The following is a 237,654-nucleotide window of genomic DNA, read 5'->3' as shown; positions in this document are numbered from 1 at the left end:
GGCATAAGGCTGAGGCCACACAGTCCTGGCCACACTGACCTGGGAGTAAGCCACACTGACTATTATGGACTTACTTCTGAGTAGACACCCATAGGATGGGACTCTCAGGCTGCAAGCCCATCCACACTTACCTGGTAGTAAGCCCATTCACTGCAATGGGACTTACTTCTGAGTAGACATGCCTAGGATGTAGGCTCAGGCTATAATTTTATCCACACTTACCTGGGAGTAAGCCCCACTGACTATAATGGACTTACTTCTGAGTAGACATACCTAGGATTGGGCTCTTAGGTTGCAAATTTATCCACACTTTCCTGTGAATAAGCCCCATTGACTAGAATGGGACTTACTTCTGAGTAGACATGCCTGGGGTTGGGCTCTCAGGCTGCAAGCCTATCCACACTTTCCTGGGAGGAAGCCCCACTGACTATAGTCCAGCTTCCTCTGTCTCACAGTGGCCCAAGATGCTGCAGGGATCACACAAGACTTAAGAACAGCCCCACTGGATCAGGCCATAGGCCCATCTAGTCCAGCTTCCTGTATCTCACAGCAGTCCGCCAAATGCCCCAGGGAGCACACCAGATAACAAGAGACCTAATTCTGCAGCCCTCCCTTGCATCTGGCATTCTGACATAGTCCATTTCTAAAATCAGGAGGTTGCACATAGGCATCATGACTTGTAACCTGTAATGGATTTTTCCTCCAGAAACTTGTCCAATCCCCTTTTAAAGGCGTCCAGGCCAGATGCCATCACTACATCCTGTGGCAAGGAGTTCCACAGACCAACCACACGCTGAGTAAAGAAATATTTTCTTTTGTCTGTTCTAACTCTCCCAACACTCAATTTTAGTGGATGTCCCCAGGTTCTGGTGTTATGTGAGAGTGTAAAGAGCATCTATCTATCCAGTCTGTCCATCCCCTGCATAATTTTGTACGTCTCAATCATGTCCCCCCTCAGGCGCCTCTTTTCTAGGCTGAAGAGGCCCAAATGCGTAGCCTTTCCTCATAAGGAAGGTGCCCCAGCCCAGTAATCATCTTAGTCGCTCTCTTTTGCAGCTTTTCCATTTCCACTATGTCTTTTTTTGAGATACTCCAGGTGTGACCTTACCATCGATTTGTACAATGGCATTATAATATTAGCCGTTTTGTTCTCAATACCTTTTCTAATGATCCCAAGCATAGAATTGGCCTTCTTCGCTGCCGCCGCACATTGGGTCGACACTTTCAACGAGCTGTCCACCACCACCTCAAGATCTCTCTCCTGATCTGTCACAGACAGCTCAGAACCCATTAGCCTATATGTGAAGTTTTGATTTTTTGCCCCAATGTGTGTGACTTTACGCTTACAGACATTGAAGCACATCTGCCATTTTGCTGCCCACTTCTGGTCTTCACCACTCGGAAAAGTTTGGTGTCATCTGCAAACTTAGCCACCTCACTGCTCAACTCTGTCTCCAGGTCATTTATGAAGAGGTTGAAAAGCACCAGTCCCAGGACAGATCCTTCACTTCTCTCCATTGTGAAAATTGCCCATTGACACCCACTCTCTGTTTCCTGGTCTTCACCCAATCCATGAGAGGACCTGTCCTCTAATTCCCTGACTGTGGAGTTTTTTAGTAGCCTTTGGTGAGGGACCATGTCAAACACCTTCTGAAAGTCCAGATATATAATGTCTACGGGTTCTCCCGCATCCACATGCCTGTTGACCTTTCCAAAGAATTCTATAAGGTTTGTGAGACAAGACTTACCCTTACAGAAGCCATGCTGATTCTCCCTCAGCAAGGCCTGTTCGTCTATGTGTTTTGAGATTCTATCTTTGATGAGGCATTCCACCATCTTACCTGGTATAGATGTTAGGCTGACCGGCCTATAGTTTCCCGGGTCCCCCCTCTTTCCTTTTTTAAAGATAGGCGTGACATTTGCTATCCTCCAATCCTCTGGCACTGTGGCCATTTTGAGGGACAAGTTGCATATTTTAGTCAAGAGATCTGCAACTTCATTCTTCAATTCCTTAATAACTCTTGGGTGGATGACATCAGGGCCCAGTGACTTACTGATCTTTAATTTATCAATGAGGTCTGAAACATCTTCTCTTTCAACCTCTATCTGACTTAACTCCTTGTTCAGGAGAGGCCGTTCAGGCAGCGGTATCTGCCCGAGGTCTTCTGCCGTGAAGACAGATGCAAAGAACTCATTTAATTCTCTGCCATCTCTAAGTCTCCTTTTATCTCCCCTTTCCCTCCCTCACCATCCAGAGGGCCAACCGCTTCTCTGGCGGGTTTCCTGCTTCTAACAGATTTGAAGAAGCTTTTATTATTCCCCTTAATGTTGCTGGCCATGCATTCCTCATAGTCTCTCTTGGCCTCCCTTATCACCTTCTTACATTTCTTTTGCCACAGTTTATGTTCCTTTTTATTCTCCTCATTAGGTCAAGACTTCCATTTACAGAAGGAAGCTTCCTTGCCCTTCACAGCCTCTCTAACTTGGCTGGTTAGCCATGTGGGCACCCTCCTGGATTTAGTGGAGCCCTTCTTTCTTTGTGGTATACACCTCTGCTGGGCCTCTATTACTGTTGTTTTAAGCAGCCTCCATGCCCCCTGGAGAGATTTGACCTTCCCTTTCAACCTCCCTCTAACCAGCTTCCTAATTTGAGGGAAGTCCGCCATTGGAAGTCAAGGCAATAAGATACCTGCATCCTGTTGCCCTCCCTTGCATCCCTGAAGGAAATAAATTAGAAATGATATAATAAAAAAGAGAAAAGAGAAGACATAATAACACAATATGTTATAACACAGTATATGAAATGATCCTTATGCTCCATCATAAGAAATGCTGCTTCTCTTGACTTTTTCACTGAACAGCAAAAAGATGCAGGAGACAACATTCCTAAATGTATAGACAGTTGGGTTCTGTGCCCTCTGGAATTTGTCAGCTGATCTCCAATTGCCTGAGTGTGCAGGAATATGACACAAAACAATTGACTGTAAACAGAAAAGAATGTGAATGTTTTGTCCTGCATATTAGGGCCCAGCCTATCCAACTTCCCAATGCTGATGCAGCTGTGTCAACAGGGCATGCACTGCAGCCTGAGGTAGAGGGGCAGTCAGGGATGACTCCTCAAGGTACATCAAGGAACATTTGTTCTCTTACCTCTGGGCTGCATTGCAGCTACAGCACAAAGTGCCTGAAATTTGGAAAGGATCAGGCCCTTAGACTGCAATTCTATACATACTTGGAGCAGTGATTATCAATCTTTTTTATCTCATGGCATGCTGACAATGCACTAAAATTGTCAAGGCACAGGTTTTTTTACAATTGGCAAAGCACTACACTGGTGGATAATAATAATAATAATAATAATAATAATAATAATAATAATAATAATAATAATAATAATGCAGGCATTTATATACTGCCTTTCTTGGTTGTCAGATTTCTCCTCAGACTTTAATTCAAGGCAGTTTACATAGGCAGGCTGTTCTTAATCCCCATAGGGATTTTTAAAATTGAAGAAAGGCTGGGCTTGTCAGCTGCTTCAAGGTCTTGCCCTTTATGAACCCTCTAGACCAGACCTCCTGCCCACTTAAATATGCTAACTCCTCCTGGCTAACTTAAATATGCGCTCCTATTCACAGACCTTAGTCATGAAGGGTGGGAAGTCCATATTGATTCCTTTTTTATTTTGAAACTCATGTTAGTACTTCACAGGATTGGGGCCTTCTTGCATCCATGTAAGTCTGTCATTACTGATTTACATTAAAACTCAAATAACTAGAAACATGATTTATTGCAATGTTATAGGTTTGAGACTTTAATGAAGAGTATCAAGTTCTTATTAAGTCTACAAACCTATAGTTACAGGACCACAGTTACTCTGGAGTAAGTTCCAATGAATTTCACAAGACTTATTTGCAATTAATGTGTCTAGGTTTGGGCTGTAAAAGAATTGAGATGAGTGATAAAAGCTCCACCCAGATGGAAACAAGCACCCAGGTGACCCAAAGAGAATAAGGGGGTTAGTTGGGTAATTTGTGCCTTGTGCCTATATAAGGAACCTATAAAGATGTTTAGATTTCATTTTCAGGAAAACTTGGTGTACATATTTAGCTAGGTATCTTAGACTTACTTGTGAGTTTTAATCTTAAATACTTCTTTCTTTGTTGCTTGCAGCTGTACTTCTGTATTTTTATTATTCTGAAAGATGGTTCTAGTAATGCTATTTGGCCAACATATGGATAATTGGGTTAGGTTACTTTCCTAAGTAACTAGTAGTGTGTACTCCCATGATACATTTGTTTGAAAAAAAGTTGTCTTTTATAGTCTGCTACTAAGCTCCTTTCAAAGAATACAAAGTATCTTCTTAATCAACTAAGAGACTTTATATCTCTCTTCCAAGGATAGTATCTCAAAAGATTTCTGTAATGAAATTTTGTAGTGTTACAATTAAAACCAGGCTTGTAGACTTTTTTTTTTTTTAACAGTCTGAGCAATTGTAAAGTGAAATGTTAGGACAAAAGAGAGGTCTCTGTTGTCTTGATACACTTAGGCTACAGTCCACATTTTCCTGGGAGTAAGCTCCTTTGACTATAATGGGACTTATTTCTGAGTAGACAGGCATAGGAATTGATCTGCTTAGATCAGAACTAGCTAAAAGTGTGCCATATTCAGGATATTCTCTTGTAGTGTAATTTTAAACATATCTTCTCAGAAGCAAGTCCTGTTGAATTGCCTTCTAGGTAAGGATATGTAGGATTGCAGACTTGATCTATCTTTGGAACAGTAGAAACTAAAGATCCTTGGTAGATCAGGGTGGGTAAATGAATAAGCACAATAGTCTAGCCTGAATTCTTAAAAATAGCTTATAGTGGCAGTTCTAAACTGAAAGGCTTAAGGGAGGATGAAGAGTTAAATTACTGTTGTAACTTAGGCAGGAGAGGAAAAATACACATATTTTATCCTTATGGGTTTAGCTCTAGATGAGTAAATATGAAATGACTAAAACCAAATTTGGGTGTGTCAGTAACACTTGCAGAAAATAGTATGATGATTTTCACCAGCATAATAACTCATCTATGGCAAAGCTAACAGATTACTTTAACCTTCTCTCTCTAGAGGCTGCTACTGAGTGTGACAATGACAGAGTTTCTGGTTTGTTTTAGCTGCTGTGTTGGTGACCAGCCACAGCCAGTAAGTTGATCTAATGGAATGAATTGAACTGCTGTTTATAGTTGATCTTTTGGTCCTTAAAGCAAGCTCAGAAATGTTGAATAGTATCAATACACTAAGGCAGTGATTCCCAATCAGGTTGTGGATTGCAACTGGACTTTGGTGGGTTGTGGAAGGGTGATGGAAAGATTTGATAAAAATCAAATACTGTAGCTGCTAATTACCCTGCAAAGAGCTCAGCTCCTACAGTTTGCAAGCATGGATAAATATAGGGAGATAAATGTTTGAGGGTATTTATTCTGGTTATTATTACTTATAAATAAATTATTACTTTCTAGAGCTTTTTTTTTTTAAGTCTGGTAAACCTAGGTGAGTTCCAAAAGAGGAATGATTTTCAAACTTTTTCATCTCACAGCACACTGACAAGGCAATAAAATTGTCAAGGTACACCATTAGTTTTGACAATTGACAAGGCACACTGCATTGACAGCAGGGGGGCACACACCCCCAGTGGCCCTACTAACAAATGACCCTCCCCCAAACTCTTGCGGCACACCTACAGACCATCTGTAGCACACCAGTGTACCATGGCTCAGTGGCTGAAAATGGCTGCGGGTCATTTAAAAAAGTGGGTCCTAATGCTAAAAAGCTTGAGAACCATTGCTAAGGCCTAGAAAGAGATGGCCTAGAAAGAGAAAGAGGCCTTGGGTGCCCGTTTGGGGAGAAAGGCAGAATACAAATCTAATAAATAAAATAAATAAGATGTCAGAGAGGGGAATGCTACTTGGGATCTTGGTCTCCTAATACTAATCATAGTGGGAACTGTGAAGAACAAGGCCTAAAAAGACCTTCCTTCTGTTTTATGGGTGGTAAATCTAGTTATGTTATATATTCTGAATTCAAATCTCCTGGTGCCTGAGGTAGTGTGTCTGATGCTACCTGCCCTCACCTCTCTTCCCCTTCCTTGTTGGAAATGGGGACAGAATATAAAGTGGTGTGTGGAGAAGAGTGGGTTAGAGTGTTGAATACTATAGCCCACCACTTTCCTTTTTCTCTAATTCAGACAATGGAAGAAGGAAGAATAGTGGAGGAAACTGGATAACCCTGTCAATCTGCCTGAGACAACTGCCTTGGGCCACAATCATAACCAACTTTCCAGCACTGGCATAGGGGCAGTGCAACTCTGAGATAAAGGAACAAATGTTGCCTTACTTTGAGGAAGCCTCCATGACTGCCCCCCAACTGCAGGACATAGCACAATATCCCACTGGCACAGCTATGCCAGTGCTGGAAAGTTGGTTAGGATTGCGTCCTTAGTTGCCCTCATAGATGGACTGGTCCTAGATGGATTGTTGTAGCATATGCATGGTGCACAATGCATTTTGTTTATGTAATGGCTTAAAATACTGTCCCTGCTGAAAAAATCAATCCATGATTTTTCTTGGTAAATATGTCTGTCTGACTTGCTCTATAGAAGCGGCATCCAAGACTTGACAGAAACATGATAGGAGCACCAATGAACTTTGTACACATTACCCACATTGGAACAAATGATATGGCCAGTAGCTGTCCACCAGTAAGTATGTCCTGGGGAGGAAGGAAGCAAAGTGGTACTTTAATATGGTTATCCCAGTGCTGTAAAACTGTAAAACTACAGCAACATGGAAGAGGCTATTACTGTGTCTTTAAAAATGCTCAACTTCATGTGTTGAGTATCTTATTTGGAGACACTCCTATTGGCAATATCTAGGTGTCTTCCAATCTTTGAATTGCTGTTAATGTTGTACTTGATTACTTCAATCAGCTAACACATTTTAGGGTATTCACTATGCATATAACTTGAGAGCAAGTTCAGGTGAACCCAGTGGGGACTGTTTCTTGCTAAACATGCATAGTTGGAATATAATGTTGTTGTAGAGGACTTTTAAAAATTTAAATGGGGTGCAATGTTCTTCATAGATTTATATCAATGTTAAAGGTACAGAGACTTCATACTTGAACTTTAACTAGAAATTGACCAGATCCATAATTTGAGCTTTCATAAAGCTGTGAATTAGCTGTCTGCCTAGAATTAAGGGCTTATTACCAATATTAAGCTGATGAGATGGAGAATGCAAGTAGTATTAAAGGGATTAACACAATGTACTTTTTCAGGCTGGGAAAATCCAGGAACAAATGAAATCGAAAGGAGGCTACAACAGTTCAAGTACACTAGTCTAGGAGATGCTTGCAGGGGAGAAAAAAGTGCCATTTCTGGTATGTTTACTTGAAAGCAGTTGGCTTTGGGGAGTAGAATTGACCTGTGGTTCTAATGAGCATTGTTGTAAATGGATCACTAATCCTGGTATGGTTGTTGACAGTGACATTAACTCCTTTGTTTATGTGAACATTCTTTACATGCTGTGGATCTTTTCTTGAAGCCATTTAATAGGCTTAACTCCCACAGATGGTGCTATATGGTGAGTTCTGGATGCCCTAAGTTCAGTATTATGGAGATACCTTGCTATAATCTTAACCAATAGCTTATGGCTCTCTCCCACCAAAGAATAATGAAACTTGTTACTTTGTACAAGACCCTAGGCTAAATCTTATCCAATTCTGGACTCCATAAAACAATTTCAGCAAATTTTACCCTGGAAGTCTTGTGTGCCTAGTCCAATCTTGGGCATAAATGTGCTTGGTGGTCTTAATAAGCAATTGTTTCTGATCTATGGGAACAACATGTTTAGTATGACTAAGCAGAAGCTTCCCATATTAAGCATGAATGATATGTCAAAAGTACTGTACTGTTGAACTTATTAAGAATATTTATATACCACTCTACAAAAATGCTTTTCATGGCTAGATGTTGACCTTCAAATTGTATAACCACTAATGTCTGCCTTCCCTCAACAGAAATCCTTGAAGGCTGATCATGCTCCAAGTCTGGCTTAGTTTGGCTTTTGCTAATACTAGACAACAATGTACTTCCTGCAGAGCAAGCTGTGTTTGTGCCTCATGGTATGCCCAAGAGTGAATCTGAAACTGGCATTTAATCTGCTTTTTTTTGCATTGTAACCATGCCATTGAAAGGCATTGTATGCATAGAAATGTAAGGATCTGGTGGAGGATACTTGTGTAAAACTGGGATCATGCTAGGACTAGGTGTTGGGATTCTAGCTGCTGTTGTAATGGGAGTTGTATCAAGCCATTGTTCTGAAAAGGAGATTTGAAGTGTGGGATATCAATTTATCGAGGCTGTTGCTTTAGTTATAAATTTGTATGCTTCAGATAATAGGTGCTATGCAATGAACCCCCTCTGCTGTCTAATTCAGGTACCTCTTCCACTACTGGTAGGTGACTTGCATAACCTTTGCATTCTTCACATCTCAGATGGACACTGGGGTGGGGTGGGGAAGGAATAAATTGATCTGACACCACTTAACTTCCTATTAATTGGCACTTGACTGAAACCATAGGTAGTACATGTGCTTCTACAAGTTAACAAAAGGAATACCTGCTGTTGCTTCAATGTGGGGTCATAGGATACTTCTAGCACAAAACAATCATGCCACTGCTTTAAAAAAAGCCATCACAATTTTTCAACTGTGTGAAACAGCAGATGGCTTAAATACTACTTTTAAATAAAGAACTTATTGCCAATGTAAACTGGAAGTAGATTTCTTTCCTAAAGAGTAAGATGGTATCCTGAATTTTTAATATGAAGATCAACTTGAGCACCTCATTTTTACAATAGGGTTTTGTGTTTTTAAACTAGTAGTCTGTGTGCTGTTTTTTAAATATCAGTCTTGTTGAATTGTTTCTGTATATCTTTGTACTGGAACAGTGTCTGCTTGAAGCCTTCTTGCTTCTGGACACTTGTCTGGAAAAACACAACTTGACATTGCATCACTATTGAGTATTCATGTGGCACAGTGTTAATGTTCAGTATCTGTCTGATGCATGTCTCCACTATGGTTTGGAATGTGTAGTTGTAAGTCATTAAATGGTACATGTAGTACAAATGGCCCTGTAGTGGTTATCATTTTTAAATTGGGTGTTGTACATTAAACATTTTTCAAAACTCAGTTTTGTCTCAGATGTTAAGGCTGCTTCAGACTGAACAAGTTTGTACAAAGAGTTTCTTTGACATAGTGCCTCTAGTAATAGCAATGTTTAACATTTGGTGATGAACAATCAAATAATGGAGTTGTTGAAAACTAGCAGAGTCACCTTTTTCTGGCAAAGAACAGACACAGTAGCTTCAATGGCAAACACCATTAAAACACAAGGCATGGTCTATTAGTGTTTATAGCTTTTCTGGGACTACTGACCTAGTAAAGAATTGGACAAAACTCTGCACTGTATCATAGTGAGTGTTTAACTACTAAAATCCCTTGAACTGTACAGCTGAGTTACTATTTCTTCCCTTCAGAAAGTGTATTTTTCAGAAAGAAAGCTCTGCTGAGAGCTTCTTAGCCTCTATCATTCCTCTAAGCCAGTGATTTTCAACCTTTTCCATCTCATGGCACACTGGCAAGGCACTAAAATGGTCAAGGCACACCATCAGTTTTTTTGACAATTGATAGGGCACACTGTGCTGTCAATGGGGGGCTCACATCCCAAATGGCCCGACTAATAAATGACCGTCTCTCAATTTCCCACAGCACACATGGGGACCATTTGCAGCACACCAGTGTGCCATTGCACAGTGGTTGAAAATGGCTGCTCTAAGCATCCCCTAACCCTACTGCAATCCATGGACTTAGATGTTCTTAACTCTGTCTAGGATTAGCCTGCAAAACTTGAAGGCTGCCTTTACTTCTTACATATAGTAGTAGTGGATTTTTGACAAGTTCAGCTAGACAGTATTAAGTGGATTTGATATTTATAAAGAAGTTTACTCATCCCCCACTCTCTTCTTAATACTCAGTATTTGAGTACCATCCCCAAGCTATTTTATTGTTAGACTTACTCTTAGAAGTGGTATAATAACACTGGAGGGTTCATGCACTCTTTCTGGCAGGACTTGCCTGCTGGTTAAGGCAGGGATACAAACTTATTTCATAGAGAGGGCCAAAGTTAGCATTCATGATGCCAACTGAGGGTTGGAAGTGACATCATTAAGCTGAAGATGGTTAGAAATAAGTACTTTGTCATGTAGAAACCCATGGGCTGCAAAGGTATGAGAAAGCCCAATTATAATGGAGGCCAGATAAATTGCTTCCCCAGGCCTCATTTGGCCCACAGCCTTATGTTCGACACCCCTGGCCTAAGTACCTACTATGCAAACCTTCACATTCTCAGTACTGAGGGCAAGTGGTGGTGCCCAACAAGCTAACAGACTGGTTGCAGAGACACCTAACAACATAGCACAATACTAGTTTCTCAAATAGCTGTCTTTTACCCAATAAATTACCATTTGTTGGAATGACAAAATTCAATCTCATGAACGGAACAAATTTTATTGGATTAAGTTTTAAAATTTGACTTTGCTGTAACATACTTTATTTAAAAATCAAAGAATGATTTTGACCACCTATATATGCAATCTGTCATTAAGCAAACTGTTGCTAAGTGGCGCATGCCTGTAGTAGGTTTGTGACTCGAGATGTATGTGGTACTCTCAAAGGCTGAATGGCTCTATGCTTCTAATTTTTGCTGCACAGTTGAGCTGACTCCTAAAGTGATTTAGAGGGCCAGGCAGCTTGAGTGCAGCTGCTGTCTGCTTGTACCATAGCTGTGGTCTGTACACTGCTTGGGGGGTGGAAGGGGAGAACCCGGCCATTGACATTATGGAGTAGGAAGTGGGGATGTTATGACACCAAACATTGGAGCATCCAATGTGAATATCAGGATTTGGGGCATTATTGCATTCCTGTAAGACAAGACCATATGTCAAGAATTAGGCAGCTTAATGTGTGGGCATGCTATCAAAAGAAGAAAAGGCAATGTGTCACTATTGTCACATCCACCTGTTGGTGCTTTTCAAGCTGAACTGTATCCCCCCTCCAAGAGCCACCAAATGCCCTGTGAGGAGAAGAAAATGCCACTGAGGTGCCACCTTTCCTCCTTTGTTGTAATGACTTCCGATTGTCTGATTTTTCTGGGAGCCTTGTTGCCTGAAGTGTGTGGTACAAATGCTTTGTGTTATGGTTGTGATACATTTTACATGGATGAGCTTTGTAAGCCACCTTGAGCATTTGTTTTGGCAGGGGAAAGATAGAAAAATTTATATTCTAATAAATAAATGCTTTAATTCTGCAAGCAATAAGACCTCTCCTCTTTGAAAAACAGGGTTGCTAATGAGCCAGAATGCCACCGCCTGGTTAAAACATCATTCTCTCTGACAGCACAATCCTATGCAAGTTTACTCAGATGTCACTCCTATTCTGTCCAGTGGGGCTGATTCCCAGTTAGGATTTGGTAGGATTGCAGCCTTTAAACGCAAGAACAAAGAAGCATCCAGGGGTCAGAACCTTTTAAAACATTTCCCATAGTCTTGTGTCTGAAAACCTCACAAGGGCATTTAAGTAAACAAAACCTGAAAGGGGATACAGTAGTATTCTTCAAATAGCGATGGTAGGTTTGCACATGCTCAGAGACCTCTTGCCCTGGCCTTTATAAAAACAAGTAGTAGTACAACCCCCTTCAAAAGAAAGTCTCAATTTATGGAGGAGTGGGCTTAAAGAAACCCCCAAGCCCCCTACCCTGATTCTCCAGACTACCAAGGCATGGCTCCGTGAAATAACTGTAACTGACAGGAAGAGTGGCCAGGATCTTGCCCCTGCTGCCAGCACTGGCCCAAAGTCACTCTGCACAGGCTCAGAGGCCTCCTGCCCTGAGGGCGTTTGTAAAAACAAGCAGCAATACAAAACTTTGCGCAGGCTTTGCCAGTCACTCTGCACAGCCTCAGAGGCGCTCTGCACATGCTCAGAGGCCTCTTGGCTTGAGGGCCTTTGTAAAATCAAGCAGCAATACAAAACTTTGCGCAGTGACTTTGCCGGTCACTCTGCACAGCCTCAGAGGCACTCTGCACAAGCTCGGAGGACCCTCAGCTCGAGCTGCCACCACTTTTTGGTCCAGAGTCATGGGGGGGTCCCTGAGCGACCCCCCAGCGGCCTGAATGGGGCCGCCGCCTCGCCCCACAGGGAGATCCCGCCCAGAGGAGGCGAGCGAGCCGTTCGCCTCGCCCCCAAGCTGAGGGCTGCGGAGGACGCGGGCCGGCCGGGAAGCGAAAGAGGAAGCAGCTGGCGGGGGAGCCGGGCGGAGCTCAGTCCCCGAGAGCGGCGGCACTGCGAGGCCGCTTCCCGAGCATGGGGGCCGCCCGCCTGCTCCCCACGGCCTTTTGCGGCCTGCTGCTCCCGCTGGTAAGGCCCAGGCGCGGGCCTCGGGGGCGCCCGGCGCTGCCTTCCCCTCGGGGGAGCGCGGGGAGGGGGGCGGCCATGTTGGGAGGCAGGCTCGGCCTGGCGCTCTGGAGCCTCCTGTGGGGCGCTGAAGCCCTCTGAGGGCACGGCCGGGCCGGGCAGGGAGGGCTCCCTCTGTCGGGTGCAGGGGGAACAGCCTCGCCTCCTAGGCCAGCGGCTTGGCCTGCCTGGGCTGCAGTAGAGCTGGGGAATGGAACCTCCATGTTCAGGGGCAGTTTATCTGGGCGTCTGTGTGCCACGGTGTGTGGGGAGGCAGGTGAGGCAGAGCCTGTGGCTTGGCCTGCCAGGGCTGCAGTAGAGCCTGGGGGTGCCTGCCCTAGCAGAAATGCAAATTGGAACCTCCATGTTCAGGGGCAGTCTATCTGTATGCCAGGGGTATGTGGTGGGAGGTGAGGCAGAACCTCCCCACTGGAGGCTCCTTCAAGAAGCACCACTGCTGCCATGGGAGGCGTGGAAGCACATACAGCACATGGGTCGCGAGTGTTCCTGAGCCTCCCATGGCGGTAGCCGGGCGGTGAGTGCTCACACCCCTCACATGGCAGTGGCACTTGTGAAAGGACTTTGGTGGGGAGGTTACTGTAGAGCCTGGGGGTACCAGCTCTAGTAGAAATGTAAAATGGAACCTCCTTGTTCAGGGGCAGTCTATCTGGGAACCTGTACACCAGGAGTGCGTGGTGGGTGGGGAGGCAGGGGAGGCAGAGCCTCCCTGCCGGAGTCCTTCGAAAAGCATCGCCTCTGTGGGAGGTGTGCAAGCACACACAGCACATGGGGTTTGTGTGCTCGCAACATTTAACACAGCAGCAGCCGAGCTGTAAGTGGTAGTGTGCCTCCCATGGTGGCAGTCAAGTTGCGAGTGCTTGTGCACTTCCCATGGCAGTGGCACTTTTCAGAGGACTTCGGGTGGGAGACTACAGTAGAGCCTGGGGGTGCCAGCTCTAGTAGAGATGCAAAATGGAACCTCCATGTTCAGGGGTGGTGTATCTGTATCTATATACACGATGGCAGAGGAGGTGGGAGGCCGCAGGGAATGGCTGTTGTCAGCCAGCCTCACCCAGGGCGTTTGGCTTGGCTTCTGTTGAGAAAGAGACCTTTGGTCTGCTGCTGTGGCAGGTAGGTGGTTCTGTGTGTAGATGTTGCATAGAACTAATGGTGTGTGTTTCTGTGATGGGGTTCCACTCAGTCACACTCTGAATCTCTGTATCCCTCTAGGTCAGCCATTTTCAACCACTGTGCCATGGCACACTGGAATGCTGCGAATGGTCTGCAGGTGTGCCACAGAAGTTTAGGGGAGGGTCATTTATTAGTAATTGGGGGAGGTGAGCCCCCCATCAGCAGCATGGTTCTTGTCAATTGTCAAAACACTGATGTTGTACCTTGGTAATTTTAGTACCTTGTCAGTGTGCCATGAGACGAAAAAGGTTGAAAATCACTGCTCTAGGTGTAATTGTTTTCAATGGTTGCCAAGTCATCCCAATTTTGGGAATGGTGAGCAAGTCTTAAACCCCCTCCACCCACAAAAGTGCCCTGGTGCATGGGCAGTTTTCATTTCCCAGTAGGAGTAAGTAGTATTTGTTTACTATTATGGGAAAAAGTAAAGGTGTGTATTCAGGTGTATAGTAAAGTAAAGGTGTATACACTTGCTCCCCACCTTTGATGATCTTAGCCTGAAAATTTCAGGTGGGTCCCCATTCATTTCAATGTATGTTTTATTTTTAATGCATTAGATTTGAAGCTACCATGGTACATGACTGCATTTGGGGAAATGTTACAGATCTATACTTTTAACCGGCTACTATGTATATGCTTTTAACAATGATGGTCAATAGGGATTACTCCTTGGTCAGTGTGGATAGAATTGCAACCTTTGGGATGTTTAGGAATTTTTTTTTTAAACCTGCAGCTGCTTGGTAGGGTTAAGAGAGTTCTTTATTTTAAATACATTTTTAAACTTATACTTATTGTAAACTTTTAATTTACTAATTTAATTAATTGATTTGATTTTGTCATATGGGGGTATTAAAAATTTTCCTGTTTGATGTCAGTTTCTGTTTGATGATGTCAGTTCCGGAAGTCATTTAACTTTCAGGTTAATGACATCACTTTTCAGTGGGTCCCGACAGATTGTCATCCTAAAAAGTCCTTGTGCTAAAATGTTTGAGAACCACAGTTCTACATCATTCAGAAGTATGCATCAAAAGGATAGAAAACAAATTATTAAAATTACATTTTGATCAAGAAAACAGTAACTCTCCTTGTGGGAATAGCACAGTAATTTAAGGACCAATGTGAAAGAGTCACTTATGTTAAATATGGAATACAGGAAGTCATAGGAAGCTTTGCTGGTTGAAGGAGAGGCAGGATCACAGATCTGGCTAGTGGTAGATTAAGGGCCCAATCCTATCCAATTTTCCAGTGCTCGTGCTGCTATGCCTATGGGGTATGCACTGTGTTGGGGAGGCAGTCACAGAGGCCTCCTTAAGGTATGGGAACATTTGTTCTCGTACCCTGGGGCTGCATTGCGGTTGCATCAGTGCTGGAGAGTTGGATAGGATTGGGCTTTTAGTGGACAGTGACCCTCCTTTAGTGATTAGAAAGGATTGTGCAAAATTGTGTGGTCCTTTTATGAGATTTTACTAGTTCTTCCGGGTAGATGGGACTCGTTAGCCTGGGAAGGCAGCTCATCTGAGAGAAGGAAAACTCTGATCCCAACCTCCACTGCCTTGTGGCTACATCCAGTTATGGAAAAGGCTTCAGGAGTCAACCTTGAGGCAAAATCCGGAGCCGGATTCCCTCAGGCAGTTCATGGCTGAAATGTTCTGGCAACTCCTGCGACACCGCTGGAACCAACTGTCCTGGCTTCTGCCTTTCCATTGGACCATTTCAGCGACGTGGAGAGGGGGGATTTGCTGCATGGGTAACAGTCTGTCCTCCATATCTGCCTTACCCAGGCTTTGCGCACTGGAGAGGAGACTGTTCTGAACCACTATTCAGAGCACGATACCATAGTCTTCCGAGATTGAAGGATGCCAACTGTCCAACTACTTCTTAGAAGTAACATTATGTCGGTGTCTCCTGCTTCTGTCCCCACAATCATTGACATGGATTTGACTTGCTACTTCACCCCAGTAGTAAGAATTTCCACTGCTTTTCCAGATAGCGTTTAGCAGTTGGATGTGTGGTGTAAAGTTTGTTGAGGGGATAACTAATGACGTTAAGAATAAAAGTAAGATTTGACATTCTAAGCTCCAGCTAGTTTTGTATTCTGAGCTGTTTTGGACATTGACTCACACTTTCTGTTCTTTCTTTTGGTTTGTTGTTTTTGCAAATGATCTTGTGAGTTACAGGGAATTCACAGTAAAAGTAGTTTGTTTCACTACAGATTTAGGAAGCTGTCATCTGTGCTGCCTCTGAAAGCGTTTTTGGAAGACTTTGCTACCTGTCATTTGAGTAACCTACTTTTGCCCCTGCTAATTCAGTTGTACTGAAATGACGCTTAGTTAACCCATAGCTCTGTTAAAACACTCACATTATTAGGCTAAAATACTGTACAAAGTTGTTGTTTTTTTCTGGTAGCCACTCTTGTATTTCTGAGCTGACTTCAAGTTTCTATGAATGATTGCTTTGTAGAGGTCTCAGGGTCATTATATATGACAGGATCTACCTGTACAGCAGAGTTCAGTGGGAATGCGATGACTAGAATCTGAGGTGGTTTATTGTAAATCTCCACCTGCAGTATGAACCAGTTGTGAATTCTTCCTGGATGCATGCAGTATTTTGTATTGGCAACCTTCAGTCTCGAAAGACTATGGTATCGCGCTCTGAAAGGTGGTTCTGGCACAGCGTCTAGTGTGGCTGAAAAGGCCAATCCGGGAGTGACAATCCCTTCCACACCGGGAGCAAGTGCAGTCTGTCCCTGGTCTGTCTCCCTGGCTATGGGCCTTCCTTCTTTGCCTCTTAGCCTCAGACTGTTGGCAAAGTGTCTCTACAAACTGGGAAAGGCCATGCTGCACATCCTGCCTCCAAGCGGGCCGCTCAGAGGCCAGGGTTTCCCACTTGTTGAGGTCCATCCCTAAGGCCTTCAGATCCCTCTTGCAGATGTCCTTGTATCGCAGCTGTGGTCTACCTGTAGGGCGCTTTCCTTGCACGAGTTCTCCATAGAGGAGATCCTTTGGGATCCGGCCATCATCCATTCTCACGACATGACCGAGCCAACGCAGGCATCTCTGTTTCAGCAGTGCATACATGCTAGGGATTCCAGCACGTTCCAGGACTGTGTTGTTTGTCGATGTCAATGGCTCCACATCAGACCCTTTTGACATCCGAAGCGGAGTGAAGCAGGGCTGTGTTCTTGCGCCAACCTTGTTTGTGATTTTCTTCGCTGTCCTGCTGAAGCAGGCCTTTGGAACTGCAACAGAAGGCATCTATCTCCGGACCAGATCAGGCGGAAAGCTCTTCAACCTCTCCAGACTGAGAGCAAAATCCAAAGTCCAGCTGAAATGTCTGCGTGACTTCCTCTTTGCCGACGATGCAGCTGTCACTACCCACTCTGCCAAAGATCTCCAGCAGCTCATGGATCGTTTTAGCAAGGCCTGCCAAGATTTTGGACTGACAATCAGCCTGAAGAAAACACAGGTCATGGTTCAGGATGTGGACTCACCTCCCTGCATTACAATCTCTGCACATGAACTGGAGGTTGTCCATGACTTTGTGTACCTTGGCTCAACGATCTCCGACACTCTTTCTCTTGATACTGAGCTAAACTAGCGCATCGGTAAAGCAGCTACCACGTTTTCCAGACTCACAAAGAGAGTCTGGTCCAACAAAAAGCTGACGGAACATACCAAGATCCAGGTCTACAGAGCTTGCATCCTGAGTACACTTCTGTACTGCAGCAAGTCATGGACTCTTCGCTCACAACAGGAGAGGAAACTGAGCGCTTTCCACATGCGCTGCCTCCGACGCATCCTCAGCATCACCTGGCAGGACAACGTTCCAAACATGCATGCAGTAAAAACTATAGAATCGCTGTGTCATAATATTGGTGGTTTACTGGTTTTCTGGTATTGAGGTAGTTTATTTAAGAAATAATGAGCAAGAAGGTACTGGATATCATGGCATAATCTTACTTCTTACTGAAACAGTTCTAGTGTTAGATCAACATCATTCATCCATAATCTGAGCTTTATGTTTAGTGAATAACTTTTTTTGTCTTGTAGATGATAGCTGGAAGAGGCCTCTTGCATGCTTCTAAGAATGACCAGCCTCAATTAACAAAGGACTACTGCATAAATTATAATTCCTTGAAAACTCTTCCCAGTACCTTAAGTGGCACGGTAAGTAATTATATACTACACTCACCGGCGTACCCAGGGAGGGGTCAGGAGGGCAATCTGATTGGTTTTAGTCTATAGTAACTTTATTCTGTGACTGTTTTTATTCTTTTTTTTTTTTGGTAGTGGGTTTTCAACTTCATATGGCAGAGTTAAGCTCTTCATTCCATGTATTTCCTGTAAATAATAAGATGGGGAAAATGATGGTTTCAGCTACTTGGCAAAATAACCTTGCATTTTCATATTTTAATATTGGAAGTTTTCTTGTGTCTGTGTGGTTTTTTTTTTAGTCTTCTACAAACTTGATAGTCTTGACCCACAAATTGTTGTGTAATCATTCTGAAGTTCTAACTGAGCAAATCAAGGACAAGGCAGTTGCAATAAAGAGGGGAACCTGTACATTTTTGGAAAAGGCGGATATAGCAGAAAGTCATGGCGCTAAAATACTGCTAATTGTCTCAGAAACTGAGCTGGTAAGTTCTAATTTGTATGTCTGTTAATGAAAGAAGTTGTGTTTAAATTGCGGTTTGTTTTTGTAGCATGCTTGTGACTTTCATTTAGCATTTTTCTAAATTGGGGATTGCCAGCTGGTAAGCAGAGCCAGCCCCTGAGTAATTTTATCTGGTCCCTGTGTAACTCAGCAGTGCCTGTGCATCTCCTTGTAATGTGTAATTTGGGCTTGAGGGCGATATTTAGTCTTTAAACTTCAGGTGACAACTTACTGATTTATACAGTAAAGCAGATACACTCTGAGTTTCTTTTTTCTAGGTTTCTCCAGATGTTAATGTCAGCATTCAAGTTGCACTTATAAGAAATGTGGATATATTAGACATGCAAAAGGTAAGTCACTTTCATGATTGTTTGCTTTATATGATTAACAAACGATTAGCTTGTTTTAAGATACTAAGATTTGCTTTATAATTAGGCTTCATTCCTCCCATGTTCTGTTATTTATTAAGCAAAGACTAAAGCAATGCATGTACCAATTTCCCATCAAGAAAATGGCTCAGTTCAGATGTTACAAAGGTGGAGGAAGAAAACTTATGGAACAAATATTCTAGCTTCATATTTTGGCTTGTTTTAACCAGAGTTTATGAACAAGCCAGATCTATTTGAATGCAATGGCAGTCCTGGCGGTTTTCCTGCGGGGGCCATTCCCCCATCCACTGCTCCCCAGTCCGGAAATAATTCGGTGACATCATAGTCTTTGCAGTTACTTGAATGCCACTGCCTCCTCCATTCCCCCTTTGAAAAAAGGGGGAGGGAGGAGGCAGCCCAGGCTCCAGTGGAGCTGTCTACAGCAGTGCTAGCAGTGCGCAAAGCTCCACTGGAACTTTTGTGTGCCACTGGAAAGTACCCCGGAGGCAAGCACTGCCTGGGCATTGCTTCTAGAAGTGCAAAAAAGCTCTGATGAAGCCTTTGGGAGCTTGAAGCAGCGCTCACCTCCTCCAAAATCGGAGGAGACACATGCCACTTGTGGACGGCTACCCAGCTAATCTGAGGGCCACCCTCCTTTCATCCCTGTTCTTTAAAGAGAAGAGGGCAGCCTTCAGACATGGTAAGGAACCATCCCTAGAGTTGTATGCAAAAGTGCATATCTTAGGTGTGGTTCCCCTACGATCTGAGGGTTGCCCTCCTCTCCTTTAAAGAAAGGGAAGGAGAGGAGATTGGACCATACCAGAAACTGGTGATGGGGGGAGTTGGTTGAGGCACTGCTCACCCATGCCTGGCCTAAGCCTGGTGTTTGGATGTCATGGTGTTTGGATTTCATGGTGAATTCCAATTTGTTCTAAACCAGAACCAAAAGTTTAACACATCCTTCCTTTGGATGTGAAAGGGTAGGAGGGAGTGTGTGAGCCCAGGGCTCATAAACATCATGTGCAACTGTAAGTAAACCATGTTTCTGTGTAATGTCTTAACTGGGCCAATACTTCATTTGCTTTATTTCCAGTTTCTTATTATTGGAAGGGAATTTTGTGGATTAAACTTCACTCTTTTCTGTGAAAGTGGTTCTTCAACACACTGTCAGTTTGTCTTGAGTGACTCATTTTGCATCTCATCAGGATTTTTCTCCTTACACATGAAAAAAGAATAGAGATGCTGTATGAAACACTTCTGAAAATAAAAATTCTATGTACATCTTACAGTGTTTTACTGCATGACAATTGCCTGACTAGTTTCCTCTTATTATCTCATGTTTGTGCTAGCCAACATTGGCATTAACCTTTCAGAATTTCTGTGTGTGCCCATTCTCCCTTAGTTCACTCATGATCAAAAGGCAAAGAACTTCATGTACTTAAATTATTCAACAAGTGTGGCACACTGTACTTTCAGTAAAATAACTCATTTATGGTGAGTTTTAAGTTGCTTCCACATGACTCAGAAGGTATGCTTTTGTACTCTGAAGAAGAATTAGTTCTCTTTATTTGCTGTTTTCAAAATGCAGGCTATTTTGGAACAAATACCTGATTTGGTATATTGAGTATTAAGAGATGTAGTAGTAATGTGTGTGAATTTACTTGCAGGTCTGCATGACTGATATAGTATTATCTCATAGAATAATGGTTATGTTATGTAATGAAGTACACAGATTCATTACATAGTAAAGTACACAGATTCATTACATTCCAGTTTTGTTCTGGAACATCAGTGTGAGTTTTCTCAAATCCATTGGCCACCAGGTATAAGGTAGCCATGCATGATATTCAGGCGGAGAGGGTGAGAGCTTTCCATAGCTTGACCATAAGTTTCTAATAAGTTATCTTATAAATAAAGTACAGGCTTCCCCCCATATCTGAGAGGGTTATGTTCCTGTATCCTCCATGGATACCAAAACTGTGGATAAAAGCAAACCCTATACTTTCTGCGGCACCAAGCATTGTTTCTCATGTCTTCTTCTCTTGCAGTGCTCTTGGTTTGCGCTCTTAACAGAACGCTAGAGGAGCAATGAAAGAAGCTGTCAGCCAGAATGCTAGAGGAGAGTGACTAAGGGCGCAATCCTGGGTCCCCCTTGGGCCGGTGCAAGTCACTTGCACCAGCACAGGAGGGTCGCAAATGTGCCGTAAAGCTGTTATGCTGGATCCTAGCCCCCATACTCAAGCAGCTTCAAGCCCTCCACTCTCCTTGGACTTGTGTCACCTCAGGAGGTGGCGCATGTCTGAGGAGACCCAGAGGGGCTGCAGTGGCTTACCCTAGAGTTCCCCATAAGAGAACGCTTAAGGAACTCTTAAGAGTGCCTTAAGAGTTCCCCTTACCTCCAGCCAAGCCACTTTGGTGCCCTGTCATGTGCTGGATACAGTGCAGACATCCTGGTCTACCTGTTCCAGCACAAGATAGGATTGCGCTGTAAGAGAAAGCTAACAGGTAGCTTCCTTCTTTCTGTTAGCATTTTGGCTGTCTCCCTCCTCAAGTGTTCTGACTGACTGCTTCTTGCATTCTTTCTGTAGTGTTCTGTAACAGGAAGGGTTGCAATGGAAGACAGAGAGGTAATGAACATGTGGGGGAGGGGCACCATAGATATGGGAACTGTAGATATGGTGAGCGCCTTTAACTTTTCACTGACCAATACATTTATACTTTCCAGACTCTTGGAAACAACATTAACGTGACACTGTATTCCCCACCTCTGCCAACGTTTGACTACAGTTTGGTGGTCATCTTTCTAATTGCTGTGCTCAGTGTGGCATTGGGAAGCTATTGGAGTGGAATGTTGGAGCTGTAAGTTTGGTTCATGCTTAGTATATGAGAATGTTTGACACTTGTTTATAGGTGGATTTGGATATTGGGAAATCTGACACAATTACATATGGCTTTAGCTGTTTCTTCTCTGTTTTATCTGAATTTTGCATGTGGTTCATGGCAAAGTTTCTTTAGTATGTATTCAGTTCTACAAACAGAATTAACAAGAATTTGGACTCTATTCAGAAAAAACAAATGTTAAGAATCAGCTCCAGTGGCAACCTTAGGGGCCAGTCCTATCTGATTTTCCAGTGCCAGTGCAGCTGTGCTAGTGTGGTGTGCACTGCATCTTGTGGTGTGGAGGCCGTCACAAAGGCCTCCTCAAGGTTTGGGAACATTTATTTCCGTAGTTTTGCTGCATTGTGGCTGCACCAGTGCTGGAAACTTGGATAGGACTGGGCCCTTAGTTGCGACCGTATGCCTTTGCCAATGCATGTAATTTTTTTCTTGTGCAGCTACACCATCATTTTCTTGCTTTGGTCATATCTATTTTGTGTGTTTGGGAACCTGGAATCAATTGGGGATATTGTTGATATGGCAAAAGTCTGTGGTTTGTTGTTGGAAAGCTTAGGTTTTTGGTTCTGGGGGATTTCAGCATTCATGCCAAAGTTGCTTTATCAAGTGCAACTCAGGACTTCATGACAACATTTGGAGTACCCTTTGTTATCACAAGGTCTATGAGTGTGGAAGGTCATAAACTGGATTTTTTGTTTTGTGCTGGACAAGACTGGTCTATACTAGGATGTACTGAAATGAAGCTGTCATGATCACACCGTTACTAGTTACAGTGGGGCAAGTTAGTGACTACCGCTGAATATAAAAGCCTCTTACATTTTGATGAACTGAAAATGAGCTGATCAATAATAGAAACAAGCATTTGCAAAGTATTAACCCGTGCTGAAAATTACGATGTCAGATATAGTGAATGCAAGAGATATTCTTTGCAGTGTCTTTCTAACTCCTTATTTATTCATCTACACAGTGAGAATCTGAAGGCGTCTGCAAGCTCTGGAAGTTTAGAATCACAGGGAAAGAAGGAGGAATGTGTTTTAACTCCCCCATTAACAGTTGTATTCGTCATCATGTCTGCTGTGATGCTAATTCTGATGTACTTCTTCTATAAATGGCTAGGTGAGAATGTATTTGTATTTCTGAGGTTTGACCATGATTTAGCATCCTTTCCTACAGGCCAGTTCTCTCTGTATTAATAAAGCAGACAGTATGGAAGGTGTGGGTGGGGGTCTTCTATTCTTTTCTTTCCTGCCCCTAGGTGGCAGCACATGACTCCCTGGGGACATCCTGTGGCAGAATGTTTGCTCTGTCTCATTCTCCCTTTGAGGAACACCTGGGAGTGCTTGGGGGAGAACCTGGTGCATGGGCCACTTGTGTGTCAGACTTTCACAAGTTAATGAGTAATGGTACATATTCTTCTTTTAAGAGATGTAATCTGTACAGAGTCCATTCAGACTTCAGTTTTGAAACTGATTCAGGAAAGAAGGAAACAATGTTCAGGCAAGGACTGTGACTCTGCTTTTGTTTCTGATGCAGGAAAACCCAGGCATCATAGTGTAAAAATATCATTTTTCTGTTGTATAGCACTTTTAAATGTTCAAAACACTTTGCATACATTACCTTGTAATCCTTACAACAATCCTGTATGGTGAGTATAAATGTTCCCACAGAGCAGGCAGCAGAGAGAGATGCTTAGGTTTATCTGAGGAGTTCATGGCAGACCTGAGCTTCAACTCCAAGGTTTCCTGATTCATAGCGCAGTCTCCTAGCTGTTATGGTGTATCAGCTCTCTTATAAAAGAACCATTTTATGATGGAAAGTGCTACATGTGTCTGTTGCCTCTTAAGCATAGGTATTACTAGGACCTGAGTGAATTGGCTTTCAGTGAAAATTGAGTGAAACAGTGTTCCAGAATCTCCCTTCCTCAGTTTACTTTTAGTGTAGCAGCTGGTAAAGTCGGACAATACAATATGACTTAGCCTTTTGACTTTGCCCTGAGCTGGTGATTTTGTTATCTTCCTATAGTCACTTGACTTAAAGGCCTTTTCTTGCAAATTATGTTCTCCTAACCTTTCTGTCAATGCAAGATGGCCATTCCTGCTGCAGACATGCAAATATGTATTATACATGTATGTTTCACCTGCATCTTATTAACTCGTGGAATCGTAGTATTTGTATATTGGACGCAGGCATAATATTATCGTGTGGTTGGTCTGTGGAACCTTTTGCCACAGGATGTGGTGATGGCATCTGGCCTAGATGCCTTTAAAAGGGGATTGGACAAATTTCTGGAGGAAAAATCCATTACGGGTTACAAGACGTGATGCGTATGTGCATCTCCTTATTTTAGAAGTGGGCTAGTTCAGATGCAAGGTTGGGCACCAGGATGCAGGTCTCTTGTTTTCTGGTGTGCTCCCTGGGGCATTTGGTGGGCCACTGTGAGATGCAGGAAGCTGGATTAGATGGGCCTATGGCCTGATCCAGGGGGGCTGTTCTTATGTTCTTATACTTTGCTTATATACAAAACCTCATTGAAAACATGCCTGCATTCTGCGCCTGTAAGACATAACCAAGCAGAACTTGGGCAAAAGCTCAGGCACAGTAACTTATCACATTAACATATTGATTTGGAAGTGAGTACAATAGTACTAATGTAGTATTCAAAACTGTTAGGCGCCTGCCCAGCTATGTTTATCTATAAACTTGAGTAGTGTGTGTGGCAAGCTACTGGCCAGGGAGAAATTCATCATACTGGACAGGTGGGTTAATGGAAAAACTGTGTTTAGGATTGCAATAGGGATTTTTGTTGGCATGAGCCAGCAAAAATTCAGATTTTGTTTTTTAAATACTGCTGTTCCATTGGGGGAGATTTAAGCATGTTGTATTAAACTTTCATCTGAAATCTTTAGAATTTAAAAACTCATTGGCTGTTGTAAAAGTTGTGTTTGTAGAGAGGGCACAAATCAATAGGGAATTGTTAGCCGTGTATGTTTTCTTCAGTGCAAATGACACATTAGAGCTGCATCAGTTGTGTGTTCTGCTTTTGATTGTATGATACTCTGAGTCTGGACCATGCAAACCAAGTGTATATTAAGGGATTAAATGTGGTCAAAGGGCTTTCTTACTAGTAAGCATATCACAGTGGACATGCTTGGGACCAGGGTGAATTTTATAGAAAAAACATGTACATATTTAAATATAGTATGTATATTTTTTATTTTTGCTGAATAATTTGTATCTGCACTTATAGCTATGTACCAATTTATTTATTCTTATTTTTCCTCTTTCTCCAGTATATTTCTTTATTGCTGTTTTCTGCTTGTCATCTGCTATGAGCCTGTTCAGCTGCCTTGCTGTACTAATTAGAAAAATACCTTTTGGACAATGCAGGTATTACCCCTTTCTTTGTATGTTTTTTTTTTTTTGTAGCTTTGTGGGCACTTCATTGACAGTTCCCAAACTTTTCAGTGCCGTGACTCACCTCGTCCTCTGCTGTAGGATATGGTACTTTTTGTGCCTGGGCCCAACACAGTACCCCTCAGTAGCGACCGGAAGCGACTTCCAGTTAACCTAGAAGTTGCGTCTGCAAACTGGTCACTTCTGAGGGATATTCTGGGTCCCATGGAGGTCAATAGAGCGGGTTGTGAGCCAGGCATGAGCCAAAGCAGCCTTTGGGGACCTCCCAGTAAGGCATTGCAAGCCCAGTGCACATGGAGTTGTGACCCTTCACGCATAATAATAATAATAACAGGTATTTATATACTGCCTTTCTTGGTCTTTATTCAAGACTTTATTCAAGGCGGTTTACATAGGCAGGCTTTATTTAAATCCCTTATTAAATAGGGATTTTTACAATTTGAAAGAAGGTTCTTTCTTTCAAGAACCACTACATTCAGGTGTTTCATTCCGATCTGGCTTCACATTCTGGCCTCCATGCTCCCACGCTCAGAGCAGATGGAATCGCTCGGCTTCAGCTTGTCAGCTGCTTCAAGGTCACACGGTGCCGGTGGCCTCGAACTGGCGACCTTGTGGATGTTATCTTCAGGCAGATGGAGGCTCTACCCTCTAGATCAGACCTCCTGCCCACACATGGGCTTGTGACCCACCAGTCATGACCCACAGTTTGGGAAACACTGCTTTATATGATTTATCTATGCTCCATCTTTCTATAACATAAATAATGAAAGCAGCCATATTCATGGTTACAAAAGTCATGGTTGTCCTACCAATGGGACTGGGTGAATCCCAAAAGCCAGGCAGCAGTTTTGGGGATGGCAGCCCGTTGATTCTCCTCCCACCCTCAAACTTACCCTTCACCACCTTACCTAGGCAGCTGACCATCTCCACTCTTGCAGTTTAAAAAGAGTGACATGGTGAGGACCAGCAGAAAGGAAGTGAGGGGAAGGTTTCTTACTTTTTGTCATTCCTCATCCTGCCAGTCTTTATAAACTGCAGTAGTGACGGGGTGGCTTATTAGGTAGTTGAGGTGGTGGAAGCAGCATATGAAGCATCATCACTGAAGATGGTAGAGAACGAAGGGGGGGGCAGGCAGACAAGGGAACATGTGTTGTTTCCACATCAACCCCAGCATCACTCATTGCTGTTGCAGGAGCAAACACTAAAGCTGCTCCTAAAGCAGCCAAAATGTGTGGCTACTTGCAGGGGAGGAGGGATCAGAAGGGGGAGGAAGAAGCTGGGGGGGGACTTAAAAAATTTTGAGAGATGCTGGGCAGCACCTCAGGGTCTGGTCCTAAGTGGCTAAAGAGCTTGACCTAGACCTGAAGAAGTCCATTTTATACTTTTTGGGGGGTCTTGCATCCTCTGTAATGTGTTCATAATTCAGGTTTTTACAGTGAGAAAAACCATCTTGCTTTGCTTCACTTTTCTCAGCACCTCATTTTACTCTTTCCACAGACAGTTTTATAGGTCTTCCAAAATAAGCAAACACAAAAAAACCCCAACAAATGTTAAAGAAGCAATTCACCTTCTTTTCTTTGTGTTACATATTTACGATTAGATTTCTGTCAAACAGATCATAAACAGAGCTAATCATAGCCATGTACTTTTTCCCTTAATATTCACATCTATTTAAAAATTCACAGGAGGGAATGACTAATTACTGGTCATCTGTTGCAGTGATTCACAGATGGTGAGCTAAGATACATCCACATTAAGGAATCATAGGAACTTCATAAACTTGGGAATTGCTTTGGCTTAAGGGATAGGGAAGCTTTCTTGATAAGGCTTATAATTAAACTGCCTTTGCAATATTTGTACCTGAAACTTTTACAGTAGTCTATAATTTTTGGTTGGTTGGCCTTTTACCAAGTCAAAAATTGTCATTGTCAGCTCTCCCTCCCACAAAAGGGGGCATAGACAATTCTTGCTACTCAGCTAAGCACCTTGGCCAATCAGTGGTTGTGGGCCCCCCCCCTTATTTCTGGCTCAAGAGCTGATAAGGTTTGCCTGGGTTGACTCTACAATTTGGTGGTAGTGTGACCCAAGCCTCTAGCACCACTGGCATACCTGAGAGGGGGTCAGGGGGGCACATGCCCTGGGGCACCAGCCAGAGAGTGCACCACCATGACTCTCTCTTCCAAACCCATTTTTTGTTTTTTCTTCAGGCCCTTGACCAGAGAGGCTAAGCGTGGGCTACATGGGGGGCAGCATTTTGCAGTCTTGGCCCCAGGCAGTAAAGGGGCCAGGATCACAATTGTCTGGCACTCTTTTCCAGGGGCATTCTGTATTGGTTTTGCACCTTCAAGGTGTTTCAGGCATCTCAGCAACTAAACTTCCCCCAATGTTTCCTCCCTAGCATTGGAGCTGGGGAGAGAACAACGATCACCATACAAATGTAGGGCAATCCATGCTTATCTGTAGAACTCCAAAGATGGGTTGGGATTTGCTCATCTTGCTTGCAAGAGGCTAACAACTTGATCGAAAATGTGGAACCTTGATGTGATATAATACAGTTCATTGAACTTCATTATTGCATGAAGCCTTCAATGTACCTTTGAAGTTTTTTGTTAACTTGACCATCTAATATTAGCGCTACCAATACTAATTAAAAATATCAGTCTTGCACTTTTGGGGGGTTTAGAGCTAGTGTAGCATATTGGTTAAGAGGTTGAGCTATGAACTTCCAACTTTTTGGTTGAAATTTCACCCACAAATGTAATGGGTGGCCCTAGACCAGTCCTTATCCTTCGCCTGCTGCATCCCATGTTTGATACAGAGATAATAATAACCAGCCTATCCTCAAAGGCTTGTTGTGTTACTGAGAAGATATTTGTATAGCAAGTCCTCACTTGTCCTCTAAGTTGTTTCCTTATAAAGTTGATGAGAATAAAAATGATTCCTGGCCTCGGCCTGTCTGTGTGGAGTTTTCACCTTTTCCCCATGTCTGCGTGGGTTTACTCCAGCCTGGAAAGCTCACATTTATTTCAGTGGTTCATATTAGATGTGTTTTGGGTCTGTATTTACAAGTTTGGTGATGTTTTTGTGTCCATAAATAAGGCTATAGGAAAGTAACTCTTGTTTATGTACATCAATTAACCTACAGTAAAATTGGTTTCTCTAGAAGTCATTTCACTTAAATTTTCAGTTTCCAAGGACCTATCTACAACTTTAAGTGAGGACTTACTGTAGAGTCCTCTGGGTATTTGGGAAATACACTGAATCACTATGTTCTTTTTTTATTACAACATTTCTGTTGGTGCTTTGTTTTTAGGGTTACATTCAGGAACGCTAGTTTTGAAGTGAGACTCATTTTTCTTGCTGGAATTTGCATGGCAACATCAATTGTTTGGGGAGTGTTTCGGAATGAAGATCGGTACGTGAAGAATACAAAGATTCAGAATTGTGGTGTTAGTTTTATTGCTAGTTTTATTGCTTTTCTTTTATTGATAGATGCTAGTTTTATTGCTTTCTAATTCTTAGTTGTGTTTAGAGATATTTAGGCCACAGTCCAAAATCAGTACAAAAATGGGGGCTTTTGGGACCTCTCTATTATATATCTCTGTTCTGCCTTCCCTTGTACTCCCCACTCTCTAAAATGCTATTCTGAGATTTCAGGGACCCTTCAGAATAGCATTCTTTGAGATGCAGAAGGTTCTATTGGAAGAGAAAATCATGAGCATGTGAAGCCTCTAGGCATGTCTGCATCAACCAGTGTGGATTCTGACTGCAGGCTAACAAATGTGCAATATTTTGTGTGTATTGAATTCTTCTTTCTTTTAGCTGGGCATGGATTTTACAAGATATCTTGGGAGCTTCTTTCTGTATCCACCTCCTGAAAATAATTAAACTACCCCACTTCAAGGTATGGTATATTTTTAATCTGATTAAAATTTAAATATTTAGAAAGTTAGCTCTGTTCGTCTGTTGTAGCAGTGATTGCCACTTTTATTTGTAATATAAGTTTTCATTGGCTAGTGTATCTGACAAAGTAGGCTCTTGCCCACCAAAAGTTCATAAACCATACAAGCTTGTTTAAAGTGCTACTGGACTCTTTGGCTCAGTTCATACCATCATCCAAATTATAGTTTGGAGAACTGGAAATAATTTGAGGGTTTGCATGCTGTCTCTCCTTCTGCCATCTTGAATTTGGCTTGACTTCCAATTTCCTGTTTATTGCTAGCCATTGTTTGTCTTGATATCTGGATGGACAAACTATGATTTGTGCTTCAGTGCCAAATCAGAACTGGAAACTGAGGCTTGGATGATTATCTGAATTGAACTTTTGGCATGTGCACATTAAAAAAAATGTGCGTGTCTATCTTGTTCATGCACACACTGCAACACACAGTGTGTGTGAGTTTAATTTAAATAATTGGAATACCAACTACCATTACAAATGTAAGGTTCTGGTCCTAATGGTCACAAAAAGAAACTTAAAGAGTGACAGGGAAAAAAATGGTGGCATGCTTGAGAAAAATTAGTCCAGATATGAATAAAATATTTTAGGACTCAATCCCATTCAACTTCCCAGCTCTGATGCTGTTGTGCCAATGGAGTGTGTGCTGCATCCTCGGTGGGGGGGGCTCACAGAGGAGTCTTCAAGTTAGGGCAGAGTTTGTTCCCTTGCCTTGAGGTTGCGTTGGTGCTGGAATATTGGACATGGTCAGGCTCTTAGTGTAAATATCATATTATGTGAAAGCATTAATGATTACTCATTAATTTTTTTTAAAAAAATAACATGGTTCTCCTGTGTTCTCTAGTCCTGTGTGATTCTCCTAAGTCTTCTCCTTGTGTATGATGTATTTTTTGTCTTCATCACACCATACATAACAAAAGTAAGTGCACGGGCTTATAGCAATTCTTGTCATGAAACACTTTTATGATGAATACTGTATATTTAAACTGAGGTGTTTTTTAATTTTAATATTTGAACGCACAATATGTGGTTCAGATTCCTGTGTGATCGTATCATTTATTCGGTGGCTCTGGTGAATTGTTAACCATGTAATGTACTTCAGCGAGTGGCTGTGAGGATAAGTGCAATAGGAACCATTAAATACTATGTATGGAAAAGTGCATGAGAGTTCAGGGATCCCTGAGAGTTCAAGTAAATAGTATTCTGAACTCTCTAAGAATATTGAAAGATGTATACTATATTGAACTCTCAAAGCAGTAACATTAAATGTAGAGCTGTCTATTTAAAACCACTTCATAGTTCACCCTCTTAATTTCAGCATCATCGTCTTGGTTGTCTTCCCTGTGTTCAACACATTCCAGAACAGTAGAACTGACAAAAAAAAAAAATGAAGGTGGGGAGGGCTTCTTTGATTTAAACATAGATAGCAAAGGGAGATATTGTAGTGAATGCAGATAACAATGGACATCGCAGGTGACAATGTTGTATCACTGGAGCAAATCGAACTTGCATTGTTAAATTGTGGATGCCTAAAGAATACATTCAGACTTGTCCATAGCTGCTGTAAGTTGCAGAGGTGATTAAGCAGAGAAACATCTTGCTGTTGCTCAGTATAATCTCATGCCTTTGAGTAGCACTGTGATGCCATAAAAAATAGGCTTATGACTAGCTTTAGCTCCTGCTACCTAGTCTCCAGAATCTTTCATTCAGTGTTTTGAAGCAACTGCCAAATTGACCTATTAGCTTAGTCATCAAAGTTCAAGGAGTAAAATTTTGTCAAGTATGCTAAGCTGGCAATTGAACTGAACCCTTGGATATTTTGGTATAATGATGTTTCACTTTCTGCCTTTGACATTGATATTTGGTTTGATGATGGTTGGCATTATGTCCCATTCCGGTTCTGGTTTATGCTATTCCTTTCCAATGACTGGATTCTTCTTCTTTTTATTTGTATCCAAAAACAGAATATATTATTTACCCCATTGTATAGTCCTTATTAAACCAAGGAAGCCCTTTGACAGAAAATCAATACTGTACTTTCCTTTGGATGACTTTGATTTTTTTTTGTTTTGTTTCAGGTGAGATTATGTTAAATATTCAGTTTGGAGCTTTAGGTTGTACAGCATATTATCAAGTCTTTGAAGTAGATGGCTAAAGCAGAATTTACTCAGCTACTTCTGCTGTAAAATAAAGTCAAATTTAGGTCAAGTTCTGTTTTTAAAAAATGGAATTTAAACCTCTTCTGCTAATCCATGTACTGTACTTTGTTGGGAGTCTGAAAAGATTCTATTTTCATTTATCTCTTTCTCTGGAATTCCTGGGGAATCGTTCTAGGGCCTTGGTTCTCAAAGTCCTTGGACGTTTGTGTTTGTAGACCCGAGATAAGTGCTTACAGGGGAGGGGCTAAGGCAACAATGAGATCTCCAGGATTATAGTGTTGCAGGGGTCAGGAGTGATTTTTTTACTTACCTGGAGACAGGAGGGTTTGTTTTTTTTTTTTAACTTACCTGGAGCCTCTTCCTGGAGCAGGAGTCCTGGGGGGTCTTGGGGGTTTGGGGAGCTCTATGCAGACTCCCTGTGCCTCCAAACAGCTAAAAATAACAAAAAAAAAGCATTTCCGGTTTTGTCACAAAACAGAGAACGCCTGGTTTTTGTTGTTTTTAACTGTTTGGAGGAGCAGGGAGCCCAGCAGAGTGCTCCCCAGGACTCATGTGCCGGCTCCAGGTAAGTAAAAAATCCCCTTCTATTCCCCAGTTGTAGCACGATCCTGGGAATCGCATTGCTGCCTTCCCCCACCCCTTAAGAGGCCAAGGGTATGGCTCCTCAGGCCAGGGCGACATGACGCACTAGTTTGAGAACTTCTGTTCTAGGGGAATTCCTGGTTTGGAGAAAGTTCTTTTCCATCTTTCACAGCACTAGAACCAGTTCATTGAAACTGACTTGCAGGAGATTAGAATGGACAAGTGGAGGTACTTCTTCGCATAGTGCACAATTAGTTTGTGATATTCCTTGCCAAGTAATATGGTGGGGGGCATTAGCCTAGCTGGCTTTAAAGGGAGATTGGGTGTATTCAGAGGTCAGGTCTGTCAGTGGCTATGCACTACTTCCAGGTTCAGCAGCGGCATGCTTCTGAATGTCAACTGAAGCGGTGTAATGGTGGGAGAAAAGTATACCCTTTGCTCCTGTCTTTGGGCTTCCCATGGACTCGATGGACCTTTGACCTGATTCACCTGTCAGATCAAGATAGCCTGATTTGGGGCCTCTTACCCGATCCTCCTCTCTTTCCAGGCTTAGCTCTTTTGAGTAAGAAAATCTGTTCTATGGGGCTCTCCTTAGACTTGCTAGGCGCTCTAGACCCAGAGCAGGCCTACAAAACCCTGAAACAAAGGCTCCTTGACATCGAGCAACAGGACCTTTATAGCAGTGCCCACAAAACCTGCTCTCCAGTACATCTCCATCTTGCTGTTCTACCTGGAAGGAGGCCTAAATATTTTGACTTCTTGGAATGCCCCCAAGAACGGAGGGCGTTTACCCTAGCGAGATGCAATGTCATCCCATCCAAGCAGTTATTTGGCAGATATAGAGGCATTCCAGCTGCAGATAGAGTTTGCCCATGTAGGATGGGAAATTTAGAAACTCTTTCCCACATGTTATGTAATATGCACACTATACCAAGATCTTTGTATATGCTACTTAGCACCAATCTTGGCCACTATCTGGGGTTGGGATGACCAGAACACAATTATATACATACTCGTTGGGGTTAATGAAGAACTTTCTGGGGGGGGGGGTGGCCAAATATATAAAAATGATTATTAAGAGATGTATTACTATGTTGGTCCCAAATGGCTGAATTGATGCAGCAAAGCCTGGTTGAAGGTGAACTGTTTGATTTATGTTGCCCTCCAGCCAATTTTGTGCTTTACACTGTTTGTATTTTAAACATGCCAATAAAGGTTTATTGTCTTGTCTTGTCTTGACCTGATTCAATAGGGCTTTTCTTATGAATGTACTAGTCAAGATAGAGGATTGCATTATGCTATGGTTCATTCTGCCATGAATAACTAGTAATATGACAGTTTAAAACTATTACTAAATGAGTGGTTCTGTATCAAAATTCTTTTTTAAAATTTCAGAGTGGCCAAAGTATAATGGTTGAAGTTGCAGCAGGTCCTCCTGGAGTCAAAGAAAAGGTATGTATATATCCTTTCCTCAAATACACAATTTGTATTCATTCTGTGTGGAGTATTACAATAGCTGTCACAGCTGCTGTATATTTTTGCATGAACCAGCTGAAGTTCAGATCTTTGATGTATGATTTTAGTGGGAGTTTAAGCATGTGTATTAACTCCTTGACCTCCAAAACAATGGGACTTCAAAGTGCTGAACATGGCTGGAATATGCCTTGGGTATGTAATTCTGCACACAGAATATAGCCAACTTTTCTACTTTGTTTTAAAGTATTAAATGCTTGTTGACTTGGGTTTGATCCTAGAGTGATGGGAACTTGTTGGAAGCCTCTGCTGAGCGGTCAGCTCCTCATGAGAAAGTAAGAATTGTATTTCAGATATGTTCACTGGCTTTTGAATGGCATCCTCTGAAAAAAGTAGACTGTGGGGAAAATCTGACTCTCTCTCTCCAGATTTATTTCTTCAAGTGCCTGGATCTCAGTATTGGCTAGTAGTTTTAAAATAGGCTAAAATGTCTCTGTCTCTTTCACTTCATATCATGCATTTTTCTTAATGTTGTGCATAGTGCGTCTGTCATACATGTGCATTTTGCTTTTGGCGTGTGCAGTGGGTCATATTTTTCATATTCAGCACTTTGGATCTTGTTTTCTTTACTCTGGCCCTTCATAATCTGAAGTCATGAATAAACTAGATGAGTAAATCATTGTGATAAAGTTTAAGTATATCTTTCTTAAATGTCCTTTGGATTGGACCAGGGGTCTCCAAACTACAGCCTGGGGGCCACATCTGGCCCTCCAGAAGATTTTATCCAGCCCACAGCAACTTCAATTTTTTTTCCCCCCAACCACAGGGTCGGACAGTTAACATGCAGGTCTATCCACCTTGCTCCTTTCCATATGACCAGAGTGATGTCAGCTTACCTGACGCTCATTTTCTGTCACCTGGGCCATATGCTTTAAGATCCTCAAAGCATAAGTATTCAGTGTTCACCCCTGCTGATAAAACAAATCAGGTTTCAATATGTTGACTTTTCAACAATGCAGTAAAACTATTGTGGTGAGAAAATAACGTCATTTTTGCATATTATTAAGAATATTTATATGCCGTTTTTCAACAGAGTAATTCACAAAGCAGTTCACATACTAAAATAAATCAGTAAATGGCATAAGCAAATAATAACAAACCATGTTTCCACAACGGATTGGGCACAGGCAGTGTGCTGTGTATCACTTGCCTCCACCCTCTATGAAGCTGATTTTTTTTCAACCCGTGAAAATGTGTAAAATATACGATGTGCCCTCTTACTAAAAAGTTTGGAGACCCCTGGATTGGACTAATGTGAGATTTTCAAACACTGTTTTGTAGTTGCCAGTACTAATCAAAGTGCCTCGACTGCAATTCTTTTCCATACCAACATGCGACGTACAATTTTCAATACTTGGATTGGGTGATATTGTTGTACCAGGTATGTTTTTTGTTTTTTTTAACAGCTAAAATTGTCTAAGTGTAGCATATTGTGCACTTGTCTGTGCAGGTACGGGTGATTCTGGAACTAATGTGTCTCCTGGATGCCTATGTGTCAACTATGGGTTTGAGAGTCTTTACCTAGTTTAAGTTGGTGTGCCAGCTATTTATTTATCTGAAGATTTTATATCCTGGCTTTCTCCCAAACTCAGGGACACTCAAGGCAGCTTACAGAATTAAAACAGATACTAATTAGCACCCTTTCTGGGTTCAGTCAGATCTGTCTATGGTTATGCAGGCACTGGTTACATCAAAATTAGATAACTGTAGCACTCTTTGTTTGGGGCTGCCCTTGAATACCACTCAAACATTTCATTTTGTGCAGAATGCTGAGGTACAACTGTTACCCAGTGGTGCTGACTATGATGTGCCACTGTTTTATCAGCTATACTGGTTACCAGTCAATTTCCACGTTCTGTTCAAGATGCTGGTTACCACCTTCAGACTTGCATGAATCACCCTCTTCCTTAGGTCAGCTGATGAGGTTGTCTTGTCTGTTCTGCCACCAGCAGATGGCAGAGAATGAAAGGGCTTTTTCCATAGTGGTGCTCTACACATAGAAGTCCCTGTCTGTGTAGATCGGATTTCCCTCCCCTCTGCTTATGTGCTGATGCCAGCTGAAAACCCATATATTTCACCTTGGGCTTTAATTTGGTTTTCAATGTGATTATTGTGTTTCTTGCTGCCTTTCTTACTAGACGATTGTGGTGCTTTTATTGTTAATTAATGCTGTTTTTGTTAGGCACTTTGAGCACCTTCCTCTTGGCATAAGGCAGCCATTTTCAACCACTGTGCCGTGGCACACTGGTATGTTATCACTAGTCTGCAGGTGTGCTGTGGGGGTTTGGGGGAGGATCATTTATTAGTAATGCCATTGGGGGATGTGAGCCCCCCACCAACAGCATGGTGTGCCTTGTCAATTATCAAAAAACCGGTGGTGTGCCTTGACAATTTTAGTATCTTGTCAGTGTGCTGGCAAAGGTTTAAAATCACTGATTTTAAAAAATCAGTGATTTTAAAAAAGATGGAAAAGGTTTAAAATCACTGATAGGGGATAGGTGGGGCATACATATTTTAAGTAAAATTAATAAAAATGTTGGTAGTGACACTAATATTTTTATGATGGGCAATGGTAGTTCATTGTAGCATAACTGGGGTGGGGCAGGGTGAATTTGCACATCATTGCTGTCTGTATCATGGAGATTTTTTCATTTGATGAAATTCAAGCCTCTGAAAATGTGCCCAATTTTAGAATTTCATTTAAAACTTCTTGCTGGATGCTCACTCCATGCAGTGTTTTTCCTTATGCTACTGACAATGCAGAATCTAATAACCTTGTTCTAAACTCAGTCAAAAGTAAGTCCCATTAAGATTCAGTGGAATTTACTTCCAAGTACCATGCATATGCTTAGGTTTTCAGACTGCAGGTGATTCAAGGAGGCACCCTTCTTAGTGAGTATGTGTAGAAATGTGGCCTAATGTGAAAGTTTGTTTTGCTGACTGTCATTTTCTTCCTGACAAATATCTTTTGTCTCTTTTGTCTAGGTCTCCTGGTTGCCTATTGTCACAGGTTTGATGTTCAGACAAGCTCTTCCTCTGTGTATTTCATTTCCAATGTTATAGGTAACCAACTCTAAAATGATACTTTGCCAAAGCATATTAACAATTGTAGCAGATATGCCTACATGCATTAAGTTGAGCATAACTCAGCTTCTCTTCTTTTTCTTGAAATATTTCTTTCTTTCTACAGCCTATGCTCTTGGCATGGTGATAACATTTGTGGCTCTGGCACTAATGAAGATGCCACAACCAGCCCTTCTCTATTTAGCACCATGCACACTCATAGCTGCGGCACTCGTTGCCTTGTGTCGCAAAGAAATGAAGAAGTTCTGGAATGGCAGCACCTATCAGGTAGGTAAAGGGCATTCAGTCAGTGTTTGCTGTTGAGGTCACACGTCTCTTTATGGTGCGGGTATTTTAAAGAAATGGCTGTTAGAAAAACATGGCTCTTGTGCAAAAAAAAACAAAACGGAACACAGTTGATTGAGCTGATTATTCACACTGTAGTATGGAAATTTTATATTTTTGTAAATTAAAATACTGGGTATTCTCTAATACTAGCCATAGTTTAGTGACATAAAAATAATGCCTTGCATATTCTCTCTCTCTCTCTCTCTCTCTCTCTCTCTCTCTCTCTCTCTCAGAACAGTACAGTTTATGTGTAAACCAAGTGGGGAAGAGCTTTTCCTTTTCCTGTAGTGAGATTGACAAGGGCCTTGTTCTCAGTGAAGTGGTAAACCTGTGTCTCAGCAGTATCACTTCAGTCTGCAAGCAGAACTCACATGATTGAATGTAGTTGCATGCAAAAGTATTCCTAGCATGTTGGGCAGAAATTTTCCCTAATACTGTATCTAGTTTTCTGTGCATAGGGAGTATTTTTGTGTGGAAGTTCATTTCAACCATGAGCCCCCATCTGCAGTCGGAAGTGTTGCAGTTCAGGCCAAAGGAACATGTCGGTTCTCTAACTATAATCCAAATTACCCAAAAGGGAGTGTAACATTTTCTCATGCTGTCTCCTCAGTTCCTGGTCTGCTCAGACTCCTTCATAGATTACGTCCAGGGCTCTTGTCATGCAATGTCTTATCTCTTCTTCCTTTACACCCTTCTTTCCATTTTCTTTATTCCTGACCCTTGGCTGACCCAGTCATACCAAAATCATTAAAATGCTTTCAGTATCTGAAGCTTTCAGTATCTGAAGCTGAATTATGCAACGGAAGCAATCGTACATTTGTGATTTGGTATGATTGCTTCAGAACACAGAATATGGATTTCCTTGATGAACCATCTAGGTTTTGTTTTAAAAGCAGCATGCTTTTACTTAACTGGGCACTCAGATACTTTTTAATTAACTTTTGCATGCTGATTGGTGCAGAACCTCTAACCCAGAGAGAGTTTCTGTCTGGTAAATTGGCTACTGAATCAGACCTCTCAGTGTAGAAGATGAACCATCTTATGAAGTGTAAATGTGTCTTAACTGATCACTTTAAATCAGAATGGCATCCAGGGATGAGTGTTCCCACAATGTGCTCTTCTCAGCCTTTTCTAGTTTCTGTGGCATTCTGTATGAGATTCTGCTCAGCTTTCTGGACTCTGAGAGGTTTGGAAGCCCTAGTTAATGGTTTTCAGAGAGTACTCAAGTGTGAAATGCTTTTGGTTCTAAATAATGTTTTTGCCTTTGTTTGCTACCCAAGGTTGCTCTAAATACTTCATCCTTAATTTTTAATTAACAAAAGGCCACTCATACCTCAAATAACAAAGTTCATTATTTGGAAGTATTACGTTGCCATAGTAAGTGTTTCATATGCTTTTCTCAACTAGTTTCTTTTTATAGGATTAAAATTGCTCTGAGCTTTGGGCCTTTGTATCAGCCTGTCTTAGTCTGGAATGAAAATTTAAACTTGAAAAATTTGGGAATCTGAGTGAAGTTCAAATATTGTAGATTGAGATGTAATTTTGGTATTGATATGCAAAACTTCAAGAGTTGTTCTCATGTTAGTCTGTCTCCTGTCTCCCAGTGGTGTTCCTGGGGGAGCAAGGGGGAGCAAATGCCCTGTGTCACCACCTTCCTCACCCTTGCCCTTGTCCAGGGGCTTTTGGAGAACTGGGGAGGAAGCCCCTGGATGGGCGAGAGGTCAGCACTCTGTGGGGCACCCTGCGGTCCTGGTCCTGGGAAGCACGGGGGCCAGGATTGCTAGTGTAGTCTCTCTAGAGCAGCCATTTTCAACCACTGTGCAGCAGTCCCTTGACCATTTTAGTGCCTTGTCAGTGTGCCGTGAGATGAAAAAGGTTGAAAATCACTGCTCCAAGGTAAGTGTGTATAGAGTTGCAGTCTAAGGGCCTGACCCTATCCAGATTTCCAGCACTTTGTGGGGTAGCTACAATGCAACCCAGAGTTAAGAGAACAAACGTACAGACCTTCTTTTTTCTGCCATTATTCAGTTCTTTTTGGAGTACCCTAAAAGTACAGGCAAGTACTTCTGGGGGTACGCACACTGCAGGTTGGGAACCACTGCTCTAAAGCAGTTGCTCTGTGCTTCCAGATTTTGCCTCCAGACCTTTCTTTGCCCCTTGCTTCAGGCAAGGAGAGATGCTGCTCATTCATCATCTTGGATTGCGTCAGAATATAGGCTGAGGTGATAATTAGAAAGAGGACCTTGAGGTGCAACTGCTTCTGGCTGCTATGGGACCAGCAGCCATTGGAAGGCTTCCTTCCATAGGATGCCATGTAAAGAGGCAAAACAATGAGTTGGAATAACTTTTAACATTATTTTGAGGTAGGCAGTACTCTTTGAACCATGCAGGTGTATGTTCTGGTAGGACCTGTATGGATTTATAAGTGTTTCTGCTGCTGGAGAAGCATCATTATAACTGACTGTGATGTCCATATCCCCGGTGCCGCCCCGTGGTATTGACTCACCCGCTTCATCCAGCCCGGTCCTGTCTCTCCAGGGTCAACGCGAAGAATGGGGAACAAACAAAGGGGTCTTGCTTACTTTCTTTAATTTGGTTGTGGTCTTTACATTCATTGAGGGGTCTTGTTCCCTCACAAGAACCCCATAACCCCAGGTACAGTCTCAGTAACAGTCTTTCCACAGTCCAGGACTCAAGTGGCCAGTCGCCCCAAGAGCCTTTACCTCCCCCCTCAGTTCTCACCACGAAAGGTGACTGGTGCAGGGTGTTTTCCGTAGGTCAGGCCTGGAGTTCTGGGCTTCTCTTGGGAAGGGGCTGGGTCCAGTGGTTGCCCTCCTTTCCCCTTGGTTCTCACCTGCCCTTGGTTCCAGCCAGGAGTTGTTCCTGAAGTCTTCTGGACGGGGATCCCTTCCCCAGCTTATGGGCAGCCCCTTCCTCAAGGGGCTGGAGTATTGGACTCTCCCCAGCTCTTGGCTGTCTGCTAGTTGGGAGGGCCTAGAGGTACCTCCTTTCTCTTCCCCTTCCTAACCCCCTTCTCAGGGAGCTCAGGAAGGTGCTTCCTCCCTCTTCCCTTCTTCTTATCCCTCTAGCCAGACCTCTTAGCCCTGCCCCTTCCTTCCCCCACCTGGGACCAAGATCTTGTGGGATCTCCTCCTCCCTGCCGTCTCCACCCTTTCTTTCCTCAAAGGTTGATGCACCTGGGCTTTCCAGTCTCTGAGGAGGCCTCTGCCTTGTCCCAGAGGAGAGGAGCCTGCTTGCAGCAAAGACTTAGGAGTCTCACCCTCTTTGGGTGACTCCTCACTCTTCCTTGGTCTTCCAGGGGTCTGTATACCCCTTTTCTCTGCTTTCCACCCTTTTTCCTCCTGTTCCCATGCTGGGTTTTGCTTCTCCTGGTACCCCCCGGGGTGACACTGACCCAATGATAAAATAAATAATGCATCCTAGCCTTGCACATGCAACACGACTCAAGTCTCTTCCACTTCTGTAGGTTAAAAAAAAAATTAAAAAGTGGTATGAATTGCTGCTCATAGGAAAATACTTGACTCATTAAAAACACTTGCTTTGCTTGCAAAAGTAAATGATGCATGGCAATACTGCCTAAAGCTTTATCGTTTTTTATTTCAAACATGAATGACAACTTAGATAATGCATGTCTTACAAGTGCAATTTACCTAAGTGGCTTTTATTTTACATAAAACACCCAGCTGCCACATTGACCCAAATGTTATGGGGTGTGTTTTTTTTCTGCTGGTTGCAGGTTTCCTGGCAAATGTATTAATAGACCATGTAAAACCACACTTGATGAAATCATTTAGTTGTGTTTTTTTCCATTGGTTTGGAGCAGACATTTGCCCACTGCAGAAAAACATAATGACCCATGCAGACTATTTACATTTGGGAAGTCATGGGTTTTCAGTTCCCAGTTTCCCCCCCCCCCCCAAATTCATTTATTAGCTGTTGATTTGTGAACTGGACAAACTTTTGTACTTGGTGTCAAATAAGGAGGCCATGATGGCATAGTTCGTATTTCATAGACTTTATAGCTTGATATATGAAGAATACACTGTGTGATGCATGATTAGCAGTTGTAAGGAAGTACTAGGAAAGGCCTAAACTTCAGTAGCTAAATTATGCTTCCAGAAAATCCTAATCTGCATTCTTATATACAATATTCACACTTCAGTTACCTGAAATTTGGGCACTCCAGTCCTAAGAATACACAAGCCCAAGTTACACATGGTATGAAGTGAGGTGGTAAAGTTCAAGACTGGGTATCAAACTCATTTCATACAGCAGACCAGATAGCATTCGTGGTGCCAGCTGAGGGCCGGAAGTGATGTCATTAAGTAGAAAGTGAAGTAGGAAGCAGGTAATGACCCAAATAAGCACTCACTTAACTCATTAGTTCTAAATGAGGCAGGAGGTCTGGTCTAGAGGGTAGAGCCTCTCTTAGCCCGAAGATAACATCTGAAGGTCGCCAGTTTGAGGCCACCGGCAGCTCCGTGAATGGCGAGACCTTGAAGCAGCTGACAAGCTGAGCTGAGTTATTCCACCTGCTCTTTGGTGTGAGGGAAGAAGAGTCTTGGCTGCCTTTCAAGTGAGAGGTGGAGCTGCCAGCGTGGGAGGCAGCTGGGAGCCAGAAGTGATACCAGACCGTGAAAGATCCATCTGAAATGTTGTGCGGTTATAGAACCTTTCTGTTGTAAAAATTCCCTCTGGGGTTTAGAGTTAGCCTGCCTATGTGAACCGCCTTGAATAAAGTCAGAGGAGTAATCTGATGACCAGAAAGGTGGTATATAAATATCAGTATTATTATTTTTATTATTATTTATTAAATGACAGAAGGAAAAATAGACAAATTGTGATCATATTTTCAAGATATGGGAGAGCCCAATTATCACACGGGCTGTTTTTTCAGCAGTGACAGCTCAACAAATCAGCAGCTGATGATGGTGCTGGGTGAAGAGCTTCCTTTGGTTTGACACTGTTTTAGACTGTTCCATCTCAGGCTGCAAATGAGATACTTTTGAATTTTTTCCAATGCAAAACAAATATCCTGTATGTAGTAAGGCTGTGCTCATTTTCTGTTCATTTACAACATGCATGCATTCAGTTTTTTGTGTGTTTTTGTTTTGGAGAAGCAATTGAAAATACAGTAATGACCCTATAGCCACATTCTGAAATGAAACAGTCCAGAATACTTTCACTTCAGTTTACCGCCTTGCTCTGTGTATTGTATAGATGAGGAGTGTTTTGGGAATGATCTCAAGTGGAATTTATTGTGGGAGAGCAAACCCCAACTCAGTAGAGAGAGGATGGGAGCTGATGGATTTATGGCAACTAGATTTCTGTGCCACTGGCAAATGCAGGCAGAACAGAACTGTAGGAGGTAGCCTTATTGGACAGGCAATAGGGTCTCTTGAACAGTTTCTTGGTAAACTATAGATCTCAATTAGCAAGGAAATGGGAAATAACTGCAGTTGAGGAGACACTTATAAGAGGCAAAACATGAACCCCCTCAAACACACACACCCTGCAAGCATAGCTGTGCAGCGCTGGAAAAATTGTGGAATTTCTTTTCATCAGTTGCATGATAAGGGGTTCCTTGCTAATTTGTTGTAGAATTTGGTGTTCTGTAATTACTTCAAAGCTTGTTTATAAAGCATATCAAACTGCTGTGATCCAGGTGTGTGCTGGAGGTTTTCTGTCCATTTTCTTTTCGTCAGTTTCTTCAACTAATCATCCAATTTGCTTTTTTGTAGTTTGCTTTTTGGAAAAAAAAAAATTCCAACTGCCATGGCACACTCCTGGGATTGTATTAAAATAAACGAGCTAAGAATGTGCTATTGGCGACCTCTAGCCCTTTCATAGCACTATAGTTCATAGGTTCCATGAACAGAGGAAAAGGTGTAGCCTCTCCCCCCTCCCCCAGTTCCCAGGTTTTGCACAGGAACTACTGAAAATGAGACCTAGGTAAAGCTCCAGTGTTCTTGTGCATTTGCAAAGTACACAGATGTCATGCTGCTAGATTACAGCCCATGACTTTGGCTGTTCACTTTGAGTATTTTCTTTCTCTGTCTTATATAAGATTTGCTTCTTACTTGCCTGCTGTCTGAGCTTAATTCAGTTGAACAACATTGTAACTCTTGCATCGTTATCCTTGTAGTTCACTGAAAAAGTTTGGAAAAGAGAAATTTGATTACTAAGAATGTTCTTGTTTTATGTTCAGGTGATGGATCTTACAGCTAATGAAGAAAATGCCCCAACAGCTAGGGAACAACCAAGAAGACAGTGACAAGGCACCTACAATAATGTATGAAGATTTTCTACGAAAATAATAGACTGGTCTCATTTTTAAACTGGACTATTTCCTACAATTTATTATGAAATGAATCTCCTTTTTTTACACTTGCACACATATTTTTATGAAATTGGTTACTGTTAATGATGCTATCAAAATGCTTAAGATTTGTTGTTTTTTAATCTGCCAGAATATAGTCAATAAATCTGTGCCTTTCTTCATTTTAAAAGGATGTTGCTTATGAGGTGGAAAGTGTGTTTACATATTGTCTGAATTGCTCTGTGTATAAAATGTTCTGACCAGTCCTGCCTGCCTTCAAGATTTCTGGTTCAGTGGCAGGAACTAGAAATACATTGCATGGATTTTTTTGGGTGGCAGTGTACTTAGAATTATGCTTTGATTGGACTATTGGTGTAATAGTGCAATTGTAATAAGCCATGGATTGCTAACTCACCAAGGGAGGAGGGATGGGTTGCATTTGACACAATGTTCTCTCATTTTAATGAGAGAACACAATGTTCTCTCATTTTCTTTAAGGGAAAGATACCCCTTAAAGTTATTGGTGCAGAATGGTGGCTGTTCCAATGTCATAGTTATGACATAAAACAACATGGTTACCCTTTGGCTCAGTTAGTCTACCTTTTTCAAGTGGGTTCATTTTCGTTCCCAGTTGCATGAAGAACAAGCAGTTTAAAAATAGTAAACATTAAAAAGCAGGCATTTTCTCTTGTCTCTGAAACACAAATGAGTGTTTAAAACAGGGCCCTGTGACAGGGGTTCAGGTACCTTTTTTACACAGCTTGACTCTTCTTTCAGTAGGGATTCAGTTAATTCACCAAGGTGGTTGTGGATAAGGTGGTATCTTGCCTTTTGAGGAAGAACTTTACATCGCAGCAGTTCTTAATGATATGCTGGGGAATATAATATGCACTACAACCCTCTTTTCGGCCATTTCTTTTTCTAAACATCTGATAATGAGCAAAATTTGTCATTTTGGATTTGGAAAAGATTTAATATCTGCAACAGCATTTTCAAAATCCTTCTTTTGGAAAAGATGATTGAAGAAAAAGCTCAAGGTTTGAGCAGTGATACATTTTTAGCTAAATATATTTGGAAGCTCTGCAAATAAATGACTGTTACTGATGCCTTACTGTAAGTAGCAGTTTTAAATGCACTTTCCATCCACTTTTCAAATGTAATTGTGTTCTCAGAGCAGGTGCCAAATCTCTAAGGCTGTTTAATCTAGAGAGAAGAGATACCGTGAGCAATATCAATTAACTTCTTTCCTAGACCATCTCATGAGAATTCTTCTATTCTGTATCAAGAGGTAACAAAAAAGTATGTGTGGAAATGGGGGGTGGGGTGAGGTGATATAAGTCTACAATCTTAACTGTGCGGGCACAATCCATCAGGACCTTCTCATGCATTAACTCCATCGAGATAAACTGAAGCTTCACAGAACTACCTTTTGTAATATTTCCAATTCAAGGAGGCATTCTCTATAGAGAGGGGTACTTATGGACAGACTATATTTTCATCTGGAGCTCAACAGCAAAAGTGCCATTTGGTATAGGTGATGCATTTGAAGGTACCAACGCCACAAAGTGACTTTCAGATTGGTGATTAACCAAACAGGTTACAAGCCTGAGAAACTTGAAGAAACAGCCTCAGCTGTCTTATCTATCACCAAATATGAGCCATCTATTTCAGGTTATTCTTTAGCCGCTGTGAACTATTTGAGCAGAGGAGATTTCAAATCTTATGCTGATTTTACTAAACAGAGTTAAATCTGAAATATCCAGTTACAGTGGGGCTACTGAGGAAGAGTCTCTTTCCTCCTAAACTGGTTTTGGGTGGGACAGATTGCTAAATTGTGGTGGCAGTAGTTTTTGTATGTTTTGAGTTACATTCATTAACAGGAGAGGTGAAGAATTTTCTTAGCCCACTTGAGAAACTAGAAATATAACTGACTTTTTCACAGTAATGCTTTTTTTTTTTTTAAGCTTTAAATTTTTTTCCAGCCTTATCTGTGAAGAAATATCTAATCTTCTTAAACTTCCAAACTTTGATTATATTTTGCAAGAGATGCAATAAAGGGATTTATCTGGCAGGATGCTTATCAAAAATACACAGTTTCCTTTGAGGAGTTGGTATTGCTCAAGTCTTGATTAAATGTTCCATTGGTTTTCATATGCAGTAATTGATTTGGGGATGTTAATTTAACAGTATTTGCTTGATTGATTTAAAACAAATAATTAAACATTGGATAGTCTAGTGTCGGCTACTAAAAAGCATCTTTATTAATATAGTTGAATAGAACTGATGCTAGAAATTTTTACTAGAAATGTTAAATATTTAAAAATCCAGTTGGCCTTTTCACTTAAAGGCCTTAATATTAATGCTAAAATCTTTAAGCCAATATGGCAGTGATCAGTAGATAACTATGTTGTTTTCTACCACTTCTGAAACATGGCAAACTTGTGTTTTCTAAGAATGTTATAACTGACGATATTTGGTATTCAATAAACTTTTCAACAATAACTGGAGTACTTTTCTTGTGTGATTCCTTTTTGTGATTTAAATGTAAATAAGGCCTGCTTCACACAAACCAATGCTGAGGTGGTAAACTGTTCCACTTCAGACCTCCTGATGAGTAATTACATGGTGGGAGAGTTTTGTGGTTGAATGATTCCGCCTGAAAAGAAGAAAAAAAATTCCCCTGAACATACAAAACCTGCACCTTATTTGGTGCTGTTTTTCCACTTCATTTGCTGTTTGTGTGAACTAGACTTAATATTACAGCAGCAATCATGGTGCATGCACAGTCTACGTAGGATTGCAGCCTTAGGGTAAATACAAAGCACAGTTTTGAGAGTGGCAGGGGATTGCATTGCCCTGTAAATACTCATAATGCTACTGTTTGGTGGCAAGCTCTTTAAAAAAAAAATTGGTGGTGCAATTTTGAATTTAAATCAAGAAAGTCATCTGTGGAGGGCATATATTAGTATGTACCTGTAACCCTAACAATTCCACCTCTTTCCATGGCACAGTTTTGCCATTTTATTTTAAATTTTTGAATTTTTCTGTAAGAAAAGGATAAATTGAAAAACCATGTATATGTAATTCAATTTGGGGGTGTGTGATCGTAGGGGAACACAGACAGCATGTTTGAATTTCAAGGGGAGAGACCAGACTGGTGGCTGATTTAGCATTTTAACCCCTTGCAAATTGCGAGCCAGGTTCACACAGGAGATGTAGAGCTAACTGTGGGCTTTAGATATGGAAGAATGAGGAGGAATAGAGGAGATGATGTAAGGCAAACTAGTAGAAATCGTCATTCTGTATTAAAGGGCAATTTATGGATATTTCCGCACTTGGAACTTTTTCACAGAATGCAATGCACTCCTTCGTGTTTTGAGGTCAGCGTGCACATAATTACTACTAGAAAAATGATGGCCATGGTTTTCATTTGCCTAGCACAGTAGTTTTACCATGCCCTTGAATTGTAAGCTATGAAACAGTTTCATGAGATGAAAGAGCATTCAATTGGAATTTTTCTCCCACCTAGGACTTGAAGCATTCCAGCTCTTAGCAACAGTGTGAAACAATGCAAAATGGAAAAAAACCCCAATTGGTTTCAGTGACCTTGTTATGTGCACCTGGCTTCAGACTGCTGTTAAGAGAGATGGGGGGTGCATTTGATTTGTGATCAAATTTCGTAAACTACTAAATCCAGCGTAGTTAGTCTGCCTTCAGGGCGGAGTCGTTTTAAGTGTGTTGAGGACTACAATTTAAGGATAGTAAAGACTACCAAGGAATGAGAATGAATACTGTAACATCTCTCAAACACAAGTAATTTGTACTTTGAAAACATTTTCCTTTAAAGATGCTGGTTTGCTTTAAAATTGGAAATAAAGAGGTAGCAAATAGGAAAGCTACACACAACGTCAAGGTTATTTTCCCACACTCCAGGAATGCAAGATTATTAAAGTATTCCGTACTCTTTCCACTGACATTCTGAAAAGCATTTTAAAAATGGCCTGATTTTGTTTTGAATCTTCCAAAAAAAGTATGTAGTCTGACCCCTTCAACTTGTCACTTTGAACCATTGCTAGCTTAGGATAACCCCTCCATCTGAGATTGTGAAGGCCATCTTCTCACAATGTCTAGAGTAAGAGGGAGGGTCCCTTCTTTCCTCGTTGATTTTCTGCCTATAGCAATTGATGGATGATCTTGGCAAGACCTTTAGCAATTAGTCTCTTGCCTATGGTCGCTTTCCTGGTGAAATTCAATATAAGTCTTTCTACTTTATTATCAGTGCCCAGTTGCAGAGTGGAAGAACTTTTCAGTCTACTGAGGTGTTAAACAATCCAATGGGTTGCAATTCTTGTTTGTCCTTTCTGGTCAGCAAAGGAGAGACAACAATCTTTTTGTTTGTTTACTCACATTCTTGCAGCTAGGAACTGCTAGCCACTTCTCCGTTACTGACTTAGTTTGGTTCAGGCTTCACATGCTAACCTAGGTCTAAACTGCACATATTCATAATATTCTGTACATATTCATGACAATCATGAATTCAGGAGTTTAGCTGGACCCACCCTCAGCACTGCAAACCCCTCAAATTCTTAGGATTTTTATTCAGGAGAGAAATGTTATTTCGAAAGTTCCTATCTATTTGAACTCCTTCCCTTCTTTCATTCTCTTTGTCCTGGCCTATTTGGTCATGTTAGATTTATGGGCCAGAGTTGCTGTGGCAGATAATTACATTTTGCTATTGAATTATCTTTGACAGATACACCTCTGGGGATGATGGGATTTATCCCTTCCTGTCTGGAAATGGTGAGAAGATTTCCCTCCTGTCCTCAGAGGGAGGTGCTTTGCCAAACTGGCTAGCTGACTTCCTACCTTTTGATGAGAACAGGAATTTACAGTAAGTTCAAAAATTTCCTTTTCCTCTAACTTTCCTCTTTGTTTTCTTAAAGCCACACAAAAGTGCAGTATAATTAGGGATACGTTTGAAGCCCTAGCTGTTGCTTGATTGATACACTGTTAAATTCCAGACCCTTCATTCGGAGTGGGCAGAAAGAACAGCAAATGGTAATGATGCCAAGCTACAGAAGCTGCTCTTCCATCAGTCTGCCCTTCCAAACCCTGGATGTTGATATGATCCCAGTTCCAGACTGCCCTACAGAAGGAGGCCAAAGTAGCTTTAGATTTATAGATTGTGCCAAAGGACTTGGGACAACAACAAAAGCAAAAATATGATTTCATTGAACAACGCAACCCTCCATATGTTTACTCAGAAGGAAGTCCCACTGTTTTCAGTAGGGCTTACTCCCAGTTCAGTCCATCAGGTTGCAGTCCTAAACACACGTCAAGGCAATTCCTGCTGAGCATAACAGAACTGCCTTCTGAATAGATATACACGGGATTATGTTGTAAATCAATTAAATTGATTTAGTAGTAGTTCTACAGTAGGAAAAACAAATGCAGGAGAAAAGAATAAGATGTATTCTCAATCCATTAAGTTCCCTTACCACATTGCATTTAAACTTTGAGCACCAAGGCCAGCCCAAACATACAGGCCTTCTCACATTTCTAAAATGGAATGAATGAGGATTATTGACGGCCCTTCCCAGGGCCATTGCAGCTGCCATACAGCCCTCAGGGAAGCGAACAAATGTTGAGGTTCAGAATAGTAGTAGTTAAAGAGTAGTAAAACCATTTGACCCAGGGCATGTTTAAAGTAAGACCCATAGTATCCTATAACACTTAACTCCTGGCAAGATGTGATTTTGTTGTGGGACCCTTTTTGTAAGAGAGTTGTCTGGTGCCTATCAGCTTGTACACATAACATGGTTACAAACCAGGTAGTGGTTTTTATAGAGGGGACTCCCTAGCTACGCAGAAGTAAATAACTTTGTAAGTGCAGGAAAAGAACTAAATAGAACAGTCTGGTGTGAACTGAGCCTGCTCAGAGAGTCCCCAGTCCCCAGGGAGCATGGAACATTGAGGTGTCAGTTGGAAAAAGAACGGTAGTCAAAGGTGGGCTTTGGGGGTGGGTGGGCTGAAAAAGAGAATTTGGCTGCTTGAGCCTGTAGCAGCTACAGAGTTGGAGAGATGCAACATTTTGCTGCAGGTCCCAGTTGTTTCTTACACTATGCGACTGCAATCCGATTTTTTGAGACAACGGCGAAATTGAAACACCATATCAAGCCAGGTGATATCTTATCTTATCTTTTATTATAAGTAGGGTTATGGCAAGATTTTGCGATTTTGTTGTGGGTCCCTTTTTGTATATACTAGTTAGACAAACTATTAGATATAGTTTGATATCAGATATAAGATAATATAATATAAGATTATATTATCTTCCTGACAACTATCAAATTTACACCATGAGTATACATCCTCAAAGCTTTTGCTTGAGATCTGGCTTAAGTGAGCTTGGTGCAATATAAATATGCTTTATAGGAGAAATGGAGGACTGGCTTCATAAACCAATGAGCTGATGTAGTATAAGGGTTAAGAGACTGAGGGCGCAATCCTAACCCCTTATGTCAGTACTTTCCAGCACTGGCATAGCAGTGCCAATGGGACATGTACTGCATCCTGCAGTTGGATGTCAGTCACTCACAGAGGCCTCCTCAAAGTAAGGGAATGTTTGTTCCCTTACCTCAGAGCTGCATTGCCCTTATGTCAGTGCTGGGCTGGAAAGAACTGACATAAGGGGTTAGGATTGCGCCCTGAGGGCACAATCCTAACCAGGTCTACTCAGAAGTAAATCCTATTTTGTTCAAAGGGGCTTACTCAGGAAAGTGTGATTAGGATTGCAGCCAAAGCTGCACATCAGAAAACCTCTAACTGAAATTGTCACACTGCTTGAGCTGAGTAGGTGAGTAGCACTTCGTCTTAGCTTCAACTCCCCCCTCCCTACTGCAGTAAGGGAATAATAACATACCTTACAGCAGCAGTTCCCAACCTTTGGTTAGGCGCTACTCCGTTAAGGGGAGTAGTGACCCGACTGGGGACACATAAGTTAATATGGCAGTTCTGGGTTTTACTCCTGCCAAATATGGGTATGTAATCTGTGTTTGGCTGCAGCAGTGAAACCTGGAAGTACCATACTAACACCTATGGGTCTTCTTAAAGGGGTAGCTTTCCAAAAGTGGACATGTATGCCTGCCCTGGGGGTCAAAACCTCTAGGTTGGGAAACACTGCCTTACAGGGGTGCTGTTATGACAAGATCATACAAGTGAAAGGCTTTGAACAGTCTGCAGATCTGCACTTGGGCTATGGTAGAAGGCGGCTTGTGTATCATACAAACTGCCCAGGTAAAATTCAGCACAGACCCCCACAGTGCAACCATACCATGCCAAGAATCACTCAGTAGGAAACTGATCAAGCTAGCCAAATACAGTCATTTGATAGCCCACATACAAAACAGTGGTTGAAAAAGCAAATATTTGTGATGAAATCATTATTAATTTTATTGTACTAAAGTGAATAACATCCTGTGGAATTATTGGACAGTAATAACTAATCACTCTAATGCATTGGGCAGTTACAATTAGAAACTTGGACATCAGTTGCCTTGAAGGAAGTAAGTATTCTTACCTTACTTGAAGGAAGGAAGTATTCCTTCAAGGAAGTTGCCATGAAGGAATGAAAGTATTCTTTCATTCTCATTTTGGAGTGGGAGAAAAGACTTACAGCAACTACTTGTATGCTAGCAGCTAGCATGTATTTTAACTGGCAGCCACTCACTGTGATGTCAGGACAAATCTCTATCAGTACTGGTACTTGAGATTCTTTTGACTGAAGGAAAAGACCTTCTGCAGGTAAAGCACTTGGGCCCCAATCCACTAAAGCAGTGGTTCCCAAACTCTGAGCCCCAGGGAGCTCCCCAGGGAGCAGTGGAAGACAACCAGGGGAGCTGCGGAAACATCACAAAAACCCACTGTCCTATACAGTGCATAGGATTGTAGCCCTAATGGGGAGCTGCAGTTAATGGTCCAGTCGGTCAAGGGAATTGCCAGTCAAAAAAGTTTGGGAACCACTGCACTAAAGTGAGGCATCAGTAAAGCTGCAAGCACATGAGGTGTAAGCCCCTAAGGAATTCAGGTGAGCTTATTTCTGAATATATAGGTTTAGATTTTCTCTGTATATCCCACTGAAAGTAATGAAATTGTATTTCGCTGCTACAAACTTGTACCATTTATTTTAATTGGATTTAGTAAATTAACAGCATAATCCTAATTTGTGCTGGAATGGGGAGGCCAGCAGGCCTGCTCTGTATCCAGTGTGAGTTTGGGGGTGAAAGCGGCTCAGCTTAGTGCAAGGAAAATAACTTCCCTTTACCCCAGGAAGCGCCGCTGCAGCCCCAATGGATCTACTCAAACCTAAAGAGGTGGAGCAGATCCGAGCAGCCCGGAGCTGTGCCGCGCCCCCTGGAAACAGGGTTGGGATCCTGGCCCTGCCACCCCACCAACTGACCACCACTCGCCCTCCCCCACCCCGATATGCCTCCCTCCTGTCCTCCTTATACCCCCAGACCCTTGCGTCAGCCTTGAAAGGCTGGCGCAAACTTACCAGGCCCTGGGCCTTCGGTGGTACAGGAAGGCCCTTGTGTGACCTTGCACCGGCCTCCCTGGCTCCTGATGCAAATGCAATAATCCTGGGCTGGCACAAGTCTTTGTCCTGGCCCAGCACATCCTTTGCATTGCGCTATAATTTAACTAACACAATCTTAGCTGCATTGGGCCCATTCTTTACCATTGAGCTGTAGCCTGTTCCCTTAACATGCACTTTGAAATGTTTGAAATGAAATTGAAATGTGCCAGTTACTGGGTGCTCTTCAAAACTTGACCCTACAACTTCTGGAACCAAAATGGGATATGGGGCATGGCAAACTGTTACTCTTGCAGAATAGGAGTAACTCTTGAAGTCTCTTTTCAGTTGATTAGCTGTAGTGTGAAGTGAAGCCCCTTGCCACCAATTTAAAAAAAATGGTTCTGTAATCTGATTGCCCCTTGTCCCTATAACATATTTATTTTAGAGGCTTTTAACTATCTGCGGTAGTTTTATTGCAGTGGAATCCAGTTAGGACTGGTTTAGTGAGCTATCAACCCACAAGATAAAGAGTTATAAAGAGTTATTCAGGATTATGCCTACTTGGAAGAGATCATAAATGATAAATGTATGTCAACTTCACTAGTTAAATGAATACTAGTGAAGTTGGAGCAGTGCAAGTGTCTAAGATGATGTGTCTCCTGTAATCAAATGGTTTTTTGCATTTCAGTAACTATGCAATGTGGAAGGGGGGGTGGCAAACCTGAGTATGGAAAGAAGGCATTCATATGTATCCCATGTTTGTTGTTCTCTGTCAGCTAAAACTATTAAGTACTTATGTAGGAATCTGTTCACTTTCTGCTGCACTCACTTAACTACAGTGTTATCAGTGATTGAGCCAGCATAATATCCCACAGGCTAAATGATGTTTGCAAGGATATTAGAATGAATTTGCAGGCTATCATATCACCTAGTGGAAATGCTTGAGTTGCAGGCCCCCACCCCCATAACTTAATATTAAGATAAGAAAAAGTTTGGGATGCTCAAATAGTTGCCTATTGTTGCTTTCAGGGGTTCTTACAAAATTGCCTACATATTTTGCTTCTCTCAGAAATGATTGCAAGATATAAGTTAGCACAGGGTATTAGTGCTGAGTTGGTTGCAGAAGCCTGGGGGGATAAAGCAGGCAAGGTGTCGTTTTCACAGCCAGTGCAGGAAACTGGAGGGACCCAGATTCAAATGTACAAAGCTCACTGGCTGACCCTGGTTCAGTCACCCTTTCTCAGCCTGACTTACTTTACAGGATGGTTATGAGGATGAAGGGAGGGGGAGAAGAACTGTGTATACCACCCCAAGATCCCTGGAGGAAAGATGAGCTTAAAAATGTATGGAATCAATATGTTTTAAAACGTAATGTTAATATGTTCCAACAGATTGACTATATTCCTGAAACACAAAAACACCTTCCCGTCCTCCTGATTCAAAGCTGACAGATGTCACACCTGGAAGCAAAAGGTTAAGATGGCTAGAGCTGGCCTGCCATTAACCCAAGCAGGTAAATATTTAACTGGACCTTCCTGTTGCTGATCTAAGTGCAAAAGGGGAAAAATCACAGTGCTAGAAGCTTATTTTTGTGTGTGGATGGCTACATCTGCTAGTCATGATTTTGCTTCATGAGAATTCCAATTTCAAGTCGCTCAGATCAACACAAAATAACTGCTTTCCAGAATGCAGGAGTAGCAAGCTTGGCATACACCTGTTTGTACAAATCTTCCCAGGTGGTGTACAAACACCACCACTGCTTTTTCCACAGTCTGTGTTCTCAGGGGCTTGTTGGCCATGTAGGGGGAGAGTCCCCTGAGGGAGAAGGGTGAGAGATTCCCCCTCTCCACTTCTCCACTAGATAATTACTTTGTGTGCCCAGGAAACTCATATAGCAGACCCATCATTGTTCCAGAGTTCTGTTCATGTTTGATGCTTTTTGAGTCATTAAAAAAAATCATACCTCACTTTTTGATGCTATATCTGATCTAAAAACAAAGAGAACTATTCCTCTTCTTGGCCCAATGTTCAAATGGGTCATAAATAGAAAAGAAAGGGAGATGCAATGAATTTAATTCAAGAATAATCTGGAGAGATGCTTGAGTAAATTACATATCTGATTTTCATCTATGTATTTATTGAAGATAGGTGTATTGAAAGCCCAAATCGACATGTATTTACATAAAAGTAAATTTTGTTGAGTTCAGTGAAATTAACTCGCATGTTAAGTATGCTTACAGTCACAGCCCTAAGAGTGTACTGAACTCCTGAAGAGTACATAATGCTTAGATCAGTGATTTTCAATCTTTTTCATCTCACAGCACACTGACAAGGCTCTAAAATGGTCAAGGCACACCACCAGGTTTTTGACAATTGACAAGGCACACCATGCTGCCAGTGGGGGCTAACATTTCCCATTGGCCCTATTAATAAATGACCTTCTCCCAAATTCCTGTGGCACACCTGTGGACCAGTCACGGCGCACCTGTGTGCCACGGCACAGTGATTGAAAATGGCTGGCTTAGATCAATAATAAAAGTACAGAAAGCAAACAAACTATCCGCAAACAGCTGTATGTAAAGGATAGTTTGACATAGTTCTTCTTAAAACTTGAACTGGGTACAATGGTTATGTAATTGGAACAGTGTTAATCTACACAGGGACACACAACATAGGAACATAGGGTCACATAGGGGGGACATAAGGTCACATAGGGGGAAAAACCTGTCTGAAAGGTTAAATGATTTTCACACGTTCTGCCTTCAGGGAATGCTTGACTCATCTGCTACTAAGGAATCCATGCAGGTCTGCTAGAGAGCCCCAGTACATTGTAAAGGATTCTGAGCATGTTTTAGGATGCACAGTTCATCTGAGGCACTGGCGAGACCAGTTAGGCCTCTTAAATTTAGCAGGAGAGCTGCTGCCCCTTTTCACCTGAGCATGGAGTCTTTTCCAGTGGTGGTTGCTAATATCTTTTTTGTATTTTTTTTTTAGATGGTTCCTTTGGGGACCATTTGATTTATGTTTCTGTGTAAACTGCTTTGTGAAATACTCTTTTTGAAAAGCATTATATAAATATTCTTAATAACAATATCAATCATTTTATCATCTCTCCATTCCGAGACTCAGCATCTATCCACTATACCATGTTGACTGACTTTAATCTTCAAAACAAACTATGCAATAAGTTAGGGTGAGATACTGTGGTTTGCCCAAGACCCACACAATGAGCTTTGTAGCTGAATAAAGATTTGAGCTGTAGAACAGTGAGCTAGGCTCTACAGGGAATATAAAAATTATGCACCATTTGTTCAGATGATCTTTTATATAGGAAACGTTTGGGTTTTGTGAAGGATCGCTAACTCCCAGAGAAGTCTGAAACAAATGGCAGAATGGTGATAATTTCACCATTTCAGTCTCACTGCTGGAAGGCTACCAAGAGGTGCTTAAAAAAGGGACAAGCAATTCAGTTCTGAACTTTGGAATCTGACCTGGAATTTGTGCAATAGAGAAACTGGGAGTGGGGGAGATATCCTACTTCTACCTGGTTTTGCTCCCTAAGGATCCTTACCAGCCATAATCTGGTCTCAAGAATTCACAAATGCAATTCTTGTTGTGGTCTTATAGCACTTATCAGAAAGTAGTTTATCTGAAGCTGTATCTTGTAGGAAAAGTGTTTCAGCCTAAACCATCTGTGGTATCCGTAGCAGATGGCTGTAATACTGGAAAATATATTCATAACTGTTATTTGAACATTCAGTTATTAAACACAACAGAACAAGCTACGTTGGAATTTGTAATCTCTAAAGTTGCTCCACTGGTAGAATGGACACAGATAGAATTATGGGTCCTAAGTTCATGTTAGTCCAGGAAACAGGAACATTGTGTCATTCTTATTAAAAAAAGATTGCTGCCTGCATCATGTGGATTAGTCCCAGCAATGCTGTCATCTATTAGTACAGCTACTGCTTGGGGGGATGGGACTCATTACCATTTTACTGCCTGTGCAGAGACTTAAAATTCCTCTAATCAGCATATCGGTTACAGTGTACCTGATGGCCATCTCATGGGAAAAGTTCCAGGGAAAGTGTTTGTGCTGGGCTATGCATGTCATCCCCCCCCCCGTTACATTAAAGTTCCCATGCTTACATTGTGCATCTCATTACTCCTCCAGAACATCTGCTAGTTTGGAAGTATTAATAGGCAAGCATTTGTACAACAGAATTTAGTTCATGTACATAATTAGGCATAATTTCTTTACAGATTGTGTGGGCTGGGTAAAAGCCAGTGCTTCCTTTGGCATCACTGGTATGCAGGTAGACCTTCCTGCTATGTCAGCACACTGAAGGATAGACATTAAATTTGTTTTTAGTGGACAGATACATGAATCAGCATGTGCATTTAAAAAAAAAAAATGTGATCTGCTTTGTAGGAGGATATGAAATTCTAATATTTTAACATTAGGTCAGTCTGTCAATCTGTTTGCTGCAAAAGATACCTTAAAACAAAAGGCTTTATATAAACGCAGAGTACCCACTAACAGAGAAGATTGTCTTATTTTTGAGAGTGAGAACTTAAACCATTAGTGAATTGAATATACAGGTTGAGTATCCCTTATCTGGATTGCTTGGGATGGAAATTTGTCTGGACTTTGGAGTAATTGCATAAATATAAGGAGAAATGCTTCCTCTTGCTCTTTTCACTGTTACCCATATGGGTCTCTGCTGACTTCCTTGCTATTTTTCAACAATGTTTGTACAGATACACAACACAGAGCAGAGAACAGTACTTATAGCCTGTACCTGCACTGTACATGGGAGTTAGCACAAGACCTTCTAGTGTTCATACTACAGAAGATCTTGGACAAAAATGTCTGGATTTTGGAATAGTCCAGATCTAGGATGTCTGGATAAGGGGTAATAACCTACCTGTATTAATTCCTCAAATCTTCAAAAATTTTTAGCTCTCTCCAGCTTCAGAAAGCTGGATACTGCAGTTTATTTGGTCAAAATGTCCAACATTTTGTCCCTGTAGTTCTGGTAGTGTTGAAGATATGGACTACTACAGTTTCTTGTGAGGTGCATGGATTCCCTACGGATGTACTCCAGGTCTCAAATAATTTCTTTTGAACATTATTACTGTCTGGCCTTTACGGCACAAACACATCTATTTGTTATCTGATACAAACACACTTATAACCAGTAAAATTGTGCAACCTGCAGTTCACAATGGTAGGATTTGATCCTAATTTGCTGAGAACATGGCACTTTGAACTTCGGAGTTGATAAGTTGATTTGAACTAATAATAATAATACAGGTATTTCTATACCGCCTTTCTTGGTCTTCAAATTTCTCCTTGGACTTTATTCAAGGTGGTTTACATAGGCAGGCTAATTAAATCCCCATAGGGATTTTTACAATTTGAAAGAAGGTTCTATCTTTCAAGAAACCACAACATTCAGATGTTTCTTTCTGATCTGGTCGCAACATTCTGGCCTCCATCCTCCCACGCTCAGAGCAGATGGAATAACTCGGCTCAGCTTGTCAGCTGCTTCAAGGTTGCACGGCGCTGGTGGCCTCGAACTGGCGACCTGAGGATGTTATCTTCAGGCAAATGGAGGCTCTACCCTCTAGACCAGAACATTTTATGGAACGGTTTTAAAGAGTCACTAAAAACTAAAAACAATAAATGGCTGATTGATAAGTTAATTACAGGAAGATTACACTATATGACTGAGGGCACCATCCTAACCAGGTCTACTCAGAAGTAAGTCCTATTATGTTCAATGGGGCTTACTCTCAGGAAAGTGTGGTTAGGATTGCAGCCTGAAAAGGTTATCTCTTCTGTTTTCTTGATACAAGTTGGTGGTTATAATATTCTGGGCTGAGATTTGTGCAGAGGACAATCGAGATTCCATTGGGTTTATTAGATTAAATTATGGCAAGTAAAAGAGAAGATGGTGTTCCAGCCCAGAAAAGTTTATAAAACAAACAAAATAGGGATAAGAGCACATCAGCTACTCCTAAGAACTCCTTTCCTGGTTCAATAAAACTCACAGAGTGATTAATTTTTTCCCTTTGTTCAGCACAGAGGGATCATGTGATAGAAAAGCTGAAGTGATTTATACTTGCTTTTTAATTTAATGTTGCCTATGTTGGGTCTTTTTTAAAACATGAATTAAGTTTGTCTATTTTCACCTATGGTAAAATCAAGCTTCTACCACAGGCTCCAATGACCACTGCACATGCTATTGTAAACCTTCAAGTTGAGTAAGGGGGCATTCAACTGAGATTTAAGTAGGAGCCTCAAAAATTTCTCTATGGGCATAATATTGTGGCTTAAACCTAGTTTAAAAGAAAAATAAAATAAACAACCTCACCAGCTTTTCACCATGGCTTGGATCCAAAAATGTTTTTGGATCCTGCAAGAAGTTTGTGCTCACCCATTGAAAGTTCTTTCTTTCTTTTGTTTAAAAGTTGACCCTCATGAAAACTTGCAAAGTGCTTTCAAAACTCCCTTTGGTTGCAAAATAGTTTTGCCAGACTGGAGGTATGAGCAGATGATGGGAAATTACCAAAAGTCCTCTTGATTTCATGGAAATGCATTTCACTGTTCTTTCTATCCTGGCCTTTAAAAAGTCTGCATGCAGATACGTGCCATTCTTAATTTCTTGTTCCAGTGAACTTGAGTTCAGGGGCTTCACTCTGAAGGAACCAGTACTGTATTCTAGTTAAGTTTCTAGCTTAACTATACTGACAAATTCTCATATCCATCAAAATGTTCTTTACAGTAATTTTTAAAACATATATCTGAACTTGTTTATGCTGTGCGGTTGCTTGATATTGATACAAGATATTTCCTGCCCTGAGGGGGCCATGTGGCTTTTATAATACTCCTAGTTCCTTTCTATCCATGGACACAGAATCTGAAATCTGATCTCAAATTTGGCACTGTAAAAAGAAAGGTGGTAAGTTGTAGGAACAGAAAGTAGAAGTTTTGTGCTTGGTAAAATAGTGAGCTGCAAGAGCTGTTGAGATTGTTTTATGCTCTAGTTACAGTGTTTCTCAAGCTTTGGGTCAGGACCCACAAGATAGGTAGCAAGACAATTTCACGTGGGTCATATAGCACCTAGCTTGGCTATCATTGAACATAGAGCTGAAAAAACAGGGTACAGGGCTGGTGGGCAGGGTAGGCTCTTAGAGGGAGAGAGGCATGGTGCTTTGCCCTGAATAGGTGGGAAGAGGGACTCTGGAAAGGGGGGAGCATTACGTGGATGGAGAAGGGCCCAAGTGTACATTCTGCTTTGATTTATGAGCTGAAAGTTTGGATTCTTAGCTATGCAAATTACAGCATTAGCGCACTGTGTAATGGGACCTTGGCTGATCACAACTTGGGTGTGAAGCCTAAATTGAGGACATCACTTCCAGGTTAATGACATTACTTATGGTGGGTCCCAACAGATTGTCATTCTAAAAAGTGGGTCCCACTATGATATTGGAACTGGGTATTCATCTTCCCACAACTGTAGCTTGGACTTCCACTTTTAAGTTTTGGCTTAGACTCCATCTCAACATTCATCTGAATTCCATTCTCCTAGATTTACTAAAAGACCCTTTTTCATCTAATTGGTCTAAACTTATCCACGCTAAATTACGTATCTTCTTTAGATCTTTCTCCTGAACTCTTAGCTGATATGGACCTTCAAAAAGCGCATCATCTTATTAAACTTTGGGAGCAAGAATACGTAACTTTATTGTCTAATTTAAATCTGACCTGTTCACCCCTCTTCTTTGGATTGTCCCCCTCTCTTGGCCGCCCTGCGAATTATTTTGTTCAATTTACCAATCCGAGAAAAAGAAGGGCTTTCATGTTAGCGAGACCAAACATATTCCCATCTGCAGTACAAGTTTCTCAAATCCCACGCTCAGATAGATTATGTTTGTTTTGTTCAGTTGAACCAGATACTCTGGACCATATCTTTTTTCGGTGCACTGTCCATCATAATCTCAGGTCTCACCTACTTGACCCTTTTTTTTCTTCTCTTCCTCTCTCCCTTGTTGATCCTCTCCCAATTCTTCTTAGTGATTATTCCTCTTCTATCACCAATTTGGTGGCGGAATTTTTAGTGGTAGTTTCCAAGATAAAGACCAGAAGTTAATACCCCGTAAAGTTGCATTTATTTGCTGTGTTATATTGCTATTGTTGTGGACTCCCAATATGCCAATAAAGGTTTATCGAAGTAAGTAAAAGTGGGTCCTGGTGCAAAAAGTTTGAGAACCACTGCTCTAGCAGTCAGTGCTTGATCGGATGACCTAACAGCCTTGTTAGATGAGTTAACATGCAGCCAAGACCTATGTGTGGTTACTCAGAAGTTAGTCTCACTGAGTTCCGAAGGTGACATAGGAACATAAGAACATAGGAACAGCCCCACTGGATCAGGCCATAGGCCCATCTAGTCCAGCTTCCTGTATCTCACAGCGGCCCACCAAATGCCCCAGGGAGCACACCAGATAACAAGAGACCTCATCCTGGTGCCCTCCCCTACATCTGGCATTCTGACTTAACCCATTCCTAAAATCAGGAGGTTGCGCATACACATCATGGCTTGTACCCCATAATGGATTTTTCCTCCAGAAACTCATCCAATCCCCTTTTAAAGGCGTCTAGGCTAGACGCCAGCACCACATCCTGTGGCAAGGAGTTCCACAGACCGACCACGCGCTGAGTAAAGAAATATTTTCTTTTGTCTGTCCTAACCCGCCCAACACTCAATTTTAGTGGATGTCCCCTGGTTCTGGTATTATGTGAGAGTGTAAAGAGCATCTCCCTATCCACTCTGTCCATCCCCTGCATAATTTTGTATGTCTCAATCATGTCCCCCCTCAGGCGTCTCTTTTCTAGGCTGAAGGGGCCCAAACGCCGTAGCCTTTCCTCATAAGGAAGGTGCCCCAGCCCCGTAGTCATCTTAGTCGCTCTCTTTTGCACCTTTTCCATTTCCACTATGTCTTTTTTGAGATGCGGCGACCAGAACTGGACACAATACTCCAGGTGTGGCCTTACCATTGATTTGTACGACGGCATTATAATACTAACCGTTTTGTTCTCAATACCCTTCCTAATGATCCCAAGCATAGAATTGGCCTTCTTCACTGCCGCCGCACATTGGGTCGACACTTTCATCGACCTGTCCACCACCACCCCAAGATCTCTCTCCTGATCTGTCACAGACAGCTCAGAACCCATCAGCCTATATCTAAAGTTTTGATTTTTTGCCCCAATGTGCATGACTTTACACTTACTGACATTGAAGCGCATCTGCCATTTTGCTGCCCATTCTGCCAGTCTGGAGAGATCCTTTTGGAGCTCCTCACAATCACTTCTGGTCTTTACCACTCGGAAAAGTTTGGTGTCGTCTGCAAACTTAGCCACTTCACTGCTCAACCCTGTCTCCAGGTCATTTATGAAGAGGTTGAAAAGCACCGGTCCCAGGACAGATCCTTGGGACACACCGCTTTTCACCTCTCTCCATTGTGAAAATTGCCCATTAACACCCACTTTCTGCTTCCTGGCCTCCAACCAGTTCTCAATCCACGAGAGGACCTGTCCTCTAATTCCCTGACTGTGGAGTTTTTTCAGTAGCCTTTGGCGAGGGACCGTGTCAAACGCCTTCTGAAAGTCCAGATATATAATGTCCACGGGTTCTCCCAAATCCACATGCCTGTTGACCTTTTCAAAGAATTCTATAAGGTTTGTGAGGCAAGACTTACCCTTACAGAAGCCATGCTGACTCTCCCTCAGCAAGGCCTGTTCGTCTATGTGTTTTGAGATCCTATCTTTGATGAGGCATTCCACCATCTTACCCGGTATGGATGTTAGGCTGACCGGCCTATAGTTTCCCGGGTCCCCCCTCTTTCCCTTTTTAAAAATAGGCGTGACATTTGCTATCCTCCAATCTTCTGGCACTGTGGCCGTTTTGAGGGACAAGTTGCATACCTTAGTCAAGAGATCTGTAACTTCATTCTTCAATTCCTTAATAACCCTTGGGTGGATGCCATCAGGGCCCGGTGACTTATTGATCTTTAATTTATCAATGAGGTCTGAAACATCTTCTCTTTTAACCTCTATCTGACTTAACTCCTCGGTTAGGAGGGGCCGTTCGGGCAGCGGTATCTGCCCGAGGTCTTCTGCCGTGAAGACAGATGCAAAGAACTCATTTAATTTCTCTGCCATCTCTAAGTCTCCTTTTATCTCCCCTTTCCCTCCCTCACCATCCAGAGGGCCAACCGCTTCTCTGGCGGGTTTCCTGCTTCTAACATATTTGAAGAAGCTTTTATTATTCCCCTTAATGTTGCTGGCCATGCGTTCCTCATAGTCTCGCTTGGCCTCCCCTATCACCTTCTTACATTTCTTTTGCCACAGTTTATGTTCCTTTTTATTCTCTTCATTATGACCAAGACAATGAGATGAGGAAAGAGTGTTTAAGGATGACAACTCAGAGGATGACACTTGGGGCAGAGTGTTACTGAGGCAGAAAGGAGATGCATGTCTACCCAGCAGTCCTACTGTGTTCAGTGGGGCCTACTCCCAGGAAAGTGCATACAGAATTGTAGCCTAAAGGGAGATAGGAATATTGACAACGGAGGGCCCAATCCAGTCCAATTTTCCAATGCAACTGTGCCAATGGGGCATGCACTGCATCTTGTGGTGGGGCAGCAGTCACAGAGGCCTCCTTGAGATATGGGAAAATTTGTTCCCTTTCCTTGGGGTTGCATTGCGGCTGCTCCGGTGCTGGAAAATTGGACAGGATTGGGCCCTAAGGCATAATCTAAAACACAAAGTCCCTTAAAATTCAGTTGTCTCAATTTTCCTCTTTCCCTTCCACCCCTCTTTTTTAAAAGTCCTGGGGGCAGGGGAAGCCCTCTCTTTTGACTTATTCTAATAAAGGAGGATTTAAAAAAAATATATGTTGCTTGTGAAGAATAAATATTATTTGAGGTGAGAAAGCCTCTCATTTATTTATTTACAAAATTTACACCCCACTTTCTCTCCCTGCCAGACACTCAAAGCCACTAATAAAGGGGGATATTTTTTTAAAAGATATTGCTTGTGAAGAATGAATATTACTTGAGGGGCTAACAGCCAAATCCTATCCACACTTTCCTGGAAGGAAGCCCCACTGACTCTAATGGGGCTTGCTTCTGAGTAGACATGCATAGGATTGGGCTTTCAGGCTACAATCCTATGCACTTTCCTGGGAGTAAGCCCCATTGACTCTAATGGGGCTTGCTTCTGAGTAGACATGCATAGGATTGGGCTTTCAGGCTACAATCCTATGCACTTTCCTGGGAGTAAGCCCCATTGACTCTAATGGGGCTTGCTTCTAAGCAGACATGCCTAGGGTTGGGCTCTCAGGCTGCACTCCTAGCCTCACTTTCTTGAGAGTAAGCCCGACTGACTCTAATGGGGCTTACTTCTGAGTAGACATGCCTAGGATTGGGCTCTTTCCTGGGAGTAAGCCCCATTGACTCTCATGGGCTTCCCTCTGAGGAGACATGCACAGGGCTGGGCTCTCAGGCTGCCATCCAGGCCACGCTTTCCTGGCAGGGAGCCCCGTTGACTCTCACGGGCCTGCTCCCGAGGAGACGCGCCGGGGCCGGCAGCTTCCTGCGCCCGCGCGGGAGCAGGCGCCCTGCGGCCAGCGGGCTCCTCGGGGCGCGCGCGGAGACGGGCTGGGAGGAGCGGGGCCGGCGGGCGGGGCGAGTGACGCGGCGGCGCCGCAGCGCTCGAGCCGGGCCAGTCGCACAATTATGAGCAGGAGCCGCCAGGCCGCTCCTGCCTCCGCCGCCGCCAGCAGCCTCCGCCCGGCCGCCCGCTCCAGAGCCCGCCGCCGCTCGCCGCCGCCCCCGGAGCCCCGACGCACCGCTGCCGTCCCCGCCGCCGCCCGGCCCCGCGCAGCCGCCGAGCCCAGCCCCGATAGATGGCGACAGGCCCCGCCGCCGCCGCCGAGCCACGAGCAGGAGCCGCCGCCGCCGCCCGGCGTGAGCGCAGCCAAGGCCGCCGGCGCCCGGACCCCGCCGCCCGCCCCTGAGGAGAATGGTGAGGGCAGGCAGCCTCCTCCCTCTCGCCCCGCGGGGCGCTCTCCCGGCTGCACAGAGGTCGGCCTGTGGAACTCCCTGCCACAGGGCGTGGGCTGGCCCGCGTGCCTTGGGAGGGAGGGGGCTCCTCCCTCTCACACACAGAGTGTCGGTGGAACTCCCTGCCACAGGATGCAGGGTGGCGTCTGGCCTGCATGCCTCGGGTTGGAGAGTGGGCGTAGGGGGTTCTTTTTCCTCTCGCGCCACACCAGAGCCAGGGGACAGCCGCCCACACAGAGTGTCTGTGGAACCCCTTGCCACTGGGTTAGTCTGTGGAACTCCCTGCCATGGGATGTGGGGATGGCGCCTGGTCCACATGCCTTGGGATGGAGGGGGCTGTATTCTCTCTCACACCACACCAGAACCAGGGGACAGCCGCACAGACCGAGTGTCTGTGGAACACCTTGCCACTGGATTAGTCCGTGGAACTCCCTGCCACGGACTGTGGGGTGGTGTCTGGCCTGCATGCTTTGGGATGGAGAGAGGGGGTTCTTTTTCCTCTCACACTACAGCAGAACCAGGTGACAGCCACTCACATTGAGTGTTGGGAGGCTGAGGGCAGAGCCTGTGAAACTCCTTGCCACAGGATGTGGTCTGGCCCACATGCCTCAGGATAGAGAGAGTGAGTGGAGGGGTGCTCTTCTTCCTCTCACATAACAGCAGAACCAGGGGGCATCCACATACATTGAGTGTTGGGAGGGTGAGGACAGAGCCTGTGGAATCCCTTGCCACCGGATGCGGTGATGGCGCCTGGTGCACATGCCTTGGGTTGGAAGGAGTGGATGGAAGGGGTTCTTTTCCCTCTCACACAACACCAGAACCAGGGGGTGTCCACTGAAACTGAGTGTTGGGTGAGTTAGTAAAGTATTTCTTTTACCCAGCGTGTCATTAGGTCTGTGGAACCCCTTGCCACAGTGTGTGGTGCTAGCACCTGGCTTTGGGATGGAGGGGTGTTCTTTTCCCTTTAACACCTCACCAGAACCAGGGGACAGCCACTCAGATGGAGTGTTGGGAGTTAGAACAGATGAAAGGAAATATTTCTTTACCCAGTCTGTGGAACTCCTTGCCACAGGATGGGGTGATGGTGCCTGGCCTTGAGATGGAGAGAGTGGATGGAGGGGTGTTCTTTTCCCTCTCACATTACACCAGAGCCAGGGTGTTGAAGTGTTTGGAGAGTTAGGGCAGACAAAAGAAAATATTTCTTTACCCAGCATGTAATTAGTCTGTGGAACTCCTTGCCACAGTTTGTGGTGATGGCTTCTGTCCTAGATTTCTTTAAAAGGGGGTCTAGAGAGGGATGTGGGTCTCTTGTGGTCTTGTGTGCTCCCAGAGGCATCCGGTGGGCCTTGGTGAGATACAGGAAGCTGGACTAGATGGGTGTGTGGCCTGATCCAGTAGGGATCTTATATTCTTTAGTTGAAGGTATGAAGTTGCCTCTACCTCACTCCAGGCTGCAATCCTATGCTCATTGACCTGGGAATAAGCCCCATTGACTATAATGAGACTTCCTTCAGAGTAGACATGCCTAGGATTGGGCTATCAGCCTGTTGAGTCATTTTAAGTCAATCTAGTCCAGTGTTTCCCAACCAGTGGTATGGGCACCACCAGCTATACTTGAAGTGGTACCTGGTGGGTACTCATGGGACCCCTGGACACCTGCTGCCTATTAGCGAGACCAGAAAGATGAGACAATAAACAGCTGTAGGAGGCTCCAAAGCATGCTTTTCTGTGCTCGGGGAAAACCCTCCCATCTCACCTGAGCGTCTTATTGGTGTTTCTAAGGTTGTATATGACCTCCCAACCTAGAAGTAACTGGTAATGATGTCATTGCCAGTTACTACTGGTGGTACTTGGAAAAGATGCATGTGAAGTGGTGGAGGAAACACTGATCTAACCTCTTGGGCATTTTCCTCTTGCCCTCCTGGAACTACTATGATGATGGCTACCTACTTGGCTAGTTTTCAAAAAGAGGATTAAACAAATCCATGGAGAAAGATTGGTCTTTCAGTACTTATTAACCTGGAGGCTAATGCTATTAGTAATGATTACTACTGTTTATTAATAATGGCTATTATAGAATAAATTGACATTCTGGGTTTGGATGCATGAGAGGGGGTAAATACGATCCTGCTAATTTTCCTGCAATGATTTTCTATATTTAAAATATTTTAGAGAGACTGAGGAGTGTGCTCGGTTTTCTGTATTACTGGGCAGCCTGGGCAGGTAAGCCTGGGTATTACTGAGCCTGGGCAGGTAAATCTGGGCTCTGCATTGGGAAACCCAGTAGGGCTGGAACCCATTTACTATAAAGCAAGTCTGTTAATGGGTACTATAGGCTATGATAGCTAATAGGAAGCTTCAGGTTTAGAGGAAGAATGCTGCTAAATACTACTTGCATGCCCAGCTTACATGCCCAGCTTGTCAGGTTCCCAAAAGCACCTGGTTGTTCCTGCAGGGAATCATGAAGTTTGTCTAGGTGACCTTTTTGGTCAGATTTAGCAGAACTTGTCTTGCATTCATTTCTCTGTTGAATACCTCCTGTGAGTAAAGTTATGGTGTGTAAAGAAATGGTGTCTGCAATGACTCTCAAAGTACTTTTACCTTCCCTGCCAGTTCCTGTGAATGCAGTCCCCAACCAGTACTTCATTCAAGCAGTTTCTTGCAATCCACCTATGTAGTCAGACAAACCAGATGAACCCCCTTCCTCCTCCATTACTATTATTGCCAGTCCCAAAGTCTACTTATTCAGATATTCAGCACTGTAGGATAGGTGTCAGTGGTCATGGGAGAGGAGAAGGGGAAGTACTTAAGACTGATTTAACTATCTCATAAACCTGACCTGTAAGGGAAAGCCCACTCTTGTTAGTAGCAAGAATGTTTTTTAGTGTCTTCAGATACCATCATAAGGATGTCATAACCTCTCATAACTGTCCATAGATATCCTTGAAGCCCTAAAAGCAGAGCATCCCATAGAGGACAATTCTTTATTTACTTCCACAAAACACAGCAATCCCACCCTGCCATGTTTCTTTAAAACCCTGTAGCACGCCATGGTACTGGAAAAAAGTGATGAAGAGGAGCACAATGTTCTTATAATCTGATACAAATTTTCATGCTTTCACAGCATCAGTGCTGTGTCTGCCACTTTCATAGAGTTCTCTCATATATTTGCAGTTAAGATTCCAGGAGGTTTGCACACAATGTGCAGGCAGTGGTAGGTAGGAAGAATTCTTTGGCCTCCCCTTTTTCTGGGGCCTGTGATAAAGTTTTTCTCAACAGTTGATGAACAGGCCCACACTCTCATCTCCTGTGAACCCTTAGAAACTCCTAGCAACTTCTTCATAACATGGGGCTGTAGTTCAGTGATAGAGCACCTGCTTTGTGTGCAGAAGGTCCTCAGTTAAATTCCTGGGATCTCTGGGTGGGTATGGAAAAGATATAATGGGGCTTACTACTGAATAAATATGCAGGAGGCTTTTATCCACAGCTCATGTGGCTAGTATGATTGCTATGCAGTCCTGCAACTATGTTGAGCTGGTACAGGGTTATAAGATTCCCTGTTGTATGTATTCTCACATTTAAATCACAGCATTTTGAGGAACTGGATGTCCTTTTCATTTGTATCCTGCCTGCATATATTCTTTCTTCTTCAAGCTCTTAAAGAGAATCTCTGATATGTAGACTTTGTCTTTACTGGTCTTATGTTATCTTTTTTTTCTTCTCCCCACTTCAGAGCTCTTAAAGGGGTATTGCTGTTTATTCTGTTATTGACAATTTTGACATTGTTATTAATTGAATTAACAGGGAAGGTGATCCCGTCTGTTTCACTTACCTCTTTTCCTTGGCATCTAGTGCCACCATCACTTCCGCTAGCCTTTAGAGGAGGAGGAGACAGCAACAGCAGCATTGGACACAAAGAAGGATGAGGAGGGCTTACCTCTCTCCTTTAACATCCAGCACTGCTGCTGCCACCTTCTTCTGCCTGCATGATCAGTGAAGCCATTAGAGGAAATGGTGGTGTCACTGGATAGTGAGAGAGAGAGGTAAGTGAAGTGGGGAGCGATCAGGGGGCTAACTGCTCCCCTTTGGCATTGACTGCTACAGCAGTCACATCTTCCTGTAATGGCTACAGGTTTCTGTTTATTTAGGTTTTGCACACATTCACATGTGATCTATAATTATTTTATTTTTTGCCAGCCAAAATAAATTTGCAAGCTAAATAAAGGTATGCTTTGACATTCATCGATTTTTGACTTTCATCTATGCTCTGGCTCCTAACCAGATAAAAGTACAAGGAATTGCTGTACTGATTTATCTATGTGTAGGACTGGATGTGCCTCTCTGTAGTCCCTATCCCTACCTTGTTCCATTGTTTGTTATTGGATAAAATTCCCCTCCATAAGTCCAATGAAGGGCATGAATATATGTATGGTCTCCTATTTATGTTGTTTCCTATGGTTGTTTCACTGTAAGTCCAAGCTTTCTGGTTTCTAACCCTGACTTATAAAGGGTACCTTTTTTACTAGTTGGCTTGAGATCCTAGCTTGTTTTCAAATTGTATTTACAACAAGCCATGTTTTGCCAGGCTTGAATACAACAAAAAAATTGCATTTTGTTTTAAATGAGGAATGGAAATATTTTCTCTCCCTTTATGCAGAGGGGAGGGGTACAAGCCAAGAATTGTGCTAGTAATGCTTAATGATGGTTTAATCATGATGTAGTGCTATGTCTGAAGCTGGCCTAAGTTAAAAAGCTTTTGAAAAAAACATAATTTTTTAAATTTGTTTGCTTTAATTCTGCTTAGGTGTTTTTATATCTATGACATGGGTTTTATGTTAGAAAGCATACATAGAAAACATTCTTATGTTCTGTAAAAATTAATGTCACTCTCTTGCCGGTGTACTTTGCAAACTCTTGGCAATTTGAAATCATAAATATTTATTTTCTACATATTTGGAATTCTATATGAAGTACTGGGAAGTAGATTTTATTACTTAGTACTTTACTAGTAACAGTTTTGCTAACTGAATATTTTGTATAGAAGTTTTGCAGGTGATTTTCCATTGTTTCAGGGTTTTGTTATATTGGACTAAAAACTTTCAGCACACTAACTTATGAAGTATTTATGAATGGTGAAACACTTGGAATAAAAGTTTCCCAAGGAATTATGGTTCATATCTCTTTAAGAATCAGTTATAGGGGAAAAAAAGCAATGTTAAATACTGCTTTGCAGACATAAACAACAGATCTGTAAATCAGCTGTCTTTCAAAGTCAATACAGATATTCCTTGATCAGAGTTTCATCTTTGTGCTTCTTGCAGAATTCTGCTAAAATTAACAGTTTTTGGAGATACTTTTTTTAAACCTTTTGTTGCAAGGTTAAACTGACATTAAAATTTAATTGTCTCTAGCAACTGATTTTTGTCACTGGGTGTTGGAAATACTTTGAATCATTTTTAAAACATGACTACTTTGTGCTCTGTATAGATAGTTGCTGCTGTGATAGTCAGATAAGTCAACTTGTGTCACCCTTTCTGCAGCTCACAGCTTTTACCATTTCATTTCAGCTCATTATGGTGTAGTACATCCTGATCTGTTTCACTGAATCCCACTCATGCTTTCATTTGACAGGGAGTTGCTGTGTTTCTCTTGTATTTTGTGAATAAATTATGGAAAAAGTGCAATTTCTTTTTAAAACAGTTGATTATTTCTGGGAACAATTTGTCTCTCAGCTATTAGAGCAGTGTCTTCATGTTTGCATTGTGTAGTAACAGCAGACTTGATGACAGCAATTTGTCTGAGGTATGCATGATTGATTGCAGTGTTTGCTGTAGGAATACATGCCCTAAAGAGTGAACCCCCTTTTTGTTTTGCATAGTTGAAGGTGTGAAGAAGAATTCTGGAGAACTTCCGAAGCTTGTTGACTACTTTGTGGCATTTTAATACAGTATGTTCCAATAAAGGTTTTGCCCTACTTTGGTGTTTGGGTTTTAGTCAGACTAGCACAGCTATCAGCAATTTTTATGCGCTGAAATAAGCTATAGTCCTGCACATCTAGAGCTGTTCCTGACAGTCTGAATGTGTGCATTTTCTCTTTGTGATTGATGCAATCAATCAATTGATAAAACTTGATGCAAGTGTAGTGCTGCACTGAAGTCTCCTTTTTTTATCTTCTCAACTTGTTTACAAGTTGATACACTTACCAAACACATGTGGTGTGTTTTTACTATTTCCTTAATATTAGGGACAAACACTCATCTTATTTGAACAAACCTACTATGTATAACCTGATGATTTCTTTCTCATTCAGTATTGTGAACTTTGGTCTTGATAAAGGTGTTATTTTCCTGACCCTTTTGAATTTTGTTCTCGAAATCTAATATGACTACCTGTTCCTGATTGCCACGTACTGAGAAATTAAATGTTGTTTGAAGAGCTTTTTGAAGAACAGATACTGGCAGCAACAGGAGAAAAGGCTTAAATATTTTATTAGTGTTGCTTATGTAAAATTGCTAGACAGCTTAGTTCATGTTATTGAATATGTTAAGATGTTAATAATCTTTATAATGTAGCAGCATTAAGTGCAAAAAGTGTTTAAAATCTTGCCCTTCCCAACAGCAATTCTTTGGATAGAACAATATGTGTGTTTTCTCCTGCCATATTTGTATTGGCAACCTTCAGTCTCGAAAGACTATGGTATCGCGCTCTGAAAGGTGGTTCTGGCACAGCGTCTAGTGTGGCTGAAAAGGCCAATCCGGGAGTGACAATCCCTTCCACACCGGGAGCAAGTGCAGTCTGTCCCTGGTCTGTCTCCCTGGCTATGGGCCTTCCTTCTTTGCCTCTTAGCCTCAGACTGTTGGCAAAGTGTCTCTTCAAGCTGGGAAAGGCCATGCTGCACAGCCTGCCTCCAAGCGGGTCGCTCAGAGGCCAGGGTTTCCCACTTGTTGAGGTCCATCCCTAAGGCCTTCAGATCCCTCTTGCAGATGTCCTTGTATCGCAGCTGTGGTCTACCTGTAGGGCGCTTTCCTTGCACGAGTTCTCCATAGAGGAGATCCTTTGGGATCCGGCCATCATCCATTCTCACAACATGACCAAGCCAACGCAGGCGTCTCTGTTTCAGCAGTGAATACATGCTAGGGATTCCAGCACGTTCCAGGACTGTGTTGTTTGGAACTTTGTCCTGCCAGGTGATGCCGAGGATGCGTCGGAGGCAGCGCATGTGGAAAGCGCTCAGTTTCCTCTCCTGTTGTGAGCGAAGAGTCCATGACTCGCTGCAGTACAGAAGTGTACTCAGGACGCAAGCTCTGTAGACCTGGATCTTGGTATGTTCCGTCAGCTTCTTGTTGGACCAGACTCTCTTTGTGAGTCTGGAAAACGTGGTAGCTGCTTTACCGATGCGCTTGTTTAGCTCGGTATCGAGAGAATGAGTGTCGGAGATCGTTGAGCCAAGGTACACAAAGTCATGGACAACCTCCAGTTCATGCTCAGAGATTGTAATGCAGGGAGGTGAGTCCACATCCTGAACCATGACCTGTGTTTTCTTCAGGCTGATTGTCAGTCCAAAATCTTGGCAGGCCTTGCTAAAATGATCCATGAGCTGCTGGAGATCTTTGGCAGAGTGGGTAGTGACAGCTGCATCGTCGGCAAAGAGGAAGTCACGCAGACATTTCAGCTGGACTTTGGATTTTGCTCTCAGTCTGGAGAGGTTGAAGAGCTTTCCGTCTGATCTGGTCCGGAGATAGATGCCTTCTGTTGCAGTTCCAAAGGCCTGCTTCAGCAGGACAGCGAAGAAAATCCCAAACAAGGTTGGTGCAAGAACACAGCCCTGCTTCACTCCGCTTCGGATGTCAAAAGGGTCTGATGTGGAGCCATCGAAGACAACAGTGCCCTTCATGTCCTTGTGGAAAGATTTGATGATGCTGAGGAGCCTGGGTGGACATCCAATCTTGGGGAGAATCTTGAAGAGGCCGTCTCTGCTGACCAGGTCGAAAGCCTTTGTGAGATCTATGAAGGCTATAAAGAGTGGGTGTCGTTGTTCCCTGCATTTCTCCTGCAGTTGTCTAAGGGAGAATACCATATCAGTGGTGGACCTGTTGGCTCGGAATCCACACTGCGATTCTGGATAGACGCTCTCTGCAAGTACCTGGAGCCTCTTTAGTACAACTCGGGCAAACAGCTTTCCTACAACGCTGAGGAGAGAGATGCCGCGGTAGTTGTTGCAGTCACCCCTGTCACCTTTGTTCTTGTACAGCGTGATGATGTTTGCATCCCTCATGTCTTGAGGTACTCCACCTTCTCTCCAGGAGAGACAGAGGATTTCATGCAGCTCAGTGACGATGATCTCTTTGCAGCATTTTAGGACTTCAGCAGGGATGCTGTCTTTTCCAGGTGCCTTGCCAAAGGCAAGGGAGTCCAGGGCCACGTGAAGTTCTTCTAGGGTTGGTTCACTATCAAGCTCCTCCAGCACAGGCAGGCACTCAATGTTGTTCAGTGCTTCTTCGGTGACTACATTTTCTCTGGAATATAGCTCAGAGTAGTGCTGCACCCAGCGTTCCATCTGCTGCGCCCGATCCTGGATGACCTCGCCTGTGGCAGACTTCAGAGGGGCAATTTTCTTCTGTGTTGGACCTAGGGCCTGCTTGATACCATCATACATCCCCTTGATGTTGCCCGTGTCAGCTGCTATCTGTATCTCGGAACAGAGCTGGAGCCAGTAGTCGTTAGCACATCTCCTGGCAGTCTGTTGGACTTTGCTGCGAGCAGTTCGGAGGACCTGCAGGTTGCACTCACTGGGACAGCCCTTGTATGCTGCTTGAGCTCTCCTCTTTTCCTCAATGACTGGTGTCAACTCCTCAGAGTGGGCTTCAAACCAGTCTGCCGCCTTGTTGGTCTTCTTGCCGAATATGGACAAGGCGGTGTTGTAAACGGTATTCTTGAAATGTTCCCATCTGTTGGATGCGTTTGCGTCGGCCGGGCCTGGAAGAGATTCCTCAAGCGCTTGTGCAAATTCCTCCACTTTTCTCTGATCCCGGGTCTTGCTGGTATCAATGCGAGGTCTTCCTTCCTTTTTCGTGTGATACAGTCGCTTTGTTTGCAGTTTCACTCTGCTGCACACCAGGGAGTGGTCAGTGTCGCAGGCAGCACCATGATAACTGCGTGTGATCTTGATGCTGGGAAGGCTGGAGCGTCTGGTGAGGATCAGGTCGAGCTGGTGCCAGTGCTTTGATCTTGGATGTCTCCAAGAGACTCTATGTTGGGGCTTTGTGTTGAAGAACGTGTTGCTGACACAGAGACCGTGATGACAGCAAAACTCTAGCAGGCGTTGGCCATTTTCGTTCATCCTCCCAGTGCCAAACTGACCTAAGCAAGTGGGCCATGAACTGTTATCAGCACCAACTCTAGCATTGAAATCGCCGAGGATGAACAATGGCTCTTTTACAGGGATTTTCTTGACAGTGGTGGCCAGGTCATCATAGAATTTGTCTTTGGCTTCTGCTGGAGATGACAGAGTCGGTGCATAAGCACTGATGAGAGTGATAGGTCCTGCTGATGACTGGAGCTGCAGGGACAAAATTCTTTCACTTCCCACAGTAGGTGGGATGATGGATTTCAGCAGGGTATTTCTGACCGCAAAGCCAACGCCATGTTCCCTGGTTTCGTTTGGTGGTTTTCCCTGCCAGAAAAATGAGAAATTTCTCTCCTTGACAGATCCGGAATCTGGCAGCCTAGTCTCTTGAAGGGCGACGATGTCCATCTGCAGTCTGCTCAGCTCCATGTCGATGACAGCTGTTTTGCGTGCGTCGTCTATTTCTTGCAGGTCATCAGAGAAGCCAGGTGTCATTGTCCTAACGTTCCAGGTGCCCAACTTTAGGGCAGTAGTTTTCTGTTTTCTGTTGCATGGTGCAGAGTTGTCGATCCGCTTGTCGGTTTTCACCCTAAACCCCACGCACCCCATGAGGTTAACGGACCGTGGCGAGGCAACACCTTACTGGCTGGGGACTGCCCAGCTTAAGGCGGGCGGTAGCTGCCCAATGAGATGCAATGATCTCTCCCACCGTCGGAAGCAGCCCCTGGCGTCATGCTCTACGCCAATCGAGCAAAGACTTATAACCGGTAAACTGCTGCTTCCCGTGTTGTGCCGACGCCGTATGGCGAAGTTGGAGTGTCCTCTCCAGTGCGCGAAGCCTGGGTAAAGAAGGTATGGAGGATAGGCTGTTACCCATGCAGCAAATCCCCCCTCTCCACGTCGCTGGAATGGTCCAATGGAAAGGCAGAAGCCAATACGGTTGGTTCCAGCGGCGTCGCAGGAGTTGCCAGAACGTGACTGTGTTCAGCCATGAACTGCCTAAGGGACTCCGGCTCCTGATTTTGCCTCGAGGTTGACTCCTGAAGCCTTTTCCAGAACTGGATGTAGCCACAAGGCAGTGGAGGTTTGAGGTCAGAGTTTCCTTCTCTTAGATGAGCTGCCTTCCTAGGCTGACGAGTCCCATCCTGCCATATAGGGGCACTGATATTGTGATATATTTGGTCACCCTTGGTGACCTGAAGGGAGATTTGAATTGCTCTCCAAGCCCATGTCTCTTGTTCTCTCTGTTAGATCAGGGGTGCCCAAACCCCGGCCCTGGGGCCACTTGTGGCCCTCAAGGACTCCCAATGCGGCCCTCAGGGAGCCCCCAGTCTCCAATGAGCCTTTGGCCCTACAGAGATTTGTTGGAGTCTGCACTGGCCCGACACAACTGCTCTCAGCATGAGGGTGACTGTTTGACCTCTTGCGTGAGCTGTGGGATGAGGGCTTCCTCCACTGCTTGCTGTTTCACGTCTGTGATGCAACAGTGGCAGCGAAGGAAAGGGTGGCCTTGCTTTGTGCCACGACTTTTAAAGGCCTGGAGCTATTGTAAGGATGAGGCTGGTGTGCTCCCTGGGGCATTTGTTGGGCCGCTGTGAGATACAGGAAGCTGCACTAGATGGGCCTATGGCCTGATCCAGTGGGGCTGTTCTTATGTTCTTATGTAAGACCTTCATTCATTCATATAAGTTCATCTTTAATATATTCATTTATGTAAACTTATGTAAATTTATTCAAATTTTAAATGTAAATTAATTCTTTTTTTCCCCAGCCCCCGACACAGTGTCAGAGAGATGATGTGGCCCTCCTGCCAAAAACTTTGGACACCCCTGTGTTAGATCATGCTGGCTGTCCCTATGTGATCTGCCAAACTACAAGTCTACTATTTTGCAGTGCCAAATTATTTTAGTACACCTCTTGCTGTACTTTGGCTATAGCAGCTGCATTGTTTTGACTTCATGAAACTTATTCTTTTTCCCACTAGTCCGATGTAGAGATTTAGTAATAGGAGTTTGCACTGAACTTAACTTGCTGCCTATTTCCCAGAATTGGTTATTTCAGATTAAAATATCAGTTTCCAGTCTCAGCAACTCCTTTTTGAAAGGGAGGACTGGGCAACAAAGTGGGCATTTGTTTGCGGCTGCAATCCTAAATACATTTCTTAGAAAGGAAACCTCATTGTTCCTCAAAGAATTTACTTCAAAATAAAATTACATAAGATTGCACTATAAAAGTACAAGGAAAGGTGTAGCTGACATGGTTCAAAAGAAGTGTTTGTTGTCCTAGAATCTACAAAGGCTGGAAATGCTGCTTTTTACTCTGAAACTGATTAATAACAGGAATCCCTTGGACACTTGTCCTTCTGATTCAGAGCACCATTTGCTTAGTATTCTTTGGGGAGAATAAGAACTGAGCCATGTCTCCTTGGTGAATTTGCTAAGAGCATAGGTGCTATGTGAACCATTTTAGAATAACTAAGAGCAAATGTGCAGAAATAGCATGTGATTCTGGAATGGTGTTGCATCAGAACATAGTTAAGAATGGCGATTGCGTGTTGGAATGCTTCCCTTCATTTAAAATATAAAATAAGATCCAGAACACTAGACTTCGTGCATGTGGATGTTTCAGGGAAAAGAACTTGCCTTCACCATTGCCTAGTTCACAGGTGTCCAAACTTTTTGGCAGGAGGCCACATCATCTCTCTGACACTGTCGGGGGCCAAATTAATTTACATTTCAAATTTGAATAAATTTATATAAATGAATATATTAGAGATGGAACTTGTATGAATGAATGAAGGTCTTGCAATAGCTCAAGGCCTATAAAAATCCTTGCACAAAGCAAGGCTAGCCTTTCCTTCACTGCCACTGCTACATCACAGATGTGAAACAGCAAGCATTGGAGGGAACCCTTGTCCCACAGCTCATGCGAGAGGTCAAACAGTCATCTTCACACTGAGAGCAGTTGCGTCAGGCCAGCATGGGCTCCAGCAAGTCTCCAGAGGGCCAGATGCTCATTGGAGACTGGGGGCTCCCTGCGGGCCAGTTTGTGAGTCCCTGAGGGCCGCAAGTGGCCCCCGGGCCGGGGTTTGGGCACCCCTGGCCTAGTTTATCAGGACAATGATTGGAACCTGCCAAGTGGTTACCTGGTTCTTCTCCTTCTTTCCCTCACTTCATCTTTATTATTCATATGTATAGACTTCAACAGTGCATGGTTGCAAGTAATAGTAGCTTCCCAGAATCTATTGCTGTTTTCTGCCCTGTAAGCATGCCCTTGTAACTGAACTTTCCTTTCTGTTTGGTATAATTCAGTGGTTCCCAAAGTCCTACTTGGACTTTGGGACCCTGGTAAGTGTTTGCGGGAGAGGCAAGGGGGTGGGGGAGGAGAATATGATGGCACTGCAGTGATCATGGCGCCACAGGGATCCAGGGGCTTTTATGCTTACCTGGGGGGATTGCACTGGCATCCGGCATGGTCGGGTAGGCTCACATCCCCCTTTGTGAGCCTACCTGCAGCTATACAGAGCTCTGATCAGTGATTGGAGCCCACTTCCAGTTTCCAATCAGAGCTCCTTAAGGAGGAAGGGCCCATTTCCAGTTCCCCTGGTGGGTTGTGACCCCCCAGTTTGGGAATCACAGGTTTAATCTGGTTATCCCTATGCCAAGATGATCATGAGTGTCAGAAATAAACTAAATGGTCTGCATTTCTATGCTTTGTTCATCTAGGAAGTTCAAATTGTTCTTTTTCCCTCATAGTGAATCCCCCATGACAGAATTTGAAAACTTCTGCTATAGTAGGCTTCTTCAATGTTACCAGTTTTGCAATATAAGATGGGCAACAAACTCCATTTAAAATACACATACAGTCAAGGATTAATACTCTGGGAACCTGTATTTGAAAAAAATAAACCAGTTCTAATGAACTCTTCCTCTCTTCCAAGGTTAGCAAGTTCTTTCAGTTTCTTGAAATATGTTCACAGGGTTCCAGTAATTTGTCACACACCACACCTACTGTATGTAAAATAACTAGAGTGTTCCTGCAATATCTTCTTTCCTTTCCTTATTGTTTATTTCCTCGTATGAAAGAAGCATTAGTTTTTAGATTGTTTAGTATTGTAAGCTACCTTGGGTGGCGGTGTTGAGAATGGAAAAGTAGGATAGAAATTCCCGCAATAACATCTCTTAATATGAAGATCATAAACATTGTCCAAAGAAGCAGTAGCACTATGCTTTTACAGTAACTTTTGAAATAGTTAGAAAGTTATGAAGGCTATGACAGAAGTTACATGGCTAGTTCAAACTTTACAGTCAAGTACTGTGGAGAAATTTGCTGGAGTTTTTACATGATTGTCATTGGGGTCTGCTCAGTTATGTAGAACTCTGGTGTGTCAGAGCTCAGTGTGATTTAAACTTGGTGCCCCAGGATTACAGTTTGTAATTTATTTTCTCTGTGTTAGCTTTGGACTAATAGGTATCTGGATTTCTTTGCCTTTATTGGTTCACATTTGCTGCTCTCTTTTCAGACATAATGAATTTTGCTAGGATGTGTTCAAATTCTGGGTGGATATGGGGGGGAGAGCAAACCTGTCATGAATAGATATCCTAGACACGACGATCTCTCTGCTCTTGCTCATTATTTCCTTTTTTCAATGAATCACATAGACGTTGGAGGTAACTGTAATAATGCTGGATTTCATCATGAATCAGGAATTTGTGAGCAAAGCCAAGATAACAGACTAGTGGTGTTGAAAATGTACCTATGGTATGTATCAATTGGTATGCTACATGAAGCAAGTTAATGCTTCCTGGTATCTTGCTGTTCTGGAATTGTTCTTGGCTACATGGGATCTTATTTTGAAATTGCGTACTTGTTTATACATCTACTTTAGGTCTATATGTTCTACATCAGGTCTATATTGCCATGTTTAGGAGACATTACATGTGCTATGGCTTCCCTTTCCTGGTTAGTGTTAATTGTGATGCATTATTACATCTGCATCAATGCTAACCATGTTTTGCTTTAACCAGTATTTGCAAAGAAGCTTCTAATCCTGGTTTCAAACTCTGGTGTAAGAAATAACCATAGCTTGTCCAAGTGCAGTAGTATAATAGTTATCATTAATCAGGGAAAGGGGATTGATACATGTGTACAAGTCAGAGGAGAAGTCAGGAGTTTGCAGTACTCTCCCCTATCACTAACCCTTGGTTTCAGAAATGACTAGCATTGCATCTGCAATAGGCAGAACTTGGTTAATCTATTTCCTATTTGTGTGCAAGTGGGGACAAAAGTGAGGCAACACAATCTACATTGTCCAAAAACTCAAGATGTAATATTAGCACAGATTTCTGGTGTATTGTGCTGTATGTTGTTTTTCTGTGTGACTAATATTTCTGGTTTAGCAATAAATGAGCAGGAAGAGCTTCCATGACAGCACATCTGGTGAGAGAATCTGTAAAACATATGTGGGAAAAATCCTAGCTGTATATCTTCACATAATTTATCAAGCTGTGATTTCATGGTGTTCTACAAGTGATGCAGCAGTCATGGTCTGATTTATCCAGTTCAGACAAGGTGAAAAAGGAAACCAGCTAGCTGCAGGGTAAAAAGGAGCTATTTTACCTTGTTCTGAAGCAGCACCAACATGCAGCTATTCTTCGAACAGGTGAAGTAACTTATGGGAGTTGTAGGCTTTGTGAGGAATACAGTAGTACTTCCTTTGCAGCAGCCCTCACAAAGCCTACAACTCCAATAAGCACCTTCACCTTGGTTCCTGTTTGCAGAACAGTTCCATGTTTTATAATGTTTAAGAAATGTTTGTGCCTCCTTTTCTGTCTTTAAGGGGCTAGTGACAGGAAAGTACTTGGGAATAGATTGGTTTAGACTTGGTTTACCTAACCTTGCCCTTCTTTAAATAACCTGTGACCCCAGAGTTTGAGACTGAGAGGAGAGAGAGAATTCCAAGCTCTGCGCAACACAAATTATCCCTTCCTGTACCTATATTATTAATTATTATTATTAACAGTATTTATATACCACTTTTCAACTAAAAGTTCACAAAGCGGTTTACAGAGAAAAATCAAACAACTAATGGCTCCCTGTCCCAAAAGGGCTCACAGTCTAAAAAGATGCAAAAAGAACACCAGCAGACAGCCACTAGAAAAGACACTGCTGGGGTGAGGTGGGCCAGTTACTCTCCCCCTGCTAAAAAGAGGAGCACTCACTTGAAAAAGTGCCTCTTGCCCAATTAGCAGGGGTATATTGAGCAGGCACCTTCTTTTTAAGTAATTATTCTGTGTAATTTCCTAATTTACTGTTGGATACTCCCTCCCCAAGCAAACAGTGACACTTTACTATCCCTTTTAATTGCTCATTGCTTCTTATTCACTGGTTGTCTTGTGCAACTAGTCCTTTATGTAATTGAGTGTATTTCCTCTCAGTGAATATTGCCAAACTCTTGTCCAATTTTGATCAACTTGTAATGTTTTCTCTAGCCAGTTTGCAGCCATACTGTTTTCCATCATATTTTCAGAAAATGTTTGCTGGAGTTCTACAACATTTTTTTTGTCCTACATCAGTTCTTGAAGTTGTTTTATCAGCTTTTCCCCCCCTATTGAAGTTTTTCCCGGTGCATACTGGGAGCAGATTGTGAAACTTCCTTGGTCCTCGTTTGCCTATTCATTCACAATTTGAACTTAATTGGATTCAATCTAGCTAAGCAAAGCCCATGCTTTAATTTCCTCCAAAGAAATAAATATGATTTAAGATACCTGCTGGATGAGATCAAAGGTCCACTTAGTCCAGCATCCTGTTTCTTGCAGCAGTCAGCCTTGTGTTTCTGGGAAGGCCACAAGCAGGCATGAAAAGAGAAGCTGTCACCTACAGTTGCTTCTCTGTCAGTAACTGGTATTCAGAAGCAAGCTGTTTGTGAGCATGGAGGTTTCAGGTCGCTAATGGACCTATTCTCCATTCATCTGTCTAACTGAAGAAACATGTCCATAGCCTCTGATTTCCTTCACAGGTCTAGTTTTTCTGCTAACATTTCCCCCCCATGTCTTATCTTCCTCTCTTGGCAGCAGTCACCTGTGTTTACCAACCCTTTGATCGACATCCTGCATAGCTGGGGGAAAAAATCTAAATCAGTCCACAAAGTTACTCATCATTTACTCTCTCAGAATATCAACTGTGCTGCACTGCTTTGAGAAACTGATGTCCAATGGTGGTTCAATAGATGCCTGAATTCGTCCCCCCTCCACTTTCTGTGCTGTTCTGACTCTGTTGTTTTAGTGCTTGCTAATAGATTTCTGTTGAAGAACCTGCAGCTCTGCTGTGCCAAAAGAATCTCAACACCACAATCTTATGTATGTTTACTGAAAAATATGTCCCATTGGACTTGGAGGGACTTAATTCCAAGTAAACCTGTGTAGGATAAATCACATGCACATGTTCTCTAGCTGGGAATGGTCGTGAGGGTATGTATGAATGCTGCAGTTTGAAACCAGTTAATTGTTTTAAAAACTCCATGAAGGCTATTAAAACAGTCAGAATCTGTTAGTTGAGCTGTTCTAGTTCATTTGGTGCTTCACTAGGAAAAACACTGCATACAATTGTTTGTTATATTCTTTGCCTGTGGGCAGGTTTTGTGATGCTATATTATTTTCGCTGTTTGTCTTATCTCTATTTTTAAGTGAACACCTCACCCATAACAGCACAATAGTTGTTAGCATAATACAGTAAGAATAAAAACTGTACCAATCTAGAACATCCAACATGCACACCATAAACTCTTCAAATTGGTAGCAGCAGAATAAGAAAGAAAAGCCTTTTCAATGCACTGAAGGTGCTTTTACAAGAAAGACCTTGCTTGTCCTCGGTCATGGATTGCTGATAAAGATGGAACTCTGAGCGGGTAATCTCTAACAACTTTGATGTAATGGGGGCTCATTTAGGATAGACCGGACTAAAGATTACAGTAATGTTAAAATCAGCACTTTGAATTGCATTTGGAAACAGCTTGAAAACCAGCACAGATCTCTTACATGGGTATTATGTGCTCCCATTAGCACATTCCCACCAGTGTGAGCTGCTTGACTTAGAACTGGATTTATTTTTCTCTAGCATTTAATCAGAAGTCTCCTTCGCATAATTTGAGCCCAATTTAACCTATTGTCAGTGAACCCTGGGAGAAGAGTTGTTCCCTATCTCTGATCTCCAGTGTTCTAAATTATTATTTTTGAAAACGGTTAGCAATATTCTCCCATAAATTATTCCCCTTAAGTTAAGCATATGTAGGTGATTAAAAGCACATTTGCAGTCACTGTCAGGCTCAGACTGGACTTAATGAGATACCACTTGCCTTCCTTTTCTTTGCAGAAATTCATACATTTTTCTCCCAGATAGTGAATTATATCAGTAATTTGGGTTACTGGAGCAATGTGTGTCCCTGTGAGATGAAAAACATGTGGTATGAAAAGACAGCAGCATTGGCCCTACTTGTCTGGCCTCAGCCAGTAGCTACTGTTTTACAGTTGAGTGGGTTTATAGTGGCAAAATCCAAGTTAAACAGTGATTCTGCTGCTAGTTCAGTAAGCCATTTTTGGGCTCTTTGCTAATTATGTGATTTGGTGCAGGTGAGAAAGTCCAGCTGTTTTATTGTAGCAACTTGAGTAACAGATGGAAAGATCTATTTTTAGTAACTTGTATTTTTGCATTTTTAAAAAAACGTGCTGTCCAAGTTGCTTAGAGCAATACACGTGGTCCCAGCCCCAATCCTCACATGTGTCCTCCAAGGTAAGTTAGACTGAGAGAGTGTGACTGGTCCAAGTTTCATAACCGAGCAGTAATTTGAACCCAGATCTTCTTGTCTTAAGTTCACCCCGTCACTACTGTGTCACACTGTATCAAAAATTTAAAATACTAGAATGTTTGTTTGGGTGATAACCATAAAATATGTTATATGGCCTTACAGTTCTCCACTTACCTAGTTCACTTCCTTGTAAGCCATGTGTTTGCAGACAGTTCACACTGTCCAGAGAGAGGACAAATCTAGTTATGTTTGTCGCTGTGAGCTACTTTCAGGTTGGGAAGCTGATTGGATATCGAAATGAAGCTGCATTGTAATCTGTTAAACGTGCAGAAGTATGTGAAGCATCTATTCTTGTCTGTATTGTTATCACTTGGCGCAAATGCCATGGAGTGAAGATGAAGACATCCCATGCAGAGTTGCTTGATCTGCTTTGTTCCTTCAGCAAGTGAACAGTTTTGTGCAAAGGTGATTTGTTTCAGTTAATGTACTACTTATGACAGTGTCTCCAATTTGCACATTCATGTTTTTGTTTTAATCCGATGTGTATTTATTTTTATTTCTTATCAGACTAAACAGTTTGAAGTTGGTGGGAAGTAGAAATGACTCGACCCTTTAAACTGATCATGGCTCATTTGGTGAACCAGGAGATTTCAAACTCTGCTAATGCCTTGAAAAAGGACTGGTATTTTTGGAGAGGGGAACTTGATATTTAGCATGGAGATTTATGGTTTCCATAGCAGCTGCAAAAAAGAATGAGGAAGAAATGTCTAAAAGTAGCACCACAGTGGATTCTTTTACTTTTGAGTAAATTATAGCTAGTCGAGTCTAGATTTAAACAAACTGGAAAGGATAAATACTGATTACTGTTTACATTCTATCTCCATAGCAGTTCTGCATGTGCCCTTGAGGGTTGCTGCTCTAATGCACATCAAAATACTTGTTAAATGGTAGATGTATTCAAGCTTCCAGCAGTTAGCAAACTTGATTTGTGGCTCCTGGATTTTGGTGAGCTACTGCTCTTAATTTCTTCACATCTGCTAATATTGTATTCCAATTGTGTAGGAGCAAAGACTAGAGAATTGGTATACCTTTGGGACTGATTGGACAAAGGAAAGCTGATAAATGAATTGGCTAAACTAAGTGGAAAAGGAGAGCTAGAATATAGTTTGAACACAGGAACGTAAGAACCTGCTGAGTGGACCTATGGATCCACCTAGGTCAGTATATTCTTTTGCGGTCCTGCCTGGAAATGGCAGGGAATGAATTTGCGGCCTTCTGCATGCAAAGCATGTGTGATCTATTGAGCTACAGCCTCATTTCCCTCTCCTTCATGTTACATTAATGATTTAGGAATCAGGTGGAGGTGAGACACACCCAAAAACATCAGTACATACCCAAAAACAGTGTGCTCAATCTACAGCTTGTATCTATTGCACATTTGGAATTTATAGCTATCGGCAATGCTGTGTATTGTATCCAGGAAACCACAGAATTGGGATTTGCTTTTAAGCACACCTGCCAAAGCTGCATATTTTCTCCAAAACAGTGTATTTTAAGAATGTTGTGGTGGTTACTTTTTAATACCTCATAATAGCCAGGGATCAGAGGATTCTGAGTACTGACATGGTCTTTAATGCTGCTCTGACCCTAAAGAGCAACTGCATCTTCTGTAGTTAGTTTTTGAATTGTAAAAATTACACAGAGGGCCATTTCAGCTATCAAAGGACAGTGGTTTTCATTTTCTTGTATGTAGATATTTTGTTTGTATCCATAGACCAAAGGTTCTCAAACTCTCAGGGAGGCATTGTGATGTCCCAGTTTGGGAACCTTTGGGCACAATCTTAACCAGTTCTACTCAGAAGTAAGTCCTATTTTGTTCAATAGGGCTTACTCTCAGGAAGGTGTGGTTAGGATTGCAGCCTCTGTCATAGACTCAGGAAAAAACCTTATTAACCTAAATGCAGCTTAATCCTGTACCACATGACACTGCAAATTGGGAGGTCTTGTATCTGTTCCCAAAGATGTTTTGAGTTTTAACAAGTCTCCAAGTCAATGGTCTCTGAGATAATCTCTTTGTCAATCATCCATCACACCTGTCACATAAGACGTTATCGTGAGTTTCAGAAAAAAACAAAATTCCAACCATTCTTTGAACCTATCTAGGAAATTGCGGTGGACTGTGATAAGGGAAAGCAAATCTCTTGTTTGTTTAGAGCCCAGGCCACATTGAAAATGTTGGTTTTCTGTTTTATAGGACACATCTGTACGCCATTCAACTTTGTTATTAGTTTAATGGGTTATACTAAAACTTGCCTTATCTCTCTTACAACTTAAAGTGCTGAAGCTTAACATACATAATCACAGAGTAGTGATTTTGTCAGTCTTTTGAAGCAAGAACAGAATGTTTGATGGTCTTTTGTACTTCAGTTCATGAGAACAAAAAAGAGTTCAAAGTGTGTGTAGATGCAGCTAATAGGCTCTTAAGGAAGCCAGAATTTGATGCACAAACTGGCAGTTGGTGGTGATGTCAGTATAAGAGAAATGATATTCAGCTTGAATTCAAAACACAGTTGTTCCATGGATTCTCAGTGATATGTTTTGTTATATTTGTCAACCTCTGATTCCTCTCTTTAAATGGGTCCCAGTGTGACCTATGCAGAAGAGCTGTAGTTTACAGGATTTGCACTGCCTTTTTTTCTGTGCTGGGTTTGATATCTCAGAAGGAGATACTACAGTCTGATCAGTTCAGTACCTCCTGGTGTGAAAGTTTACCTTCAACACAGAATAAGGGGGGAAGTGTGTGCACCTGAAACTGGGCTTTTGAATCTCACCAGACATAGACATTATGGGAGGTAAGAAGGTCTACCGCTTCCACGGTCTGCTCCCCCCAATACTTCCATATTCTGTTGCCCTTTGGTTAGTTATCTCCCTTTTTATCCTCCTTAATGGTCCTGAGAGAGTGCTGAATGCACCAGATTTAATGTTGCTCCCTCCGAAGTTTCTTTGGGAAGATACTGCAAGATTCCATTCCTTGACCGTCAGTGCCCTTGTAACCTGGGCACTGTGAAGACCTTAGTCCATACCTGCCATTATTGTGTAATCATGTGGATTCTCAGGCCACCTATTTGGATTCAGCCCTAGAGGGCAAACTAGGGCTCTTGGACACAAGAGAAACTGCTTTTTGTCATCATTGATGGCCCCCCAGAAGGCATTGAGCTAATGGCGAAATTCCTTTTGTTAGTAGACCTGAAGTTCCGGGCCAGTGAACTGTCTTTTTGTATGATTAACGCCTCCCTGGACGGAGTAGTCTGTTAATATGCCAATGAAGGTTTATTTGATTTGATTTATCAGAATATATTTAATCCTTTGATCTAAATTTCACTGAAGTACTTATTTTCCCAAGGGTCATATTTTTGGTGCTTCTTGGCAACTTCTTGGTTCTCATTGTTTGGAGAAGAGCTTAAATATAGCTTGCTGCATGAGCTGGCTAGCTAGGGCTTCCTCATCCTGCTTTAAGACTTAGCAATTACAGAAATAGGTAACTTTAAAATTGTAAAGAGAGCAAGGGAATGAGACATCAGTTAAAGTTTGTTGGAGCCTAGACATTTAAACAGTTCTAGAAAATATATAACTTTTATTCCCTTCTGTTATTTTCTCTTTACTAAAATGAAGTAAAGCTGTTTTTAAAACTAAAGCACTCTTACAGCTGTTTTGTTTCAGTAGTTGGTTGTTCAAAACACTGGGATTTCTCAGTAAATATTTCTGAAAGTTAGAAACTGTGTTTAGGAAGCTTGTATATATACACATCTCGACAAAAATCAACCAGATATCCTTTCTTGCAGGAGCATGTATCTCTTTAGAACTTAAGAACAGGGATTTTGAAACAGACCACAAGTCCCCCTAATCCAGAGTCCTGTTTCCAACAGCAGACAATGAGATATATCTGGGAAGCTCATAATTGGGGTGTGAAAGCAGTTGTCCTCTCCCACTGTTGCTCTTCTGAAGTGGTTATTCTATGAGACACAGTCCCTGAACTTTGAGATTTTATACAGTCATAAATAGTAGCCAATGATAAGCTTGTTCACCATGAATCTGTCTAATCCCCCTTTAAAGCCATCTAAGCCAGTGACTATCATCACATCTTGTGATAGTGAATTCCATAAATTAATTATGCATTGTGTGAAGTACTCTGCTGTGAATCTCCCGCCAGTCAGTTTCATTGGATATCAGCCTCACCGTGGATATGCGGCTGCACTTTATGGAAGACTGGCAGACCAATTCAGTCACTTTGTGGGGAAAACGCATCCAATGAGTTCCTACCCATATGTTCATTGCAATCCAAGGCTTTCTTAATGGTAAACGCCACACTGATCCCTCAAGTGTACAGTGTACGGGGGGGGGGGAGGAAGAAAATTGCCCAATAGAAGCATAAAGCATATTGCATTTTCAGGGCATCCTTGAGGTGTGGTTATCAAGTAGTTTGTCCAAAGGAGATATTACTTGTAACTGTCAACATTTAGATTTAGCAAGGGAAGAAAGTCCTCAGAAAAATTTATGGTTGCATGGCATACAGATTTTTTAAAAAAGTAATTTCTATTGCGTGTTTCTATTTGAGCAAGCAAAAGAAAGAAAATGTTGTTGGCAAACTCCTTTGTATGTGTGAACTCGGTGTGTTGTAATATTCACCCCATGTGCTCAGTTTCTGAAATGAGATTCATTGGCTGTAAGTGATGATGGGAAGATAAAGAAGCTTATGCCTGGAATTTCTGCCTTCCAGCTACTGTTCTAGGAGCCTGTTATAGAGTGAGCTGTTACAGTCAACTAGGCATGGATCGTATTAGTCTCATGAGTGCCACGTGTTTGGCAATAAAAGTGTTTCTTTTCAGTTGGACAACTTTTAAATACTGGAAATACATGGGTTTATAAGTAAAGACTCAGTAACAGATTTGTTGTTGGGAGGTCTGTCTTCCAAGAAAGATTTTGTTTGCTTTCAAACACGATGGGCTTGTGCATGATAGTGGTTTGCCGTGCTAAGTGCTTGAGATGTTTTCATTCACATTGTACTTTTAAAGTTGCAGGTTGGTGTGGTGGAGCCAGAGTAATTAAACCTTGCGTGTCTGAAATATATGGTAGTTTAAGACCCCTAGAGCTGCAAGGCAGCTGTTCAGTCTGTGTAATTATGGGTGCTCAACTTCTCTTCCACGATGCACCCCTGAACCCTTCCTCTGTTTTGCAGAACACCTTTGGAGGTCCCAATCCCATCAGCAGGTTATCCTAGACTTCAGGGAGAAAGACAAGTATTATTTAATTCCCTTAAGGTGACTCTTAAATTGAGAGGGACTTGTGTTGCTGACATTGTACTACACAACTTGTTGCAGCTTCTGAATTACAGAATCAGCATGCATTCACATGAATCTGATATCTCCAGACGCTCATTGTCTTTATTTCTCCCATAATGAGAGAGCACAAAAGGCAAAAGGTGAACCTGAAACCTACTCCTCATTCTGTTTCATACAGAGGTTCTGACTTTGGGGTGTGGGAATGGAGAACATTGTCTGAACTGGCCATGTTAATGGAAAGGAAAATGTGGTCAATATCTCCCATTTGTTTTGCAGTTCATTTTCTGTTGTTGTTCTTCTCTTGAGATCTCAGCCTCTGTCACAGAGTCAGGGGAGCAGTAATTCCTATTACGTGCTTGGAGAGCAGGTGATAGGGAACATGAGTTGGTGATGGCTATCCTATGTGGTAATCCTATGCACACTTTGTTAGGAATAAGTCCCATTGAAAGTAGGACTTTCATCAGAGTCAACACTCACAGGATTTCACTGATTATAGGAGAGAATGCAGTATTTGGTTTTTTTTGTTATTTCTACTGATTGTTTTGGATTTGGACTACTGGAAACCTCTTCCTTTGTCTTCTATTTCTGAGAAAGATGTACAGAGGCATTTTTCCCTAACTTGAGAAGCATGTGTTGGCATGAGACACCACATCATCCATGTGGGGGTTATAGGAGAGGCTGCATTACTGTTTTGCCCATCACAAGGCACCTTTCTGTTTAGTTTGTAAAATTTATAAATTGCCTATCTGAATAAACACTTAATAGTCAAAGACCGTTGCATGATTCCTGAGCAGCAAAGACTTTCTCATATTCGGCAGTGATCACCAAAATATTTGAGGAAACCTGAGGGATCCATGTTCATTAACATACTTTTTATAGTTTTGTAGCACAATAGTGGGAAATATTCCCTCTTTTAAAATATTCACTCCGTTCAAATGCTGTCACAGGATGGTCCCTATAATGTAGCATTGAATTATTTTTAAGATCTGATCTCATCCTGTACTTTAGCAGTAACCTGTTGTTATAACCTGTCATCTCCAAAACCTTAAATTAGAGTAAACCGTGTGGTATAAGATTGATCCTCCAAGGAGACTGCTAGTAGTTGTTCACCATGGATTTTTGCAAAGAAAAAATAAGATGGACCTTGTATTTTGAGCAGGTATTTCTAAAAGAAATAATTCTTTTGCCTCTTTTGTGGGGTTTTTAATGTTTGTCTTGTGTAAGGCAGAAATAGATCTCTTTCTTGAGTAGCTGGAAAAAAATTTAAAAGCGTTCTGTCTTAAACCATAAACAAAACAGTATATGCCTTTGCTGAATTTCCTATTCACAATAACTTTAGAAAATCTTGTATACAGCTTAGTATGGGAACTTGTTTTATGATTCATAATAATGCAATACTTAAATTACTATGTCTATTCAGATTCAGATTTATTGGACAATTTGGACTAATTTGAAGGGCTGGTAAGAACATGTCTTCAGTTCAGATACTTCTCTTCTAAATTGGTCATTTATCTCGTTTGCACTAGAAGGTTTTCATGTGTTGAAGATGGTGAAGTATGTTTGTGTTCCATCTTAAAATACCTGTAGACTGCAGGCTTGTGGCAAGTTGCCTTGTTTTCTAGAGTTACAAAGGTAGTTTCAAAAAGTCTTATTTGTCATTAAACTTTTGGGGTTATCTTGGAAAAAGAACTTTGCCTTCTCAAGTGGCATAGGTAGCATTGACTGTGTGACTTCAATGTTGCTTTGGAAAAAGGTTAGTGGAAGAGGGTGCGTTTCCATGATATGTACCATGAGTTTGGGCAATCAAACTCATTATTAACAGTGCTGTACTGGGTACAGTACAGTATGCAATTTTCAGCCTGTGGTAGTCCATTACAGTTCACAGAGCCATGCAATACCATGTGGGACAGTCTGGCTTCCTGTAGTGGTCAAAGGGAATGGGCTGTATTGAATAAGGAAGCATTCACAGACTTGTGCAGATAAAATGTATTGATTCCTGCATGATAGAGGTATCCCCTGCAAACTGGACAAGAGACACTGTTCCAAGTGGTGTTCCGCTTATATTTAGCAGGGTGAGAGTAACGGTCCCTCTTCACCTCAGCGCAGTGTCTTTTCTAGTGGCTGTTTGCTGGTGTTCATCTGCATCTTTTTAGATTGTGAACTATTTTGAGACAGGGAGCCATTCAGTTATTTGACTTTGGGCGCAATCCTAACCCCTTGTGTCAGTGCTTTCCAACACTGACATAAGGGCAATGCAGCTCTGAGGGAAGGGAACAAACATTCCCCTACTTTGAGGAGACCTCAGTGAGTACACCCAACTGCAGGATGCAGCTCATGTCCCATTGGTACCGCTATACCAGGGCTGGAAAGCGCTGACATAAGGGATTAGGATTGCGCCCTTTGTCTGTAAACCACTTTGTGAACTTTCGTTGAAAAGTGGTATATAAATACTGTTAATAATAGTACTAAAATGTGATTAATAGTTTTAAAGCTATAAACTTTAATTTTTTCTCCTACATTATGATTGAACCTTTTTTAAAAGCTTAAATGCTGGAATTGAGTATCTTTTTATTTTGACCTCATCTTATATTGGTAAACTTGTGAAATGTAAAATTCCTTTAAACTTGAATAATTATATAAAACAGTAAATACAAGCATAAATAGTCTAGTAAGTGAGTAGAATAAGAAATCTATCCTTGAATGCCCATATAGGGGATTTATATGTGGGTGGTAGCAAGTGCATGCTCGCCCTCTTGTGCATGAATTGCTTCCTGAGTAGCTTGAAACCATCCTTGTTGTGCGTTGGATCCAAAGGTGTGTTCTGCTTACAGAAGGGTTGTTTTGCAGGTTATGCTAGAGTGTTTCATGAGAAAAATGAAATTTGCTCTTAAAATGTTCTTCTGCTTGCACAAGCAGACACATGAGTACTTTTACAGAACCTGCTTATGACACCATTGCATGAACTTCTGTTTACAGAACAGAACTACTGGCTACTTTCCTTCTGCTCTCAGTTCTTTGGCTCAAACTCCATGATTTCTTGTTTGCCTTATGGCTGTTCATTATACTCTCTCAGTACTAGGTCTTAATTTTCAGTGGTCATTCACCTTGAAGCTTTGGGATAGGATAATAAATTCGAGCATAAAGGTTTTTTTAAAGTGCAGTATTAAACAGAATAAATTGGGTTGAAATATGCAAATAACTGGCATCATGGCAACACTAGTACCTAAGGGCTTGGATCTTTCTCTTAACTAGATGCATAAGACACCTTCGACCTAATTATTCACGGAATTTTTACCCACAGTTTTATCTCAACGCAAAAGAAGGTCCCTTTAAATTAAAGGAAAAAGACATTTAAAAATAGTCCCGTTAATATGAGAGAGGGAAGCCAGCTAATAATACATCAATCATTCTCTCTCCAGGCACTTGGAACAGCTTCACTCCAAGGCAAGCGACACATTCCTTCCCCCTGAGCATGTGGAAGAAAGATGATCACTTTGCATTCTTTCCCAGTGCTGCACTCTGGGTCGCTGTTGAGTGAAGCCTTTCTAAGCACCTGGAGAAAGACTGATTGTCTGCCTAATGACTCTGTCTTACATCACGAAGGTCAGCAAGGCTGTTTTTAAATTGCCTAGCAAAGGGGCATTGTTTTTAAATTGATTTGCTTTAATGCAATTTTTGCAATTCATGTGAGTTCTGGATCAGAACGCTCGCAGATTACCAGACTCAACCTGTATTAGATGTCAGACTATTAGAGTCTTACTATGTTTATGAATGCTGAAAAGTTTTCATCTGAACATTCAGAGCAAATAGTACTTTTGAGGAATACAGTTACTCGATACCTATTAGAAAATGATTCAACTGAGTATTCAATTAACCCCAAAGTTACCAGATATGTAAATACAGACTCACATATTGAATAGCATGTAAGTTTGAAAACTTCTTGGGGAGGGGTGGTCAACGGAGGGAAGAGATGCAGGAATCTATTAATTAGTTTGCACATTGATAATTGATTCTATGAGATATTGCATTATACTTACTTTTGTAATGATAATTGCATACTTTTGCACCAGACTTTTGTAATGATAATCAAGATTATTTTTGTGTAACGCTCAAAATATCTTTCTTTACAGTCCCAGAAATCTTGGATAGAAAATACTTTCACCAAGCGGGAATGTGTATACATTATACCAAGTTCGAAGGACCCTCACAGGTACGTTCAAAAAATTTTTGTTTTTTCTTTTTAAAATATAGTTACAGTTGGGATTAAGGTAAATAGCAGTGCAGGCATCCTGGTAAATTATGTAAGTGGTGGCACTTCTGAAAGTTTAAGTTAAGCAGGAAATAGCCAGACATTTGTGTGTGTTTTGCAAAATGTAATGCAGTGTATTAATTGCTTAGCTTGAACATGTAAGATTTTGCCATAAGTAGACTAAGCACATGGAAACTTTGCAAATGCAAATCAGATAATTAATTTTGAGAATATGTCTCAAAGATGAATGTGAAAACTTTGTTTAGCCCGTATGCAGCATGAAACATAATAAGCATGTTTGGAAATCTGTCTTCTTCCGCACCCCCTCCCCCCATTTTTTTTACTGCTTTGGCTGATTCTTGTATAAAGAAGCCCTTGCTCTGAACCTTAGCCTTTAAACCATCGCAGATCGAATTTCAGTTCCTGCAGTGAATGTGCTGTTAAAAGTTCTGATATTGACTTTAGTGGGTTCTGGATTGCAGCCCAAAGCAATTGGAATCTAGGCATTTTTATCTTAAGTTTCATATTCTATAATTTTTAAAAAACATTTTTTATGGTTTCCAGAAATCTTCAAGTCAACGACAAGAGTAGCCCATGAACTAGCTAAATTATATGCAGTAACTTAGCAGTGCAGTCTTATATGGTGTTTGTTTCTGCTTACTAAGATAGGATTACAGCCTAAAACTGAACTCAGTGGCTTACTTCTGCGTAAAATAAATAACGCCATTTTCAAACACCTCTACTTATACATGTTTTCTCTGTGAACCCTTGGTTTAATGAATTTATGGGGGTTTTGTTAATGCCAAAAGTCCATTAAATTCAGACGCTCCTACTTTAAAGAGCTCCCTCAGTACTGCTGCTCCATTCTGCTCTCCCACCAGGACCTGTGGGACTAGAGGAACATCTCCATTCCCAGAGCACCCTGGTGGAGAGCAGAGCAGCAGCACCAAAGGTGCTCTCAATTGTAGGTAGATGTCAGAAGAAATTCAGGGTAGGAATACGTAACTTTCTAGGTCTTCCTTGGCACTGGTTCTCCTGCACTCTGGTCCTATACCAACCAAGGCAGTCTTAAGCATAGAGAAATGTTGAGGGCAGAGTGCCCATGCTGAGGGTGTCCTAAAAAGTAGGTATGCCTGCCCAAGCTCTTTCTAACCCTGTCTACTTTATAGAACTCTCTCAGTGCTACCAAGAGAGTTCTGTAAGGTAGGGGTTTAATGGAGCTCTGCAGGAATCGGAACTGGACAGCATCCATTATTTCTGAAGTCTTTTGAATTAAGGCCCATTAAATTGAGGGTTCACTGTAGTAAACCCGTGTTCAACATGGTGTGCATCCAGGAAAGTGTGCATAGAATTGCAGTTTCAGTGTCTCTCGTCTTCTGCTGTCTTGTTTTTCACACTCTTTCTTACCTTCCCTTTTGTGTATATAGACACATAAATTGTAATCATATGGACTGGGTCTTTTTTTGATATTGTTACTGCTAGTAAAAAAAAGAGATTAGTACAGTTAGAGTGAAATTAATGAAGCAGAAATTGGATGAATAAAGGCCTAAGTATGTTAACTGGTGGTACTTTGCAGAGCTGTCTCCTTTATTCTAGGGAGCGTCTTGTCCTTTGTGTCTGGGAGAAGCACAGTCAAAGCCTCTTCATCCTTCCTTCATTTTCACCCTTGAGAATAAGGGCCAATTAACACATTATTATTATTATTATTATTATTATTATTATTATTATTATTATTATTAGGTGTGCGTTTAAAATGTGAAGTATGGATATGGCAAAATGTGTGTTTCCAAACAAGTGCCTGATTCAGCTACATTCATCAGGGAACTGTGGATGATTGCGGTTTCATGCTGAATCCACACTCAGGTTGGCAAACCTTAGTTTGCCTATGTATTACATGTGAATTAGCTTCAAATACTGAGGGATTGGCTCCCAAGGAAAATTCCTGTTGGCTGTCAAAACTTGGGCATTCTCTACCATGGCTACAACATGTTTGTCTTTTCTCTTCTCTTTGCATATAGTCTAAAGTGACAGGGATACTTTTTATGCAACCATGAACAAGAATTTTGTACTACTTGCTGGAACTTCTTCATGCAAATAAAATTGCAGCAATACATTATAATGGCTCCTTTGTTTTAATAGGCACATCCCAAAATGCACGTATCACGGTTACAGGGCAGTAAACTTCGGAGTTACAGGGCAGTAAGCTGCAAAAAGTAATGACACAAATGCTCTCGTTTGTGTTAGGATGATTTCATTCATACCAAGGCATGAATTCTTGAGGTTGATAATAAGAAGTATGTAAGTTACCTCCTTCTTGTTCTTAATCGTAGATGCCTTCCAGGATGTCAGATTTGTCAGCAACTTGTCAGGTAAGTAGATTTCTATTCACTGAAGCAATTTGATATTTGTAAAAAGGTAGTAGTGATTTAATAATGTCAGTAAAATATTGGAGAATTGATTTGTTTCTGTAATTGAAATTTATTTGAAACAAAAATGTAGAGAAAATAATTATCGAGTAACTACAATCTTGTCTCCCCAAGAGCTTAATAAGCTAATATCAATAGTATGGTATGGTCCAATTTTGTTGCTGCTGTATTATGTTGTACTTAATTGTGTTGCGTGTGTTTTGTTATATTTTCATTTGTTATTCTGCAAGCCTTCTTGAGCACTCCCCCCATGGAAGAAGTACAATCTTTTAAATTGAAACCTTATTTAAAAATTGTATGGTTCTTCTTCCATGGGGAGAGAACTCAAGAAGGCTTGCAGAATAACAAATGAAAAGAATTTAACATTTTTTTATATGTATGTTTTTACATACACACAGGTCAGTACAGGTATACCTGTACTTAGGATTCATAGTCATAGGGATAGTTCCTGATTAGAACTTGAGTGCCATGACAGAGGTACAGTACATCATGGGGTCAACATACTTTTGTTAGACTAGTACTGGTGTCAATAAAAGTCTATCTTCAGGATACCAGATCTGTTCACTGTGTTCAAATCACTACGTTAAAAATTTCATGCATTGTTTCAAAGACTTTGAGAGCTGTGTGAATGAGTTTGGCAAATAAATCTGTTCGGAAAAAATTCTGTGACTAAACCATCTTTTGTGGTGTCCATCTTTTGTGGATGTCCATCTTTTTTACTATGAGAACGAGCTGCATTTTGTGCAGAGATGCTTCCGCATTACATCCCCAGCTCACTTAATTGTGATTTTTTTGCAGATGCTGCTGTGGACGCTTGGTCCGCCAACATGCTTGCTTTACTGCAAGTCTTGCCATGAAATATTCAGATGTGAAATTGGGTGAAACTTTTAATCAGGAGATAGAAGAGTGGTCAGTAGAAAAACATACTGAGCAGAGTTCAACGGATGCTTATGGTGTCATTAATTTTCAAGGAGGTTCTCATTCCTACCGAGCAAAGGTATGTATCAATTGTCCATTTTATCACGCATAGAAAAGTTAATGAGTGCTCCTGGAATAACATTAAAATGAAATGCTCCATGTGCAAATAGCATTACTTGTCTTTAAAACATGGGGGTTGTAGATATGTGGGAGTGAAGGAGTGGAGTTACTCCAGATCAAAGGCATAGTACATTTTCACTGTCTAAACCTGCTGTCCAGGTAAATTTTTGAACATGAGAGTTGACCATTCATGTTTCATCTTTTGAACTGAATCTAATACCTATGCTGGATAAGAAACCAAGGAGGTTAAATTCATCTTTTTTTATACCATGATTAACAGCATTACAAGTTGACATTGACATTGTGTTTAAAATTGGATGATTCCTGTTCTAAAAATTATCTTCTCATTCTGTGTATGTTGCCTCACTATATTGTTACTACTAAAACTGTGTATTAAGAGGTAGTGTTGGTTGTGATGTCGGTGTTCATGCTTTAACTGAATGAAACCCTGTCCTACTTGTCACTCCTTTCTGTTTATAGTAAGGTAATCAGCCTCATTCTTAACTTATTTATTTATGTATTTATTTATTTACTGAATTCTTACCCCCTATTTCTTCTGGAAAGGGCACCCAAGTCAACTTACAACATTTAAAAGCAATAACAATATTTTTTTTTGTTGGCAGCCTTCAGTCTCGAAAGACTATGGTATTGCGCTCTGAAAGGTGGTTCTGGAACAGCGTCTAGTGTGGCTGAAAAGGCCGATTCGGGAGTGACAATCCCTTAATAACAATAATAAAAACAGTAAAACTGGAGAAGCCCAATAGATCATAAACCTATTGTGCAAGTGATTACAATGTTCATTGTTAGTACATAAGAACATAAGAACAGCCCCACTGGATCAGGCCATAGGCCCATCTAGTCCAGCTTCCTGTATCTCACAGCGGCCCACCAAATGCCCCAGGGAGCACACCAGATAACAAGAGACCTCATCCTGGTGCTCTCCCCTACATCTGGCATTCTGACTTAACCCATTCCTAAAATCAGGAGGTTGCGCATACACATCATGGCTTGTACCCCATAATGGATTTTTCCTCCAGAAACTCGTCCAATCCCCTTTTAAAGGCGTCTAGGCTAGACGCCAGCACCACATCCTGTGGCAAGGAGTTCCACAGACCGACCACGCGCTGAGTAAAGAAATATTTTCTTTTGTCTATCCTAACCCGCCCAACACTCAATTTTAGTGGATGTCCCCTGGTTCTGGTATTATGTGAGAGTGTAAAGAGCACCTCCCTATCCACTCTGTCCATCCCCAGCATAATTTTGTATGTCTCAATCATGTCCCCCCTCAAGCGTCTCTTCTCTAGGCTGAAGAGGCCCAAACGCCGTAGCCTTTCCTCATAAGGAAGGTGCCCCAGCCCCGTAATCTTTATTACTTTAGTACTTTATTACTTTAGTACTTTATTAATTTGCTGTGTTTGAATTTTCTAGCAATGAATTTTGCTTCCTTTTTTGTTATAAACAAAGAAGGAAATGGCATATAGTGACCTGGTTCAAACAACAGGGGCAAACCATGGTCTGGCTTTTGGAATCTGCTGTGTGCTTATCCCCCCCCCCAAAAACAAACAAACAAACAAACTGCATACACTAATTCGCTCTCTTAGTTCCTGGTTTGCGGTAAATATAGTTTGTCATATTGTCCGAATTGAGCATACTCCTACTAAGGTAAAACTATTCAGGTCTGTTGCCATTTCACAGGGACTTTAAAAAAAACAAAACTTCACCTGGTTTCTATGCCACAAGAAATGGACTTGGGGGTACCCCTCGCAAGATGTAACAATTTGTTACAGGGGCTAAATCCAAATTGCCTTTTAAAGTGCTCTAAAACTGGCTTGTACCACCTCTAATTGAAAGGTCCAGCATGTGGTGTGTAATGTAGTCAAGTTTTGACAGCATCAGCTCATATTAACAGAACAAAATTGCAATCTGACTAAATAGTACTAACTCTGTATGATGTCACAAAGTAAGAGGACATCTGACTGTCATGCTGAGAAGTGAGTCCCGAGGTTGACATTAGATGAGAAGGCTGTATAGGACGTCCAGGTTTACATCACTGAATTTGTCACTAACTGTTTTGAACTGCCCAAGCCTTTTTCAGGAGCATTCCAGTCTGGCATAATTGCTTCTAACCATAATTTTGCTTCCAAACCAGAATCAAGAACCCACTTCAAACCATGATTTTTGTTTTGGAGGCAAGCTGTAGTTAGCAGTAGCCACAAGCTCACCAGGGTGGGCATTGGGATTAGCACTGTTGGGCAAGTGTTACAGACCCAGGGCCTCATAGCAGATGCCTGACCACCAAATCCTGGTTTTGCTGCAACATCTGAACTGGGCCTTTGTGCTGTTTCTTCCCAGCTATCCTGTGTTATTTCATAAATCTATCCATTATGACTCTAGTAAGCATAATAACCTCAGTTTTTATTTGTGTGCGCCCTGGTTTCCACTTGTCTGATATTCTCCCCCCTCCCAAAAATGTCATGAAGTATGCAGTACTTTAAAAATAAAGTGTTTTAAAAGCTACTGTGGTGACAGTTAATCAAAATTATGTGGCTGTTCTGGAAGTCTCTTAGATATTTGGGAAGCATCTGTGCACTGCATGTTTTATCTTTGTGTATACGTTAACGGGTGTATTTTCATAATTGCATTATTGAAAATTGTTCATCCTTCCCAACTGTTTTTGCTAGTATGTGCGGTTGTCATATGACACCAAACCTGAAGCTATCCTACAGCTTATGCTTAAAGAATGGCAGATGGAACTGCCCAAGCTTGTTATTTCGGTTCATGGAGGGATGCAGAAATTTGAGCTTCACCCACGCATCAAGCAGTTGCTTGGTAAAGGCCTTATTAAAGCTGCATTGACAACAGGAGCCTGGATTATAACTGGAGGAGTGAATACAGGTGAAATCTTGACTGTATGCTTCTGATTCACATGCATTTGATACATTTGAATCTCTTCTTGTGTGAATATTTTGTAGTTCAACTCACAAGCTAGGTTTCCAGCTTGAAACTATAGAAACTGAGACAACTGATTCATGACAGAGTGTCAGATAATCTAGCTGTCAGGAACCATCAGTCAGCTGAAACTCATGAGAATATGTTTGTATCCACATTTATCTGCTATCAGTAAACTAGAATATTGGAAGCTTCTTAACTTGAATATTGCTAAGGATGTGAAATGCTCTTTTCCTTCAATATTCAAGTCAAGGCTGTCAAAGTATTGACGTAGACTGGCCTAATAAATATGTATTTTAAGGTTGTGTTCTGCACCTACCTGTTGGATATCCCATTCATGTCACTGCAAATTATTTGCAAGTTGAAGGATTCAGATCTGACCCTTACAGGGCAATCCTGTGCAGTTTTTCTTGGCAGTAAACCTCAGTGGGGTTTATTTTTTATATTTTATTGATTTGTATCCTGTCGTTCTCCCCACACCCAAGGTGGCTACTCCCAGGAAAGTGTGCTTAGCATTGCAACCTTTGTGTTTATGCATTAGAACAGCCATTTTCAACCACTGTGCCGTGGCACACTGGTGTGCCGCGAGTGGTCCACAGGTGTTCCACAGGTATTTGGGGAAGGTTATTTATTAGTAGGGCCCATGGAAGATGTGAGCCTTCCCCTCCCCCACCGCTGGCAGCATGGTGTGCCTTGTCAATTGTCAAAAACCTGGTGGTGTGCCTTGACCATTTTAGTGCCTTGTCAGTGTGCCCTGGGGTGGAAAAGGTTGAAAATCACTGCATTCGAATCTCCATCATTCAGGCACAATTCTTTCAATAATATATCAAATCAAGCTAAAATATGTGGCATTGTTTTTAGGATCACACACACACAGTGCCAGTGTTTGCAATAGCAGTACTTTTTTCTTTTAACTTGAGGTTTCTTTCATTTTTTTTTTTTTGCTAAAAGGGCATGTAGAGTATTTCACATAATATTTTGAGGTTTTTTTGTGAAGAACATAATTTTGCTTAATTTCTCCATTGGTATGTGTCCTGGGCCAAATCTTTTAGGTCAAATTTTGCTAAAGACTTTTTCAAGAAAGGCTAGAGGAACAGCATGTCATTAAGGGCAGGAGGTCTGGTCTAGAGGGCAGAGCCTCCGTTTGCCTGAAGATAACATCTGCAGGTTGCCAGTTCAAGGCCACCGGCACCGTGCGACCTTGAAGCAGCTGACAAGCTGAACCGAGTTATTCCATCTGCTCTGAGCGTGGGAGGATGGAGGCCAGAATGTGAAACCAGATCAGAAAGAAACATCTGAAATGTTGTGGTTCTTGAAAGATAGAACATTCTTTCAACTGTAAAAAATCCCTACAGGGATTTAAATAGCCTGCCTATGTAAACTGCCTTGAATAAAGTCTGAGGAGAAATCTGACGACCAAGAAAGGCGGTATATAAATACCTGTATAATAATGATGATGATGATGATGATGTGAGGAGGTGAAGATGAAAGGGGTTATGCTGGCAGGTTTTCCCCCCCCAAATATGTTAAGTTGGATAGTAGAAAAATAATTGCTTGCTATATGCAATATGGCTAGGACAGAAAGCCATATTGAGTAGTAGAGCAGTGGAGCAGACCTGGAACAAGCTACTTAGGACAATGGTTCTCACACATATAGCACCAGGATCCACTTTTTAGAATCAGAATCTGTCAGGAACCACCAAAAGTTATGCCATGACTGGAAGTGACAACATCAAGCAGGAAAATTCTTAACGATCCTAGGCTGCAATGCTGTGCACACTTACCTAGGAGTAAGTCCCATTTACTATTGTTAAGAATATACATAGTATCTTGTTAAAAGTACAGATCTGTAACATTTTCCCAAATGCAGTCACATACCATGGTAGTGTCAAGTCTAATGCAGCATATTAAAAATAAAATATTGAAATGAATGGGGACCCACCTGAAATTGGCTTGCAACATGCCTAGTAGGTCCCGATCCACAGTTTGAGAAACACTGACTTAGGAGATTCCATGACTTTCTGTGAGAGGCTGGACAAGAACCTTTTGTAGATTGTTTCACTGTAGGATGTTCTGTTTAAGATATCTCCTAGGCCAGTCTGCAGTGTTGGTTAGTTCTGAGGTATGATGGTTTCACTGTTGTGAACAGGCTTCATGCTCTTGCTCTCTGATTCACTCACTCATTTTCTGGTTTGAAAATATTTGCTGTGATGTCCAAGTTGAACAGATTCTGGTTTTCATAAACCATATCCTACCTCCCAACCACAGTATGGGCTGGGTTTCCAGTTTTAATTTGGGGCAAACCATGGTTTGCAGAAATAGTAGTTTGTCTGATTCATGCATCACAGCACAACATGACTTGTTCAAACAAGGGAATGTCTGAATGAATCGGAGCATGAAATCCTGAGAACTGTTGTTCCTTCAACATCTATAGATGTTTGATTCCAATGAGTATAATTTTAATAACACAATGCTATTCCTTATTCCTGAATAGGGGTTGCAAAACATGTTGGTGATGCTCTTAAGGAACATGCCTCTCGATCATCTCGAAAGATTTGCACTATTGGAATAGCTCCTTGGGGAGTGATTGAAAACAGGAATGACCTCGTTGGGAGAGATGTAAGTTTATCCATATATTGTACTTGTGCTCTTAACTGTTTAAGGAACCATTACTTCCTTATGATTTTGACTTCAGGTTATGAAGTCAGATTGTGAAGTGAACTTAAAGTGTGCCTGAGATTGTAAAGAACTCTTGTGACAGCGTAGACTCCACAGTTGGAACCTGTACCTCCTATGGCAATAGCCACTCTCAAAACTCACTCTGGGTATTTAAGAATTTAGCTTGTGTATTTAAAAATTACCCTGATCTTTTGACATCTTCAGTTTTCCCCAAAATATTTTAAAACACAAACTTCACTCTGTTAATTACAATAAAGGCCATGTAATACTAGACACAGGAGACCAGTTACCCAAATGTGCCAGTGAACAAAGTTTTCACTACTCTCTAGTCTCACTCTGCAGTGCCTCACTGCTCTTCCTTTATGAAGACTTTCTAGGAACTGAGACAGTTTACTTCCTGCCTTACAAGATCCTCATGTGGAAGGAAGTGGAACATCTGTGTTCCTAGAGTCTAACATGAGGAAAGAAGGATGGAGATGCACCACAGAGGGAGCCCAGTCAGGTAAGGGAGGGGGCTCCGAGATGATGAAAGGGGGCTTTCTTAACTGATGGTTTGTTAAGCGACTCACTCATTTTAACTGGCATCCCTGTGCCAAAGAACACTGCTTTTACTGTATAGTTGGCCCTCTGTATCCCCAGGGGAGCTGTTCCTGGACACCCCATGGACACAGAAATCCACAGATAACACAGGCCTACAAAATGGAGGGTCAGAAAGGTTTCTCCCAAACTTTATGGTGCTTTGATATGAATTTGGGGTGCTGATTCCAAAGATGGCATCTGTTTTACCCTATCACGTCTGGTTTTGGAGATATAGTATAACCTCATTAGTGAATGGTTCAAGCAGCTTCCTCATGAGGAAGCCATGGTGTAGGCTTCCTCATGGGGAAGCTGCTTGAACCATTCACTAAAGAGGCTATGCTATGTCTCCAAAACTAGACATGATAGGGCAAAACGGATGCCATTTTTGGAATTGGCAGCCCAAATATACCCAGGAATTGGTGTAACGTTTAAGGAAGCAAAATATGTGTTGGCCTGTGTAATTGAATCAGCAGGAAGGGGCTATCGGAGACCTCCAGACGTTACTAGAATTGCCTTCCCGTTGCATCCAGAGGTGCAGGGAGGCTGCTCCACACCTCAGAAGGTCTTTCAGAGGCTTCTGAAAAGCACTTCCGATTTTTAAATCAAACTGGAAGTGCCTCCCCAAAGGGAGGCCTTTTGATGCGTGCAGAGGCCATGCGTGACCTTTTTGTACTTCAGAAGGCCTGTCATAGGCTTCTGAGAGGCACTTCTAGTTTGACAAAAAACTGAAAGTACCTTTCTGATCCTCCAGGAGGCCTTCTGAGGTCCAGGGAGAATGTAAGCTTCCTTCCTACACCTCAAAATACCTCCTGGATGCAAGTGGGAGGTCAGGTCAGGTCAGGTGAAGCCCCCCATGTCTGGTACCAAATCCTGAGTCAAATCCATAGGAGCTGTGCTGAGTCAAATTCACAGCAGCCAAACTCACGGGTAAGGAGTAGTTACATTTTCCTTACTTTGTGCTTACTTCAATGTGGAATTGTAGAAAAACAATACTCCACTTGGGAGCAAAATGTATATGCAACTTCTTCCTTGCAGGACACCTTTTTCTGCAGAAATGAAGCGCAGACCTACAGCTCATTGCTAAATAAAAACATTGTTCAAATGGAAGTGAATTTTTGAAGTAATTCTGACTTACGTCCATCTTCTGCTCACTCAGCATTGGCTTTCTACATTGTTTCGTTTTATGCTCTAGGTGGTTGCTCCATATCAAACCCTGCTAAACCCCTTAAGTAAATTAAATGTTCTAAATAATCTTCATTCCCACTTCATACTTGTGGATGATGGAACAGTTGGAAAATATGGAGCAGAAGTAAAGCTACGGAGAGAACTGGAAAAAACTATCAGCCTGCAAAGGATCCATGCAAGTATGTGGGGGGCAACTGTTGGCTTCTTTGTGTGGTCAGCATTACACATGTGCTTCTATTTTGGTTCTGTATGAAATGTGCAAAGCCTGCAGCTGGTTGGCAAAGTGGTAAATGTTTTTCCGGACTATGTACCTTAAGACAAGGGTGAGAGGTTGGTTGTAAACATGAATGTTCTCTTGTATAGAAACCTACCTGCACATCAAGTCAGAAAGAACTGTCTAGCCTTCTCAATGACATGCTGACTTTCTCTGTTTAATAAGCTGTGTGTTCAGAACTGGTACAGTCTAGGAAAAGCTTTAAAGTTCTGCTGAATATATAAACTGATGTTAACTCCTTGTCAGTTTGAGCTCTCTGAGTGACCTCAGCAGTTACAGAGTTGCACAAGGAACAGGCATCTTGCACTGTGCAATGCTTGAAGTCACACTATCTGTAGGAATGGTTCATGAACACCTAAGACTTGGATCCTTAGGTGGACAACAAAGGGAAACATGACCTTTTTCTTCAATAACAGAAGGTTAACTTTAAAAGGGTCATTTGTGTAAGATATTGTTGATAAGTAATTGTGTGAAGCAATTGCTTCACAATGTTTTTAAACTCAAATCTGTTTTGATTAGGAGTTGACAAAGCAAAGCCTTATAGGGCTTACGTATTCTGTATTTGTTGTACATATTGGCTGTCTTTTTACTTTATAAAAGTTGCTGCATGTTTTTTACAGTTTCTGTATTCCGTTTGTGTGTTATGCTGACTTTGTTGGCTATGGTTTAATTATGCCTTCAACATTTGTAAACCACAATTCAGACCTTGTGTATGATTAACTGTATTTAAAGTGTCTGCTGCTCAGCGTTTTAACTTGTTTGTCCAACTGGGGGAGATATGTCAAGTCTTGTATTATGTTATGAATATTAACCTTCTCACTTAGTATTTACCTATACACCAGTAACAGAGGAGATTAAAACAGTTGGTGAAGATTTGTTTGTGTAGTTTGAATGTGTTTGTATTGAACTGTGAACACTAACACTTTGTTGTTTGATATCGGCATTTCTCAGTTTTTTACGGAATCAGCTTTTCAAAGGCAGTTCGTTTTTTTTAATGGACACCCAGACTTAATGCACTTTGATGCTTGTCAAGATTTGCTTATTTGAAAGGTCTGGAAAGCTGACATCTAGAGCAGAGCCCCCTCACCTAATCTTAAAATCCATTTATATCAACTACAACTTTTTAATGTACCATGATGTGGCAGAGTCCAGAAATGTCATAGAATGTGATATTGGCCACAGAATATAGTTTCCCAGAATATAGTTTCTCTGCTTTCATTTTTAAAAAAGCACACGTCTTGTCCTCAGTAGTTGATATCACACCCAGTAATAGCATACGTGGAATTTCCAGGTGGTCTCCCATTCAGGCACTGAACAAATTGAGACCTGATTAGCTTCAGCAAGGTGGCTACATCCTGTTCCTTCAGGCCAGAGCTTGGGGGTATATGCTAAATGTACCCATGACTCTGTGTGGGTAGTACTGGGCAGTTTCATTGGTGAATTCTCAGAGGTCAGAGGGGTTGCTGAAAAAAATGTCCAGCCATCATTGGGTTGAGACTTAAGTACTCTATATACTTCACTGGTCCTCCCAAAGTTAAGCAGGAGTAGAACTGACTATGCGGAATATTAAATTGTGTATGTCTGCTTAGTGTGGCACCACAAATCTTACCACATTTATTGTGGCATAGGTGGGTTTGGACACCAATTCACTTCATCAGATATTGTTCACAAAAGCTTATGCTACAATGAAAGTGCCACAAGACTTTTTATTGCATTTGCTGTGAGAGGCTAACTTGGCTATCCCTCTGAAAAGCCTTAATTTAATTTTCACAGACTTTTATAATTCAGTGTTCCATATTTATTGATGGCACAGAAGTGTAGTTTTAAAGTACACAATCTCAGTAGTCGCTGTGGTTCTTTAAACACTCCTGTGAGTATAGGTCATTCAAATGTAGATGGCTTTGAAATGAATTGTGATGTTCAGAAATTCATAACATAGCTGGTATGTTTTTTGTGTGTGTCAAACCTGTTTTCTTTAGGAATTGGCCAGGGTGTTCCTGTGGTGGCTCTCATATTTGAAGGTGGTCCCAATGTTATCCTCACAGTTTTGGAATACCTTCAGGAAACTCCTCCTGTCCCGGTGGTGGTCTGTGAGGGGACTGGTAGAGCAGCAGACATCCTGGCTTATGTTCATAAGCAAACAGAAGAAGGAGGGTAAGCCTTTTAAGCAGACAGTGAACATATGAAACTCCGTTCTACTGAGATCTGGCCCAGTATAATCCAGTGGGACTTGGCTGGCAGCCTGAGGCAGCCGTCTTTTCCAGCCCTACCACCTCAAAAGGAGACACCAAGGGTTGCGCTTGGGGCCTTCTGCAAGCAGTGCATGTGCTGAACCACTGGGTTACAGCCTCCCAGCTGTTGTGACGAATCCTTAGTGCTGTGGTGGTGTTAAATTGAAGAGCGCTTCCTAAGGCACTTGTTGGATAAGAATTTTGTCCAGCTTCAGAGCTTTGAAAAAAATAAGACAGGCTGCTAATCCCGTTTTTGTGTTTGCTTTTAAACTCAGAAATATTCCTGATGGAACAGAGCCGGAAATCATTTCAACAATCAAGAAAACATTTAATTTTGGTCAGAGTGAGGCAGTTCATTTGTTCCAGACACTGCTAGAGTGCATGAAAAAAAGAGAACTTGTAAGTAAACCCCTCGGTAATGAACTGTGGCAATAAGATTGTCATTTAATGACAAGCAATTTTGTATATTCCACATACTCATAAATGTTTGAATCAGGCCAGCTATTTAAACACACACACCCCACTCTGAAGCACGGCCCCACCCTTATATTTTCTTTTGATTATTTTGGGTCTCATAATACGACTTCTATTGCTAGTGGTTCGTGTGTTATAGGTTGGGTCAGATGCTGCTCTAAGGGCCCTACATGAACAAGCCTGGAAAGATCTCTTGGCACACCATGCAGTCTTCTGTTTCAGGCATTGATCAGACATTGGTCTGTTGTTTTTTCTTCCTCTCCTGTTTAGACACTGGGCAAAGATTTGTTCAGCTCCTTTTAAGTTTCCAAGGGTGCTTGGGCTTGTGAGTCTTGAAGTCCAGCAGCCCTTATGCTGCTTTTGCAAACTCAAGAGAGTTTTTCCAAAGGAAGAGGTAGATTAAATACCATGCTAAAACTTTATTTTGGTTTTACATCCATGAGATTGTAGAAAGTTCTGCTCACATCCTTATGCATGACTATTATTTCTTTACCCTTCTGCGGTAGACCAGGTGGTTACACCTGAACTGGCAAACCATAGTTTGTGTTTCCCCTTCTAAGCATGTTTGGAAATTAGGGTTTGATCCTTATTTACAATCTTGGTTTGCAGGACAGGTGTAAATCATGATTTGCTAATTTTACTAAAGCAGCCGACTGGTTTGCCTCAGAGCAGGAAATTGCCAAGGGAATGTGGAAGCCCATGGCTCATTTAAAGTTCACATATGTAACATTGTATTCCAAATCTGTGATATGGCATGTTCAAGTGGGGGTAAAAGGTAGAATGTCTCACTGATGAGCACAAAACTCTTGGGCTAGTCCAAAACAGCTCTCTATATTTCTTTTACCTATGTGAAATGAGCATGGTCTAAAATGTGTGTTTTCCATTTAATCTTGGTATAACTATCTAGTTGTGTGTCTTACTGAAGTTAGAGTTAGCATTTTGTTTTATAGTTTCATCATTTTAGTTTATGTGCGGGAGTCCTTATATACAGAAAATTGATCCTGTTTTATTCCTACTAATACTTGTGGGATGTAACAGGTTAACCGTGTGTGTGTGAACTTGTGTTCATTTAAATAGGTTTGGAACTTGTTTAACATTCTCTGGATCGTGCTCTTAAACTGAAATGTATGCTTTTTTAATTATGGTCTTTGAAGTAGTATATTGCTACTGTCTCGTTGTTTTGCGGTTCTTTATATGAAATTGCAATTCTCAACAGGGATACTATCATATGTTATGTAAACGTAGAGAGTCCCTGTTGATAGTCACAGGATGTTGAGGGCATGTAGGCAAAATTTATGCACTCCATCACCCCTTGTTCTCCCAGTGGACAGTGTCTGTCTGCCCAGGAATATGCTGTCCTTGACTAGGCTGTGGAGTATGTCAGGGGGATGGGATTGCTGGCACTTTTGGGCTGCTTTACTATGCAATCCTTCTCCACAGGGAAGAATGCATGAATAAAGATTAATGTATTTTCTTGATTTTTTTTTGTGATTAGTGGCCAGACCAAACTTGGGCTGAATTATGGTAGATTTAGAAGAGCTTTTAAGTGTTGGGACGTGCTTATATCAAACTCTTTCTAATAAAATTTTCAAAACAGATCACTGTATTCCATGTTGGGTCTGATGAGCATCAAGATATTGATGTTGCAATCCTTACAGCATTGCTAAAAGGTGAGGATTTTATTTTTACCTTGAAAGTAAATAATTATTAGTTCTTCATTAAATGTCACAAAGCCAATTCAGAATGAGGGTAATGCTTTCTGGATCAGAATTGCCCTCAGTTCTTATGGGCACTTTTGCTCTCCTTTGTAGTGCAACTCCCAAGTCTTCAGATGGAAAGCGCTTTTCATAACTGGCAAGCTTTCATGGAAAGCTTTTGATAGCGTGCCATAGTCTACTGATGTAAATCAGGGGAAATTATGTATCATGCAGTTTAATCCTTTCAAACTGACATGCTTCCTCACAATAAGTAGTGTTTGTATTTTATGATAGATTAGAGTGTGAATTGTTTCCATAGCTTTTAGCTAAATCATGTTTAAAGTTGATGTTGCTATTAAATATATTTTATATCTATCAAATACTTTGAAAGGGTGAAGATGGCCACTACTAAAAACAGGATTGTTCTAATGAGTAGTCTAAAGACAGATCTGTTTGTTATGTTTGTTTACTTTTTAGGCACAAATGCTTCTGCATTTGACCAGCTTGTTCTTACACTTGCGTGGGATAGAGTTGATATTGCCAAAAATCACGTTTTTGTATATGGACAACAATGGCTGGTATGTACACATGGTAGTTGAAGTAGAGAACTACTCCTCCTCTCTGGGGAATTAAGAACAACCTCCTCCCTCATTGCATTTCAGCGTGGGTTCAGAACATTTTGTCTGGCGTTTAAGTGTTGCTTTGTTGTCTGATATCTGTGTGTCTGTAATATTACTTTGGTCAAAGTAGTTCCCTCCCATGGTTTTATTATTTATTATGATTTCATTCATTGTTTTACATGTTGTACCTTTAATGTGATATTTGTAAGCCACCTTGGTCATTTGCTTCAGCATGGGAATGGCAGGATATAAATCTTTTAAATAAAGAAGACTGAACTACTGTACTGTTAAAGCAGAAATTTGATCTTTGTTTTTACATCAAACTATTTTTGGGTGTCCCCCCTTCTGTTTTGTTTTGGCTGTCAAAAACACAAGGCTCTGTTTGGATGTTACGAAGATGAGCTCTGAATAGTCATTGACTTGCATGCTGACTTTATCTTGCTTCAGATTTGGTGCAGAGCTGTGCCCTTTACATTCTAGTTCTTTAAACCACTGGTTTGCATCTTCTTAGAAAGCCTGGGACTATGGTTTTAACTCTGGTTTCCAAACCAGGTTGTGGAACCTACTTCAGGCTCTGGCTTCACATCCTGGTTTGGAAACCAGAGTTTAAAAAATCACAGTTCCTGGCTTCTCATATAAGCTGCAGAGCAGGATTCTGAACCACACAATCTGAGTAGGTAAGGGGAGAGGGATGATCCTGCAGCTTCCCAGTGTTTTTTTCTCTCAGTGTTCATTCTCATCTGGGAAGCTATGATTTCCTGTGACATCGGAACTCATCCTCATCACAAGCACAGGTGGGATGCAGCCTGAACCAGCTGAGGTGCTTTATTTTTATCTTATCTGGTGTAGCTTTATTTTATCTGGTGTGCTCCCTGGGGCATTTGGTGGGTCGCTGTGAGATACAGGAAGCTGGACTAGATGGGCCTATGGCCTGATCCAGTGGGGCTGTTCTTAAACTTGGTCCTTGCTTTCATTTTGCATCACCTAGTAAAAATTGCTTTCTGTTGTTCTGACAAAATTTCTTTCAGATTTGCAGGAAATACAATAGCATTTTAAAATATGTTCTCTTTAAGTTTCATATTCCTGTATATGGTTTAATTTCAGTTTAAGAGTTATTTTCTTCTTTTGTCAGGTTGGATCCTTGGAGCAGGCGATGTTAGATGCTCTTGTGATGGACAGAGTTGCCTTTGTGAAACTTCTTATTGAAAATGGAGTAAGCATGCACAAATTTCTTACAATTCCCAGACTGGAAGAACTTTACAACACTGTGAGTTACTACTTTTTTTTTTTTTGCAAGATTTTTACTAATTTACAATGTCTTAATTTTTTCTTCTTTATAATTTCATATATGGAGTGCTACATCCAAAGGGTTGGTGGCAATTATGTCTTTCAGTTTAGGGTGGGAAGGAACTTGTATTCCAAGTGAAATACTGCATGAAACTTATTTGAACCATTTTTTGGAAAATAATTTGTGGATGTCTTTTCTTGGTATTGACAGTGTAGAATATAAGGTTTAAAACATGATCCGTTGTAAGCGCAGTTGCCATAATTTGGATCTTGCATTGAAGATAGTAACATTTTTGTCTGACGCTCAAAGCTTAATTTTGAACATGCTTGTAGTTACAGTATTGCATTCAAATGCCTGCATGACGTAAGTTTTGTTGAAGATAATTCCTCGGATGGGTTAAACTACTTAACTTGCTCCCTTTCCGAAACTTCATTTGGCTCCACAGTTTGTTGTTGTTGTTAGAAACACTGAAGTTGGTACATGATGGTGGGCTTTTGTATCTTTCAAGGGGACAAATAGTTGACAGGTTGCAAATAAGGCTGCAAAGTAATTCAGAGGAAATGAGGTGCCGTTTGAAAGAGTGAAGGACTGAGAGGGTTAATTCCAAGCTATGCTGGACAAATTAAGAAGGTAGGATTCAGCAGCTGCAAACCATACACATATTCTATGCAATTGCCACCAAAATGATTAATGAAAAGGGTTGTGGAAGTGGTTGGCAGATATTTCAGGAGCTTTTCCTTTCTTGAGAGGTCTTAAGTGACCAAGAATTTCTTACTTGTGCAATATCGTTGTCATATCTCTCTCTTGTATCTGAGAAAGGCGGGAACTCGTCACTTGACCCATGATTCTTCTAGAAAATAGTATAGAAAACACAACTCTATTTTTATGTAAAACAGAACAGTTTTTATTTTCACGTTAACTTGGAATCATACATGGTGATGAGAGGGATTGAAGATTTACTTCTGGAAAGCTTTGGTTAGGTAGTGTTATACTATAAGAAAAGCGATATTGGGCCACAATCCTGAAAGACAGCACTTCTCTTTAATAGAAGGTAGAGCCTTTATATTTTCAAGTAATTTGCAGCAGGTCATTCTGTTTCTACTGCATGTTTTGTTGCACACTGTATCTAAAAACCTGCAATCTTCTCTTCCACATCAAGAAACAAGGTCCAACTAATCCAGCACTGTTTCACCTTGTTCGAGATGTTAAACAGGTATGCCTTTCAGTTCTTTAATGTATTCAGATATGTGTAAATGAGAAAATAAACTCATTTTCCTACACTTGGTATAAACCTGTTCTTGGTATCGTAAATATATTCATTATGGTAAGCATGGTGGGGAAAGTTGCACCAACACCCCTTCTTTCTGCCACGACAAGAGTTTGACACAGTATATGTTTTAGTCCTATACATGCTTACTTGGAGTAAGTCTCATTGAACTGTGAGATGTGTAAGTAAAATACTCTTGTAGTATGATACTGTGGATCCTCATAATAAGAATATGTAAATAGAACTCCTTTTTCTATAACTGTTACAAAGTTAAGTTTATATACTCTTAAAAATAGCATTCTGAGTTTATGTCCTGTATTGGTGCAATTCAGGAGTAACGTCAACATGATTTGGTGATCAAGAGTGCTCATGTGTTTCCTTCCCTTTCTTCCTCTTTTCTCACACCAGTTCCTTCCCCTATTTCTTGGGTTTTGCTAAACCTAGCTTGGGTGGGGAAGGAACGTGTGAGTCCATGGCGTATGCCCAACAGTCAAAACATCTTTTGTTGTTTGAATTAAAAACTGGGAGCACAGTTCTGGGTGTTGCAAACATGTTGTAAAGTACGTTCATGCCACTGCAGGAGTTGGGGAGGCCAGTACATGCTTACCTCCCTGCGCTGGAACCAGACCAGCAGATGTAACCTTGTGCTGCTGGCATGGGGATTGAGGAGGGTGTTGTATTGGCATTTCAGGCTGGGGGGAGGGCAGGTGGACTGGTGGGCGGCCCGGATGGGGGGTGGGACTGGCCACCGGCACGTAGGCCAGATCCTATCCCCCCAGGCAGCCTGGTCTTACACCAGGCTGCTCGGATCTGTGCAAGCAACTTAGCTGGCACAGATACAGGTAGCAACATTGAGGTGTCTGGGGCATTACTTGGGGTAAGAGGACATAAGTCCCCTTACTCTGGGTTGCGCCAGGTCCACCTCCAACCCTGCACTGGATACAGCACAAGCCAGCTGGCCTGCCTGTTCAAACACAGGTTAGGATTGGGCTGCCGGTCAGTTAATTTGTCCTAGTAGTCCAGTGCTAGCTACTCTAATCTGCTGTGGTTTTACAAAGGCTCGGCAAGAAAGTGTTTCCCCTGGCTTCCTATCAGAGGCTTTAAAAAAAAAAAATGGAGGGGCCGGATTTAACCCAGGATCACCTTCATTCATTCAAAGCATTCACTTTCTCTTCAAATGATGTCTCCCCTTTTGTGTTAGATGCTGTCATGCATATTAAAGTCTCATACAGAGATTGCAGCATGGTCAAGTATTAGTTCTGAATTATGATTGTCTTGTCCCTAGGGAAACCTGCCTCCAGGATATAAACTCACTTTGATTGATGTGGGACTTGTTGTTGAATACTTGATGGGAGGGACCTACAGGTGCACCTACACACGAAAACGCTTCAGAGTGATATACAACAGTCTCAGTGGCAGCAATCGGGTATGTGTTTGCTTGAAATTGAATAGCAGAGATGTGCGTAGTAGTTCATCTTTTCAAATGTGTGGAAGATCTCCATCAATCCAGATTGCACAAAATAACAGGAAATGGTGTTTCCCCTACAAGTTCTAGTGCTTGTACAAGTTGCAATTTAACTGTACCATTATATACTCATAGCAGTACATGGGGACATGAATACGACAATGTAGCCAAAGTTTTAAGTCCTGTCTATATCAGGAAGAAATTCAAGTGCCTGAATCCTCCAGTTGAAGACTGGAGTCCTTGACTCAGGGCATAGTTGGTTTAAAGCACTTCACAAACATTATCTTGGCAAACCTTACAACAACCTTGCAAAGTAAACTGGTATTGCTTTGCCCATGTTGCAAGTGAGGGCTGAGGTTGAGAGACCTGAAGTTTTCCGTGCACCCCCAGAGAGCTCATAGCTATATATTTCTTTGCACTTATATCCCACCTTTTGTTGAAGGAACAGGGTCTTTTTTCGCTTTCATTTTCTCCTCACAGCAACCTTGTGAGGGAGGTTAAACTGAGACAGAATAGCTGACCTATAGTCATACAGTAAGCTTAATGTCTGACCACTTGTTTGTACCCAGTTTTCCCCAGGCCTTGACTGACTAACAACTACTCTACAGTGGCTCTTGTTGATATGAGATTTGGACAGGGAATTTCACAGCTCTTCCTGTTAGGGCGCAATCCTAACCAACTTTCCAGCACTGACATAGCTGTGCCCATGTGGTGTGCACGGCATCCTGCAGTGGGGAGGCAGTCAAGGGGGCCTCCTCAAGGTAAGGACATGTTTGTTACCTTACCTTGGGTCTGCACTGTGGTTAGGTCAGTGCTGGAAAGCTGGTTAGGATTGCACCCTTAGTTACTCTATTATGCTAAGTTGCATCTTGTGAACTAATTAACAAGCTGTTTCAATTTCATAATTCAGTTAAAAAGTTGTTTTAGTATCACTTCAAATTATTTCACATCATTCATGCAGTTCCCCGCCCCCCTTTTTTTGCAATGTTCAGCGGTCTGGGCGAAATACTTCAGGCAGCACCCCTCAGCTGCGTAAAAGTCACGAATCGTTTGGTAGCAGGGTGGATAAAAAAGAGAAGATGCGACATAATCACTTCATCAAAACTGCACAGCCGTACAAACCAAAGGTAAGAAGTATGCACGAACACTGATGGAGCAGAGCAGACCTCTCGGGGCAAGGCTTGGTGCTGCCAGAGAATGCCTTCTCCTGCATGACTGCCCACTGTACGTTGTAAAGTGGCAGAACACACAGGAGAGTCTCTCCTGACGATCTTGGAGTGGGCAGTTACAATTGATTTAGGTTTATATTTCTTGTAAACCTTGTCATTCTAGAAGGAGATTTCTACCATTGGAATTGAAGTTTCACAAGTGATGGATGTTCAGAAAGTAGCAAATTCCAGATTGGATATCAAACCATGGTTTCCTTCTGGCTTGGAATCTTGGCTTGCTTGATACAGTTTGTTGGCATACTGTGGTTTGCCAAGTTCCAATGCAATGACAGATCTCAATTTGTGTTAAAGTGAAAGAGGCAGCTTAAACCAGGATTGCCAAGCCTTAGGTTTGTGCTGACATTCATGGTTTGTTTGCTTCATCTACATTTAGCCAGATACAGTAACTATAGCAGTGAAGATTTTGGGAAGTGGTTCTGTGTGTTGTCACATCCTTCCAAAACATTATGAGTGTTCTTGATAATAGCTGTCAATATTAAAAGTGTTACTTTCTGTTTCTTTTTCATTTCTGACTCTTAATTGCCATATTTAGAAATCATATCAACTCATTGCATCATACTTTATAGTCTAGCTGTATTTGTTCCATAAAACCTTTAAGCTGGTACTAATTTTCTTTTGCTAAGCTTTTTAATTCTTCTCTTAAGGCCAATACCATTACAGAAGAAGGAAAAAAGAAGAAAACCAAAGAAGACATAGTAGATATTGATGACCCAGAAACAAGACGCTTTCCTTATCCTCTTAATGAGCTGTTACTTTGGGCTGTGCTAATGAAGAGGCAAAAAATGGCCCTCTTCTTCTGGCAGCATGGTGAGGAGTCCATGGCAAAAGCCTTAGTGGCTTGCAAGCTGTATCGTTCAATGGCCTATGAAGCAAAACAAAGTGACCTTGTTGACGATACCTCTGAAGAACTGAAACAGTATTCCAAGTAAACAGTCTTCCATCTTGTTTTATTAGCTACTGGGTAAAATCTGCGTGTTGTAAGAAAATCTCAAAAGTATCAATTCCATTCTGCTACAAGATGCATATATTTGTTTTCTTTATTACACATGCCCCACTCTTCCCCTGATGAGTCTGAAGAAGTTTGCATATGGTTCCCAGGCAGTCTCCCATTCAGGCTGCTTGTAGAATGAGACTCACTTAATTTTAGCAATAGAATCTGATTATGCGCTTCTGTGCTTTGATCTGGAGAAACTTCTAGTTCCTTAGCGGTTGCTAGAAAACCTTGGAAATGTATAACTAGTGTCTGAAGGTCCAGAAATTAGAGAAAGGCAAGTGGGGCTTCCATTGGCCAGGAAGCTGCCATCCTGCTTCCTTGCCTGTCTCCCATAGCTGCTGCTGATTTTTTTTGTCTGTTATGGCAAGCTAAATCTTGAGCATCTCTAGCATTCCAAATCCTTTGAAAGCCTGGATTTTGAATTCTTTGGGACCAGACAGATATTGCTTCCTGAAATCCTGAAAAAGGTAACATGTTCGCGGAGCTATTGGGTGGAGTTGTATGTGGAGGTGTTCTGCTTGCTCAGATATCATTTTCATACCCAGGAAAGGAAACAGTGATGGGTCGGAATGCATCATTCTAGTCCAGAAAGTAACATTTTATATACACACACTAGAGCTTGTATCCAGAGGTGCCTTCCATAAGACTTTTAAGCACAGTCCTTCCACTCAGTTCAGGCAATTCACTTTTAAAGTATAATGGAGTGAAGTGTTTGCCTCACTAACCTGTGCTTGCATGACTAATGGACATGTGTCTGATTTTTCCCCCCAGTGATTTTGGGCAGCTGGCTGTTGAGCTTTTGGAACAGTCATTCCGACAAGATGAAACGATGGCTATGAAGTTGCTAACCTATGAGCTAAAAAACTGGAGTAATGCCACCTGCCTTAAACTAGCAGTTTCTTCACGGCTTCGCCCATTTGTTGCTCATACCTGTACACAAATGCTACTGTCTGATATGTGGATGGGAAGGCTGAACATGAGGAAGAATTCATGGTACAAGGTAACTAATCCTTTGTCCTGTCTTTACAGGAATCACTTATCTCTGTTTGCTGTTGTAATGCTTAAACGGAAGGGAAAGCATGGTTGAGTGAAAAGTCTTCCTCACCATAATCTTTATGCAGAGTTAACTAAAAAAGCTCTTTGACATAATCGGAACTGGAGGTGATATTGGAATGAACAATAACTCTTGATGCTCTATCTTTTTTAAAAAAGGTACAGACATGTAGAAGGCAGAAACCAGGCAAGTAGCCCTTAACCAGAGGTGGATATCTAGATCATCTTGAGAACTAATCTGTTACTAAAAATTTAGTGATGAAACATTAACAGACTGAAAACCATGTGTAAGGCTGAAATGTCATTGCGCTTTCTACAGGTAGTCAAGTAAAACACGATGTAGAAACTGTTCATGTTTTTATATTTTAGTTGCACAAGCTGAGCAAGTTAGAGGGCTAACAGAAGGCAGACAAATCAGCAGGATGAGAGTGGGTGTAAGTTTTCAGAGTGATGTTTGTTAAAACAAGCCATGTAGCCTGAATTAACAATAGCAGGAGCAGCATTTCTCTCTGGATATCACACTGAAAATTTATTTCACTGTTGGAGCATCACATGGAAAGAACCCCTAAAAACACAGTGCTGTTAAAAGCATCCTTGGCCATCATATTTAAAGCACGGTGTGCTGCTGTCTGCCTTGTGTATCAGTTTGTCAACTCTCGCTTGCCTTGCTAGAGAACTAAGAGTCACCAGTTAGAGATGTATGCACTTCAGAATTCATAATTTTTTATATAGAACCCAGAAGTTTGATTTGGTTGACTGCAGAAGGCAACAAGTACTACTAAAAAATTTAAAATGAAGGGCAATTACTTACTTGAACATATTCTGTCTAATAATGTTTTGGAAATAGTAGATACTTTTCTCTTCAAGATTCTTAAGGAACATTCTATATCTACTCAGTTTTTCATTTTTTAAAAACTGCTGATTATTCTTCTACATCTTTTACTTGCTACCTGACAGATTTTATTGAAGAGAGGCTGGAGCTGGGACTTTTTGTATGCTGGGTGATTTTGGTTGTTTTTAGTGCATCATTGAGCACTAAAATATTCTTTTAAATAACTCTGAAATTCACACATTCCAGGTAATACTGAGCATCTTGCTTCCCCCTACCATACTTATGCTGGAATACAAAACCAAGGCAGAAATGTCCCATATTCCACAGTCTCAAGATGCACATCAGATGACCATGGAAGACAGTGAAAACAACTTCCAGACAATCCCAGAAGAGATACCAATGGTAATTCTCGGGCATGCCGCATGTGCACAGTATTTTTAAGAATAAAAGCAGATTGCACCCTTATACATGATTTTAAGATGTATTGCTTTAATACTAGGAAGTGTTCAAAGAAGTAAGGGTCTTGGACAGCTCTGATGGAAAGCATGACATGGAGACAATTATAAAACCCAAAAGGCTTCCAATTACGCGAAAGTTTTACGCCTTCTATCATGCACCGATAGTGAAATTCTGGTTTAATACGGTGAGTGGGTTTGTGTGTGTGCTTTTCTTTGAAGAAATCACTTCTGTTGCTTGTTATGGACATACTTGCATAATATTTAATTAACATTTTACTTGCTTTTATAGTTGGCCTACTTAGGATTTCTGATGCTTTATACATTTGTGGTTCTTGTGAAAATGGAAGAACTACCTTCTGTTCAAGAGTGGATTGTCATAGCATACATTTTCACATTAGCTATTGAGAAGATCCGTGAGGTACGTTTTGATTGGAGTCACTGGTACTATTAGCTTATTGAAACACATTGCAGTGGTGTTTTAACTAGCCCTTGAGGATATCAAGATGAACTTCACAACACAAAAGGCTGTGTGCATGCATGACCAGTGGGTTGGACAGGAAAGCACATGCTTGTCCACACATTGCCTATAAGTGCCTTGTAGTCAGAAATACTGTGGTGAGTGTGTCTGAGGGGCTGGGTAATCATTGGCAGTCCAATATGTTTTCATTTAAGTAATAATTCAATTATTTAAATGTTAATAACATTTAGTTTTTATTTACTGACAAGAATTATTTTTAAGTTTATCATCCTGATGCCTTTGAATTTATTGGACAAAATAAAGGAAGGCAAGAGCAGATTTGCATTGGTACATATGTAACCGTTTCATGACCTGACCCTTAAAGACCTTGATTTAAAATGCAATTGACTGTGCCCAGTTTCTCATTATTTTTCATACAGATCTTCATGTCAGAGGCCGGAAAGGTTAACCAGAAGATTAAGGTGTGGTTCAACGATTATTTCAACGTTAGTGATACGATTGCCATCATCACTTTTTTCATTGGCTTTGTACTAAGATTTGGAGCAATCGGGAACTTCAGTGAAAATACTTATAAAATGAATTATGTTTTCGTTGCTGGAAGAATAACTTATTGTCTGAATATAATCTTTTGGTATGTCAGACTACTGGATTTTCTGGCTGTGAACCAACAGGCTGGTCCTTATGTCATGATGATTGGGAAAATGGTAAGCTTTGCAAAAATGTTTGCTCTGTGTTCATTGAAATACTTACAATATTTTTACTTGATGCTTTGCTGCAGGAATATATTTTGCCAGTGCGAATCTTGTCTTCTGCAAATAAAGCTAAGGACAGATTTATCTTGTTCATTTGTCTGTGGGATCTGGCAATGTGTAGGAGGGGTGTTCCTACCATATCTATGAATATAGGTGAGGTGCAGCTTTAGATCCATCAAGTCTGCTGTTGCTATGTGCAGGTGTAATGTCATTCACAATGTTGAAGTAGAAGCTGTGCACCTATACGGTTGTGCTCAGTTTCTATTCATTTCAGTTTGGATTGATCCTACCTCTAGTTTGGGGTGTGTGTATAAGGTAGCTCTGAATGTCAAGGCAGGAACCCCAGTTAGTAATTCAGTTTAAAAGGAGACACCATTTTGTATTATATATCCCAACAAACTGATTTTAGGGCTTCAAAGTCAACTGGGTCCCATTGCTTGCTACTATAAATACAAGACAGCCCATAATAGATTGTTGAAAAGTGTTACCTGAGACAATCTGTATGCCATGTTATCAAGTGAAAGCATTTATTTAGAAGTAGAAAAAACAATCAAACAAAAAAATCCAGGTACATACATCAGCTAGTTTAAAACAGTACTTGCAAATGCAACAGTTAAAAGATCTGGATGAATACAAATGTCTTTGCCTATTTTCTGGGTATTAGAGACTCTGCCAGCTTAGACTTGCTGGGGACAGAGTTCCAGAGTTGGGGTGCCACCACTGAAGAGGCCCTTTTATAGTTCCCCAGTCACCTTCTGAAGCTGGGGAAAACTTAAGATCAAGTTGAATTGGGCTTAGGAACAGAACAAGAACCAATGTAGTTGTTTGAATGCTGGCAATATTTGTTCCACATGCCTGGTCACAGTTAGTAGCCCAGGTGCTGTATTTTTGTAACAACTGTAGTTGCTGAACCATCTTCAAGCATAGATTTGCCTACACATTTTGTAATGTGTACAAAATGTAATGTAATTTTGTAATGTGTACAAAATGCCTACACATTTTGTAATGTGTTGTTACATTTTGAAAGTGTTGTTGGCAGGGTATGGTCAAGCTATCCCTGTCCAACACAGGCTACAGCTTTGGCTCCAGCCTTATCTTGGTACCTAGTAAACAGCTTATGTTCTAGTGACTTAAGGGATTTAACATCAGCACCATGTGTATACAATTTGAACAAACCAGACAAAATGAGTGATACATTACAGAATGTGTTCACATGAATTTCATCTGATTTTTTTTTCAGTTTTCTTGATTCTGACTCTGTTTTTAACAGGTGGCCAACATGTTTTACATTGTAGTGATTATGGCACTTGTCCTGCTAAGTTTTGGAGTCCCCAGAAAGGCAATACTTTATCCTAATGAAGAAGCATCCTGGGTTTTAGCCAGAGATGTTGTGTTTCAGCCCTACTGGATGATCTTTGGTGAAGTTTATGCCTATGAAATTGATGGTGAGTGACAGTACATATGGATTAAAGACTATTTTGTTTCATGTATTGATAGTATAAGAAAATGTATAGGAAACAGCCTTCTGAGCTTTGGCTCTCCTTCAAACTTCCATCTGGCTCCATTTTAATGTTAAATGGTGTTTGAGATTGATAGCGCTTTTTACCAGGAAGCTAAAAAGTGGTGTGGGAAACTGTTATATAAAAAAGTGTATAATGCATAGGTTCCAAAAAGGAATGCATAGGTCATCAGTGGGGATTAGAAATTTGATTATATGTATGGGGTAGGTTTGGGTCTGTAAATTTGCATTCACCCTTTAAAGGTAGAAAGGGCTTACCTCTGCGGCTGATGCTAATAACCACTTTCTGAGAAGGTAGGACCTCCCCTTAGATCTCTAGTCATGTTCCAGTTCTGGTTGGGGCAGGTAGGTCTTTGTCAGAGCTGAGAAATGCACACACAAAATGAATAATAAGTAATGGATCAACAAAAAAACATGAGGGTTTTTAAGCCTGACTTCATCCAGGTTTAGGAGGAGAGGCAGATGCTGTCGTAGATTCCATCAGAGTATGAGTTCTTGGGAGCCCTGAGTCACAGGTTATGCATTGCAGCTACTGCATCTTATATGTTAAAGAATGTTACTTTGTAGATGAGAGCAAGCGATGCTGTTTTGTTTGTTAGAGGATTTGCATCATAATTTGTAAAACTGCTAAATTTTCCCAAAATTTTTCTTTTCTGTTTGCAAAGTGTGTGCGAATAGTACTGAAAATTCAGTTTCACACCTCTGTGTGACGGGATCATGGCTGACACCCTTCCTTCAATCAGTCTACCTCTTTGTACAGTATATTATTATGGTCAATCTTCTCATTGCCTTTTTCAAGTACGTATACAGTTTCATATGATTTTGATCATTAAATTTCCATGTACAAGGTAACTTGACTAGTGCTGTGTTATAGAATTTCTGTTGATGTTTGAAGTCGTATTTTCCAGTTACATGGATCAGATGCAAGAGATCTCCTGTTAATGAGGTTTTCAGTTATTTATCATATTCAAATCTCATGCTTTCTGTTTTTTTTTCTTTTAGCAACGTATATTTACAAGTGAAAGCAATTTCCAATATTGTATGGAAATATCAGCGCTACCATTTCATTATGGTGTATCATGAGAAACCTGTCCTACCCCCACCTCTTATTATTCTTAGTCATGTGGCTTCCTTGTTCTGTTGCATATGCAAGCGACGAAAGAAAGACAAAACTTCAGATGGACCAAGTAAGAACTGACAGATCACAGAGTGTTGTCTATTCTTTGCGTTATGTGAAATACAGGGATTGGTTGTGTTATGTTCTTTCTCATAAACAAGTGTACATAGAAAATTTTCTCAAGAAATGTACAGTTCTCAAGAAATGTACTTAAAACTACACTGTCTGCTCAGATTGTGCAGTTAGCACAACTTCTGAATTACCTTCTCCCATTCCATAACTAGGGCATGAAACTTTTGCTTCTTAAGAATGGCCTGCTTTGCAGTGAAGTGGTTAACTTGTATCTGGGCTGTATCCCTACAGACATGTAGAATGCATGGAGGGTCAGAGCCTAAGCATGGGGTAGGAGAGGATATTACTTGGATCTGGAGGCCCAGTGAAGCCCAGCCTGGATTGCAAACCCATTACTAGCAGGAGAATATTGAGACTAAATTGGTGATCATGCTTGAGGATCTTTCTGTAGATTTATTTTCGTGAATCTGTGTGGCTTGCCCAGATCATTTGAGTGATGCTGTAGTGTAGCCAATCAGAAGCAGTGTTAGAACAGAATAATCAACTTTTTGAACACTGAGCTGCTGGCCAAGTCTTTCCATGAGCAAAGGGATGGACCGGAGTGAACTGAAGACACAAGACATCTGTACTCTCATTATACTGAATGCACGTGTCCTGTTACTTAGAGCATTCAGGAGCAGGACCCTAATCCATATTTCCCGATTTCTTATTTGTGGAAGGGCTGTTCCTTCCATCAGGCAAGGTGACACAGGGGTCACAGGTCATAGATTTTGGGGTTCCGTTGAAAAGAAGCACATACATTTTTTAAATTTATATTTTTACTGCCATAACGGTGGCATTTGGAGGTGTTGCTTCAGGAACCAAAACTTATTGTAATGACTACAAGTCTCTTTTTTTCCCCTTTGTGCACTGTTTGTCTCATGGCTTTTAATTCCACTGAGTGAGTTCACTTCTATGGTAATGTCAGCTGCTTTACCTGCAGCTACAATACTTTTCTATGTGGTGGTCTATTGGCCTGCTCCTTAAATTGTTTTTCTGCTTTGTTCTTTAGAACTGTTTCTAACAGAAGAGGATCAAAAGAAACTTCATGATTTTGAAGAGTTGTGTGTCGAGATGTATTTCAGTGAAAAAGATGACAAATTCCATTCTGGTAGTGAAGAAAGAATCAGAGTAACTTCTGAACGGTAGACGAATAAACATTATAAAGCATTTTTCTAGTTGATTTATTTGCCTTTAAACACTGCCCGTTTTCTGTTTAGCTGATCAGAGATCACACTTTTCCATCAGCAGTTAGTGCCGGTATGGTTAGTAGCATTGTGGGGGGTGTTGGTTAACAATGTTTGCAGGAGGTGGAGGTGAGAAGGAAGGAGATGAGATCAAATCTGTGAACTGGGCAGAGATGTAGCAAGGAGCTTTCTCTGTTGAACCTAAAACAGTCACCCACAAACGCCCTTAATTTAATTCTCATGGCATAATAGCAGTTGGCCTGAGGCATATGGTTTTGACATTAGGGGGGCTTTGGTACCTGCGGGGGATCTGTTCTTGGAATGCTGTGGATACAGAAAACTGTGGATGATGAAATCTACTGTTTCAGCCCCTTTAAGCAGCACTCCAGTTGCCTCTGGAGGGCTTTCTGAAGCCCACAGAGGCCCCTGGGAAACCAGAAGTGACTTTTCATGCTCCGGGGCCATTCTGAAGCCTGTAGTGGCCGCAGGCAGACACAAGTGGCCTCTGGGCTTCAGAAAGCCCTCCATAGGCAACTGGAGTACAGCTCTGGTTGCCTCCAGAGGGCTCCGGTTGGGCTAAGTCTGGCTCAATGTGGATCCGGGCAACCTGTGTTAAGCCAGATCTGTGGATACAGAGGCCCTATCTATACTATTATACAGTAAAAAAATCAATTTGCCCTCAAACTGAAATCTTTTTTTTGTTCTGCCTTTCTTTCAGCGTTGAGCAGATGTGCATCCAAATCAAGGAGGTTGGTGACAGAGTCAACTACATCAAACGCTCGTTGCACTCTCTAGACACACAGATTGGGCACTTGCAAGACCTCTCTGTTCTTACAGTGGACACTCTGAAAACTTTAACAGCACAGAAGGCTTCTGAGGCAAGCAAGGTCCACAATGAAATTACACGGGAACTAAGCATTTCAAAGCATTTGGCACAGAACCTCATTGACGATGGTCCTGTGAGATCCTCCACGTGGAGAAAGCACAGTATTGGCAACGTATTTGGTTCTTCTTTTCCCCAAGGAGGCCTTGAGAGTAGTAATGCTTTACAGTGCCACATTTCTATGCAAGATGAAAGAGATTCTGGACATAAGATCTCTAGCCTCCCCAAGAGGGACGAATTCAACTTTCCAGAGGCAGGTTCCTCAGGCAGTGCCTTAGTTCCAAGAGCTCTTTCTCCTCCAGAACTTCGTCAAAGAATACAGGGTACAGACATATCAAAGAGTGGTAGTAAAAATAAAAAGACAGGCAATTCTTCAAACAGCATGCCACATCTCACATCCCCAACAGCTAAATTTTTTGTTAGCACTCCTTCTCGGCCCAGTTGCAAAAGTCAGTTAGAAACTGCTGCAAAGGATGAGGCGGTTGCAGGTCTGAAGGCTGCTGATGGCGAAATTGTTGAATTTGGTGCGTTTGTGGGTAAGTATAACACACTAGAATGTGGGCATCCTAAAGTTGCACTGGGTTGCTGTGCTGCTCCCAGCCCTTCTTGTCCCTCTGCCACTCCCTCCCAACCTTGTGTTGAAGTTGGAGGATACATCAACAGTGGTTTTGTTTATGACGAGAATGAGACTAATGCTGCTGGCTACGCAGACAAATGGAAATACCAGTCTTCTTTCGACTTGGCGAAGAATGATGATGAAAATAATTTACAGCTGTCTGGTAATCGGGTCAGAAGTGATACCAGAAACTGTCTAAATCAGACACTAAGTATTGGACTCCCTCATAGAGTTCCAGAAACAACAAGGAAGAGTCACTATTTAAGTTCCAACAGCATTGCAGGATTCCCGAAACTGTGGATCAAATCTAAATTGCCAGGTTTGCTTTACCAAGAATTGTATGGTACCTTTTGGTGGATTCTGGTTGCAGGTGATCTTGTGGTGCTTTGCTTTTAATCCTTTAATTTCCTCTATTAGCTATCTGAATGGCTCTTTCTTTGTAAAAGTACAATTCCCTTGATCAATCACGGACAGTATTTTTCAGACATACAGTTATTAAGGATTAAGTTACTTTAATTGTAGCTATAGATTGTAGATTAAAATTGTAGATTTTAGAAATGGGCTATGTCAGAATGCCAGATGCAAGGGAGTGCACCAGGATGAGGTCTCTTGTTATCTGGTGTGCTCCCTGGGGCATTTGGTGGGCTGCTGTGAGATAAAGGAAGCTGGACTAGATGGGCCTATGGCCTGATCCAGTGGGGCTGTTCTTATGTTCTTATAAACTTTACAGGTTAGTGCTTTTAATCTAGAGTCTTACTGTAGCAAACGATTCTGGAAATGCTTCTCTTTTTGATGAATCTGTCTATAAAAATATTGTCCTGAAGAAATGATAATTCTTTTTGTAACAGACAATGTATTTATGGTATCCACGTGTGAAACTCAGATTGCCCATTACACTCCAATTTCCAAACACTTCTGTGTCTGTCTACCACTGTTTTTGGCAACCATGAGGCTTTGGGGAAAATGGCTGCTAAAATCAAAGGTTTGGCCTGTCATAATTTTTGTGGCACAAGACGGTACAGATTGCTTGTTTAAACCATTTCTGCCCAATGTTGCATATATGCAACAGGGATAAAATATACACACCTGTGGACTGGGCAGAAACGGGTTCATTGAGTGGGATAGTAAATAGGAAAATTTGCCAAAAACAGTGATATTCCTGTTTGTTAAGGTGCTGGGAAGAGAGGTGTACTAACGAAATATTGTTTGTTTAATCTACTTTTTGTGGTTGTGCCTCCAGATGACCACATAAGACTTGTGTTATGTTGCTTTGATCTTGCCAAACAATCTTTTGTGGTAGCTTAAAAAAAAAACTAGTCAAGTTTAGTTTTAAACTTCTCAGTATTACAAAAAACATCCTTTCAGGATAGTTCTGCACATATATAGACCTTCTGACTGTGTAGAGTCTATGTATGGTGATAGATTGTAATTGTGTCTGTCTGCCTTGCCTCCATAATGTTAGATGTTGGTTATCTGATTCAAAGAGGGGCTTATGCTTGTAGATCTTGCAGATGAAATGGCATGGATTGTGTGCATGAATGTTGAACCCTGTATCTTCAGAAACAATATCCAATGCAAGAATGTTAGGCAGGTCCTGGGGCGGAGCATATGCACATCCCAATAATCTGTTATACATAGACTGTATATAGGCAGAGCCATGCCTGCATAGGACACAAGACTATTCTCAATGGGCTGCTCTTGTAAAATTGAGATCAGTCAGATTTTATCAGTTTCCATTAGCTTGTTTGTCTTAAGCAAATGCACTTGTGTTCACATTTATGTATTTTGTTTGGTGATTTATCCCACCCCCACCCCAGTGTTTGTGAACATTAACAACAGTAACCATCATTCATTGTAAAAATGTGTTAATTCTGAAAACGTAACTAAAGACACACAGGGTTCCTGATCAGACTCATGTTTAAATTTATCTCATTAACCAGAGAGCTGAATAATTGTGTGTGTATATTTTATTGGAATAAGGGATTTGGTTCTGGGGTACAATCTCTCACTCATAATATAATCTTCATCCTTCCTGTTTGGGTTCATAGAATTCTGGATGCAAGAAAGCTCTCTGCAGACAGATGTTCGGTACATAAATGCAGTGGACAATCTCAGTATCCTACTGTGCTTACTCCTAGCCCATTTGTTCATTGGATGTCGGATTTCCATTACAGAGGTCTGCATAGCTGAAGCCACATGATTTGTACACTGTTTTGTGGTGTGTCTCTTGCATAGTTGAAGCCTATGTACTTTTCCTTTATGTATGCATGAAATCCAGTGCACAAATGGGAGGTAGGGGCAAGTTAGCAGTCACAATCCAAATCTCCTGCTGTATGTATTTTCTGAACACCAGCATTGGGCTAATGTATTTTGAATTGATGTGTAGGTGAACCTCCGTATGTCGTGTAATTTAGAATTTTTTTTAAAAAAACTACTTGAGGGTGAAGTTTATATTTCAAAAATTTGTTTTTTTGAACTGTGCTTTTTCTACTAGCAGATAAAATGCTGATCATACTGTCTGATAAAAAGAATATACAAAGCTTTGAAGCCAATGTAATGATATGAAATATTGTCTCACTCAGGCTTTTCCCCCCTAGGTCACTGTTGTTATGCATTAAGACATTATTGTCCACTTTCATGTAGGAAAAGCAATAGTTCCTAAATCTAACCTACCATTAAAAAGGCCAGGTGTCTTCCATTGTAGTAACTGTTTCTAAACTTTCAAATCCCAGCAGTGTTTTAATAAGAATTAAATTTGGTGTTTCTCCCAGAACCTGTTCTTTAAATATTTTTGTATTTGATGATATGCCAAAGGTCACAGAGACAGCATGGAACTACAACGATTTAAAGAGACCGTGATGAAGAGTAAAGAAAAAACTGATCGCATTGAGGTAAGAGGATAATTTAATTGTAGAAATGTTTAGTGTGATTTTTCCCTCCCTAGGTTACTGATAGTCCTCTAGCAATAATGTAAACCAGCGATTCCCAAACTCTCAGGGAGAATTTGGGAATCAGTAAGTATTTGCTGGGCAGGGGAGGGGGTAGCAACATGACTGGGATGATTGTGCTGCTATGTGAATGGAAGGATTTTTTAAACTTACCTGGGGTGACTATGGTTCTCTGGTGGGTCCAGGGAGCCTGTGACTCCCTCTGCAGCCCTCCCAGAAGCTCCAAACTTCTTTGAAGAAAAAAAAAAAACACTTCCTCTTCGCTGTGAAACAGGAAGTAGTTCCCCCCCCAAGCGGTTTGGAGCTGCTGGAAGGGATGCAGAGGGAGTCACAGCCTCCCTGGACCCTATGGAGAGCCATAGTGACACACAGGTAAGTTGAAAAAACCTCTGTGTGGCAGAAGCAGGATGGTCCCAATCATGTTGCTGCCATTGCCCCACCCCTTAAGGGAGGAGAGGCAGAGCTTCTTTGGCTGGGGTGTCACAACACCCCAGTTTGGAAACCTCTGATGTAAACTGAACTGGTTAGTTGGCTTAAATGTTGTTTTCATGCATGTTCTGGCATGTTGCTGTAGTATTTAGCAGGCCTAACTTAGAAGTAGCAGCTATTATAGCTGAAAGTGTGAGCTGAAATCAAGAAGTCCCAATGTACCCCAGCAGCTTCCAACTTTGAAGCACTTTCTCTGAGCAGAACAGCATTTTGCACACGATGTAAGTGCAGAGAGCTCCCAAGCAGTGTGGGAGCCTTTGCTTATCTGAACGTTCCTCATGTCACTGGTGGACCTAGGGCAGGGCAAACTGCAGATGCCCCAGCGCTGACCCTCTGGGGGTGCCACCACCAGCCTCACCCATTTGTCCTTTTCTTAAAGGAGAAGGGGTGCTCATTACCTCTGCTGGAAAAGCAGCAAAATGCTCTCAGTAAGTCCCTTGTATTCAATGGGTCTTACTTCCAGGTAACTACATAGAGCTGAGGTACTCAATCTGTGCCTCCCTAGGGAGGTGTGGCTAGCCTCCAGGGGCTTGGTGAGGCACCTGGGGGAGAGAGGTGGCTGTAGCTGCTTAGCTGCACTTGCTGACTTGCTGCAGCTGTGAATGAGGTGGGTGGGGCAGCGTGAGGTGGGGAGGGCTGTGAAACATGGTGGAGGGAGGTGGGAGAGAAGGCTGACTGGGCAGCAGCGAAGGTGCTGCATCTCATCAGCACAGGTTGAGCTCCTGGCAGGCTTTGAACTGGGAGGGAAGAGTAAGTACAGACAGCACAGTGCTTTCCTCTCCTTGGGAAGGAGGGAGCCCAGCCTGCTCTTAGTGGGGAGGTGGTGTCCAAATGCCACAGCCTGCATTCCTCCGTCTTGCCTGGGGGGAATAGGGGTGGCATTTGCCTCTGCTGGGGTGTATGTGTGTGAGCAGCCCCAATCTACTTTGGGGTGAGTTGCAATCTTGTTCTGTGTGACTGCAATCCTTTCCACACTTTCCTGGGAGTAAGCCCCATTGACTCAAATGGGACTTACTTCTGAGTAGACCTACATAGGCTTGGGGGTCTGTCAGCTTAACCAAGGATCCTCACCTTTCTCTTTTTGCTCCACCTCCAAAAAAGAAAAAAAAGCCACTCCTGATGGCTTTGTCTCCAAAAATTGATTAAAAAATAAAAATACCCATTCTTTTTCAGCCATCCCCCTTTTACCTCCTGCTTCCTTTGGGGGGGGGGGTACTTCCCATGTTGGCTGCTATTGTAAGACAAAAGGCACAATCCTAGCTAGGTCTACTCAGGAGCAAGTCCTATTGTATTCAATGGGACTTACTCCCAGGAAAGTGAGGTTAGGATTGCAGCCAAACAGTCTCTAGGTCTTAGTTTGCATCAGTTTGCAATTAGCAGATACACACAAAACAAAGTCTTCCCCTCCCCCAGCAAATTCATCACTTCCCCCCTCCCTTTCCAAAACCCTCCAGGTGTGCTGCTAACAAACTCAGGGCACAATCTTAACCAGGTCTACTCAGAAGTAAGTCCTATTTTGTTCAATGGGGCTTACTCTCAGGTAAGTGTGGTTAGGATTGCAACCTCAGAGTGCTGGCAGCTGTGTTTTTGTTTCTAGTGTATAATTATAACCCCTTCATCCCCATTTTGGGGGTAACTGAGGTGAGGTGTTGTAATGGGGAGTCCTGGCCAATGGCCACAAGAATCAGGGGAGCTGTGGGCCAGAAAAGTTTGGGAACCACTGACATAGAGGATTGCGACCTGAAAGTCAGCTCCTTCCATTAAGAACTTTTTCTTCCCACTAGAAGTGTGCATCCTCTGGAAGGAGGGGCTTGGGGGTCTTAGCTGTCTGGAAAGGAGCCCACCCCAGGCAAAGCCTGGGCGACAAGGGGTGGGTAGTCTCTGGGGTGACTTCTTGAGAAGTCCCTGGCACAGTGGAAAGCTGTTAGGCACCCTCCCCCAACACATACACATACACAACTGATACACATTAGAACCAAAGCGTGAACAAACATTCCTTCTCAGTTCATTATCATGTTTAATGTTCATTATCATGTTTAATGTTAAGCACCAAGAAAAGGGGTGGTGGGTGGGGAAAATTAAAGGATGCTTCACAGTGAAACTGCTGGGGGGAGGAGAGAACAGAGGCAGCTCTTCAACTTCTCTTCTGTTGCTTTTGACATGAGAGAATCCCAGTCTCTCCAACCTTGAACTTAGTTAGATTCCCATAGCTTCTCCCTGGTGCAAAAAGAACAACTAAATTCTTGCCTGTCCTAGAATGTCACTGTTAAAGGCATAGGAGACATGTGGGGAGGGGCCCAAAGCAGGCTCCCACAGTAAGTGTGCTATGGCCTTGCTGGAGAAACAGAAATCTGGCTAAATGATCCTGTTTGCCTCCTAGCCTGGGCTAGCCCTGGAGTTTCCTGCCAATTTCATGAGTGCTGTGTACATTGTAGGAAGCATGGCCACTCTGCCAATCAAAGCTGTTTCAGTGTGTTTGTAACTAATTAGCTGCACCTTTGTTTTGTGTCTGATTTAAATACGTATCATATGAGGGCATTTTGTGTCTGATTTAAATATCATATGAGGTCATTTTCTGGGCATATTTGCTTAGGAGAGATCTGTGCTTATGTCAAACGCAAAACTAGAAACATAGGGAACTGTGCCCCAGAAAAGAAGGTTGTGTTTTATGACAGGCTTGCAGGATTAGATGCACTGATTTTAGTCCCTGCAAAATATCCTGTGCAAATGCACCATTCTGAGCATTACAGATTTCATATTATAATGATAACAAATGGTATATCTAACTCTATGGACCCAAACACCTTTACCTTGTATGTAAATTTAATTTATTTCAGTGTTTCCAAATAAATTTACTCAGGATTATGATTTATGGGCATTTTACACTGCATTTTAAAGAGACAGAACACTTTAGGATGCAGTTGTTTCTGAGAGAATGCTTTTGATCAGATATTTTCAGAGTTCATAATGCTACTTAAGACAGAACTGTATGTGTGGGAGATGTGCCAAGATTGTAAAATATTCACGACCCTGTGACAACTTAGGGCCCAATCCTGTCCAATTTTCCAGTGCCAGTGCAGCTATGCCAGTGGGGCATACACTTCATCCTGTGGTGGGGAGGCAGACACAGAGGCCTCCTCAAGGTGTGGGAACATTTGTTACCTTACTTTGGGACTGCACTGCAGCTGCACTGGTGCTGGAAAGTTGGATAGGATTGGGCCCTAAGGCTGCAATCCTAACCTCACTTTCCTGGGAGTAGGACCAATTGAACACAATAGGACTTACTTCTGAGTAGACTTGCTTAGGATTGTGCCCTAACAAAGTAATGTGGCACAAGTTTTTGTAAGCTAAAGTTATTTCATTTACCACTTTTACATTGCTATCTTCTATAACACAGTAATAATAATACATTTAATTAATTAATTAGTTAAATCATGAAGGAGGTTGCCAAAATGTTAGTTTGCCTCGGGTGACAGATGGATAGGTATGCCACTACCTCGTGTGTCTCCATATACCTGTAAGAAACCTCAAGATCAGGATCAAAGTTCTCAAATGTAATGTTCTAAGATTATTTCAGTATGACTTTGAGCAATTGAGATAAAAAAACACCATAACAATATAAATAGGAAGGAGGTAACTGAGCATCAGCAATATTTAGCTAGCAGCCTTTAGAAAGAATCCAGGGATTTGGAACAGGAAAAGAATTGGTTTGCAAGAAGAAAGTGCATAGTCTTTTAAGGAACACAAGGTGAACAAGATCAGTGGACAGTTACTATCAGTTGCTCTGGGGTGAAGGCAAATGGTCTGTGTTTCTCACCTCTAGTCCTTTGAAAATTCACACCATAGTCATGGGCAAAGTGTTAGGAAATGAAATTCTTTGTAGACTGTGGCCCTTAAGCCCAAACAGTTTCTACTGCAACACTAATGGTACCGGCCACAAAAGTCTTAGATCGTGTGTCAGAATGAAAGTTGTTTCCTGATTTTTTTCTCCTGAACTTTAAATGGAATACTTCATTTAAGACTGTTAGAGTCCTTATTTCACTACAGTAACAATTCAACTTTAAGCCATTTCTGCCTAACGTTACATATACGCAACAGGGATCAAATGTGTACACCTAAGGGCTGGGCAGAAATGGTTTAAAGAAATTGCATTCTCTTTTATAGGAGCAACAGGAAGACTTCAAAAAAGCTATCCTGGAAGGCATGGAGACCACAAAGCATCAGGTAAAACCATTGACTTTTGTATTTGAGAATACATCAGTTACAGGTTGCAACATTCAAATGTCTCTTCTAAAAGCAAGGGTAACAAGATAGTCCATTAAGTACTGTGTAAAATTGACCAAACCTTGACACTAAATATATTGGTGAATAGTAACAGTACTTTATCTGTTAATGCATAGGGTGTCAGTAGTACTGATGGCAGTCTGAGACATGTTAGTTCGTGTGGTGGCTTTACTGAATATCCCAAAAGCTCATTAGCAGCACGTTCAGAGCAAAGTAAGTATTTATAAATACTTTTAATCTCATTTTGTAAAATGGTTCTAATATCCAATTATTCTCTGTTTATAATACAATTTTTTTTTTCTGACAAGTCTTTGTATCCAGGCCGTTGTTTGTTACATAATTGAGTATCTTGGGCTTCTGCCTCAATGAAAGAGGGTATCCTGCTTCTTCCCACTTGCTTCACAGGCAAGGCTCTGTCAGTCGGAAAGGACTTTAGCCCCCTGCAGGAACAGTCACCACCCATTTCTGGTCTTGCCTGCTTCACAAAAATAGGGGTTAGCTCTTCAGCTTCACTCTAAGTCAGCAATTGTCAACCCTTTTCATCTCACCGCACAGTGACAAGGCGCTTAAATTGTCAAGGCACGCCGTCAGTTTTTTGACAAGGCACACTGCGCTGTTGCACTGGGGGGAGTCGCATCCCCCAGTGGCCCGATTAGTAAATGACCCTGCCCCAAACTCTTGTGGCAAACCATTTGCAGCGCCCCAATGTGTTGCAGCAGAGTAAAAACTGCTGCTCTAGGTTGTTTCTCATTTCTTTCTTACTTTTCCTTGTTGGTTAGTTTGGGCAGGAGAAGAGCACAATTTAGGTTTTTCTGTCAGTGATTTTCCTTTCTCTTCAGCCTAATTTGTTGGGCATTTCTACTTTAGTGTGTGAATCTGGCCGGTCAGTATACTCTAAATTGATAATGAATCCCAACATTGATTCTGTGGTAAAATTGGTTAATTCTTTGAAAATTAATTTGTAGTAATTTTCTTTTTTCCACAGATCAAATCCATCTTTCCTGTTTCTACCCTTTCCTTACACCATTCTTGCTCAGTCCTTTCACTGACTTAGCTTGGCTGGTATACAGATGATAATTCAAAGTGCTTGTGACATGGGCTTCCTCAGTAGCAAGGCCCAAGAAAGCCCATGTAGTGCGAGAGAAAGTGGGAGAGGGGAGTTCTGTGCTTGTTCCTTGAGTCTTTGACAGAGAAGCAGTGGACTCATTTCCTCTGTGTTGGAGCAGTGTGGCCTTCAAGGGCAGGCTTACTCTTTCCTTGCCACAGTTTTGTTGTCAGTGCAGTTTTCAAATATTCTCCTGCTTTGACAATCTACTATACACTTTAATCTCCATTGGTACTTGAACTGTTTGGCTGCCTCCCAGGGAGGCAACCTGGAACTGGGAAGGGTTGCCTCTTACATGAGGCTGATTTATTCATGTGGTTCCATGTATTATTGGAGTAAGTAGGTGTTGCAGCCCAGTCAGGGACTCCCTCCTTCAGGGAATATAAAGTATAATATAGCGGTAAATCCAACATTAATTTCTTCCCATCAGCATCTTGAGGATGCTTGTATTTGGAGCTTTGGAAATAAATGAAAGTTATTAAATGTAAATTTATTAAATCGTCCAACCGGTTTGTAATCAATTGGCATCTCTAATTGTAAATTTTTCTAGTGCACAATAAGAGCCGGAGGACATCGGTTGAAGAGTCTCATCAGGTTGATTCAAAGGCAGCCTTACTCACAGTGAGTAGTTGTAATAAAGTCTACATAGTGTTTTTCATAAGGGTCAGGTAGATGGATGTCTTAAGTTTTTTTCAAAGGTAAATAAAGCTTCCAGGGGAATTGGGAAGCTTTTTCAACAACTTCTTGTCTATAATGGAGGTTTCCTATTTAAATGTCTTTTCCTCCTAACTGCTGCTATGATGAAAAAACTTACAGTCACAGATGTTTGTCTATGCATACGTTTTTCCCCCCCATGGCTAAAAAGCGCCTTGGGGTGTTTTGTGTATGTGATTTTTGGATTGAAGTTTGGTGTGGGAGGGTTAAAAGAACACACATCCTCCCCTGCACTGTAACTCCATTCAGATCAGGGTCCTGCATGTGCTTTTTGAAAAAGAGGCACCAAGAGTTCTAGCACAGAACGCCCATGTTGCAAAGCGTTAAAAATCAAAATCCAGGACTTATAAAGTTGAATCATAGAAACAGTTAAAAGAGAGCAGTAGATGGAAGTAAGCACATTCTAACACCTCTCACAATTGAGGGCCAGCAAGTCTCCCTATGCTGGGTGGGGTCCAAACTAGCAGGTGTTTCTTACTTTGAAGTGCTTCTGAAAAATCTGCTGGACAGACTTATCATCATCAGGTCATGAGCTTAGTAGAAGTGCAGGAGTGGGAGGACTTGAAGCAAGCTGTCATATATCTTCAGATACAAAATAGCTGTTTGCACCTTCACTTCATTGCCTTCTTCACATACTTCACTAATGGAGTATGATTTATGATTGCTGCCATATAGACAAGTCATCCATACTGTGCTCAAGGTGAGCCCAGGCTTACCTACCCATATTATAGTCAGGAGATTATTCAGGTTGGCAATTTATACAATTGCAGGAGCTCAGCAACCTTCCAGGCTGCTGCTGAAGTTCTAACATACTCTCAATGACTTTGCCCAGCCAGTTTAAAGGGAGTCAATTGAATGATTTCCTTTGACTAACAGAGCTGTCCTAGAAAGAAATCTTGATGCTAGAAACCCCATCAGTATGAAATCCTTGGCACAGTCTTGTAAGGGACATTGTCTCTAAATTCAATAGTTTGTATGCTGCAGAGATGTTTATCTTGTTTTTTCCTTGCAGGATTGGTTACAAAACCGGTCTTCATATAGCAATCAAATGTAAGTATGATCTCTAATGGACAATACTGTAATTGACCATATTTGTTTTGACCTTTTTTTTGCCTTTGGCAGCTGTATTGCTGATTCTAAAAAGAAACTGAGAACACACTGAAAAACAGCATCTAAATGCATATCTAATTGCTGTAATTGGAATTGATTTGCAACTTTTCTAAAAAAAATTCCTTCTGAAAATACAAACTAAATATTATAAGTGAAGGAAAAATGTACATTTGTGTTTTTCTCCTAAATTTTTCTGTCCTTTCATTGGCAGCACTAATGCAGAGTAGTGGTAGATTCCTAATTCTGTATGAACATGTGGGAATGCTACTTCTGCTCTTTGTGCTCGATTGAAATCAAGGTGCTTGTTTCAGTAGCCAAAAGCATGGCTTTAAAAAAAAAAAATTGGATGGCAAGCAGATTAGACTTCTAGACAATGAGGTGGAGAGAAGTCAAATACAGAAAGTAAGTTTGTGTGAAATTTCTGTCTTTTACAGGTCTTCTGAGGAAGATGCTTTAAATGGTAAGTTGTTGCTGAAATACTATCTTAGTGACAGCTCACCTTTATGGTAACATTAAGTACATTGTGTGTAGTTATTTCATTACTTGAAAACCTTAAACATCTTAGAGCCAAACCACTTGAAAGGCTGCCTTCCACTGTACATAGTGGCCGTCCCCTGAGGTCAGCTAATAAGGCCCTTATTACCCTGCTACCATTGAAGGTACAGTTGGCGGAAACCAGAGTAGGGCCTTTTCGATGGTGGCACCTATTATGTGGAACTCCCTGTCCTGAGGGATTGGTTAGCTCCTTCCTTATTTTGGTTTTGCCTTTTGGTTAAATTCTGCCAGACCTTTGGAGTTTAGTTTCCCTCTGCTGATTCTTAATTTAGTCCAGGCTCTTTTGAAGGTATTCTGGTGGGTGTCACTACGCTGTCACTATTGCTCTTATTCTGTTATATTTTTGAATCCTAAGCCACCTTTGGTCCCTCTCATTTGGAGGGAAAAGCTGGAGTATAAACACTTTTGAAATTGTTGTGATTACTGTCTTTCTTGCATCTATTAGGGACAAGATTGCATCTGTTAGGAACATTGAATTGTGTCCATTAGGGACAAATATTTAGTCGATTTTAGTGCAACCTCCTATAGTGCTTTGAGGATCACATCAGAAGACCATTTTCTCATCTGAAATAAACTTGCAGTGGGACCACTTGCGATCAAGGCATTACCGATGACCATTGTACCTATACACTGACTCTACTTGTCACCATCCTGTGATCCAGAAGCAATGGAAATTTTGTTGAAATATTATGTAACTAGTGCCTTGATATTTTGTAGGTATTGCTTCTCCTTTCAAGCCCATCATGGATACCACCTACTACTACTCAGGTCAGTATTTTAAACTAAAGCTATGAAGCCTAATAATCAATTGAAGCATTCGTCTTTTTATTACTACTACTACGACTACTACTACTACTACCACCAGTATTTATATACTGCTTTTCAACAAAAAGTTCACAAACCAGTTTACAGAGAAAAATCAAATAACTAATGGCTCCCTGTCCCAAAAACGGCTCACAATCTAAAAAGATGCAAAAGACCACCAGCAGACAGCCACTAGAAAAGACACTGCTGGGGTGAGGTGGGCCAATTACTCTCCCCCTGCTAAATAAAAGAGGAGCACCCACTTGAAAAAGTGCCTCTTACTCAGTTAGCAGGGGTTTTATAGCAATTTTATAGCAATTTTCATCTTGTTTTCCTTTACAGCTGTTGAAAGAAATAATTTGATGAGGTTGTCACAGAGTATACCATTCACCCCTGTGCCTCCAAGAGGTAAGAAATCTTATTGTGGCCTCTGAGTGATTTTCAGACATCAGCAAGATATTTCCTTCTTTGCAGCCCGAATGTGGGAAGCCATCCTTAGCATCTAAAAAATAGTACACTTGCAAAATCCTGGGATTAGGTTAGGAAAGCTTACACTGTGAATCTCATTCTGTATCACAAAGAATATTGATGATGAAGTTCTGTGGCTTTATTCAGATTGCATCACAATTTTTTTAATGAACAGGCATGAATCTAAGGCTTGCCTGATTCCTCTTTCCTCATATATTACAATGGAAAACTTTCCTTCTTGACTTAGTAGCAAACCCCAGCTTGCTGTTTGGTCTTAATTCTGAATTTTGTCTGAAATTGTGGTTTGCTGCTAAATCAGGAACAGCAGTTTCTCTTTGCTGTGCATGAGTGGAGAAGGAAAAGACGAAATGATAATATGCTCCATACCTTCTTATTCTGAGTGCATAGTGAAAGAGCACTTCATTGTATCAAAAGTCTAACTATCAAAAGTCTAACAGCTGTAGAGGATGATTGACTGTATGAAACGTCTGTTGATGAGGCCAAGGATTGGTTACTTTTTTTCTTTTCATTGCTTGATCAAAGCATCCACCAGTTTAAATGGTCATTAAATCAGTGTCACCACCATCCCCTGGGTTAACTGCGTTCAGCATTTTTATCCTGTGACCCATAATAGGTGAACCAGTCACTGTGTATCGTCTCGAAGAAAGCTCTCCCAGCATCTTGAATAACAGCATGTCTTCCTGGTCTCAGTTGGGTTTTTGTGCCAAAATTGAGTTCTTGAGCAAGGAGGAAATGGGAGGAGGCTTGCGGCGAGCCCTCAAGGTGGCCTGCACCTGGTCAGAGTATGACATCCTGAAATCTGGCCATCTCTATATCATCAAGTCTTTTCTTCCTGAAGTGATCAATACTTGGTCAAGCATTTACAAAGAAGACACAGTGTTACATCTCTGTTTAAGAGTAAGTTGTATGTTTGCTAATAAGAAAAGAAATGCATCAATAGTACATATCACCCAAATGCCTAAACTGTTTTAATTATAGCAAAACAAAATTCACTTGCTGTCAATTTCCTTGTTCATTTTTATTAGTCTTGTTGTCTTCCATAGCAGGGGAGGTTCAGTCTGCTGTCTTTACTGCATGCTAGCCAGTGCTCCAGACACACTGGCTGCTTTCTTCTCCATCCACTACGTCTAAGAGGCAAGATCTGGCCAAGGGGGCTGGTCTAGAAAGCATTTCACACTTTCTTCCTGAAGCTAATTTTTCTCCTGCCTCCTGGTAAATGGGTGCAGGGGGTCTGAAGTGCCCTGGCTCCATCATAATCTTGATGCTGTCTCTTAGTGACAGCTTCTAAGTTATGAATTCCAATTATTCGGCCTGAGCATCACATACAAACATGTACTTCTACACACTTCACGCCTACATGCCTAGAAACTTTCTAAAATGGTGTAGAATAAAAATATAGAATATTTCTACTTCTAGCAACCTCAAAATACTTTTACGTTCAGTTGAACTGTAGGATGGGATTGATCAAAATGTGGACCACTCAGGGTCCATATCATATCACTTCAAGTAGCATAGCTAACCCACAGACCGCCACTTAACGATACTTAGACTGTAGCCTTAATTTCTTTAGTGCGTATGAAGATGGAAAAACAAGCAAGTTAACTATAGAAGATTCTTGGTTTTTGGTACTATTCTCCTTGACAGAGTTCTCCTTTTACTACATGGACTTATGGGCTTGGTTCTTTGTTTTTTTTCCAATCCACAGGAAATTCAGCAGCAGAGAGCTGCTCAGAAGCTCACATTTGCATTTAATCAGATGAAGCCCAAGTCAATTCCATACTCTCCAAGGTGGGTATCATTAAATCTTTTGGATTTAAATCAGCTGTATTGGGCCAGGCCAGTTGTCCATCAAACTCAATATTCTGAGTCCAGGTATAGATGCTCCCTTTTTTACCTGCCCTTGCAGGACCTACTTCTCAGAGTTGCTTTTCAAAGTGGCCGAGGCATGTGTGTTAATACTAAAATCCATATGGGTGGGATACCAATCATATGGGGAAAATGATCAGTCCTCTGGTTTTCTCTGGCAAAGTGCCCACCCTTTGCAATGGAAAGTAATGCTGCATTAGGCTGAATTCTCATCCATAGCTGGGATATTCTACTTGGCAGGATAAATCATGCAAGTAACAAAATGGTAGAATGAATTTTGCAAAATAAGAGACTATACAGATTTGTATAATTTATACAGGTTGCAGAAATTCAGAAACTGCAGGTAGTGAAGAATGTGGTGGCCTATGTAGTCCCTGGGGTAGGCGGTTTGACTCTGCCCAATTCAAGGTGCTGGTTTTGACTTCTAAGGCACTATGCAGCTCAGGGTCATCTGCAGAACTGCCTACTTCCATACAATTTGGCTTCTCCGCTATTGGAGAAGGCCTTCTTATGAGTACCACCACCCAGGGAGGTGCGTGGAGTGGCGGCAAGAAATAGGACCTTCTCAGTAGTGGCACCAACATTATGGAACTTCCTCCCCCTTGATTTATGAACTGCTTCCTCCTTGGAAACTTTCTGGTGAGACCAGAAGACAGTTCTTTTCAAACAAGCCTTCTGAGTTCTCAACCCTTTTAACATCTGACTTGTATAGGCTTGAGGCTTTTATAAAATTGCTGTTGTTGCTCTTTTTATGATATAGACATCTGATTGTTTTTAAGATTCCTATTTATTGTGACAGGTTTTAATGTTTTGTCTTGACTCGTATTTTAATTGTGATTTTATGGTTTTGTATTTCTATTATTGTTGTATGCTGCCTTGGGTCCCTTTGGGGAGTAAGGCGGGATAGAAATAACATACATGCATAACTAAGTGTGTTGGTGCAGAATTTCAATTGTGTTGGTGTGGTGTGCTCACAACCTTGGTCGTGTCTATGGTTGGAAGGAAAGTGCAACACAGGCTTGAATCAAAAGGTGTTCTTCCACTTGCGGAAAAGCCTCTTCTGCTCAGGGAAGGGCTGTTTCTGGCTTAGCAGAAGAGTGTATTATTGAAGTTTCTCCAAGAGCTGTGTTCTTTCGTAGCTGGTTCAAGGAATGTTGTATGAACCTGCGTAGAATCTGATGATTCCCTAAGAATAGAATCCAAGGCAAAGAATGAGAAGACAGGTTCCTGCCCTAAGGGGCTTACAATGTGGAAAAGAGACATGAGAGAGCAACTGTGGAGGGGAAATGGGGCAGGCATAGAAAGAGGAGGAATACGTTATTGTTTCAATTATGTGTGCTTTGGCTTAGCTGTAGTAGAATATAGGGGCTGGCAGGTTGTGCCAGAGGCATCCGAGACATGTGCTCAAGTCAGTTTTTAAAAAAGTATTTATCAGTTGCTTGAACCTTACTTAATTTGGATGTGTTTTTCCTCATAAGATTCCTGGAAGTGTTCCTCCTGTATTGCCACTCCGCTGGACAGTGGTTTGCAGTTGAAGAGTGTATGACTGGAGAATTCAGAAAGTACAACAATAACAATGGAGACGAGATAATCCCGACCAACATGTTAGAGGAGATCATGTTGGCCTTTAGCCACTGGACTTATGAATATACCCGAGGAGAGCTGTTGGTCCTGGATTTGCAAGGTGAATGAAGGTTTGGAGGCATGACAATGTGTGTGCTGCAATGTAAACACCCAACTATGAGTACAGGGAGCCATTGTAAGTTGTACAATGTAATTTAGGTCAGCAACAAATGTAATTTAACTGAGATTCATCACCCTGAATATTCCAGAAGAGCATTTGAATGTTTTCCACTTGTGGGTGGGTGGAAGGATAGATAGTTAAAATATATTTTAAAAACGCTACATTATAGTGGGTTGTATATAGAATATGCAGGCTTGGGAAATGGTAGACTATGAAATATTGATCATGCTTCTGTGTACTTGAGTGGAAGTGGGGAGGGAATGGTGGATCCATAGTGCCTTTCAGGAGTGAACCCCCGCTTCCCAGGTGTGAGAGAACTGTTATGGGTAGATTAATTCTATGAGGAAGATTATGGATGGTACCAAGAAAGTGTATTGACAGTTTTCCCACCATCTTTCACAGTACTTGAACCTGTAAATCGAAGTAGACAGAACAAAGTACTTCACACAGTACACTGTTAATTGTGTGGAATGCACCGGATTTTGGGGGGGGGGCAGGACTAGCCTAGATGACTTTAAAAGGGAGATAAATTCATGGAGTAGGAGCAGAGCTCTGAATGGTCATTAGCCACGGTAGCTAAGTGACACCTTGCTATTAAAAGGTAATAAACCACTGAACGTTTGCTGGGGACTGAGCCTCATGCCTTGTTTGTCAGCTTTCAGATGTGAGCATCTGTTAGCCACTCTGGAATACAGGAGGCTGGACTGGACAAACATGGTGTGATCCAGCTGGTCTCCTGTTACGTTAACAATCTAGGGGCTCTCGTTGGAACTACAAGACTGTTCAGCACGAAATATCAGTCTTGTAACTTCCTCTTTCTCTCTTGTGAAGGTGTTGGTGAAAATCTGACAGATCCCTCTGTGATAAAAGCTGGAGAAAAACGGTGAGCAGTACAAAGTTCTTTTCATATGGTGCCGGGAGCCAGCATGCCCTTGCGTTGTGTGAGGAGGGACACACTTCACCCTTAGCCCTGCCTGTTAGTCAGGGCACAAATGTGTGATTAAGACTTTGTTGACCAATTGGCTTAAAGGCTGCAAGGCTAATTTTAAAGTTCTGATGATCCATAATGGGGGTGGCAAAGACAGCACTTTGGCATAGCACCTCTTTTGTATTTGGGCTACAGATGCTTTTGTTTTTGTTTTGTTTGTTTGTAGCTTTTAAAATATGTGCTTTATTTTAAAGGTCAAGTGATATGGTATTTGGTCCTGCAAATCTCGGAGAAGATGCGATCAGAAATTTCAGGGCTAAGCACCATTGCAACTCATGTTGTAGGAAACTTAAGCTTCCAGGTAAACCAATGACTTCTGTTTCAGAGAGAGAACCTGTCTTTTGTAACTTGCCTTCTGGAGGAAATAGGATTTCCACACTGATAAGTGTGGGTTTAAGAAAAAATTATCTTCTACTAAAACAAATCATTACTGGCTTTGTGCTGCCTATTCTAAGCTGCATTCAGCCACTTTTTATATCCTGAAAGTCTCACAGTTCAAAATGGCCTGTACTCTTTAACACATTGCTGGAGGCATTGTGGAACTTTTAGCTGTAAAGCCCAAGGGAACCTGGCCGAACCATCTCTAAGAATCTACTAACCTCTTTGTTGGTTGGACAAAACCCTTAAAAATGAAGTGGGGTGAGCTGTATGAGTTAGAGCCATAGCTGAGTGGTAGCATGTACTATGCATTCAGAAAGCCCCTGGTTTGAACCTTGGCATCTAAAACCAAAGGTTCTTCGGTAGCCAATGATGGGAAGGGGACTTCTTGTCTAAGACTTTGCAGAGCAGACAGTACTCAGTAAAATGCACCAACTCTGTGGGTTCTTTTGGTGCCCTCAATTACTCTGTGCCACCTAAATGGAGGGGTGTAGCATAATCTGGTTCAAAATCATTTTTTATGGTTTTGTAGTTAGCAAGACAGTTAATCAGGGCTTCTGAGAGGAATTTTACCAGAGGGTACAAAGTTTCTTTTGGGCCCCTTTGCAAAGAGGGAGGGATGAAACAGAGTAGGGGAGGGTGGTGACGGGCAAGCAGAATAGGAGTGGGGAGGGATGAAGCAGGGTGAGGGGATGGTAGAGACAGCTGGAAAAGAAGACCTAGAGCCCAGGTCTACCCACCCATGTGGCATCCGTAGTGTCCCCAGCATCCTGTACGGGAACAAGTCTGAGTAGATAGGAAAATGTCAGATCCCAGGAAATTTATGGGCTCCTTCCTTTGGCTTCTGGGCCCCCCCTTTAGACCCTGGGCCCAGGTACAAATTACCCCCCTCTCCTGGGCCCTGTGGTTAGTAGATGGTTTTCTTCAAAAACTGCACACCAGCAAGGCCTATTTTTCTACTGTAGCATCAAAGATTTGAAAGAGGCCACCAAGGTCAGCAAATCCAACTCTTTACTTCAGTGGTTCTCAAACATTTTAACATTGTGATCCCACTTTTTAGAATGACAATCTGTTGGGACCAACTAGAAGTGATGTCATTAATCTGGAAGTGATATCATCAAGCAGGAAATTTTTAACTCCCTATCTGACAAAATCCAATCCAATTAATTTCCAAGCTTACAATGAGTATAAATTAAAAAATTTATTTAAAATAAAAAACCCTTCCAAGCACTGGGGAGTAAGCCCCACTGACTGCCATTGTTAAAAGCATGTATGTAGAAGCCTGTTAAAAGAACAGATCTGTAACATTTCCCCAAATACAGTCACATAACATGGTAGTATCAATTTTAATATATTAAAAATAAAGTACATATTGAAATGAATGGTGATCCGTCTGAAATTGGCTCACAACCGACCTAGTAAGTCCTAAACCACATTTAAGAAACACTGCTCTAGTTAAAATAGGAAAATCCTCTCTAGAGGATCTTCAAAAGGTGACTGTCAAAACTCTCCTTGAAGAGGTCCAGTGAAGGAGAACTCAGCTTTTCCCTCAGTATTTGGTACCAGTGTTGAATTACTCTTATTGTTAAGAAATCGATAATGGTTATTAGGACGGTGATTGTGCCATCCTTGTGCATAGCATTTTACAAAGAATGAGGTTCCTTCCCCCTTGTGGAAATTTACACAATGAAAACAGTGAAGAGGGAATGGGATAAATCGGGGCAGACAGTAATACCCCCATAGCACTGCTTGTAGGTAGGGGCTTCCACCTGGGGGGGAAGGGTTTGTATCACTAACGTACCTCTTTCTCCTCTCTCCTCCTTTTTGGGGGGCAGATTTAAAAAGAAATGACTATACGCCTGACAAGATGCTACTGCCTCAGGATGATTGTCCAGAATTGACCATTCAGCCTGGGAGCTGCACCAAAGAATCGGACTCGACTTCTTCAAGCCACCTGATGCTGTAACGATAATGTGCAGCTCTCTGGCTTCACCCATTTGTTCGCAGAAGGCACTGGGTTGTCCCGCCCGTCTTTTCCTGCACTGTAATCGGATGAATTGCTGCCTGTGAGCAAAGGCTGCCTGGATAAGGAACGCAGTGTCTTGATGGCTCTGGCACACAGTACCTTGGCTCTTCTAGAGGGCTCTCCCAAGATGTGAGCATCACCTCTGGAGGGCAGCGGGCAGCTGCTGATTTTTTTAGATGGAATGAAATTAAGTATTTATGAATAGCTTTTTAAAGAAGCATTTTAGCAGAAGGATAACTTTACATTTTATCTTGGTCCGTGAAGGGGATTTCCCACCCACCTTCATCCTGTAGTGCAATATGCCCTTGACCAAATGATTTTTTTGTGGGGGTGTTGATGGTTTTAAGGCAGATTGTGTTGGGTTTTTTGACAGCTGGTCTCTGTCATCTGCCTAGTGAAATGGAAAAGAGATGTGTTTTCTCCTCACAAATACTGAATGATTCTCTGATCCTTCTGGCGGGGGAGGGGGGTCTTAGATATGCTCTCTTTGCTCAGTGCCATGTATGTTTTATGTGGCCTAGTGGAGCCAGGCTGCCCCTGAGGATCTGTCCGTATTTATTGCCAGGAAACTGAGCTGTATTGGGGGTGGGGGGTGGGGAAGCAGGAACAACCAGTTCCAAGCAAGAGGAGGTAGTTTGTCTCCTGTATCAGGATTCACATCAGTGGCACAGAGTCAGTTCTCATGTGGGATGGATTGTGCATAATGAAATTCCATTTGTGTTTTCTTTCTTTTTTTAAAATGCATTTCAGTTTTATCAAGTCTCACTGTCAAATAGTAGCAAAGCCACAAGAGAAGATGGGGGTATAATCACATTATATAATAGAACAAAATAGCATAGAAGACTGGTCTGGAATAAGAAGTTGCCTTGTGAGATAAGCAGATGTTAGAAGGAAGTGCTATTACTTGTTACATAGTGGCTGCTTCAGAAGTTTTGCCTTCCAAAGATCTCCTGAAACCAGTATATGAAAGCTGAATGTACACGTGAACATTTTAGGGCACCTTCTGAAATTATCTTTGCAGTGTGGGAACTTCAGAAGCATGGTGTCTTCCTGTGCCGCTTGGATAACTTTGGATCAGGCAGGACGCACCATGCCGAATTGCCATGGCTTCCAGTGGAAGCAGCCCTGGTGTAGGAAGGAGGTGAGGTGTGGACTTCACCCACCTGCTAAGGCCAACCTTTGCGGTGCTGAAAAGTCTCACTTGGCTCCTGCTTCCACATTGCAAAAATGACAGAAGGGCCCCCAATTGTATTTAAGATTGTGTGAAAACACCGTTAATGTTATATTATTATATATGGTACTTATTTAAAGAAAATAGGGTTGGATTTACATTATGTAATGTAAGGGAGATTGCAATGCAACTTTATGCCAATAAATGTAATTTACCTGTCCTAAATCTGTTGGATTTTCAACAAGAAGAACCTGTTGTCCACCTGAAGTTTCATGCTGCGACATTTTGTTTTGTTACATAGGTACTAACTGTAATTTTTAATTGAAGGGCATCATAAGACCCAGTAATTTTTTTTTATTCCGTAGTGTATCTTATAGATACAGACATTAAAGCACGAACACAATAGCTGTTTAAATGGTGGTTTATGTGGCTGGGGAAGAAAAGGTATAGTGTATTGAAGATACAAAAATGTATACATTTTGTATATCGATAAATCTTTAAACAATCCCAAATAAATTTATTCTTGTTTAGACTACTGACCTCCTTTATTTTATTTGCTTGATCAGGGATTGGGGGCAGGTGAATATGATTCTATTGGTTTGGAAGGTATTTGGTTTAATGTTCACTATCAACAGAAGCCTCCACTATTATGTGTCTTCTGAATTGATTAAAATTACTTCAGTCCTAACCAACTTTCCAGCACTGACTGAGCTGCAATGCAGCCCCAAGTTAAGGCAAAAAACATGCCCTCACCTTGAGACCCCCTTGACTGCCTCCCCACTGCAGGATGCAGTACATGCCACATTGACACAGCTATGTCAATGTTGGAAAGTTGGTTAGGATTGCGCTCTTACTGAACACAGTGGGCTTACTTCTGAATAAGGTAAATAACACCATTTTCAAACACACAACTTCTCTGTAAAACAGGGTATTGGTTAATGGATTCTTAAATGTGTATCAATAAGTCTTTTCTAAAAAAATAATCTTAGGAAGCTGTCATGGAGATTTCTGGAGAGCTTAAAAGCTTGCTGATCATAAGTTTGTGTCATTTGGTTGGTTGTAATAATAGAGGTATGATCAGACTGGCTTTTGAAATGGTTTATGCTACAGTACTTCTTGATATTTCTGGAGAATAGGAATTAGTGTCCGGGAAAGATACCAAAAAGACTACCCACTTTTTGCTAGATATACCGATGGGAAGGTATATTGGAATACAAGAACAATAGCTTAAACTCTGACCAGTTCAAATTTAAAATTTTAAAATATAGTTTTTTTTCACTTTCACAATAAATCTAGCAAGTGGTTTGGACACACGATTGCTGATGTCAGCGACATAATTCTAGTGCAAGTACTATGCTGAGCCGTAGAAACTAGATGCTGAGACCCATGAATTTCCCAATTTCAGGCCTTTCCCCACATGAGCCTACCTGTTTCTTGACATTTTCATCAGAGATATTTCGCCAAGTGCTTCTATCAAAAAGCCTCCTTGGATATAGTGCCTCATTTTTGGAACGTGCTTCCCAAGAAGTCTTCCTTGGTGCATACTATGGTGCTATGCTAAGACATCTTTTATTCATCTAGACTTCGTAACTGAGTTTTAGATCCTGGTATAGCCACTGTGAAGTATTTATAGTCCCTTATTGTTGGTATTTTAATTTTGTTGTTCAATGCATTGGACATCCCATTTTCAGCACAAATGTTCCTGCAACATAACCAGTTTCATCAGGTTAGAGAAATAATCATCTCCATGCATGGGTGGTGTTGGGGGTTGACCAGGTTGGGTGCTGGATAAAGGTCCATGCCCATCAGAGGACCCACTTGGCTGGGTTGCCGCCTGAACCCTCAATACTAGTACCCAATGCACCATGGCTGGGTACCACGTGCCCCTAGTATAGAGCTTAATGCCAATAATTGGAATTCTAGGGCAATCTCTATGCTATGAAATGCCTCACTAGATGATGATGATTCCTGCAGACAAACTGGTCTTAAAGGCAGAACAGCAAACAGGTCATTCTTTTCCTGGTCATTTGGTAACCTATTCATAAAGGACATATATAGTAGCTTACAGTAATCCATGAATTTTGCTGGATCTTTGCTTTTCTGTGCTTTGCAAGGTCTTGCTGTCATCAACACCATCTTGGTGGGGAAAGAATTCTGTTGTAACAAATACGATGAAAACCACTGAGCTAGAGAATATGTACAGAAGCAGGAATCCAGGCATCGGATGGTTTTGGCAGAGGCTATTGATGCTGTTAAAGTAAGGAAACAAGGATTCCGTGATCCAAGCATGTTCTTTGCTTATCACCGTAGCTCAGCCAACCTGCAAGAGGTCAGCCATTCTTGGGAAGCAATTGACTAGAATTTTATCAAAAGGATTCTGGAACTTTATGGCTTTCCATCTTGTTAAAAAAAACAACAGCTTTGTCACCTAGCAACCAAGCTAGAGTGCATTCATGATGACAGAAGAATCCACAGTGGAACCTTGGGGAGAAGTTCAGGCAGCCTGAAGGACAAGCCCCCGTATATTTTGGGTCATGAGAGTAGGAGCAAAGTAAAGCAATGTGAACACCCAAGACTGCAAATGGGAAACACATCAAAATGAAGCGGTGGAGGTAAACCAGTGCTCCGAAACTCCAGTTAAAGCACCAGATTATCTCCTGCAGGCCTGCAGATGGCTTCCAGGTCAACAAACTTACCTGATGACTTCAATATATTTTATCTTCGGTGAGTTTTCTGCCTTAACAAATTGGCAATTGCTTTTATTAACTACTTTCAATTGGTTAGCAATAGGGTGATGTGTGAGAAGGAATCTGCATTATCTGATGCTTTGCAAATTGGGGTTGGAGTATTGACTAGCAGTGGCAGTCAGGTTGAAGTTCTCCAGGAAAAGGCTTTGTTAATGACCACTACTGTTTACATTGTTCTGTGAAATGAAACTCAGTTGTTCATCCCTCTTGGAAGGCTAACAGCTTCAGTATGTTCAACACCAATAAATGCCTGCAGTTTGCTAATTTAACATCAGCATGTTTGATCTATAAGCCAAAATTCTCTATTATCTTATTTAGCTGACCAAAACTAAGGTACCTGATTAAGGCTGCAATCCTAACCCCACTTTCCTGAGAGTAAGCCCTGATGAACAAAATGGGACTTACTTCTGAGTAGACCTGGTTAGGATTGTGCCCTAATTTTTAGAACCTTGTTGTGACCCACCTGAGAGATAAATGTGCAAGCTCTTCTGTTATAGGAGCTGTATTGAAACTATGGTAAGGGTCACTCCACCTACGATTACTTCTCTGCAAGGGTGTACGCCAGCACAGGGAACAGGCATGTGTCTGTTTTGCCGCAACATACTACCTGAGAGAAAGCCACAGATCACTCTTGGGTCATGCAGAGTGATAATGCTGCCCACCAGGCCTGGCTTGTATGAAGGATGGGTGCTCTAGAATACTTTGCAAACTGCACTGCAGACAGGCAGAAATGCAAAGGGTTCCCTTGAAGACAGGAAGCCTGAAAACCAATGGTGTAGGGTGATGAATTTTTGTTCATGTTGTGACTCCAACAATACTTTTGGCTTTGGGAATGCAGCAAAAATGCTCTTTCTTTGGAGAGTATGAAGGTGCCCATGGATGAGTCCAGAGATGAGATGAACCCACAATACCAAGGACTAACTGGCCTGCGAAACCTAGGCAACACCTGTTATATGAATGCTGTGATACAATGCCTCTGCAGTGTAGCACCACTGGTGGAATATTTCCTGTCCGGAAAGTATATAACATCACTAGACAAGTAAGTCGATTGGCTTAACATCATCATCGGGGGGGGGGGGGGGAAGGTAGAGCACCTGCTCTGCATGCCAAAGGTCCCACGTTCATCTCTTGGCATCACCAAGAAGGGCTAGGAAAATTGCTGCAGGTCAGTGTCCTCAATACTGAGCTAGATGGACCAATGGTCTGACTTTGCCCATGCTAAAGGAGTGTACCGCAGGGCATATTTATTTAGATCTCAAAGGAGCTGGCAAAATATAAATTCAATCAAATTCAAAACCTGCAATAACAGGAACACAAAAGACAATAAAACAGCAGCCCTGCTCTTCCTAGAGCCCAAACACCTACTGGAAAAGATAGGTTTTTAATGTTCTCTTAAAAGCAGAGAGGAGGAGGCCCTCCAATACAACCATGGCAGAGAGTTTCCCATCTTTTCCTGGGGTGAGGATGATGACACAACATGCAGAGAAGGCCTTGTCACAAGTGCCTGCCAAACTAACTTCATTTGATGACAGAGTATGCAGAAAAAGGTTTCTCCAGACTATTTCAGTGGGTGGGTAGTCTCACAGCGGTTTAACCTTTAAAGTACATATGACAGAGGGGTTTAAAGATAGGCACCAGACCTGAAAACTAATGATAAACCAGTGTAATTTCTGTAGGCTAGGACTGCTATGCTCGCTCTGTGTGGCTCCCGCCAACAATCTGGCCACACACTTTGTACCAGTTGCAGTTTACAAATCCTCTTGATGGGCAGTCCCACATAAAGAGCATTGCCATAGTCCAGCCAGGAGGTGACCAAAATATGGATAACTGTGGCCAGATGTCCTGCATTCTCAGGAAGTGGCATAACTTGGGCACCAATAGGAGCTGTGCAAAAGCAGCCACCTACCCCTCAAGGAGCACACCCAGGCTATGCAGTCACTTTTCAGAGGACATAGTTGTCCACCAAGAACAGGCTGAACGCCCAAGCTGAGCTCTGCTGCTGATCAGCAGCACCTCATCTATGTTGTTGGCTGCGTGGCAACTGCCACTCTGATGCACTTCAGGGCAGACAGAATAGGCTGAGTGAGTTCAACTAAACCAGGGATGTCAAACTCGTTTCATACAGAAGGCCAAAGTTAACATTCATGGCTCCTGCTGTGGGCCAGAAGTGACAGCATTAAGTAGATAATGGACAGAAAAAATCGCTTAGTTCTCACACAGAAACTTATTAGCTGCGAATGGCAGAAGAGAAAGTGTGCAAATTATGTTCATTTTTTCAAGATATGAGAGCGCCCAGTTATCAAGCTGGGAGAGCCCAATGATAACAGGAGCCAAATAAACTGCTTGCGGGGGCCTTACATTTGTCCCTCCTGAACGAACCTGTTCAGAGCAGTTGTGCTGACCACCTCTTTCTATGGCCTGATGAGATCGGCCTTCCTTATTATGCTAAAGCTAGGCCTCTCTGAACCAGCTCCAGTTTGAAGTAAGCCTACCCTGTTCTTTCAATCTTGTTTAAGGGAGAATGGAGAGATTGCGACAGCCTTTGCCTATTTGATGAATGACATGTGGCTTGGAGACTTCGAATGTGTGTCCCCAGAAGTATTTAGATTGGTCATTGGTGAGAGATACCCTGCTTTTATCAAGAAGACCCAGCAAGATGCTCAGGAGTTTCTGATTTATGTATTGAACGAACTGCATGAAGCCCTCAAGAAAGTGAGCACTTTTCTGTATGGCTCTTCGCTCTACTCTGGCCTTAAATGGCCCTATAGTCTCTCATAAGTAGAGGTGTTTGGAAAGGGTGTTACATATTTTACTCAGAAGTAAACCCATTGTTGTCAGTAAGACTTAGGCCAGAGGTTCCCAAACTGGGGCATCACAATTCCCCAGACAGGGAATTTCTGCTGCTGCCCCCTTAAGGGATGGGGCAAGGCAATTACTACACTAGGGCCACTGCCAGGGTCAGAAGTGTTTTTTCTACTTATCTGGGGGTTGCTATGGCTCTCTAGAGCAGGGGTCTCTAAACTTTTCAGCCGAAGGGCCGCATCAAATATCTGGCACGGTGTTGAAGGCCGGGAAAAAAAATTAAATATAAAATTTAAATAAATACATTAGAGATGGAACTTAGATGAATGAATGAATGAATGAATGAATGAATGGGCTCAAATGTTCAGGATTTCTCCAAGCACCAACACAGCCCCCAAAATAAAGCACACACACTTAAATGGACACCCATTCCCCCACCCCACGAGCACAACTCTGGTTGTGTTTGGTCAACTGGGCCAGAGGCTCTCAGGGGATCAGAGGCTCTCTGTGGGCCACATCTGGGCCCTGGACCAGGGTTTGGAGACCCCTGCTCTAGAGGATCAATCACAAAACTGGAAGTGGCTTTTTTTTTTTTGCACTATTTACAGCAGCTTAAAGGTGCGGGGAGGACGGCAGAGGGAGTCACAGGCTTCCCAGTGAGCCATAGAAATCCCCAGGTAAGTTGAAAAAACCCTTCTGTCCCTAGTAGTGAAGGCACAATTGTGATGATCATATTGCCACCCCCTCCCCCACATGCACTTACAGGTTCCCAAAGTTTGGAAACTGCTGATTTAGGCTGTAAGTTTTGTACTCACTGGAAAGAGACCCTACTGAAAAGGAAAGGACCCACGGTTCAGAAGGGAACAGTAAAGGTTCATTCTATGCATTTTTTTTCATTCCTCCTTGCTTTTTTCCTTTAATGTATGTGAGAGCACATTTAATGAATTTCACCACATTTTCAAAGACTGAGGCTGCTAAAGACTAACTTGAGGAATTAATCACTGGCCCTTAAATCAGTGTTGGAAATAAGATCTCAGCTTGCAAGCCAACTTTAGCATCTTCCTGATGAGAGGGGAAAAGTACAAGATAAAAATATTTTAGTAATCATTCTGATGTGGAAATTGGAACTGGAATATTTGTGGTTTTAAGTCCAAATCTCATAGTGGTCGACCAAGGGAGGCTTTTTTTTATTACTACAGAAGTACCAGTAGTTATTATCCGTAATATAGCACTCACCCCCTTTTTTCCTTGCAGGCAAGTAAGAGAAGAAGCCAAGGGACCTCATCTTGGGATTTCAGACCTTCTGCTGGTGAAACCTCCATCATAACCCGACTCTTTGAAGGACATCTCAGTTATGATATCGAGTGCTTGGAGTGTCAAACTAAAACTTATAAAAATGAGGTCTTCACTGTGCTATCTCTTCCCATCCCTGATGACACAGAATGCTCACTGGAGGTACGATTTCTCCCTGCAGAGGAATAGTTCTGGGTTCAGTCCTCTCTTGTCACTTATGCAGGGAGAAGGCAGTAGCTCCAAATCAAAGCACCTGCTTTGCACGCAGAAAATCTCAGATTCAACCCCTGACATGAAGAGACCCCTGCCTGGTGCCTTGGAGAGACCTTACCAGTCTGCGTAGAGACAATATTGAGCTAGGTTGAACAAAGGTCTAACTCCATAGAGTAGCTTTCTTTGCTTTACTACTAGTGAGTATACTGAATGTCAGAACTGGCAAACTCCTTCTTCTGGGAAAAGTTTAGAATGAACTGAATGAAGGGAAGTTAACATTTATCTATAGATTTGTGCATTGTGAAAATTTCTTCCCAGTACTGCCTTTACAGTGGGCAATCTGAAAGTTCTTCAGAACCTTCAGGGTATAGTAAATATCTGTTCTTTCCCTGCCAGGTTGTATTTATAGGATATATAACAAAGGCCTGCAAAACTGAGGGTCAGAAAAACTTTCAGAGTTTATGGCAGCTTTATATGAATTTTGGGGGCTGATTCCAAAAATGGCATCGGTTCTGTCCTATCTCCTCTAGTTTTGGAGATATGGCATAGCCTCATTAGTGAATGGTTCAAGTTGCCTCCTTGTAAGGATGCCATGGCGAGACTTCCTCATGAGGAAGCTGCTTGGATAGAAGATGTGTTTCTTTTCCATGGTAGGAGATAGAATTAGTTGGTGGGTCCCATCCCAGTGTTAAATAGTAATGCAGGTAAAGAAAGGCCAAGCTGTTGGTGGCTCTCCTCATCAACCAGAACAGGACATGCTTGGCAGACGGGTACACTGCTCTTAAAAAGAGAATGCGCATCTGTCTCATTCAAACTCTTTTGGTCCCCAGGAATGTCTTGAATACTTCTTTAAGCCAGACATGCTGACTTGGAACAATCAGATTAACTGTTCTTTCTGTGGGACAAAGCAAGATGCTGCAGTGAAAGCCAGTATAGCCAAGGCACCGAAGATAGTTATCTTCCACTTGAAGAGGTACAGACTTTTCTTGCAATTATTTGCGAAGCCTCATGTTTCCCCCCCCCCAAAAGTGGTGGTAGTTGCCCAAGAAATGGTGGCATAAGTGGGGGAGGGGGTGAGAACCATTTGCAAAATGAGGGCTCAGTCCTATCCACCTTTCTGGCAGTGATGCAGCCATGCCAACGGGGTGCACAGCAACCTGTGGTTGTGCGGCAGACATGCGGGCCTCCTCAAAGTAAGGGAATGTTTGTTCCCTTACCTTGGAGCTACATAGGTGCTGGAAAGTTGGATAGGCTTGGGCCCCATAGCAGTTAAAATATTTGAATGTTATTCCCAGCTCAGTGCATGGGTTGCTTGATCTCAAGCCAATGTAACATCAAGGCTTCTTGATAATATAGCGACTTTGCACTCATTTTGAACTCTCACCACTGCCAAAAGCAGGAACAGGGTACCTCATCTCTCTCTGACACAAGGACCCTCCATTCATTTTGTCCATAGGTCCTCATATGGTACTTTGTTCTAGGGGTGTTCTCAAAGCCACCTCTGTCTCTGACAAATGAAAATACAGGACTAGCATTTTCATTCATTAAGCAGGGAAAGAAACCATTAAAAATTTTAAGGTACTGGTTTAGCTTTATTTGTATTTTATTAATTTTCTGGTTCAGGTGCTAACTTTTAGGAGCAGTTCAATAACCTATTCAGATACATTTAAGGCGGAACAGTGATTTTAAATTATATTTTATGTTGAAAGCCACTTTGTCACGGAAAAGCAGCATGAAAATCTTTGAATTAAGTAAATCCTTTGCAGGCTGTGCAATTCTATAAAGTTGATACATATTTTGATCCTTGGGGCAAGCATAGTAATTTTAAAAAGCTGTTTAACATTTTAAAGAGTTAAAAATACATAACAGGGTTAAAAAAAACTGCAGAAAAATAAAACACTGATCATAAACTGCAAGCTGACTACCTGTAGGGGTTTGATTCAGGCTCAGTTCAACCCCCTGGAAATGAAACACCCATTTGTCTCTTCCACAGGGCATTCATCTGGTTTCCTTAAAATAAGTAGCAATATACTACACAAAATGGACTGTTGATCCTCATTTACATACTGTACATTCTTATAATTGCTTTCAGTGTCAGACTAATTTTCTTCCCCTAATATCCATATGCAGCTGGATGCTCACAATATTGTATAGCAACTCCTATCTGTATTTAGGCTGAACCATTTCTAAAGCTCTCCATTTATTTTCAGGTTTGAATGTCAAGGTAGTTACAAAAAGAAACTGAGAACTGATATCTACTACCCACTGAACAACCTTGATCTGTCTTGTTACATCTATCCACTCTTCCGGAAAAATCCCAAATACCACTTATTCGGTGTGGTGGTAAGTGACATGGCAAGCTATTCCTACAATAATATTATTCTTTTAACATATTTTGACAGTGGCTTAACAACAGCATCCCCCAAGTGGTTCACAAAATTTGTTCAAAAATGTTTTTTAGAACATACACAATTAAGATAGAAAGGAAACATTTTTGCTTTGGGAAATCTTTGAACTGCGCTTATACTGGATCATGAATACTGCCCTTATACTGCCCTTATGAAACTGCCCTTATACTGGATCAGTCCCTTAGTGGCTGTCTGGGGTTTGGGCCTGGAATCTTGTGCACACAAAGCATATGCTCAACCACAGCCCCTCACTATTGGTACTTTTGTCTTAAAATGCCAAAAGACCTCTGGGAAAACCATTAGCCAGCCAGAAAATCAACTAGTTCCTATCAACTAGTGGCCTATGCCCACTTTGCCTATACAGAACTTGCCAAGAAAAAGCAGCATCCATGAATCTTACTGGATGGCCTGGGCAAGTCACCTCATTGGCTTTGAGAGTAAACTGTGTTTTAATAATAATAATAATAATAATAATAACTTTCTACCCCGCCTTTCTCCCCGAAGGGACTCAAGGCGGCTTACAACATATTAAAAACAATTTAAAAACAAATAAAAACATATTAACACATACTAAAAACAGCAGTCAGAGTAAAAAAAATAGGTAAAAAGAGCATAGAGCAGCAGCAAGTCATAAAAGAATCAGGCCTGTAAAAAATATTAAAAGATGTTAAAAAGATGTTAAAGGCCAAGAACTCAGAAGGCCTGTTTAAACAGAAGGGTCTTCAGGCCTTGCCGAAAGGTCTCAAGAGAGGGAGCCATTCTTAAGTCAAGGGGAAGGGAGTTCCATAGCATTGGTGCCACTACTGAGAAGGCCCTATAAGATCATCATGAGCTGCTTTGAGGTCATCCACTGTGGAAAAGCAGCCTTGGGACAAATGCAAACACGTTGTCTAGAATGCTTAAGAGGAAGGATAGGATACAAATGTGTTTAAACATTTTGTAGCTTTTCAGATTCTGTCCAAGACTCGTAGGGCACAAGAATCAATCGGAGGGGGGCTGCTCTGAGATTAAATCTATTCCCCTTTACAGTAGGATCCTGCATAGCCATTGTGCCTAATGGGTGCAGTTGTTGCCCATGGATTGTGTTCTCTGCTTTGCCTGGACAAATATGTCCTCATCCATCTAACTGTGAAACAGATAATCATAAAGCACCTTCTCTTAGCAAGCTTTAAAATCTGCCACTGTTGTTGTTGTTGTTGTTACAGAATCATTTTGGAGATCTGGATGGCGGCCACTACACTGCATTCTGCAAACACACAGTCACCCAAAACTGGTACAATTTTGATGACTCTCAGATTACCGAGATGCCAGATCCCCTGGTACAAACTTCTGCAGCTTATCTCCTGTTTTACACCAGTCAAACGTTCTCTGTGCCTGTAAAAAACCAAAATGGCTAGGAAACCACATGAACAAGCAAGTAGGATGAAAGCAAGTAGTAATAGTTAGCAATGAATAGTCACTGACCTGATCGATCAAGGTTTGAACCACATTTCTCCAACGTGGCTGTCGTTAATAAGCACTTTAGAAACTGGCCTCTGTACAACTTCTCTCTTCAGTGAAAAGATGGATGCTGGACATAAACACATTTTCAGTAATCTTCCACAGAATGTAGTACACCTCTAGCTAAATAAATTTTTCCTGGACAGCCAAAGTTGAAGAGTCATTTTTATTGTTGCAGAATACAAAAGGAGTGAGATGTTAATTGCTACTAATTAAGTTTTTGGAGAGGTTAATATTGCTGAGCCTAGAAATTAAGGGTAGCAGAAGTATGAGGGCCCCAGGTGCCTTTGTAATGAATGTATGGGCACCTACCTCCAAAGCAGATGGGCTTGGGTGTTTTGTTTTCCTTTGGCATAGTGCTGCTGTCGATAAAGGGGATATGTATGATCTGTTTAGTTAGCAGGCCTCAGGAAGGATTGGGCTACAGCAAAAGGAAGCTATCAGTCCTGTCCGATCAGAAGAAAGTGGATGGTTCCAAAGAAGCAAGATCTTAGGTAGTACCCTCACACAAGAAGATGCAAGCTCTGAGCGGGTTTGGTCCTCGAAGGTCAGTGGAAGAAGTAGGTCAGGCAAGTTGGCACTTCAGATCTCAGTCTGCCAGGGGTGCTGTTTTAGCAGAACACTGCTGGTGCAGGAAGACCCCCTTCCATACAACACATAACAGTTGTTAAAAACTGGTGTTTGAGGCTTGAGAATAGAAGCGATAAGCACTCCACAAAACTCAAAAGGGCGCAACGGTTTTATTGATGAGTTAGAGTAAGTATGCATCTGCCAGGGAAACAGAGACAGAAGGACACCACCTAAACCCTACCTGACACAAAGATTAGGTATAGCAATACCTCAATCACTACCCAAATAAAACTGGGGTCTATATTGCTCTACCAGACCTCCCCCATTTCCCCCCCGAAATGAACCAAGCACCAAATCTATAAGAATTCAAAACAGACAAAGAAACATTTAACAGGCTATTGTATTTTTAAATAATCTTTTCAATAAGATTTTTTAATGCATGAGTACATTACTCATATTAAAAAATTAAAAAGGAAAGTTTCAGTTCTGCAGAATACACTTTAAAGGTGTGCAGAAACTGGTAAGAGCTCGACAGAAAAATACAGTTCTGTTCTGCCCTACCTATAAGAGAAAATACTTAGACAAAACAAAAAGCAACATTTTCCTTCTAGTAATTCTCACCAAAGGACCACATATCTTTATTATATACATCGTTTGGATGTGCAAGTCTGCAATCAATATGTACACATACATTCCTACCTGTTCACATCATCCTAAGATATTTCACAGTAGAATCAAGCTTAAGGTTAGAAGTGTCAAAAGGCCATAAACAGGGGAGATAAAATGAAGATATGCTTTGGGTTTTAGGACCTCTTAATCCTATATGTTAATGTCTTTAAAATAACTAAGCTAAGAGTAATAATTCTGGAGCAGCACTAAAAATAAAAGTGATTTTGAAACAAACTGTTTCATATGAACAGCAGTGTTAATCATTTGGTTTTTTTTTCATTTAAGCGATAGCATTATTAGACACTGTAGATGAGAAACTGCTGCAGCCATTTTTCATACTCAGCAAGTGACCTTATATTGTCACAGCTCAGCTTATTACGGTGCATTGATAAGAAAAAGAGGGCAATATTCATCAAATGTTGCTTTATGTGGCTATATCAGCAGCACGCTGTTCAAAAGAGGTGTAAAAGAGGATATAAGCAGCTGAGGATTTCACAGAGGAGGAGGAAATTTCAGAGACTTCATGATCGTCAAACTTATGCCACCGCTGTTTTGCTGCATTTTTGCAGTAGGCTGTGTAGTGTCCTCCATCCAGTCCTCCATAATGGTTCTACAGAGAAAAAGAATGAGATTAGGAAACCACACTGCATTATTTTCTCAGGCCTAATGTTTTCTAGAACACAAAATATAGGATCAACTGTTCCAAGCTAAGAAGAAATAAAAAACTGAAGGAGGAGAAACTCTCCTTTATGCAGGACTCCCTGGCTGGTGACATTATAATCCACATATTTTAGTTGCAGACTAATGGTCAGATAAGGTTCAAAGCTACAGCAAGACACTTACAGATACTGCAAACAGATTGTACCTCTTCAAGGTACTCTTTGGGCCAATAACATATTGCGAAAGGTCAAGGCTTTCCAGAGGAAAATCAACAGACGTTTGTAGCTTTTGCTTCCACCGTCCATCATAGGAAAATCTAGGCAAAGTCAAAATAGGAATTGATAGGTCAAAAGGCAATAGATTGCAGGATATAACAACACAATTGCAAGAATCAATTATCGTGTTTTTAAAAATTCTTGAGTGAGGCTATGACCTCCTCGAAGAAAAAGTGTGAACTATTCTGGCACAAAATGGCATGAAAGCTGTGGCTCTGTGCGCCTTATGCCTCAGGCATGATTGAGAATACTGTGGCTTAATGTCATTTCACCACACACTTAACTATGCTTGATGCATAGCTCAACAACATCACCATAAATAAACCATATAAACCATATCTGAAAAATAAACCATATCTGAAAAATCCTTTTTTCATGGAATCTAACTAGATACAATTATAACCACCCCAATGGATAAAGCTAACGGAGCAAAGGGGCACACTGTGTATGGATTGGCTTACGCTAGCCATACTGCCAGAGTAGGTCCATAATTAAGCAAATTATGTTTTTCCCCTAGAGTGCAAAATACATTACTCGCAGCAACTTGAACCCAAGTCAGACTACATTTCTGAACATGAAATTTTCTTTAATATATTCAGTTTTCAGGAAGAATGATCAGTAACCTGGTGACCCTTACCTTTTCAAGTGTACTAGAAGAACTGGGGGCAGCTTCCAGATTTCTATTTTTTTCAAAGAATCTCTTCGTGTTTTACAATGACTACAATAAAACCTATTATTATCTGTCAGTTTTTCTTCTTTGGAAAATAATCTAAGGCATTCCTAAAAAAAACACACACACACACAAAAACCAAATATACAATGTCAAATCAAAAGTCCAAAGAAACATGAATATTCTAGTGTCTTAAAAGTTTTTGGGAGTTTTCAGAAGGATGCCCCTGAGGGCCCTTAAGCAGGGTGGAAAGGTGGGGTATAAATAAAATTAAAAACTTATTGGCTTATATAAGACATCCATCTGTCCAGAAGGAGGAGATTCCAAGGAGAAGCTCAACCTTACTCTAAATTTTCTAGCCCTCAAGATTGCAGAAACAAGCCTGAAAATGAGATAAGCAAACTAATGTTTCTGGATTGGAAAAAACAGCTAGGCCTACATGTATAATGCAAGTACAAAATTTAATAAAAAAATGCCTGAGAATAATCTTTTACCCCTTTTTAAAAAAGCATATTTTTAGCCCTTCATAAGATAAACCTGACAACATATAGGCTGATAAAAGTCAGCACCCAGTGGGAGTTTAGCAATGTTGGGAGTTAGCAGGGATCATTTTTGCCCTTCTCAAGTACAGAATGAACAGGGGAAAAAATTGCACAGAATAGGTGTATTTGCCTGACTTATGCAGGATGCTGAATTTAGCTTTTCCTTGTGCAGAATTCAAATTTTTTTAAAAATAAAACCAAACACAGTACATACAGACCTGTAATTGTGCTTCCATTTTTAGTTTTAACGACTAAGAAATTCTAAACATAGTAATACAAGGAATGTAAAACATGGACTTTGCAAGTACATAGATTAAATACGCAGCACATAGATTAAGAATCTGTTCAGACAATTTTTGGGAGTGCAAGGATGGAGATCAGGAGTGGACTTTTGTTTTCTAGCCTATCCTCATGGGAAGAGTAGAATAACCTCTTGAAGGGTTTGACTGCCCAGCTAAGAGGAGATCCCCAAGTTACAGTATCTCCTGGTTGGGTTTCTCTACTTCTCCTCATGGTTAGAAAAATAGAATGCGAGAGCCTGATCCTAAGACAAATTTCTAAGATCCCCCCCACAAGAGTGAAGAGGCCTCAAACATCTCCTACAAAATTGGTTACAAAACGCTTAATAGAAAAAAAAAAAAAGAAAGGAGGAAGGAAAAAAGATGAGGAAAATTAGAAATTGGGAATCCGACTTAAAATTAATTCAGACAACTAACCTGTAGAGAGCATTTACTGGTGGATGCAAGAGGCAGGGACAAATTCATGAACGCCTCAAAGGTTCGAGACTTTTTGTGACATGAGAGACACTGCACTGTGGATTTGAACTGGCCCTGGAAGAGCGCAACGATGATCGATTCATTGAGCTGCTTGTGTTTGAGCCAAGCCAGGTTGGCTGCGTTGGCGTCGTCCAGGTGATCATTATTTTCTTCTTTATAGCGTTTTCTGTTGTCAGCCTAGTAAGTTGGGGAATTAAATTTTTTTCAAAGCATCTCTCTGCCACGTGAAGACAGTCTTACAGACAAAAAAAATGACACCATGTGCAGTAATGGAAAGACAGAAGGAAGGTGATATGCCACACATGCATTCCCCCCACCCCCCACAAAAGACTCATTAAACCTTCAGACTCAACATGAAGTCATGGTTTCTGCTAACCATAGTTAACAGCCCACACCATGGTTTTCCTTCCTGGATATAACCACCAAACAATGATTTAGACCTGGTTTCATTTTTCACATGATCAGAGCAGTGGCGTAGCTGGAGGGGGGCAGAGCGCTCAGGGTGGCAGGGAGCCTCAGCGCGGTGGGCAAGCGGCCCCTCCTTTGCATGGTGAATGTAAGTCACCATGATTCAGCAAAATTATGGGCAACTTGCCGGAATTAGTATAAAAAGACCCCTGAGACCTGACAAATTGCCTTCCAATGACCAGAGAAGCATGAGTATGTCATGCTGCCAATCTACATCAAAATGCTCAATACATGCTCCAGGCAAAGATTTCCAGGTAAATTAATTTTTAAGTGTTAAGTTAGTTTCTTGTCTTCTTTACAGTGGAATATTATTTCTAAACTGTTATCCTGTATTGTTGCTACAATAATGTCATGCTGTCCCACCTTTGATCTAAAAGTGGGTTATCGCACTATGAAATGCTGAGCTAGCAACATTTTCTCGTATCTCCTCTGGCCTAACTGCTCATGGCAAACCATCTTACAAGGATGAACCATGGGCCTGGACTACACATACAGCAGAATATGGTGGTGGCATGGACTATACCACTTCAGCCTACAGATAAGGACACTTCTTTGAACACTATTCCTACAAATACAAAAACAGCACAGCAAGGGAGGGGCTGTATTAGAACCTCCTTGATATGCTAGTTTTCTATCTGCAAGGGATTTTGTATTTTTAAACATTCAAAACCAGTCTCCCTCTCGCTTATAGTCTGAAGTGAAAAAGTTCATTCTACAACTTCATACTGCTGCCTATAGAATGGCAGCTATCACAGATTTTTTGAGAAGCATACTCAACATTTGTCATTAGAATCTCCTTTTTGCTAAATCTTACTACTTAGGCACAGAACATTTAATTGTTACATGAACATTCAAGATTGAAATGGAGAAGGGATTTTTTAATCATAGTCATGATATGGCCAAAAAATGTGCATCAGACACAGGACGAACAAATAACAAATCTTTTGTTTACTTACTCTCTGAGAGGACATCAGAGTATTTGTAAAAGTAAGGGGGGAAAAAGAGACTGAAAAAGCTGACCTCAAAAAAATAAGAATACCCAGTTTTTATTATACAGTTAATTCTAGGAAAATTTAGTCAGGTAAGGACAAAACAATCTATGAACTATTTTACATCACAAGCTCAGTAAATGAGAAAAGTAACCCCTCAACTTCATAGAAGCTAATAGGAGAAGTTCTTGAAGGGTTGTCCCCTATCTATTAATGATTACAAATTGGGTATCAATGTACAAGGTCCAAGACAACACCTAAATGATTCTCTGTAGAAACAGACTTAGGCTGATATGCAATTTTGTGTTCCGTTCTTAGCTATACCTGCAGCTGTTTTTGCATAAAGCAATCAGGGTCACTTTCCTTGACCCTCAGATCTCTTAAGTTGCACACAATTGCCTCTGCGATAGTGCCTCCCACTCTCCACATGGGGCACTTCCACACAAAAAAAACCTAGTGCTGAACTAATAGAAAGAAAACGTCTATTGAGTATTAAAGGGTCCCTGGGAGACTTTCCCATAAGTTTAAGAAAACAGAAAAGCATTTTTTTCTTGTAAGCACACTCTGATGGCATCTGAATTCAGAGCCCCAGGAAGTTAGCTTCCTTAGTACACATAATATTTAAATACCATGCCTCTTAACTGGTTCTGTGTTCATGTAATATAACTTGTGTGCTCTACTCCCAAACATTTTAGCATCAGGACTCGCTTTAAAAATGTTTCACTTTACCAGCCATTCAAGCCTCTGTGGCTATAATGGTGATTGGGCAGCAGGGCTCCCCACAAGTGGTTGTTGGCAACCTGGTTGTTGGCAACCTTGTTTAATCCTTGATGCACGCAGTCTAACCTGCCCTGTCAGTTTTGCGAACCACCAAAAATTGGATCGTGACCCACTGGTGGGCCACAGACCCACAGTTTGAGAACCACTGCTAGGAAAATGCTAGCGGGCTTATGAATCTTTCCTTCATATACTAGTTGATGAATTATGTGGTCTCATTAAAATCCTTTCAGTTTTTTTTAGGTAACCTGGCTAATAGCCCTTAACATACCTGTTCTTCAGGAATTTGTGAAATTGTCCAGTCAAGTATCTAACAGCAACCCCACAGAAAGAATTTCACACATACCACATGAAAATTAGTTTTCTTCTGCCTTGAACTTACCACCAAAACAATGCCTGTTTAAGACCCTAATCACACAAATCTATATCATCTCAATAGAGATGCTTTCTCATAATTACAAGTGAAAACTACGCAGACACAGGATATTTCAAAAAGAAAGTGTGAGTAAAATGCCAGATCCTACTTTGTAACATTGTACTTCCAAACAAAATATATAAATAATTACCAAGAAAAATACTCACTTTATTTAAGTCCTCATGGAGACCATCCATTAAAAACAGCAGCATTTCTTGAGAGTCTTGTTGACTGTATCCTGCAAATTGGTCATTGATGTTCCCAATGGTAATTTTAAAGTCTTTTGGACTGATGTATCTATATTGTCCAGTGCAAAGGGCCTTCATGATTATGCCAAATTCTTCAGCCACTTCACCTTTATGCCCCAAAATATTTGACCTGCAGAAAGACACAAGAATTTAATGGTTGATAATTTAAAGAAAGAAACTGAAATAAAAGCTTTTATCAACAGAATGCTAATCACATGTACGTTGGTTCTTCAAATATTTATGCATGGGTGAAACTTTACAAAGAATTTTGAACATAAATCATAAAATGCTGGCGATATTTCACAAGTTCTTCTTGTTTGGCTCAGTTTGGCTGTACTTGTCGTAAGAGGCGACTAAACAGCCACCGGGTAGATGGGACTCGTCAGCCTGGGAAGGCAGCTCATCTGAGAGAAGGAAAACTCTGATCCCAAACCTCCACTGCCTTGTGGCTACATCCAGTTATGGAAAAGGCTTCAGGAGTCAACCTCGAGGCAAAATCCGGAGCCGGAGTCCTGAGGCAGTTCATGGCTGAACACAGTCACGTTCTGGCAACTCCTGCGACGCCGCTGGAACCAACTGTATTGGCCTCTGCCTTTCCATTGGACCATTTCAGCGACGTGGAGAGGGGGGATTTGCTGCATGGGTAACAGCCTATCCTCCATACCTACTTTACCCAGGCTTCGCACACTGGAGAGGACACTCTGTTCCAGAACCACCATTCAGAGCGTGACACCATAGTCTTCCAAGACTGAAGGATTTCACAAGTTGGCCATCTGGAGATTTACGCAATCCACAAAGGGGTGGCTGCCAATTAGTGGTAGAGCATCTGCTTTGTGTGCAGAAAGTCCAGGTGCAATCACTGGCATCTCCAGATAGGGTAGAGAAAAATTCCTGCCTGAAGCCCTGGAGAGCTGCTGTCAATTTGGGCTGATAATGCTGACCTAGAGGAACCAACGGTCTGGCTCAATATAAGGCAGCTATCTATTTATCTTATAAACAGTTGTGCCAATTTTGGCACTCAGATGCGTGTTAATGGAAACAGTGAGTAAAAACCAGTTACCTGTTGATATCTTCTTGATACAAGTTTCTGTTGAAATAATCGGCCAAATGTGGTGCATTACACAGACACTGTAACACAGAGTTCATATAGCAAGTGTTTCCTAAATTACGAAGGCCTGTGAGAGCTGGTCCCATTCCTCCAAATACAGGATTGAGATTACGAATCTGTGATGCAGAAAGCCTTGAGATTTCAGTTTTAGTGTAGCTTACTGGTCTGAAAAGAGAGAATAATAAAAATTAGACTCACTCGCCGTACCCATGAAAATTATTTGCTGTTTTGGGGGGGAGAACTTGTTTTTGGTGGCATTAGCAGTCAGTCTCTCTCTCAAACAAACAACTCTGCTGCCCTCATACGGGCAGCAGTTGCTTCAACAATGCTATAAGCACCAATAGACATTTTAAAAAAAATTTTTTTGTTGTGCCTCTAGGGCAGCAACAGCTTTAGCAACACTGAAAACTTTCCCAGTGCCTAACTTCTACTTGTTGTCTTTTTTTCCTTTAGAATGTGCTAGAAATCCAAATGGCCCTAAAACCCATATGTCTTATATTCTAGCACAGGGGTGCCCAAACCCCAGCCCTAGGACCACTTGCGGCCCTTGAGGCCTCTCAATGCGGCCTTCAGGGAGCCCCCAGTCTTCAATGAGCCTCTGGCCCTCCAGACATTTATTGGAGCCCGCTCTGGCCCGACGCCACTGATCTCAGCATGAGGGCAACTGTTTGACCTCTCGCGTGAGCTGTGGGATGAGGGCTACCTCCACTGCTTGCTGTTTCACATCTGTGATGCAGTAGCGGCAGCAAAGGAAAGGCCAACTTAGCTTTGTGCAAGGTTTTTTATAGGCCTTGAGCTATTGAAAGACCCTCATTCATTCATATAAGTTCATCTTTAATATATTCATTTATGTAAACTTATGTAAATTTATTCAAATTTTAAATGTAAATTAATTCATTTTTCCCCTGGCCCCCGACACATTGTTAGAGAGCTGATGTGGCCCTCCTGCCAAAAACTTTGGATACCCCTGTTCTAGCATATATAGGCCAGTTCAAGGAGATGATCAAGTCAATGTTTGCTGGATTTATCACTAACGGCCTACAAGTGCTTAACTTTAGCTGGATCATGTCCAACTCATTCTGATGACAAACAGAAAGGATGCTCGGTTTCTGTGGCATTGTGTGCCTTCCAGAAAATAAAGCATACCTGTATTTGCATTAGCACGTAACCAGCTATTGGAGGATTACATAAGAACATGATGGAAAGGTTAGTGGAAACCTCCATATTTCTGCAGCAATGTACCCATTAGTGTTTCATAAATGGTCCTATAGGCATTAAAATGATACCTAAACCCTGAATGCACACCCACACATTCAATTTACCCCCAAGAAGCATACTGTGTAGCATTAGCGACATTAACATAGTGTAACATAAAACACAGGGTGGATAAACTAGTACTATTAAAAAAAGGAAAAGATATCTACAGACAAAAACTTTTAATTATCTGCCAATGTCTTATTCCATCAATGGGTCAAATTCAGTGCTTGAATTACAGGGAGGGGAAAAGTGTTTTTAAAAAAGGTTCTGTGGGCCTTGGTTGGGTTAAAAATGGGAAAGCAGGGTTGCAGTTAGAGAATTAAGGGCCCTCCAACTTTTCTCCATAATTCAAGCACTTGTTCCTACATAGCTTCCAACACTGTTCACATGTCCCCCTAACTGCAAAAATTTTTTCAGCACTGCAGCCTACAACATAGGTTATGTGTTTGCAGTAACACATACTTAGTCTCACGGTTAACTGTAGGCATAACGGTGATTTTCTTCTTCTCTTCCTCTTGAATGGCCTGAGTTATGTCTGGCGATGAGTAAGAACGCTTCAATTTGGAGAGTTCCCTGTCCCGTTGATCAGTAACTGCCTGAGACTTTGGTTTATGAGTAGGTGGGGTAGAAGGTGGGGTGGCTGACTGAGTCATTTCTGGTGGATACATGTGGACTGTATTTGTTGGAGAATGGTAGTAGCGATACGTCCCAGTGACAGGTTCAAGAAACTTCAAGCGACACAAGCACAAAAAGAAATGCAGAAGAGTTAAATCTTGGTTGAGCCTCACGTTTGCTCATAGTTGCTAGGAAGCTAATTTTTTTTCCAGAACGACCACCAGCGGCGGACCTTCCCAGCCCCACACCCAGGGCAATGGTCTCCAATGGCGCCCCCCACGGGCTACTGTCACTCCTCCCACACAAAATCCCACCCCCCCACTCACCTGCGGCTCACGCAGCCTTGCGTGACCCAAGACCATGTCGGGAAAGCCTCTCTGCGGTTCCCCTACACTATAAGCCTCAGAGAGGCTTCTGTAGGGTCCTAGCGGCTCGCACCTGGGGCTTTTGCCCCACCGGACCTAATGGTAGGTCCACAACTGATAACCACAACAAGCAGGTGTCGCGACGGTCACTTTTGTCTATATGATGCCTTTAACTAGCAAGCATCTCTCTTCCTAGACTACCTTAAAGACTGAACTTCTGGGTGTCATTTGCTACTGCATGCACAATTTGCTGCTATACATTCCCCAACATTAATCTTAAAACTCGAAGAGTAACGATAAAATGTGGTAATGATTACCTTCGCTGTACTCTGCAAAGGCACCGCTAGCATTTCGGATTGTTGGAAATTCCACTTACCTTGACCCAACCACTAGGCAGTCCCGGTATTATCCTTCCCATTTCCTCACTCCGCGCTCTTGTTAACGGCTCTCGCTGGGACTAAAAACACATAGGTCAAGAATAAGACCAAACAGATGCAAGGATTTTGCATTAAAATAAAAATTGAAGTCAATGTATCTATATGCTTTTGCAGTTCTTACAATCTTGCAAATGATTTTCTAATTTCATCACGCACAAGCCACTATGGAATGACACTGAATTTGGTTCTTTTGTTAGCACACACACTGGTGTTTTATGAAAGGTAACACAAATGTTTACATATCCCTCACAAGAAGATGCAGTTAAAATGACACATATTTAAAGAGGGGATGTTATGACATCTGCTCTAGATTTCCACAAAACCTCATCATGCATTTACTTTATTTTTTTCAGATTCTTGTTCAGTATCCTCTCTAACGGGTCCTGGCTTTTGACATTCTCTTTCTGGTTGTCCATTAACCCAAGTCTGCTGTAAAAGATTTTGAAAGAGAAACTTTCAATTTTCATATATAAATTTAGCAAACTACAGAGAGTTTCATGTTGCTATAACATTATAAAAAAGACATACAAGAACATATTAAAAACACAGTAAGAGCCTTAATTAAGTCACAGGTGTTACTGATATAGTGGCAGAATTACATCTGCTTTTAGTCAACTTCAATGAAGAGCTCCTACACCTAGATGTGTTAGGTGCAACGGAAAATTGGAATGCTTTTATACATATATACTATTTTCTTCAAAACTTTGTGGAGAAATTTACAATTCATTCTCATAGGGTCTGCTGGCAGAAACGGCTCGTGAAGCTTCTGATTTTGCACTGGAAGGGTCAAACCTCAATCCTCCACTGCATTTGAGAGAGGATTATGGTGGGGAGAAGTGGATCTAATCCTTCCAGTGACTGAAAAAATACTGTTCCATTTTTCCACTTCGAGGAGAGGTGCAAGTTCCCTTCCACTCCCTGCCCCCTCCATGAAAAGGTCTGGAAATAGAATGTTTGGCAACAGGTCCTCAGCTTGCCCTTTGTGCCAACTGAACTGCTCACCTTGCTTGAGGCAGAGTCCCCCCTCACAGACGCACGAGGCTCCTCTGCAAACCTGCGCCTTTGTGCTTCAGGTGTCCGAATAACTTTATCTTTTTCACTGGATGCACTTCTATCCATGTCCGGTTTTCTTACTTCTGGAGTTTCATCCTCATTTTTATTAGCTTTCTTGATTTCTATTAGCTCTTTCTGTGTTTTCCCCAGTTCGTGCTTTTCATCTGTCCCCCTGCTACCCTGTTCTTCTTTCTCCCTGCCCTCTTTATCTTCCTTTGCTTTCTGGAGATGCTCCCTGTTTTCCCATTCTTCCTGTTTCTCTCTTGCTTTCTGCTCTTGTTCTTGCTTCTCCTGCCTGAGTTTCTCGTTCTCTTCTTCTTGTTGCTTCTCCTGCAGTTCTTTCTCTTGCTTGATTTTTTCCAGATGTACTTGACTTTTCTCTTCCTCTGTCAGACTGAGCTTTGCATCTAATGTCGGCTTTGTGGAACGATCTGGAACCACTCTTCCATTTGAAACAAGCTGCTTGCCAATGACTGTTGGGTTTTCAGCTTTTGGCCTATCACCCTCATCTGGAATTTTTGCTGAAGGTTTTTTTGTACGATCAATCTGGACCAATGGAAAAAAAAAAGAGATGAAGATTATCGCACTGGAGTTATTATTCTCTAAACTCTCTCAAAAATCACATGGCACTGATATTTTCTGCTCACGTCTTATTCAGGTTGAAATGCATTCGTGCAAATAAAAGTGCGTTATGGCTATGATATAAATGCATTTGGACTCACAGAGCAGGTACCACGCTCTGAAGGTCTGTTCAAGCATATCATCCCCTCCCTGATCAAAAGATTGTCCTATGGGGAAAAATTAGGCTTGTATGCTCCATTCCCTGTTCCTAATTATCCAAACATGGGATTTCTCCTGACTCTGGGATTTTAAACCATCTATCTCCTAGATCGGGAGAGAATAATGGGATTGTTTATATCCCCCTATGGTGTGGGGCATAGGAATGGGATGCACAAGCCTGAGACCTGCTTCCAATCTCTCCCCAGGGAGAATCTGTGGGGAAATAATCTCCCCCTGCTATCAGGACAAGTTCTATCCTCCCCCTTCATAAGAAGGATGGAAATTGTCATGTTTGCAGCAACACTATTTCACAACTTATTAGAATGAACCCTTTTCTCCTTGAAATTTTAGAGGAAATGATTAAAGTACACAAGGATAGAGCTATTATGTTGTATTTTAAGATGACAATTATTTCCTGCCAAAAATTGCTGACCTGAGGAATAATCTTCACTGAAGTTGCTGGCTGGACCATGGCAGGAAGGTTAGTACCAGCAGTTCTACTAGGAGTTGGTGGATCAACCGTCTCTACTTTCCCTTCTTGATCATTTGAAATATCAGATCTCACAGTCATTTCTACCACAGATGGTTTTACGTGGACTATCGGTATTGGAGGCGGAGCTGGTTCTTCCAAGGATGGGTAAGTAAAATCCACTGAAAAAGTACAGAAAGAAAAGGTTTAAAACACATTTTTATGATATCATAATATATATAATGAGCTATTAATGAATCACCTTAAACAAATGCCAGTATAGGTGTGACCTCAGTATCTGCAAAGGATCCGTTCTCGGACACCCCATGGATACCAAAAACTGTGGATAAGCAAATCCATGGTTTTTGGCACCTTAAACCCTCCAAAGGGAACGAGAGCTCTGCTCTGGCCTCTGAAGGCTTCAGAATGGCTGAAAAGGCCAAAAACCCACTACTTCAGGTTTCTGAAGGGAAACCGGAAGTGACGTTTTTAATGCCTTATAAAGACATCGGGAGGCCCAGGGAAGTCCCAGAGTCGCAGAGCTCCAGTCCCCTTCAGAGGGTTCAGGTGGAGCCAAGCCTGGCTCAATTTGGGTCTGGGTGGATCCACGGATCTGGCTCTATGTGGGTTCTACAGGCTCTGTAGAACAGATTATGTAGACAACAGATCTGTAGAACAGATCATAGGATAATTACTGAAATGGAATACAAAGGTAATTTCCGTTCTGAATAGTCACAGATTAATCACATTCTGTTTTATAAAATGTTTGCTACGGAATGTGAAGGTTGTTTGGCATTTATTTCAGTTTCTCTTGTTCTCCTCCAAAGGGTCAGATTAGATCCGATACATAAGGATAGGGGGGGAAAAATTTAAAACCAGGTAGGATAAGCAATGCAGCAACTTGCAGCTGGTCAAGAACCCTGGCTACCTACAGGCAATCATCTGAAAGATTAAAACCAACAGGACTCAGACATGTAACGGCAACTCTTTAGTCATATTAACACCCAAATTAAGCTAAAGCACAACCTATTTTGTCAATGAAGCAGATGATACACCCAGTATAGTTCACAGAGCATATTCCCTGCCTGAATTTATCCAGAATAGTCCTGTTGGAGAGAGAGAGAGAGAGAGAAAGTGTGTGTAGCAGGGAAAGGCAGTTAGGTGGGGGGGGGGGAGATTTGGGCTGGTTGTTTAGATTTAAAGTTACTGAAAGCAGGGCTTTGTTGGTACATCTGAAATGCGTTAAATTGATTTTGGTCTTTTTAACTGTAATTTTACCATCATTTTGATGGTTGTGAACCACGGAGCTTTGCTGTGAAAAAGGAAGACATGCAGGAGGTCTGGTCTAGAGGGTAGAGCCTCTTTTAGCCCGAAGATAACATCGGAAGGTCGCCAGTTTGAGGCCACTGGCAGCTCCAGGAATGGCGAGACCTTGAAGCAGCTGACAAGCCGAGCTGAGTTATTCCACCTGCTCTTTGGTGTGAGCGAAGAAGTGTCTTGGCTGCCCTTCAAGTGAGAGATGAAGGAGCTGCTTGTCAGCCTGCATGGGAGGCAACTGGAGGCCAGAAGTGATACCAGACCAGAAAGATCTATCTGAAATGTTGTGTTGTTCTTGCAAGACAGAACCTTTCTATGATTGTAAAAATCCCCTCGGAGATTTAGAAACAGCCTGCCTATGTAAACCGCCTTGAATAAAGTCAGAGGAGTAATCCGATGACCAGAAAGGCGGTATATAAATACCCAGTTATTATTATTATTATTATATTCACGTCTACAAATAGCAAGTATGTTTAGGAATGCAAACTGTGCATCCTGATCCGATGTATGTTTTCTTGAATCTACATCTACATAATTAGGTTGTGCATAGGACTACAGTATTAGGAAAATTTTTCCCTTCCAGGGTCTTTTACACAGTTACTTACAAGAGACAGAAACTGCTTCATTCTTGCTTCTCTGGGGTGGGGTTACTTTAGCATTTGTTGTATACTGGGGATAGCAAAGAAGCCAGTTCTCATAACCTCCTTCTAAGACTAACGGCTCAGCCTGTAGTACGGCTTTACTTTCCCACTGAAAGTAAAAGAAAGCATTGTATAAGAACTTCCAAATCACGCCTTTTCATAACAAGAAGAGAAACAGCTACACTGAAACTGGATTAAACCTTCTGCACACCACCTTAACCCTGCACACCACCACAAAACCATGCTACAAACTGGAGACCTTGGGATTTTTCCATCATGGCAACTTCATCTTCCCACTGCACCTGCTTTGTTTAACATCCTTCCTGAAGGACAGTTCTGGAAAACTCAAAAACATGTTCAGTACTTCTGTGATATTTTAATTCATCCTAATAAAAGATACTACCCTACTGTGTTTCAACCCTGCCTCAATGCAGGCATAATCCTCAATTGGGGCCAGCAAAAGCCTACTTCACTATTTCATGCCTTGGTTTGCATTATCCTTAACCATGGTTATATGTTCAGAGATAATAATCACTAAGGAAAAACAAACCATACTGAAAGCACTATGCCTGCATATGGAAATTTAGGCAGACTTCATAATTCTTTAAAATTTTTGATTCCTTGATAGATCTCTCAAAACACTGTCCTTGGCATACAAGGTTACAACTACTGAACTTCCCATTAACAAGGTAAATGAAAACCTGCTCACCTTGAAAAGCGCATCTTTGAGGCTGCGAAGGGGTGTTCCTATGTGCAAATCTTTTACAGAACTAAACCAGTCAAGCAGAACAACATAATTTACTTGACCCCTTTCTTTCCATGCCACTTTAGAAGAATCTGGGAGCTGAGCTTCAATCCGGTTAGCTGTGATTCTGGAGTTTGAAAAATACATATAAACAAAAAGAAAAATGCAAATATTTTAAACTCATATGGGAAATTTGACAATTGCTTGAGAAGGAGAGGGTCCCTCCCCCTTCAGCCTGCAATCTAGATTGCAGTAGTTGCTATCTGATGTTCGCATTATGGCAGTTGTTCACATTATGGCAGCAGTTCTTGGGCCTGACCTATCTATCTTTCAATGCTCCCAATGCTGTAAGCAATGTTTGCTGGCTGGCTTCTCATGTGAATAAGAGCATTTCCAAAAATATTTATCAGGAACAATTATATATTGCATAGCATATAGGACTCCTTTTATTCTGACAGAACCCTGTCATGTAGGTTAAGCTGAGAGAGTACCTGGACCAAGATCTCTGTTATTTCTTCTTCCTAAAGGGGGAATTCTACCTCCAAGAGGTTTTGAAAGGCTATAGACATACAACCTTGGAGGCAGGAATGGTCTTTTTTATTAGATCAACATAGGACTAACAGAAACAGAAGAGAGGTTGTTCATCCTCTTTAAGTTGACCTCACCCTTCTTCCCTGCCCTTTCCACTGTCTCGGTTCCCATGCCTCTTCCTTGCTGCTGCAAGGGACGTTTAAAGAGCTAGAACCAGTCCCAATTCTTCTCAGCTAGGTGCTGCTTGTCAGCCTTCCCACTGCCCAGTTGAGAGTGGGTGACAGCTGATAAAACCGCCAGCCATCACTCCGTCACCCAGGTGACTGGTAGGGCCACACCTCCTGCCGCCAGCTTGGCACACCCAAGTCTCCAAATAAGATTCATGGGTGAGTGAGGATTTGAACACAGATCTTGCTGGTCCAAGTCCTACACTCTAACCACGATCAGACATCTAACAAAATATTTCTGGTGCACATTCAAATGAGATGTGAAGACCAACTGCCTGTTATCTGCTCATTCCAAGGACTGAGTTGAACTGGGACATAGCCTGTACAAATGGACTCAGAGACATGGAACTGAAAGGAATGGGGAGAGACAATCAAGCAACAACTTGGGGCATACTTCACCGTGGATTCCTTGATACCTGTCTGTCCTCACCTTCATCTTGATGGTCATATGGCAAGCAACTACCACTATCACCACATGCACTCCATTTGTGATCAGTGCTATTTATTACAGAGGGTTATTTATTTCCCTGTTCTGTACCTTAACACCCAAAGGGCCCTGAGCTCTGAGTATTACTGAGGCTGCAATGCTATCTACACTTTCTTGGGAGTAAGCCTCATTGACTATAATGGGAGTTACTTCTGAGTAGACATGCATAGGATTAGGCTGTGAATTCTTCCATTTATATTAGTGAACATCATGACATCCCATGGCCAAAATTTCCATTGGACAATAAAGCACTCTCACAAAAATCTTTTAAAACTACTTTATGTGTGCTTTAGCCCTTTTATTATGGCTGGGTAAACAAGTGGTCCACATTTTCCCCATTCTATTTCTGATAAATGGTAAGCATCTAATCAGCATGCAGTCTTAAGGCACTATCAGGAAAGTTTATTCCATACCCTGGACTGATAGCTTCTTCTGGAACACTGACAGAATTTACAATGCAGGATTCTTGGTAATCTGTCAAGCTGCGGGCATCCATTATCATCAGCTTGATGCTTTTGTCCGTCATCATGGTAAACAATTTCTCTGCAGTTATTGCTCCTTGAAGAACAGAAAATATTCATAAGATAAAAGTAGAAAAGAAGTTGCCGTTAAAATTTTTTTGAAAGTGAGGACAAAGTATTCAGTTTTCACATACAGTAGATTCTCGGTTGTCTTCTTGAAAGATGCTTATGAACATGTGCAATCCAACATTATATGGACGCAACCATCAATTTCAAACAGAAAAGAAGTACAAATAAGTGACACAAGTCAGGGAAGAAAGTCTTAAAGAGAGGACACAGTGCAGATGGATACATATCTTACAACTTCCATGCTGCTTGATTGGGTTAATACATATTTTGAACCTCATTTCCCAATGCATATTGAATTTCTTTTTACAACAGTAGAAAGAATGAGCACAAGGTGAACAGAACATCCTCCATATACCTAGATCTTAAGAATATAAGATAATAAGAACAGCCCCACTGGATCAGGCCATAGGCCCATCTAGACCAGCTTCCTGTATCTCACAGCAGCCCACCAAATGCCCCAGGGAGCACACCAGATAACAAGAGACCTGCATCCTGGTGCCCTCCCTTACATTGGCATTCTGACATAGCCCATTTCTAAAATCAGGAGGTTGCACATACACATCATGGCTTGTAACCCATAATGGATTTTTTCTCCAGAAACTTGTCCAATCCCCTTTTAAAGGCATCCAGGCCAGATGCCGTCACCACATCCTGCGGCAAGGAGTTCCACTGACCGACCACACGCTGAGTAAAGAAATATTTTCTTTTGTCTGTCCTAACCCTCCCAACATTCAATTTTAGTGGGTGTTCCCTGGTTCTGGCGTTATGTGAGAGTGTAAACAGCATCTCTCTATCCACTTTATTCTTCCCATGCATAATTTTGTATGTCTCAATCATGTCCCCCCTCAGGTGCCTCTTTTCTAGGCTGAAGAGGCCCAAACGCCATAGCCTTTCCTCATAAAGAAGGTGCCCCAGCCCAGTAATCATCTTAGTCACTCTCTTTTGCACCTTTTCCATTTCCACTATGTCTTTTTTGAGATGTGGCGACCAGAACTGGACACAATACTCCAGGTGTAGCCTTACCATCGATTTGTACAACGGTATTATAATATTAGCTGTTTTGTTCTCAATACCTTTTCTAATGATCCCAAGCATAGAATTGGCCTTTTTTTACTGCTGCAGCACATTGGGTCGACACTTTCATCAACCTGTCCACCACCACCCCAAGATCTCTCTCCTGATCTGTCACAGACAGCTCAGAACCCATTAGCCTACATGTTAAGTCCTTAATACTTTAAGAAGTCACATGAACTTGAATGTTGATTGGCAAATGAAGGCAATTACTTCACCATGGCCCCAATCAAGCCAAGGCAACATAAAAAGCTTGGAACCACTGACTGCAAAGTAGCCTTTAAAGTTTAAATCCCCCTCTGGAATATTTATGGGATAGATTTGGCACACAACTGGGCTTTGAGTTCTGTCTTGGGGACCAGGTGGAATTTTTCCAAGGTCCAATTGGGCTAGTGACACATTGGGCTGGAAGGGAAGTTGCCTTTTCCTGTAGTGACTGCAAACTCACTGGCTGGAGTTATTTGGCTGTTTCTCTGCAGGCATTTTTCTATAGCACACTGCTGCTTGTGGTCTACTGAGGCATGACTTGCCTGGGCTGATTAGGATGGGAGCTGAATGTATTGATGGCACTTACCAGTTTCAAGCTGATCCTTTCTTTCCGTTGAACTCTTCCTCTCGCCATTGATCTACATTATTGTGAAAAGGCATTAGAAATTGCTATACTTAGCTGTTCTTGATACTTACTCATACTCATTCTCTCTCTCACCCTTTTCTTGAATGTACATGTCCAACAACTTGGCCATCAACTGTTTCTTTTTGAATAAACCACTGTCCACTTAACAACAGAAGTGGCCACCGATACTAACGATAGCATTTTTAGTTCAGTGAATGATGATTTGCAGAGCAGTGCATCAGCTTCCGCTTTCTTCCACAAGAGATCCAACTCTGCTCTGCCTACTGGGAAACGAGCCCTTTTTAAATAGAATATGACCCATGCAGTTTAGGCAGAATAGCCCCACAAAGCACAAGGTAACTGACTGCGAATTTGAAATCAAAGATAAAAGTTTTCCCTAATTCTGATAGGGGATTTTTGCCTCTGCTTCTCTACTGCAAAAAAAATTCAGCAGCACCTACACAGATTTAAGGCAGGCTAACAGTATACTATATGCGTATTATGTAAATGTGCAGCTCCACAGTCAACTGCTCAGATTCACAGTCAAAAGCTGCACTGGGGAGTGCACAGGGGGTTTAAGCAAACAAAGTACAGATTTATTCAAATGCATGAACTAGTCAAAGTGCTGAGCCTTGTCATAAAACCATATCACACTTTTAGATAGGTGTAAAAACATCACATGCAATACAGACACTTAGCACTAAGTAGCTGCTAGAGTTTGTTCTCACAAATTTAAATTATTTTTTTTAGATGCCAATAAATACTACTAACTGTTTTTTCAATGCAACCACCTCAGATAATTTTTTTTAAACCAAACAGAAGAAATGTTGTCCCAATTACCATTTGACTTTTTCCTTTGGAATCTGATGAAATATCTGAGGAGGTTTTGGCTGAAAGTTTTGCATCATCTTTCAATTCCTGTTTTTTCAAAAATTGCTGCTCTTCTTGCCTCTCTTTCTCTTCCAGTTTCTTCCGTACTTCTGCTTCTTCATATCTAGAAAAATATAGCATGAAAAAATATTTCAATTCTAATTCTAGAAGAAAAACTTTGACATGGTTTTACTTTACACTGCAGGAAAGGGGCAGCCTGGTGGAGCTTTTACATTTAAGAAAGTGATTACATGCTCAAGATTTACTTTTATGTTACTCTAGTGGTCAGAACAATTTGACAAAGTAAAACACAAAAATCAATAAGATTAAAAAAATAGTATTCAAAATGAAAATTAAGTCATAAACTGAAAAATGGATTTAAAAACAGGTCATATGCAATTACTGTTGGCAACCTTCAGTCTCGAAAGACTATGGTATCATAGTCTATGCAATAATTATATGTATAGTCATATGCATAGTCATATGCAATAATCCTTCCTAATTTTGGATGAGGCTTTCATGGATTATTCCAAAATGTTACCATCCAGGAACAGTCCAATTTTCTGGACAGTTGACCCAAAGGGCATCTTGGCAAGTATTGGTCTTCCTTAAGGTCAGTGTAAAGAATCAAGTTCAGGAGATAATGCAATGAATTTTCAACAAATTTTGCACCTTACAACACCTCAAAGCAATATTTTGTTTGAACTAACAGCCTCCAAGTAGCACAGAGGCTATGTTCTGCACTCTCAATGCACAGAATGTTTTTGGTAGAAGTTTATCTTAAGATATCTTTCCACTGCATGTTTCAAGGTCACAGTTTTGCACACCAAAACCACAGGGAGAAGTGAGAAATAATAACAGTTGCTTAATTAATCTATGCAGCAACATTATAGAGTCATGCAAACTATTGTTCGCTAGGCTTGGATGAAATCAGAACTCAAGCAAATGTGAGAAGGATGAAAGGAAGCCAAGACTCATGCTTGTGACAATAAACCATGGCTCAGCATCTGTATGACCTCAACCTTGAGATCCATAACATTGCAGGGTTTTAGTACACTTTAGAAATCTAACTTGCAGCCTTCTAAAATTATCTATTTCAAGTCTGATTCCCTGTGCCCATGACTGGTGGAAAATATACAGCCAATTTAGTGGTAGCAGCGTCCAGAAGGGGGAATAATGACTCTTGTTACCAAGTCAACTGGATCTCCTATTTCCTAAGGTTCCATGGCAAGTCGAAAATCTACCACCTGGGTCTAGCTTAATACGCGATGCTGTAATTCATAAAGCTAACAAAAGAGTTTTCACTTCAAGCATATCACATGGCCATTTCTAGAGACATCCTATAATCTGGAAGACTTTTTATAGCTTCTTGCTGAATTCTCAGCAGAAACTGCAGCAGGGGAAGAATGTCTTAATTGTGGTTAACAAGGATAGAAGATGGTATAATAAAAGATGGACAATAACATAGTAGAAGATGGACAAAATGTATAATGTAATGGGGTTTTGGCACATACCTGAGTTTAAGACTGTCTGAAAGCCTTTCGGCTTCTTCAATAGCTTTTTTGATATTTGTAGGTCCAAGTATTGAAAGAAAGTAATCCTGAAAATTACAAGCAGCAACGAAGTATTTCATTTTGTGCTACCATTGCCCAATGTACTGACATTCATTACCACTCTGGCACAATGTTGCATATGAATCACAAATAGTTTCAAAGAGAGACTGCAATCACCACTCGCTGTCATGAGCTTTTGAGGTACAAGAAATGAACAGCCATCTCATTTCTGGACTAAAAGGTATCTTTTAATGTGCAGATCCTCTTATACTTAGCAGGAGGAGAGCAACGGTCCCTATTCAAACGGTATAGAACATTCTTCAAATGGCTATTTGCTGGTGTCTCTTTTGCAGGGGCAAGGAGGGAGGCAGACTGGGGGCAGGATAGGCAGCACTCACATGCATTGATATCCTAGCCCCTTCCTTTCTGCCAGCGTTATAAGCCTCAGACTTACACCTGCAAAAGAGCAGGCATAGATCCAAGGAGTCCCATGTTGGCTGATGGACATCAGACACTCACTGGAGATGAGCTGGTGCAGGGGGTTGGAGGGAGGGAAGGGGTTGAACGGGACAGCGAGAAGATGGAGCAGGAAGGGAAAGAGGGATCAGGCTCGGGAGAGAGATACGTTGGGCAGTGACGGCACACACCAAATCCTGAGCCCCTTCCAGGGCCTGATCCTCCTACAGGGAGTAGCAACTGAGCTGGTGCAGGACTGGGTTGCCTCATAGTGGCTGCCGAGGCTTACCTCGTGGCAAGGGGGACATTTGTTACTCTGAGGAAACCTCCAGAAACCCCCAAAACCCTGCAGGATGCAGCAGAAGCTACGTTGCTGCACCATGTGGGAATTTAAGTAGGATTGGGGTGCTAATTTTGCCTGTGGCAGCCTTCCTTCTCTCAGACAAAGGAGTAGTCCTGGTATATCTTCTTCCACACTTGAGGGAGGCTGGCACTGGCTTTCCAGAGCCAGCAGCAGATCTGGGGAAACCTCGGCTCCCTTTCCTCTGTTAGAACATGACAAGTTGCTTACCTGTAAACGATGTTCTTTGAGTAGCCATCTGTGTAGTCACCTTGATGGGATCTGCACCTGTGCAGAGCCTCAATCAGAACTTTCTAGAGTTTAGCCCAAATAAATTCTGATGCCCGAGATGAAGAGCAGCTATACTGGTGTGAAGATCTCCAACCATGAAGAAGGATGTCTCTATCCCAGCCAGGTCAGTTTAGAGACACAGGTCAGTGGCCTTGCAAACCAAGTGTCAATACAGACACAAAGGAAAGAAAAACTAGAGGAAGAGAAAAACTCAGACAGAGAAAAGAGAATAAAAAAACAAAACAAAAAAAGAACAGAAGGCCAAGTTCAACCTGAAAATTCATTTGTGAAGGATGTCCTCTTTCTGCTTGTTGCAGTCAACAAAGAACTGGTCAGAACACACCCTACTGGGTATGTGCTCATGCTCCACAGGACAGGGTCTGTACCAAAGTTTCATTGGGCTAAGTTCTAGATAGGTTCTATTTGAGGCTGTATGCAGATGAGGATCCCGTAAGTGTGCCTACACAGAGACCCAAGGTAAATAATACTTGTTGTATATATCATTACACACACACACAAACACACACAGCAGCAACAGCACAGTGGAAGAGGTGTTAAAGTGAACTATCACAGTTCCAACATATACATTAAAGTCCAAACCTAACCTGCTCTGGAGCAGGCAGGCCAGCTGGCCTACACTGCAACCAGAGCAGGGCTAGGGCAGGTTGCAGGGCAACTTGGAGTTAATTATCCTTACCCTGTGACATGCAGCAGCTGCCCCTATGGGGCCACTTGGATCTGCACCACCTAAAGAGGTGGTGAAGATTTGAGCAGACCAGTGTAAGGCTAGGGCACTCGGGGGGGGGGGTTAAGATTCAGCCGAAGTGCTGGATCCTGGTCCCGCATCCTCTGGGGCCTGGACACCCATCCACCAGCTGGCCACCCTCCCCCTGCTCTGGAATGCCTTCATTCCACCTCTCCCCCCCCACCGTCCCCACCCCTGCGCCAGCTGCTCTTCGCCAGCCGAAATCTAGGAAGCAGCACAGGGAGGTTAGTACATGTCCATGTGCCAGCCTCCCTGAATCAAAACATGGGCAGGAGGTCTGGTCTAGAGGGTAGAGCCTCCATTTGCCTGAAGATAACATCCGCAGGTCACCAGTTCAAGGCCACCGGCACCGTGTGACCTTGAAGCAGCTGACAAGCTGAGCTGAGTTATTCCATCTGCTCTGAGCGTGGGAGGATGGAGGCCAGAATGTTGCGACCAGATCAGAAAGAAACATCTGAATGTTGTGGTTTCTTGAAAGATAGAACCTTCTTTCAAATTGTAAAAATCCCAATGGGGATTTAATTAACCTGCCTATGTAAACCGCCTTGAATAAAGTCCGAGGAGAAATCTGAGGACCAAGAAAGGCGATATAGAAATACCTGTATATAAAATACCTGTATAACATGCCTTATGGCACATTTGTGACACTCCCAGGCCAGCGCAAGGTACTTGTGCCTGCCCAAGAGCGACCCAGGATCGCGCCCTTACCTGCATAAGTGCATAAGGCAAAAATATAATGAAAAATGATCCTTTGACCACTTCATTAATGTTATCAACTGTGTCCAGGGGTGTTCCCAAATTGGAAATTGGGTCCTGGACTGGGCAGCTCTGACATAGGAACCATTACGCAAGTCCTGATAATGATAAAAGTCACCCAGGAACAACCGGAGCAGCATGACACTATCATCATTGATACTTTCATTTCTGTTGTGAATGAATCTGGGTACCACAAGGGATAGGAAGAAGAGGGAGAGTGAAAGGAGCATGCACTAAATCTGCAGTGTTTAAAAACCCTCTGGCCAGCTAATGATGAGACAACTAGAAGCTGTGGGTTGTTTGTGGTGGAGACTGCATAGAGGCCCAGGAGGTCTGCCCCAGAGATGGTCAGGAGGAGAAACAGGAACAGACTTCAACTCCCCACCTCTGCTATTTGCTCTGAAGCTGCATGAGGCTTGGAGACACCCCCCCCCCCGCTTTCTTCCCCTCTGGGATTGGATATAGCACCAGTGAAGGCCTGAAAGGGCCCATGCCACACCCAATGCATCCACAGCCTGCCAATCCAGGTAGTACAAACTACAACTCAAACCTTCAGAAGTAACACTTATCTTGAAATCTAAACATACATTATGTTACTGGCAACTGGATACATACCTGTTGCTGTTTGAAATCGGGCCTCTTTTTAATAAGATTATACACCGTCACATACTTCATGTAAAGTACATAGGCCTTTTCTTCATCTCTGTCTAACCGGCACTCCTCTGCTGCTTTGAAGATCTTAAGGGCACTCTGTACATAACTTGAAGTTGAAGTAGAGAATAAAAAAGTAAAATATTTACTTTATCATCATGATTACATATTACAAAAGAGCAAATCTGCCTTCTCCAACCCAAAGGTTTATAAACAAACTATTCCCTCTCAGCACATCGATTTTATGATCTCCTCTTGTAGAATTATTTTTTGCAAGTACTGCAAAACATGCTCTGCAGTATGTTAAATTCTACTTAAAAGTGATGACAGCCCACAGAGATGTTTCTTTAAATGGTTGGTTTAAATGCCCTATGTGCTAGAGCAACAGAAACAGTTGAAAATACTATAAGACAAATACTAAAAATCTGAACTGAAAGTTGCATAGGTAAGACATTTTTTCTAAATGCTGTAACATGCATTAACGCAGCTCCTCCCTTCAAGCAAGCTCAAAGCTACTTGTAAAAGATTAACAGGCATGTTTTAGCCGAGATGTAGCTGCATAGCAAAGGTGAAGGGATGACATAGGTAGGATTCAAATTAGTCTGACAATTTACAGCAATTCTGTGAAAGGGTTAAGAAACTGTATTTGCTGAAATGCATTATGACAAACAGCATTTGGTGACTAGCAATGGCACTTCTTTAGAACAGTTAATGATCTAGAGCAGCCAATCTCAAAATTTTCAGAGGCCCTAAGCTTGTTTAATCCTTGATGCACATAGCCTAATCAGCCCTGTCAGTTTTGTGAACTACCAAAATTGGGTCATGATCTACTGGTGGGTTCCAGACCCACAGTTTGAGAACCACTGATCTAGAGATTTTTCAAAACACTAAAACTGTTTTCCTTGTGTGTATACAGCACAATAACTGTAAAAATAGTGGTTTCATGGTAAGACTAGGAAACAAGATGGTGGATAACAGCACAATCCTATGGATATTTACTTGGAAGCAAGTTCCATTGACCAATGAGATTTACTGCTATGAAAGTGCGTATATGACTGCAGCCTAACAGCCCAATCCTAAAGGTGGCACCATCACCAGGTGCAACAGTTCCAAAGCTGCTACCACTGCATCCTGTGGCACTGCAGCCACCACCGGAGATCACCTTGGGGGAGGAGGACTTTCCCCCAAGCCCCACAATGGGGCTTCTCTAGTCTGCACCAGTTATTTTGCCAATGCAGACTTCATGTCAGGCCAGAAGGCCCAACATGGAGTTCAGGATCTAGTGGAACTCTTTGCTCTACCAGTTCCACCTCCTCCTGCCCTGCCCTCCCCTGGCCCAGAACACTGATCCCCACCCTTGAAGCCTTCACTGCTGCCTGGAGCTCTTACCTAGCTCCGGGCAGCATCTGGCCGGCACAGGGTGTTACGGACATGCCTTATGGCATATTTGTGACACAAGTTGGCCCAGCTCAGGATTGGGCCCTAAATCAACTAAGCCAATATCCATACCTCTTAGTACTGGTTTTCTCAGGTTTTATTTCTGTTTTTTTGTTAAGATCTTTCAATGAAGTGCAGAGGTATAGGTCTTTAGGTACAGAAGCCACAGCAGGCATGTTAATATATAGGTATTACGTCTCCTCAAAAGGACAATATAAGTCTTTAAGATATCAATCAACACTGGTTGTTTTCTGAAAAATAAAGATTTAAAATAGAACTTAATAGCAAATACATAAGACATATGTTTCTGATAGTTTTCAGAATGCTTGGTTACACAGGTTATACATGCAAGTAATGAAACAACCTATAAACTGATTAGATTACATGTTGACAGTGGCAAGTGGAAATTTATTCAACTTAAATTCTCCTTCAAAACTAGCTGTTATCAATTTTAGTTACTGGATATGAATTCTGTACATGTAACATTAATTACTGAAACATGAAAGATGTATTGGGAGAACACGCTACATACAGCAAAAAGCTATTTTCTAACATCCTCAGTGTGAAAATATATTCTAAATTACTCCATCCACTAATACAGCTGTTTTTTTTCTTTGATTCATCTTGAGAGAGTAGTTGTCACTATTTTTCTTCTGCACTATGGATTACTAATAAACACTCCATATCCTAGAAGCTTTCAGCCCTTTCTAAATATATCTTCAAGGTTCAACATGTTATGTAATTTTTGTTTTTCACCTCCTAAGCAATTAGATTTTGCTACCACTAACTGCAATATTATATTAGGCAGCATCTGAATATAGAGAGAAAAGCCTGTGGAACATAGAAATTGAGAGAAAAGAACACAGAGAAAAGTCATATATGAAATATAACTAATGTTTACTAATAACTGCTTCACATTAAATTTGCCAGCTCACTGTGGGCAGAGAACTGGCAGTTGTGAGTTTTTCCCCCATGGTTACTGTGTACCCAGCCCAAAACACTCTAAATGCAAGTGTTAATAATGGAATAAACAGTATCAGAAACTGAGAATTAAGAATCTTTTGATATTAAATTTGATGTGCTTTTCAAAAAATGGATAGATGTTTTAGTTCATTAAATATCTACTATCATTTGAGGGACATGAAAAAAATTACTGGGGTCCAATTCATGTTATCTGTGTGTGTTAACAGACACCAAAAACAAACTCATCTATGGTCAGATTTCCACGCTGCATTCTAGAATTGCCAGTTTGCCAACAATGGACAGGTGGCAAAAGTTGATCTCAGGCCAGTTTTGGATTGCTGTATTGCCAGGCTCTGACCTGGTACCAGATTCCTATCCCCAGCTGAAAGAGTTGGCACTCTTGTGATATCACAGAGCCCAATCTCAAAGATCTCAGGTTTTGGGATGCATCTGACCCAGTTATTCTCTTGATAACCTATGAAGTACACAATCTAACAGAATGTGCTCCATGCTCAGTGAAAGAGGTATGATGCTGCTCCATATGCACCAGGTGGCTCAATAAACAGCACAATTTAAACAAAATTATTATAATACAAAAAACAGTAATTATTTGCCGAAGAAATAAAATTATGTATAGTCTATGACTCCTGCTCCCCCCTCATTTAAATAAACCATTTTCAAAAGAGAAAATGTTGCTGTTTCTCTAAATCACACACATATGTAGACATTTATAGGCGCATCATTCTCCTAAAAACTGACGGTGGTAAATGAGACTCATTTCTAACCTCCCCCTTACACAGGAAACCTCCACCATGAACGGTTTACTCAATGTCTCAAGGAACTAATTCAAGGAGACTTGAGTTGGCAAGCAGAACAAAAATTTTTATGAACATCCTTAAACAATGGCTGCGAACTTTCCTCATTCAAAGTAGCCAAGACTCCAAGATTCAAATGATAGCCGTAATAAGTTGTAAGCTACTTCATCATTTACTGAGAGACACCCATTTAATATGGAAAATGGCTTTCGGGAATCGTCTAGAATCTATTCCACAAGATCCTACTTCAAGGTTTATGTTAACAAGATTCTCAGACAAATGATACCTAGGAACTCAAGATTTTCACAAACGAGATGATCTCGCACCAGTTCAAGGTTTACAGATGACAGCGCAACCCTATGCATGTCTTCTTGGAAGTAAGCCCCATTTAGTTCAAGAGGTCTTACTCTGGTAAGTGTATGCAGAATTGCAGACTTAATGATCTCATCTAGTTCTAAATTACAGGCTTCCATGTTTACTAAGGATATGAGTAAGCAGTGTCTCATCCTTTTACTATTTGTATCCTTGCTGCATTTGTGCCAGTTTTATTGTGAAACACCAAGCACAGTGTACTAATCATAAGGCAGCAGGTAGGAAATACAGTATTCTGTTTAGCAGTTCAATCCCTTCTCCTACAATTCTTTTCCTCACTGCTTCATGAACTACATTCTGCTTAGGGCACACTTTTTGCAAAACCAGACAGTCTTTTCTTGGGATCTGTTTGTATGAGTGTTCCTGTAACCAAAATAAGAGACAAGCAAGCTTAGAGCTCATATGCTCTGCCATTCCACGTTTCCCCTACTTATCCTTGCTCTACTTGTGACAGAGGAAGTAAGGTGTAATGAACATGTGATAAAGGCTCACGTGCTCTCATAACAAGTTAGAAAATAAAGTTATATAAACAGGATCTGATATGGAGGGGAAAATGTTTTTGAAAAAAAAGTTCTTTAAACAATTATTTCAATCCAGATCCAGGTTATATAAGACAACTATACACAATCCTGCACTAGCACTTATTCTTGGAGAATGTTAGCCAAACCATATGTCAATGGTCAATTTTCACAATGGAGAGAGGTGAAAAGCGGTGTGCCCCAAGGATCTGTCCTGGGACCGGTGCTTTTCAACCTCTTCATAAATGACCTGGAGACAGGGTTGAGCAGTGAAGTGGCAAAGTTTGCAGACGACACCAAACTTTTCCGAGTGGTAAAGACCAGAAGTGATTGTGAGGAGCTCCAGAAGGATCTCTCCAGACTGGCAGAATGGGCAGCAAAATGGCAGATGCGCTTCAATGTCAGTAAGTGTAAAGTCATGCACATTGGGGCAAAAAATCAAAACTTTAGATATAGGCTGATGGGTTCTGAGCTGTCTGTGACAGATCAGGAGAGAGATCTTGGGGTGGTGGTGGACAGGTCGATGAAAGTGTCGACCCAATGTGCGGCGGCAGTGAAGAAGGCCAATTCTATGCTTGGGATCATTAGGAAGGGTATTGAGAACAAAACGGTTAGTATTATAATGCCGTTGTACAAATCTATGGTAAGGCCACACCTGGAATATTGTGTCCAGTTCTGGTCGCCGCATCTCAAAAAAGACATAGTGGAAATGGAAAAGGTGCAAAAGAGAGCGACTAAGATGATTACGGGGCTGGGGCACCTTCCTTATGAGGAAAGGCTACGGCGTTTGGGCCTCTTCAGCCTAGAAAAGCGACGCTTGAGGGGGGACATGATTGAGACATACAAAATTATGCAGGGGATGGACAGAGTGGATAGGGAGATGCTCTTTACACTCTCACATAATACCAGAACCAGGGGACATCCACTAAAATTGAGTGTTGGGCGGGTTAGGACAGACAAAAGAAAATATTTCTTTACTCAGCGCGTGGTCGGTCTGTGGAACTCCTTGCCACAGGATGTGGTGCTGGCGTCTAGCCTAGACGCCTTTAAAAGGGGATTGGACGAGTTTCTGGAGGAAAAATCCATTATGGGGTACAAGCGATGATGTGTATGCGCAACCTCCTGATTTTAGGAATGGGTTAAGTCAGAATGCCAGATGTAGGGGAGAGCACCAGGATGAGGTCTCTTGTTACCTGGTGTGCTCCCTGGGGCATTTGGTGGGCCGCTGTGAGATACAGGAAGCTGGACTAGATGGGCCTATGGCCTGATCCAGTGGGGCTGTTCTTATGTTCTTATGTTCTTATATCTTAGATACACAGCTAAGAGACCATATCTGACTATAACTCAGAGGCATTAAAATCAACAGGGATTTCGTGATTGATTGTACTTTTCATATGCAGCTTGTATATGGATGAGGTAAAACTGAGGCTGCATCCTAAGAACTTCCCTGGGGGTAAGTTTCATTTAATACACTGGGACTTACTTCTGGGTAAACACGCATAGGATTGTGTTGCTAAATATTTATTTACTAGCCACCATCTTTGTTAAAAGCCATTACTATATAATAGTAGTTAAAACATGAGCAAAAAAACTGAGGAATATAACTATCTACCACTCAGTATTAACAATCCTAATGATGTTCAGCAATGACAGTTGACAACGCAGACATTTCTGCAACACCTTGGATTTGTGGAGATACACACACACACACACACACACACGCGCACACACACACACACAGAGGATCAACATATATAATATATATAAATTACTATTCCAATGCAACAATCTAGTACACAGATTTTCCCAATTTGTTACAAACTTCCATCCATCAGTCCCTTCTTATTTCACATACATCTTATGCCATGTGTTACCACAATATTTTCTGCTTGTAACAATATTTACACATACCACATACACACACTATGACTTCTCTTACTGACAAGCAGCATAGTGCATTGCATTAATGCATCCTGTACCGAGCGAGGAGGAATTCTACACTGGATGTCCTATAATCCGATTATCCTGTTGCGAACAGGAGAATTACTAAGGCCTTTTCTACACGTGTGTAACAGTTGGTATGAAAATAGTAAGTGATCATCACACGCTGACTCAAGAGGAGCAGGAAGAGGGAGATACAGATACATTGGCAAATCTAGTACCACTGAATATGCAGCCATACATATTCTCAAATACCAGAATACAAGGCCATGAAATACCACCAGTCAAAATACTGCTGTGCGGGAGTACAAGTGTCACCAGTCCATCACCTACACTGCTCCTGCTTACTTTCTCTTAAGGTACAGTTCCCACTAGGTATTAATTACTAATACTTATATACTGCTTTTCAGCAAAAATTAGTTCAAAAAGCAATTTACATAGCAAAACACATCAATAAATGGCTCCCTGTTTCTAAAGGGCTCATAGTCTAAAATAAGACAGTTGTGGGGCTGTGGCAACTCACAGGAATGAAAAAGCTTGAAGACCACTGGACTAGAGCACCACCAGGTAAAGGAAGAAGCATCTGATGTAGTCCTTCAGGTACAAGGAGATTGTCTCACAGTCATGCTCAGGTTCTTAGCAAATGTACTCAAATAGCTTTTACTAGTGCCAGGCTTCATGGTAAGTCTTTCTGCTCTCTCTCTAATAAGAATATTTGGTTGTAGTGAACAGTGCTGGGATGGCATTGTGGGGGTGGGTGGATAGGGTCCTGGGAGAGGGGCAGGATCAACAGATATCACATATTGGGGTTGTGGCATGACAAAGGCTGAAAGCCACTGCCACAGAGGATTATGTGGATAAGAACATAAGAAGAGCCCCACTGGGTCAGGCCTAAGAAACTGGTTTACTTACAGATCTACCCACAAACAGGAGAACATAAGAACATACAAAGAGCCCCACAGGATCAGACCAAATGCCCATCTGGTCCAGCTTCCTGTGTCTCATAGTGGCTCACCAGATGCCTCAGGGAGTACACAAGACAACAAGAGGCCTGCATCCTGGTGCCCTCCTTTGCATCTGACATTCTGAGACAGCCTACTTCTAAAACAATGAGGTGGCATATACCCATCATGGCTTGTAACATGTGATGGACTTTTCCTCCAGAAATTTGTCCAATCTCCTTTTAAAGGCACCCAGGCCAGACAGCATCACTGCATCCTGTGGCAAGGAGTTCCACAGACTACACACTGGCTAAATAAATATTTTCTTTTGTCAGTCCTAACTCTCCCATCACTCAATTTCAGTGGCAGTCCTCTGGTTCTGGTGTTCTGTGAGAGGGAGAAGAACAGCCCTCTATCCATCCCCTTCCTAATTTTGTATGTCTCAATCACATCCTGCCCCCTCAGACACCTCTTTTACAATCTAGACTGAAGAGAAAGGCCACACTTGTAATGTGTAATTGACTTTTCCTCCAGAAATTTGTCCAACCCACTTTTCAAGGCACCCAGGCCAGATGCCACCACCACATCCTGTGGCAAGGAGTTCCACAGACCAAGTCCACTGTGCTTGTCTTTAAAATGCACATCTCATCCCTCCCCAACAACAAGCTAAAAAAAAGTCAAGCGTGACTGTGACAAACAGGTATCAGGAAACGCTGCCAGGGGTTGGCTGTGGTCTCCCCATAGAGAAAAAGAGGGGGAGGGGATGCAACCCTTGTTTGTGTCACGTGTGAAAGAGATTCTTGTGGGTCAGCAAGGACACCACTTAGTGGTTGTGGTTCCCCCCTGGGGAAAGGGACCCCCCCCAATCAGCAGCCCTGCCCTCTGGCTCCCCCTGCTGTGCCCAGCACTGCCACCCACTCCCTCAGCCCCTGTGGGTCTCCCCCTCACGACCCCCACCCCTGACTGGCCCAGGGAGGCCTCAGCGCCCCAAAGGGAAGCCCTTTCTTCCTCCCTCCCCCCCCCGTCCTGTCAGCCGTCGCCCCCCAGACCCCTCGCCTCTCACCGCCTCGGGGGTCCCGCGGCCTCCTCGCCCAGACGCGGGGCAGGCCCATCTCCTGGGGGCGAAGCCGAGAAGGAGAGGCTCTAGGCGGCCATGGCTTCCGAGGCGGAGCTGGGCTGGGCGGAGCGGAGCCACTGCGGCCGGTGGGCGGGGATTTTCCACTCAGCTGCTGGGCTGGAGGCCGGCCTGGCAGGGAGGAGGCCGGCCTCACCTGCGCGCTCTACCTGTCCCGAGCATCCTCTGCGCTAAGGGACTCTTGCGCAGCTGCTGTGCGCAGCGGGGGAAGCCTGGGGGGGCAGGACCCCAAGAGGGGCTTTGTGGGGGGGAGGGAAAGTTTGGGGTGGTCCCTTCCCAGGGGGGTGAGATAGGGCAGGGGGAGGGTGGTGGCAGCGGCAGCGGCCAGAAAAGTCTTTGGGGCCCAGGTCTACCTGCCCGGTGGCATAGCTAGAGGGGGGGCGAAGCTCCGTTTTGCTTGGGTCTTTTTTTGGTGTGTTATGAATAGGTATGTTGATATTTATTCTATGGCAGTCATGTTGGCAACCTTCAGTCTCGAAAGACTATGGTATTGCGCTCTGAATGGTGGTTCTGGAACAGCATCTAGTGTGGCTGAAAAGGCCGATTCGGGAGTGACAATCCCTTCCCCACTGGGAGCAAGTGCAGTCTGTCCCTGGTCTGTCTCCCTGGCTATGGGCCTTCCTTCTTTGCCTCTTAGCCTCAGTCTGTTGGCCAAGTGTCTCTTCAAACTGGGAAAGGCCATGCTGCACATCCTGCCTCCAAGCGGGCCACTCAGAAGCCAGGGTTTCCCACTTGTTGAGGTCCACTCCTAAGGCCTTCAGATCCCTCTTGCAGATGTCCTTGTATCACAGCTGTGGTCTACCTGTAGGGCGCTTTTCTTGCATGAGTTCTCCATAGAGGAGATCCTTTGGGATCCAGCCATCATCCATTCTCATGACATGACCGAGCCAACGCAGGCGTCTCTGTTTCAGCAGTGCATACATGCTAGGGATTCCAGCTCATTCCAGGACTGTGTTGTTTGGAACTTTGTCCTGCCAGGTGATGCTGAGGATGCGTTGGAGGCAGCGCATGTGGAAAGTGTTCAGTTTCCTCTCCTGTTGTGAGCGAAGAGTCCATGACTCGCTGCAGTACAGAAGTGTACTCAGGATGCAAGCTCTGTAGACCTGGATCTTGGTATGTTCCGTCAGCTTCTTGTTGGACCAGACTCTCTTTGTGAGTCTGGAAAACGTGGTAGCTGCTTTTATCTATGGCAGTAAAGGTCTAGTAAAGTAGTGGAGCACTTGCAGGAAGTCTTGCAGCATGCAAGGGGCCCCTCCTTTTCCAAGCCACTCCAGGGGGGGGGGCACAGAGGCATAGCCAGATGGGGGGCAAAGCACTAAGTCATGCAGGGAGCCTCCCCTCTGGAGTCTGGGCCAATCAGTTATTTAGGATTTCGATCCTGCATAACTTGCATGCATAACACACTCCTTCATGGCAAGTGGATCTACAATGGAAAGATCTACTGGAGCAGGCCTTTTTCCTCCCAGATTTGACACTGTGTTAATTAAGCCATTTCTGCCCAAGTTGCATATACACATCAGGGATCAAATGTGTACACCTGTGGGCTGGGCAGAAATGGATTAAGGATTGAGTCATGTATGCATTCCTTGGGCCAGTAGATATGGCTTGTAGTAGCAGCTGCCAGTGTGCGCTCAGCATCCCATGCAGTCAGCTAGTTCCGGTGAGATCAGAAATTGTAAGATCCCAGGAAATTTCTGGGACCCCCTTTTGACCCTTTGCCCAGGTACAAATTACCCTCTTTATCCCCCCCCCATGGGCCCTACTGGGGAGCAACAGCTATTTTGAGGTAGGTGGGAAGGAATGGCTTCAAGACACCTGGCTTCTTCCCCCTACACTTTTTAGTGTATTAACATTAATGAGAAAATAAAAACACAACAGCATAATATTGCATATTTAATATGGTGCTTTGCCACTTTTAATTATTGAAAGCCACCTGGTACCTTTGGTTTTTGTTTTTTTTTAAGGGAAAAGCAAAGTTAAAAACCAGGTTCGTTCATAAGAGATAAAATTGCAAAAGCAGCACAAATTCTATGGTATCTTTACCCAGAAGGAAGTTCTCTGTGTTCAGTAGAGCTTATTCCCAAAGTAAATGTGCACAGGATTTGTGGTCCAAAATAATGGTATATAGATGGTAGTTTACAAATGTGCTTTGTTTCCATACTATATGATAAAAACCATAGAGATGAAATTAAAAGCCTTGTATAATGTATGGAATAGCTTTTGAAATGCAGAATCAATGGGAGAGCTGCCAGGAGTCATCAAGGGAATATGGAATATTCAAGTGATTTCAGAAGCCTTGAACTACTTTAATTGTAGCAGATTAGGATTCAGTCTTACCTTGAAGACTACAGTGCTGTGGAAAGCACAGAAATGAGTTAAAAATTTCTTCTGTCTCCGTACAAAAAAAGCTGCACAAGCAAAGGCCATAATCTAATTCCAAATAAAGATAACAGGACAATGTTAGAAACCAGAATAGTTTTGGAGCAGAGAGGTCATTCCCCTCTGATGCTGTACTTGCACCCACCAGAGTCAACAATTTTTTGGGATGAAGTGAGCTAATTGTCAAGGTGATCCTTGGAACAAATAGTTTACCCAAGGTGATGGAAATACCTTAAATCATTTTATAAAATTAAATGTCACCAACTATTAATACTATGTAAGCCTAACCTGAAACAGAGGAACTATGATCAGTTTTTAATCAGATAAAATAGCTCAGGTTTGCTTGTACGGACAGGACCAAACCATCTCATGGAATTTTTTATCTAGGGCCTCCTTATGAAATATTACCCTCTAGGCTAGCCTGTTGCACCACAGTAGAATCCAAGCCTGTTATAAAACTCTGATCTGTTTATAATACATATCATGTGGATAAAGGTTTGTGCATGCCTAGCATCAATGAGTAAGTGGCACACTGCACAGTACAGAAAATAAAGGGCATTGATGGGCCACATCTAGATTTGCTAAACTGTCTCACAAGAGATCAGTAATGTAAAGCACCATGTAGACTTGAGTTACACAGAAATGCATAGTAATAATAAGCAATCAGAGAATTGTGATTAGAGAACAAAGTGACTTACAGCACAGTCTTGTGCATTCATAGGTAAATCCCACTGGGGGTTCAATAGTTCAATAGGACTTACTCCCAAGTAAGTGTATATACAGGATTGCAACCACAGAGATACAGTTGTACAATTGACTAATATTACAATTGGTTAATACAGTTAGCCAATACAATTGGCTAATATTATAATGCCATTGTACAAATCGATGGTAAGGCCACACCTGGAGTATGTGTCCAGTTCTGGTTGCTGCATCTCAAAAAAGACATAGTGGAAATGGAAAAGGTGCAAAAGAGAGTGACTAAGTTGATTACTGGGCTGGAGCACCTTCCTTAAGAGGAAAGGCTACAGCATTTGGGCCTCTTCAGCCTAGAAAAGAGGCTCCTGAGGGGGGACATGATTGAGACATACAAAATTATGCAGGGGATGGACAGAGTGGTTAGAGAGATGCTCTTTACATTCTCACATAACACCAGAACCAGGGGACATCCACTAAAATTGAGTGTTGGGAGAGTTAGGACAAAAGAAAATATTTCTTTACTCAGCATGTGGTTGGTCTGTGGAGCTCCTTGCCACAGGATGTGGTGATGGCATCTGGCCTGGATGCCTTTAAAAGGGGATTGGACAAGTTTCTGGAGGAAAAATCAAATCTGGAGGAAAAGCCATGATGTGTATGTGCAACCTCCTGATTTTAGAAATGGGCTGTCAGAATGCCAGATGCAAGGGAGGGCACCAGAATTAGGTCTCTTGTTATCTGGTGTGCTCTCTGGGGCATTTGGTGGGCTGCTGTGAGATACAGGAAACTGGACTAGATGGGCCTATAGCCTGATCCAGTGGGGCTGTTCCTATGTTCCTAATAATATACTGTGTTTCAACTGTTAAGAGCTTTATTTCTGATTAATAATGTAAATACTGTAGAAGCATTTGAACATGAGGGCAAAGTAGGTTCTGAAGAGGGGCAAGTTCCCCTTTTTAGTAGCTGTATTTCCAGCCACAAAATCAACGGTGCTCTGGGGTGAAGGCGCAAGAAGTGAGAATGCAATTGCCGAACCTTGTCCTTAGTAGCATAAGGCTGTAATCTTAAGCGTATGTGTAAGTCCAACTGAATACATATAAACACGTAAACTAAATTCACTAGAACTTGCTTCCTTATTATTACAGCCTTATTTGGAAACTTAAATCAGTGGGGTTTTTTTACTAACTAAACAAGTATAGGATCTGGGTATAAATAAGCATTGCTATTTTACAGTTACTTCTATCAGTAAAGTACGTATATTACACCTTATTAATCTCTTTTTAAATGGATTATGAGTTATCAAACTAAATGCTTGGTAAAAAGAAATATTAGTTTATCCTAAAAGGTTGCAAGGATGTTCTCAGTTTACCCAAAAATAAAGCAGAAGTCACCCAAGTCTCTGCATTCATAGATTTGTGTGCAGTCAAACTTTTCTATTTTTCAGTTAATCTTGATTAGCAAGTTCCACCTCCTGAATGAATTGTTCTATTGTCAAGCAGAAGTTCCCTTGTTACACTGTACTACTAGGATTTGTCCAGGTTAGAGGGAGCATCTGCAGCCTGAGAACAAAGCTGTCAACTATGAGAACATACATTTTGTCTTAGTACTAATTAGCTGTAAGCCCCTAGTCCTATAACCACCCACATTCATGTCTCTTTCCTGAAACATCTGTAGGAACAATGAAGCTGAGGCATCAGTAATAAATTCTGTGCCTTAAGCCCAAATCTTAACCAGCTTCCCAACGCTGGCATAACGGTGCCAATGGAATGTATGCTGCATCCTGCAGTTAGGTGGCACTCATGGAGGTCTCCTCAAAGTAAGGGAATGTTTGTACCCTTACCCCGGAACTGCTATGCCCTTATGCCGGTGCTGGAAAGTGGGTTAGGATTGTGCCAAAATTCTCATAACTACAGTAGTTCGTAGCTGTTTGCAAACCTCATATCAAATAAGGCAGAGTGATCTCAGCCAGGGAAATGAAATCTCTCATCCATTGATCAAAGGAGTAGAAAAATAATGTTTCTTGGCAGAAATAGCCCATGAAATAAATGCTTCAACCCCTGGGATTTATTTGTGAAGTCTTGCAAGTTTCTACTGTTCCCTCTTTCATGTGTGGAGGCAGTCACTATAGGGAGTCAATCTGCAGATAGCATCCATATTCACTTTCCTTATCTTCAGAGACAGTGTGGTATGGTGGCATTAGATCAGGACCACCTGCATTCAAAGCGTGCTCATCTCAGCAGTACAACCCTATACGTGTTTACTCAGAACTAAGCTCGACTGAGTTCAATTGGACTTACTACTGGTTTGTATAGGATTGCAGCCAAGGTGACCTTGGACTTGTCACTCATCCTCTAACCCTTCTCAATTGGCAAAAATTTAGAGAAAGTAAGGAGACTATGAGTACTCTTCTGAACTTCTTGGAGGAAAGGAGGAATAAAAACAAGAACTACCACCATTTTAACAGAGCAAAGCTGCAATCCTATACACACTTTCCTGGGAGTAACCCCATTGAACACAATGAGACTTACTTCTGAGTAGACATGAATAGGATTGCACTGTAACTCATGTAGAATTGAATATTAATGATATACCCTACCAATCAAACAATATACTGCTATTTTAAGAGTAGTAATGTGTAAGTACTTTAAAACCTAATTCATAATCAGTTTTTATTAGCTTTTAACATTAAAACAAAAGAGGAACATATGAAATGAAAGCAGATTAAGGGGGAATGTCTTCACTTCATCTGCAGAACTGTTTGTTCTAAGAGGGGAAGCAACTGGGACAAAGATTAAGGTCAAACAACAGCTTGTATATTAGGAAGTTTACAGGAATCAGATTCAAGAGACAAAAGTGTGGGCTAATTAGGAATGCAGTAGGAGTAAGGTATACCAGATATATTAACTCAATCAAATTTGAAGCTTTGTAATAATTGGTTGAAATCCATATTAAAACCTTTATAGCAAATAAGGTACACATACTCATGTTCATTCAGTCTGTTTTGCAAAAGCTCTGATGCTTCACCTACATCCTGTATGGCAGGGGTGCTCACACTTTTTTGGCTCGAGAGCTACTTTGAAACCCAGCAAGGCCCGGAGATCTACCAGTTTTTTTTTTTACAATGTTCGCGCCATCATAACATATAACATTTATGTGTACAATGTATGTTGGTGTACCTTGAGCCCCACTGAGTATAACAGGACTTACTCCTGAGTAGACATGCCTAGGATTAGGCTGTGAGGCTGCAATCCTAGCCACACTTACCTGGGAGTAAGCCCCATTGAGTACAATGGGCCTTACTCCCGGCGTTTCCTCCCAGAGGCACCTGAAGGGGGGGGTCGGCACTCCGCGATCTACTCATTTTGCCTCGCGATCTACCGGAAGATCACGATCCACCTATTGAGCACCCCTGCTGTATGGCATACCAGACTTTCAATTCTTATGCTCCTTATGATTCTCTGTACCATAAGCACAGCAGCTTGTGGCATAGTCCTCATTTTTACTATGTGAAAAGCAAAGAACTATAAGCAAACAATGTGCTTCTACATGCTATAGGGAAATGACAACATTTCAAAATGCAAGTCCCTCTCTCTCTGGGCAAAAGCTACTCTGAACTGAGTGACATCTCAATGGGCAATACAAAAGGACAAAATCATAATAGAACTTGCAAGTTAAAAAGTAGGGTGAATGTTTGCCAATACTAATTTAATCAGTCACCCACTACTACCAGCAGAAGCTTTTCCATGCTAATTACAGCATCTCTCCCCAGGAACACATCCATATGGAGAGTTTAACAGTGCCTCAGGTCATTTGCAAAAACAGACTATTACACCTTTTGCCCTCAGTTTGTTTTTTGCATACAAAACAGTTTCGTGACTCATAACTCATTTGTTATAATAGAAGTTGCTTTGGGCTAGCTCCAGTTATGTCCAGTCAATTCAGAACAGCATATTATCTCTCCATGCAAACAGGCTTTATTGCATGAAGATCCTCAATATTTGAACTGGACCTCTGACAGTCAATGTCCTTATGAGTCAATCTCATGATGTGTATTCTTTATACAGTACCATTCATGTACATTGAACCATATAGAACAGGGGTGGCCAAATTTGCTTAATGAGCCACAAATGATTAACTTCAGATGTCTGAGAGCTACACAACATGAAGAAATATCACACACACAAACACACACATTTTGTAACAAAATGTTTATATAAATATTTTTTTAATGTATAGTATTTTCCATGTTTGTGGATTTTAAACAATTTGTATTAGTTTCAAAAATAAGTAAAAGGGGTAAAACAGCTATTTTTAATCATACTTGTCTTAGGGCGCAATCCTAACCAAATTTCCAGCACTGGCATAGCTGTGCCAGCGGGGCATGTGCTGCATCCTGCAGTTGGGGGGCAGTCACAGAGGCCTCCTCAAGGTAAGGCAATGTTTATCCCTTTACCTCAGAGCTGCATTGCCTTTATGTCAGTGCTGGAAAATTGGTTAGGATTGCAGCCTTCGTAAATATCTGGTCAAAACATGGAGGAAAGTATGTAAAGTAGTAAAACTAGTTTATGTAAACTAGTAAAATATTTTAATCAGATATCACCTTATAAAATTGTCATTTTTATGACACAAAAATACATTGCTACAATTACACAAGCCAACACACATTTTGCTTCCTTAAATGTTACACCAATTCCTGGTATATTTGGGGTGCCAATTCCAAAAATGGCATCCGTTTTGCCCTATCACGTCTAGTTTTGGAGACACAGCATAGCCTGTTTAGTGAATGGTTCAAGCAGCTTCCTCATGAGGAAGCCATGAGGAAGCTGCTTGAACCATTCACTAAACAGGCTATGCTGTGTCTCCAAAACTAGACATGATAGGGCAAAACGGATGCCATTTTTGGAATTGGCACCCCAAATTGGGAAAAACTTTTCTGACCCTCCATTTTGTAGGCCTGCGTTATCAGGCTATTTACTGCTAGCAGGGGTCTTGTGAGTCTCCATCTTGGCTGCAAGTCATTGAAAATCCAGCTGATGTTGTTCAGAGCTGTATGAATTAGCTTTGTTAGGTGTTCCTTTGTAAGGATTGAATGATGCTTTGACTTCACAAACCTCCTTACAGAATAGTGATTCACAGCAGTGTGTTGTGCTGAAAACTGCATGAGTTGCACACCATTTTTCTTCAGTTCAGGCTGTTTTATTACTGGAACCCACTTCCAGAACTCATTCGTAGACAGGAATTTATGGATCATCTTTAGACCCATGTCCTCTTATAATTCTGTTAGTTCCATTTCCACAGCAGATATTCTGTAAACCAGAAGTTCGAGAATTGGACAACCATCACTGATCACATCAACCATGGATGGGTTTACAATAAGGCTTCAGCTTCTGCAAGTCCCCAAACCTGTCTGGGAAATTAGCAGGCAATCCTTGTGATTTATCTTTGCATTCTTCCTGTTTGTGGTCTTTTATTTTAATATTGGGGAAAGTGTTTATTCTCCTTTTGAGGTTGGGGAAGTAACTGAAGTTTCTTAACCAGAGGTCTGAATTTTAAATAAAAGTCCCATTCTAGTCAATGGGGTTTACTCCCAGGAAAGTGTGGGTTGCAGCCTGAGAGCCCAGTCCCAGGCATGTCTACTCAGAAGTAAGTCCCATTCCAGTCAATGGGGCTTGCGGCCAGGCTGGCACCCTCACTCCCCTCCCTTCTCCTTAGGCGGACTGTGAGGTAACAGCCAACCGCCTCCCCTCCGCTCAGGAAAGCGGCGGTTGAGCAGCCCGCGCGCCACTCCCCCTCCCCCTTCCAGGCGGGAAAGCAGAGCAGGGAACCCAACATGGCGGCTCCCCCTCTTGTCGCGCTCTGCGCACGCGCGGCCCCCGACAGGTCGTATCCCTCCGCCGCGCCTCCCCCCCTCGCCAAGGCCCCGTTCGCGCGAGCTGAAGAATCCCGCGCCCCGATTCCCCTCTGAGGAAGACGAGCCCACTCCCAGGCGGGGGGGCGAGAAGGAGGGTCCCTCCACGGCGCGCGCGCGCCCCCCTCCGCGGCCCGCTCCCTTCCTTCCGCCTCCTTGCCCCCTCACAGCCGCAGCGGCGCCGCGTGTCCTTCCGCCGCGCGCGGGACTCTTTGGCGGGGCTCTCGGCGCCTATGAGAAGCGGCGGCGTCCTTCGGCGCCCGTGCGCGTCGTGGTTGCGGGCGGCGGCCGGGCGCGGGCGGCACGGTAAGGGCGCGCGGCGGGCCTCTCCCTTCACCCTCCCGGCCGGCCGGCCAAGCTTTTCCAGGTCAGTCGGCGCCTCCTGCATGGGGCCCGCCACCGGATGTGGAAGTGGGTCTCTCCTCGCTGCCGCGAAGTGATTCCACTTCCCCCGGAACCCGGCCGCCGCCGCCGCGCTCCTCGGCCCGCCGCGCTTCCTGTGGGGACAGGCGGCACGGCCGGCGGCGGGGAGCGGCCTCTCGCGGGCGGGGGCTCTGCCTGGGGGAGGGGCGGGAGGGCCGCCGCCGCCGCGTGTCTCTGGGGGAGGGGGCGGCACGGCGCCTCAGGCGTGGTGTGGGTGCGCGCAGGCGACCCCAACACGCGTGCAAGGCGTCTACACGTGCTCCTACATGCGTCTTTCCTCCCCCCTCCCGCCCTGGAGGCTGAGGGGCAGCACAGCGCCTTAGGCGTGGTGTGGGCGCTTGCAAGTTACTCCAATACGCGTGTAAGGCGTTCACACATGCTCCCCCCCTCTTGCCCTGGAGGCTGAGGGACAAGGGAGGGGCAGCACAGTGCCTCAGGTGCGGTGTATGCGTGTGTCGGTGATTTCCCCCTCGAGCACGCGTGTACGGCATTCATATGTGTTCTCTACACGTGTCTTTCCTGTCCCCTGCCCGCGACGCTGTGGGACAAGGCGGGAACAGCAAAGCACCTCAGGTGTGTGGGTGCACACAGGTGATCCCTACCATTTTCACATGTGTTCCCTACACGTGTCTTTCCTTTCCGTCGTCGCCCCCCCACCTGCCTGCAAGGCTGAGGGACAAAGGAGGGAGCAGCAAAGCGCCTCAGGTGTAGTGTGGGCACGCTCAGGGGATCCCCAAACATGCCTGTAGGATGTTCATATGTGTTCCCTGCACGTGTCTTTCCTTTCTCCTGCCCACCCACAAGGCTGAGGAACAAGGGAGGGGGCAGCAAAGCGCCTCAGGTGTGTTGTGGACTTGTGTAGGTGATCCCCCAAACACGAATGTACGGTGTTCACATGTGTTTGGGTCACACATCTTTCCTATGCTCTCCTGCAAGGCTGTGGGACAAGAGATGGGGCAGCAATGCGTCTCAGGTGTGGTGTGGGCGCATGCAGGCAATCCCCATGAACACACGTGTACACCGTTCACACGTTTGTTGTATACATGTCTACCCTCCCCACACAGAATGCAGTGTACAACCCACTGGCACAGCTGTATTAGCATTGGACAGTTGGATAGAAGTGGGCCCATAGGCTGCTATCTATCCCTCCTCCAAGGAGGCCTTCTGTGCTCCTTCAGCGGGCTCAGCTCAGACCTCCAAAGGCTTCTCTCCCAGGGCCCAGTCCTATCCAAGTTTCTAGCACTGGTGCAGCCCTGCCAGTGGGGCATACTCTGCATCCTGCAAGGCAGTCACAGATGCCTTCTGTAGGTAAGAGAAAGTTCCCTTTCCTCAGAGCTGCATTGTGGCTGCACTTGCCCCAGGATAGTTGGATAGGATTGGGCCCCTAGTCACCCTGGGCTTTGAGAGAGAGGCACCACCTGGGTGGCCATGGGGCTTCCTTCTGAATCAGTGGGCATTAGGGTTGGGTTGGTGTGTGTGAAGCTGCACTTCCTGCATTGCTTATTTGGGGGGAGGGAAGCTAACTGAAATTAGTGGGGGCTTACTTCAGAGGGACCTGTGCTGTGTGGGGTCAGTGGAAGCAGCCTCACTGCATTGCTTATGAGAAGAGGAAGAGAGAGGTCGTGTTGGAACTTATAGGATTTCTGAGTAAATAGGGTTAGAACAGACAAAATATTTCTTTACCCAGTGGGTCGTTAGTCTGTGCAACTCCTTGCCGCAGGATGTGGTGATGGCGTTTGGACTAGATGCCTTTAAAAGGAGATTGAACAGATTTCTGGAGGAAAACTCCATCAGGGGTTACAAGCCATGATGGGAATGTACACCCTTCTGGTTTTAGAAGTAGGCTACCTCAGAATGCCAGGTGCAAGGGAGGGCACCAGGATGCAAGTCTCTTGCTGTCTTGTGTGCTCCCTGAGGGATCTGGGCAGCCAGTGTGAGATACAGGAAGCTGGACTAGATGGGCCTTTGGTGATGATCCAGAGGGGCGCTTTTTATGTTAGGGTTCAGGTTTTGGCTGCTTCAGGCTCCATTGACGACCATCTCTGTTCTCTTGTTACCGAGCCCACTGCAGTGGGTCATCCATTATGGAGGTCATTCCTCTTACGTAATTACCACTCTGATTTCCCATTCAGTGCTTTTTAGTATGTCCATGGGCAAAATATCCCTCAGTTCTACTGAAAGAGTGCTTAATTGGGTGAATGACTGAAACTAGTTTTTGTAAATTGTAACTTGTTATCTTTTTGGAGTTCCATTTATTAGACCAGCTATTTTCAACCACTGTGCTGCAGCACACTGGTGTGCTGCAGATGGTCTGCAGGTGTGTCATGGGAGTTTGGAGGAGGATCATTTATTAGTGGCACCACTGGGGCATGTGAGCCCCTGCTGTCAGTGTGGTGTGCCTTGTCAGTTGTCACAAAACTGATAGTGTGCCTTGACCATTTTAGTGCCTTGTCAGTGTGTCATGAGATGTAAAAGGTTGAAAATTGCTGAATTAGACATTCCCACCCTCCGACAAGATATCCCACCCTGCACATGCCCGATCTTGTCTGATCTCGGATGCTAAGCAGGGTCAGGCCTGGTTAGTACTTGGATGGGAGACTGCCTGGGAATACCAGGTGCTGTAGGCTTATACCATAGTCTTTCGAGACTGAAGGTTGCCAACCACTAGACATCCCTGATGGAGCTCCTTGGGATAATAAGGTTCTGTACTGTTGGTTATGTGTTGTTGGTGCAGTGACCATAAAATGCACAGTATTCTTTCTCCTCTTCCCACTGAGCCTGTCAAATAATATACTTTCCTTAAGACTTGATTTTAGCATGTCAACAATTACAACAATCTTTCAGCTGTGATGAATTGATTTTCTCCTTTCCCCTGGTTTCTGAGCCTTAAAGCTCCATAGAGACGATGCAGCCTTGTGGCAAAGCTGGTAACACAGTATAGCTCCATCATTCCAAGGAAGCCCAATTAACCCATCTCTTGCATGGAACTGGAACAGGAGCCTTCTGTTTCATCTTCCTTTTTGATGTTTTGATTCTGCAATCCTTTTCAGCCACACTAGACGCTGTTCCAGAACCACCTTTCAGAGCGCGATACCATAGTCATTCGAGACTGAAGGTTGCCAACTCTGTGATCCTTGTTCATGTGTTCTGTCCCACATTTAGGGGTGAGAAATCTGTCCACCCTCAGAATCCTCCTTAAGTGGGTGTTTGTGCTTTCTGTATATACCTCTTTTTGGGTTTGAACATAGATGTTACAGTTTAGATCAGCAAGGTAACAAAATGCTTAGCTGAAGGTGTGTGTGTGTGTGTGTGTGTGTGAGTGAGAGAGAGAGAGAGAGAGAGAGAGAGAGATGTCCCTTTGCAAGAGATTTGTTCAGAGCTAAATGTGGATGTAAAGATAAAAAATATTGTCTCATATAGATGTATAATAACTAACAAATGTATTGATTATTTGTGGAGGAAAAATACTGTACATACATTTAAGACTATATTTGTAAGGTCTTCTGTTTTAATTTATTGTAGTACCTTGCGCTTCAGTGCTAGTTTCTCCTCCCCCCATTTAGTCTTGCTAACTTGAGGAGAACTGCTTCCATAGTAAAGTTTCAGGCTTGTATCCTTCATGTTCAAAATGCTCCTTGATATTTTAAGAGCCAATTTCTTCTTGATCTTTTGTGTTGGCTTTTGGAATTGTTCCCACAAGAATGCTTATCTGAAAATATTTCTTAAGAATGTTTTATCCATAATTTGCTAAAAGTTGGTCTCATTAGCTGAATCATTCAAAATGTATTGTAAACTAAGGATGTCATTCTGAGGCTACAGCCCCAATACATACTTGCTTACTGAACTTTGTGGGGGTTTACTTTTGAGTAAAAATACATGGAATGGAGCTCTTAACAGTGCAATCCTATGCGTGTCTACTTGGAAGTAAGGCTCATTAAATTCAGTGGAACTTGCTCCCAGGAAAGTGTGTATACACTGGAATACAATGGGATTTATAGTGCTAGCCTATCCGTATTCGCTCAGAAGTATGCATTCTCATGTGAAAGTTTGAGATCTGTTGAAATCAGTATCGCTTCCAAGTAATCAAATTTAGCACTGAAGTGTCTCCTTGAGACTTTGCCTTGTGAAAGCATTTAAAATAACTGTGGGTGGATCTTTCTGGTAGTTTTATACAAAATATCTATTTCCACATATTCATTCTGCATACTGTTGTTGATGGCTGTTATGAAAACACTTTGTTTTAGATGAGGATAGTAATATTTCAAGCTTGATGTATGTAATTGGAATTAGGCCAGTACTGGCTTAACGTTTGTGTACCTTAAAATAAAGCTACTAATTTAAATTGAAGCTGCTGTTTGCCTTTATTATGGATAAAAGAGAAGTAAAAGATGCATCTGCCCCTTGTGGCCAGTATTTTCTGACAAGCTTCAACTAGCACAAGATCATCAAGGAGTACTTGCAATGAGTTCCATCAGTTGGTACCGATGAGGCAAGCACCTGTAAAAGTTGCCTTAGGAGGAATAGCATATGTGTTGATAACAGTATTTATTAACACAATTAAAAGCGCTTTGGTCTGTTTTCAAGCCATTCTTAAAGTGTGCACTGTAGATATACCATAGCATAAATAGCAAAAACAAAACTGGGATCTAAAGAGCTGTTCTGGGCATAAACAGTGTGATTTTTTTTTTTTTACTTTTGCTTTGAGCAGCAGGCTCCCATGCCAGACCACAAATAAGTTTTCTTCCCTTCTTTTGCATGGAACTAGTTGTGTGGTTCCTTTGCTCCTAACCTGTCTGCATTGAATACTTTCAGTATCTGTGATGAAAACATGTTAATGTCTTTGTCATGGATACTATATAATGAGCAACTTACAGCCCAGTCCTAAACTGTACTGGCGCAGCCAGGCCACATGGCCTGCACTGCATCCTATCATGCCACCCAGTGCACACTTACCTGTGCTGGCTGGCACAGGGTCAGGGTCAGGATCTGTCCCGGCCAAGGTGGCACGAGCCTCCACTCCAGCCCAGCCAGAGGGACAAACATGTCAGCCTTTGGCTGGGCTGGTGTGGAGGCCCTATGGCATGTTTGCAACACTTGGAGCCTGCACAGGGATTTTTATACACGGATTTGACTCAGCACGAATGGCCTGAGCAAGTGAAAGAAAGATATTTTGCATTGGTGAAGGGATGGGCTGAGTGAAGTACTGATGGATTGTCTTCTTAATGACTCTTATTTTAGAGTCAAAAGGTCAGCAATGCTGTTTTTCAATCACTGGAGCAAAGAAACTTTGTTTTTTAAATTGATTTGCTATTGTGTTTTTTTTTTTAATCCTGGTGAGTGCTTGGAAGGGAACCCATGCAAATAATTAGTCTCAACCTGTACAACTGTTTCTCAATCTGTCTCTAATTTTTGGAGAAGTTCAACAGATCTGTTATCTAACTCAAAATGTATTTGCATGTCAAAGCATTTACTTGCTAAACTGCTAGGCAACTAGCATCAAATATGAAGCAAAAGTACCATAAAACCCATATGTAATTATGCAATTATGCATTAACATTGTAGCTAGACCACCTTCCATCAAACCTACAACAAAAAATACATCCCCCCCCCACACTTAGATTTTGGAATAGTATAATTTTATTGTATTTCATTTTTAGAAAAAGAGAAAGAATGAAGACTGCAATCTTATAACCCAGGGGTGTCCAGAGTTTTTGGCAGGAGGGCCACATCATCTCTCTAACACTGTTGGGGACGGAGGAAAAAAAGAATAAATTTAAAATTAAAATTTGAATAAATTTACATAAGTTTACATAAATGAATATATTACAGATGAACTTATATGAATGAAGGTCTTGAAATTGCTCAAGGCCTATAAAGGCCTTGCACAATGCAAGGCTGGCCTTTCCTTTTCTGCGGCTACTGCATCACTGACCTGAAACAGCAAGCAGTGGAGGAAGCCCTCATCCCACAGCTCACGTGAGAGGTGAAACAGTCACCCTCACGCTGAGAGCAGTTGCTTCGGGCCAGTGAGGTCTCCAACAAATCTCCAGAGGGCCAGAGGCTCATTGGAGACTGGGGATTTCCTGAGGGCTGCATTGAGAGGCCTTGAGGGCCGCATGTGGCCCCAGGGCTGGGGTTTGAGCACTCCTGTTTTAACCTATAACCTGGGAGTAAGCCTCATACAATTCAGTGGACCTTCTAAGTAGAGCTGCATAAGATTGGGTTGTTGTATTGTTTGTAGCACTTATCTGTGGTGCTGAGTTTTGTGTAAGTCATGGACTCTGATCTTTTGAACTAGGGAAGTTGTGTGGTGTCCCTGTCCCCCACCAAGAGCTGCAGAAGCATTGAGGACATGTTCTAATAAAAATCTCTCACAGCACAATCTGATGCATGGTTAAAAATCAGTCCTACTGTACTCAATGGGACTTTAATTTTATTTCTTTTTTTTACAATAGCAAACAAAATTTGAGTTTAAAAAAAACTTAGTACAATGAAAAGGAACAGGCATTTTTACCAAATGCATGTAACATGTATCACTAATTCTTTCAAAACTCTAGTCACAAGTGATTTCTTATTCCTCAAATGGGGAAGTGGGTGACCTTGTGCTGAACATTAAGGCAACCAAAAGAAGTCTTTCACAAACAAAAGAAAAATTTCTGCATACTTTGGGGGAATCTCTATGTAGATTAAAATGCATGCCCCCTCCCCAAGACAAAACCTTCCAAAATAGGGAGATGAGCCTCTTATTGGGCATGAACGTTGCTCTTAGGCTGCCATAGAATCCTGGCAGCAATAGAGCAGAATATACAAGCCCTCATTCTGTTAGGCCAGGGGTATCCAAAGTTTTTAGCAGGGGGGCCACATCATCTCTCTGACAATGTGATGGGGGCTGGGAAAAAAGAATTAATTTACATTTTGAATTTGAATAAATTCACATAAATGTACATAATTGAATATATTAGGGATGGAACATACATGAATGAATGAAGGTCTTGCAGTAGCTCAAGGCATCACAGGCATGAAACAGCAAGCAATGGAGGGAGCCCTCGTCCCATAGCTCAAATGATAGGTTGAACAGTTGCCCTCACTCTGAGAGCAGTTGTGTCAGGCCAGCATGGGCTCTAGCAAGCCTCTGAAGGGCCAGAGGCTCATTGGGCTCCCCGCAGGCCAGATTGGGAGTCCCTGAGGGCCACAAGTGGCTCCAAGGCCGGGGTTTGAGCGCCCCTGTGTTAGGCCAACAGAAAATTGAGACTGGTAGTGTGCTACTTTCTGCTTAAACAATGGTTTGTAGGAAATTCATTAGGTAAAGTGCTTCCTCCAATTCTAATGCCCTTCATAGGGGCATTTAGGCTGCTAAAGGGGAAGAACCCTGACTACCTAAAAGATCCTGGGGGGGGAAGGGAATTTAATTTCAGGGATCTGCACCATTGCTGACCACAATTTAAATAAATATGGTGTGGTAAGTGAGGAAGTACATAAAGGTCCTCGTTTTTGCTCTTTACTGCACCTTGCCCACCTCTGAACATGAGCAGTTTATATGTGCTATGAAGATGTTCTCTTATCTCCTCCCTGTCCTCTGGGGTTTCTTGCATGATCCCCACTTGTATTGGTGTTGTACCACTTTGTCCTATTCTAGATACTAGATCCTAGAGTTTATGTGCTAACAGCAATTATTAACTCTCTGATAAGGTCTGTAGCTTCATGTAATAGCACATGTTCTGCATGCATATAGCCCTTGTTTCAGTCTCTGGTGTACCCAGTTAAGAGCCTCAGGTGGGAAAGACCTGGGATTGAGAGAGTCATTGCTGGTCCCAGCAGACAGAAATAGGCTGGGCAGACCAACGGTCTGACATGGTAAGGTGTTTTTATATGTTATGTACTTTTGGGGGGGGGGGCAAGAAAAAGGTGTAAAAGATCTTGGCTTGTAAATGAGTTTTCTTTTAAAACTCTGGGCATGTATAGCAGGGAGCTGTGGTGGCATCTGACTGCAGACAGTCAAAAGGAAAAACATGTCAGTGTTTTCACACTGTATTTTTACAGTTTCCCCACAATATTAATCTCTGGAAGTTCTAGCTCCTTGTTCTGTTAGTTCTGTGCCCCCTTATAGCTACACTACTGTTGGGTAGTTGGGGAGGATATACTGGATTTTTAACCAGTTGCTATGGTGTTGATACTGTATTTTTGTGGAATAATTTGGTGAAGAAGTTATCTTCCACTAGATGGCCCCACTAACACTACTGTTGATTGCCTATAAGAAAGCCAGTAAAGTCAATTAGAAGTTTGATCTCTGATTTATTTATAGTGGACCCTCAATTTAATGGGCTAATTGGAGGGAAGCAGAGGCATGTATTGAGAACTTCCTGATAGGCTTGGAATTTCATTGCTTGCAAAAGTGTTGCTCAAAAAGCAAAGTGAGTCCAAGGATATTTTTGTCAAATGAAATTGGCACCTAGTGAACACAAAGATATACCAGGCATTAGAACTCCAACTCCGTGAGGAGCAGAAATGAAGCAGAGCTGAGCATTGCAGAGAGGCTTCTTCCATATGCATACACACTCCCAAAGAATCCATAATCTATACCAGGACTTGCCAGACCCTGACCCATGTATTGCATCTGGTATTTGCTGAAATTCCTCTACTCTGTGGGCAGCACTTACTGTTCCGCTGCTCTGCCGCTTTGTTCTTCACCCATGTGGGCACAGGGATGCTCTGGGCAGTTGCGTCTTTTGCCCACATCCCAGCAGGCTTTGCACCAGGCAGAGCAGCGGAACAGTAAGTGCTGCCCACAGAGGGGAGGGAGTTTATGTTGTGCAGCAGTCTCCAGTTTGGAGTCAGCTGATCTATGCTATGAGGGGTGAAATGGGGCTCATCCCACCAGATATAGGAAGTGTTGTCAGGGTTGATGTATCCACAGAAGGAACCAAACATGGCAGGCGTAATGCTTCTATGATGTCATATCCTCCACACCTACAAGGAAAGCTGTGGGTCTGACACTGTGGAGTAGTGGCTGCCACTTACTTCCCTCTTGTAGCTGCCTTCTTCCTGTAGTATATCTTGCAGAACATGTTGCTGTAATTTATGATGGAATAAATCAATAATACTGGAATGATGAGAAGGACCGTGTGAACTGATGTGAGAAAGCAAAGAATTGGATGACCTTCCACTTCCCATGAGGTCTCTGACTAACAGAAGGGCTGCTCTCTAGTCCATATCTCTTTTCTTCATTGAATGCCTGGTTGTGGGAGCATGAGCCTGTTACACAAACAGGGAAAGAATAAAACATTGAAGATATGCGGGGAGGCAGAATATCTGGACTTTTCTTTTGAATTCATATGTTATTTTCCACTTACAGACTGCCATACACGTTTTGCTGCTGCTTGTTTCTTAGGGGATTCCCCAGGTTTGGAGGCTACTTTTCATTTGGGGGAGGTTTTCTCATGGAGGCTTCTTCCATGTAGGCTCTCTAACTTTGGATGGTGGCAGTGTGAGCTGCCTTTTCCCTGTTCACTCCCCGTTAAAAGGGTGAAGCAGGGAAATGGGTATTAGCCATTGACTGATCAGTGCTGTACCCACCAGGACCTTTTCCAATCACTTACATGTGTGAATAGTCCTAGGGTCTGAATCTGAGGAGTTCTGGCAACCTCCTTCAGGGTTTTCGGGTCTAGGCCAGAGCTAGTTCTTACATTCCAAAGAGAACACTGATGAACAGGTTCAGCTCCTCCTCCTTAGGTAAGATGGTAGCAGACCCTGCAGAGAGACCCCTAAGTCAGATCGGGACTCATCTTTCCTCCCATGCTGAGACTTTTCCCTCATCCAAGAGTGGTAAACTAACCTGCTGCCCCAGATGGTGAAGAGAAACAAACGAGCTGCTCCAGTCCTGCAACAGTCATGGTAGGGCATGTCAATCATGAGCACAAATGTGTTGATATCTTGTGACCAAAGACCAAAAGCTGCTCTGGCAGTTTCTGAATCAGACCCAAACTGTCCTTGGAAAAAACCTTTGACATCACAAAGATCCTAGCCCTGATTGGGTCAGGGGACCTTTGTGATGGAAACACTGCAGACTTCACAATTAGTCAGGAGCATTACACCATAACTATCACCTCCACCATCTTGAGGCGGTTGCGTCACTCCACCACATGAGTAGTCTGGCTGAAGTTGGGATATCCCTCTGGGAAGCATGCAAGCAGGGCATTGGGTATAGGCCAAATAGCCCTTGCCTAGCTGTTTGTCTGTGCAGTGCTCCCACTGGTGCAAGGGCCAAATGGCTGAGCACTGCCAGTGATTCCATGCAGATCGACTGCTGGTGGGATTCTGCCAGCAGTGGGGATGGATTGAGCCGGGTGGGTCAAGGGTGGATGATGGTGGCCTTAGTGTCCGTCTTATGGAGAAGGAAGGTGTAGTGGTCCAGGAGTTGGACTTGGACTTGGAAGATACAGGTTCAAATCACCACTCAGCCATGAAGCTTCCTGAGTCATCAACCCTAAGCCTCACCTACCTCACAGGGTTATTGTGAGGACAAAAGGAGGAGAGGAATCAAGTACGCTACCCTGAGCTCTGTGGAGAAGGGTGGTAGAAAAATGTGAGAAATAAATATCCTAAGCCCCTGTTTCAGGCTTGACTTGCCCCCTGCATCCCTTCAGATCTGTGCCAGCAAAAGAGCTAGCATAGATTTGAGGAATCCCATAGGGAACAAGGCAGTGGCCAGAGAGGTACGTAAAGTTTTTCTTTACTTACTTCTCCCAGCCAGCCTGGTCCCGACCCGTGCCCAGGTTATAGTAGCCACGGCACTGGCTGCTCTGTGCCTTGCGCACCCATATGATAAGTTTGGGCAATTTGTCTAATCCTTTCCCAAAGTTCTCTTCCTCATCTGAATTTCCAGAAACTGAATTCCATAAGTGATCTGTGTTTTGTATGAAGAACTCTTTCTTTGCCCTGAACCTACTGCCAAGCAGTCATATCAATCAATGCCAGGCAAAGTTTGGAGAAAGGGCAGAAGTGAGAAAGCGTTCAGCCTCATAGTGTTTGATAAAAGTACAATTGGAAAAGAGATAAAATACAAAAATGGGAAATCAACAGATTTCTGAAAGTTTCTGTAGAATTGGTACTGAGGGGGCAGGGATAGTGGCTCTGAATTGGATCTGGTGGATTATTTTTTAGTGATAGGTGGGCTCTTCACTTGTCTCAAATTAGCTCAGAAATGATTTGACCTCAGGAAAAACTAGTACTCTTACTTGCATCTTCACAAGTGCATCTTTACAAGTGCAGCACATGACTTGACAAACACATGTACTCGTAAAAACATTCCCAGATAATAAATATGGACACAATCCTAACCAACTTTCCAGCACTGACATGTGCCAATGGGATGGTGCACTTTCCAGCATGTGCCAATGGGAGGTGCACTGCATCCTGCAGTGGGCAGGCAGTCAAGGGGGCCTCCTCAAGGTAAGGGCATGTTTGTTATCTTGCTAAGATAAGTCAGTGCTGGAAAGTTGGTTATGATTGCACCCTATGTGACATACTGCCTTTTGCTTTCCATGGTGTAATCCTAAAAGTAAAGCCCATATTGGATCCCCAGGGAGCAATCCTTCAGACTGAGGAGCTACATGAGAAGAGGAGGGGGGATTCTAAGGGAAGATATCATTTGATGATGGAGATGGAAAAGAGCACGTTCTTGCTTGTCATGACCACATGCATCGTGTATAATAAACGCAATCTTTTGCTGTCATTTAAAACGTAGGCACTACTGTCAGTTGCAGTGATATCTTGAAGATCTGTAGCCTATGATTAGAATACACAGTTCAGTCCAGTGCAGATGAATATCTGCACCTCTTGCCAAATTAGTTTTCTAAGACTCAGTTTACAGTAGCTGCACTGGATAACATTTACCATGCCAGGAGTCATGGTTTTCTGGAACACTGAATGATCATTGCATTGTTGAATGAGAAGATTTTGGATGACAACTAAGAGTAGTAAATATTGAATGTTCTTTACAGTACCAATTATAGTTTGTTATTCAGTTATTGTTATTCAGCCAGTTGTTCATTTCCATAATGAATGAACTAAAACAAGATTTCAGAGAATTCTCAAAAGTTTCCTTCAGTTCAATTTGTTGTGAAGCATAACCAAGAAATTTTTGTTGCTGTCCTGCATGAAGTTGGAGCAAACAATACACAGATCCCAGAAAAGTATTAAGTTTATAATTGGAGAAACAAGATGGGTGCGCATATTCTAGTCACAATCATGGTCAAATACATTGTTCAGCTTAAAAATGCTAAAATAGTCACTGAAAGAATCTAATTACCAGGGGAAGTACCAGTTAAACAAAAATGTTTTACATCCATTACCAAAGGTGAGCAGAAATGAATGGCTTATCTCAGTAGGTAAAGAACTGGACAGACAAGGGATTACAGAGTAAAGGCCCTGCTCCTGGCTATTGTCATTCTTGTTGTTGGCAACCTTCAGTCTCGAAAGACTCTGGTATCACGCTCTGAATGGTGGTTCTGGAACAGCATCTAGTGTGGCTGAAAAGGCTGATTCGGGAGTGACAATCCCTTCCACACTGGGAGCAAGTGCAGTTTGTCCCTTGTCTGTCTCCCTGGCTATGGGCCTTCCTTCTTTGCCTCAGTCTGTTGGCCAAGTGTCTCTTCAAACTGGGAAAGGCCATGCTGCACATCCTGCCTCCAAGCGGGCCGCTCAGAGGCCAGGGTTTCCCACTTGTTGAGGTCCATCCCTAAGGCCTTCAGATCCCTCTTGCAGATGTCCTTGTATCGCAGCTGTGGTCTACCTGTAGGGCGCTTTCCTTGCACGAGTTCTCCATAGAGGAGATCCTTTGGGATCTGGCCATCATCCATTCTCACGACATGACCGAGCCAACGCAGGCGTCTCTGTTTCAGCAGTGCATACATGCTAGGGATTCCAGCTCTTTCCAGGACTGTATTGTTTGGAACTTTGTCCTGCCAGGTGATGCCAAGGATGCGTCAGAGGCAGCGCATGTGGAAAGTGTTCAGTTTCTTCTCCTGTTGTGAGCGAAGAGTCCATGACTCGCTGCAGTACAGAAGTGTACTCAGGACGCAAGCTCTGTACACCTGGATCTTGGTATGTTCCGTCAGCTTCTTGTTGGACCAGACTCTTTGTGAGTCTGGAAAACGTGGTAGCTGCTTTACCGATGCGCTTGTTTAGCTCGGTATCGAGAGAAAGAGTGTCGGAGATCGTTGAGCCAAGGTACGCAAAGTCATGGACAACCTCCAGTTCATGCGCAGAGATTGTAATGCCGGGAAGTGAGTCCACATCCTGAACCATGACCTGTGTTTTCTTCAGGCGCAGCAGATGGAACGCTGGGTGCAGCACTACTCTGAGCTATATTCCAGAGAAAATGTAGTCACCAAAGAAGCACTGAACAACATTGAGTGCCTGCCTGTGCTGGAGGAGCTTGACAGTGAACCAACCCTAGAAGAACTTCACGTGGCCCTGGACTCCCTTGCCTTTGGCAAGGCACCTGGAAAAGACAGCATCCCTGCTGAAGTCCTAAAGTGCTGCAAAGAGATCGTCGTCACTGAGCTGCATGAAATCCTCTGTCTCTGCTGGAGAGAAGGTGGAGTACCTCAAGACATGAGGGATGCAAACATCATCACGCTGTACAAGAACAAAGGTGACAGGGGTGACTGCAACAACTACCGCGGCATCTCTCTCCTTAGCGTTGTAGGAAAGCTGTTTGCCCGAGTTGCACTAAAGAGGCTCCAGGTACTTGCAGAGAGTGTCTATCCAGAATCGCAGTGTGGATTCTGAGCCAACAGGTCCACCACTGATATGGTATTCTCCCTTAGACAACTGCAGGAGAAATGCAGGGAACAACGACAGCCACTCTTTATAGCCTTCATAGAGCTCATGAAGGCTTTCGACCTGGTCAGCAGAGACGGCCTCTTCAAGATTCTTCCCAAGATTGGATGTCCACCCAGGCTCCTCAGCATCATCAGATCTTTTCACAAGGACATGAAGGGCACTGTTGTCTTCGATGGCTCCACATCAGACCCCTTTGACATCCGAAGCGGAGTGAAGCAGGGCTGTGTTCTTGCGCCAACCTTGTTTGGGATTTTCTTCGCTGTCCTGCTGAGGCAGGCCTTTGGAACTGCAACAGAAGGCATCTATCTCCGGACCAGATCAGACGGAAAGCTCTTCAACCTCTCCAGACTGAGAGCAAAGTCCAAAGTCCAGCTGAAATGTCTGCGTGACTTCCTCTTTGCCGACGATGCAGCTGTCACTACCCACTCTGCCAAAGATCTCCAGCAGCTCATGGATTGTCATTCTAACCTGACATGAAGAAGGCAGCGCATGGCATGCAAAATCAACCTGTTGCTGACTACAGCTGTAATATGGGCTGATATAGGGAGAGGTGGCCCATAGAGTCTGAGTCTGAGAAAGGTTTTTAATGGAGTTCAGATGCAGGCTGAACTGTTCAAACCAGTACTTTGAATCAGTACCAGGTAGAAAAGCCCCCCCCCCCGTGTGTGCCACCCTTGTTGTTAAACACATATTGCTGAAGCTCCACATTTTTTCAAATGCTCTCCAAACTGTTCCGTGGACCTGACCATCTTACCTGCACCAGAGGGACCTCCTTTCATTTTTGGGTGAAGGGATGAATCTGCATGCTTTTTAAAACTTTGGGAATGAACTAGATCTGGTTGCCAATGGAAGAAAGTTTTATGCGTGAACAGTGCTTTAGAAGTAGGCTACGTCTGAATGAGAGGTGCAAGGGAGCAGCAACAGGATGCTGTTATCTTGTTATCTTGTGTGCTCCCTGAGGCCACTGGTGGGCACTATGAGTTACAGGAAGCTGGACTAGATGGGCCCCCTTTGGCCAGTTCCAGCAAGGCTGCTCTTATGTTCTTATGCTTGAAATGTGTTCCAGGGTTTGAAGCAATATGGCTGAGGTGCTGCTACCCCAGGAAACTCCTTGCTTTTCAGTAAAAGTATGGCTAATCTAGAATTGTAATGCAAATATTCCTGGCCTAGCCATAGTATCACAGTAATACCTAGAATAGGTATCAAACAGGAGAGGCTCACCTACTAGCCACAGCTACTTTTTTGCTGTGCTGTGACTCAGCCTACAAAGTGAGAAGTATGCTTAAAATTTGTTTAAAAAAGAAAAGACGATACATCACAGGACATTAAATAACATCTCTCTATCTTTTACACACACACACACACACACACACACACACACACACACACACACACACACAGAGCGAATGGCATTGTAAACAATCCCTTGTCTTGTAAACATGTTTGAGTGGAAAAGGGGTTCCACACATCAAATCAAAGATACAGTTAGTTGCTCTTAAGTGTTAAAGGGAGAATCAGCACTCTGCATGCAAGCAGTTCAGATGGAGGCTGAACTGCTGAGGATTTCCCATACAGGTCACCTGGAAAGGCCTTCTCCTGACTTCAATTTGGCAGCAAGCCTTGACTGTTGCATGTTGTCCAGAGTCTCATGCAGAAGCTGTCTTTGAAGCATGTGAACTCAAAAAGTTCCAGTTACCTCATTTTTCAAGACTTTGCAAAAAAAGAGTTGTCAAATGGTTAATTTTTAGGTGGTCATACCATTTTAGAATTAGCCTAAGTTGAACGAACTGAATTATTTTTTCATCTTCTACTAGATGTCCTTAGTAGATTTGGGAAAGAAGCTTTTAGAGGCTGCACGAGCAGGACAAGATGACGAAGTTCGCATTTTGATGGCAAATGGAGCACCTTTTACCACAGACTGGGTAATGAGTATTTTTTCTTCTGTTTTAATTTGCGTGTTTGATTTTGTCTTTGCTCTGTTCATTTTGCATATTTTGGTTACACCAGGCCTGGCTTCAAATAAGGCACTGGCTAAGGGCCCACGAGGCCAGGCTGATTCCTGAACCCTCAATGCTGGTGGTGGCAGTGGCAGCACCTAGAATACCATAATGAGGGCACCAAGAAGGATCCAAGGCAGGACTTTCCCCTAGGGCCCCTAGCAACCTGGTGCTGGCATTGGTGACTCTGAAAAAATTGCATTTGTAATATGTGCATGTCATTTTTTTTAAACACCCCCCCCCCGAATTCTGCGTCAAGAACAGGTCTTGCTCAGTTTCCTTCTGGTGTCTGAGATTTTATCAGGTGTTACTCATAACTTTTATGATTATCTTTACTTTTATTTATTTATTTATTTATTTATTTATTTATTTATTTGTCAAGGATACGATTCCAGAGCTTTTGAATTCTACGTCTCGATAATGTTGTCTCTGCTTGCACAACGGGGTTATGGATAAGTCAGTTGGGCTTATCCCTATTTAAGTTTGCATAGGACTTCAACCTTAGGGTCCAGTCCTATCCAACTTTCCAGTATCTGCAATGCAGCCTTGAGGTAAGGGAACAAATGTTTTTTTACCTTGGGGAGGTCTCCATGACTCTCCCCCAATACAGGATGCAGCGTATGCCCCATCAGTGCTGGAAAGTCAGGTAGGATTGGGCTCTTAGCTTATATTACAAGTGAGCTGACCTCATAGCTAGTATTCTCGTAATGTCCCACTTCTTTTCTGCATTGTGTTGTTATTTTAGGTTTACATTTTCTTTGAAAGTTGTTAATAACTTAGTTAACCATATAACGACAATCCTGTTCTCATGGGATGAGATGTGAAATTGTCCTTGTGACTTTGACATTTCAGACTCATAGTAATGATAATTGTGTTATTTGTATGATCCCAGCACTGATTTAGTTATCTCAACTGTAAGACTTTCCCAGATGGGAGTTCAAAACAACATGAAAACAGTAAAAAAAAATAAAAAATGGGAGAACTGAGAAATGTTTGTGAGCTTGATGAAAACATCCTCATTTAGGAGCATTTCCACCAACACAGGGGTGCCCAAACCCCGGCCCGGGGGCCACTTGCAGCCCTCGAGGACTCCTAATCCAGCCCGCAGGGAGCCCCCAATCTCCAATGCGCCTCTGGCCCTCCAGAGACTTGCTGGAGCCCATACTGGCCCAACACAACTGCTCTCAGCATGAGGGCAACTGTTCAACCTCTCACATGAGCTGTGTGATGAGGGCTCCCTCCACTGCTTGCTGTTTCCCATCTGTGGTGCAGCAGCGTTAGTGAAGGAAAGGCTGACCTTGCTTTGTGTAAGGCCTTTTATAGGCCTTGAGCTATTACAAGACTTTCATTCATTCATATAAGTTCCATCTCTGATATATTTATTTATGTAAATTTAATCAAATTTGAAATGTAAATTAATTCTTTTTTTTTTTCCTGGCCCCCAACACAGTGTCAGAGAGATGATGCAGCCCTCTTGCCAAAAAGTTTGGACACCCCTGCATCAACATATGGGGGATTTGTAAAAAAATCCACCTTAAACCATTTCTGTTTCATGGTGCTCAAAAGTAAATATGGCATATATTAAGTGTTATGTTAAAGGAGGAGAACACTCAAGTTCTTTTTATTCATGACTAAAGGGGGAAGGATTTGCAAGAAAGAGGAGCAGATTATCCTGATTGTTTAACTGTCCATTTCACACATCATGTTGCAGTTGGGAACATCTCCGCTTCATTTAGCAGCACAGTATGGGCACTATTCAACCACTGAAGTGTTACTTCGAGCGGGTGTAAGTCGGGATGCCAGGACCAAAGTGGACAGAACTCCATTGCATATGGCTGCTTCTGAAGGCCATGCAAGCATTGTAGAGGTTTTACTTAAGGTAATAAATCATCCATTTTGTACAGAAATTGAGGTGTTGCTTGAAGACCCATTGTCATGATTATAATTTTTCAGTGGTTCCTAAAGAACCTCTTTAAAACAGTGATTGAGATCCAAAGCACCAAACATCCTGCACATCAGGGCTTTTCTGGAACCTGCTGCTCATACCATTTTAAAGATCTGCTCTGTAGGGGTGAGGGATATGATGCAATGGAGGAGGAGAATCTCTTGATACCCTCTTGTGCTTTCTAATTTTGCATGATGGAATGCTGGCAGTAAACAACAAACAGTATGTTGATTTTAATTATATATTTTCTTTAACTGCATGCAATATTTTTCCAGCTAATGGATCTGATGGCATCTAAAATAAAGGTTTCACATTTCTGCTTAAAAATGATAGCAAATATATGTATATGTATGTTATCGTTTTTAGTTTTTCAGTTCTCAGACACTGCTGCCAGTTTGATCTAGCTTGTATTTTCCTTGTAGCATGGTGCTGATGTGAATGCCAAGGACATGCTGAAGATGACAGCTCTTCATTGGGCTACGGAACACAATCATCAAGAAGTAGTGGAACTGTTAATAAAATATGGAGCAGATGTCCATACACAAAGTAAATTTTGCAAAACAGCATTAGATATCGCTATAGACAATGGCTTTGAAGACCTAGCAGAAATATTACAGGTAATTCCATACTCTCTTCTACTAAGCCTTTTCTGGATTCTACAGAGCTTAACATTTTCTGCAGCTATCAGTAAATCATCCCCTACCCCAGTGTTTCCAAACTGTGGTTTGAGACCAACCAATGGGTCGTGAACCAATTTTTGGTGAGTTTCGAAAAGTTTAAAAATATTTTAAAAACCCTTGCAAGCACCTTTGACTTGTTTGTAGCAGAAAATAGTTAGCTGATATGTGATAATCTTCATACTCCAAATTAAAATGTCACCTTTTCTAAGTTTCTCTAGTAATTGGTGTGCCATAGATCACTTGTGAACCCAGTTTCAGTCTTTTGTCTGACCTGGAAGTCCATAATTGCACATCTTGCATCTTGTTCAGCCTTCTGGGTACCCTGAAATGACTGTAAAGGTTTGGGGGAACAGTCCTTGAACTTCATTTCTAGGATCTAGCAAATGCCCCCCCACACACGGGCAAGATGCAAGGCTTCTAGCACCCACAGGAGCATAGGGCCCCAATTACTATTAATTAATAACTTATTTCTAGATATCTTTTTGTGTAGTGGGTTGCAATACATTATGGTTTTTAAAAGTGGGTCCTGGTGCTAAAAAATTTGGGAAGCTCTGTCCTACCCATTTTCATTGCTTCTTTATCCGACTTTGCATTTTCCCCTTCCCCTTCTCCTTTGGACTCTTCATCCAACCAAGATACAAGTACACTAGGCAGGTAATGTGTGGTGACTCTATTCTGTATAGTCTCTAGCAGACTCGCTTGGTGCTAAGTACATGTTAAGTAATAGTAGCAGCATTTATTTATGAACTACTGTATAAAGTACATAAGGTCCTTGGCTGCATTTCTTGTATGCAGGCAGCTTCAATCCCATTGACTTCAGCTGGATTTGAGCAGCCTAGCTATGTTAAGAATTGCAGTGCTTGTCAACTACAGCATTTTCTGATGAGCATGGTATAGAAACAGTAGATGCCTTCCTCTTCTGTCTGTGCGTGGAGCAGCATTAATGAATACTTTTTCTTTTACTGGAAGAATTTTATCTGTCATACGTCTGCTCCCTGCCAAATACTTGAAATGGGAGAGAAATTGATCTTGTTGAATATTCTGATCCTTAGGCCTGTGCATAAGGGCAGGTATAGCTAGCCAGTCTGTGCTGGCCATAAGTTTGTCAGGTAGGGTAGGGATTTAATTAGATGATGGCAAAAAGGCTTTCCTTCTAAATTATGGATTATGCAGCTTTATTGTGCTAATTGGGCTGGGATAAGTATTTATTGATGTAACAACATCTTTTACAATGTAAAAAAAAGCTACCACCATCTGTTCTGTGATAATTGTGAACAACTGCTATGTCTGTAACTAGGTGACAGGATTGCAGCCTTGAATGAGTTTTAGCTTTCTGAGGTTTTTGGCTTTCCATTTTTATACAGAGATACACTAATGCACTGGTTCTCAACCTGTGCTCCGCGAGACTCTGAGAAGTGGTCCATTAGGTCTCAGGAAAAAAATCACCTTTGATCACTTCCAGTGATTTGCCGTGCAAGCAGTCTCCCACGAACCACCAAAGAGGGCTGAGAATGGACTGCCCACAGCCACAACTATGGAAGTCTCAGCTGTGGCTGTGGGCAGGCCATTTTCTTTTCTCTCTGATAGTCCATGGGAGAGAGCTTGGGAGATGAACCACCAGAGAAGGCAGAGACCAGACTTCACAGCCACATGTAGTCCATGATGATTCCAACTTTTGCTTCATTGGTCCACTGGCTCCTAAAGGTTGGAAACCACTGCACTAATGTGAAAAGTAAAAATCACTGATTTTATTGAGTATGGTTTTTGTGTGTGTGTGTGATTGAGTTGGCTTACTTGATTTTTCTACCTAGTATCTAAAGGTATGAATCTTAGAGAAACACCTCATGACTGATACCCTCTTTCTTCCTCTATGCCATCTTGCTTTTATTGGTTTTCTCACAAGGTTCATGTTGACCAAGAACATAAGAACAGCCCCACTGGATCAGGCCATAGGCCCATCTAGTCCAGCTTCCTGTATCTCACAGCGGCCCACCAAATGCCCCAGGGAGCACACCAGATAACCTCATCCTGGTGCCCTCCTTTGCATCTGGCATTCTGACATAGCCCATTTCTAAAATCAGGAGGTTGCACATACATATCATGGCTTGTAACCCGTAATGGATTTTTCCTCCAGAAACTTGTCCAGTTCCCTTTTAAAGGTGTCCAGGTCAGACGCCATCACCACATTTTGTGGCAAGGAGTTCCACAGACCAACCACACGCTGAGTAAAGAAATATTTTCTTTTGTCTGTCCTAACTCTCCCAACACTCAATTTTAGTGGATGTCCCCTGGTTCTGGTGTTATGTGAGAGTGTAAAGAGCATCTCTCTAACCACTCTGTCCATCCCCTGCATAATTTTGTATGTCTCAATCATGTATCCCCTGAGGCACCTTTTCTAGGCTGAAGAGGCCCAAACGCCGTAGTCTTTCCTCATAAGGAAGGTGCCTCAGCCTGGTTATCATCTTAGTCGCTCTCTTTTGCACCTTTTCCATTTCCACTATGTCTTTTTTGAGATGCAGCGACCAGAACTGGACACAATACTCCAGGTGTGGCCTTACCATCGATTTGTACAACAGCATTATAATATTAGCCGTTTTGTTCTCAATACCTTTTCTAATGATCGCAAGCATAGAATTGGCCTTCTTCACTACTGCCGCACATTGGGTCGACACTTTCATCGACCTGTCCACCACCATCCCAAGACCTCTTTCCTGATCTGTCACAGACAGCTCAGAACCCATCAACCTATATGTAAAGTTTTGATTTTTTGCCCCAATGTGCATGGCCTTACACTTACTGACATTGAAGTGCATCTGCCATTTTGCTGCCCATTCTGCCAGTCTGGAGAGATCCTTCTGGAGCTCCTCACAATCACTTCTGGTCTTCACCACCCGGAAAAGTTTGGTGTCGTCCACAAACTTAGCCACCTCACTGCTCAGCCCTGTCTCCAGGTCATTTATGAAGAGGTTGAAAAGCACCGGTCCCAGGACACATCCTTGGGGCACTCCGCTTTTCACTTCTCTCCATTGTGAGAAGCTTGGTCCATGTTGTTCTTGGTCCATGTCGTTCTTCACAAATATCTTTGAGCTTAAATATCCATATAATTTCTGAAAATATTCTCTCTGAAGAATAGTAACACTTTTCAGTCTTAAAGTTTTTGTTAAGAACTCTGCTGAAATCACATTCTGTTTTTGTCTTTGTGCTGTAGATTGCAATGCAGAACCAAATCAATACAAACCCAGAAAGTCCTGACACTGTGACAATACATGCAGCAACACCACAGTTCATCATTGGACCTGGAGGGGTGGTGAACCTAACAGGTCTGGTATCTTCTGCAAATACATCCAATGCAACAGGTATTCAGATGCAGAGGGGGTTGTAAATGACTTGATTTTCATCCTATTAAGCAAAACTGTTGGGAATAAGTTGATGGTAAGGTTTCAGGAAGGATATAATTGTGTTGGTTGTCTCTCGGATGCTCTAAATATCCCCATTCTAGATGCAAAGGTTTAAATGGTGGTAAATAATTAGAAATTGCCTGAAACTTTGGCTTTGGAGTTGAAGAATTGGTTTGGAGACAGTGCATCTAGCCACTGATCCCTTGCAGACACAGTGAAAATACGCACCCTACCTGCAGGTACTTTTGCATTAATTGAGATCAGAATTTCACCCTTGCAAAGAGATGTGTATGAGGAGGAGGAAAGTGCATCAGCTGAGCGTTAGAGCACATGTTGGACCCTGAATTGGAGACTAGTTGTCTTTGTGCCCATTATATTAGGAACCTTTGGAAGTGGTTGGTGGGTTTGACGTCTCGGTTTTTGTTCATAGATGACACTGGAGTATCAACTGTTCAGTTTGGTAATTCCTCAACTTCAGTATTGGCAACTTTGGCTGCTTTAGCAGAAGCTTCAGCTCCACTATCCAACTCATCAGAAACACCAGGTGGGGAAAAAGTTCATATAATTTTTAAAATGTTTTTAATTTATAAATTTTAAATTTTAAATTTTTTTAATTTTTAAGCAACCTTTCTTTCATAGAAGCCAAAACTACAGGGCTTCTCCGAGGCTCAGAATGGCTGCAGACGTGACCTAAGAGAGGCTCTGGTCACATTTGGAGCTCCAGTGGACTCTGAAAACATGAATTTCATTATCCACAGTTTTCTGTTTCCATTGGGGGTCTGGAACAGAACCCCACTGCGGAGAAGGAGGCACAACCTGTATGTGGTCATTGCTGGTTTTTAGAAAAGGCATTTACAAAAAACATTAGAAAATAATGCTTATTTAATTCACAGGGCAGTTTTGAGTATTAAGCTAATGTAAACTAGTACTGTATTTAATGACAAACTGCTTTTTTACGGTCTGTATTTTGTTGAATTGAAACCTTTTTACTCATGATGTGAAAGTGTTATTTCCAAAAATGCTTTCGCCAACCCTCCGTATTCAAATCAAACATTAATGGGAAATGGAGGAAAGTAGATTTTGTTATCCATTTGGTGCACTACTGAATCATCATTCACTAAAGTTTCTTCCAGATAAATAAGTGGTGACACTACCATACCTTCTGAGCCTGATTAGTCAAGCAGTGTGGCTGTCCCTCCAACAAGGGATCAGTTAAGTATCCTTGTGCAGACCCATAAAACAAAATAAAAGCAGCCACTGCTTTGCCTTGCCTTACCTTGCTCTGTTAGTATCTGCTAATGAATAGCTTCAATAGCTGACCTTCTCCAGTGCAAAATGTGGGAGAACGACAAAACATCAGCTGAAGAGCCACTAAGTTGGCTACTTATCTGTGTAAGAGGACTTGGACATTTTGCCCTTCTCTTTGTAGATTGACCTCTTTAAGGGAGCCATTGGCTCCTTCTCACATTTTGGGAGTTAGTTATATGCTTGTTTCATAACAGTGGAACACACTGGAGAAATGACATACTACTGTCACATGGGCTGCAGAGGTTGTGAATGATTATTTGGCCTGTTTAAATATGAGAACAGAACTACAAGGGGCTACTGAATGGATCTGTTGCTCAAAGCCTTCTGCAGGCTGGCTTGACGTTTGAATAGAATCCACCAAGAGGAGAACCTTCAATGGGCCAATCTATTCTTTCATCATACAAATATTCTTGTCTGTCTAAAAGCTGATGTGCAGCCCTAATGACAGGCCTCTTTTTAAACTCACTGGTCTTTTTTGTTCTGTTATGCTAATGAGAAACACTGGTGACTTTACTCTTTGTATATTGAGTACACTCATACTGGCTCATGCTACTTTACAGTTGCAATCCTGTACACACTTTCCTGTGGTTTAGTCTCACTGAACACAGTGGAGATTACTTATGACTAGGCATGCATTGGCTTGTGTTATAAGGCTATGAACTTATGCAAATTTACCTAGGAGGAAATCCTGTTGAACACAGTGGAACTTAACTTTTGAGTAAAAGAGCATAGGCTAGCACTGGCATATATCTTTTAATATTTATTTTGTAATATTTGAAATGCTATAGTTATACATTTGCTTTAAATCTCTTGCAATCTACTCCAAAAGTTTAGGATGAAATGTCTTTTAAATGAATTTTAATATTGTTTGAAGTAGAAATAGAAATACTCTAATGAAGAAATTTTAAAGTTAATTTTTTTTTGGCTATAGGCTTAATGGGACATGAAAGCTCATGCACTTTAAAATGTACCAGTGCATCATTGCTTGCTCCTATTTACATGGGAGGGGGGTAAATGGAGGAATAAACTACATGCTTAATATAGCATATAATTTGACCTTCTATTCATCTTAAAGATCATGATGGTACAAAGGAGGGAAGGTAGTCTGAGGAATTGGTGCCTTATTTTCAGTCCCAGCTGCTCAGAGTACTGCAACTTTTTAGACTTAAAAATAAAGATGACAGTTTTAAAAAGAGGGCTTCATTGTCATGCCCCTCTCCACAGGATCCCAAGAAGTTTTAACATTGTTCTTATAATAATGCCAAAAATGAGGAAATCATGAGAAGGCAATAATTATGATTATTTTTTGGAATAGAAATATCCTTGTAAGTAGGATTGTAATTAATGGCAAAGATGAAAGCTTTCAAGTTGTGCCTCTGCTGTGTCTGATGTTTGACATTTGACATAAATCATGCGCTACATGTATTTATAGTTTTAGATAGAAAGCATTCTGGTGTCCATACCATTTTAAAAACAAACATCAAAGCTCCTGATTTTAATATAGAATTATTTGAACGTAAATTTGATGTTCAGATTGTTCCCCAGTATATTACTCTTTGTGACTTAGTTTTTCATTACTTTTAATGGTATTTCACCTTTGCAAACCTAAAAGAAGCAGCCTAGAGACTGCCAAAAGAAAATGTATAGGGTTAATAAATACTCAGAAACAGGGAATATTTTATTGTTGGGTTTTAACAAGATTTGTAAAGCTTCAAGGAGCACAAGGGAAGCGTCCCAGCAACAAAGCATTGAGGTAGACTGGGTGTTAACACACAACTGCAGCATCTGGACAAACTGAGCAGGAAGGCAAGGAGGCCAGGGCACTAACGTTGCCCCTCGCCAAAGCCAAGCGCTCTAAAATAAAATACAAAGTGAGAAAGCTAAATAAACAAGCCATAATCCTCCCTCCCAAAGGAAACCAAAACAAACTAACAACTGGTTATGAACATAGAAAACCTTCTGCCACCATAAAGGGAGAGTGAGGTAGGTGCTTTTCAGTATATTAATAATAATAATAATAATAATATACAGTATTTATATACCGCCTTTCTTGGTCTTTATTCAAGACTTTATTCAAGGCGGTTTACACAGGCAGGCTTATTAAATCCACGCAGGAATTTTTACAAATTGAAAGAAGGTTCTCTCTTTCAAGAACCACCACATTCAAGATGTTACGCTCCGATCTGGTTTAACATTCTGGCCTCCATCCTCCCACGCTCCGAGCAGATGGAACAGCTCAGCTGCAGCTTGCCAGCTGCTTCAAGGTCGCACGGTGCCGGTGGCCTCGAACTGCCGACCTTGTGGATGTTAATCTTCAGGCAAATGGAGGCTCTACCCTCTAGACCAGACCTCCTGACCATAAGTGCCTTATGTATGATTATCTGCCTGTTACACATTAATTGTGAATGTGAAACTTGAAACCAAACATAGGTGTTGGAGAAGCGGAGAGAGTCAGAAAGGTATGTGAATGAAACCTTCAGGGATTTGATAGAGGTGTCCCATTCCCAGGCTGACAGCTCTACTGCTGTCATTGAGAATGAGGTTCTCGGGAAAGGAGGATATCATTTTGAGGAAGAGGGATGTGATCCTTTAGAAGGAATCAGCTGGGCCAACGCAAGGCTCTGGGGTGAGCAGAGAGGGAGGCGTTCCTGAGCAGGGGGAGGGTGGACAGTGGGCAGCCTGGGGGCAAGTAGCAGGCGGGGCTGGGATCCAGCATTTAGGCTGGATCCCAACCCCCATTCCTGGAGAGTTTGGAGCGGCTTCAAGCCCCTCTTCTCTCCTCGGACTTGTGCCACCTCAGGAGGTGACATAAGTCTGAGGAGACCCATGGGGCAAGGGCACCTTACCCAGAGGTAAGGGGAAATATTTCCCCTTGCCTCTGGCTGAGCTGCTTTGGGCCCCTATCCTGCGAGGAATACAGCACAAGCCTCTTGGCTTACCTGTTCCAGCGCAGGGTAGGATTGCACCCTAAGTCTGATAGATGTGATGAGGTGTGAGGTTCTAGAGTGTATTGGCAAATTAAAAATTAACAAGTCACTGGGTCAAGGTAGCATCTACCCAAGAGTTGTTAAGAAATCACATGTGAAATTGCTGGTCTGCTAACAAAACAAAATGGTTCAGGATGTGGATTCACCTCCCTGCATTACAATCTCTGCGCATGAACTGGAGGTTGTCCATGACTTTGTGTACCTTGGCTCAACGATCTCTGACAAACGCATCGGTAAAGCAGCTACCACGTTTTCCAGACTCACAAAGAGAGTCTGGTCCAACAAGAAGCTGACGGAACATACCAAGATCCAGGTCTACAGAGCTTGCATCTTGAGTACACTGCTGTACTGCAGCGAGTCATGGACTCTTCGCTTACAACAGGAGAAGAAACTGAACACTTTCCACATGTGCTGCCTCCGACGCATCCTTGGCATCACCTGGCAGTACAAAGTTCCAAACAACACAGTCCTGGAATGAGCTGGAGTCCTAGCTGGAGTCCTAGCATGTATGCACTGCTGAAACAGAGACGCCTGCGTTGGCTCGGTCATGTCGTGAGAATGGATGATGGCCGGATCCCAAAGGATCTCCTCTATGGAGAACTCGTGCAGGGAAAGTGCCCTACAGGTAGACCACAGCTGCGATACAAGGACATCTGCAAGAGGGATCTGAAGGCCTTAGGAGTGGACCTCTACAGGTGGGAAACCCTGGCCTCTGAGCAGCTCGATTGGAGGCAGGCTGTGCATCATGGCCTTTCCCAGTTTGAAGAGACACTTGGCCAACGGACTGATGCTAAGAGGCAAAGAAGGAAGGCCCATAGCCAGGGAGACAGACCAGGGACAGACTGCACTTGCTCCCAGTGTGGAAGGGATTGTCACTCGCGAATTGGCCTTTTCAACCACACTAGATGCTGTTCCAGAACCACCATTCAGAGCGCGATACCAGAGTCTTTCGAGACTGAAGGTTGCCTACTACTAACAAAACAATGTAACAAAAATATCTTGTCATTTAAATCAGCCTCCATTTCAGGGGAATGGAGGTAGCCAACATAACACCAATATTTAAAAAGGAATCCAGGGAGATACAGTAAATTAATAGCTAGTCAGATTACTGCCTGTTCCAGATAAACTGATGGAAACCTTAATAAAAGATAAAATTATTAAGTGAATAGAAGCCTTGCTGAAGGAGACTTGGGCCCCAATCCTATCCAACTTTCTAGCACCAGTGCAGTTGCAATGCAGCCCTGAGGTGAGGGAACAAATTTTCCCTCACCTCACCCATTGGGACACCTGCATCAGCACTGAAAAGTTGGATAGGATTGGGTGCTAAGTACAGTTTTTGTAAAGTTAAGTCCAGCCTCATTAACCTTCTAGAGTTTATTTGAGAGTGTTGGCAGCAACAGATAAAGATAAGGCAATCCAGTTGACATTGTATACTTGGACTTTCAAAAAACGTCTGACAAAGTCCCTCACCAAAGACTCTTGAGTAAACTTAACAGGTCCTTTTGAGGATCAGTAATTGGTTAAAGAACAGGAAGCAAAGAGTGGTAATAAATGGGCCATTTTCACAGTAGAAGTAAAAAATGGGGTCCTCCTAAGATCTGTGCTTTTTAACTTATTATAAGTGATCTGAAGTTGGGGGTTAAACTTCCTGTGACAGGCAACCCAATCCTATTGGGCTAATGCCCAATTGGTCTATTGGGCTGCTGTAAAACTGTAAGTTGCTCTCCAGCAGTGCACTAAGCTCTGCTCAACCAGTTTAAATTGCATGCTAATCACAGCTCAACCTCTATTCTATTTGTAGGAAAGTCAGTGAAGTTTGAAGGCATACAAGACTTATTTCTTAAGATCTTGGAACTTTATTTCTAACAGCAGACTTGTTGATAAGCAACTTCCTTATTTATCGTATGCATTCTTTATTTTTAAACAGTTGTGGCTACTGAAGAAGTAGTGACTGCGGAGTCTGTGGATGGTGCAATTCAGCAAGTTGTCAGCTCTGGGGGTCAGCAGGTTATTACCATAGTAACAGACGGCATTCAGCTTGGAAACCTCCATTCTATTCCAACCAGTGGAATGGGTCAGCCTATTATTGTGACCATGCCAGATGGACAGCAAGGTGAGCTGAACAAGTAGCAAAATGAGAATTATCAAATCTCCTTCTGAGAAAAGCATAGAAAAATGTGAGGGCAGCTTCTGAGTCGGTAGTCATCATAGCCTACAAATAAACTTTGGAAAAAAATAGGAATGAAGAATACGGATGAGGCTGAAAGTGAGGGATTATTATGAGGGCAACTAGTAGGTACTAAGGCAGGCCCTTGTATTTGCAAGGGTTCTGTTCCACCCTCCGCCCACAGATATGGAAACTGTGGATATGGGGGGACGTGTATGGATACAATGTTTGATTGTTAGCTGCCTTGGGTGCCCTTCGGGGAGAAAGACGGAATATATATCTAGTAATAAATAAATAGTGCATCCCCCCACACACAACCCCACCCATCATATTACTTTAGAAGTATTTTAGAAGTGCTTGCAGTGCAGATGCTTCTTGATTAACAGTCTTGCTTAACTGAAGAGCTGCATGTGCAGGCAACTATAAATAAATATAAACTAACCTGCAACCTACAGAGAGACTAACAGGAACGAGGAGCTTCCTTCAATTTGAGGTTGAAGTGGATTGTAGGAGAATTAACAAGTTCTGGCAAAATCATAGGTGCTTTTCTCATGTCTTTCAAGCTGAAAAATAATAAGGTCATGTTGAAGGTGGGTTGAATTCATCATAGAGAAACATGATAACTTGTAATTGAAACAGAATTTTGTATAGTGATGAGTGACTGAGACACCCTGCAGATAGACCATCTCGGGATAATACCTTTAAAGACCTTTGAAAGTTGATTGTGCAAGCAAGCCTATGTAAGCAAGCCTGAAAACTTAAGTTGCAAGCTGAGACTTTTTTTATGCAGTATATTTGACATAATGACCCAAAGAGTTATTCTTTGGCCTCTTCTTTGGAAAGGAGAAATGACGGGTACTGGGACAGTGGAAGACTTAGTTCAGAGATTGATTGTTTTCCTTATGTAACAAGCAGGGGAAATAGACTGTTTCCCTTTTGATGAGCTTTGTGACAGAACTAGAAACAGATTTACGGGAGAATCAGTGACTAGTTCCTAGTTGTTCCTTGTAAATGCGCTGCCCCATCTATCAGTTGGGCTTATTTCTGTTTTGAAACCCAGCTGGGGAAAAACCAGGTAAACATGGTCTTCAGGAAAGGCATATACAGGGGTCTGTTAGTAGGATGGGGAAAGAGTCACGCATTCCTGTCCACCTGCAAGTCTTTCCCCTGCATTAACATTACAAGGGAAATGCAAGCTTGGGAACATTTGTTTTTCTCTTAGAGTATGTGGTCCCACCCTAAACTTCCCTACTCAACATGTGTCCAGGACTTATTTTGGTACATATGTTTTATTAAGATCAAGCTAACTGGTAGTATCAAAAGTTACTATTAGTACCCTTGTCTTTTTTGTTTTGCTTTGTAAATCTGGCTGAATACTCACTGGGGAAGTGTAGGCTATAGTACAATTCCCTGCCCATTGACACAGCACTGTATAACTTTGGGCACAATCCTAAAGTTGACTTGAGCGTCCCTTGGGCTGGCCCAGGAAGGTCACAAATGTGTCATAAAGCACGTTTGCACCTCCGTGGGAGGAAGGAGCATCTAGATGCACTGACACGCGGAGGCTGACATAAGCCTTCAAGCCGCTCTGCTCTCCTTAGACTTGCGCTACCTCCAGAGGTGGCGCAGGTCTGAGGAGATCCCATTGGGGCCAGCAGCCCTTACCCAGGGGTAAGGGGAAGAGTTTCCCCTTGCCAGTGACTGAGCTGCTGCTGCCAACGAACCTGCGTTGGATGCAGCATAAGCCTCCTGGCTTGCCTGCTCCAGCGCAGGTTTGGATTGCGCCCTTTGACTCCTATAGCTTCAACTTATTTCCTATACCTTGCACCAATTTAGCCCATTCCCTGTACACAGGTTTTTTGTTTGTATATCTTCTGAACTTTGAGGCAGTATAATCTCCATATTTTTAACATGAACTTATTTTAATTTAAGTACTTACAGTACCGGCAACAGATATTGCTGAAGAAACAGTGATCAGTGAAGAACCACCAGTCAAGAGACAGTGCATTGAAATAGTTGAAAATCGGGTGGAGTCTGCAGAGATAGAAGTAAGACACCTGTTAGCTGAGATTTGCTAAACCAAATACTTAAAAAAAAAGAAGTTATAATTCTCTGAACTGTCAGAAAATAAGGAATTGATGCAATGCAGCTATGGTATTTTTCCCCCCTACCATAGTAAACATTTATGTTAATATGAATGTTCCATCACATGCGCTTTGATGGCTGGAAATATAATCCCACAGTTCTTCTATAATGATGCAAGTTCTTATGTTAATGGGCATTATTTTTTGGAAAACTACCTTTCCTTATATTATGTATGTTTTAAAATATTTAAAGCATGCCATATTACAAGTTTTGGTACATATGTAATAGACTCTGTGTTGAAATAGGTTTCTTCTTTACCGTTTGTATAAAATGAAGGAATTTTTGAGCTCACGTGTACTTTCTATCAGCCCCTTTGCCATGATTTCCATGCTTATTTTTATCAAAAGTCTACCTATCCTGCAACTGTAGTGGATGTGTTCAGTCACTGTATCTTCAAAATTCTGTATTAAACACCATCTTGTGCCTTGTACAGACTGGAGGTCTACTGATCCAGTAAATATATTTCACTAGCATCTTTCTTTTAATGATTTGTCCAATATAGTGTCAGATAAAGTATCTTAATTCTCAGGTATGAGTTTTAGCGCGCACACACAAAAAAATAAGCCTTCATACACACCAATATTTTGTTTACACGTTAAATATTAGCCTGAATGCTTCTTCTTTTTAAGCTTCTCAGTCAGAGTACATAAGAATTTTTTGTAGTCAAGCTACAATAACAAGAATTAGATACTACAGAAAAGACAGGTGTCAGTTTTGAATTTCATTGGAGATTGATGTTTTGGATGTTCCATGGGAGCAGAACATTATTAAACTCTAACAAGCAGCCCCTCCCTACACAGTGCTCAGGATTGTTACCAGAGCTTAAGTGTCATTAATGCACTGTCATTAATATCCTTATTGCTTTCTGACTCAAAGCATGTGTCCAATTTAACAGTGAGATTTCCTGGCTTTAGGCATGCTTAGAAGTTACTGTTGTTTATTCCCTGTCATTATTGTACAAGAAGCTTTACAGGGTTTCATTAGCAAAAGGCAGGTCTGTACCCTGAGGATTTTGCAATCTTTTTTTCAGCAGTAGAGAAGACAACAGAAAGGAAGGGAGGGAGAGGCAAGATTATTAAGGGTCTAGAGCAGGGTTCTCCAAACTTTTTGGCCAGAGGGCCGCATCAAATATCTGGTGTGGTGTTGAGGGCCGGAAAAAAAATTTAAATAGAAATATAAAATTTAAATAAATAAATTAGAGATGGAACTTAGATGAGTGAATAAATGAATGAATGGGCTCATTCATTCAACCTCTCTGGCCCTCAGAAGACCCTCCAGACACAATCAGAGCACAGTTCTGGTCATGTTCAGTTGAGTGGGCCAGAGGCTTTCAGGGGACAAGAGGTTGACCGTGGGCCGGAAAGAGGCTTGCTGCGGGCTGCATCTGGCCCTCCTGTTCCGGAGTTTGGAGACCTCTGTTCTAGAGTGAGCAAATATGTCTATAGCCTTCATTTCAGCAAGTGATGAAAAGTGAGAGTTTAAGACCAAAGGTTTGCCAGAGAAGATGGGTTTGGAAGAGGAATTTGAAGGAGCAGCAGCATCCATGTGTGTGTTCACAGTGGGACAAGCCGTTCCAAGCAAGAAAAAATGGAGTTGTTTGCTAGCAGGAGACTATTAGATGATCAGGTCTGACTAGCAGTGATTAGGTACCCAAATTGCCAGTTTCTAGTTTTAAGGTACTGTTCAAGCAGTGATGTGGAAGTTGTCAGCAACAGCAGAAGAGTTTTGAACAGGGAAAGATAAGCCCTAAGAAGTCATATAGTATATCATCAGGATAAAACTATACAATGATCTGCTATTTAGGCTGCGATCCTAAATATACCTGGAAGTAAATCTTGTTATAACCAATGATATTCCAAGTAAATGTAGTTAAGATAATGCTGTAAGAAAAAAGAAGCGGGTGTTTATTAGAGGAAAGGAGAAGGAGGGGTTAAATCTTTGTGTTTTCCTTTTGGTCATCTCATTTCAGCAAAACACTATTTACAACTAGATTTCCTCACTGACTTTTATGTCGTGCTCTCTAGTGATTGAAGAAGAAACCATGACTGAAATTAGATTATTTTATAAAAGCTAATTTTATGTGTGTTTTTTTAAAAAGCTTTTGCTTGGGAAAGGCTCAGAACAAAGCCATTTCCTAGGCAATTATTTGCAATAAGGCAGAGATGGTGCTGGATGCATCATTCAAGGGCAGCATCTTATGAACTGACCATTTGAATTCACCAAAATCCAATAGAGGGCATTTCATAGGACAGAGGAAATGTCTCTTGCTTTGAACTTAAGTTTTGTTCATGTTTTTAAACTATGAGTGCATTCTCTCTCATCAAATAGAGCAGCTGGTTTGGGTCAATGGTTGACTTATTGATTTATTTTAAAAAGAAAAAATACATCCAGGCACCATTTCAAGAGCAGTATTATTTGGAAAAAATAGCATAAGAAGAGCCCCACTGGATCAGGCCAAAGGCCCATCTAGTCCAGCTTCCTGTATCTCACAGTGGCCCACCAAATGCTTCAGGAAGTACACAAGACAGCAAGATACAACCTTCGTTCTGGTGCTCTCCCCTGCATCTGGCATTCTGAGGTAGATAAGATTCTACCTCCTAAATAAGAGTCCAAGTTTAAAAGTCAGCAGTGGTTATGTTTCTTATAGCAATAGGAATGTTAGCATATTCTGTGATATTAGGCACAAAAGGTCTTCAGACAATGTCATCGTGTTATTTTCCTTTTACATCTAGCAGTTTCCCTTTCCTCCTCAAACTTTGCTAAAAGCTTTGTTACTGTTGTAACAGAAACCATGCTGTGAGTGTCTTCACAAGCACAGAGGAAAGAACAAAATCAAGTTTAAAAACTTCCTTAAAGCACAGTCCTACAGCAGTAATATTCTGTCTTTTCTCCCTGTGTTGCTGAAAACGTGTACCACTCTGTTCTGAAAGAAGCAGCCCATAAGCCCATTGTACTTGTCCAGTTAACCCTCTGAGATGTTGCAGTTTTTCCCTTCTGTCTTTGCCTTGTGTGCAGATTTCTCCCGAGTTCAATATTTCCTTACACTACACATACACAAATATATTGGCAGACAAGAATGACAAGCAATGGGTGAGAGAGAGGATAGTGTCCTGGGTGGAAGGCTGGAGAGGGGTTTGAATGATTCATGCTTCCTATTGTGGCACACAGTTATCTAGTGGCACCGTTTATGTACACCATATGGTCCTGGCTAACCATGTTTACCTATAGGATGCTCTTTGGATTGTGGATAGGGCTAGGATGGAGAACCAAGCATTGAAGTGAGAGGAGGATTTCACCATCTTGCTCAACAGTCCAGTCTGTTTCCTTTATCTGAAATGCATTAGCTCTCTTTCTCATGTCAAGTCTTAGGCTCTCTTTCCATCACTTTCTCTTCAGAAACAGTGCAACAGACAGGGAAAGAGGAGGGTGGCACTTGGGACTCAAAAAGCAACCACAGCAACTAAATGCAGCCATTTGCTGCCTATCCCAGAGTAACTATGATGGTGATAATAATGCTTAAATTTATATGGCACTTTTTGAGAGTACAAAATGCTTCATGTGTATTATCTTGATGTAATCTTACAACAACCCTTTAAGGTAAGTCATTGATATTATCCCCATATTGCAACTGGAGAGCTGAGGCTGTGAGAATGGCTTGTTTTAAGGCCGCCTAGTGAATTCATGGCGGAGACATGATTAGAACTGGGGAAGTCTTAATGTACAGCTCACTGTCACTGTAGCTTTCTCAGTGGGAACTCAGCTGGCAGGGGAACCATGGCCTCTTTTGAGAATAGCTTCGCCGCTCTGGGTAGAGGTGCCCAGCAACCTAGTGCAAGGCAACAGAGGGAAACGGTGACATCTTAGATATTAGTGGTGCAGTCCCTCACACTTCATTACTGTCCTTGCTGTTATAGTTTGGTGCACTTGAACAGGCCAATGAGGTTAGGCAGACTGATCTACGTGCAAGCAGTCAGGCTTAATGTTTGTAGATGGCAGACTTCCTTCCCAATCTTGAGCACAATGACACAAAGTCCAGCAGAACTTAACCCCTAAGAATAAGATCATTGTGTCTTAAGATTTTAAAATGGTGCATAGTAGCTACTTCAGCTGGGAATGTGTGTGGTGTGGTCCACACACACATCTGCAGTTTCCCATTCCTCCTGAAACTTTGCTAAAAGCTTTTTTTGTCAGCTGCAGATGAATGGTGGGCCAGCTGGTTGTCATCCAAGACCAGAGTTGGCCATGGGCCATTACAGTGCTGTCAATCATTTTAGTGTTACTTCTGCTGGTTTAGGTTCATAGTCTCTCTTCATCTCAGGAGCTTAGTAATCAAGGTTTTTTTTGGGGGGGGGGGGTGGCTTTCTGATGTCAGGCTCAAACTGCAGTGCTGTACCCGCTTACCTGGGAGTAGGTCCCGTTGAACTTTACTTCTGAATATAAATACACAGACTGTCAGTCTTGGGCATTTTCATAATTTGGCTCACAGAAAACATTGTAGTTCAGATGTTGCTTTTCACATGATCAATGGTTGATGAGCTTTTTCTCTGTCTAAATAGGAAAGAGAAACTTTGCAAAAACAGCTGGATGAGGCCAATCGGGAAGCGCAGAAGTACCGCCAGCAGCTTCTAAAGAAAGAGCAGGAGGCAGAAGCCTATAGGCAGAAATTGGAGGCAATGACCCGCCTCCAAACTAACAAAGAAGCCGTTTGAATGGTTGATGTGAGCCTCCCGCTAAGCCAATTAAGAACTCTGTGGTATAATCTGGACCTGCCTGCTGCCCAGGCATAGACCCTGGATTATATGCTAGAGAAGATGCTACAGGTTTGAAACTGGACTTAAAACCAGGAGCTCCGGTGCATTTCTTGTATGATAAAAACAACAACAAAGAATTTAGACATTTTGTGCAAAGATATTTAAAGAAGAAATACTGTAAATAGTTGTTTTTTTACAGTTCCAAAATTAGTTGCTGAATCTTTTTGAAGGGATCCACAAACACGCAAAGCCAATGTTTTTTGAGACTTTTTTGATTTTAGTATGAAACTGTTGAAATACAGAACAGTTTTAAGGGTGATACGTTGATTTCAACTGACACTGTAAAATGAATTATGTGGCAGAATCAACCTTGAGAGCGAGCCCATTGTACAGCTTTAAGTAGTCGCCTAAGTCTCTGGAAATCTTTTTGTTTTTGTTTTTTAGAAACTGTAATTTTTTAATATTTAATTTCTGATATATTCAAGTAGATTTACGTGTATATGAAGCTGATATTTTTTAAACGTTTCAGTTTGTACATATGCTGCATGTTTTTTTTATAATTTCTATAAGCTTGTATAAGTATTTTTCAGGTAAGTGGAGGGAAAATTATGAGAAAAAGTTTAGCCTAAAGATCATTGGTGAATGGAGATGGGGAGTGGAAAGCAATCTGGTGGATAGCAGTCAGGGTTGTTGTGTGGTTTTTTTTTTACTGATTATTATTATTATTTTATTTGAGAGTGGCATTTCTTGGAGGAATGTAACTTGGGTGAAGAAAAAGAAAACCAAAACCAGTGTTTTTGTAATATATGAATTGTCTGAAATTATTACAGTTGGAGCATGAAATTACATTTCCAGTGTGTCTAACAAACCCAGGCCATGATCCTGCGGGTGGACTGGAACTCAAGACTCAGAGTTGCCCTGCATAACCTTCAGCTTCCCCTCTCTTATCATGCCAGCCATACCACAATTTAGCATGCTGTTACTTTACAGTGCAATAAACCAGGCAGGGTGCAGTGACCCCAAAAGTACAAGACAGTGGTTGCGAGAGATGGATGGAAGAAAGTTTCACTTTTGGAAATCTATAGATGAGCGACAAAATCAAAATAAGGTGTGTTCAGATACCATACTGACCAAAACCAGGTATGAAGGAGCACATAAAACAATTGACAGTATATCAGGTATACTACAAAGGTTTTAACAACCGTTCAATGAGAAAGGGTCCAGATTTATGTGTAATAGCATGTAACGGGCTCGCATCTCTCCTGCATATAACAGAAGACAGCATGGGGGCTGGAAGGCTTGATTAAAATTGCACGGGCCTTGCAGGTGTTGCATGACAGCAGCATGATGGGAGGGGAGATGGGGTTAAGTGGGAGCCATCAAGAGAGCCGCTCCACACCCTCTCTCCCCTTGCAGGACTGCAGCCATCATGTACTAACAGTATGCATAGTGTATGAAAATTGGGCAGCATGGCTGGGATCCTGTGAGCCACACTGAAATGAACCATAGAAATCTATATTTCTGTGGGCTGTTGAGCCTCTTGCATCTGACTAAACAGGGACTGCATGGGTGATGTTCCTGTGCCCTTCTCTCCCATTCTTCCTGTGATCTCTTGTCCTGTTTGTTTCAGTGGTGCTTGCAAAGGATTACTTAAAAAATTTAAAAATAAAATCCATGCCCATTGTCTTCATATAGTTGTACTGGGAATACACTCTGTTTTCTCCAAACAACACAGTAGAATTGAGATTGCCCTAATCATGAATTCTAGGAAGTTTTTTGCATTTAAAATAAGCAACCAACCAACCACAGTTTGATTTTGCTTTGTTTGCTGGGTTGCTGCTGTTGTCACCTGCAGTCATTTCTAATTGCTATAATTATGTTTGTGTTTGTGCAGTAATCCAAAATATTATATTTAGCATTTCCAGCATATAATGCTGTAATATCAAGGGATAGGAGGGCAATCCTAAATGCTCCTACATATGAGAAGTATCCAAATGATAGAAATAAATGTGTTTTAGGAATGGGACCCTTATCTTAACACACCGATGGGAAGTAGGTAGGTAAGTAAGCACTTGTTCCCAAACTGGGGTTAAAATAATCAAACAACCAACCACAGTTTGATTTGAGGGGGGAAAGGGTTAAGGAGAAAACAGATATCAATTGACATCTAGGTCTGATCTACAGACATGCAGCAGAATCAGGTGGTAGAATTGACTGTACCATTTCCCTTTTGCTGTTTTTGAATGCTGCCTCAAAACTACTTGCAACAAGAAAATTAGCAGGACCAGGGAATGATTCTTGGCCTGCCATCTCTCAAATGTGCTAATGTTCTGTTTGCACAAAGGTTTGCAGGTTTTGTGGTAGAAGTAATTTTTTTTTTATACAAAGGGCAACCTTCAAAAATTCTTTCGCCCACCTCTGCTCTCAAGTGTCACAGTCCATTCTACCAGCTCAGGACTAGCCACCTCATTCTGTAGACCAAGTCACAGTGGCAGGACCAGGTATAAAATTCAGACGTTCGTGGCTTCTAGACCTTCACTTAGACCATACTGCCTTAAAAATTTATTGAGTGCTGTATTGCATTACACTTCAAACGACCGTGCAGCTCCTTTATTTCAAAATTATACCTTGTCTTTGATTTGTGCTTTGCTGTGTCTTTCTGTGCTTTTATGAAATGTATAACTTTATAAATCATCTAGATAACCTATACAAAGCAATTGCCCTTAAAACTGTACTCTGGCCTACTTTTTCTATTTACAATTAAATATCTTTTCCACATGTTTCGTGTCAATTCACTTTTTTTTAAGGATTAGGGGTGTGTGTGTGTGTGTGTGTGTAAGGGGTGTTTGTATATTATTCATACATTTTTGGTTTTCTTTCTTTTGACCTGATTGCATCCAGCATTCGTAAACATCATAATCCTATGCATGTCTATTCAAAAGTAAGTCGTGTTCAGTTTGGCTTACTCCCACAAAGGTGCATATAGGAGTCCAACAAGGAAATGTATTTCATTGAAGCAACAGGGGCAGAAGACAGTATCTTAAGAATGAGGAACCTTAATTGAAAATATTCTTCATGTACTTGGAGGTTATGATTTTTAATTTTTAAAGTGCCTGAAGTTTCCTAGGTACTGTAAAGTTTCCTAGGTGCCTAAATTAAAATACATCTAAAGCCCAGCCCATGAACTTACGACCTGATAGACATGATACAAAAAGTAAGAGGAAAAGAAAACTGATTCTAGTACCGGTTATTACTAAAGTTGCATAATTATCTAATTAAAGGTAGGCCCTGTCCTTTTACCAGTCTGTCGTACACTTGGTCTCACACTCCCAGGGTTTTGGATGCTCAGAGTCGTTGGTTCTGAACCCTAGAGCCCTCAAAGATCCCTGTTCAGTAGTACTGCCACCACCCTGTAAGAGCCAGTGTCTCAGTCCAGGGATACTGAGACCCTCTAGGCTTAACTATATCCCTTGTAGGCACTGAGCACTTTCTTAAAGTCTCAGTCTTCAAGTTACTAGACCACAATGAGGATTTTTGGTAGCTTGCTGAACAGCTAGGCAGGATTCTGAACCTTTGTCCCCAACAGACAATGAGCCAACATGGTAAAAGGATTTTTACTTTATTAAGTACGTAGGGTTACAAAAAGTTACAAAAGGCAGCAATTGCTAGAGGCATAAAAACTTCTAGGAAACATCAGCATAAAACAACAAAGCTAACTTGCTAACTCTATTATTCTCTAACCCTCACCTGGGTCAGCTTCTTTTGTAGATCCTCAGGCCAGTTACCTATGGCCACATGGTCCTGGCGGGGCAGGATGTGCACCCACCACCTCTCTCATCCAGAGACCAAGACCAAAAGACAAAAAACTCTGTCCTCCAGAAGTGGGATGGAAGCTCTCCCTCTCAGCTCTTCCCTCCCCCCTGGAGATCTACAGCTGCATTCCATCCTTGATGGGTGTCTTTCTGGCTGCCTAGGTGCTACATTATCACCTTCCATTGAATCGTAAATTCTTGCAGCTAGGACTACAAGCCCCTTGCAAGCCCCTTCTGTGTTACTGGGTTACTGTGGTTCAGGCTTTGCAATGCTACTAGGCCTAAACTGTACATATTCATGACAAGTCCCACATTCCAATACCAGATTTCCCCTCTTATTTTTAATGGGTTGGTCATCTTGTGCCATCACTTGACCCACCTCAGAAATATCTGGTTTTGGGCTTCATCTGAACTGACAACCTCAAGCATTTAAGATATGGGAGGTGTGGGTTGCTGACGATTTGTACTTAAAAACAAACCTCTATTATACTTTTATTCTGAGTCAGAAGCATTCATGACCATATGGAAGTTTCCCAGAGCTTTAACTGCACAAGCCTTCTGAGTAATTAACCTGAAATACCACTTCTATTGATGCAGCTTCCTATGAGCAAATATGGCTTCCATCTTAGCTTACAAGCCCTTTGGTCTGAAGGCAAGGTAACTGTTTGCATCAAGTAATATTTGCAAAGTCTGCAAATATGTCCTTTGTTCCCTTTCTGAATGAGGCTGACTTATTTGTTCACTCCACAGATGAATGAAAGATTGGCTTGTTTCGTAATTGGAAACGCAAAATAAACGTCACATCAAGTGTTTGTTATGCGTGACACTCAGGTTTGAAAACATTTTGGAACAAGTGATTGCTTGTTCTTCCAAATTGAAATCATAATTTTAATCAATCGATGACTAGTTCTTGTTCAGAGGAAGTACCAAAATGGAAGTACTATTTTGGTACATTTGGAGTAGCCCTATAATCTGTTGGCTTTTAAAATGACCTAAACTGGATATATGATCCCAGCAACGAGTTGCAACTAGATTATGAACATTTAAACTGCCTTAAGCTGAAACCATAAATCCATCAGTCTGGTTGACACTGATTGGTAGCAGTTCTGCATGTCAAACAGGAGTACTTTTCCTCCCTGGAGATGGAAGAGATTGAACATTTTGCATGCAAAGTAGTTCTACTACTGAACTACAGCCCTTCCTCTAATCTGATTCACTAGGCATATAAATTCCTTACATTTAAACTTTTTAAACAAAGAGCAAGTCATAATTAAGCTCTTCCGGATCCCACAGATTTTAGTGAGTTGTTTTTTTTGTTTAAAACAGTGAAATAGTGTCTTTTTATAATAGTAAGAACACCCAAGACAATATATAAGAGCAAGTTAAAAGCAAAAAAAAATAACAAGGGAAGTTCAGATAAGATCAAACAGAAGCCAGACCAAAGGCCTGCTAAAACAAAAAATGTCTTTGACTGGTGGTAGAACAGCATAAGACTGAGTGGCAAGGAGT

General features: G+C 42.1%; 5 protein-coding genes and 1 pseudogene across 11 annotated transcripts; 5 read left to right on the top strand and 1 right to left on the bottom strand.

Moving 5' to 3' along the window:
• The first annotated feature begins 12,361 nt into the window (after nt 1-12,361).
• On the top strand, nt 12,362-45,554 carry SPPL2A (signal peptide peptidase like 2A). Of its 2 annotated transcripts, XM_066636289.1 has the most exons (16): nt 12,362-12,515; nt 17,789-17,905; nt 18,193-18,375; nt 18,671-18,742; nt 21,486-21,619; nt 22,623-22,771; nt 24,946-25,042; nt 28,383-28,484; nt 28,892-28,973; nt 29,872-29,946; nt 33,164-33,220; nt 33,523-33,576; nt 34,583-34,682; nt 36,287-36,364; nt 36,492-36,652; nt 42,942-45,554. In XM_066636289.1, the coding sequence occupies exons 1-16, from the start codon at nt 12,462-12,464 to the stop codon at nt 43,005-43,007; spliced, it is 1,581 nt and encodes a 526-aa protein (XP_066492386.1). In that variant the 5' UTR covers nt 12,362-12,461; the 3' UTR covers nt 43,008-45,554. The 2 variants fall into 2 exon arrangements, with proteins under 2 accessions (XP_066492386.1, XP_066492387.1); XM_066636290.1 differs by lacking the exon at nt 33,523-33,576.
• Nucleotides 45,555-63,648: 18,094 nt separating this feature from the next.
• On the top strand, nt 63,649-142,969 carry TRPM7 (transient receptor potential cation channel subfamily M member 7). The gene is made up of 40 exons (XM_066636257.1): nt 63,649-63,724; nt 91,381-91,460; nt 93,830-93,868; nt 94,724-94,922; nt 97,645-97,858; nt 100,407-100,531; nt 102,363-102,534; nt 104,609-104,783; nt 105,136-105,259; nt 106,932-107,004; nt 107,509-107,609; nt 108,784-108,918; nt 110,099-110,152; nt 111,492-111,632; nt 112,664-112,798; nt 113,545-113,825; nt 114,666-114,894; nt 116,026-116,181; nt 116,279-116,422; nt 116,527-116,655; nt 117,135-117,419; nt 118,738-118,912; nt 119,652-119,784; nt 119,989-120,173; nt 121,227-121,359; nt 122,120-122,820; nt 125,715-125,791; nt 130,502-130,561; nt 130,738-130,834; nt 132,277-132,347; nt 133,453-133,490; nt 133,985-134,010; nt 134,823-134,873; nt 135,252-135,317; nt 136,012-136,295; nt 137,104-137,186; nt 138,743-138,948; nt 139,840-139,891; nt 140,191-140,297; nt 142,210-142,969. Exons 1-40 carry the CDS (start codon nt 63,722-63,724, stop codon nt 142,338-142,340), a joined length of 5,670 nt encoding a protein of 1,889 aa, XP_066492354.1. The 5' UTR covers nt 63,649-63,721; the 3' UTR covers nt 142,341-142,969.
• Nucleotides 142,970-146,242: 3,273 nt separating this feature from the next.
• Nucleotides 146,243-154,487, top strand: USP50 (ubiquitin specific peptidase 50). The gene is made up of 7 exons (XM_066635162.1): nt 146,243-146,295; nt 147,157-147,357; nt 148,835-149,030; nt 150,375-150,575; nt 151,457-151,599; nt 152,837-152,969; nt 154,240-154,487. Exons 1-7 carry the CDS (start codon nt 146,243-146,245, stop codon nt 154,429-154,431), a joined length of 1,119 nt encoding a protein of 372 aa, XP_066491259.1. The 3' UTR covers nt 154,432-154,487.
• A 773-nt stretch (nt 154,488-155,260) lies between these two features.
• On the bottom strand, nt 155,261-187,741 carry USP8 (ubiquitin specific peptidase 8). 5 transcript variants are annotated; one of them, XM_066635157.1, is made up of 20 exons: nt 187,633-187,741; nt 181,092-181,270; nt 179,547-179,691; nt 176,284-176,369; nt 174,740-174,893; nt 173,861-173,912; nt 172,039-172,183; nt 170,345-170,507; nt 169,600-169,744; nt 167,642-167,859; nt 166,378-166,974; nt 165,715-165,804; nt 165,315-165,395; nt 164,421-164,686; nt 162,654-162,866; nt 161,513-161,723; nt 158,637-158,873; nt 157,346-157,488; nt 156,617-156,749; nt 155,261-156,383 (listed from the first exon to the last, which is right to left on the bottom strand). In XM_066635157.1, the coding sequence occupies exons 2-20, from the start codon at nt 181,193-181,195 to the stop codon at nt 156,198-156,200; spliced, it is 3,369 nt and encodes a 1,122-aa protein (XP_066491254.1). In that variant the 5' UTR covers nt 181,196-181,270; nt 187,633-187,741; the 3' UTR covers nt 155,261-156,197. The 5 variants fall into 5 exon arrangements, with proteins under 5 accessions (XP_066491254.1, XP_066491257.1, XP_066491255.1 ...); XM_066635160.1 differs by having other exon boundaries at nt 156,639-156,749; XM_066635158.1 differs by having other exon boundaries at nt 165,715-165,801.
• An 8,988-nt stretch (nt 187,742-196,729) lies between these two features.
• GABPB1 (GA binding protein transcription factor subunit beta 1) lies at nt 196,730-235,102 on the top strand. Of its 2 annotated transcripts, none has more exons than XM_066635872.1 (9): nt 196,730-196,993; nt 212,770-212,877; nt 214,664-214,831; nt 215,320-215,514; nt 218,786-218,897; nt 219,406-219,519; nt 225,198-225,383; nt 227,370-227,485; nt 232,139-235,102. In XM_066635872.1, the coding sequence occupies exons 2-9, from the start codon at nt 212,770-212,772 to the stop codon at nt 232,289-232,291; spliced, it is 1,152 nt and encodes a 383-aa protein (XP_066491969.1). In that variant the 5' UTR covers nt 196,730-196,993; the 3' UTR covers nt 232,292-235,102. The 2 variants fall into 2 exon arrangements, with proteins under 2 accessions (XP_066491969.1, XP_066491968.1); XM_066635871.1 differs by having other exon boundaries at nt 218,786-218,933.
• Nucleotides 199,618-199,737, top strand: LOC136659698 (5S ribosomal RNA; annotated as a pseudogene).
• Nucleotides 235,103-237,654: the final 2,552 nt, after the last annotated feature.

Source organism: Tiliqua scincoides, chromosome 8 (genome assembly GCF_035046505.1).
Source record: "Tiliqua scincoides isolate rTilSci1 chromosome 8, rTilSci1.hap2, whole genome shotgun sequence".
Lineage (NCBI taxonomy): Eukaryota > Metazoa > Chordata > Lepidosauria > Squamata > Scincidae > Tiliqua > Tiliqua scincoides.
Note: the sequence above shows the minus strand (reverse complement) of the source record. Positions and strands in the feature narration are given on the sequence as shown.

Excerpts from the sequence above, each read along its gene's own strand:
- GABPB1 (XM_066635871.1), top strand. The coding sequence starts at position 212,770 with ATGTCCTTAGTAGATTTGGGAAAGAAGCTTTTAGAGGCTGCACGAGCA. Across the intron at positions 214,832-215,319 it reads TTGTAGAGGTTTTACTTAAG|CATGGTGCTGATGTGAATGC; the intron begins GTAATAAATCAT and ends TTTTCCTTGTAG. Across the intron at positions 218,934-219,405 it reads AAATACATCCAATGCAACAG|ATGACACTGGAGTATCAACT; the intron begins GTATTCAGATGC and ends TTTTGTTCATAG.
- TRPM7 (XM_066636257.1), top strand. Across the intron at positions 118,913-119,651 it reads TTATGCCTATGAAATTGATG|TGTGTGCGAATAGTACTGAA; the intron begins GTGAGTGACAGT and ends CTGTTTGCAAAG. Across the intron at positions 122,821-125,714 it reads TGAATTTGGTGCGTTTGTGG|GTCACAGAGACAGCATGGAA; the intron begins GTAAGTATAACA and ends GATATGCCAAAG.
- SPPL2A (XM_066636289.1), top strand. The coding sequence starts at position 12,462 with ATGGGGGCCGCCCGCCTGCTCCCCACGGCCTTTTGCGGCCTGCTGCTC. Across the intron at positions 25,043-28,382 it reads ATACCTTTTGGACAATGCAG|GGTTACATTCAGGAACGCTA; the intron begins GTATTACCCCTT and ends CTTTGTTTTTAG. Across the intron at positions 36,365-36,491 it reads TTTCATTTCCAATGTTATAG|CCTATGCTCTTGGCATGGTG; the intron begins GTAACCAACTCT and ends TTCTTTCTACAG.
- USP50 (XM_066635162.1), top strand. The coding sequence starts at position 146,243 with ATGGCTTCCAGGTCAACAAACTTACCTGATGACTTCAATATATTTTAT. Across the intron at positions 147,358-148,834 it reads TATATAACATCACTAGACAA|GGAGAATGGAGAGATTGCGA; the intron begins GTAAGTCGATTG and ends ATCTTGTTTAAG. Across the intron at positions 151,600-152,836 it reads GTTATCTTCCACTTGAAGAG|GTTTGAATGTCAAGGTAGTT; the intron begins GTACAGACTTTT and ends ATTTATTTTCAG.
- USP8 (XM_066635157.1), bottom strand. The coding sequence starts at position 181,195 with ATGCCTGCTGTGGCTTCTGTACCTAAAGACCTATACCTCTGCACTTCA. Across the intron at positions 167,860-169,599 it reads TGAAGCAGTTTCTGTCTCTT|TGGATTTTACTTACCCATCC; the intron begins GTAAGTAACTGT and ends GTACTTTTTCAG. Across the intron at positions 156,384-156,616 it reads ACAATCTGTTTGCAGTATCT|AACCATTATGGAGGACTGGA; the intron begins GTAAGTGTCTTG and ends TTTTCTCTGTAG.